Source organism: Eublepharis macularius, chromosome 10 (genome assembly GCF_028583425.1).
Source record: "Eublepharis macularius isolate TG4126 chromosome 10, MPM_Emac_v1.0, whole genome shotgun sequence".
Classification (NCBI taxonomy): Eukaryota; Metazoa; Chordata; class Lepidosauria; order Squamata; family Eublepharidae; genus Eublepharis; species Eublepharis macularius.
In genome coordinates, this window is record NC_072799.1 from 87,346,326 (window position 1) to 87,597,784 (window position 251,459).

A 251,459-nucleotide genomic window follows, 5' to 3' on the forward strand; every position below is an offset into this window, starting at 1 on the left:
CAGTATTGTAGGAAAGGGATCCCAGATGTTTCGCTAATGAGTTAGGAACCATAGATTTCACCATTATGATTCCTTACATATTATCTGTTGCTTTAAATATGTACTCCTATATACCACCTGTGCTTCATGTTGTTTAATGTTAGTCCTAGAATTATGTTCTGTTTCAGCAATTCTTCAACTCCATATTGGATCCTTGCTAATGTTGTCTTTGAAAACTTGTATTAATTTACTCTATGACATTGTTTATGGAAATGTTCTTGACAGTGTATGGAAATGCCTGTCCTTGTCCTGCTACTGATTGTACTAATCTCACACTATGTAATCCGCCTTGAGTCTCAGTGAGAAAGGCGGAATATAAATAAATAAATAAATAAATAAATAAAAATCATCGCTTTATGAACTTGGTGTCCCAGCTAGATAACCTGCTCCTGTTTCACCTACTGACAGCCACGGGCTGGAAAAGGGAAATGCATCAGTGCAGTGACAGTGGTACATGGTTATTATGATTTACTCCATATTATGGAGGACAGAACTAGAAGTGGGGTGGTCTTTTTTGCCAGAGGCCTATGTTTATTATAAAGTGTAGAACTGTCAGGTCTTGCCAGGTAGTTCCCCAAACACTTCACTGCATCACTCAGGTGTATGAGTTAAAGTTGTTTTTATTAAAAAAAGATACCAGTATCAACTGACTATGGCAGTGGAATTGGCTGGAATCCCTAAAGGTAGTAAAGCAAGGTTAATTATAGGTGGATGTCCCTGCCCCCAGTGGGAAAGAAAGTTTGTTAGGATTTTTGACACACAGCCTAGGAAGAAAGGAGCGGGGGGGGAGGGGGGAGATGAGCTCAGTTCAGTCTCTGTGTAGCTTGGTGCATTCTCTTTGTTGAATTCAAGGTTGAGTTCCCAAGCCTGCCAGGAACTCCTAATCAAAACACCTTGCCTGTGAGATAAGCAGTTAGCAGCAATGCAACAGAAAACAGGTTTTACTCTGCATGTACTCAGAGGCATATTACTCTAGCAAGAAACACTTAATGCATGGCAGATATGCTTATCTGACAAGAAACAGCTACTTTAGAGATTAGACTCTATGACATTGTACCCCACTGATATCCCTTCTCCTCAAACACTACCCTCCTCAGTCTTCACTCATAAACCTCAAGGAATTTCCCAGGCCAGAATTAGAAACCCTGGTGTAGAAGCATCACATGATATCCTGGGTTTTGTTAGCAAGCTACTTTACTGTGCCATCCTAAGGAAAGATATACCTGCTAAATCCATTAGCTTACAAAGGTTTAGCTCTGTTTAGGATGGCGCTGTATGTTTAATCCCTTTATATATAAGCCACTTTCCTGCCTACTTGAAGCCCCCCAAATATCTAACAATCAAAAACAATTATTTTTTATTTTGTTTATACCCAGCTATCCTTCAACTGGGGACCCAGAACAGGTTACAAAATTCTTATCCCCTCATCACAGCCACCACCTTTTGAGGTAGGTTAGGCCACGAGTGACTGGCCTAGGTTCACCCAGTGAGCTTCCATGGCAGACTGGGTATTCAAAACTGGTTCTTCCTAGTCTGGCTCTCTGTTTTAAAATCTCTATCATAAAAATAATAAAATATCACAAGACAATCAAGTAACATTCATGAGAACTATTAAAGAATTAAAATGTCTTCAGAAACAGCAGTGTCTTCAGTTTGCTCCAGAAGGCCTGAAGGGACAGTGCTAATCTTATCTCCGGGGTGAAGGAGTTCCTCAGCATGGGAGCAACACCAGAGAGGGACTTCCTATGAATTTCTGCTAGTCTAATCGCAGCTAACCTCAAATTTGGCTTCTGAATAGGAAAAAAGCAGCTTAGAAATATTTTAAATCAAGTCAATAACAAACAATGCAGGTTCCCCCAAGAAAGCCTTACCTTTCTCAAAGTTACAATAATAATAATTTGCTGCCCTTCAGGACAACTTCATGCCACACTCAGAGCGGTTTACAAAGTGAGTTGTTATCTTCACGACAATCACCCTGCGAGGTGGGTGGGGCCGAGAGAGCTCTGAAAGAGTTGTGACTGACCTGAGGTCACCCAGCTGGCTTCAGGGAGTGGGGAATCAAACCCGGTTATCCAGATAAGAGTCCTACCACTCTTAACCACTACACCAGACTATACCAAACTACAAACACCAAGTTCTGAAAGCTTGGATATATTGATACAGATTTCACTTGAAATATGGTCTGGAATAAACATAAGTAAGATCTGAAAACAAACATAGGAGGCATCTCAGTGTGGTATAGCAGTCAGAGTGTCAGACTGCTCAGTTCAAACCCCCATTCTGCCATGGAAGCTTAGGTGGTGGTGGGCCAGTCACAATCTCTCAGCCGAACCTACGTCACAGAGTCGATGCAAGGATAAAATGGTGGAGAGAAAAATGGTATAAGCCTTTTCAGATCGCCTTGGGGAGAAAGGCAGGGTATAAATGAAGTAAATAAACTTGAGTTATAAATGTTTTTTTGAATTTTTCTATAAGTAGGATCCAAATGAAGATACAGAATGGAATGACATATTAAGAGACTTTAAGATTCTGCCACCAAAAGAAGAGGTTCAGGATGAAATTGAAGAAATGGTTTTACGCTTACAAAAAGAAGCAGAAGGTAAAAGGAGCCGTTATTGAAATTAACATTTTATTTCAACAAAGCACTAGACTCCACTGCTAGACATGGGCACGAACAGCATTATGAATGGAAGGCATCCTGGATGCCTCCCTATCGATGGAGGCCCAGGTCATGGTGGTTGCCAAGTCTGCATTTTTCCATCTTTGTCAGATCAGGCAACTTGCCCCCTACCTGACGCCCCAGGACCTGGCTACAGTGATCCATGCAACGGTCACCTCCAGGCTAGATTACTGTAACTCACTCTACGCTGGGCTACCCCTGGGCCTGATCCGGAAACTACAACTGGTCCAGAATGCGGCGGCACGGGTCCTGACTGGTATACCTTACCAGTCACACATCACACCTGTCCTGCGCCAGCTGCACTGGCTTCCGGTTGAATTCCGAATCAGGTTCAAAGTGTTGGTTCTTACCTTTAAAGCCCTGAGCGGGTTGGGACCGGCATATCTTCGGGACCGCCTCTCCCTGTATGTTCCCCGGAGATCGCTTCGATCAGCGAATAAATATTTACTTGTGGTCCCCGGCCCTAAGGAAGCCCGCCTCGCTTCAACCAGGGCCAGGGCCTTTTCAGTCCTGGCCCCAGCCTGGTGGAACGCTCTGTCAATGGAAACCCGGGCCCAGCGGGACATATTATCGTTCCGCCGGGCCTGTAAGACAGAGCTGTTCCGCCAGGCGTTTGGTGATTGAAGGGGGCAGTGCCATGTCGGCCTCCCACCTTTGGGGTGGGGGAGGGTTCTCCCCACCACTGCACTTTGTTAATTTGTTTTATTGTTTGTATATTGATTTTAGTTCTTGTTTTTATCTATTTTAACTGTTCACCGCCCAGAGCCCCTGGGGATGTGCGGTATATAAATTGAAATATAAATAAATAAATAAATAAAAAACCCACGGGTCATTCGTGAGGTGCCATTCCAGCCGAACAGGTGGTTGTCGTCATTTGTTGCATTCGGCCGCTGTTTGGGAAGACAGACACACAGGCGCCTTGAATCAATTGCCTTGGCAATGGAGAGAGGGACTGCCTGAACTCTGTCTGCACTCCCTCTGTCGCCCCAGACACCCCAATCAAAAACCACCTTAGCTTGATGGGCATGTCTTCCTTCCAAGTGTGGAGCTGCAAATTGGTTACAATTGGTAATGTGGAAGCAGACACCGGGGGAGGGAGGAGGGGAGTGTTCTGTGGCCATGGGAACTCCAATCTTATCCCTGCAAACCCTGTTAGGCAGTTCTGACTGCCAACCACAGACCTCCTGCATTTCTCAATGAGACCTCTGCTTATAAAAGGGCACTGCGCTCCCAGTTCTGGCTTTCACTTTCAGCAAGCACTGGAGTGGGACAGAGCTGTTGATAGCCTTTTGGGAGAGAGACAGGGAGAGTGCATTGGAGCTGGGTTTTTTTCTATGTGTGGTGGGTGGAATAGGGATCTATCCCCTCTGCTTCCAGGGCTGGTGCCAGGCCCTGGGGCTAAGCTCAGTGGGCACCTCAGCTGAGGGCTCACCCTGACTATTACTATTATCAGTGCCTGATCTGGTCAGGCTTCTGTGTGTGCTGGGCTATGGCTCTAGCCCCAGCCTCTGGTTCTAGGGCTGGTGCCAGGCCCTGGGGCCAAGTTCAGTGGCCACCTTGGCTGAGGGCTCACCCTGACTATTACTATTATTAGTATCAGTGCCTGATCTGGTCAGGCTTCTGGGTGTGCTGGGCTAGGGCTCTAGCCCCAGCCTCTGGTTCCAGGGCTGCTGCCAGGCTCTGGGACCAAGCTCTGTGGGCACCTTGGCTGAGGGCTCACAGTGTTCTCTCCTTTTCTGTCCTCCTTAATTCTAGTTTGGTGGCACAATGAGTCTTCATGTTGTGGTGGCCACCACGGGTGGTTGTGGAGGGAAGTGCAAAGACAGTCCTCCTGGTTTTCTCGTGGAAAGCAGTACTGGGTGTGGCTTGGGGGCAGCAGAGTGTACTCCTGCTCCCCCAGATTCACCTCGGGGGCTGTGGAGGAGGCCAAAGAGGTCTTTCCGCTGGGGGGAGAGGATCTCTCTCAACATTTTGAGGAGGAGGTGGGTTATAGATCCCTGGAGGAATGGTTTGTGTTTTATGAAACATCCCTCCAGTCCCCCATCCCAAACTCTCGGTGGTGTCCCTGCCTGCAGTCCACCCCTCACTCCATTGTCTGTGGCCAGCTCCGCAGTGCAGCCTGCAGCCATTCGTCCTCCTTCCCCTGGGACAGTTAGTGGTCCACGTTTCAATGCCTCCATATGGAGGCACTTTCAGGCCCTTCCTAATGACCCCTGTGTGGTGCAGTGCCATGCTTGTGATGTTCTGATGCGCAGTGGCAAAACCCCGAAGCACCTGTCATCAATGGCCCTGACTAGGCACCTGAAGACGCACCACCCGAGCCTCTGGTCTCTGTCCTCACCCAGTGAAACATCCGTTGGGAGGAGAAAGGGGACGACCAGCTCTTCTGAGCAGGGATCAATGGGAGGGTCACCGGAATCCACCTCAAGCAAGAATCCTTGCCCTGAGGGTGATGCTGGTGGGAGCAGAGTGCTCAGGCAGGCCGTGCTCGCAGAGGTTATCCCCTCAGGGTCTGGGACAGCGCCGCTTAGAACAGCGAGGTTGAGGGCTCAGGAGGAGGGCCTTCGCGTCTTGGCAGAGATGATTGCCCTACATGGCTTGCCCCTATCCATCGTAGAGGGCATGGGCTTCTGCAGCTACTAAAGCATCTTGCCCCTTGGTTCTCCATGCCGTCGCTGCGCACCCTTGCCCGTCGAGTCCGGCGGGCATCTCGAATGAGGGCTGGCACGTTTGGATCAGGTTTAGGCAGGCCTACTCCCACTGCTAACAGGCTTCTGAGGCCTTGCTAGGCCTTCCTGGCACAGCCAGATCATCATGACACCTCCTTTCTGTGGAGGCAGGGAAGTGGGTGATGCTGGCGGCAGCCTCCTTTGGGCACTTGTGCAACAGCTCAGGAGCTATAGCGCATGTAGTTGAGCCGCATGGTGGCCCTATCCATTGCAAACACTGTGCCCTCTGAGCAGGGGGGAATGGGTCCCTCGACTCATGTGCTTTCCACAAAGGCAGGAAAGGCTGTCAGTAGCGAGTAGTGCCTGCTCAGCCTAGGTGTCTGAGTGGTGGGATAACCGCACTAGCCCCCCTTGGTTCTCAGGGCTGCTTCCACTCTGACTGTTCCTAGCAACCTCTCCTGTCCTTTCTCTCCCGTCCTTTCCGCAAAAGCAGGAAGGTGGTTCATGTCTGCACATTTTATCATCACTCACATGGTTTCCCTTTTCTCCTTCTACGAACCCTCTGGAGACCTCTGCTATCCATCCCATCCCATCCTTTACGCGAAGGCAGGAAGGTGGTTGGTGTCTGGTGGTGCCGCCCAAACTGTTATGAGTAGTGCCTGAATTGCCTGCACAGGTGAGGTGTCTTGGAGTGGTGTGGAACTGCTCTGGTCCCCTCTGTTCTCGGGGCTGCTGGTCCCTCTTTCTACCTCTCCCTCTCCCTCTGTGGAACCACTCCGACCCTTTCAAACGACCTCTCCTGTCATGCCTATCCCCTCCTTTCCGTGAAGGCAGGATGGTGGGTCATGTCAGTCGCCACTTCACGAGGGACTAACATGTTACTGCTGCCAAACTGGTCATAAGGGACAGCTCAGCTGCGATTGTGTATATCAGGGGTGGGCAAATTGCGGCCCGCGGGCCGCATGCGGCCCGCAACAGAGTTTTTTGTGGCCCGCCAATATTAAGCAAGAGTGTCCTACTCTCGAGTAAACGTGACACGACCGCAACCCGAAGAAGAGTTGTAAATTGTGAGGCGAATTTCTGTGGAACGGATAACGCAGGGACGCGGGAAAAGGCGCTCTGAGGGGAAGCGGGAAGGGGAGGGCAGCGTCGGCCTCGGGAAGCGGAAGGGATGCCTCAGCCAAAGGAGGAGCCTGGCGGAGCCGCGCGGGGGATTCAAAGGGCAGCAACAGGCGGCGGTGGCGGCGGCGCCTGAGGGGCTTCGAGCCTTCTCTTCATGAGCTGGCGAGACGAGGGCAGGCCCGGAGGCCTTTCAGGTGCGGCCTCAAGGTGGAAGAGGGGCGGTGGGTGGGAGACGGCCGCGGCTGAGGGGGACTGGAAGCTTAGCAACAGGGGTGGTGGTGGTGTCTGTTTTAGTCTGTTGCAGCAAAAAAAACCCAGACGCTGATCCTGTGGTAATTTAAGAGCGAGCGAAAATGTTTATTCCATGCAGAGGCTTTTGTTGACTCCTTGAAGCATCTGACGAAGAGAGCTGTGGCTCTTGAAAGCTTATGCTACAATAGAGGTGGTTAGTTTTAAAGGTGCTACTGGACTCTTTACCTTCTTGAACCTTAAGAATCTGCTGCTGCTGCTCAGAGGCCACGAGTGGATCCTCGCTATGCAAGCTTAGGATGAATAAAAACATTTTACTTCTCAAGGTGCCAAAAGTAGGGCGGAATCTTGTGGTACCCTGAAGACTAACAAGTTTTGAATCCTAGCAGGGGCTTTTGTGCATCCATTTTTTTAAAGATCTGATGAGTGGACCTTCACTGTACAAATATGTTAGAGATAGTGACTTTGCTGGGTCCCCCCCCCCCCATACCTATTACTAAAAGAAAAACGAGACAAAGCTGTGTAATAAGGTTGGTGTGACTGAATGGCCCTTTGTACAACAAACAGTAAAATCCTAAGCAGAGTGACTCCAGTCTAAGCCCATTGATTTCAGTGGGTTTAGAGTAGAGTCAGTCTTCTTAGGATTGCAATGAAAGTTGCACTGAAATCTCAACAAGCAATCTCACTCCTGATTTCAAAAAAATTGTAGAAAAGTGTGATGGGGTACATTTGTCTCATTAAACTGAATCTAAAATTAAATGTGCTTGCAGCTATAGATGATATGAAATTAGCACAATAAATAAATTGAATAAAACTAGCACTATTTTATTTAATTTATATTTATTGATTTTTATGATACAATTTATACCTTTTCTGAAATGCAAAGTTAACTAATGAATGCAATCATTTTAAAAGGTGCGGCCCTCCACTAACCTCCTCTCCCACAAAGTGGCCCCCAAGCCAAAACAATTGCCCACCCCTGGTGTATATGATTGTACAGTATAGGGGTACAGCACGGTTGCACAGCATGGTGGCTCCCCTGTCAATGGGAGTGACTGGACCCCTTTGAGCCAGGGGGGGGAATGTGTCCCACGACTCCCATCCTTTCTGCAAAGGCAGGAAGGTGGGCGATGGCAGCTGCTGCCACTGCCCTCTTTCTTCCTCTCGCTCTCTGGGACCACTCCTACCCCTCCCAACTACCTCTCCTGTCCTGTCCATCCCAACCTTTCCGCTCACGCAGGAAGGTGGGTGATGTTAGCTGCCGCCGCAGAGTCCCTCTGTGGGTTCCGCGGATGAGGACTCACAATGCTTGGGAGCTTTCCAGTTCCCGGTCCATACCTCTCCCTCTCAGGTACTGCCACAGCCTTTCCCAACCACTTGGACTGCCCTGTCCCCTCCTTTCCATGATGGCAGGGAGGTGGTTGATGCCAGCAGCCGCTGGTTCGGAGTCTTTTCATCCCTGTTGCCAGATCTTCCAGGTCTGGTTCCTTGCTGCAGCCGGAACCCCTTGGTCCCCCTCTCCCTGGCCACTTCGTGTTTCCTCTTTCCTCCTCTCCCTCTCAGGTACTGCCATGACCCTTCCGAACAACTTGCACTGCCCCGTCCCCTCCTTTCCCTGATGGCAGGAAGGTGGCTGATGTCAGCAGTCGCTGACAGATGGGAGTCTTCCCATCCCTGTCGCCGGGTCTTCCGGGTCCAGCTCCTTGCTGCAGCCAGAACCTCTTGGTCCCCCTCTCCCTGACCACTTCATGTTCCCTCTTTCCTCCTCTCCCTCTCAGGTACTGCCACATCCCTTCCCAATGACTTGCACCATCCCATCCTCTCCGTTCCATGACAGCAGGGAGGTGGTTGATGCCAGCAGCTGCTGACGGATCGGGGTCTTACTGGTCCTGTCCCCCTTTCCCCCTTGACAATTTCATGGTCCCTGTTTCTCCCTCTCCCTCTGTGGAACCACACCAATCCTTAGGGAACTTCTGTTATCTGTCCCATCCCATCCTTTCCACGAATGCAGGAACGTGGTTGGTTTCTGCCGGTGCCGCCTGAGCAACAGGGCCAGCTCAGCTGCGGTTGTGCAAAGACCACTGTGCAACACAGTGCCCCCCGTCCATGGCACCGGCTCTCCCCTCTGACCAGGGGGAATCGGTCCTGCCACGACTCACATCCTTTCTGCGAAGGCAGGATGGTGGGTCATCTTGGAGGCAGCCTCTGTTTCGACACTGGAGGGGCATCCAATGCTCCATACATGTCCAGCTGGTGTGCTTTGTCCAGGCTGTACACCACACGAGGTGTGGACAACACTATTGGCCCCAATGCCATGAAATACCCCTTCTAGTGAACGTACGTCGGTGTCTGACCCTCCAGGTTGTGTGTTTCTGTGTTTGAGGCCTCCACATACACCAACTTGTCTTGCTGGAGGATTTTCTTAGCAGACTGTAGCTGGGTCATTTTGGACTGCGGTGGCCAACGACATCACCCACCTTCTATACCTTCCAGAAGGTACCCCCTGGGAGGCCTGGTGGGTGGGCACATGGGGGTGCTGCTGGTGAGCGGCCAGACCCCCCACCCCCAAGAGGGGAGGAGGCCCGCCACCACCTCCCCGAGCCTACCAGGCCTGGCAGCTGCAGTCATCAATCACCTTACTGCGTGAGCGGATAAGTGTCCTCCCACCCGGATGCCTGGTGGGCAGGCACATGGGGGGTGCAGCCAGTGAGCAGCCAGACCCCCAGCTGTCATGTATGTCTGTACCCCTCCATCCATCTCATGGTTCTAGGGAATGCCAATTATCAATACTGTGGTTTGATTTCATATTAACAACGTTATATGCATCACTTTGGTTTCTCTTCTTCCCTGCCTGAGAACACAGCTGTGCCATCTGTGTCTTTCTTTGAAGCCGGGCATTCCTCTGAAGCTCACCCAAATGACCTTGTATGTCTGAAATGTTAATGTTCCTTTCTATCTTGTCTAGCTGATGTAAAGCAAAAGTTTCCCAGACTTTTCCCGCTCGAAACTGTGGGTTAGGGAGCAGGGAAGTGTTTGAGTATTTTAGATTTGTACTTCCTTCAAGCCCCTATTCCTTTCAAGGAAGTTGTACTGCTTAGATGCACCCTTGCTTCTAAGTAAACGTATGGACCTGTGCATATGGAAAAGATCTGATTTCTGAATAAACAGTCATTTAACCAAAGACCTGTGTCTTGCTGTAAAGATCCAGGGATCTCTCTGCCATATCCTGTCATCCATAACCTGACATATTGAAAGGAATATTCCTTTTCTTCTGTACCTGTAACCTCTGGAGAATGTCTACCGGATTCCAGCCGTTGGAGCCAGCCCCAGAATTAACAGCGCCAGGAGACCCCACTTCCCACCCAGTCCTGCATCTGGGATCAGGAGCAGATGCTGGAAGAACTCCGACAGAACTGGGGGTGATCCCCAGGAGAGGGGTCACCCATCTTACATGGACTACTTTACCAACTCTCAGGCAACGGGCACCCAGGAACCAGGAGAAAAAGAGAGGCAGTTTGGACACTGCCTGAGTGAGATGGGAGCACCGGACATCTCCATGGCTTCACAATTGACCTCCATCCCGGTGAACGACCAGAGGATCGAGCCCATGGGAGACCTTTCCCTCGGAACATCCCAGACCACTTCAGAGAGAGGAGTGGAAAATAGAGCCACAAGTGCATCAGATTTTGGTGGGATGATGAATTGGGACATTATGTAAACCTCCCCTTGAAGAAGGAGAGTTATGTACTGTGGGGGTTGGAGCCCCCTCCGGATTTCCCTCCAGACAGAGGCACTGAGTTGTGAAGTGATTACCAGTGATGGAAAACCATTTCCCATGGGAGCTTGTTCCTCGCACAGGATTCCCCCGAGCCGATGGATGGGACAGAGTTGAAAGAAGAGGATCGTTTGGATTACCTCAATGAACAGTTCCAGGTGATGACCTGTTGGCGTTAACAGGACTCACCCGGGGTTGGATGAGGAGCGCAGTGGATGCCCAATGTACTCAAGCCTCGGCGGATTTACTAGTAATGGGGGACCCTGGATTACCCCCTGGAAATGCTGCAGAAGGCAGTGGATTTACAATTGACTCACTAAATCAGTGGGAAACGGGAGCTGCGGCTGGGCCAAGCAACCAGGAATGGGGCCAGACGCCGCAGCTACCTACGCTACAGGAGGCGACAACACAATCGGTGTTGGGGGATGTACAAATGGGAGCCGTGGCTGGGCCACACAACCAGGAATGGGGCCAGACGCTGCAGCTACCTACGCTACAGGAGGCGACAACACAATCGGTGTTGGAGGATGTACAAATACAGGAGGGCCCTGGATTAACCCCTGGCAACTGGCAAAGTTCCCAGGATTATATGGGAAATGAGGGTACCTACACCCTGGATTGGAATGTGGCTGGGCCATCAGTCCCAGTTGGGGGCCAGACGCCGCAACCAAGAGAGGTGGGAGAAAGGTACCAGATCCTCGAAGCCCAAATGACAAGGAGGAGAAAAGAGCTGGAGCAAACCGCCCAGCTAGTGAACGAAATGATGAACTTACCAATGGGATTCAGTGCACAGCTACTGCCAGAGGAGCAGGGGAGAGCTCCACAGATTGGACAAGAACAAGGAAGCGCAGAAGCGGGGGGAACGACCAATTTTAGTGACTCCAGAACATTTTATGGTAACTCAAGTAATTCTCCTCACTGCACAGTTTCCTATAGTTACAATGATGGGAGGATCCGTTCCACCCTACGCTGTAGTGATGGCCTCTAACATACCCTCTTGGGGAGAGGGAATGGGCCCAAGCCGGGACCCACAGCCTTTGACCATACCCCCGATCGTGAGAGGCGCAGGGGCACCAAGTTTTCCAACCACAGTATGGAGGGATACCACAGGCTGCTCCAATGGACTACAGAGCCTACCAGGTACCTTACGTGCCGCCAGAACACATTCAACCACCCCTCTTCAGAGCAGCCCCGATCCACCAGGCAGTGGGGCACCAGGGATCAGAAGCTCTTGCAACGGGGCTGCCACAAAGTTGGTGCAAATTGAAAGCCACATTTGATAGAAGCCCCCAAAACTTGGGATTTTTATAGTACAAGCTATGGAGTTTTTCCGGGACTGGGGGCATTTGTTTCCTTTGGAGCACAGTCAAGTAAACCACCTGGGATCTCAAATGGTAGGAGCGGCAGCCGAGTGGTATGTAACCCTGTACAACATGGAAGCACCTGAGTTGCAGGACTTAAACGCTTTTGCAAATACGCTCTATGCTCAATTTGATGACCCATTAGAAGGGGAAAGAGCCAGAACACAGCTCAGAACCATCAAGCAGGGGTCCAGAGCCGTCAGAGAATACGCTGCTGAATTTAGACAACTAGTCACCAAAGTACCGGGCTATCATGAAGGAGTAAAATGGTCTAAATGCTGATCTACTAGACCGTGCGTTAATGCAAGATTATCCACAAACTTTGTTAGGGTGGATCCAACTAGCATGTGAGGTTGAAAATAGAACTCAAGTAGTGAAACTTGTGAGAATGCAACAACAGGCAGGGTCAAGGAGACCCACCACTGCTGATAGGAGTTGCATCTCGCTGGGTTCGAAAGCCCCTACCTCAGTGCTTGGAAGAGAAGCATGATGGAGACAAGGAGTGTCTAAATTGTGGGGGCGTAGGTTATTTTGCAGCACAATGCCCAGGAAAATCGACACAAAGGGGAAAGAGCCAAACCCACAGGGGACCCTAAACCGCCGGGTCTGACCCGGGGTCTGAAACGTGGGAAACCAGAGGCCAGCTTGGATGCCGAGGAGGGTCTTGGATATACTGAGGAGCCCACACAAAAAGAAGCAAAGGAGGGTTCTACATCATCGTTGGGAAATGAGGCAGACCTGCCATAAAGAGGCCCCGCCAGCAGGTCCAAAAGGAATCTGAACCACCAAAGGTGAGAGAAAGAGGGGCCATATTGTTTATGCCCGTGACACTACTAAATCCGAAAAAAGGGACACCCACCCCCAAAAGGGACACCCGCCCCCAAGAGGGGAGGCGGCCCGCCACTGCCTCCCTAAGCCCACCAGGCCCAGCAGCCGCAGTCATCAACCACCTTGCTATGTGAGCGGATAAGTGGCGTCCCACCCAGAGGCCTGGCGGGCAGGCACATGGGGGGTGCTGCCAGTGAGCGGCCAGACCCCCCACCCCAAGAGGGGAGGTGGCCCACCACCATCTCCGTGAGCCTGCGAGGCCCAGCGACTGCAGGCATCAACCACCTTGCTGCAGAAGTGGATACGTGTCCTCCGACCCAGAGGCCTGGCAGGCGGGCACATGGGGGGTGCCTCTGGCCAGTGGCCAGACCCCTCACCCGAGAGGGGAGGCAGTCCACCTTCAGGTCCACCGCATAGGACCAAAGTGAACTGGAGAGGGTGGCTCCATTTGTATTGAATGGGAGTTTCCTGGGGGTGTTGAATTTGGGAATGTATAACTCCGAGATCCATACTGCAATCTTGACCAAACTTGGGTGATGGCTGGAGAACAGCCTGCTGCACATTCCCTGTGAATCTGGGCTCTCTAAGTGCTAAGGGGGCCACTCTGGTGCCGATGAACAACAAACACCAAACACGTTAGTTAATGGGGCATGTTCGTTTCTGTTCATCTGTTCGTGTTTGTCGTCGGGAATGAACAACGAACAGCCTGTTCAGGGTTTTTCCCCCATTCGTGCCCATGTCTATCTACTGCACAGCAGAGAAGAGATGTTGTCCATGCCTGTCAGATTTTGCATAGAACAGAAAGCTTATTTGCACATTCAGAATAAGGTACACAATAGCATCATCCTAGGACTATAGAATTTGAGAATATAGAGGAGGAAATCAAGCCACCCACATATCAAAAATGCCCATAGAAAACTAGCAAAAATTAGCATAACAAGCTAGCTCTACTCTCCCTTGTCTTATCCCTCAAGTGCTAGATTTCTATGAGTCTTAACAATAGAAATACTCAAATGATAAATCCTCTGCCTGCGGTTTGAAATAATACAGTCCAGGCCAAAGCTTTTCCTGAATGTATAGATTCACTACCATTCAAAGAGCATTTAATCAATTGCAAATCACCTGTAAATAACTGTGAACAAGAAGCCTATGTGTCTGAATCCAAATTGAAACCCCTTCTGTCCTATATGGAGTTTGGACACATTTTGCAACTTTTTTTTTGCCTTTCCACATTCTGAAAATAGGGAGCTCAGTCTTACTGTGTGGTCTTCAACCCATGGCTCAGGATCCTCAGGTTGGCCAACTTTCTTTTTGTTGCTTTTTAGAAGGAGCTGCTGCTGCTGCACATATTTAGATAACAAAAGTGCCATATCCCTAGCCTCTTACAGTTGCCAACCTCCAGGTGGTAGATGGAGATCTCTCAGAATTACAACTGATTTCCAGGTGACAGAGATCACTTCCCCTGGAAAAAATGGCTGTTTTGGAATGGGCATTCTATGGCATTATACCTCACTGAGGTCCCTCATCAACCCAAACCCCACCCTCTCCAGGCTTCACCTTCATATTCCTGGGAATTCCCTATCCCAGAGTGACAACCCTCGTTTGCACTCAGCCAAGAAAGGTGAAGTGAGGTAACTCAGCAGCTGAGATTATTCTTGTTTAGCACAGACAGCCCCTCCCTCTTCCTGTCATATGACTCTGTCACACAACTGAAGCCAGGTTACTTCCTGTTTTGTGCTTGCAATTCAGTGGGTCCCCTGCTACTGACTAAGAGTGACAGCTGTGTCCCGGGTCTGGAAAAGTTGGTGATTTTTTTTTGTTTGCTTGTTGAACACCTCATCCACCTCCAGTGTCAGCTTCCATGCTGTGTCTATGAATATACAAAATGGTAAAGAGTCCAGTAGCACCTTTAAGACTAACCAACTTTATTGTAGTATAAGCTTTCGGGAGCCACAGCTCTCTTCATCAGATAGCAAAATAGTAAAGAGTCCAGTAGCACCTTTAAAACTAACCAACTTTATTGGTCAGTCTTACCAATTACAATAAAGTTGGTTAGTCTTAAAGGTGCTACTGAACTCTTTACTATTTTACATCTACAGATTAACATGGCTAACTCCTCTGGATCCATGAATATACACACACACTAGCATCTTTATCCGGTGTTTTACATTCCCTTGAGTAACAAGCACCATTCCTTTTTTTAAAAAAGAGATATTATTCTTCATAAATGATAAACATTTACACTCTGCTTGATCAATGGCCGCCGCACAGGAGGGCTGATTTACGACATCCGTCCGGCCTGCCTGTTTCTTCACTCTGCACTTGTGATTTCGGTCTCGGCCTTGTTGTCATGGTTGCCCTTCGCTTTGGGCCCACAAAGGAACTCGCTATTATAAAAAGAAATGATTTTTCCTTCCCTGCCCTTTGGATACAGAAAAGTACCTTTGTTTCTGATCTCCAGTAATTGGAAATCATTCCTTTTTAGTGAAACCGTATGAAAGGATGAATCTGGAACAACTCAAAGAAGCTGAAGATGACTTTGATGAGGAGGACATGAAAGCTGTGGAAATGTACAGGTATGCAAGACTGTGAGCACAGGGAGCTGCATTTTATGCTGTCCCGGAGTTTTTGTTTGGGTTGCCCCATGGGGCTTTGATCCTACAACATGTGGTGTTTGAGACAACTCTGTTCAAAGGAACCTGGGCCAGTGTGTTTTAGACTGCCCAAGTCCACTCCAGGCCTTTACACATTACTAGGTACCTTGGGGTGCTCAAGGGAACCTCTTTTCACGTGTCCCCCCCTCCAAATTCCCATGCAGTCACTTGTACAGTCACACTTCAGTTTGCTCCTTGTGAGTACATTCATACATTAGATATCAGCCGCAAACTTTTCCCTCTCCCTTTCTTTCTTTGTGTATTCCTGTTTAAGTTTTAGAAATCTGAATAAGATTGTGTACTGATATATTGTTATATATTGAATACAAGGTTATGATAAGATGGAAATGGTCAAATATTAATGCTGAGGTAGATTGCATGACGTATTTAGTTTGTGAAGGAAAACATGAAAATACACAGTAGCTGGAATAGTAAATGTATTCTTCACTTTAACATTGATTAACTCTGATTAAGATATGTTTTGTGTACTCTGTATTTTAATAATTCTTGTAGTGCAAAATCTTACTGTTTCTTTGACCCTGTATCTCCCCTTCTTCTTTCTGTACCCCTTTTATTCTGAAAATAATAATTTTTTAAAAATCACTCTGCATTCCTGTGCAGCATTCCATGCTTGCCAGGTTCTCCCGGGCGGGATTCAGCCACTGCTGGAGGCTCTCTGGTAGCCACACAGCAGCCATTTTAACTCCAGAGGCCTGAACATTTTTAATATCTCAAGCAGCCATATATATAAAACTGATATTAAAATGGCGGCGGCTGGGCTGACTGCTTACAGAAACAGCCCTGGGGGCATTATTTGCCTTTAGGGCAGGGTGCACATGTAGCCCATCAGTACACATTTAGCTCCTAACAGGGAAAATGTGTTCTTCACACGTCAGATGTCTTGTGTAGAGAGACTTTCTGTGTTATGACAGTATAAGGGCCATGCTAAACATTTTTCAGAACAGCCTGCAGATTCCACCCTTAACCTGTTTAGTTCATTTCAATTCATGAACAAGTGGCCTTATATTGAACCAGAAAATCTGTCCAACAAAGTCAACCCAGACAGGCAGCAGACATCCAGGGTTTCAAGCAGAGGTCTTCCCAGGGCTTTTCTTCTGGGAAAAGAGGCAGTGGAACTCAGTGGGTTGCCAGTACAGGGGGCAACTCTTGGTGGGAGGTGGTGCCCCTGGTACCACATGTGCACTTGCAAAGTGCGCACATGCTCCCAGGACCAATGATGTCATTTTGGGTCAGCTGGAACAAGGGGGAATTTTTAAATTGCCCTCGGCAAAAATGGTCACATGGCTGGTGGCCCCGCCCCCTTATCTCCAGACAGAGGGGAGTTTAGATTGCCCTCCGCGCTGCTCCAGCGGGGCCACCGGCCATGTGTCCATTTTCAAGAGGTTCCGGAACTCCATTCCACCACATTCCAGCTGAAAAAAATCCCTGGGTCTTCCACATCACCTACTACTCAGTCCTTTTAACTGCAGATACCAGGCACTGAAACTGGGACCTTCTGCATACCAAGCAAATGCTTTCCCACTGAGCTATGACCAATGAACTATAAAATGCTCATTTAAAATACTAATGCAGATTTATTGGGCCATTAGCTTTCCTGGTCCAAAGTCCACTTTATGAAGTGTATCCTCCTATTGGCAGATATTTATTTATAGGCCACCTTTCTCACTGAGACTCCAGGTGGATTATACAGTGTCAGTCAGTTGAAACATTCAATACACAAGACAACAGGGTACAAAGTGACACATGACATATTATATGATGTGGAAACTCTCCAATCGGAGCATACTTACAGCAACAGACAGTATACAGTACTAGATTCTACAGTTCCTATCCCCTTATCATTTCCTGAGAGCACCCATCCTATTACCTAGGCACACATTCTGACCATGACTCTGTTCCAGTCACATATAACCTGGTGGAATTCTCTGTATATAGAGACTTGGTCCTGGCAGGATCTACTATCTTTCCACTGCGCCGGCCAGACAGAGATGTTCCACCAGGCATATGGTGGTTGAGGTGAGCACCCCCTTCCCTCAACTGGCTTCCCACCAGAGGCGGATATGATCTCCTCTGGTCTGCTGACTATCAGGCAGCTTGCCACCCACCCCACAGGTCTTTGTACATAGCGGGATTGTGCAATAAGAATGCTGTGATGTTTTTATTGAAGTGTTTTAACTATTATGCTGCCAGTTTTATATGCCTGCTGTGATCTGCTCTGAGCCTGGTTTCCAGGGAGAGCAGCATACAAATGTAATAAAATAAAATAAAATGTCCTCCTGAACAATTCAGTTTTCCATAGTTTGCAGGAGCTTAGGAGAGTGGGAGCTTTCCTGACCTCTTCAGGCATGCAGTTCCATAAGGTGTGTGTGTGTGGGGGGTCACCACAGAGAATGCTCGTGTAGGTGTGTTCACTGCCCTTCCATAGAAAGTGGCACACCATGGGCTTCTTAATATAGAGAAAGAAATTGTAACTAGTGGGGTCAAGAAGGCTATGAAATGTAAGATGTAATGTCTGTGACAGGCCATATGCTGGGGAGACATATAGCCCCTGTTCTTTACATTTTCTCTATCTTTCTCTATTCGTATCTACCAACAGAAAATATATTTCATGCATCTGATGCTTATGAGTCAATATATCTGTTAGTCTTTAAGGGATTACAAAACTCTATTTGGTTGTAACACAGCTACCCTTCTGGAATGTATAAATACTTGCAATTATATAGAAACTGCTTTCTGGTCTTACCTTGTTAGGATTGCCGTAGGTGAGTGGCGCCATCTAGTGCTTTCATATTTTAACTCCATGCGTTCTTTGGTTTGTGAAACACGTGACTTTTACTTTGTACTTGTATTCCTTGTGATGTTTCAGTAGAAAACTGTGCAGTTATTTTAAATCTTTCCAATTTTACATATATCAATAACAGAACAACAGCAGTGGAAATAAAATACAAACAGTACTGTCAAAAATAGCTAGTGTGAGCATTTAAATTCCTCAGATGAGGCTATATATATATAAAAAAAGAAGGCAGGAGAGAGAGAGAGAAAAGTTGTTTTTGGCACAATGAAGAAGCCCAAAGTCTGACTGTAGCCTGTAACTTTTGGAAGACAAAGACCAGTAGGCATTGCAGACTTGATTGGATTCTTGGTGATAGCTGCAAATCAAATTTCCAGTTGCACCAGAGAATCCTTGAAAGATGAAGCAAAAAAAAAAAAAATTCCAGTGTTTCAACAGGGCCCTCTTTAGTCCACTTAGAAACACACTGGTCCCTTGTAAGGCAAAGAGTGGCAGGAAAATGCCATCATCATGATATGCACTGAGCTGAATAATAGTTTTAGACAAGTGGGGAGACCCACAAGAACTTGAGGGGGGATCTCCTTTCCCCCTCCCTCGCCACATCCTCTTCTCCTTCCCTGTTCATCATAGCTTCTTCCCCCTTCCTGCTTCCTTCTCTCCTTCCCACCCACCTTCGTTTGCTTCCCTGTCTTCACTCACCCCCGGCAGCTTCTCCCCTATGGCCCCATTACATGGTGCTGGCTGAGCAAGGCCTAGTTGCACAGTGGGGAACCTTTACTTCTCCTTGTATCCTCTTCCCCAGCTATTCCCCTGTTCCTGGCAGCCTCCATAAGCTCATCTTTCCCTATGTCCTTCTCGCCTTCAAACCTACTAAACAACTTATCTTTTATCTGTCCCCCATCTTCACCTATATTTATTAATCTACTTCATTTATATACTGATTTTCTCCACAATGGTGACCCAAAGTGGCTTTAATCATTTTCCTAGCCTCCATATTATCCTCACAACAAACCTGAGAGGTAGGATAGCCTGACAATGTGTGGCTGGATAAAAGTCACCCAATGAGCTTCCGCAGCAGAATGGCGATTTGAACCGGGGTTTCCCACATCCTACTTTGAAACTCTGACCATTACACTACACCGGCTTGGTGTGTGTGTGTGTGTGGGGGGGGTACTGCTGTTGAACAGTAGCAGGCAGCTAGACCCCCATGAGTCATGCAAGTCATATGGTGTTAAGTCGCCCAGTGGTTGTTTCTGGGCCTGGCCTCAATGAGTCCTTTCTCAAAGGACAAACCAGCCCTGGAAGTAAAAGGCAGCCTCCTCCCTCTGCTTTTTACTGAGAGAAACCAAGCTTGGAATACTGGCTAAACTGTTAGGTTGCCTAGTAACAGCCACTGTGGGCATCTGGTTAAAGCTACAAGTGCTCCTTTTATCATTTTGGGTTTTTTAAACCCCTCTCCCAATGAATTTTTTTAGATTTTTGATTTTTCTGCAAACTCAGGAGTGTAGGAAGATCTGTATCCTTAGATCAGGGCCACTAGGCTATTAGTATATAAGATGATTTACCAGGTAGAAAGTCTATAGAAGCCATACTAGGTAGGCTTACCTAGTGGGTGGGCATGTAAGTCAAGTCTTGTAAGAAGATCATTTTCCTCCAGTTTCAGAATCCCGTTCTCAGAAAGCTAAATTATTTTTTCCAATAGACAAGATTGTAGGTTGGCCCAGTGTGTAGGGAGGAATTCAAAACAACAGCAAGGTATTACTTTATTTATCGGGAAAAGCCGAAATGAAGTTGAAATGTAGCATCAGTAAAAAAAAATAAAAGCCCTTTAAGCAAGCAATTCCTTAAGTGCATTTTGAGGCAGTACAGTCACATGAATAAATTATTCCACATAGTTTGTGTTTGGGGGGGGCAATCAGTGGGAGGGCTTCTAGTGTCCCTTCCCCACTGGCAGACCTCCTGATGACACCTGGGTTTTTTGGCCACTGTGTGACACAAAGTGTTGGACTGGATGTGCCATTGGCCTTATCCAGCATGGCTTCTCTTATGTTCTTATGTTCTTACATGTGTGTCAGAAGATTTTAACCTGCTTTTATTCCCCATATTTGATAACATTCTTCTCCCCAAACCTCTGAGGAACTGATATGATCCATAGCCCTCCAGATACTTTCAGATTCTCTCTCTCAAGTTTTGTTAATGATATATTATGTAAGGTATAAACACAAGATTTTTCTTAATCAGGAAACAACGCTTGAAAGAACTGAAATCTTTACAGAAGATACAAAAGTATGGAGAACTCAGAGAAATTTCTGGTGAGCAGTATGTCAAAGAAGTGACCAATGCCCCCAAAGATGTGTGGGTTGTCATTCATCTATACCAATCAAGGTAATTGTCAGAGTTTCAAAATACTGGACTTCAGAATGAACAAAAACTCTATGTTCACCGTATAGACATGAGGAAATGCAAATGTAGATTTTATTGTTGGGGAAGCTGTCCAAGACAGTTTGGTAGGAGGATGAGCTTCCTGGATGGCTGAAAGTTTCACTGCTTAAGTACTTACATCTATTTGCTTTTGCTGTGTCTAAGAGCAAACATTTGCCATGCATTGTGTCACAGTTTTGAGAAGCAGAGCAGCTCCCTTTCAATCCATTTGCAGGTTAGGATAATTAGGAACCAAGCAACCTTTGATGAGCCCTGTGGGCAAGTCAGCACTTAGCAGTCTTTGGCAGGGCTGCAGATAGGGGACCTAGGTGAACTCTAGGTGGGGTAGAGCTCAAAAGGGTTGTCACAGGGCCAGAAACCGCACCCTGGATTGAGACCTTAATGCAAATAGCATAGCTGGCCCTGAAGGCATCAACTGCTTTTCTGCATTCTCTCATACCTTGTAATCTACCTGCAGTATGGTTTATAATATGCCTTGCCTTAGATACAGAGCTACAGAGCTGTGTTAGTATGTAGCTGTAAAACAGTAAAGAATCCAGTAGCACCTTTAAGACTAATTGTTGTAACATAAGCTTTCGAGAACCACAGCTCTCCTTGTCAGATGCATTGTCAGATGCTGTGGTTCTTGAAAGCTTATGCTATAGCAAAGTTGGTCATCTGCCCTGAGCCTGCTGATGTGGGGAAGGCGGAATAAAAATTGAATTAAATAAATAAATAAAATAGTCTTAAAGGTGCTACTGGACTCTTTACTGTTTTGCCTTAGTTTGTCGTTTGCATTGCTCTCTCATTCCGTAACCCTAGTCCTATTGCAATTATGCTGTCTGATTGTACTGTTTTATGTTCTGCAATCTGCCTTGAATCTCAGCAAAAAAGGCAGACTATAAAGTAAGTAAACAAAGAAAATCCTGTTGGAAACTCTTGCGTATTCTCTGTGTAATAACAATAACAAGAAAATGTGACGTTCCCATGTGAATGGGAATAGAAAGGAAGCCAGCCTAGAAGGATAGTGCAGTGACCTTATGAATGTGCAGATTTGTGAGGGAAATGCTGAACTTATGAGGGAGATCGATAGGGCTGGAAACCCACTGCTCCAGTTGAACTCAAAGGAACATCCTTGTGGTATGCATGTGTGGGTCAGGGGGAATATTTATGTGTCAGCCGCCTATGCCCTTGTCAATCTGGGCAGGTAGAGACAATAGAGCATGTCCTTTTATACTGTAAGTTCTATCAGGAGATCCGAACCAAGTATATCTTACCAGTTATTGCTGCCTACCCAGGCAGATCAAGTCAGTCTTATTCTGCCCTCCTTTTAACTGATTCCTGTAAAGAAATTACTGCTAAGGTCGCAAGGTTCTGTGCTTTGGCTAGTGTAATCAGACAGAACACTATTACTTTTACTAGGAATTTTAATTAAGATTTTAATTATTTTATCTATTTTAACACATTGATGTATTGAATTTTTAGACATGGGTAACCTTAAAACTAATGTACTTTTATAGTTAATTTTATTCTGCTATCCTTAGCAATTTGCTGTAATGAAACCCCTGCTGAAGTAGTAAGATCCTGCACCTCGATTAGTTTAATTAGATAGATTACCATAACTCCCTTAAGAAATTTTAACCAATATCTAACAATTTTATGTATTTAAATATATTGCCCAGCTTTCTAGATATGCTTAGACATGTAATCAATGTATTTGTTAGATACTACTGTATATGCTGATGCAAATTCTGATCCTGGATCGTAATAACAATAAACTAAACTATTTATGTGTCAGAGCGTTTAGTGATCAAAGACATTTGTCCTTGTTGGGATTTCTTTTAGCATTCCGATGTGTTCACTAATCAATAGACATCTCAGCCTACTGGCCAAAAAGTTTCCTGAAACCAAATTTGTGAAAGCTGTGGCAAACAGCTGTATTAAAAATTACCACGACAGTTGCTTGCCTACACTGTTTGTATACAAAAATGGACAGATTGAAGCCAGGTTCGTGGGGATTACAGAATGTGGAGGAACCAAGCTGCAAGTAGAAGGTAATATTCTAAACTTTCTTAACAAAGTAGATACCCGTCAGGGCATAGAGGCAGCTACAACAGCCCTGGAATAAGTGGCCTGTCTTGCAGCACTAACATCACTGTAATATCAGCTCTGCTTGGACCTGGGTGGCAGTGATGATGGTGGCGTGTGCAGGCTCAGGTGAAACTCTGCATCCATTCTTATATTTAGCATGGCCCAAGTCCAGGACAAGAAGACCTGCAACATTGCCAGCCCCACAAGGGCCGCTGATCTCAGCTTGCTCCTGACAGCCAGTGGCCTTCCAGGGCAGCAGCCCTTTGGAAACTTTCCTGGCAAGTTAAAATGCCAGACTGCCCCAATGCTTGTAGATGGAGGGTTGGGTTCAAAAGTGCCTTCCTGCATGCAGGACCCTGCTGGGCTGGGTTCGTGGCCCACCCACCCTGGTCTATTGCAGCCTGGTTATATTTTTTACCTTTTGCAAAGGATTTAGCCACCTCCTGTTTCCTTAACCCTTTCCTTGGAAACTTTCCTTTGCAATAGTTTTGCTTCCAAATATCCCAGAGAAACTGCAGTCTATGAGATGCTTTCCTAGTCAGCCTATGGCTTGGCCACTATGAGAGCTTTACCTTCATCAGGCAGCAGAATCTTGCTTTAGAATTTTTTCGGCACTATCAATTGTCTTTTCCTAACTCCACTTGATGGAGATTTGAGTTGTCTTTGCTATAAACAGTAAGTCAGCCTGTTCAACTAGGGCTTTTTTTCAGCTGGAATGCGGTGGAATGGAGTTCCGGCACCTCTTGAAAATGGTCACATGGCCGGTGGCCCCGCCCTCTGATCTTCAGATGGAGGGGAGTTTAGATTGCCCTCCATGCCGCTTGGTGCAGAGGGCAATCTAAACTCCCCTCTGTCTGGAGATCAAGGGGCAGGGCCACTGGCCATGTGACCATTTTTGTTGAAGGCAATTTATACTTTAAAAAACTCCCTCCTTGTTCGAGCTGACCCAAAGTGATGTCATTGTGTGGTCCGGGGAGCATGCACACACTTTGCGCACATGCATGTGGTACCAGGGGCGCCGCCTCCCACCAGGAGTTGCCCCCTGTGCTGGGGCTTTTCCCAGAAAAAAAGCCCTGTGTTCAACTACAGTGCCAACTTCTACCAGAGCTTTTTGTTAAAGTAACAGTGTTGACTTTGCCATCAGCGGTTATTACAGGCTGCCTTTCTTGTTCAAAACAAAACCCTGCAGTGAAAGCATGTTTCACTCTTCAGATGGTGACCTTATAATGGTTGTCCACCTTTACTGTAAAATCTGTATCATAATGCATTAAGTGATTTTGTAATGCTGCTGCTGCTGCTATTGGTGACTCAGCTACCTTCCACCGAGGGGCTGGGAAGTTGAAAGATCACTCTGGCATTCTCATCCTGTGACTGGCTATAAAACCTAAAGAGGAAGCAGTGTTGGCAATGGCCCTTTATCATGTTAAAGCCAGTTTGCTGTAGCGGTTAAGAGCAGCAGGACTCTAAGCTGGAGAACTCAGTTTGTTCCCCCACTCCTCCGCTTGAAGTCAGTTGGGTGACCTTGGGTCACTCACAGCTCTCTCAGAGCTCTCTCAGCCCCACCCACCTCACAGGGAGATTGGCATGAGGATAATAATAACACACTTTGTAAACCACTCTGAGTGGGCATTAAGTTGTCCTAAAGGAATGTTATTGTTATTATAAGGGTGCACCTGAGAAGACAGACTTCTTTTTACCTTTTGTCTATTTGATTATTAAACTTCAGATAAAATGTACACCCAAGCAATTGTCCTAAGTTCCTTGAAGATCTAGGACAACAACAATACTATTAGAGAAGCATTGTGTCCATTTTCTCAATCAAGATACGATCCCTGGTAAAATCTAAGTCAAGAGACTGACTAGAAAAGCATCATGGTGGAAGTTTTAACATAAAGATCAAGGTCACAAACTTATATTAGAACTAACTGGTGAGCTTGTCAGATAGCCATTTCCCTACTCACCTTTTGCTCATCACTTCTGTAGACTTATTTTGATGGCTAATTTCTAGGTTACTTCATCAGTAATGACTACTAGAATAAGACTGACCCTTCAGGTTCCACATAATACTCATTTCATAAAAGTGTAAGAAGATCACTGCTGGATCAGACCGCTAGCATCTAGTCTAGCATTCTGAGTTACACAGTGACCAACCAGTTACTCTGGAGGGCCAACAACCAGGCATAGAGGCCGAGGCCTTCCCCTGGTGTTGCCTCTTGGTGCTGTTGTTCAGAGATCTACTACCTCTGAATGCGGAGGTTCCCTTTAGTCACCGTGGCTAGTGGCCACTCATAGATCTCTCCTCCGTTATCTCCTGAACGGCCTCTCTAATATTTCCCCACATTACAACTTTTACCTTATTTTTTGTATTTTAGTTTTCTGTTGTTAAAGGTCATTGGTATTTCAGCCCACCTTAAGACCTCTTTTTGTTTCCAGAATTTGAATGGAAGTTAGCAGAGGCTGGGGCGCTCAAAACTGATTTAGAAGAAAACCCCAAAAAGGACATTGTGGATATGATGGCATCTTCAGTTAGAAATGCTTCCATATATGACTAAGGGGATGCTAGTGTGAAGAGACAACTGCTAGTCACGCTGGGAGAAAACTAGAAGAAGAAAAAACTCATGTTGCATTTATGGTTGGTTTAATCACAGTGTAATTAATACAACTTTAAAAATAAACAGCACAGCATGAATATAGTTGTGCCCCTTTACTATACCAGTAACAAAGACCAAATCTTCATATCTCACTTCTTTCACAATCCATCTGGAAACAGAATTTGGCTTCTAGGGTTTCTGTTCTCTCAAATAATCTAGATTTCTACTCTTGGTGTATCAGAACTATGTCCAGTTATTCCAGTGACACGTCTGTGGAATAAATGGAGCCCGCCTTGGAGTTGTTGTTTTTGTGTTTTCCTGTCCTAGCAATCTTCATCCTGCCATTATATTTCCTGCTTGACCCACATTTTGTTTAACATAACTTTCTGCTGGCTGGCTGCATATTTCACAATTTGACTGTTTACATAAATAGCTTATATGGAACTGTTATATAATGAAAGATCAGGAAGGGAATAACTTAGCAGGACACATAGAACAAATGCACTAAATGTACATATTGAACCAGAGAATGGCTTTCACTTCTGAGCACCAGTGTAGTGTTTAGTGGTGCAGCAATTAGTTTGGATTTGAGAGAACCTGGTTTGAATCCCTACTCTGCCATGGAAACTTGCTGGATGGCCTTGGCCAATCACACAGTCTCAGCCTAACCTTCCTTACTGGGTTGTTGTGAGGATAAAATGGAGAACAGGAGAAGGATGTAAGCTGCTTTGGGTCCCCACTGGGGAGAAAGGTGGCATGTAAATGAAGTTAGTAAATAAATAATGGCCAAATTCTTCTCTGAGGAAACCATCTCAAAAGCATTGCATTGCTTTTATGTATATTAGTATTCATTTTTGAAGCTCTAGGTTCAGAGGCCAATTCTAGAGATTTCCAGTAGGAGTCCACAAGAAACCCCTGTACATATTGGCCATAAAAGCACCCCCTTGGCCTTCAAACAGTCTTTCACTCTAACAACTGCGTCCCTAAAGAATTGCCTTACCAACGTATCTGTTTGTTGTAGATTCGACAATGTATCTGTTTATCTTCATTTATCTTCAACAATGTATCTGTTTGTATTGGTCATGTTTTTCCTGACTTTTCTCTGATGAACTCAGGATGAACTCTTGTTAGAAGAGCAGCACTGAGCGCTGTCCCTTTCCTCAGATTTCAGAGGGGAACAAACCAAAGAGTTAGAAAGATAGAGAGGTCAGGGCATCTGTTTACTGTTTACTGCTCTGACTATCCTTTGATGTGTAGGTTGCTATTCTCAGGACTTCCTCCTCTCCCCCTAGCTCTGTCACAGCCACTCCACTCTTCTCACCTTCTCTCAATCTTACAACCAGACAGTTTGCAAGAGCGTGACATGCTGTTCACCCTTAAATAAACTGAAATCATCGTGCGAGTGAGAAACGAAATCAGGATGAAGAATCTCTCATAGCTGCAGGCTTACAAAAGCAGCACATCTTTCAGCACAGCATGAAACTTTTACTCAGCAGTGACCTCATTCTACATATGAATCTTTTACAAATGAAAATAGTAATGAAGTGCATGACGGATGGGATACTGGTTGCTGTTAGCCATGGGCCATTGCCTTTGTTTGAACATATTCACTCTTTATTTCCCTTTCCATTCTCCTCTCCTGCCAAACCACTCTAAGAAAACCCCCCAGCAGAAAGCAAGCCAATATTGCCCATTGCCAACACAAGTATGGACATTCTGTAGATTCTTACTTTTAGCTAAACATGGTGCTTTTTTTCAGCTGGAATGCGGTGGAACGGAGTTCTGGCACCTCTTGAAAATGGTCACATGGCCAGTGGCCCCGCCCCCTGACCGCCGCACAGAGGGGAGTTTAGATTGCCCTCTGCGAACATGGAGGGCATTTCACTGAGGGTGATTTAAACTTCTAAAAACTCCCCCTTTGTTTCAGCTGACCCAAAGTGACATCATTGTGCGGTCCCGGGAAAGTGCCCGCACTTTGCGCATTTGGTACCAGGGGCACCACCTCCCACCAGGAGTTGCCCCCTGTGCTGGCAACCCACTGAGTTCCACCACCTCCTTTCTCAGAAAAAAAGCCCTGGCTAAACATATTTTGAAACGGATGTGGAAAATTTCCTTAGTCCTCTCTCCTACTTCCTAAATTTAGATTGTGAGCTTCTCTGGATAGAGATATGTATTTTTACTTACTTATGGTATACTTATACAATGTGGGTATGATGAAAATATAAAAAAATACAATGTGACTGCTTGAAAAGTAAAAATCAGGCATAGATTTCTAGTGACCACACTTTTTAAATGAATATTTCTCAGGTTACTTATGAGAGTAAATTTTCTATCTCACGTTTCAGATTGTCTAGCTTCTGGGTTGGTTTAAGGTGTGGTGTTTTGTGTGTGTGTGTTTTCCACAGAGTATTAATCCACTCAGAGAAAGCCATCTCCATGCAACCCTACCTCGCCATTGGTGGTGGAGAGTGCTGTCTAGTCATATCTGACTTATGGCAACCCTTGCTGCAGTTTTCAGGGCAAGAGACTAATCGAGGTGCTTTGCCATTGCCTGCCTCTGCATAGTGACCCCTGGACTCCCTTGATTGTCTCCCATCCAATTACTAACCAAGACCAACACTGCGTAGCTTAGACAAGATTGGGCTTGCCTGGGCTATCTGGGTTAGGGCACCTCACTATTACAAACCCATATATGAATGTTCTGTAAGTAATAAACAATGACATCCTAAGCAGGATCAAACCTTTCTAAGCCCATCAGTGGAGTCAGAAGGGTGTAACTCTGCTTTAGACTGCACTGAAAGTTACTCACTTTTCAATATATGTCTAAAATAAATAAAAGCAAATACTTATGATCTTCTTCTTAGAGAGAGGATTTCTTTCCAGCATCCAGCAGTGTGTGTCCTTGGTAGAGCTAGCTCTAAAGAATGGGCATTCAGGTCTTGAATGTTGTGTGACCCTCAGAACAGCTTCCACTGCTCCTGTCCAGCAGAGCAGGTCCCAATATGTATCGTGCTATCCCGCATGCAGAGTTACTTAGAATGGTGTAACTTGGCTTAGGATAGCACTGTACATCTTGCTCCCTGGATTCTCACTGACTTCTTTCTGACATCCCTGAAGTGGATCAGAAGTTCCCAGTCCTCAAACCTCCCAAGGTGTTTGAAGGACTCAGAGCTAAACTACACAAGACACCCGACATGTGATGTGTTCCTGCAAGTTTACCTGGGAAGTGTAGTCGGGCCAGCAGCAGCAGGGCCAGAAGGATGGGAGAGAAAGAGTCTGTGAGGGGAGCTCGAAGCTGGCAGGCAGCTAGCAGCGGAAGAAGGCTCTCTTCAGGCTCTCTTCGCTGACTTTTCCCTCCCATCCTTCTGGTGCTGCTGCTGCTCTATCCTGCCCTCCCCCCCTCCACTCCCGAGCTTTCAGAGGAAAACCTGAGCAGAGTGGATCAGGTTTTCCTCCGGGAGCTCAGGGGTGGGGGGAGGGCATGTCAGAGGAGTAGCAGCAGGGCCAGAAGAACGGGAGGGAAATAGTCCGCGAGGGGAGCCCAAAGCTGACAGGTGGCTAGACTCAACCATCCCTTCTCACAGAGAGGGGTTGAGAAAGGATGGTTGAGTCTAGCAGCTGCAATGGCGGCAGCCTCAGCAGCTCCTTCTGCCACTTCTAGCCACCTGTCAGCTTCGGGCTCTCCTCACTGACTCTTTCCTTCCCATCCTTCTGGCCCTGCTGCTGCTGGCCCGACTACACTTCCCAGGTAAACTTGCAGGAATATGACATGTGTTGGGCAAGTCAGGTAGTTTAGCTCTCAGGGCAATTTCGTATCGCTGGAGCCTCTCGTGCCCTCCCTGTTATTTGCATGCCAAAAGCCCCGCCTAAATCAGCAGCACCAGTGACATTCTGAAAAGCGGACCCCAAGCAGTCCCTAAACATACCTTCTTCTTCATTTCATTGATTTCCATGCTGCAGAGACTTTCACAAGACTAGTTCTCAGTGTGGAAGGTGAGGGACTAGCAGAAGTCAGTTCATGGGAGGAATAGTGCCAGGCATTAGAAACACGTGCAAGACATGATATGTAGGAAATAACATGCGAACATGAGAGTTAACAAATAAGTAAGCAAGTGTATGATTTGCCCAACCTCTCCTGCCGTTGTGTGCGCGTATGTGTGTGTGTGTGCATGTGGAGACCAGGAGAATCACGTGGGCATTCAAAACCATATTTGTTTGGACTCTGTGTTACTTTTTAAAGTGTGTAGATGGTTAGGTACTGAACCTGGAGAGTCCCACAACCAATGAGAGTAGACAATTCTGACCTGGATAGGCTAATGGTCAGACTCAGAAGAAGACAACTTCATGTGTTCGGTACATGAACTGCAGGCCAGTTTGGTGTTTTACAATAAACTATTTAGGAAAATATTCATGTCATCAGAGCTGCAGTAAAAAAACAAAAATCATCAAAACGGTGCAACTTAAACCTATTTTCTCAAGGAGACCATGATAAAGGATATGGTTCTTGTTTGGTAACCACCTTCTCTAGTATTGCTGAATCCAGAGTATTCTTCATCAGTCCTTGGATGGCAGAGTCAAGTAACAGCATAAACTTTTTTTTTAAACAAGGAAGTGAGAGGTCATAATTTCCCTACCATTGTTTAGCACAGCAAGTTCTACTGGTAATAAAACCCTACATGCCATGGCAAGCCACAATGGGAACCAACCCCAATTAAGAATGATTCATAAAGAAAAACGATTGGATTCTTGGCTAGCACATTGATTGAAATAAATGAAACTCATCCATACTGTGAGTTCCATTTTATCATATGCATCTGTTTTGTAAATTTAGCAGCCTGAATGGTCCGTGCTAACCCAAGTTTTTCAGAGCCATGGTTAATACTTGGATGGGAGACTGCCAAGGAAAAACCAAGGTTGCTATACAGAGGAAGGCAAACCACTTCTGCTCATCTCTTTCCTGGAAAACTCCATGGGGGCCGCCATAAGTGGGCTGCAGCTTGATGGCACTTATGTAAGCAGTGTGCATGTTTCTTATTAGGTGTTACTGTGACCCCCAGCAACAGTGACTCCATCCCACTCCACGTGCCTCACATTAACTTCTCCCTGCTCCTTCCTTCACCAAATAATCTTGACTGAGAAAAGTGATGCAATTCCCAGTTCTACTGGCCTTTCAGATCCTTTCCAGAGAGAATGACCAGTGCATATTTCTTTTTTAAGGAAATAAAAAAAATTCTTTAAAAGATGCAAGTCATCTGTAGTGAAGGTATTTCTTAGAAATAACTAAAGTCAAATACTTATTCAAGGCGATAGCTTCTGTAGCTTAGGCTTCTATTCCATGTCTCAATCAGCTGTAGGGCGGCCCAGATCATCTTGCCTCCTGGCATCCGACCCTCCTCTTTGGTTTGGACATTCAGGATGCAATGATGAGACAACGGTGCTATTTCTGGGATTTCCCCCATTCGCTCTGGTACAGGCAATGGCAGGGAGTCTTTGGACATCCTTATTCCTTCCCTCGGGATGATATCATTGCTCATTTACTAGCAGAGAGAGGAGGAGGCATCACTTCTCTGATGGGAATAGCGTGGTGGATCCACCCGGCATGCTGCTTTAATACAGTTCTGCTCTTCTCAGAGTTTACTAGGGGAGGGAGTGTGGCTAACTGGAAGAACTTCTGTTTTACAGAAGCTCTCAGGTTGAAACTCTGGCATCTCCAGCTAAAAGGATCAGGTAGGAGGTGATGTGAAAAACCTCCCCCTGAAACTCTGGAGAGCTGCTGCCGGTCTGAGTAGACAATACTGACCTTGATGGACTAATGGTCTGATTCAGTATAAGGCACTTTCATGTGTGTTTATGTGTAGTGTGTCCCATACAGCTTGGGAATCACTGCCCTATATTTGGCAAATAATGTTTATGCCTAGAATGTGAGTGGTTTAGCAGTCAAAAGTATTGGCCTAAAATCTTGGAGTTTCAAGTTCAACTCCTCATCCTACTATCTAAAAAGCAAGCTGTATCGGCAATGATTCAATTTTTATCCCCACGCAGGCGCACTCTGGCCTTTGAGGCCAAACCCGGCCTGTTTGGGGCTGAAATCAGCCCACTGCGGAGTGAAGGAGCACTCCAGGGCTTGTTGCACTGTCCTGGCAGTGTTCCTTGCTCCGCAGCTGGCCAGTTTTGGCCCCATACAGACCTGATTTGGCCTCAAACTGGAGCGCTGCTGGAGTGGCGCCATGAGCCCTGGACTGCTCCTGCACTCCACACCGGCCTGATTTCGGCCCCAAATGGGCCCAGTTCAGCCTCAAACAGGAGCATGGGAGGGCTGCTGGAGTGGCACCATGAACCCTAGAGTGCTCCTGCACTCCTCAGTGGGCCATTTTACACAGCCCCTTTTTAAAAAACAGGCTTGGTTGCTAGTTCAGCAATAAGACCCATAGGGTGATGTTCAGCCAGTCAGTCAGACAGATTTTATTAAGGTCAAAAGACCAGCCAAGTTAAATACAGATAAAAGAGACTTTTTAAAATATTTAAAATGAATTAATACATAAAAGTTAAGATTAGATGTATGTATGTATGTGTGTGTATATATGTATATGTGTATATACGTATCCCCCTTATCCCACACTGGCTCAAAGTGCCAAGGGGGTGGCAACGTATGACTTACCATTCGTGGCTGTTGTACGGCTAAGTGTGTTGGGTTGGGGAACGCGACGGTGAACTACCCTGTAAAACCTTCACTGCGAGACTCTGCGGATCTCTCTCGACGTGCTATAGGACAGAAAGGCCTGGAGGGGGACGATCTCCGGAGTAGCCGAGGGTCGGTCGTGACTGTGTGGCTTGGATCAGATCGGATCAGTATATATGTATACACACACACACACACACACACATACACTGAGTGCTAATACACAACATTTTGCAACCACGTAAGATACAGTTTTCTGGCTATCTTCTAAGAGATCTATCTGAAGAGTTTCAGGGCTAAAGTTAATATAATACTGTAATGGTTTAAATCTGGAAAGTAGTGGGATAATTATTTGTAGTCTTTCTTCTTCTTTTTTTAACAATTTTTTTTATTTTTTTTTAAAAAAACCAACCAACCAACCAAACAAACAAAAACAATGTACAGAAGTAAAATAGAACAACAACAAAGTCTTAGTGAACTATATACAATTATATGCATAGATGTGAAATTTGTGAAATGCTTTAGTTTTTATACAGGAATAGGGAAATTAGATAATAAACGTCATGCCAATATAGTTAAAACAAAGACAACTAGCATTTTTTTTCAATTATTTGATAGTCGTTGCTTCAAATCTGAGTAACAAAAAGTAAATGCTTAGGTGGAGAGTGATTTGTATTGGAAATGAATTCAATGAATGGTAACCATTTTGCAATAAAATCAGTTTCTTTCAAATAGTGTTCACTCTGGTATAATTCGTCATGTATTTTTTCTTGTATATAGTGGTCCCATATTTTTTCTAACCTTTTTTCTGCTGTGGGAACCGTCTTTGATTTCCAATGTAAAGCTAGCAAGTTCTTAGCTACAACCAAAAGGTTGCTAATTAGATCTTTTCTTATTTGTGGAATTTCGAAAGTATCCCATACATTCAAGAATATGATCTTTGGATCAAGGGGGATTTTGTAGCCCGTTATTTCTTTTATATAACATAATATATCATTCCAAAAAGGTTCTATTCGGGGGCATTCCCACCAGCAATGTTTAAACGTTCCTATATTTCCACACTTTTTCCAGCAGAGCGGAGGATTTGTTTTAGTTATTAGTGAGAGTTTTCTTGGTGTTATGTGCCATCTGTGAATGATTTTGTAATTTTGGATTTGGGAGGTAACTGTCTTAGGTTTTAGAATGTTTGCAGTCCATATTTCTCTCCATTGTTCAGGTGTTAGCTCTATGTTGCAATCTAAGTGCCAATTTGTTTGGCATTTTAGAGTTTTAATTTGGTTGAGAGATAAAAGGATGTTGTATAGTTTAGAAATTAATCCCTTTTGTTTGAGTGATTTGGTATCAAGTAGGAGTTCAAAATCGGTTGCGTTCTTTTTAAGTAATTCTTGTATTTTTATTTGTTGTAGCATGTTTGAGAGTTGAAAATAGGTAAACCAGTGAATCTTGTGTTTTATTTTTTGTTCTAATTCTATTTTGTTTATGATTCCCTTTTTTGTTGTTATATCAATTATGCGGATCATATTTGCTTGGAGCCATATATTTTTAAAGGCTTTAGTTTGCCCTGGAGGGAACCAATGCTATTCTATAAAAGAAGAGAATCTTGAGAATTGTGGTATAAGTTTGAATCTTGTACGATCCCAGGTATTGATTATTGATTCTAGAAAAGGGTTATTTATTTTGTGGGGTCGATCTTTTTTTGTGTTCCAAAACATATTTTGTATATTGCAATGTTTAAGTTCTGACTCCAAGATTGCGATCCAGTCAGTCTTATTTGCTGTAATTAGAATTTGTAATGTATTGAATAGTCTGGTGGCTGTCTGATAGAGTTCTAGATCAGGGTATTTAAAGCCTCCTTGCTGTTTTCTTAGCTTAAGAGTTTTAAAGGCTATTCTTGGATGTTTCTTCCCCCATAAGAATTGGTTTAATAATTGTTGCCATGATTTAATTTTCTTTTGTGGAATTGTTAACGGTATTGCCCTCAAAAAAAGAGTAATTTTGAAAGTACAAATGACTTAATTAGGTGGTATCGTTCTAACCATGAGGGTGTAATCCTTCCCCATTTATGTAGATCTGCTTTAATTTGGTTGATTGTTTTGATGTGGTTTAGTTCCATCAATTGGTTAAGGTTATTAGGGATGGTTATGCCTAAATATGACATTTGCTTATGGTTCCAGTGGTACTGACTAGATTGTTTGATATGTGTAACAGTGTTTGCGTGGAGAAATATTGGAAAGAGCTGTGACTTGGATTGATTGACTGTAAGGACCGAAATTGAGCTGAATTCCAGTAGTTTATTTTGGAGTGGGTATAGAGAATCTATGGGATTTGTAATATATACAACCATGTCATCGGCAAAAAGGCTTAATTTATATTGATTGTTCTCTAGGTTAATTCCTTGTCTTTTGGGGTCTTCCCTAATAGCTATAGCCAACGGTTCGATAGCCAACGCAAATAAGATTGGTGAGAGAGGACACCCTTGTCTCGTGCCTCTTTGGATTAATATTTTGTGGGATAGATGATTGTTAATTGTTATTTGGGCAGTTGCTTGTGAGTATATAGCATTTATTATTTTGAGGAATGTCTCTCCAAATCCCATGCAGTGTAAAACTTGTTTTAAGTACGATATTTCTAAAGAATCAAACGCTTTCTCTATGTCCAAAGATAGAAATATTGATTCTAATTGTTTTTTTTGACTGTGTGAAATTAAGTTGAGTGTCTTATACATGTTATTAGTTAAATCTCTGTTTGGAATGAAACCTGATTGATCTTGGTGTATGTAATGTGTAATAAATGAATTCAACCTTTTAGTTAGTATAGCTGTAAAAATTTTATAATCTTGATTTAGTAATGATATAGGTCTGTAAGAAGTTGTTTTAGTTGAGTCTTTACCTGGTTTAGGGATTACTATGATCGTTGCAGTGAGCCATGATGGGGGTAGTCTTTCTTCTTGATAGAATTTGCAGTGCAAAAATATATGTATAATAGACTCAACCACTTTATTTAAGCAGGGACAACAGCGCGCTGCAAAGGCAGGCGAGAGAATCTCCCATATAGAACAGCAGAGGGTAATGCACCAAATCTTGCTCTTGCTAGAGCCCATCTACATCTCTCGTTTGTGATATCTGAAAGATATGGGGATACAGTATAGCTCAGTTCAGCCAGTCATTCCCTCTCTTTCAGCCTAACCTACCTTGCAAGACTGTTGAGAAAACAGTATTTCTTTGTTTAAAACATTTATATCCCATCTTATCTTCAGAGTCTCAAGGTGGCTAATAATGTGATACCAGGTTGCAAGGGCACAAAACATGAAAGTCCAATTAACAAGCTTAAAAACACAGAGAATGAAAAAGAATTAAAATATGGGAGTGGGCACAACCTCATATACTACCCTGAACTTCTTGGAGGAAAAATGGAATAGAACATGTAGACAGATTGTATTGTTGAAGGCTTTCACGGCCGGAGAACGATGGTTGTTGTGGGTTTTCCGGGCTGTATTGCCGTGGTCTTGGCATTGTAGTTCCTGACGTTTCGCCAGCAGCTGTGGCTGGCATCTTCAGAGGTGTAGCACCAAAAGACAGAGATCTCTCAGTGTCACAGTGTGGAAAAGATGTTGGCAGGTCATTTGTATCTACTCAGGAGGGGTGGGGTTGAGCTGAGTCATCCTGTAAGAGTACGGTATACTCCTGCAGAGGTGAGGGGGTCTCTACTGTCTTTTGCTGATCGTAGCATCTGTTGTATTTTTCGGGTGGGTCTGAATACTGCTTGAAGGTTATGCTTTTTCATAAGCTTTCCCATCTGATCCTTTGATATATGGCAAAAACACTTTTCCTGCAGGCGACTGTTTTTCCTTGGTTGTTTGACTCATCCTGGGTTTGATTGCTCTTCGGATTTCATTTCTGGAGTAGCCATTTGCCTGAAGTGCGTGGTTTAGATGATTAATTTCCTCACTGAGAAAGTGCGGCTCACATATCCGTCTTGCGCGATCCACTAATGTTTTCATTATGCCTCTTTTCTGTCAGGGGTGGTGATTGGAGTTTTTGTGTAATTACCGATCAGTGTGAGTTGGTTTCCTGTAGACCTTGTGACCTAACTGAAAGTTTGCTTTGCGGATGACCAAGGTATCCAGAAATGGGAGTTTTCCCTCGATTTCTTTCTCCATTGTGAATTGTATGTTCCGGTGGATGTTGTTGAGATGATTCAAAAGACTATATGGACTCCCTAAAATACATAAGGATTCAGTCCCACTCCGACCCATTGTGAGTGCCATTGGTTCACCGACATATGAATTAGCTAGACATCTGGCCGATCTCCTGCAGGACCACATCGGGAAAACCTCGTCTTACATCAAAGATTCAGCAGATTTCATCAACAAAATCAGTTCTCTGAAACTCAATCCACAAGACATACTTGTCAGTTTTGATGTTGTATCCCTGTTTACCAAGGTTCCAGTAAAAGACACTATTGCACTTATTAATCAGATTTTCCCAGAGGATGTAACAGCCTTATTCCATCATTGTCTGACAACCAGTTACTTCCAATAGGATAACGAATTCTATGAACAGATGGATGGGGTGGCCATGGGGAGCCCTCTCAGCCCAGTTATAGCAAACTTCTACATGGAACATTTTGAAAAAACAGCTCTAGAATCAGCACCCCACAAACTTAGTGTATGGTTCCAGTTTGTGGATGATACATTTATCATTTGGAGCCATGGGGAGGAAGAATTGATGGGGTTTTTGAATCATCTCAACAACATCCACCGGAACATACAATTCACAATGGAGAAAGAAATCGAGGGAAAACTCCCATTTCTGGATACCTTGGTCATCCGCAAAGCAAACTTTCAGTTAGGTCACAAGGTCTACAGGAAACCAACTCACACTGATCGGTACTTACACAAAAACTCCAATCACCACCCCCGACAGAAAAGAGGCATTATGAAAACATTAGTGGATCGCGCAAGACGGATATGTGAGCCGCACTTTCTCAATGAGGAAATTATTCATCTAAACCATGCACTTCAGGCAAATGGCTACTCCAGAAATGAAATCCGAAGAGCAATCAAACCCAGGATGAGTCAAACAACCAAGGAAAAACAGTCCCCTACAGGAAAAGTGTTTTTGCCATATATCGAAGGAATTACTGATCAGATGGGAAAGCTTATGAAAAAGCATAACCTTCAAGCGGTATTCAGACCCACCCAAAAAATACAACAGATGCTACGATCAGCAAAAGACAGTAGAGACCCCCTCACCTCTGCAGGAGTATACCATATACCCTGCAGCTGTGGACAAGTTTACATCGGGACCACAAAGCGTAGCATCCAGACAAGAATAAAAGAACATGAAAGACACTGCAGACTTGGACAACCTGAAAAATCAGCAGTGGCTGAACATAGCCTAACTCAAACAGGGCACAGTATCTTATTCCAGGACACCAAAATACTGGACAACACTTCCAACTACTTTGTCAGACTGCACAGGGAAGCCATTGAAATTCACAAGCATAAGCAAAACTTCAACAGGAAAGAAGAAACCTTAAGAATGAACAGAGCATGGTTTCCAGTTCTGAAAAACACCAGGCTAACAAAACACTCTATACTCGACAATAGCCCTGCAGAGAAGATTAGCACATCAAGCACCAATCCATATGCAAAAGAAACTCCTCAGGATAGAGTGAAGCCTCCCGCCATTAGCATTCCACACCCTGGGAAACTCTTACAGGATGACTCAGCTCAACCCACCCCTCCTGAGTAGATACAAATGACCTGCCAACATCTTTTCCACACTGTGACACTGAGAGATCTCTGTCTTTTGGTGCTACACCTCTGAAGATGCCAGCCACAGCTGCTGGCGAAACGTCAGGAACTACAATGCCAAGACCACGGCAATACAGCCCGGAAAACCCACAACAACCATGTAGACAGATTCCTAGTTCTGTTTAAATCAACGGACCTCCTCCCACCTCCAAATTTTAAAAAAGCTCCAATTTCTGGTTTAAAATAAAAAGTTGCAGTACTTAAAATTATGATTACGTTGTCAGTCTTTTTGCTGGTTCTGGCAGCCATTCCCAACAAAGCTTGCCTACTGAAGGGCGTGGCCGTTCTTCAGGAGAGCAGCAGGGCATTCCAAGCAACTCGCATACAATTCTGTGCGTAGCAAAAAGTATTTGAAGGTAACTCTGTCAAGTTGCTTGGCAGCTTTGGTGATAAGCCTAGTTATATACAAATGTGGAAAAAGCTGGACGCTGATCTTGCCTGAAACCATGTGCGAAACAACACTCAAGTTATACAAGGGGAAAATGGCCACCAGCCAGGCATTTCTAAACTAGAAACTTGTTTGAACAAGGCAGTCACCTTGTACCTTGTCACAGAGATGGTGATTTGAAATTGAAAAATGTCAACCAATATGCTACAGTATACAGCAGTGGCATTTATTCTGTGGAGATGCTCAGGAATACCAGCTCTTTAAAAAACATACACTTAATCATAAGGTTTCTTATTATAAACGTTATTTAAGCTTGTTTAGACTTTCTATGTATAGGTAGTAAAATTGTAACATATATGCGATTGTTATATATTTGAAATAATAAAAGTTAAAAAAATATACACTTTGGGCTTTTCTGCATGCTTAACTTATTCTTGATTTTCTTATCTGTCAACCCCCAAGCACTGGAATCAGTTTGGGTAAAGTTCTCCTGCACGTCTGCTCTCCCTTTACAGTTTTACAGTGGTGGAGTTGGTTTATTTTGTTCTGCACGTGCCTTAAGTAATCAGAATTTTTAAGTGAGAGCTTATTGTCATTGGTGGCATCATCAGTGATGTCACAGCACCCTCTCTTTTTAATGTTTTTGTGCATGCTTATATCAATATATCCATTTTATTAGCTATATCAATATAAGGGCTGAAATTTTTAGAAAGATCTAAAATGAACACATGGGGAAATCTTTACATGGGGAAGTCTAAAAGCGGAGCAGCCCTGTCACCCATATCTAAGCCCCTCCCCCTCTGGCTTTCCAAACCAGAGAGTCCTGCCCAGCCAACCCAGAATTAGGAGGAGGAGACCAGCACCAGAGAGGCAAAATGACCTCTTTTGGGATGGAACGCAGAACAGCGGTGGTGATGAGATTTTCAAACTGAGTTGCTTTTTCTGGCGCAGAAGTGCCCCCCTCCTCTATGCCCCGGGGCTTTTGCAATGTTTAAAAATCATCATTTTCATAGTGTTATATCAGCCTACGGTTGTAACAATACATGCTGCAGATTCTCTGAATTCCCAGCTTTCATTTAAAAAAAAGGAAATCTCTGGCCCCTTCCGCTGCAGAGATATAAAGAAAAAAGGCATATTTCCACGATGGAATGGGCTAGAGAGTTTTCTTTTAAATGAAAGATGGGAATTCAGAAAATTTGCTGCATGCATTGTTATAATGGTAGGTCAATATAATGCTATGAAAATGACTATTAAAAAAAGAAAACAAAACCGAGGGGGGGGAGGAAGAGGGGGAAGGAGTGGTTTGATAATGATGAATGTCCAATCATCAAAAAGTGGGTTGGAGGTGCATGGGAGTGGGTAGGACAAACAAAACCAAAAGAAACATTACGCACGAGGAACAAATCAACTTAAAATTGGCTTCCAGAAAAAGATTGGGGTAAAAGTGGTCTCAAAAGAACTGGAAAAAAGCAGGGGGGAAACAAAAAATATGAAGTGAAAATTAAAGGCAAAAAAAAATAAGTGCAGAAATCGGGGAATAAATCAAAGCAGTATGGGGCCAGATCCAACGGAAAAAGCCCATGCAAAACCCCCCTTAGTCTAAACGGTTCTTTAAAACAGTTTACTATGCAGTGATAGTGTTTAAATTAATCAATACCCCACTTCTGATGCAATACTGAGTTCGACTCAGTATTGAGACTTGAATATGAAGCAAACATGAAGCTCACTGATAACTCTATGAACATTGTGCGGCAGGCCGGGAGAAAATCACGCTTGCATTTAGTGCTGCTTCCTAAAGCACCCAATAGTCCTTGCTGTAGTTACCGATGCAGATCCAAATAATACAGGATCAGATCTGAGGCGGAACCCTGGCTAAGTGGTAGAGCATCTGCTTTCCATACAGAAGGCCCCAGGTTCAATTGCTGGCATCATCAGTTAAATGGATGAGGTTTTAGGTGATGTGAAAATAACCAACATGAGGCCCTGAGGAGCCACTGCCCCTGTAATCTGATATCATGCCCTGACCTGGACAGCCCAGGTGAGCCTGATCTCATCAGATCTCAAAAGCTAAGCAGGGCCAGCCTTGGTTAGTAATTAGATGGGACTGGGGTTGCAGAACCAGGCAATGACAGACCACCTCTGTCAGTCTCTTGCCATGAAAACTCCACCAGGGTTTCCATAAGTCAGCTGTGACTTGAGGGCACTCTCCACCACCAATTTGATGTCATAAATTTATAGTGATGCACATTCAAAAAATAACCTGTAAGTGTTGACTGCATATCTATATAAGTTCCTAAGGCATGGGAAAAAACTGGCAAAGCACCACTGTAAGATGTAAATCAGGCATGTTCACGATTGGTTACTTTCTCTTGCAGTCAACTCAGATCTGAGAAACCACTCTGGAGGTGCAAAGGAAGTTTCCAGGGATGGGGAATACAGGAGACAAGGTGTCTGGTAAAAGGAAGGGTTTCTTTAACCTTTTATACAACTTGAATGTATTGTATTGATAAAGTATACACCCTTAATGTATTGATAAGGCACTAACATGAACATAAAAACAAAGTGTCTTCTTCAACTTTGGTAAGCTTTTCTAAAAACTTGTTTTGATGAAAGGGCAAGAAGAAAAGGAAAGACAGCAGAGAAAACCAGGAATGGATTTTGTTTTTCTGGAGAAAAGGGGTTGTGAACTCAGGCTTTACACTGAAAACCCTACCAAGCCTCTGCTCACAAGCAACCTGCTCCTGAAGTATAAGCTTGTGGGAAGGCAGGTGACTGCAGTTATCTAGTGGTGAAGGAATGGGACTCTAGGATACTTTTCTTCCAGAATTTAACCTTAGTGTTAAAAACAAGCTTCTGACGAAGTCCTGGGGAGATACAGGTGGAATTAGGGCTGCTTTCCTGGGAGACAGCCTCATTGAATAAAGTGGGATTCACTTTAAAATAAACCTGTTTAGATTGCTCTTCAAGGGGAAGTGCGGTGGTATAGGAGAGATATGTTGCTTATAACAATAATGGATCAGGGAGTCTTCTTTTTTTAAGAACCTGTTTTTTGTGTGAAGAGTCACTGGAGGGAGAATGACAAGTGAATTCTTGTTAGAGAGGAACAGAATGTACATGTTCTGTGATTCTGATTTACTCATGGGGGGAATAGTGCTTAACTTCTAAATAGGAAGAAGAGAAGGCAGCAAATGTTCTTGGCATGCCGAATCAATACACCAGCCCTTAAGCAGTTGTGCTGTGCTACTCCGAGTGGTGGTGGTGGAGAGTGCCCTCATGTCATAGCGGACTTACGGCAGCTCCTGGTGGGGTTTTCATGGCAAGAGACTGTTAGTTTGCCATTGCCTGCCTCTGCAACCCTGGTCTTCACTGGAGAGCTCCCATCCAATTACTAACCAAGGCCGACCCTACTTAGCTTCTGAGATCTGATGAGATCAGGCTCACCTGGGCTATCCAGGTCAGGCTGCTACTCTGGATAGGAAGCAGCTTTTCAAAAGCTTATGCTGGACTCTTTTTGATTTTGCTACCACAGACTAACACGGCTAACTCCTCTGCATCTATCTTCTTGTTTGCAGTGTATATTGCTCCATCCCCACTTTAACAATCTCGTCGTGGTTGGAATGGGGTTAGTTCTGGCTCTTAGAGGCCTGCATTTTTAATTTTTCTTCATTTATATCCTCTCTCTCCTATCCTCCATCCCCTCCACCTGCTCCTCTCCTGATCCCAGCTGGGTGAAGGCAGGGTGGCCTGGGCTTTTCTGGAGGGACGGGCTGCCTTGTTTGGGCTTTCCTCCATGGCAGCACTCTCTGGAGGTGCACCAGGGTAGGAAGTGAGTTGTCAGGAACACAGTCTTTTACATAGTAGGATAACAGTGACTTTGTTCACAGCTCTGAGTGGGGCACTAATCTGTCTAAAAGAGTGGTAATTATTTATTTATATCATTTATAGTCCACCTTTCTCGCTGAGTGTCAAGGCAGATAACATAGTGTGAGATTAGTACAATATCAATAAACAATGTCATAGGGTAAATAAATGCAAGTTTACAAAGACATAGCATTAGCAAGAATCTGATACAGAGTTGAAGAAATGCTGAAACAGAACATAAGTAGTTCTAGGACTGACATTAGACAGCACAGCAGGGTCATACTTAAAGGAACAGCATAGGACTATATAAGCACAGTTATTATTATGCCAGTTTCTAAGGTACCACTGCCAAAAAATGATTACAGATAATAAGAAAGGGACAACTGTTAAAAATAGTAGGCACTCTCTCTGGAGCGTCAAAATACAATAAAGAGTCCCCCCCCCTCTCCTTTGCTGCCTTCCCAGAGCACTGGATAAGAGTATTTAGCTAATGAAATGTTATTAACAGTGAAATCCTAAACAGAGTTACTCTGCTTAGGATTTCAGTGTAAGAGATGCACATCTGGAAGGGGTAAGTCTCCTGTAACCGAAAAGGCACCTGAAGAAGTGCAATCCTAAACAGATTTTATGGACATCCGAGGGGTGTCAGGACCGCAGTGGAACAGCCGGATTTCAATCACGCCGATCTGGATTTAAAATGCTTCCAGATTACTCCGGGGGTCGCCTCTGCAGCTGTGCAGCAGCAGGACAAAACGAAACCACAACTACTGCAGCAACCGCCGGTCTACTGCTGCAGCGCGATTCTGCTCGGCAAGGCTGGCTATGGGAGCCGTCCAAGCAGGGAGCCGCTGGAAAAGCCTACAACCAACAAAGCAAGGAACAACTCACAACCGGGGGTATAAAGAAATTTCATTATCCAATAAAAGACTCTATATCCAACGGGTCAAGTTGTTTAAATGATTTTTAAATATTTAAATGAGTATAGTATGTACTATAAAGGTTAAAGGAGAGAGCCGGCCCGCCCCGCCCTCTCCCAGCTCTCTTCCCCAGCAGGGTCACCTGAGGTCACGGCAGAGACCGCACAGCGAGAACTCCCCTCCGCGCACGCGCACAATACCCCCGCTGCCCTCTACAGGGCTCTTGGCGAAGGAGGGGAATCACCACCAGCCATCTGCGGTTGTTTTCTAGTACAAGACTGCAAACGCATGCGCACTTTCGATCTAGGGAACCACAGGGCCCAGTCCGCCGCTCTCCCTGCAACCTTGCCCCTTACCCGCTTCCCCAGCGCAGGCGCATGACAGCCGGAGACTCTTTTGGCGGAGCCGCTTGGAGACGGCCGCGGCGACGGCGGCTGTTTTGCCGGTACCCCGCGAGGGCAGAGCATGCGCAGTGGCGAAGGGTCCGTGGGCCTGCCGTGAGGAAAAGCGGGGAGAGAAGAAGTCCGCTGTGCGGAAGCTGAAGAAGAGCGCGGGAGGCGGCGGCACAGTAAGGGCCGGGCAGAGGGGACGGCGGGGCGGGCAGGGGGCCGCCGGCGGTCTGAGGGGAGCCGCGGAGGCTTCTCCCGCGGGAAGGCGAACTTCGAGAGGCGCGCAGACGCAGGACCTCGCGGGGTGCCCCTGAGGCGAGGCCTCGCCTGACCCGCCGGTCGGGCCCTGCGGGGGGAGCCGTTGCTTTCTCTCGCCTCCGGCCGCTCCCGCCTTCGCTGCTCGGGCGCCCTGCGGGGGCGGCCGCCGGGCAGCCCGGCCCGTTTCGTAACGAGGACCCGAGGCGGAGGCGGCCTCCTTCCTGTTCCCGGCGGCGCCCGCTCCGGCGCCCCTGCGGGGAAGGGCGTCGCGTGGGGGGGGGCCTTCGCCCCTCCCGGGAAGAGCCCGCGCGGACAGGCAGCGCCTCCCGTGGAGGTGCCGGAGCCTCTCCCGCGGTCCGCGTTCGGGCGCCGGCGAAGAGGGGTTTCCTCGCGTGGCTGGCGGGCGAATCTGGGGCATTGGAGCACGGCGGCGGGCGCACCTCCCTGCGCTTCTTGGCCGCGGTCGGGACCCGAGAGGGAGCGGTCAGGTGCCGAGCCGGCTGTCGGGCTCTCAGCTTCGGTAGGCAATGACAGAATGCGCCCTTTTGAGTTAACGGGGATGTCATTACACCTTTGCCGTGCATTGGTGCGCGCGCCTGTGTTTCTAATTTTGTGTTGCCTGAAGTGGAAAGGCTGTTGAAGTGGAAAGGCTATTCCACTAGCATTCTTCTTCCAGTAGAACAGAGCAAGAGTCCAGTAGCGCCTATGAGACTAACAAAATTGGTGGAAAGGAATGAGCTTTCGTGAGTCCCAGCTCACCTCTTCAGCACATGTCCAGTAGTGCCTATAAGACTAACAAAATTGGTGGAAAAGAATGAGCTTTCATAAGTCATAGCTCACTTCTTCATATCCCTGGCCCATCCAGGTCAAGGCAGGACTGGGGAGACCCAGAATTAAAACTCAGTTTGTTATGAAACGTAACTGGGTGATCATGGGGCCAAGTTATCCTCTCTCTGTTGAATCTACCTCACAGGGTTGTTTTGAATGTAAAGCCGGAGGAGAGACCTAAGTATGCCAGACTGAACACCGTGGAAAACAAGTGAAGTCAAAATGCACTAACAGTGCAATCCTCATAACACTTTCCTGGGAGTAAGTCCCGCTGAATGGAGCCAAGTATGATCCAAGAAGGGTTAAAATTGCTCTCTACACCTTGACTGCCTTTCCCCTTGCCAGAAGCTTTGAAATGCTGCCTGGTGGATGGTACTCAGGAATCGCTGTATCTGACCAAAGTCTGGGGGAACAAAAGGTTGAATGGTTTGAATCATCCCTATCATTAAAATATCTGAAGAAGTGAGCTGTGTTTCACGAAAGCTCATACCCTACCACCACTTTTGTTAATCTCATAGGTGCTTCTGGTCTCTTGCTCTTTCCTACTGCTACAGACAGACTAACTTGGCTACCTATCTTGTTCTTCTTTTAGTATGCCTCTTCTTCTTTTCCTAAATGATGTGCATATGCAATCCCTAAGTTACTGTTGTCACTGCTAGCTTTGGTGTTCAGTTCTTTAGGAATGGCCTGTAGTGGCAAGCTGGGAGGAACCTATGGCAAAAGAAGGGTAATGTTGCTTAAGGATTGCACGCCTTTCCTCGGTGGGCTTTAACAGTGCAATCCTCAGCAGAGTTGCTCCAGTCTAAGCTCATTGATTTCAGTGGGCTTAGACTAGAGTAATTTCTTAGGATTTCCGAAGTGCTGGAAAATGTCTGTGTTAAAGTAAAGCTTTTGATAAGGTCCCCCCGTTAACTCAAAAGGGCACATTCTGTCAGTAAAGCTTTTGATAAGGTCCCCCATGACATTCTGATGGGCAAACTGGAAGACTGTGGAGTAGACTATAGGACAGTTCGGTGGATAGGGAACTGGTTGGAGGACCACACTCAAAGAGTGGTGGTGAATGGTGTTTCATCAGATTGGAGGGAGGTGTCCAGTGGGGTGCTGCAGGGCTCGGTTTTGGGCCCGGTACTTTTCAATATTTTTATGAATGATCTGGATGAAGGAGTGGAAGGGCTGCTCATTAAATTTGCTGATGATACCAAATTGGGAGGAGTAGCAAACACCCAAGAAGATAGAATTAAAATTCAACAAGACCTGAATACTCTGGAGAAGTGGGCAGCTGTGAATAGGATGAAATTCAACAAAGATAAGTGCACAGTATTACATCTGGGCCACAAAAATGAGAAGCACAAATACTGGATGGGGGATGCACTTCTGGGCAGTAGTATATGTGAAAGGGATCTTGGGGTAAGAGTGGACTGTAAACTGAATATGAGCGGTCAGTGTGATGCGGTGGCAAAAAAGGCTAATTCAATCCTGGGTTGTATCAAAGGGGCCATAGCGTTGAACTAACAGGAGGTCATAGCCCCTCTCTATACTGCCTTGGTCAGGCCACACCTGGAGTATTGTGTGCAGTTCTGGAGGCCTCACTTCAAAAAGGATGTGGACAAAATCGAGAGGGTACAGAGGAGAGCGACGAGAATGATCAGGGGTCTGGAGACTGAGCCCTACGAGGAAAGGCTGAGGGCCTTGGGAATGTTTAGTTTGGAGAAGAGGAGGTTGAGGGGGGACATGATTGCTCTCTTTAAATATTTGAAAGGCTGTCATTTGGAGGAGAGCAGGGAGCTGTTCCAGTTGGCAGCAGAGGGTAGGACGCGAAGCAATGGGCTAAAACTACATGCACAAAGGTACCGGCTGGATATTAGGAAAAACTTTTTCACGGTCAGAGTAGTTCAAAGGTGGAATCAGCTGCCTAGGGAGGTGGTGAGCTCCCCTTCACTGGCATTTTTCAAGAAGAGGCTGGATGAATACTTGTCAGAGATGCTTTAGGCTGCTCCTGCACTGGGCAGGGGTTTGGACTAGATGGTCTGTATGGCCCCTTCCAACTCTGTGATTCTATGAAGTGTTGGTAGGGTAGGTGCTTGGAGGGGAGTGATCCCCTCTAAGGAACAATGTATGTCTTGTGTGTGATGAAATAGCGCATGCACACGTGGAAACAGACATTTCTGAAAGTTAGTTGGAGTGCCTTGAGGGTGTGAGATCTCTCTGTCTTTCTCTCTGAGGATCTGATACAAGGTATCAGTCATGCTGCCTGTGGGGGTTCCTCTGCCTCACTTATGCTCAGATTGTATACTTGTAAATAAAGTAGCTATTACAAAATGCAGCCAGTCTCCTGTGCTCTGTTCTCCAAAGCCACACCAGATAAACACTGCCCCTGCATTTTCTCACCACTCAGGGAAGGGGGACTATGTAATAGTACGCTTATTAAGAAGTAATCATGTTGAATGTGGCAAGACTTAATTCCAAGTGAGGAAGAGTTCAAATAAAACAATAAAAATACTGGCTAGTTTTTGTTCTGGTTAGGCTTGGAAAGACGTATAAACCTTTTTGAATGAAGGACTCAGTCACTGAGAGGACTAATAGGCATATAGCTAAAATCTAACAAACTTTATGTGTAATGTATTAAGTGACCTTTCTTGCTTTAAGTGTGTACATAATTTTATTAACGTTAGGTCTTGAATAGTGTAAAAGAAGAAACAGGTGGGGTTACAGGTATCTGCTTGGGAAAAATAATTTGGAATGTACAGGAATCTTCCAGTTAAGTACTCAACCAGAGTATAGTATGCCAGATGGACTGTTAAAACTGCCTCTGTTTGATGAACAGCAGCATGGCTTTTAAAAAACTTATCTGTATGACTGTCCTATATCATAATACAGTTGACACTTGTAGTAATACTTAATGTCCTACTTTTTTCCTGCTATGTAAGCTCAGTTTACATGTAACTCCATCGAGACACCAGCTTAGCTTCAAGGATACATTTAGGAGCTCCTTAACCACCCACTGTTCCTCATTATTTATTCAGAGATTGTTTTCCATACCTTTCATTTTTAATTTTTTTAAATTAAAAATCGTAGAACAATTTTTTGTTGGCTATATAGAAAACAAGGTTACATGATTTCAGGTAAGGTATGCAGATCAGAATAGAAGCAAAGCTACGCCTTTCAGTTTGGACAACCACTTTACAGATCTGATGTCACTGCTCCACTCATTCAGTGCTGTGTACAAGGGAGTCAGTCCTTTGGTAGCTCGCAGTATAACTTCCAATCTCTGATTTTAGGAATGGATAAAAAAAACCCTCCCAAAATATCCAAATGAGATAATAAAAAGTGTACTTTAAGTTGATGGGGCCTTTATAAACACTTGGTATGAGTAGCTTCATTTATGTGAAGAGCTTCTGGAACATAACTTGTAAACTTGGGAGTGAAAAAAAGAAAGTGGACATGTTGCATCATAGTGAAAGTTCTTCTTGGACAGATTTCACTGAATTGCTTATTTTGAGGTTGGATTAAAATGTGTTGCTGCTGTATGTTTTGTTTGAGGTTTTTTAATCTCAGATTTCTGAATTATTCATGTTTTACTGTATTAATGTTTTTGAAGTTTTTATTGTGTATTATCATCTGTGAAAACCACTCTTCCCTCTGCCAAGCTGCATTTGAATTTATTTCCTCAGGTAAAAGCGAAAAATATGCACAAGTCTGTGGATCACAGCCATAAGGGTTTGCTCTGCATATATTTCAACAATGTAAATAAATATTGGAATGTGATTATTGTCTCATAAGAACATAACTGCTATGTTGGGTTAGAATGATGGTTACTAGCTCAGGATTATATCATATCATATGTCAGTAGTTGGCCACATACCACAAGAAAATACATAGTTAGGATATGATAGCAGTATGCAGTCCCTTATTATTGGTCCTTAGCTCCTGCTACATAGAGATTATATTTCTAACTTTCAAAGGTAATTGCACCAGTCTTTCTATGTATCCTTTGCAGTCTTTTAAAAAGCCTTTTATCACACTGGAATTTCACAGATGCAGCACATACTGCCTGATAGAAATACCTCTATTTATTCTCTACTTTTCTCTCTATTAGGTACTCAAAGTGGCATTCAGTATGCTTCCCTTCTCCATTTTATCCTCACAATAACCCTTTGAGGTAGGTTAGGCTGAGACTGTGCATCAGGCCCAAGGTTCACCTAGTAAGCTTCTATGGCAGATATTTTGTGGGGGTGGGGGCATCTTAATCCCTACCAGTAGTAAATTTTCTTAGATGAATATTTTTAGCATATGTATAATTTTTTCTAGATTTTTTTTACTAGTCCATAATTTTGAAGTTCTATCGTATTCTCTCCCCACCTCCAGTTATTTCTAAGCAAACTAGTTTTAAGCTTTCCTCCATAAGATGAACAACTCCCAAGTAAGTTTAGGGAGCAAGCTTAAGCAGGTCTGCACTGAATTAAGTCTCATTTTATTCAGTGTGACTTATTTCCAGGAAAGTGTTCTTTGGTTTGTAGCATTAGTGCACTTCTACTACCTTTAATTTTGAGACAGGACAGCTGATTGTGCCATAGACTTACAACCACTTTATTGCAATACTTAACTTTTTATACATTTTGTGATGCCATCTGGGTTCTAAGCAACTTATCTGACTATAAAAGGCAAGACTTTTATAATGTGGGATCTGTTATGAAGCATTAATATTGTTAAGTTGTCTTTATATTTGCTACCTGGAATATTTCAGTTTTATTATTTGTGAATGTGACCAGACTGCTCTGTACTTTCCTTTATTAGAAGTTGCTATTATGAAGCTGAGTAACAGTTTCCATATTACTTCATATTGAAAATCAAATAAATATAGCCATCAAAAGGGATTATATCATTTTTTAAAAAATTATGGTTACAGTGTTAGTTCACTTGCCTTTGTACATTTCCTTGGAATATTATGTAACACCCTTGAGGTGCCAGTGTAATGTCCTGCTTTCTGATTTTTTATTTATTTTTATTTAAAATATTTTATTAGGCACCTTTCTACTTATGGCACTCAAAATTTTTACAATATAAAAACAGCAATAATAAAATTACATAAAATACAGTAAAAATTTAAAAAACCCGAATTAATCAAATGGAGTCCTAAATAAAACGGTCTTCAACAGCATACTAAAACTTGACAGCAAGGGGGCCATATGTAGTATGCTGGGGCAGTATGCCAGTTATGCCCCATTGTAAACACTTTATTAGTAGTGGTTACTAACGAAATATGTTAGTCTTTTCTCACTTCCCCTATCTCCTATGAAACCAGATTCTGTATCAACTGTGTTGATACTCTGTAGTGTTTATGCTGCAAGCAGACTGTGGTATATGAGAGTGGCATGCATGGTGTTTTCTTCTACTAAAGAGTTACTGGCTCTGTAAGATTTGAAGGGAGATGGAGAGTATGGCACACAGCATGTTGTACAGGACTGATGTATGGCAGATGTACAGAGCTTTCTTCTTTTTTCTTCCAGCTCATAGTTTGGTCTAGGAAGAATGTCTCAGCATCACCCTCAATAGGGTAAGTACAAGATGCTGTTCAGGTATACTCGATACAACATTTTAGTCTTCAGGGAGGGCACACAGTCTGCAATAGAGCATCCATATTTCTGTACTAGTAAAGTCCGTTGTGGGGAAAAATACAACAGGCTCTAGAAAGGGGAGGGCGGGCAGGTGGGCATTGCCTCCTCCTCCATGACTGATCCCAGTTGGGTGAAGGTGAGGGGTGGACATTACCACCTCCTCTGCTCCTGATCCTAGTCGAGTGAAGAGGCGGTGGGCATTGCACCTGCTCCGCTACTGATCCCAGCTGGGTGAAAGCAGGCAGGCATTGCCTCGTGCTCCGCGCCTGATCTTGGCCAGGTGAAGAGGGGGCAAGCATTGCCTCGTACTTCGCACCTGATCCTGGCTGGGTGAAGGGAGGGGCAGGCTTTGCCGCCTGCTCTGCGCCTGGTCCTGGCCAGGTGAAGAGGGATTGGACATTGCCTCCTGCTCCATGCCTGATCCTGGATGGGTGAAGACGGGAGGTGGGCATTGTCATCTGCTCTGCTTCTGATCCCAGAAGGGTGAAGGTGTGTGTGTGTGGGGGGGCAAGTATTACTACCTGCTGCATGCTTGATCCCAGGTGTGTGAAAGGGGGGGCAGGCATTGCCACCTGCTCTGCACCTGATCATGGCTGGGTGAAGTTGGGGGGGGGGGCAGCCATTGCCACCTGCTCCGCTCCTGACCCCAGCAGGGTAAAGATAGAGGGTGGGCATTGCCACCTGCTCTGCCCCTGATTCCATCCGGGTAAAGGGGGTGGGCATTGCTGCCTGCTTTGCATCTGATCCCAACAGGGTGAAGGAGGGAGCAGGCATTACCACCTTCTCCACTCCTGATCCCAGCAGGGTGAAGGCGGGGGGTGGGTGGGCATTGTCCCCTGCTCCGCACCTGATCCCAGCTGGGTGAAGGCGGGGGGTGGGGGGGCGGCCATCGCCACTTGCTCCATGCCAGATCCCAGCTGGGTGAAGGCGGCGGGCAAGTATTACCACCTTCTCTGCTCCAGATCCCAGCTGGGTGAAGGGGGGCTGGCGTTGCTCCCTGCTCCACTCCTGATCCCAACTGGGTGAAGGCGTAGGGTGGGCATTGCCCTCTGCTCTGCTCCTGATCTCAGCTGAGTGAAGGTGGAAGGCGGGCATTGCCACCTGCTCCTCTCTTGTTTGAATTTACTCATGAGAAAGGAACTTTTGAAAGCATCCGTAAAATATTCTAGGTTTTAAGGTACTATTGACATGGTTGTTACTTATACAGCAAAGGTTCCTTGTATAGTGTACCAAGAAGAAACATAATAAGGGAGCTCAGGCACATCTAGAGATAGTAGAAAATGTGGTAGGACACCTGAGTGGCTAGTTGACATTGACAGAGAGGTTGTGGAGAGGCATATGGCTGCACTGGATGAATACAAATCCCCTGGGCTGGATGGGATGCACCCAAGAGTGCTGAAAGAACTTTCTAGAGAACTTGCAGAATCCCTGTCCATCATCTTCAAGGCCTCCTGGAGGACAGGGGATGTGCTACAAGATTGGAGAAGAGCGAACGTTATCCCGATCTTTAAGAAAGGGAAGAAGGATGACCTGGGAAACTACAGGCCAGTCAGTCTGACTTCTGTTGCTGGGAAGATATTAGAACAGATTTTAAAGGGATCAATCTAAGCATCTGAAGGACCGCTCAGTGATCCGGGGAAGTCAGCATGTTTTTGTCCCTAACAGATTTTGCTAGACCAACCTGGTTTCCTTCTTTGATCGAGTGACCAGCTTACTGGATCGGGGGAACTCTGTTGACGTGATTTATCTGGATTTCAGTAAAGCTTTTGATAAGGTCCCCCATGACATTCTGATGGGCAAACTGGAAGACTGTGGACTGGACTATAGGACAGTTAGGTGGATAGGGAACTGGTTAGAGGACCGCACCTAAAGAACGGTGGTCAACGGCATTTCATCAGATTGGAGGGAGGTGTCAAGTAGGGTGCCGCAGGGCTCAGTTTTGGGCCCAGTACTTTTCAATATTTTTATCAATGATCTGGATGAAGGAGTGGAAGGGCTGCTCATTAAATTTGCTGATGATGCCAAATTGGGAGGAGTAGCAAACACCCAAGAAGATAGAATTAAAATTCAACAAGACCTGAATACTCTGGAGAAGTGGGCAGCTGTGAATAGGATGCAATTCAACAAAGACAAGTGCACAGTATTACATCTGGGCCACAAAAATGGGAAGCACAAATACTGGATGGGGGATGCACTTCTGGGCAGTAGTATATGTGAAAGGGATCTTGGGTTAAGAGTGGACTGTAAACTAAATATGAGCGGTCAGTGTGATGCAGTGGCAAAAAAAGCCAATTCAGTCCTGGGTTGTATCAAAGGGGCCATAACGTTGAACTCACAGGAGGTCATAGCCCCTCTCTATAGAGCCCTGGTCAGGCCGCACCTGGAGTATTGTGTGCAGTTCTGGAGGCCTCACTTCAAAAAGGATGTGGACAAAATCGAGAAGGTGCAGAGGAGAGCGATGAGGATGATCAGGGGTCTGGAGACTGAGCCCTACGAGGAAAGGCTGAGGGCCTTGGGAATATTCAGTTTGGAGAAGAGGAGATTGAGGGGGGACATGATTGCTCTCTTTAAGTATTTGAAAGGCTGTCATTTGGAGGAGGGCAAGGAGCTGTTCCAGTTGGCAGCAGAGGGTAGGACCCGAAGCAATGGGCTTAAATTAAATGCACAAAGGTACCGGCTGGATATTAGGAAGAACTTTTTCATGGTCAGAGTAGTTCAAAAGTGGCATCAGCTGCCTAGGGAGGTGGTGAGCTCCCCCTCACTGGCAGTTTTCAAGAAGAGGCTGGATGAATATTTGTCAGAGATGCTTTATGCTGATCCTGCCCTGGGCAGGGGGTTGGACTAGATGGTCTGTATGGCCCCTTCCAACTCTATGATTCTATAAGGGCTTCTAATCCATAGCTTTGACTGCCTTACAAGTCTGGGCAGTTTGAAAGGATAGACAAGTTCTCATGAACACATAATTGGCAAGAAGATTGACTCCCTTTGGCTATACTAGAGTGTCTATTTCTCTTCAGGCCTTCCTACTTATTCCTTCTTTTGCTTAGCTTCTAGCCTTGAACCCTGCAGCTGTCCTGTGTTGTGCTCCTTCTTCTCATATTGTAGTATTGAACACTTGACAGTGTATCTTGTGGCATGCTTTTCTATTCCAAAGAGATAGACTGTGGTATTAAAATAAGCCCAGTGGCACCTTAAATAGTACTTCCAATTAGATCTTGCTAAACTTGAATTATTTGGGCAGTCTCTGACAGGCTTGTTTCAGTAACTTGAAGCTAGATTATGGTACATCTGCCTTTAAGGAAAATACTGGTTTTTTGTGGGGGGTGGGGAGCAGTGGTTGTGGCAAGTTTTGACCCAGTACTTGTTGTTTATTTTAGTTATGAGTTGGATGCATCCCCCTCCTTGTATAAACAAAATGTGTTTTTGCTTACCTACACAAGTGTGTGGAATCTTCCAATCATAGCCCTCTGTGCCACATCCTGTTCTTGGCACAGGGGATACAGGAAAGACATGGGAGAGAGGAGGGGAAGTTATTTTCTTTTGAGTGGAATTCTTCTTGCAGATCTCTGTATCCCATCCTATGTTTCTTATTTCACCTTCCAAACAGTGTTTCCCAAGACAGTTGATGTACAATCAAACCATTAAAAGTAATACTGAAAACTATGATAATTAATATCAGTAGCTGACTCACAAAAGTGTGGCTTAAGAATCAACAGAACAAACCCCACTAACATGACTAACAGAAAATAAGGTTCTCATCTGTTCCCCAAAAGCTGACCTAAACAGATATATTTGACCCTCCTGCCAGAAAAGAAAAACAAAAAACAAGGGAGTTCACTCTCTCAAATTCCAGCAGTAGGTAATTCCATTATCCTGGAGCACCACAGTGATTTTTTGTTGAAGATAACCAAATGTCATAAGCTGCTGCTTTTAGAGAAGGGCAGGTATTTAATGGCTGACACCATCATGACATAAAACTACTGAGAAAGTACCATAACATTGCATGAATACACAACCTTGAAAGGTCAGCTTTAGGCTGTAGGTAATCAATTTCTCCAATTTGTTTCATACCTTGTAATTACAGGTAACGACACTGATACAGTTAGGAAGTTCATGCATTAGGCAAATAGGCAAGTTTTTTACCAAGTCTGTTGGGCTTTTCTGAAACCATTGGCTTACATTCCTGTTTAATCCATGGTTGACTATTTGCAACAAGCTGTGATATCTTGAGCTAGTGGGGCATAAAGTGTTTTTAGACTGTTTTTTAATATAGCAGTAATGTTATTTTATCTAAATGTTTTAATATGTTTGTTACCTGCATTAGGTCCTGAGATGCTTAGAAGAAAGGTGTGTATGTAAAAGTTTTAAATAAATAAAATAATCATTTACGTGTGTATGTGAAAAACATTTTCTATCCTGAGTATTTCAGGTGACCTTGTTTGTTAAAAATAATTTTCACTGAAATGCTTGTTCATTTAACTACTATTATCAACTTCCTACGGGCATAATGCAAATCATGTGTTGTAAGTTGAATATTAAACAAGTAACTGAGTATTTTATTACTCAGACTGGAGGAGTGGCCTGTTAATCAGTGATTTCATGTGAGGCTCTTGGTCAGTGTTTAAATTGTTGTGATTTAATTCTATTTGCGCATTATCACTACAGATAATTTGTCTAAGCAGCATAATGTTCAGAAAACCTCAGTGCTAGAATAATATGTGTTACGGTTAGGAAATGAGGGAGAGTGGCTTTTGTTGCTGGGAACAACCTCAGACCAAGGTTACCCTGGAAAGCATCCTGGTAGTCGTTTGCCACCACTTGGGTATCTCCTGAGAACATCTAGACTGATTTGCTAGGAAGGTGCCCTTCCAGCACAGTCTGAGCACAGTAATGGGGAAACCCTGAGAAAAGACCTCATAGCAAGCTAGGTAATGCCCAGGCAATCTGGCATGTAGAAAAGAGATTCAGAGAAATATCCCAGAGAAATGTATTTGTTCTAAGGAAGCCAGAAAATGTCTTTGTAGAAAGAGGGTTTTTATAGAAAAACAGGCAAATGGTGGGTGAATTCAAAAGGTAGGAAGAGGACAAAAATACAAAACATAGGGGAAAGCACACTAACACATAGTGCAGTGTCTCATATAAAAACTAATGTTGAGCTAACTCACCTAAGTACATTTCACCTAAGTTGTAGCAGTTTCCTCAGAGCATGTACAGAATTCCTTGCAGGACCAAGATCTTGGGGTCTGCAGATGTTCCAAAGTGGAAACAAAGAAAAGTCCAGAGTACTCAGATATTTATGGGCAATGGAGTCTGACAAGCCAGCCTCCTGGCTTTGATTAGCAGTTTGATTAGCAAATTAACCAATCCCAAGCAAAATTCCATCTTTGATATCAGAGACTATTTCTACTCATCAGAGAACTATTACAGGATGGCTTTGCCAGAAAGGGGATCTGGCTGCAACCAGTTGCTCTTTGTCAAAACAGCTTTAAGTTGGCCAGGTAGTCCCAATGAAGGATAAAGCATTATTCGCATGTAAACCGCAGGGGTCCTGGAACTTAGATGCTCTAGGCGGCACTCTTGAGCCACACTGAATCTTAGGGTTCTGTCACAATATGTAAAAAAATGAATGCATGCACTGTAAGGGTAATAAAAATAGCAACATATCCAAGATTGTCTGACATATGTTTCTTGAAACTTAATTGATTTATAGCATGGTCTGGTAATTAAAAACTCCTTATGAATGTGCAGTTCCTGTACTCACAGAAAGCATTTAACAGTTTTCTTCAGCAGTATATATTTATTTGAGTTGTTCAACGTACAGAGCATACCTGGCAATTATCTTTAGTAAGTACAGACTGTCCTCTTCAGAAATGAAAGTATCACTATAAACCAAGTTATACATGGGCACATGGTTCTTACTTAGTCTAATATCCACAGGATTAATTATGTTCACAGTCTGCTGAAACTTGGACTAGATGGTCTGTATGGCCCCTTCCAACTCTATGATTCTATGAACTTCTTAATTTGATTCTGGAGTCCAATTTTGGACCTGTTTTTTTTTTTAAAAAAAACTAATCAGATGCTTGCTTTTTGGTGATACAGTTTCACCTTGCCTCTGGTAGGTTTGTAAGCAATTTTATTTATTATCTGTGGCAGCTTTATTCCCAAGTGTCTTACAGATATCCCAAGCAGCTTACAACCACCAGAATAGGGCTTTGCAAACTGCTTCTAGAAGCTCATTCATAATTAGATGTAAAACTTTTGGAAAAACATTTTTCCTGTTTGTTTTTTTTAATCTGGATATTTTGGGAATTGTAATATATGCATTGAAATATATGCATTACTTTCCTATCAATTGTAAGCCTATTCTGCTTTAACAACTTAAAGTGCATCATTGATAATGGGCAGGGAAATCTTGAGGGCCGCTGGCATAATTGCGGTGCCACTAGTCTGCTTCCCATTGAAGCACAGGAACAGATGGCATAGCAAGCATGCTGGAGTCCATAGCAACCCCGGCCACAACCACCAATCATGCAGCGGCAGGCGATGACGCACACATACTGAGTGGCACACGCAGGTGCAGCCAATCCCTGGCTACTGTCCCCTGAAACCTGGCTACTGCCCCCCACATAGAGCCAGCAGATAGGGAGGGAAGATCCCAAAACACTGGCATCCTACTGGAGGAACATTGCCCAAGGGGCTTCCTTCCCAGCCCAGAGGGGATGGCTAACCCTATGGCACACAGGACACCCAATCCCTTCTCTGGCAAGGGCCAGGCTCACAGCAAAAGTGCTGCCTACACACAACCAGTAAATAACAACCAAGGTGAACTCCACAGGTTTTGAAACCTCTCACCATGCCTCTAACATCAATACCAAGAAGGGAGGTTCCAAAGAGACATGCCAGCAAGCATGTCTGGAGACTGAGCCCTACGAGGAAAGGCTGAGGGCCTTGGGAATGTTTAGTTTGGAGAAGAGGAGGTTGAGGGGGGACATGATTGCTCTCTTTAAATATTTGAAAGGCTGTCATTTGGAAGAGGGCAAAGAGCTGTTCCAGTTGGCAGCAGAGGGTAGGACACGAAGCAATGGGCGCACAAAAGGTACCGGCTGGATATTAGGAAAAACTTTTTCACGGTCAGAGTAGTTCAAAAGTGGAATCAGCTGCCTAGGGAGGTGGTGAGCTCCCCTTCACTGGCATTTTTCAAGAAGAGGCTGGATGAATACTTGTCAGCGATGCTTTAGGCTGATCCTGCACTGGGCAGGGGGTTGGACTAGATGGTCTGTATGGCCCCTTCCAACTCTATGATTCTATTCTATGATTAGGCACCCCATTACAGCCCTGACCCCACCACCAGCCAGGTGGGGAATATTGCACAGACAGGCATGGCCCAGTGGAGTGGCACTGTGATAGCATGATTGGGGCTCCTGATTTGAACCCCATATGACCAAAAGCAGGCAAAAGCTCTGGGGCTCATTTTTGTTCCCCCAGTGGCCAGTGAGGGAATGGCACAGGCTAGCCAATGGGTCACCCCAAGGAGCAATCATTTTGGTTGGGAAACCCCTCTGCTGTGCCCATGCCAGTGGATCCTTTGCATGGTTTCCCCATGCATTCACTAACAATCTGCATGACATCAGATGCCAGTAGTCCTGTAAGAGAGTCTGGGACTCAGCCCCCTTTCCCAGAGTGGCCTCTCACTCTGGGAAACATGTCTGTTCCCTATTCAAGCTACATGCAGCAGCCAGCAGAATATGTGTGTAGGGAAGGCGGGTGAGGAGCTAAGTGTGGGGCCAGCCTCCAAGGTGCTATTGGACCCCTGCTATGTTTGTCTGTAGTGCCCCAGAAGGGTCCATGGTCTCACCCCACCAGAAGAATGTGTAGCATAGAAGAGCTGCTGTAGCGTACTGGTTAAGTGGTTGGGCTGCAAATCAGCACTCTGCTGGTTTGAATCCCACTACTGCCATGAGCTCAGCAGGTGATCATGGGTAGCCACTCCTCTTAGTCCCAGTTCCCTAGCTGCATTGTGGGAATGATAATAACTCTGGCTGTCTTCACCTCTCTGAGTAGGCACTAATTTGTCTAGAAGAGTGGTATATAAATCTTACGCTGTTGTTAATAATAATATTACTAATAATAATATCATCATCCTTGGGGAGGGGGGAATTGCCAGGAAATCCACCTGAGGCAGATGCTGTTGCCATCCAAAGGACACTTAACCTGCCCAGTGTGGAAGTGCTCAGTGACTGTGAATGATTGATATACTGTTGCTGGTGCTGCTAAGCGGTCTGATTCTAAAAGAGAATGAGTCCCAGGGTTGCTTGGCCAGCTGATAACACTCAGTACAGTGGGGTATCTCCCAGATGTGGCCACCAACAGTTGTGCCCGTTCATTACCAAGGAAGGGGGTCCCTTTCAAGGGAGGCTGGGGCAGGGATGAAAACATTGGGTGGGTATAATTTCCCTCTTTCATGGAATTTTTTATAGGAAAATACATTTTTAAATTGAAGCTACTGATTTTTCAAGGTGAACTTTATCATTTCTACTGCTACAGACTAACATGGCTACTCATCTTGATCTGACTTTATAATTGTAGTGTCACTTATTGTTTTATTATTATGCTTTGGTTTAAATTGAGAGTTGCTTTAGGAGCATGTGCTAGGAAGCATTAAGAAAAAAATAACAAGCGGAAATCTCATACAGAGCTAGGACAAGTATAAGCACTTTCTCGCAACATATTAAACGATGTGGAGATTACCCAGTAGGAACATACTTACAGTAATATAGTCTATGGTCCCTATCCCTAGCTCTTTGGCCCACTCGTCCTCTGGTCAGGTTTCCCATCATAAACACCAAGAGCCCTGTTGGAACAGACCAAATGTCTAGATTTAGCATTCTGCATCACACAAGAGCCAGTCAGATGCTGCAGGATACCTGCAAAGAGGAAATGAAGACAATGTCCCTCATCCACTGCTGTCTCTCCCACAACTGAGGTTTTCAAATGTTGGGGAGCTTTCTTGTCTATATGCTGAATTTGTTTAATGCCCTTGTAAATAAGTTTAAGCTACTGGTTATGATCAAAAGTTGTGGCAATGGATCCCACTGTCAGACTGTGGCTAAATAAGGCTCTCTCTACAGAATTCCCTTTAGAAGCAAACACAAGTCCATTGTTTGAGAAAGGAAACTTTACTGCAGAAAAGGTCCATTATAGTCCACTGTCCTGAATAGGAGAATCAGGATGGTACATGATCATTGTTACCAATGAAGGGCAAGCATAAGGTACAGAGTAACAATACCCATCTGGATTAGCCTCCCCCCACAGTTCTCAAAACAACATCGCTCAGTCCTGGGAAGCTGCTCTCTTCAAGGCCAATGCTTAGTGGAACGGTGTTAGACAAAACAGTCTCCTCCGGTGGGAATGCTGCCTGGGAACTGGTGCACCTGGGAAGAAAGCACTTAAACACTAGAAGCATTAGAAAATGGAGTCAGTACAGTTTAGATATACACTAGACCTGACATTCTGCCCCCCTTAAAACAGATCCCCCCCTGGCTTATATGGGTAGCGAGTATGAAAAGCTTTGGTTAATCTAGGAGCATGAACATGTGCAGAGTTCACCCATTCATCGTAACCAGAATCAAAGTCCTTCCATCTAATGAGGTAAAAAAGCTGATTTCGCTTAAGCTTAGAGTCCAAAATTTGTTGTACCTCATAGTGTATTTGATCGTCAATTAAAGTTGGAATGGGTGGAGCTCTGATGTGCCATTTGTCATCGGTGGGAGCTCTCTTTAAAAGACTGACATGGAACGTGTCATGAACATGGCGCAAGTTCTTGGGCAAAGTTACAGCAACAGTCACTTTATTTATTATTTTGCGCACAGGAAAAGGTCCTAGGAATTTTAGAGCTAGTTTGCGGCTTGTTTGAGCTAGTTTTAGGTTCTTTGTGGAAATATACACATGATCTCCCGGTTGTAAATCCCATTCGGCCACACGATGGCGATCTGCGTATTTTTTGTAATCCAGTTTGGCTTTTTCAAGGTGTTTCTTAATAAGAGTCCACTGTTGCGCCGCCTCCCCCCACCATGAAGATACATCTGGCAAGTTAGAGGAATGGAGAGGGGGAGCGTCCAACGGGAAGGGATTGAAGTGAGCTCCATAGACAATCTTGAAAGGGGCCTCTCCGGTTGAAGCGTGTACACTGTTGTTATATGAGAATTCGGCTAGAGGGAGAAGGTCCACCCAATTATCTTGTTGAAAATTAATGTAGCAACGAAGGAACTGTTCTAGTATTTGGTTTGTTTTTTCGGATTGTCCGTCGGTTTGTGGGTGGTGGCTTGAACTGATTCCTTGCTCAATATTCAACATTTTCAAAAGCTCCCGCCAGAAGTTGGCAACGAACTGTCCGCCGCGATCCGAAATCACCTTGGACGGAAAAGAATGTAATTTTACGATGTGTTTCAAAAACAAATCCGCTAGTTTCCGAGCGGAGGGTATAGCAGTACAGGGAATAAAATGAGCTTGTTTGGAGAACAGATCTACCACGACTAAAATACAATTATGTCCTTTTGAAATAGGTAGATCAGTGATAAAGTCCATAGATATTATTTCCCAAGGTCTGTTTGGCGTTTCCAATGGTTGCAGGAGCCCCGGAGGTTTTCCTTTTCTGGTTTTGGCGCTGAGGCAAACGGGGCAGGAACTAACATATTGGGAAATGTCTTTGCGCATGCCCGGCCACCAGAATTGCCTTTGGACTAGGTGCAATGTTTTCAAATACCCATAATGACCAGCAGTGGGAGCATCATGACAGCGTTGCAAGACCTCCAGCCTGAGGCTGTCAGGGACATAAAACTTGTTCCCCGCTAGCCAATCCCCTTGTGGGGATTGGGTCAGTTTGTTTCGCGGAGCTTTATCCCCCTCCCTTTCCACTTCAGTTTTAAGTTTCGATTTCCACTCTTGGTTGGCCGGGAGGGGCGGCTTGGCACGACTGCGAGTAGTTACCACGCCCCCAAGTTGCGTAGGCGAGAAGACCGTGTCGACAGTCTCCTCCCGTTTGCTCTTATGTTGGGGCATGCGCGATAGGGCGTCCGCCAAAAAGTTAGTTTTGCCCGGGAGATAATTTAGAGTGAAGTTGAATTTGGAAAAGAATTCCGCCCATCGCAATTGCTTGGCATTCAGTCTGCGTGGGCTTCGGAGGGCCTCCAGATTTTTATGATCTGTCCAGACCTCGAAAGGGTATCGCGCCCCCTCCAGCCAATGCCTCCAGTTAGTAAGAGCTGCTTTCACCGCAAAAGCCTCCTTCTCCCACACATTCCAATTCCTTTCCGCCTCCGAAAACTTTCTAGACAAGAACGCACAAGGCCGCAATCTTCCATCCTCCCCCTTTTGCAGTAAAACTCCCCCTATTGCCGTATCGCTGGCGTCGACTTGCACTATGAAAGGGGATTGTTCGTTGGGGTGGGAGAGGATGGGTTCCGTTACAAATTGCTTTTTTAGGCATTCGAAAGCAGTTTGGCAATCGGGGGTCCATTGTAGTTTGGAGGAGGGTCTTTTAGCTTGGTCCCCTTTATCCTTTGTTTTCAGCAGTTCTGTTAAGGGGAGCGTGATTTGGGCGAAATTTGCTATAAAGTCTCTATAGAAGTTGGCAAAACCTAGGAAGGATTGCAGTTCTTTACGGGTGGTGGGTGTTTGCCACTCTTGGATCGCTTGTATTTTGGCTGGATCCATTTTTAAACCCTCTGGGGAGATGCAATACCCAAGGTAAGTGAGTTCGGTTTTATGGAATTCACATTTGGACAACTTGATGGGCAGTTTATTATTCATCAAGGTGGCCAGGACCTTTTGTACCATTTGAATATGTTCTTCCTCGGTGTCTGAATAAATTAAAACATCATCAAGGTACACCACCACCCCTTTGTACAAAAATTCATGTAGAACTTCGTTTATCATGGACATGAATACAGACGGGGCTCCCGTCAATCCAAAAGGCATAACAAGGTATTCATATTGTCCGAGGGGCGTATTAAACGCGGTTTTCCACTCATCCCCTGCTTTGATACGAACGTGGAAGTAAGCATCTTTTAGATCTAATTTCGTAAAGATCTTACCTTGAGCCACGACGTTGAGAAGGTCTCGGATGAGTGGTATAGGTTAGGCGTTGTTGGTGGACACTGCATTCAGTCCTCGGAAATCTGTGCACAGTCGGAGTCCCCCATCCTTCTTTTTCACGAAGAGGACCGGAGCGGCGTGGGGACTATTGGCTGGGCGGATGAACCCTCGTTGGAGGTTGGTGTCGATGAATTTCCGGAGCTCTTCTCGTTCATGGAGACTCATGGGATAGAGTCGTCCTTTGGGCAGTGAGGCTCTGGGTAAAATTTCCACCGCGCAATCCGTTCGTCGGTGCGGGGGAAGAGTATCAGCTTCCTCCTCAGAAAAAGCATTTAGAAAAGGCCAATACGGTTCGGGTATTTGGTTGACTTCTTCTTGAGTGAGAAGGGCCTTTTCAGTATGAGTTGGATCATCACCCCAGTTTTGGTTCCAACGGTGATTTTTACAGTTGGCATGACTGAAGGTGATACATCCTTGTGCCCAGTCTATGTAGGGATTGTGATCACATAGCCACTTGCTGCCTAGAATTAACGGGTACTTGGCAGTAGAGCTGATGACAAAAGACCTCTTTTCCCAATGTTGTCCCATGCCTGTGATCACTGGGATGGTCTCAGTTGTGACAGGGTTCATATTGGTGCCATCCGTTTGTTCAAAGATTACTGGGTTTTGTAATTCCCGAGTTGGTAAGACCAGTCCATTGACTAAAGCTGGGGCGATGATGTCTCTCGAACAGCCCGAGTCGATAAGGGCTTGCACCCGAATATGCATTTGTCTCTCTGGGTTGATTAGAGTCACTGGCATGAATAAGATGGACCCAGGTGGCCGGTTCCGTGCAGGGACTGGCTTGGGGCGGATCTGTCGTTTGGGCCCTTTCACGACAGATCCATCCCAAGCCAGTCCCTGCACGGAACCGGCCACCTGGGTCCATCTTATTCATGCCAGTGACTCTGAACCGGCCACCTGGGTCCATCTTATTCATGCCAGTGACTCTGACACCCACAAGTTAATTACTTGTGTGGGAAAGTTTCTTTCTCTATCATGCTTGGCCTCTTCCTCCCTCAGCTAGTCATCTTTTTTTCTAAAGTCCTAAGCATTGTAGCCTAACCTCATAGGAAAAGTGCTGTTGCCCCATGCTTATTCTTTTCCAGCTCTACAATATATATGGTTATACTGTAAAATTATGCATCATTACAGATACAGAATTCACAGTTGGATTTTTAAGTGTTTCCCTAATAATCTCTAGCCAGCAGTGATAATTTAAATAATGTTAGCAAAAGAAGGCAAATATATTTTGTACAAGCCTGGACCCTGTGCAAGCAGCAGGGTTTGTCCATGCTTCATATCCCATATTTAGCCCATCTAACATGATGAATTTGCAGCATGGCAATTCTGACAGCTACTGATAAACAGACTGTTTACTTATGTGGGGCTACCCACCCACTTTGAGATGGGTAGCTGTATCGGTCTGCAGTTGAGCAGCAGGAAAATGTTCAGCCTCGTGTAAGGATTTGAGCCCAGTGGCTCCATAGAGACCAGCAAGATTTTCAGAGGGCAAGTTTCAAGAGCTCCCTTCTTCAGACATGAATAGGAGTCGGGATCCCTGAGCCTTTATATCCTGGCCAAAGGTGGGTGGGGTGTTACAAGAGAGGGCATCAGGATGTAAAAGTACAATGCAGCTTGATTAGATGGTAGGGGTATAGCAAATGAAAATATCAGGGTGTAAAGGAACACTCTTAAAATCTTGTTGGTTTCTAAGGAGCCACTGGGCTCAAATCCTTATGTGAGGCTGGAAATTTTCCATGAAAAAATATGTAGCAATGGTACATTTGTTAAACATTATTTAAATATATAATTATTTATTTAAAGTTGAATTGGAAAATTTTCCAATTGAGATTTTCTAGAAAGATCCATATCACTGTATTGTCGAAGGCTTTCACGGCCGGAGAACGATGGTTGTTGTGGGTTTTCCGGGCTGTATTGCCGTGGTCTTGGCATTGTAGTTCCTGACGTTTCGCCAGCAGCTGTGGCTGGCATCTTCAGAGGTGACACTGTGGCTGGCATCTTCACTGTGACACTGAGAGATCTCTGTCTTTTGGTGCTACACCTCTGAAGATGCCAGCCACAGCTGCTGGCGAAACGTCAGGAACTACAATGCCAAGACCACGGCAATACAGCCCGGAAAACCCACAACAACCATCCATATCACTGTTTCTAGCATGGACTTTCTCACCACTGTCATGCATTAAATTATCCAATATATCCCCTATACTCTTTCTTGGTTAATCACTGGTAGTTCAGTTCCATCAGTGTGTATATGAAGTTAGGATTTTTGACCTACTTTGTAGATAATTCTTTAGATTCTTTTCTTGTATCTTACTTGGGATTATTAAAATTTTAAAATGGGGGAGAAGTGAGCTGCTGTAGCACAATAGTTAAGTGGTTTGGCTGCGAATCACCACTCTACTGGTTCGAATCCCACTGCTGCCATGAGCTCAGCAGGTGGCTTTGGGTAAGCCACTCCTTTCAGCCCCAGCTCTCCAGCTGTATTTTGGGGATGATAACACTAACTTGTTCACAACTCTGGGTGGGGCACTAATCTGTCTAGAAGAGCGGTGTATAAACGCTGTCGTCATCATCGTTATTATTATACAGTTCTGCAGATTACATCAATAAGGATTCTGATGCCCGAGATAGCATTTTATCAACCCACGTGCTTTACATTTGCTTCAGATATCCTATTCAATTTTGCTGTCATTTAGGATAGGGTAAGTAAAGTTTAGTGACTCAGATCCAAACACCTATGCAGTTCAGCCCACCTGAGTGTCATGAACCAGCATACAGACTCCTCTTCCTTAGATGAGGCTGAAGACTCAGAGGAGGAGAGGGCTGGCCACTTTACACCACCACAGAAAAAGGCAGCTGGGACACCTCCTGGAGCCTGCTTTGATGTTTAGGAGGAGCCCCAAGAGCCTGAGCCAGCCTGCTCACCCTGGGAAACAGCACTGCCTTCAGACTTGGACCCTGAACCACTTCAGCCATGTTGCTGCACTCACCACTGGAATCAGACATGGCACCTTTAAGTACCAGTAGCCTGCTCCTGGAATGGAGGGACCAGTATCGCCACTTCCTAACAGTAGTTTGTAAGGCCTCAGTTCAACCGCAGCCTTTGCTGGAATAATATCTACATGATACTGTTGTCTCTAACTTCTGCCTTGACTCCTAGATCTCTGCCTTAAGAAGGACACTGAGGAGGGTTTAGCATAATATGTGGGTTAAATCCTGTTTAAAAGACACATGGACATGGGAGGGGAGTGATTTTCACCAATCCTTCCTTCCCTGGCAGCCCTCCAACCCCCTCCCTGCACCGCTCCAAGGGGTCCCCTGGTCTCCAGAAGCAGTGTTTCAGGCTCTGGTGGATGTGGAGGTGGTGAAGATGCACTTTTTGCACAGAAGTCCTTCCATGCATGGAAGTTTTAAACAGGATGCAACCCTGTCAGTACAATCTTAAGCAGAGTTACTACTGTCTAAGACCACTGAAATCTGGAGTAACTCTTCTTAGATTTGCACTGTGTCTCTTCTACAGCTGTGCCCTAAAAGACTTTTGAAACTGAGAGGACTTCTAAAAACAGCTGATTGTCAGGCTATGGCAGATAGATCCCTGTACCATTGCAGCAAGAAATCCAGGCTCTTGGTTAAATGGCTTTATTCAGAAATCAGATCATTTCCACAGATATGTCCATAGAATTACTCAGAAGTAAGGTAAGCATCTAAGCAGTAAGAACAGGTTGACATGAATGGTAACCTATAGGAAAATCCTTCCTCTTAACACACACGTTTGCTCCTTCCCCCTCCCAACAGTAAAACAGGACTTTTGGCACAAACTCACCCTGAGATCGTCTCACATATTTGTACTATCAAGTCGAGACACTGATAAAGCAAGAGATCAAAGTTGAGACACAGCAGTGCCTGGGAGCGAGCAGTATACAAGGTCAGAAGCACTGAAAGTTTCTACAGTCCGTTAGATAAGGCACCTGCAGCTTCAATAAGCCTGTGAAAGGAAACCGTTATGGCATTGGCAATATGACATCAAGTTATAGCATGAAACATTGGTTCAGAACAACAGGTCAGCATGAAGTAGTGGCATGGATGGGGCACAGACATGACACTGATATGCAACAAAGGTCCATAATTTAAAGGGGAAAAAAATCAGAGTCCTACTAGTCATCTCAAAAACAGCTCTTTGGATTCCAGCAGTCATTTTAAATGTGAGAGACTGTACATGTAACAAACCCAAGAACTTATATGGTCTCCTATGAGGTATACTATAGCTTTAAATAGTTTTCTATTTAAATATTCTTCAAACTTACTGTCCCAAGTCTATTTATCTTCTGATTTCCTTTCATTTTTTCCTCTGATAGATTGACTGCTGTTTGTTTTACAAGTCCAAGTAAATTTGGTCTGGATTTGTGTGTGTGTGTGTGTGTTTTAAAGCTTGAGATAAAAAACATTGAGGCTACATAGCAGCCTCTGGAAGGTAGAGAGAAAATTACCACTTGCTGGGATTGAAAGATTGAATTGCTGTGATAATCACTGTATCTAAAGCAGAGAGTAAATGGCTGCCTTTAAAGGACTGAAAAGCCGTGTAGTATGGGACTGTGCAAGTGATTTTGATGCGTTTTTTTGTTCAAAATGAAGGATTTCAATGATGGGTAGGACTGAGGAGGCAGACAAATTTAAATTTGCCTCTCAAACTCCCATGTTCTTATGTAGTTCAATTAAACAACTAAATAGTTACTTAACTGTATGGGGAGAACATGTCGATCTCACCAACTAATGTCAAAATAGCTTTGTTTCTTATTCCTGTCTCTCTGAGTAATCCATGTTCCATGTTCAGTCGAGATTTTGCTGCAGTTAGTGTATGTGCTTATCTCTCAGAAGAGAAACTGCTAAATTTAGGAATGGATAAACCTTGTTTGCTGTAGGCTGTTTAAAAAGACTTTGGAGATACTGCTTGTCTTAGTGTATTGGATTTATTACATGCTGTGTTATCATAGTAGCTGTTATACTTTTATTTCTTTGTGACCTTGTTGTAGAGTATTTTAGCCTGGTGTTTTTCAGGATTGAAATGAATAGAGGATGGTTTCCAGTCCTGAAAAACACCAGGCTAACAAAATACTTTACACCCTACAATAGCCCTGCAGAGAAGATTAGCACATCAAGCCCCAATCCATATGCAAAAGAACCTCCTCAGGATACAGTGAAGCCTCCCGCCATTAGCATTCCACACCCTGGGAAACTCTTACAGGATGACTCAGCTCAACCCCACCCCTCCTGAGTAGATATAAATGACCTGCCAACATCTTTTCCACACTGTGACACTGAGAGATCTCTGTCTTTTGGTGCTACACCTCTGAAGATGCCAGCCACAGCTGCTGGCGAAACGTCAGGAACTACAATGCCAAGACCACAGCTATACAGCCCAGAAAATCCACAACAACCATCGTTCTCCGGCCATGAAAGCCTTCGACAGTAATTGGCCTGCTTCTCTGGGAAGAGTAAAAACCAGCTGGTTATGGTTTTGCCCATCAGTTATATTATATTCAGCAGCTGCTTCTCGCTCTTCACTCACATAGGAAGGAAATATCAATGACAGCCCATTCTAGGGTATTTTCTGCTACTGCATCATGGAATAGGCTGCATTTTGAGGTTTGGGGTGTACCTTCACTATTGAGATTTAGAATAGGTTATATGGTGGAGAGTTCCCACAAGTCATAGCTGATTTATGGTAACCCCTGATAGGGTTTTCATGGCAAAAGACTAACAGAGGTGGTTTGCCATTGCCTGCATCCCCAACCTTGGTCTTCATTGGAAGTCTCCCATCCAGATACTAACCATGGCTGATCCTGCTTAAGCTTCTGAGATCTGATGAGATCAGGCTCATCTGGGCTATCCAGGTCAGGACTGAATAGGCTATAAAGTTTTATTTCAAATAGTCTTTTTGAAATTGTTGATTAGATGTTCCAGTTGTATATGATTGGTTTTGATTATGGACATGACTTATTTCTAATGCTATGAATATTTATTTTGAAACTGGTTTAATTCATTACTGAATTTTAGTGTATGTTGCTTTGAAACATTTTTCTGTGAAAGATTATTAATACATGCCTTAATAAGCATGTCCTTTTATTACTTTGGCATCTAAACTGACCATTTGTGCTGTAGTTCTTGCTAAGCAGCCTGAAGAGGGATAGTAATATGCCTCTCCCACCCACAGCCTAAGGTGAACACAATCTATCATCCTCCTAATTGTATACTATGTCATGTGATAGCAAATGAGTAGAGATATAAAACACTTTTTTTTTAAAAAAAAGAAAAATTGGACACCCCCCCCAGTCCTTTTCCTGTTGTTTTCTTTTTTAAATCTATTTTTCCAATTGAAAATTTTGGGGGAACACTGAAAGAACCCCCTATGAAACAGTCTCCAGTGGTCCTAGGAATGGGGCAGTCCTTACTTTTGGGATTCTCTCCGAAGGCAGGGTCAGTCAGCTGATTTTGATCCTGGAGGGCAGGGGCTTGCCCCAGCAAGACGGAAACATGGTAAGGGCTCCAAGAAACCGATGTGGATGCACAGAGAACTCCAGAATAAGCTAAGGGAGAAAAAGGAAATGTTCAGGAAATGGAGATAAGGACAGACCTCTAAAGAGGAGTATATGAGGGTTACTAGGTACTGCAGATCAGCTATCAGAGAGGCCAAAGCTCAGTATGAGCTGGGTCTGGCCAGGAGGGCTTGCTACAATAAGAAATCAAAAAGAGTCCAGTAGCACCTTTAAGACTAACCAATTTTATTGTAGCATAAGCTTTCGAGAATCAAGTTCTCTTCGTCAGATGCCTGATACAGAGACTGGCAATAAGAAAAACTTCTACAGATATGTGAGAAGCAAACGCAAGGTAAAAGAGGCAATTGGACCGCTGTTGAGAGTAGATGGAGAAACTCTGATGCAGGACAGAGAAAAAGCAGACAGGCTTAATGACTTTTTTGCCTCTGTTTTCTCCCTGAAGAACTCAGGCACATCTCGAGATAGTAGAAAATGTGGCAGGACACCTGAGTGGCTAATTGACATTGACAGAGAGGTAGTGGAGAGGCATCTGGCTGCACTGGATGAATACAAATCCCCTGGGCTGGATGGGGTGCACCCAAGAGTGCTGAAAGAACTTTCCAGAGAACTTGCAGAACCCCTATCCATCATCTTCAAGGCCTCCTGGAGGACTGGGGATGTGCCACAAGATTGGAGAAGAGCGAATGTTATCCTAATCTTTAAGAAAGGGAGGAAGGATGACCCGGGAAACTACAGGCCGGTCAGTCTGACTTCTGTTGCTGGGAAGATATTAGAACAGATTTTAAATGGATCAGTCTGTAAGCATCTGAAGGACCACTCAGTGATCCGGGGAAGTCAGCATGGTTTTGTTCCTAACAGATCTTGCCAGACCAACCTGGTTTCCTTCTTTGATCAAGTGACCAGCTTACTGGATCGGGGGAACTCTGTTGACGGGATTTATCTGGATTTCAGTAAAGCTTTTGATAAGGTCCCCCATGACATTCTGATGGGCAAACTGGAAGACTGTGGAGTAGACTATAGGACAGTTTGGTGGATAGGGAACTGGTTGGAGGACCGTACTCAAAGAGTGGTGGTCAATGGCGTTTCATCAGATTGGAGGGAGGTGTGCAGTGGGGTGCTGCAGGGCTCGGTTTTGGGCCCGGTACTTTTCAATATTTTTATGAATGATCTGGATGAAGGAGTGGAAGGGCTGCTCATTAAATTTGCTGATGATACCAAATTGGGAGGAGTAGCAAACACCCAAGAAGATAGAATTAAAATTCAACAAGACCTGAATACTCTGGAGAAGTGGGCAGCTGTGAATAGGATGCAATTCAACAAAGACAAGTGCACAGTATTACATCTGGGCCACAAAAATGAGAAGCACAAATACTGGATGGGGGATACACTTCTGGGCAGTAGTATATGTGAAAGGGATCTTGGGGTAAGAGTGGACTGTAAACTGAATATGAGCAGTCAGTGTGATGCGGTGGCAAAAAAGGCTAATTCAATCCTGGGTTGTATCAAAGGGGCAATTGTGTCGAAATCGCAGGAGGTCATAGCCCCTCTCTATACTGCCTTGGTCAGGCCACACCTGGAGTATTGTGTGCAGTTCTGGAGGCCTCACTTCAAAAAGGATGTGGACAAAATCGAGAGGGTGCAGAGGAGAGCGACAAGAATGATCAGGGGTCTGGAGACTGAGCCCTACGAGGAAAGGCTGAGGGCCTTGGGAGTGTTTAGTTTGGAGAAGAGGAGGTTGAGGGGGGACATGATTGCTCTCTTTAAATATTTGAAAGGCTGTCATTTGGAGGAGGGCAAAGAGCTGTTCCAGTTGGCAGCAGAGGGTAGGACCCGAACAATGGGCTTAAATTACATGCATTACATGCCGGATATTAGGAAAAACTTTTTCACGGTCAGAGTAGTTCAAAAGTGGAATCAGCTGCCTAGGGAGGTGGTGAGCTCCCCTTCACTGGCATTTTTCAAGAAGAGGCTGGATGAATACTTGTCAGAGATGCTTTAGGCTGCTCCTGCACTGGGCAGGGGGTTGGACTAGATGGTCTGTATGGCCCCTTCCAACTCTATGATTCTATGGAATCACGAGTCTTTCTGGCCCTGCTATCCGAGCAGGACATCTTCATCAACGCTCTGCAGAGCGCAGTGAACCTGGTGAATAAGAAACTGCCAGAGATGTGCCGGGCGTGGCAGCGCACGCCTGTAATCCCAGTACTCAGGGAGGCCGAGGCCACAGGCAGTGAGGAGCTCGCAGGGGAAGGGAAAGGCCCTACTGCCTTTCCCCCATTTCACTCGGAGCTACAGCGAGCATTAGAGCCGACAACCCTAGGTTGCTCCTAGGTTCCATGGCCACAACCGCAAAACTCCACCAAGGTTCCCCACTTTCGGGTTGGAAGGAACCCCCCCCCCTCAGACAGCCAGAGGGTGCGGTGTTTGAGTCCGCGGTAGCCTGTTGTAGAGACTGATATTATTGGGAACTCCCTCAAGCTTGGAAGGAGCAGCCTCCAGCAGCAGCAGAGGACCTGCTCCAACCCCAGCAGCCCCGACTGAACCGCGGTAAGACTGATCCTGCGAGTAATGGGGACAGCGAAAGGAAGGAGGGAGGAGAAAAGAGTAGCAGAAGCCTCAGAACCCGCTTGCCCTAAATAAAAAGGAGCCCTCCTTTATTTCTCTTTCAGCCAGGACTTGTGAGGTACGCTTTCACTTTAATTTCTCCTTTTGGAGGGAAAATTTCTGTTGGCAGAATGTCAGCAAAGGCAGGCCTAGCCACCTCACAGGCCTCAAAGAGCATAAGCCTGTGGCCTAGACTTTCCAAACTCACAGGCCCCAGCCCCTTCTAGGCCTCTTAACAGGCCAGTGAAAGGAAATGTCCAAGGGCCTGGATGGCAGAATTCAGCAAAGGCAGGCCTAGCCATCTCCCAGGCCTCTAAAAGTGCAAGCATGCGGCCTAGACTTTCCAAACTCCCAGGCCTCAGCCTCTTCTAGGCCTCTTAATAGGCCAGTGAAAGAGAAAAAGCCCAAAGGCCTGGACCTGTCAAGCAAGAATGCCTGGAAAATTTTCTACTGGTGGTAGGTCAGCAAAGGCAGGCTTAACCTCCTTCCAGGCCTCACAGAGTGCAAGCCTGCGGCCTAAACTTGCCCAATTCCCAGGCCTCGGCCTACTCATGGGCGTCTCAAGAGACTAGTGAAAGAGAGAAGGTCTGGGGTTTGCATCCACCAGGCAAGGTAGCCTGAAATGAGTTACTGTAATGTTGTGGTTAAGTGCTGGACCATGGATCATTACCATGCTGGTTCGAGTCCCATAATTACTTGAACTCGGTGGTTGACCTTGGGTAAAAGTCTTAAATTACCTAGCGGTTCTGGGGGGAATAATGATGATTCTGACCTTATCACAGCCCCTGACTGTGATATCACAGTCCAGGCAAGCCAGATTTCATCTGATCTCAGTACCTCAGCAGGGTTGGCCTTGGTTAGCAATTGGATGGGAGACCTCCAAAAAAGACCAGTGTTGCAGAGGCAACTATGACTGGATGACATTTTCCACCACTAAGGGGAAAGAAATTACATGCCCCCTATTTACATAGTCGCAGCCATAGTTACTATTTAACAAACGAACTGGCATGGCCCAAGATGGAAATAAGGAATTCAAAGAGGTTCTGAAGGCACACCAATAAATAGTCTAGTGGCTAGACTCTCAGATGGGCAAGAGAGGCATTCCAGTATGGGAGTCTGACTCCAGATAGGTAAAGGGGTGCCCCCTCCTCAGATTAAAGAGGAGGCAAGAGCCATTAAGAGCACAGATCTCGGTTACGCCTTCAACCTGAGGACCCTGAGCCATCAGTTTTCTCCCTCAGCCAAGAAGAAAGGGGAGCTGTTAAAAGAAGGGAAAATTCCCTAGCAGGTTTCCTCAGGAGCCCTAAGGTGATGAGGATCCCTAAGGTGATGAGGATCCTGGAGTCTTCTCCCTTAAGGACTAAGGGGTTGGAGAGAATCCTCCCTAGAATCAGGAATAATCCCATCAGGGATTCCCTTCCAGTAGTCTCACGTACTTGTAGAAGTCTAAGAGGGAAACTTTGGCAAAACTAACTACTCTTACTTCCTTTCCCCCCCAAGTCTTATACATTAGTTCCAGGCGTTACTGAGAGGATCAAGCTACCATTGGTGGATGATCTGGTAACCAGCCTGCCGTATAATCCTGTGCTGCCCGTTGACAAGGACGGACTACCTAGGGATTCTAGCATCAAGTGGTTTGAACTGACTGTGTGCAGAAAATTGGAAGTTTCCGCTACATCCTTCAGAGCATTGGTGACAGCTCTACTCCTTCGTAGGGTCACATTCTCTCGGGTCTCAGACCTGGCTGCAGTCAGCAGTAAACCCCTGCCAAAGAGCAAAACTAAGAAAATAGCCCCGGCAATATGCTATGCTGTGGTCATCAAGGACCATGGTTTTCAGGCAACCAGGCACAACACTTAGCTTAGAAATTGGAACGTGGACCACCGCTATCTTGGATCACAAGAGGTCCAAGATAGTTGAATTGCCAGAGATCCTCAAACAGGAAAACAACCAGTGGCTGTACCTCATTCAGTCCCACGATGGTGTCCCACTCAAGGAACCAGAGAGAACAGTGATGACTATGGACATGTCTTTGGGGATGGGGATCCCACACCCAAGGAAGGGCATCTGGCTGAAGGACAAATGATCAACAGGGTAAACCCTTTGGAACTCAGAGCCATCAGACATGGTATGGTGGAATCTCAGAATCTTCCCACAGGTCACTATATGTTTATACAGAGGACAACTCTGAGGCGGACTGGCTAGGCCAGAGAGTGATGAACCAAGCAGAATGGATGCTATCCAGAGAGATTCCCCAACTGGTCTCCCACAGTTTTCAACAAGGCGCAAGGAGAAGAAACCCTCAAACCATAGAGATAGATGATGTGAGCAGCAAGCTGCCTTCACATGTCCTGTATGTCTTCTACAGTACAGCTATTGCACAGAGCTGTTCAGAAGATCACACAGTAAAGTGCAGAAGTGATGCTAATAGCAACCTTCAGGTCCAGAAAGACATGGTCTCAAAACCTGAAGAATCTTTCAAGCATGGATCCCTGGCACCTCCACTGCAGGAGGGTCTATTGATGCAGGGATCAATACGACACCCCTGACCAGCTCTGACAAGCCTCACAGTGTGGAGGTGGAACACAAACAGCTAATAGGGTTGGACTAAACAGAAGGCATGATTGGTACTATGCTAGCCTTCAGGAAGAGTTCCACAGAGTCTATACAAATTCCTGCCAAGTTCCCAGAAGAGTGCATGGATAGAGTCATGTAATCTTTTGGAGCTAATGAGGGAGTTACTATCCTTTCTTCAAGAGGGGTTGAAGAAAAGTCTTAATACCAACACCCTTAGACAACAGGTAGTGACCAATTAGGGGTTCTAGGAAGGGACGTTCCCTTATATATCACCTTCATGGCAGTGGATTCTAAAAGGGGACCTCATTGTAGAATCTGCCAAGGATTTGCTGTTTTTTCCCCACGTGAAATCTTAATCTGGTATTGAGAGCATTATACAAAAGATGCCTTGAGCCTATGACCTCATGTCCCCTAAAGGAACTGACCTTTAAAACCATCTTTCAGATGAGGATAAAATTAGCTAGACAAGTGTCAGAATGGCAGGCACTAGAGAGCCATGCCCTTTCCTCCAAGATGGTAGAGCAAATTATGAACAAAAACAACTTTCTTCCAAAGGTGAACTTCATGTTTTCATAGGACAGGAGAGATAGTACTTACCTCCTTCTAATCTAATCTAATCCAAAGCATAGGAAGAAAATAAATAAATAAATCTCACTACCTTGATATATGTAGAGATGTGAGATTCCACTTGGGCAGGACTAAACAGTGTTTCAGAAGTCTGGGACGCTAGTTGTGTATTTGCAGGAGGCCCTTCTTGGGACCTAGAGTGTACTTTTCTTGGCTAAGTAGGTAAAACAGAGGGTACATAATTCTGGCATGTCAAGCCAGAGGTCTGGAGATGCCCATAGATGTCAGGGCGCACTCACTAAGGGAAACAGTGACACAGGCAGCCTATAAATCCTTTAGTCATTAGAAACGATCGATAAGGTGGTCACATGGAAATCAGTATATTCTCTCATCAAGAAATAGAGGATAGATAAATTGTCTTCTCCAGAGACAACCTTTAGCAGGAGGGTACTAATACACACCCTCTAGGCCCGGAAGCCGGACTACCCACCCTGGGGTACACTGCTTTTGTATGTCTCAAAAGTAAGGACTGCCCCACTCCTAGGACCACCGGAGAACGGAAGATTTGTATTCACTTACCGTGAAGCTTCCTTTCTCGGTGGTCCAGGAGTGGGGCAGTCCTGCCCACCCGAGTTTCTTGCTGGGCGGCTTCTAGGATTGGATGAAGAATTAGGATGATAGTCTTCCTCCCAGTGGATTCAAGGGAGGGATCTTTCTATTAAAAATAATTGAGGGGAGTTATTATTTTCCCTTCTAGTATCGTGATGGGGAGTCAGGGCTTGGGAACAGACTGTTGATTCCAGGGACAAGCCCCTCCCCTCTAGGATCAAAATCAGCTGACTGACCCTGCCTTCGGAGAGGAGGAGCTATATCCCAAAAGTAAGGACTGCCCCACTCCTGGACCCCCGACAGAGGAAGCGTCATGGTAAGTGAATACAAATCTTCCATTTTCTCTTTTGGAAGGTTTTACTAGTACACGGGGTTTTTTTACTAGTACACAGGTACGTAGCATTAAAATTTAATGTAAAGCAAGCATTATTAAATAATTTATTTATTTACATTATTTATTTTTCTTATTTATTTATAGTCCACCTTTCTCAGTGAGCTTCAAGGCGGATTACACAGTGTGAGTTAGTACAGTCAGTTTCAAGGACATTTCAATAAACAAAGTAATAGAGTATGTTAATGCTAATTTGCAAAGATGTAAAACCAGCGGAAATTCAATAAAGAGTTGCAGAAATGCTGAAACAGAGTATAGGTACTTCTAAGACTGATATCTTAAACAACATAGAACTACCCAGTAAGATCATACTTAAAGCAACAGATAGTACGTCCAACTATATAAAAGGTTAACTGTGTTCCAGACAATTCACTTCCTACCCCGGTGCGCCTCCAGAGGGCACTGCTGTGGAGGGAAGGCCTAAGGAGGCAGCCCATCCCTCTGAGAGAGTGCTGTGGCGGGAAGCTTAGACCAGGATCAGGTGCAGAGCAGGCAGCAATACCTGCCCCCCCATCACCCAGCTGGGATCAGTAGTGGTGCATGTGGCAATGCCAACCCCCTTCACCTGGCTGAGATCAGGAGCGAAGCAGGTGGCAGTGCCCACCCCCCTCCTTCACCCAGCTGGGATCAGGAGCAGAGCAGGGGGCAATGCCTGCCCCCCGCTGTCACACAGCTGGTATCAGGAGGGGAGCAGGGGGCAATGCCCGTCCTTGCCTTCACCCAGCTGGTATCAGGAGGGGAGCAGGGGGCAATGCTGCCCCCCGCCTTCACTCGGCTGGGATCAGGTGTGGAGCAGGAGACAATGCCCAACCCCTCTTCACCTGGCCAGGATCAGGCACGGAGCAGGCGGCCCATGTCTGCCCCTCGCATTACCCAGCTGTGATCAGGCGCGGAGCACGAGGCAATGCCTGCCCCCTCCTTCACCCAGCCAAGATCAGTCATGGAGGAGGAGGCAATTGCCCACCTGCCCATTCTCCCCTTTCTAGAATCTCTTGTATTTTTCCCCCACAATGGGCTTTGTTACTAATAGAATCATATTACTGTAACAAATATGGTTCCTATCCCTGAATTGGTGTATCTCTTTGAGACTACTTCCTTACAATGTAGCCCACCTATCTGAGTAAAAAAGTCTTCTTGAATAATTCAGTCTTGTATTGTTTGCAGAAAGCCAGAAGAATGGGAGCTTTCCTGACCTCTTCAGGTAGGCTGCTCCATAAGGTGGGGGCTACCAGAGAGAGCACGTGTGTGGGCAGCTGCAGATTCTGCGCATGTTCATGGTGACACCTCCAGAAGTCCCTGTTCAGATGAGCAAAGCTGCCATGGTGGAACATAGGGAGAGAGGTGGTCCTGTAGATAATACTGGAGCAAGGCCGTGAAGAACTTTGTATGTGATAACCAATACCTTGAATTGAGCCCGGTAACTGATAGTAGCCAGTGGAGTGCTGCAGAATGGGAGTAATATTCATGGTTCTCGTTGCTTCCAATAATAACAGCTGCAGCATTCTGCACCAACTGAAATCTCTGTATTAACTTTGTGGTGGAGACAGAGCACTACAGTAGTCAAGTCTCAGTGTTACCGTGGTATGGATCTGCTGTGTCTAGGTAGGGGCCATCTTCCAGGCTAGACTGAGTTTAAGGAAAGCATTTTTTTGCAGCTGCCTAACTTTCTTTTCTAGTAGTAATGCTGGATCCAGTATAACCGCTAGGCAAGGATCAGATGAACTCCATCAAAAGTGCAGAGTACAATGTCCTTCACGATCTATGCCTTTCCAACCAGCATCTCTTCTGTCATGGTTCTGATTGCTTCCGATAATAACCGAGCTGCAGCGTTCTGCACCAACTGAAATCTTTATATTAACTTTGGGGTGGAGACAGAGCACTTCTGGGTTCAATTTCAATTTGTTAGCCTTCAGCCTTTTGACCACAGCAGTCAGGCAGCTGCCCAAGATCCCTACTGCATCCTGCAGTGATTTGGATAGTGAGATATAAAGTTGTTTGTCATCAACATATTGATGGCATTCAGTTCCAAAGCTATGAATGAGTTCTCCTAAAGGCTTTATACAGAGGCTGAATAACATGGGAGATAAGATTGCACTCTATGGAACCCTGCAAGATAATTCCCACTCTAGAGATAGCTGGTCTCTGACAGTGCCTCTTTGAGTCCATTCCATGAGAAACAATTTAAACCAGTCCAAGGCACATCTTTTGATACCCACTTTGCCTCCAAATGTCTCAGTAAAATGGCATAGTCTGCTGTATCAAAGGCTCCAGATAGATCTAGAGGGAGTATATATTCTATATTCTGTCTGTATTCAAATGCAGATCACTCGGTAAAGCCACTAGCTCCATCTCTAGGCTATGGCCTGGCTTGAATCCAGACTGAAAAGGGTCATAGAATCATAGTGTTGGGATGGGTTTTACAGACCGTGTACTCCAACCGCCTGCTCAATGCAGGAGCAGCCTAAATCATTTATCTAGCCACTCCTTGAAGTCTGCTGTGACTGACTGCATGTTTTAAAAACCCTGGAAGTGCTGTACACACAGCTGCAGGACTGTTAAGGGTTAATCCCTCACAAACACACAGAGCTTTGAGTGACAGGCTATTCCAAGGCATCTGATTGGGTAGCATGACCTGGAAAGAGAAGGGTCTGTTTTACAGCCCTAGCTGAATCCAGTGGGAAGAGTTGGGGGAGATGGAGTCCTAACGGAGAGCAGTTTTTAACACCCACAGGAGAACTGGGAAAAAGTTAAGGAATTTTGGGAAGTAGGTGCAGACTCCCAATTGGGCCAAAGAAAAGGGATAGATCTTCTGAGGAGAGGAGACTTTCCCTACCCAGTCAAAAACAGAGGTAGCTCTGGAGATTGAAGAGATCCCTGGTCAGATGTGAATGGAAACTGCCTGTGGAGACCTTCAGATTCAGTTAACAACTGAAGGAAAGCACTGGTGTTTGGAGAGGATTGGGGTATTAAAAGTGAGTATCAGTATTCCTAATTCCAAAAGAGAAAGAAAATACTAAAAGTGTACTTGATTGTTTGGGGAAAACCAAGGGAACAAAAGTCTCAAAACATAAGCATTTAAATATCTGTGAAGAACATAAGAACTGAAGTCTGTGCGTGTACCGATTTGCCTCTGGTGCCATTTTTGCTGTTTAAGGACAAGGGAGAGTCATAACTGCCAATGAGGGGGAACCCACTGCAAAGCACTAGAGTTATCCAAGAAGACCTGGAGTTGGTCAGCTACTGCCCTCTCAATCACTTTGCCCAGAAAGTTCAGATTAGAGACTAGGTGATAATTGGCCACGTCATTTTTGCCTAGGGATGGTTTTTTAAGTAGTGGGCAAACAAGTGCCTGAGTGGCCAAGGGAAGGAGCCCTGAGTTAGTGACTGATTTATAATAGACTTCAAGAACTCGTTTATGTGGTCCTTACTTGATTTTAACAGCCAAGACAGGCGAGGATCCAGTGCACAAGCAGTGGCTTTCACAAATGCCAGTATCCTTTTAAGATCCCTCACTGAAACTGATTCAAAGTAGTCCATATATTGAACCAGAGGGTATATTAAGTATTTCTTCCATTTTGTCTGCATTTTAGCTGGCATCTAGATGAGATTGTATTTGTACTATTTTATCAGCAAAAATCTCTGCAGAGGCCGCACAGCTAATTGTCTGTTCTTGCGCTGTAGCTTGTACTGGAAGTCTGCAGAAGTTGAAGGACTCACAAAGGATAATAGCAACACCTCCTCCTCTGCTGCTGTTGCAAGGTTGGTGTAGGGCCCATATAGCTAGATGGAATTAGTTAGGACAGACATACCGTATGATTTTCCTGCAACCATGTCACTGTTATAGAAGCCATGTCTACTTCCCTCAGCATCCCAGTAATTCATGCAATTTTGTTCCTCACAGATCTGGTATTAGTGTAGCAGTGGTGGAGGTAGTGGCCCTTGCATTTTCAACTCTTAGGATACTAGAGAGGCTAGATAAGCAGCAAACACCTTTGTCTGATACTGGCTGCCTTTGATAAATTTTACCTCCATATCTACTAGCTCCATCTACACTGGAATAGTACATTCACCATACATCCTGTACTGGAGAAAGAAAGCTAAAAAATGCACCTCCTAAATCACATATTCACATATCCGACATCCTATTGGCCTTAACTTGAACATCGGTCCAGGACTACAATCATACAAATCCAAATAAATTGGTAATCATACTGTGTCTGTATGAGACTGTTTCTATCCAAATAACACACTTTCTTTTGTTTGTTACAGAATTTGTTTTCTCATTTCAACGTTTATGTTTTGTGCTTCTCAGATGGAAAAAATAAAGATATGTGTGCTAAGGTAGTTTGTAGCAGTTCGTAGTGCAATCTTTAGTGTCTGGTATATTTGTAATTCTGCTTGTAGAAAACTAGCAGGGCAATGATACTCCAGTTTAAACTCGATAATTTCAAGAGGCCTGGGCTGGAGTAACTGAATAGAATTGCAGTATTAGACATTTATATTTTTAAATTCCTTAAGTATGACATATTTATATGTTAAGTTATAAATGACACGTTTTATATTGTTAAAGTGGGAAAAGAAGTTTAGTTTGAGTGGAATGTAGGTATTATATATCGTTCAGTGTTCCCCAAATATTGTTTTGTTTTTTTAAAGCCTTTTTTCCCCTCGTGGCTTTTACATTTCTAGAAATATTACATCTCTACAGCTGAGTATTAAGTCTTCAGTTAGGTTTTCAGTGTTGTTGCAAAGGAGCACTGGTCTTGTCATAATTAGACATGGGCACGATCCAAAAAAAAATTCCGATCTAGCCGTTCGTGGATCTGGGCTGCCACCGAACGCAGGTAGCCGATTCTAACCGATCAAGTCTCGTTTCCGGTCCAGAATCGAGAATCAGGGAGGCCAAAGTGGGAGGGCGCCCCTCTGTTTCCAGTGATATAGGAACGGTGATTGGTGGCAGCAGCCGCCAGGCCCGGCGGGCAGGGGGAGGTGGCGATGAGCCGCTTCCCCTCAGGGAGGGAGGGGACATTCACACACACACACACACACACACACACACACACACACACACACACACACACACACACACACACACACACACACACTCTCTCTCTCTCTCTCTCTCTCTCTCTCTCTCTCTCTCTCTCTCTCTCTCTCTCTCTCCCTCTCTCTCTCTCTCTCTCTCTCTCTCTCTCTTAGAGTAGGGGGGGAGTTTTTAACCCGGCAACGAGCCACCTCCCCTCAGGGAGGGGACATTCCCAGGGCCGGATCTACGGTTGCCAGCGCCCAGGGCAACCGTAGTCAGGCTCTTGCGCACGCGCATGCGCGCGCACACGTGCACACTCCTGGGTGGGCCCCCCCCCCCGCCCATGCAGCAAGCTGGCTGTCCTGGTGTGCTGCGGAGCTGGCAGCAGTGTGAGTAGCTTGGAGGCTGCCCACGCCGTTCACCTGCCCCACAAGACAAGGGGCGGCCGGCTTGCCCACGCGCCCCTTGCCACCTGCGCTGCCTTTTGCTTTTCTCGCAAGCCGGCCGCCCCTTGTCCTGGGGAAAGACAAACAGCCTGGGCAGCCTCCCAGCCACCCGCACTGCCTTTTACCTTTACCCAGGACAAGGTGTGGCCGGCTTGCCCACGCGCCCCTTGTCCTGGGGAAAGACGAACGGCGCGGGCGGCCTCCCAGCCACCCGCACTGCCTTTTACCTTTACCCAGGACAAGGGGCGGCTGGCTTGCCCGCGCGCCCCTTGTCCTGGGGAAAGACGAATGGCGCGGGCGGCCTCCCAGCCACCTGCGCTGCCTTTTGCTTTCCCCACAAGCCCGCCGCCCCTTGTCCTGGGGAAAGGCGAACGGCGTGGGCGGCCTCCCAGCCTCCCGCGCTGCCTTTTGCCTTTCCTTTGTGCCCATGGCTTCAGAACACCCCCTTCCCCCTCCCTTCCCTGGGTTGCTGCTCTGTGTTTGGAAGGAAGCCTGCTAATCAAGGAAAGCTGGGCTTCCCGACAGAAGGAGGGCAAACACAGCTCATTCCCCTGACTCCGGTGCCCTGGAAATAAATTACTGGTGCCAGAGTGTCTGCAATTCCAAACAGAAACTGACCCATCTGATCAAGTCCCGAACAAGCAAACTCCTGACCGCTGGATCGGATGCTGTGGACGGAACCAATTAGCTGAGTCACGATGGCGGAAACGCCAAAATCGGGTTTTTTTTTGAAATCGTAATTCAGATCGGGCCCATCTCTAGTCATAATTCCCCTCTTTTATAAAGAAATTAGTGGAAAATTTGGTTTTTTAAGTTGAAGCTACTGGTAGCTTTTATAGTGGGATTTGTTAGTCACTTAATGTTTTATTATTGCTCTATAGTTTCAGTTGGTTGAGAGGCTTTAGGAATATGTGTTAAAAAGCATAAAGAAAATAAATATAACGTTATATGCATATCTACTCTTGAACTGTGTCATGCAGATAGAATTGTTTATATAATCACCTGCATCAGTCTCCAAACTCCTCTCAGTTTCTTTTCATTTATATTAAGCTTAAGTTAGTTGCATTTGGTTTTTCACATCTTTTATTAGCTTTTTCACTCTTGGTTTTAGATAGCCATTCCTTTCTCAAGTATTTAAGTGCTGTTCTTTACTGATATAAATGTAAGCCCAGTCCAAGGAACCACAGAAATAATTCTAGGTGTCCAAAAGGGCTTTAGATTTCTGTTTTTTACCCCTCCCCCTCCCCCACTACTGTAGGTTTTATGAAAAATCACTTTTGAAACTCTGGTGAGTTTTACAGGCACTTAGTATTGTGGCACTGGAGTATGATATTTGGAGGAGGAGTCAAGTTCTACTGGGTTGGCATAGATCAGCCTACAGTATTTGGATCTAGGCGTATTCAAAGTATGCAATGTAGTATGCATAGGAGTTGAATTCAGTATATTGACTAGGAGTACTGGGAGCTTTCAGATCTGCCCTGTCAGAAATTTACTAGGGATATGTAAATTTGTCTCTCAGCTTTAAGCTCCCATCTGCAATATGGGGATAGTAATACTGGTTATTAGGAGTGCACAATTTGGGTTTGATATTTGGTAAAAATTACAGAATTTTACCTAATTAATTCAGTATTACCGAGCTTAAATCTGTATTCCTGAATAAAATACCGAACTCAAGCCTATCGAATTAATTCAGAAAATTTGGTAAACTTTGGGCTATTACCTGCTGTCATTTTGCTAAGGAGCAGAAAAGAAACACTGCTTCCTGCCTTTTTTAACCAGATGGGAAGGGGGAGAAAGGAGGGGGAGTGAGACAGAGGCAGAAGGAGGAAGGGAGGGGGGAGCGTGAGTGGCCAATCCTTTCAGCAGCTCTCCTTCTCAGGCCAATCGCGCCTTTAAGACTAACCAACTTTATTGTAGCATAAGCTTTTGAGAATCACAGTTCTCTTCGTCAGATGCATGGAGGGCAAGAAGAAACTGGTCAGATATATAGGTGGAGAGGGGAGGGCGGAGTAGATGCAAACAGTAGCTTCTGATATGGAGATCAGTTTGCTTCTGTTAAGGAAGTCAGTTACTTCTGATAATGAGATAACCATTCATAGTCTCTATTCAATCCCAGCTTGACTGAGTCAAATTTACATATGAATTCCAATTCAGCAGCTTCCCGCTGGATTTAAGTCCTTGATGGAATGTCCTGGTAGATTGAAGTGTTCTCCCACTGGTTTCTGGATGTTGCCATTTTTAATGTCAGATTTGTGTCCATTTATTCTTTTGCGCAGAGGTTGGCTGGTTTGTCCAATGTACAGAGCAGATGGACATTGTTGGCACATGAGGGCATATATCACATTGGAGGATGAGCAGTTGTAAGAGCCAGAGACAGTGCAGTTGACGCCATTGGGTCCTGTAATTGTATTCCCTGGGTAGATATAAGGGCAGAGCTGGCATCTGGGTCTGTTGCAGGGCCTGGTACCTGTGCTGGTGTTAAATTAAGAAGCTTGCCTAAATCAGCCTCCATTTTGCTCTTGTCTGGATATTGAGAGACACTGCCTGTGTGGTGGGTCAGTCAGACACAGCCAGCCCTGACAAAGCAAACAGGTCGGGGGAAGAGGATGAAACAACTACAGAAAGGCTCCACCTACCTTCAGCTACGAGCAACCCACCACCAGTCAGCAGCAGCCCATCTCTCTCGGCCCAGGACACACCAACTAGCGCCCCACAACCCCTCACCTCCATTGGAGCGCAGGTGGAAGAGTCCTGCACAAAGGCACCTGAAGCCTTTTGAGGGCACGGGGAGAGCACACACTGACCAGGTGCAGCTTGGCAGTGAAATGTGCACCTTGGCAATAAAAGACGGAGAGGGGAGCGACCAGTTGTGGAAGCTGTGAGTCGAAACATCCTTTACACCGCTGCAATGGAACCTAACTCGGCCTAGCCCCTGTGACCTTGGACTGCCTTGGACTATGACTTCTTACTGCTTTGGCTTGCAGCTGGATCCTGCTGCCCAGTGAGTGGATTCCTGGCTACTGACACCTGTGCTGACACATTCTGCACTGAGGACTTCTGCTGGTGACTGGCTTGAGAGTCGTAGACTCACTGTTTTTTTCCTCTCTTTTGGGGTGGGGGGAAGAAAAAAAATTTTTGTTTAATATATTGTCGAAGGCTTTCTTGGCTGGAGAACGATGGTTGTTGTGGATTTTCTAGGCTGTATAGCGGTGGTTTTGGCATCGTAGTTCCTGATGTTTTGCCAGCAGCTGTGACTGGCATCTTCAGAGGTGTAGCACCAAAAGACAGAGACACCGAGAGATCTCTGTCTTTTGGTGCTACACCTCTGAAGATGCCAGCCACAGCTGCTGGCGAAATGTCAGGAACTACGATGCCAAGACCACGGCTATACAGCCTGGAAAATCCACAACTTTTTTTTTTTAACTTTGCATTTTAAAAACTGCTTTTTTGCTATATAGGGGGATACTTTGGTTAGGCTTTTGTGCGAGGAGAGCATTGATTTCTAGATTTGATATTTGCTGTTCATTTTGCTGCTTGTTCTTCTGTTTTTATCCTATTGTGGGTAATTTGTTGTTTGGTGTTCTATAGTTCCTGTTAATTTTCTAAATTCACTTGTTCTTCTCGGGGTGGGGTGGAGGGGTTGTTTTCCTCTGTTACAGATGCTTTCTATCTTGCTGTAAATTTTTGCTGGTTGTTCTTTTGGGGGGCTGTTTTCCCTGATGTTAGGACTTTCTTTGCACAGGCTTGGTTGGTGTTTTTTGCTAGGTTCTGTTTTCTGCTGGCATAGAAGTTGGTTTGGTGTTCAGTTGTTGTTGGTTGTTCTTCAGAGGTGTGTTGGTCGGGATGCTTGGTCCATGTGTTTCTGCAGTGGGAGTCAACTTGGAGATTTTCCTCCACAATAGGAACAAATGGAGTGGCTGGGGGCACCTTGTTCAAGGGCCCACAGAATTGGACCATGGGGCCAATATCCCTGAAACTTGGGGAGTCTTTAGAGGACAGCCAGGAGTAGGGCCTCTGAAAGTCTGCTGGAATTTGCTTGCAAAATGCCACCACTAGCCCCCTGGGTAGCCCCTGTAGTTTTCCGTATAGGGAATAATGGAGATTGGAGGTGGATTAGGGTGCCTTCTTTGGGGGACCATAGAATGGTTCCCTGGAGTCCAATCTTCATGAAACTTGGGGAGTAGTTAGAGGACAGTTAGGAGTAGATCCCCTGCAAATTCAGTGAAATTTGGTCAAAAAATAACCCCCCCCAGGCCACCAGGTAGCCCCAAATTGAATTTCCCATAGGAAATAATGGCCAAATTTTACTGAATTTGCTTTGAATTACCAAACTGAACAGGAGAATGAATTTGGTATTTGAGAGGTGCCGAATTTTTTTCAGTTTGGTATTACCAAAATGATTCAACCAATTTTTTCCCCGTGCACACCACTACTGGTTATACAGTAATACTGATACAAAGACTTAATTATTACAGCAAAGTAACTTATGTAAACTTCTTCAGACAATGAAAGTGCTGTATAAGTGCTAATGAAAGTGAGACAACTTTAAGTTTCTTAGGGCTGGTTTAAAACTTAATTCATTTTTTAAAAACTTGTGCAAAGATTTGTTTAAAAAGCAGGCATCATCATTTTACAGCTTCTGCACTCTAGATTTTGTGAAGTCTCCGTGTGCATATTAGCGAATACATTTGTTTGCCAAAAGAAAGCACATTGGGAGATAAGGTTTTAACTACCTTAACAGGGAAAGTAGGTCAATAGGACAGTAGGCTATTAGGCCAGAAAGAAACAAGCAGGTTCACTGAGTCATGCTCTGGATAGTATGCTTTTTTCTTTCTCCTGGCAGATTGTTTCCTTTTGTTTTTAATTTCTCTATGAAGTTCCTTTTTAAAAAGTCTTAATTGGTTGAGCAGCTGTACTGGTAAGAAGGCACATTCATTTTATAAATTAAAGTTAAATATTCTCTTTGTATATTTTACTTTCCTGAACGGAGTTTAAAAAACCAGTCTAACATTTAGGAGTTTTGCAGTAGTCTTATTTTCCAATCACAGCTGGAAGCGGTAAGAGAGCAGGGTAGCAGTGGGAGAGTTCTGTAACAACGTGTTTGCTGTAGACAGTGGTAGGAACTGAAGAGAGGAACACTGTGGTCTTCCCCCACATTCCTTGAGAATTTGAACGTGCTCTGTTAGACAACAGCAAAATTTTCATTCAGTATTTGAGACTAGAGATTAAGAGTAGTGTTAAGGAGTATTTTAAAAAAATTAGGTAACACTGTCACTTGCAAAAAGAAGCCTGTGGCCACGTCTCCATTGTTAAGTTCTTTGGGTTTAACAAGGCAACACTCATGGTACAGCTGTTATATGAAGAGGTATAATGAAAAGAGCCCTGTGGCGCAGAGTGATAAGCTGCAGTACTGCAGTCCAAGCTCTGCTCATGACCTGAGTTTGATCCTGGCAGAAGCCAGGTTCAGGTAGCCTGCTCAAGGTTGACTCAGCCTTTCATCCTTCCGAGGTCAGTAAAATGAATACCCAGTTTCCTGGGGGTAAAGTGTAGATGACTGGGGAAGGCAATGGCAAACCACCCCGTAAAAAGTCTGACAAGAAAATGTTGTGATGCGATGTCCTCCTATGGGTCAGTAATGACTCGGTGCTTGCACAGGGGACTATATTTACATTTTAATGAAATGACCCAGTGCCGGGTGACACAGTGCAGATGCCGTCATCCCAGTTGACACTGTAGATTATGTACTTTGTTTAAGCGCTTAGCAGACTGCATGAATGTATCAGCATACATCCAGTGTCATGAATGCACAAGAATTATGTTCCTGAAGACATCTCCTTACACACAAACAAGTATAGCTGCATATATTAAAATGCATCTCCGATTGATGGTTTTTATATGGATTTTGCTGGCAGAATGCCCTAAGGATCATGTTTTGCAAATTGAAGTAGTAGTAATTAGAGGCAGATTTGGAATGAAGAAACGACAATGCAGCAGGGTTGGGACCGCATGTGACATGAAAGAAAATATGTTTAGACCTGAGGGAAAGAGATCAGAGATTATTACAGTGTCATCCTCAATTTTAATGTATATGGAATGAAATTACCTGGATTGTAATAGAACTCTCTTTAGCAGATGTTTAGATATGAAGCCCTATTCAGGCAAGATTGAAGTAAAGTTCAAGAATTTTTCTTTTGTTGAAGAAGTGCTTAATTTGTTTTGATATCTTGTCATTAAATATATTATTGTATTTTTATAATGTGTGATTAAAATAAAGGGTCTATCATAATTTTGTAAAATATTCATTATGTTCAGAATTCTGAAAGCTAACAATTTTCTTTTCTTTTTCTCTTACAGTATTGGCTTAGAAATTAATCCTCTTCTGCCAAGAATATTTTTGAAGAACTTTTTCCTCATGAGGAGCTTCTGCAATCAGTAATTTTAGAACATCAGTATTTATCATCCAGAAAAGTATAAACGGTAAAAAAGATTATGCATTGGTCTATTAATAGCTATGTTATGCATGGCCAAAAGTTTGAGTATGGCTTATGGAATTTTTGTCTTTTTTGTCACACTGTTTTATGACAAAGTACTTTTGAAAGCCCTCTCACTTTTTACTAACATTTTCCATTGGGATGTGTGGAAGCAGACCTTTTAAAAACTGTAGGCCTGAAGCTTTCTTGAACATGTGGAACTAATAGAATGGTACACTTTCTTTTGATAGGAGCAGGAAACTTTATTTTGAGGAAATAAAGTAGTAATGTATAGAAGTTACTTTTCCTTCTGTTTCTGTTCTCTCATAGACCAGACGTACAAATGTCTACCACAAGACTAAAGTGTGACATGTTATGTTCTTTACCATAAGCAACCATAAAATGAGCTCCATTGCAGACAGGTAGTTATCTTCTAGTTTTGTTATTTGTATTTCTGCATATTCATCAGTTAATTATGATTTAAGCAGATTTTCAAACGGAGGTAATGCAAAGCTGGTGTATATCTTCATAACATTAAACACTATCAATTGCTTGTTCGGAGAAACTCCAGCTAACAGATGTGTTGGCCTGCACAGTATAGTGTTTTCTCTGTGTGATTGATTGATTGGATTTCTAGCCTGCCCTCCCTGCAAGCAGGCTCAAGGCGGGTTACAATCATAGATAAATTACAACAAATAAAACCAGTAAAATACAACTCAGTACCAACATGGATTTTAACATTCCAGGTAGTGCACCCTTCCCGCTTTCCCTGCCCACCATACACAAGGGAAGAAAAGGGTGGAGGTGTGGGTTGGTGAACCTCTAACTCCTCAAGCATGGGGAGGCAGATGGACCATATGCTCCCCCCCACTGGCAGGAGGCCGGCAGGGAGGCTAATTAGATGGATCCAGTGCTGGCCTCAACCATATGCCTGGCAGAACATCTCTGTCTTACAGGCCCGCTGAAAAGATACAAGATCTTGTTGGGCCCGAGTGTCTTCCGACAGAGTTCCACCAGCTTGGGGCCAGGACAGAAAATGCCCTGGCCCTGGTCGAGGCCAGCCGAGCCTCCCTGGGGCCAGGGACCACCAGTAGGTGTTTACTTGCAGATCTAAGAGCTCTCCAAGGTACATATGGGGAGAGACAGTCGCTCAGGTATGCTGGTCCCAGTCTATTTAGGGCTTTATAGGTCAAAACTAGAACCTATAAATATATAATGTGTAGGTACAATGCAAAATGCAAGGTTCATAGGTAAACAACCTGGCAAAACAACTCATTATTCTTTGCATCGAGACAAATTTTATAAATTTCAATTATTTTAATATCTAGGTGACTGATCTGTGGGTCAAAGTTTTGTCTATTTATTTTCTGAAAATTATATACTGCTTTTCTTGCTGATCATGGTAGCTTATAGCAAACCTGTCCCACAGACAGTGAACAATTAAAACACCTTCCATGGCTACTCAATTTTCCTGCAAGTTAACACTGTCCTTATATAATTCACTGCCAAATGCTCACTAAAAAGATCAGTTCTATATTTATTATGGAAGGTGGACAGCATGGGGCCCTCCATACCACCTAAGCAAGGAAGTTTTATAATACTGGAGCTATCGCTGGAAAAGAGTGGGCCTGTGTTGTGGCTGATGTGACATCTCAAGGGAGGGATCAACCAGGAGGAGTCCCTGGGAGGATCTGAGGTGGCAAATAGGTTCATAATGGGAGTAACAGGCCTTCAAGTTTACAGTATAAACATACAAATGTGTTTTATCTTTGAAACTTCAACAAGCTCTCTTTGTGTTTATTTTGCATTAAGGTAATGAGGCTGTGCTCTGAATCTCATTTATTTTCTTGTAGAGATGATGGTAGCATTTTTGATGGTCTCGTGGAAGAAGATGACAAGGATAAAGCAAAGAGGTATTCTGTGACATACCTAATGCTGGAAAAGCTTGTGAAATGTGGCCTGTCTTGAAATTGGCTTCTTTGTATTGTTAGTTGCTGGACAGCTGGAATTTGTCCCATGCCAAGCAGGGTGTGTGTGTAAAATCTCCACATCCAGAGATCTGAAGTGTGTGCCAGCGTTTCTACATCCTGCAAACAGGCTGTCCACTCTGACAGTGCTGATCTATTATTGAGAGAGGGGAGAAGCACTGATTTTGAGACATCTCTTGGTGTTTGGTTTCTGTAAGATCGTGGCCAAGCTGACAGCATTGTTCAGCAGAGATGAACCTTACATGTAAGAATGTAAGGGTCTTTGATTAGGTTCTTTGTTTCCATGCTTGAGGTATGAAATATTGCAAGTAAGAGATAAACATAAGTGTAAAATAGTTTACTTTTAAATGTACCTTGTGATATTCTAGATCTACAAGCATCCAGATTAGTTTTTCTTGTCTCATACTCTTTTCCTTGGGTATTTTTTGAGAACTAGGAATGTATTTACAGGTACTTTGAAGAACAGATCCTTAATTTATGAAATTCTTCCTTAAGTCTTAGACTGAGGCAACTTTGCAGAGTACTGTTATACTTCATCCTGGTTTTGTCAAGCTTTTGCTGCTGCTGAAGTTTTCCTGTTATTTTTACAAATTTATTATTCAAAGTCTGTATTTGTGTCACAATTTTCCTTTAGAGTATCAAGAAACAAGTCTGAAAAGAAACGTAGAGATCAGTTTAATGTTCTCATCAAAGAGCTGGGATCCATGCTTCCAGGAAATGCTCGAAAGATGGACAAATCCACTGTATTGCAGAAGAGTATTGACTTTTTACGGAAGCACAAAGGTAATTCTGGGATGCTGCTAGAAAGCTGTGAAATAGTAAAGAGTCCAATAGCACCTTTAAGACTAACCAACTTTATTGTGGCGTAAGCTTATGCTACAATAAAGTTGGTTAGTTTTAAAGGTGCTACATGCATCTGATGAAGAGAGCTGTGGCTCTTGAAAGCTTATGCTACAATAAAGTTGGTTAGTCTTAAAGGTGCTACTGGACTCTTTTCTATTTTGCAACTACAGACTAACACGGCTAACTCCTCTGGATCTAGAAAGCTGTGAAGGTACTTTGTGCCAGAATTTGTTCCATAAAACACTTTAGTTAACTTTGCTACTGTGTTCTTGAGAATACAGGCTAATACTTTAAACAAAACCTTATATAAAATAATGATTAACTTAATGAGCAGTGTTTCAAAAGTAAGATACACACACCAAACTCATCATGCCTGTGAGGACAGCTGGTCTCCTGTGAACAAGAGAAAGCATTTGTATTATAGGGACATTTAGTACTTCAGAAGGAGTCATTTCTAAAGATAGATTACCCATTTCCTAATTAACATAGTTTCAGGTGGGTAGCTGTGTTGGTCTGAAGAAGAAGAGCAAGACTTGGGTCCAGTAGCACCTTAAAGACCAACATTGTCTGTAACCTACTACTGGACCCGAATCTTGCTCTTCCTTCCTAATGGTATGCAGAAAGTATTGTGAGAATTAGTTGAAAGTATTCAATCATCTTGCCATATTGCATTACAAAATATTACTTTGGGCTTGAGGGGAAGTACCTGTGCTGTGTGAATGTATGCATCCAAACTTATTAATGTAAAACTAATTTTCATAGTTCCTGCCCAACAGGAACTAGCTTTTAGCTCATATCTTATAGCTCATAGCTTTCACTTATAAGTTGATCTGACGACTTAGAATTTAATAACAACAACAACAACATTCAATTTATGTACCGCCCTTCAGGATGACCTAACACCCACTCAGAGCAGTTTACAAACTATGTCATTATTATCCCCACAACAAAACACTCTGTGAGGTGGGTGGGGCTGAGAGAGGTCCAGAGAGCTGTGGCTGGCCCAAGGTCACCCAGCTGGCTTCAAGTGGAGGAGCGGGGGATCAAACCTGGTTCTCCAGATTAGAGTCCTGCGCTCTTAACCACCACACCAAACTGGCTCTGGTTCTTCTTCAGAGTTTAGAAGCATTTAGCAGGGGAATGGCAAGAGGCATACCAGAAGCCACACATACAAATAAGAGGATGCGACTGTGCTGTAGAGTGTGGAAATCCTGTACAGTACTGATGTGGAGAGCAGAAGAGACAGAGGACAGATCATGTCTCCAAGGAGCCTGGCTAGACAATCAGGAAAAACTGCTGCTAAGTATTGGGGATTTGGGGGCTATATTTATACTGTAAAAATGCTGGTGATGCTAAGATCAGGATGCTCTTTGCTCAGGATTGGATTTGAGCCCAAAAAATTGAATTCTTCAGTTTTCCACATGATTTTTTTTTCTGTTGATGCTGGCCCTATACTGCTTCAATTTATCCCTTGATTTCCACATGTACTTTTTTGCCTTTAGTGTTCACTTCAGGTTTTTTAGATTTTCCCTGGCTTTTTTCTGGTTCTTTTGAGACCACTTTTACAGCAGTCTTTTTCTAGAAGCCTATTTTGGGTTGATTTTTTCCTTGTGCATAACATTTCTTTTGTTTTTGTCCCTCCCACTCTCACCCACCTTAGTGGGTGAGACTTAGACTGAAGTTAGTCTTAAAGACTTAGTTAGTCTTAAAGGTGCTACCAGACTCTTTACTATTTTGCATTTATGTATTGATGCCCAGTCAAGGGGACCTGCCTCCCAATGCTCCAGCTACATACACAACCCAGACTTGATGAATCCCCAGAAATCAGCAGCAACTGTGTGCAGGAGGAGTAAAGTAACTCTCTTAACAGATCTCAGGCACTTCCAAGCAGATCACAGAGAGGAAGAGCCTAGCTTAATTGGGTCTAGCTAAAGGCTCACGTATCAGCCTCCTCCCCACTTGAAATTTGGGCGATTCTCCATAACTAGGTTTTCTGATAGCCTTAATGAAGGGCAGGATCTAGCAGGTAATCAGCATGATCATTAACCCATCATCTTCCTAGAGAAAGCCATCTGTCACTCCCAGTCTTTTGTTCATTTATCACTGCCTTACCCCATGACCAACATATTCCAGATCACGAACATCTGCACTAGTTGACAGAACAATTCTGAACATTCTCCCGCCTGACAGTTAACTTTAAATCACCCAATAGAGAGCTTTTCCACACACTCAACTTATTTCTGATTTTCTTAGCAGTCGTTCCCTGAGCACTGAAATCAGGTTGGGTACAGTTCTTTTGCAAAGTCTACCCTCCCTTTGCATTTTTACAGTTGTGCAGTCAGTTTATTCTGTTCTGTACGTGCCTTAAATAATCAGAATTTTCAACTGAAGATGCTGTTGTCATCAGTGATGTCACAGCAACCCCCCCTTTAATTTTGCATACGCTTATAAAGTTATAAGGACTAAGTTTTTTTTAAAAGATTGAAAATGAAGATATGGGGAAGTCTTTGCATGGGGAAGCCTAAAAGAGGCTTTTACTGAAGTCCCTCCCACCACATGGTCCAAACTGAACAGCCCTGCTAGGACAGACCCAGAGCAGGGCAAACTGACCTCTGTTGGGGTGGTGCCCAGATCAGCAGCAGCTACGTGCTTTTAAAACTGCACTGGTTTTTACAGAGCCAGAAGTGGTCATCCTGCCTTAACCCCAGGGTCTTTGACATTTTTTTTAAAAAATATCATTTTCTAAGCGTTATATCTGTTGTAACCATGTCTGGTAGCACCTTTAAGACTAACCAACTTTATTGTAGCATAAGCTTTCGAGAACTACAGCTCTCTTTGTCAGATGCATCTGATGAAGAGAGCTGTAGATCTCGAAAGTTTATGCTACAATAAAGTTGGTTTGTCTTAAAGGTGTTACTGGACTCTTTACTATTTCGCAACTATAGACTACCAGGGTGGATAAAATCAATGATTTTTTTAAAAAAATCAAAAAAATCTGATTTTTTTTATTTAAATCGGATTTTTTTGATTTAAATCGGATTTTTTTAATTTAAATCGGATTTTTTTAAAATAAAATGCTTTTTGAGGAAAATATATTACCATCCAAAGGTTATTCCATCATGAAATAAAGATTAGTTTTTAATTATGTAGAATAAGGCTGTATATGTTTAAATTTTTTGGTAAATAAATTCAATTAATCCATTCACAATGTCATGCTCTTCCAGAGGTTTTTGTAAGATTATTGGGCAGTTTCTCTGCCTACAAGATATTATCACAGATGGTTGGTTTTGCAGTTCTCAAAACTGAATTTGTGTCAGCTCAGCAGAGATCACATGCCTCTTCTTCACAGCAAAAATGTTATAACTTGAACAGAGTTGAGAAAAAGACCTTAATCCTATTGTTCTACAAACCTATGAAGACAGAATCAACCCCTCCAGTGCTAAGTTTCAAGAAGTTCAGTGAATAGAAACAATATTTTTCTGATTGTTTGGAGTGGAATAGATCTGCACAAGAAGAAACTAAGTGTGAGGAGGGAGGGGCAAGCAGCACAAAATGAAAGTGAAACTTTTTGAGCACAATACTGCACAAGTCTTTGGATCTTTTGTGTGTATGACCTGAGGTTTATCACATTCTTTCCTTGGAGGAAAAAACCTATAATGGCAGCAGGCCGTAAAAGAGACCCAGTTTGGGAATACTTTAATGAAGTTCCTTTACCTATCGGTAAGGCAGGCATCTACTTGCATATTAAAGTTATACCAGCAAGAATTAGTCTTTATGTAGAAAACTATGATTTAAATCAAGCCTTAATGACTAGTGATTTAAATCGTGATTTAAATCAGTTTGATTTAAATCAGTTTGAGACTAACACAGCCAACTCCTCTGAATATATAGATGTAATTTGCTTGTGTGCAGATACACACTTACATGTGCGTGCACGCACACACAGAGCCTTCAGTCTTCATCTACTTTTAATGGTTGTCCATGATTTTCTGTGCTGTATATCCAGTCTTCTTCTGTTCTGGTTTTTTAGTATGATTGGGAGCAAAATTCTTCTTTCTCTTTTCCCTTCCAGTAGGGCTTTATTCATAGGATCTCTAGGTTGTAGGGACTTCTATTCTGTTTATCCAGTCTTCTGTTTTTCCCAATTCAATTTCTACATCTTAGATTATAATATATTTAAATTACCTAATGTTAGAGGTTTTCTGCACACTGTACTTATTCCTGGTTTTCTTAGCAGTTGATCTGCAAATATCAGAATCATTTGGAGAATAGGTCTTCCACATATCAGCCTCCCTTTGCATTTTTCCAGTTGTGGAGTTGGTTTGTTGCACTGTGTTATGCTGTGTTGCTATATAGATATACTGCTAGAGGAGAGTTTTTCCCTGCCCTATGCCCTGTCCTCTTCATCCTTTATAATTTGCTCTGCGGTGCCGATTTTGAATTTGTTGAACAAGATATTGGCTGGGATGGTTTCTAGAAACGTTTCACAATGATTCTTTGCTTTGTTGATTTCATCTGGTTGCCATTTTGAGACCAGCACAAGAGAATTTCTGGTTTAGATTTGCAAGTTATACATGGAACAAAGTGCCATGAGAGACCCTGAACAAAGTGCTGTTGATGTTACTACATGTTAGTATAATTTGCCTCAAAAGCATGCACTGTTTTGACTGCACTGGGAAAATGGAGAACTGGTGATTCTCGGATCAAGTGTAGAACCAGTAAACATGCATGTGTGAGAATCACCATTTTTCTCTGCAGAAAGCTATAGAAAGTGATAGAAAATGAGAAGTGCTCATGTGTGAGAATCTCCATTTGACTACGCAACATAAAAAGTGATATCTAATCTCAAATAAACCCTAATAGACATAATGACAAGCATATAATTTTTAAGAAGGGAGAGACGGTTATGAACAGGCCTCAGTAACATCAATATAGTGCTATCAGGCATGTATTCATTTAAAAAAAATCTTGACTACTGTTCATGGGGGTTATGTCAGTGTGCCAGGAAGTGCATTAAATACACCTGTGGTGCCATCCTTTCATACCGATATAGCGATGTATCGATGCAACAGCTGAGTTTTTTTTAAAAGATCAAAAACAAAACCACACATTTTCCAGGGCAGAGAGTGGATAGGAGAAAGCTTGGTTTGGTGGTGAAAGTCCAGTAATCAAAAAGTAGGTTGGAGGTGGGTGGGAGTGGGCGGAACAAATAAAATTGAAGAAAGCATTACATAAAAGGAACAAAGGTGACTCAGAATTGTTTTCAAAAAAAGATCAGGTTAAAAGTGATCCCAAAAGAACCAGAAAAAGCAAAGTCTGAAGGCACAAGAAAACACGTGGAAATCTGAATCGAAGCAGTATGGGGCTACAACCTACGAAATAGCCTGGTGCATAAAACCCCTTATTCAGTCAAAGTTTTTGCCTTTATTCGTGTGTGTGCCATTCGTTGGGTGACAGTGCGATATTATCAAAAATAAAAGCTCTTGTCAGCAACCAGAACTTGGACGTCCTCACACACATTAACCATTTAGCTGGTAACAAAGGCCAAGGATCCAAAGAACAATTTAAATTGACACAATGCCTTTGTGCTAGCCTTTGGGAATTTTGAAACCTTCTTTCTTGGAAAAACTGACACTGCTGCCCAATCACAAATTGCTTTTGAAACTGTCTTCATACTGTGGGGATTACTGCAGGTTGGGGGTGGGGGGGAAGGTAAAATCAGTTACTCTCCCAGTTCATGGGATCTTGGCTCATAAATGGTGAAGCAGATTCCAGAGTGATCCATCTGTCATCTACATGGAGTAAATGCTTATCCTCCCTTCCCTGTGTGTATCTCCCAGCTATTAAGGGCAGAGTGTTGCAGTGGTTACCGTTTGTTTTTTCTGCTTTTCAAAAGTTTTCTTTAATTGTTGAACTGATACAGTAAGTGTAGTAATTTTTCAGTGGTATGATGAAAAACAACCTGGGGCCCACTCCCCCCCCCCAAAAAAAGAGGTTTCCTTTTTCTTTTTACAAGTCAACATACAAAGTAATATATATGAATTAAAATAGGTGAATATGCAGTTAATTTTTTGTCCCTTTTACAGAAATTACAGCACAGTCAGATGCCAGTGAAATCCGACAAGACTGGAAACCCACATTCCTTAGCAATGAAGAATTCACTCAGTTAATGTTAGAGGTAGCTTTATTTTTTCATTCTAAAATGCACGAGTGTTGCTTTATTATACTTGTTTCTTTGTGATGATATAAGTTTACGTTGGGATATACTTTGTGTATTGTAATTAAAATACTGTCACGCTGATCCAGTAAGCAGTGGAGGTCAGTAGGCTGCAGTGGGAAGGGATGTACTTTTATGATATGTTCCATGTAATCAGTCGCCGTCAGCTGCATGTATAATGGGGTGCTTAGCACAAATTATTTTAGAGTCAGATAACTAATGGACATAAAACTGGCATAGGAATGATATTTGGGTCCTTTGAAACATCTTAACCACTTTTCTGAGCTCATACAGGCTAAACATTCCAGTGTCATCATGACCAGTGATATATTTGCCCCAGACTGTTACACATTTCATCCAACTTTGTGCAGAATAATGTGGCAATGATAAAATTTCTCAACAGTCAGTTATTTAGGGCTAGTTTCTTTTCCTTCATTGAAATTGCTATGCACTTTGTGTCAGTTATACTTGAGGTTGGGGAATTCTAATGGAATATTGGGGAGAGAGACTGGCTGAGTGGTGCAGTGCTTTAAAAAAGGGTTTGATCATTTCTAGTTATGAGAAGTTATGGGAAGTAAATCTGCTCAAATGCCATCATTATTACATGTTTTTCACTCAGAGATGCTTCTGTGAAGAGGTACTTTTCTGATTTCTAGATCAAGTAAAAAGCCAGTTTTGCTTTTTTTAAAAAAAGAATTAAGCAAGTTGTACCATAAGCTTCCTCTTTTTAACTGTTCCTTATGTTTTTCAGGCCCTTGATGGTTTTTTCCTAGCAATCATGACAGACGGAAGTATAATATATGTATCAGAAAGTGTAACCCCTTTACTTGAACATTTGCCAGTAAGTACAAGCTGCTTTCAGTAGGACATCAGATTTACATGGTCATGGGATGTGCAAACAATTTACCATCTGCCATATAAGATGCTGGAGCTTAAAGAGTGTGCATCTCTTTCTCAACATTTTTTTCCTTCTAAATGCAACTCCTGCTATCTTACTGTATGTCTCACGAATGAGGCTGATGTTACTTTGGTGGGCCTGAACCATCCAACTTTTTCTATATTTACACACTCCTTTCACAGAATACAACAGTGCATATATGTAGACTCAACAGTAATGACATATGAACATAACACAGAGAAGTCTATGTATTATTTTCCTTTTGTGCACATACCAGCATCCGAAAATATATTTGCTCCTTTGTTGTCAAAGGACATAAATGATTTATGAAGGGCCTAGCCTGTGATTTATTGAAACTGTATCAAGCATAGATGTTGCTGCTTGCCTTGATCTGCATGATTGTTGTCCACTTCTGCCTCTCAGTCTTGCAGCATAAGGCAACGATGCCACTTTGCAGTGTGACTGCAGTTATAGCTGAGACAGCAGTAGTGTAGATTTGGTCTTTTCTAAGTTGGAAATGTAATTCGGTAATCAGGTATAGTGAGGATTTTTAGCCCCAGTTGCTGCACATATGCAAACATATGCTCTAACAATAGTATTCTTGATTAGCATGTAGGCTTAGTGAGTACTTTAGGTTCAATGACATCAATGCAGGAAAAAGTAAAGTGCTTGTCAAACTGACCAATAAAATTTCTGGAGTCTGGTAGATGCATCTGCAGTATCAGTATTCCAGGCCACTGTCATATTGGCTGTATGCCAACAGAGATCAGGTGATTAATGTTAATGTCCTCAAAATATATATTGGGGTGGATCCAGAGTAAAAAATCCATATAATTCAGATCTGGGTATCAGGAATACCATAAATACTCGGTATTCCTGATATCCAGGTCAGATTCTCTATCTGGATTTGGTTTTACTAAAGAATCCCAAATATATTCAGCCATTATTCCCTATGGAGAAAATATTGGGGGGTGCATTTTTAAACTTGCTGGGGACATAGTACTTCCTGTCCATTAAAGACACCCCCCAAGTTTCAGGAAGATTGGATCCAGAGGTCCAGTTCTACAGACCCCTGAACAAGCTTCCCCAAGCCACTCTCCATTGTTTTCTATGGGGCAACACGTTCCAAGGCTTTCCAAGGCAAGGAAACTTTAAACAAAAGTAACTTCTGGCCAAAAGTCAGTACTAATGCAAGTCCCCCTCCCAATGCAATCAGAACCAATAAGTCCAACAGAAATAAGCTACAGCAAGGGAAACCAACTTCAAATCAGAGACAATGCAGAATAGAAGCAACAGGTGTATGACACTGATTTCTCCCATTTAGATGAAATCTTAGTGTATTCAGTACAGAACCAAACTGAAGTAGGAAAATCCTACCAGAGTCAAACTGAAGTAAAGGATACAACATCAAACCAGAGAAACCCATTAGAACTGAAACACCGGAACCAATGTCAAACCAGAGAATCCCACTAGAATCAGTGTCAGGGAATTGCACCAGCACCTAAGCAAGGGAATCCCAGAAAAACCAAACTGAAGCAAGGGACACTATAACAAGTAAATAAACAGCAAGCATGTAAGCAACTGTTTAAGCAACTCCCCCCCCCCCCAACAAGAACAACTCTTGTTACAAAAATAAGCTGCAGTACAAAGACACAGTGTTTTTAAAAATAACTGGCATGAACTTATGGCCAGGACCTAAAGAGCTCTCTTAGTTATGCCAAGTTCTTGGGCATGCCCAGTGTGATTTTTTAAACTTACTTTGAACTCCCTTCCCGCTGGTCATATTGCAGACTACTTTTGAAAGTCCCCTCAATTTCAAAAGCAATTTGCTTAGAGGAATTGGGGTGGACGGTGGGTGGGGCTGCTCTAAAAGTATGGAACTCATTGAATGTTTTGCTGGATCCTAGCCAGTGGCTCTTCATACCATGTGACCGGTTGTTTGTGAAATGGATCTGATTGAAAGCCAAGGGGCTCTGTTGTTCAAGGGAAATGCATAAAAAAACCCGAGTTTGTGTAAAAAAATTTTTTAACAAATATTCTAGAATGACTTAGTAATCAAAAAGTTGTTTTATGGGCTTGATACTTGAAGTCTTCTCAACTGCTTTGTTAGTTGCTTTGAATGTAAAAAGTGATATTTCATTAGATGTTTAATTTTGTCTTCCAATTCTTTTTTTTGTGTGTGTGTTTTAGTCTGACCTTGTGGATCAAAGTATATTTAATTTTGTCCCAGAGGGTGAACATTCAGAGGTTTATAAAATACTATCTACTCATTTGTTAGAAAGTGATTCATTGACTCCAGAATATTTAAAATGTAAGTTGAATTATCTCTTAGATATGGGTAGAGGTCCTGAAGTGTGCAAATTTTAAAACATGCATGTATTCTGTTGGCTAACAGATTCCTAAAACTATATTCACGTGCCAAATAAGTGAAAGGGATAACTGGAATGTTGTTTGTGATGCATTACACCTTCTAGGGTCTTGAATTATGTATAGGATGCTGTCTTTTCATATTTTTATTGAATTATTTGAAATTCAAATGTTGACAGACTCAGAGAGATAATACCTTTTTATATGTTTAAGAGTATAGATACCGTCTTTAGCACCTCCAGCTGCAGGATCAGAGGCTTAAAGGTTCTTTCTTAACCTGTTGAGAGCTAGTTTCAGGCAAGGAAGACAATAGTGAGCTGTTTGGATTATTGGTTTGACTCTGCATGTGGCAGTTCCTTGTGTCACAGACAGTGCTATCGCTTATTTTTTATCAAAAATTTATACAGCTTGCAGTGCTTTGTTGTTCAGTTCTGATGTTTCATCTTCCATTTATTGTTTCAGCAAAAAATCAGCTAGAATTCTGTTGCCATATGCTCCGTGGGACAATAGACCCAAAAGAGCCACCTACATATGAATATGTAAAATTTATAGGAAACTTCAAGTCTTTGAGCAACAGTAAGTTAACTATAGTACTTTTTATAATGTGTGATTTTTTAGTGTATCTTATAAATGTTGCTTTCCATCTCAAAACTTTGAATAAGAATATACTTGTAAAATCTCACCAGGAAAATCAACAGTAATATTTATTTTTCAAGATAAATGGGCAAAATAACACTGGGCAACAACATTCATTATTATAATTCTTTTGAAATGAAGTAGTAAATGTAAAGCAGTTCAAGAAACATGTGCATTAGTGTTAACATTGATGTATTCATTTTACAAAAGTGTGAAGTGTTTTTACTTTTAGGAGTGTAAAGTTCTGTACCTTTAAAGCTATATTTAGATTTTCATTGGCGTAGATTATCCGTTGAGTGGGACTGAAGTAAACTCCCAAGTGTCATTAAATGTCCTGAGCCTAGAAATTAGAGCATGTAACTTTCTAGTAAAGAAAAGTGTTTCTTAAGCTGCAATAATATGTACATAAAGACCATATAGAAACATATGGGTAACAATGTTTCAGTATAGTAAAAGAGTCCAGTAGCACCTTTAAGACTAACCAACTTTATTGTAGCATAAGCTTTTGAGAATCACAGCTCTCTTCGTCAGATGCATCAAGAACCATAGCTCATCAGAGCTGTGATTCTTGAAAGCTTATGCTTGAAAGCTTATGCTACAATAAAGTTGGTTAGTCTTAAAGGTGCTACTGAACTCTTTACTATCTTGCAATTACAGACCAACTTGGCTAACTCCTCTGGATCAATGATTCAGTAAAGTTTTTAACTGAAGATTAATTGGATCCTGCATTAGGGGTGTGCAGGGCCAGGGTGATTCGGGTTTCCCGATTTGGTTTACCCGAATGGGAAAAAGATTCGGAATAAAGGGAATTCCAATTCGGAAAGATTTGGGTTTGCTTCTTAAAGATTCGGCCATTGTTTTCATTGGGGAACATGCTCCCGGCTTTCCGGGAGCCTGGGGGGGGGGCGCATTTTCTTTATGAAGCAAACCAAACTTGGTGGGGACCTTCTCCTAACTCTCCTCTAATGACGTTCCAATTTTCAGAATGATGGGGAGGTACCCTATCTCCATTGTTCCCTATGGGGAAAAACAAAAGGGCTTTCTAGGTAGCTTGGGGTGGCATTTTGCAAGCAAAATGCACCCAGTTTTCAGGGGACCTGCTTCTACTCTCCTCCCACCCTCCTCCAAGTTTCAGGGAGAACCTTCTTTGGGGGGGTATTGTATGGCCTCCCAAAGAAGGTGCCCCTATCCTCTTCCACTCCTCTATTCCCTATGGGGAAAAACAAAGGGGCTTTCCAGGTGTCCTGGAGTGGCATTTTGCAAGCAAAATGCACCCAGTGTTCAGGGGACCTGTTCCTACCTGCCCTACCATGCCCTCCCCAAGTTTCAGGGAGATAGCGCTTTGGGGGGGGCATGCTATGCCCCCCCCAAAAAAGTGGTTCTCCCACCACACCATTTTATTTCTATTGTGGGGAAGACTCCCACACAGCAGAAACACATGGATTGTGGCTGCCAATGGCTGCAGCCACAGCATGGCTACACTACACACACCCCAAGCAGCCCCTCAGAACCAAACTCCCCCTCTCACAAAAAACTAACCACCCCTGCAGTAACTGCCCAGCCACTCTCCATTGGTTTCTGTTGTGGGAATATCCAGACTCCCACAGCAGGAACCCATGAAATGTGACGTTCATGGCCACAGGCATAATCCCCCATTCAATTACTGCCCCCAGCAGCCCCACATACCCAAAGGCATGCACCCCCAAGTTCCCCACTACCCTCAGAGCAGGCTGGCCAACCACTCCCCATTGTTCCCTTTGATGGGAACTTTTAAACTGTCTTTCCCAGGGCAATTATGCACAGGCCAGGGGTGCCACAGTGGAGGGCACGCTCCTGAGTGCATGCTCATCCCTGGGAAAGCATACCTGAACCACAAACACGCACCCCCAAGTTCTCCACCACCCCCAGAGCAGGCTGGCCAGCCACTCCCCATTGTTCCCTATGATGGGAACGAACCTTAACACCAGGGAATAACACACAAACACACATTGAATCAAGTTTTATTTTTTAGCTTTCAGTTACAGCATTAAAGGCACATGACACTAGTGTCATCTCACAACAGTCTCCTAGACAGTAACACCACAACTATCCTCACATCAGAGAATCACCAACACACACACAGAAGTACTTGCAAAAAGATTTTATTTCTTGGCTTTAAGTTACACCGCATGGAAGGCACATCACAACATACCACAACAGTCTCCTAGGCAGTAGCACCACAACTATCCTCACATCAGAGAATCACCAACACACACACAGAAGTACTTGCAAAAACACTTTATTTCTTGGAGTTCCTGGGCTGAGAGTGGGAGACAGCATACAACAACAGCAGCACAACATTTACAACCCCCCCCCTAACTATAGTGACACCGAGGAAGCCAAACCACAGTGTCACACATCCGTTCCACCCAAACCAAACTGAACTGGGGGAAAATCTTGCAACTTAGTCCAGCAGAACCATTGTCATTTCCTGCAGCTGGGCTCTCAGTTCAGCCAGTGGGAAAACACCACAGAGCAGAACAGTACCTAGCCACAAGCACAACACAATGGCATTTGCGGAGCATGGTTACAGAGCCCCCCCCCCCCCCGTCAGCTTCAGGCTGAACTGGAAAACACCTGTGAGTTAGTGTTGGGATGTAGCCATCATCAGCTGGCAGTGGCCCCCACCCGCACCATCACTACCTGCCCCTCTCCTCCCCCACCCCTTCAACATCAAAATTTTTTAACTTTAAATTGCAAACAACATTAAAGAACATTCTCCCTCACTGCAGCTCTGAGTTTCTTACTGGGAGTTCCTAACCTAACCAGTTCCTATCTAACCTGTCTCTCCCTCTTGTGGCAATCAACATTTCTGGGGCATGTTATTAATTATCAGAATAAATGTGTGCCCACGGGGTCTGTGACAGTTTTGCATCATTTTTTTTCCTGTTGTGGGGGTGGGGAGCCAATATACAGGGTACATTCCCTTTGCCACTGAGTCCTACACTCCTTCTGCTGACTGTTTTTATCTAATTCTACAAGTTTTAAGTAGGGAAGAACGTGATTCCCCAGGACCTAGACTTGCAGAAGATGCAGGCCACGAGGTGGCCTCACCTCATTCACTCTGGAAGTCCACTCCTAAGAAATCAAAGAGCCGAGAGTTGACTTTCAGGAAGACCAACTGCTCAACTCTCCATGGGAGAAGGCGAGAGCGATGTGGACTGACAATGTTGCCCGCATAGGAAAAGACGCGCTCACTCTCCATGCTCGTTGGAGGGCATGAGAGGAGCTGCTGCGCCTCAAGGGAGAGGTCTGGCCAGACTGCCTCCTTCTTGGCCCAGTAGCTCAGCGGATTGGTGGACAGCAACTTGCAGGGCTCTGCAAGGTAATCCCTGACCACTGCCTCCGCTGAATCCTCTCTCATGCGACTCACGATCCCAGAGGGCCCGAAGGCCTGCTGGAGCATCTCCATCTCCTTGGACATTCTGGCAGTGGCCGCGGGGGGAGCCTGCTCAGAAGGGGTGCGAGAGGGACCCGCAGTGCTAGGTCCCCCGCCTGTCCCCTCTGATGACAGGCGTCCTCTCTTGGCCTGCCTGTGCCTCACCTGCGCACAGAGGGTGTCTCTGGCTTGGGTGAGGTTCCCGTCCCACTCGACGAAAGTGCCCTTAATGCGCGGGTCTCACATGGTCGCCAACATGTACAACTCCTGCATGAGAGGCATTAGCCTGGCAGGTATGCCCTGCTGCAGCCTTCTCACCAGCGCGTGCACTGCCAGAACAGTGTCAGCACGTGGTGCATCTGGGTCCACAAAGGGGGCCAGTGAACTCTGGAGCGTGTGCACCAGAGGAATGACCAGACCCAGGGTCACTGTGTCTAATGAGACTGCCACAGTGAAGTCCTTGAAGGGCTTCAGGACCTCCACTGTCTGGGTGATGGTGAGCCAATCCTCCTGGCTGAACTCATCCACCTGACTCGCAGCGTCGCTCTTGGAGAGCCACGCGTGGAGTGCGGCCTGCTGCTCCACCAAGTGCTCCAACGTGGCACAGGTGGAGTTCCAGCTAGTGGCTACATCAGAGATCAGGACGTGCTCCAGCATGCCTGTTCTGTCCTGTTTCTGGCGCAGTTCGTGAGTGGATGTCACGCTGCGCGAGAAGTGACTTGTGAGCCTCCAACATTTCTGCAGGAGATACTGGAAGTCACAAGTCGCTGGGTCCTGGGGCTCCGGGGAGGAGCCCACCCCAAGCGTGCCTTTCACTACTGGGTGAAGCTTGTGAGCCGCACAGTAAATGCGCTCGTGGCTCACCTGACGTGCTGCTGCCCACATGTTGCTGCCACCATCTGTCACCATGCATCCCACGGTGATGGGGCTCTCGCCTATCCAGTCATCCAACTGTCTCCTTAAGGTAGCAGTGAGAACCTTGGCATAAAGCAAGGCCTTGCAATAACCGGCCTGGTGGTCTCCCATCCATCCCTGCCTAACTCTGGGCACTCCACCCCCACCCTGAAGGTCCTTGGGTTGCCACCAGTGCACAGTAAGCAAGAGGTACGAATGCTGCACACTAGAGCAGGTGCAGATATAGGATGTGAAGTGCACAGTTCTCCTGGCAGCGCGGGACAACTGTGCCTTCACGTGGTCCCTGCCAGCCTTGTGAAACAAGGGCACCACCACCCTGCTCAATGTCATGCGAGCAGGGATCGCGTACCAGGGAGCGAGATCTTGGAGCACCTCCTGGAAGCTGAGTTGATTGACTAGGGTGAATGGCTGGCCATTGTGGGCTATCATTTTGATGATTTGGCGTGTGATGCGCCTGCTCGACCTCTGGATCCCCTCTCTGGGCACACTAGTGCCCTGCATACCAAGCATCTCTGTCAGAGAGGCTTGACGTCCCTGCCCTACAGGAACCCATGGGGGGAGAGCACCAGAGGAGCCTGCCTCCTTCTGGCTAGCTGGCAGCCGTGTGGTGCCACTTGAACTCTCCCTCCGAAGAAGCACTGCCTAGTGTTGCCTCTTCAGGTGGTTCCTCATTGCAGATGTGAAGAGATGGTTCACATCCCTGCCACAATTGATATGCTGCCTACAATGCCGGCACTGGGCAAACCAGGGGTCCTCCGTTCTCTGGAAGTGATTCCAGATATCGGAGGTAATGGGGGCCCCACGCCACACAGGGGAGGTGCTTTTGGGCCCCTCAGCAAACACCACCTGTGAGGTGCTCAGACCAGACACACTGTGTCCAACTCTCGGCTGGGCAGTTGGGGATGGCTGAGGATGAAGGGGCTGAGATGTGATCTCTTCCACCACAGTCTCTTCCTCTTCCTCCAGCACCCTTTCCTGCTGCACAGCCGTGAGAGGCCTGCTGCTGACCTCAGAGAAAACAAGGGAGGACCTTCTAGCACGGGGTTCCTCCTGCAGTTCCTCCAACATCCTACGGGTCCCTGGGGTGAGCGTGAGGGATGGAAAAGTCACATGCTCTGCGTCCATCCCAATAGACAATTTAAAAGAACATGAAAGACACTGCAGACTTGGACAACCTGAAAAATCACAACAACCATCGTTCTCCGGCCGTGAAAGCCTTCAACAATACGTAGATCCTATTGTAACCAGCTTTCAGTGATTATCGGTTTAGCTGATACCAGTTCATAAAACATTACCTAAACTTCCAATTTTTGATCCCATTCTCTTCAAATTAAGAGCTGACTTGTATTATACTTGACAACACTAATTATAATGTTTGCCATCTTGGGGTACCCTATTTGGGTGGAAAGGCAGCATATAAATGTTTTTTTAAAAAACAAGCATGTCAGTTTTAACTTGGAGTACATGTGGAAAATATCCCATGCAGTTATATTTTATAGTCAGATTGAATTCTGTTTAGTTAAATTGTCTAATTCCTAATGCACTAATGGCAGAGCCTTTCTCCAATGCAAAGAGCGCTGCTGTGCTGGAAAAGACATATTGTACTGGCAGAAGATTCCTTGTGTCAGAGAGAAGCTCCATTATTAGTGGAACGGAAACTTTAGATCCAATCCAAATGCTTTGGAAGTACTATTATACAACTAATTGGTGGTATTAAGTTCAGAATTTTAATGTGTAGTCCTGTGTTATATTTTCTATCAAATGATAGTCTCTTATAATCTATACATTTCTTAATTGGCTTACAAACTGTATGTTAGTATTTGCTTTGTTGTCTTTGAAAACTGTTACAACATTTCCTTCTTTCTGTTCTCTTTAGTGCCTAACTCTGCACATAATGGTTATGAAGAAACCATACAGCGGCCTCATAGGCCTTCTTATGAAGACAGAGTTTGCTTTGTAGCTACAGTTAGGTTAGCTACACCTCAATTTATCAAGGTTTGTTAAAACTTTCATCTCTTCCTTCATGGCCTTGGCCCTCCTATCCGTGCAATTGCCTCTCCTCCTATGTTTTGCCATGGCAGCTGCTCTCATTTGATCAAGGCCTTCTGTAGATGCCCCCTGCAGTTGGGCAAAATCAACAGCCCCCTGCACACATGCTTTCTCTGTGGTAGCCCCCACCTGATACCTAGGGCCTGCCCTAGGTTGTCAGGAAAGTCCTCACTCTCCTGGCTTTCTACAAATTACGCAAAACTGAACTTTTGAGGAGGGCTTTCTACCCAGGTTAAAGGACCTTGGTAGGGGATGAGAGATGCCTTGGTAGGGGTGGGGATAAAACACTACACTATTGGGTACTGTCTGCTGATGTAGATATGCACCTGCTAGTGAGTTTCTACACTATTAAACATGCTATGGAAATGAGTTGAGCTTTGTTTCAGATAGATTTCATCTCTGTGTTTGGCTTTATGCTTGTTTCATTTTTTTCTGCTGTCATTCCCTTTTGTATCTTTCCCTGAATGTCTGAATGGTTGTTCATTATTGTACTTTGCTCAGAGAATGTCCTGCTGTTGATTATATTGTATTTTTACTCACACTGTTGTAATCCAACTTGGATCTCAGTGAGAAATGCAAACTATAAGTAAATAAATAAATACATTTTAAAGATCTGTTATTTTCTATTTTGGGGAAATGTAATCTAAATAAATATTTCCTATTTTTAATTAGCCATATTCATGCTGAACTAGGGAAGTGGCAACTGACTTTTGCATGTGGGATCACCTTGGATTAGGTACACTGCAGGTTAAAAACCACCCACATCTAGCCCTCGTTGAATCAAGTTGAAACATATATTCCCAACCAATCACTGATGTGATGCGTTGATTTTGACAGCACCATTTGTTTGCAATAGGGGGACTCAACTGCCCCAATCAAAGCTGACAGTGGCAAGTTGCAACCATCTTGCTCAGTATTTTCCACATATAATATAATGGTAGCATTATAATATGTGGTAGCATTCTGGATGTGACATTAAATTATTGCAAGAGAAAAAGAATTTTCTCTATTTCAGGAAGATTGTAGCATGTGAATTTTGTGAAAACCTATAAATGGCTTCCAAGTCAAAGTGTGAAGGTAGAAAATGAAGTGCTGAGGTAGAGATGGGTCTGGCCCTTTGCTGGTTCTAATGCGTGAGATTTATGATGATCTGCTTGCCTTTCTCATTTTGATAAAATTGACATAAAATATGTTGCTTGCATTGTTCTGCTTCCAAGCAGCACTGAAACAGCAAAATAAGAAATATTTAACTATTTGGAAGGTGTGGATTTCAGGAGAGTTTTAAAATTAGAGTAGAGCAGTTCTGGGAAACTTACACTTCTTTATTTTTTTAGGAAATGAGCACTGTTGAAGAACCCAATGAAGAGTTCACCTCTAGACATAGCTTAGAATGGAAGTTCCTTTTCTTGGATCACAGGTGCCATTTCTTACAACGTAGTACTAAACAGTAGCATTCTGATTCGTTTAGTGGCCAGTAATCAGCACTGTCTGTTTATAGCAAGCAATAATTTTTGACTTTTTACATTTTTGCTTGATTATATGTGCAAATAATAGTGTGGCAGATTTCTTCTGTTCTGAGAGATAAAGCTACAATTCTTATGTCGTTTTCCAGGGCACCACCAATAATAGGTTATTTACCATTTGAAGTGTTGGGGACATCTGGATATGATTATTATCATGTGGATGACTTAGAAAATCTGGCAAAATGTCATGAACACTGTGAGTAAATATTTTATGTAAGCAGTGCTAATTTAGATCTCAATATAGTGGACAGTGAGCCTCATCAATGTTGGAATTATGCACAACATTGAAAACTCGCAGTTCTGTACTGAACAGTTAAGAGAATTTTGCCACCAAGAATTTTTCATATAGCAGATGAATTCCTGCTACGTTGCCATGTTTCAAATGTCAGCACCATCCATAGTTTGCTACTATAGGAAGAAGCCTGGCAGATACTTAACCTTGGGTGCTATCTTCCTTTATCACAATTTGCTAATGAATTTTTTTTTCCAAGAAAGCATAGCTTTTGATTAAGACTCGCCCATTCCAGAAAATTGGATTAAATTTTAACCCATAGTTGATGGAAAAGACAGTAGACCACAGTACACTATAAACCAAGATTCTAAATGGTTTAATCGTATAGTTTCCAAGAAAATTGAAATCTTTCATTATTGATGTGTGTGGGAACTCAAGAATTCCCTGAGCTCAGCCCCGTAGCAACTGCCATGGGTTTTTTGTTGCATGTGAATCCATTCCACAGTATGCCATTTATGACAGCCATGTGGTAAAAAACATTTTGTCATACTGTTTATGAAAAGTTGATTTCTTTCTGTTGTTATAGCATTTTGAACACATTTTTGTGTTATATTTTTTGATTATGTCATTGCTGCAACCAGCCAGTGCACTGTCCTGGAAATAAAACCATTCACAATAATGTTTGTGTTTCTTTGTGTGTGGAAACATGAAATTCTTAAACTTATTGGCTCAGATTAAAAGATCTGCACAACTAGTTCTGCACACCTAAGGAACCCTAGCCTCATTATGTGTGAACAGGGGGATTTTAAATGCAGTTTGTAAAATAATACTGAGGGCTCTGTTGTTCAAAGGGGGAAAAAAGACCTCAAACCTGATGGCATGTCAAGTGTAATTCTTAGATCTTGAGTATTTTTGGTGTGGTTTGGAGATTCTTTATTTCTGTATTTGGGCTGTTAGATTCATATGATGGTATTTTCAGTACAGACTTCAAAAAATGATGTAAACCATTTGATTACATTTCCCAGAGCTGTCATCTTTTGAAGGAAATCCTTATTGTGTGTGTGTGTGTTTTATTTTTAGTAATGCAATATGGAAAAGGGAAATCCTGTTATTACAGATTTCTCACAAAGGGGCAACAATGGATTTGGTTGCAGACTCATTACTATATCACTTACCATCAGTGGAATTCTAGACCAGAGTTCATCGTATGCACCCACACAGTAGTAAGGTAACTGAATCATGCCTTTCCTTTGATTTAATTTCAGGTCTCTGTAATGTATTTTATAACCACATTTACCATCTATTAGGAAGAAGTATGTCACTGGTCTTCTGAGCTGGATACAACTGCAAGCATGTTAATGCTTTAATTTAAACCTGTATTTCATTCTTAAAAGAAGGTGGTATATAAAATGTGTCTTTAGTAAGAAGGGACAACATGCTATGCGAGTACCCTAAATTTTGGGTTTCCCCACCCTGTAGTTATGCAGAAGTTCGAGCAGAAAGGCGGCGTGAACTTGGTATTGAAGAGTCTCTTCCAGAAATAGCAGCTGATAAAGTAAGTTTTTTCCACCATCATCAACCATTATTTTTTCACTGTCATAGATTAGTAATGTTTAAAATTAGCTTGCATTCTTTAAACAACTGATGCAACATTATTGTTTAACACAATTAAATGTAAAAACAAAAGCCATGTAGTATCTTTTAACAAGTTCAACCAAAATAACACAACTCGGTGTACAAGTTTTCATGTTTCCCAGAATTCTTCATCAGACTGTTAAACAAAAGAGAGGATGAGAAAAAGACCTTTCAGGCCTGATTTTTGGGCTAATAGAATATGCATATGTAAAATATGGTTCAGGTTTTTCTTTTTATATTTTTTTTACTGGCAAAGTGGTAAGAAAAGAATTTTTATCTAGGGTCTCATTTTGCCTGCTATTAACACACAAAATATTATTAGGCTGGATCCAAAGTACTATGTGTTGCACAAAAATAACACTTAATGTTGTTTTATAAACACTTGTGCCAGTGGAAGAATTTGAACACTGCTCTTCTAGGTCAATTCTGAAATAGTTCTCCTGCTTCCACAGGCACCAGAGTTTTCACAAGCTCTTGAACAAGAGGAAGATAATTGTGGAATTTAGTATTATCACTTGGTGTTAAAAAGAGCCCTTCTTTGATCTACAGATGCCTTTTGCATGTGGAACAGTTCCTTTGGATCCAGGCCAATGTTTTTTGCCATGAAACATACTGAGCATGATTAATGAGTATCGTTATGGGCAAACCTTGCTTGTAAATGACCCAACATTGTTTTATGATTTTATGCTTATGATCTTACAACTAAAAACATATTTGCTGGCATATTGTTAGATTAAGTTTTGTAAATATTCATTTAAATATTAGTGTCTTGTTGCATTTACGGGTACAGATTATGATTCAGTCAACCATGGCTGAATAAAAAGTAACTGGAAATCAGGATTTAAAACTATTGGCCGTAAATGTGGAGGTAGGATTTGGAGTGCCTGGACTTAGGCAAGAGGTAAAACCTTCACCCACAGTCTTTGTTCCTTCACACTGGTTCTCTGACGTTAGTCATGTTATTCTTGATAAATGTGCTTAAGATGCCTGATACTGCAGAGCGTATTTATAGTAGAGCCAAAACTGCTGTTGTAACTTTTGGTTCATTTTGTTTTGTAAGGGTAGTGGTGGTTCACCTTGTGTTGGCATGATTGAAGGGAGAGACTGGAGCAATGCCAAGAAGACAGAAGAGAACAAATTGTGACTGTGGAGTGTCATAGGACAGGAAAAGCATGAAGACTGCAAACAGACTGGGGATAGGTTAGAGAAGCATTTGGGGATTGGTTTCACTGGATGTTTTCTTTTCCATTGCAGCCCTGTATTTATAAACGTTTAATGGATTTTTGCTGAACAGGTTTTTTCCCCTAATCTAATATTTTTTTAAATGTGTCATTTCAGAGTCAAGACTCGGGTTCTGACAATCATATAAATACAGTAAGCCTCAAAGAAGCATTGGAAAGATTTGATCATAGCCCCACGCCTTCTGCTTCTTCCAGGAGTTCAAGGAAATCTTCACATACTGCAGTTTCGGACCCTTCATGTAAGAGTTCAGAATGGAACACAGATATAATCTGGTCTGTTAGTGATTAATTTTGAAACTATATGTCTATAAAAGCATAATATAAAATCAACCTAATACATGACAGTTTTGCAAAATCATCTACAAAGAGTTTATTACAAAGTTATTATAAAATCCTATTCCTAAAATCATTAATGCTGGAGAAGCCATTTTGAAAACAGCTCTGTAATTTTTTTTTGAAGAAACAAATCACTGTCTCAAAATATAAATGTGTGTGTGAATGTGATTATGCTCAAGGTTATAAGATTGCAGAATAAAAGTGTCCTCCTTTAATTTTACATTTGGCTGTGACATCAGCTACACCAACAAAACTGACCATGGATACTAGCACTCCGCCAAGGCAAAGCTTGTCCACTCATGAAAAGTCTACACAAAGAAGGGCATCACTTGGTAATCAGGTAATTTTTTTAAAAATAGCATTTGTTTTTACTGTGTCGATAGAGATGAATTCAGCACTCAAAATTAATTTAAACACAATCAGAATGCATACTTTCTGTTACCCAGTTTTGAGAAATTATTTTGGGAGCTCTTTGTTGTTTTCTTGGGATTTCCCCATCATGAATATTTCCTCAATGTATTCAGTCCCAATATTATATTCTTGCCATTTAAAAATCACCGAAAATTATGGGGTCAAGTTAAATTGAAATACCATTGCAGTCTCTTGTGTTTAAGCTGCAGATAAACTTAATTTTCTTCAGAAAAAAGGAGTGAATGTGATAGAGTGAAGGTATCATTGTAATTTTAACTGTGGCGTATATAACAATCAAGTTCTTCAAAAGTACTTAATTTTTTAACATTTTTATTTATTTGTGCAAAGCAAAAAAAAAAAAAGAAGAAGAAGTAAAGAAAGAAATAGCAACAAAAAATCCAGTGAAACAGTGCTGGTGAATCTGTGTATAAGCTTATGTAAAAGGTCTCCAAATGTCTAAAAATAAACTCCATATGCAGTTGTCATCTATATGTGATACATTCAAATATTGATAAGTTTATAAGGTCCTCAGTCCAGTGAGTTATGGATAGGTGCATGCAGGCAAATAAAAGATTGAATATTTAAAGCAGTGAGTGGTGTACAGTAACCTAAACTGCTTCCAGCTGTCCTCTTACAGGAACTCATTACTGTCTGTGGTGGTGTGAAAGCAAAAGATGATGCCTGTTACAAGTCACTTCCTTTTTTCATGTTTCCCAAAATACCTTTTGGAACTATTTTTATAAAAAAAAGAAATGTTTACCTATGACAGAAATTTAGTTTAATAATTATGTGTATGTCTGTGTGTCTGTCTATTTATATATATAATTTTTTAATTCTAGTCTTTAAGTTCACAGTCTGTTGGACAACCATTAGCTCAACCAATGATGCCTCAACCTACAGCTCTGCAAATTCAGCAAGGCATGTCTCAGGTACCAGTTTTACATATAAATGTTTATTGACTATGTTAAAGCATATTTTGATGTGTAGAACCACAAAAAATTGATTGTACCATTATTATTTGATATGAAATATAACCCATGAATTTGGACTAGAGTAAACTTTATCAAACTAGGAATTATGGTGAATATTGTTGTTTTGTGTGTGTGCTTGTAAGTTTATTGCCTAGTTAGAATTGAGTTCCTTTTAGGGGTGGCAAGAAAAAAAATCGGGGGAAAAGTCGGAAACAAGCAATTTCCGAAGTGGGAAGCCACTTTGGAAATTGCTTATTGACCAGCTTTGGTATGCTCTGTAAAGATTCAGAGCACACTGAAAAGCTATTAAACTACCAGCCCAGCCACTTACTTCACCCAATGGGAGGGAGGAGGGGGTTCCCTCCTCCCCCTCCCATTGGGTGAAATAAGTGGCGGGGCGGGAAGTTTAAACCTACACTTTTCTAGCCACTTGCAAGCGGCTAGAAAAGTGCAGGTTTACAATCCTACCCCCACTCACTTGGCCTGCTGCTTGCCAAGAAATTCCCTGACCCCTTCCGCAGCGGGCAAAGGAGACAACGTGGCTGTAGGCAGTAGCCTGCAGCCCCTCTGTGAAGCGCTCCCTTTGCCAGCTGTGCAAGGGGCCAGGGAATCCCCTTCTGCAGCGGGCAAAGGAGGGGACAGGGCTGTAGGCATAAGCCTGCAGCCCCACCTCAGAGCAGTCCATTTTCCCGCTGCACAAGGGGCCAGGAAATCCCCTGACAGCAGGCGAAGGAGGCAACGGGGCTTTAGGCATTAGCCTGAAGCCCCGTGTCAGTCCTTGGCAGCCCAGCCCCAAGTTCTCCACAGCAAACACGCAGGTGTATTGGGTTGAAGTAACTTTATTAGAGATCCATCAATTTCAGGGTGCTCAGACAACTGTATTGGCAGAAGTGACATGGATGGGGTGGGCAGTGTTAGTTATAGGGAAGATTCCTGCCATTAGGAGAGGGACCGTTAAAGTTTGGGTGTGAAGGAGTCAGAGGGGGGATGAAGAGGAGAAGCTAGTTTTAGGCTAGACAGAACAAAGAATGAAATCATCTCAGTTCCCAAGAAGGATACTTTTCGAGCGGCTTGCAACCAGCATTCAAGGACACTTGCTGGAGGCAATGGGGAAAGATAAAGTAAATACTTGCAAGATAACCTACTGGCTTAACATCAGTAAGAAACTTCTCATGCCCTCAGAGAACCAGCACATAACACAGAATACATTCATGGCAGATATGCAGACAGGCATATATGACACTCCGACATGGAGTGTTCCCTTTGCCGGCTATGCAAGGGGTCAGGGAATCCCTGACCCCTTCCGCAGTGGGCAGCAGAGGTGATGGGGCTGTAGGCATAAACTTGCAGCGCTGCTGCCAAGCGCTCCCCTTGCCCCCTGCGCAAGGGGCCAGGGGATCCCCCGACCCCTTCCACAGCCGGTACGATGGGGCTGCAGGCTTTACCTGCATTTTAACCCCCGAATCGACTCACTGCCGAACAGCTGATTCAGGGGTTAAAAGGCTCCTCCTTGTGGCGCTGCACAGCGCCACAGAAAGGGGCATTTTTTACCCCGTCAGGTAGACTTGGCTGCCTGGTGGGGAAACCGCTGTGCAAGGGGCATTTCAACCCCACAACCTGGACTCAACTGCTTGTCGACGAAACCCCCGACAATCAGCTGATTCGAGGGGTGAAATGACCCTTTCTGTGCCGCTGCACAGCGGTATGGAAAGGGGCATTTTAACCCCGCAGCCTGGATTCAGCTGCTTGTCGAGAACCCCCCCGAGAAGCAGCTGATTCGGGGGTTTAAATACCACTTTCCGTGCTGCTATGCGGTGGCACGGAAAGGGGCATATCAACGCCACAGGCTGGACTCAGCTGCTTGTCGAGGAAACCCCCAACAAGCAGCTGATTTGGGAGTTGAAAGGCTCCTTTCCGTACCGCTGCACAGTGGTACAGAAAGGGGCATTTCAACCGCCCAGCCTGGATTTAGCAGCTTATCGGGGAAACCCCCGACAAGCAGCTGATTCTGGGGTTTAAATGTCTTTCTGTGCCGCTGCACAGTGGTTTGGAAAGGGGCATTTCAACCCTGCAGCCTGGACAAGCAGCTGATTCAGGGGTTTAAATTCCCTTTTCCCTGCCCCTGTGCAGCGGCAGGGAAAGGGACATTTAAACCCTTTCACCCGAAGATTCCCAAATCTATACAAATCGCTTCGGGAATCTTTGATTCGGGGTTTCTGAAACGGACCTGGTATGCTGAAGCCGTTTTGGAAATCCCAAATCTTTGTGAATCGGGTCCAATTTGGGTATTTTTTCCTGAATTGGAACCCCTAGTTCCACACTCCTAGTTCCTTTTTTAATTAGTGTTCCATTTCAGTACAAATATCTGTTCGTGAAATCTTTCAGTGAGAGTCCATGGATTTTCCCCTTCCCTTTGCAGAAGCACTGTGGACCCCTTAAACTATTTCTGAAGGTTCACTCCCCCCCCCAACCCAGGATTTCAGGAAACTGCAGCAGGCTGTAGTGGAAAGGTAGAGGTGGAATAGTTCCATTCTTTGAGCATTATGGTAGATGTCCATTGATGAAAATTTGGTGGGCCATCAGGTCAGGCCTCAAGCCCTGCCCTGGATATCCCAGGTGAGCCTGATCTCATCAGATCTCAGAAGCTAAGCAGGGTCAGCCTTGGTTATTAATTGGATGGGAGACCTCCATTGAAGACCAGAGTTGCAGAGGCAGGCGATAGCAAACTTCCTCTGTTAGATCCCTTGCCACGAAAATCCTGTCGCGGGTTGCCATAAGTCAGCTATGACTTGAGGGCAGGAATTTGCCCTGACCTCAATAGCCCAGGAGAGCCTGATTCCATCATGTCTTAGAAGCTAAGCAGGGTTGGCCTTGGTTAGTGCTTGGATGGGAGGCCTCCAATGAAGACCAGGGTTGCAGAGGCAGGCAGTGGCAAACCACCTCTGTTAGTCTTTTGCCATGAAAACCGTTCAGGGGTTGCCATAAGTCAACTATGACCACCACCACCACCAGGAGCCTTCTAAGAGTTGGGAGTGGGGGCAAATCAGAACTTTCCAAACAAGTCAACCCTGTAAAATTCTTAAAATGTTGTTTGGTTGAATTGCATTCCAACAGAAAAAAAAATCTAGCTCTCTCTCTCTTAAGTCATCAGCTGGGCACTACAGATTACTGTGGATTCAGTCCATTACTTGGCATTTGTACCCGTAGTGCCAAATGCATCATTGTACTTAATTATTTAAGCTCTGTCTCTTCCTTTGGCTCCATGCGGCTTACATCTAAAACATACAAAACGAACCCCCAAATAACTCCTTTCCCCCAAAAAAACAATTCCTGCAGCCTACACCTCATTAAGAGCCCTAGCAAATATAATGACTTTGCAGCGTCTGCTGAAAACTTCAAGATGGTGCCCACCTCACATCCTAAGGGGTCCCCATTCCAAAGTGTGGGAGCTATGATAAAAAAAACACTGGTTCTGTTCAATGCCACCCAGTCTACCTTAAATGGAGCAACAGCCAGTATGTGGCAGCCTGAGGACTGTAATTGGCAGATGGCACATGGGCAGTGCTGTAGCGAGGATTGCTGGCATCTGAGGGCAGCTTCAGGGCTGTTTCTGCCCCTGCAACCACCTCTGTGTGTGCGCACACCTGGACTGCACGATGACATCACGTCCTGAAAGTGATATCATCATGCAGGGCATGCCTCCCCCCTCCCCCCCGGAGCACACCCACGATTCTGTGTGCTCCTGGCCAGCAGCTGCAAGCTGGCAGCCCCATCAACATGGCAGGCAGCCCGGGCAGTGCAGGAGGGCTGGGAGGCCACCCACGCGCTGCCCGGGCCGCCTGCCATGCCTGGCCCATGGCTGCTGCACCTGGCCAGGAGCACGTGCTGGCGGCGGCAGTGCAGGGCAACTGAGCGACCGGCCTCCCAGCCCTCCCACTCAGTTGCCCTGCGCTGCCGCTGCCAGCTCCACAGCGCGTGATCCCAGCTGGCAGCTGCGCTTGGTGCAGCTAACCCTGCCCCCACCCAGATCCAGCCCTGCACATGGAAACATAGGGGATATATGAAATCTAGGCTGGTAAAAGATGAGGTCAAATGACTGAAGCAAACACATGGAAACTGAACCCAGACAAGACAGAAATGATGTTGGTTGGGAAGGCAGAGATCTTGAAGGACATTGTCCTTTCCACTTTCAATGGAGTTCATCTGATCCTTGCAGATTCATTTAAGAGCTAGGGGTTATACTGGATCCAGCATTACTGCTAGAAAACAGTCAGCTGCAAAAATGCTTTCCTCAAACTCAGTCTAGCCTAGAAGATGACCTCCTACATTGACACAGCCTGTCTGGACACCTGGATCCATGCCATGGTAACATCAAGACTTGACCACTGTAATGCGCTGTGTAGGCCACCCCTCTAAGTTAACCCAGCAGTTATTGTGGATTAGGAGGAGCATGAATATTACTCCAATTCTTCACTCACTCCACTGGCTATCAGTTGCCAGGCTCAATTCAAGATATTGGCTATCACATACAAAGCTCTTCATAGCCTTGCTCTGGCATATCTATGGGACTGCCTCTCTTCCTGTGTTCCACCTTGGCAGCATTGCATATCTGAACAGGGTCTTCTGCAGGTGCTACCTTGCATATGGGGAAAATCAACAGCTGCCCATACATATGATTCTCTTTGGTGGCACCCACTTTATGGAATGGCCTACCTGAAGAGGTTAGGAAAGCTAACCTTTCCTGACTTTCTGCAAACAATGCAAAATTGAATTATTCGAGAGGGTTTTTTTTAGGTTGTTGTGGGTTTTCCGGGCTGTATTGCCGTGGTCTTGGCATTGTAGTTCCTGACGTTTCACCAGCAGCTGTGGCTGGCATCTTCAGAGGTGTAGCACCAAAAGACAGAGATCTCTCAGTGTCACAGTGTGGAAAAGATGTTGGCAGGTCATTTGTATCTACTCAGGAGGGGTGGGGTTGAGCTGAGTCATCCTGTAAGAGTTTCCCAGGGTGTGGAATGCTAATGGCGGGAGGCTTCACTGTATCCTGAGGAGGTTCTTTTGCTTATGGATTGGTGCTTGATGTGCTAATCTTCTAACCCGAAAAATACAACAGATGCTACGATCAGCAAAAGACAGTAGAGACCCCCTCACCTCTGCAGGAGTATACCGTATACCCTGCAGCTGTGGACAAGTTTACATCGGGACCACAAAGCGTAGCATCCAGACAAGAATAAAAGAACATGAAAGACACTGCAGACTTGGACAACCTGAAAAATCAGCAGTGGCTGAACATAGCCTAACTCAAACAGGGCACAGTATCTTATTCCAGGACACCAAAATACTGGACAACACTTCCAACTACTTTGTCAGACTGCACAGGGAAGCCATTGAAATTCACAAGCATAAGCAAAACTTCAACAGGAAAGAAGAAACCTTAAGAATGAACAGAGCATGGTTTCCAGTTCTGAAAAACACCAGGCTAACAAAACACTCTATACCCGACAATAGCCCTGCAGAGAAGATTAGTACATCAAGCACCAATCCATATGCAAAAGAACCTCCTCAGGATACAGTGAAGCCTCCCGCCATTAGCATTCCACACCCTGGGAAACTCTTACAGGATGACTCATCTCAACCCCACCCCTCCTGAGTAGATACAAATGACCTGCCAACATCTTTTCCACACTGTGACACTGAGAGATCTCTGTCTTTTGGTGCTACACCTCTGAAGATGCCTGCCACAGCTGCTGGCGAAACGTCAGGAACTACAATGCCAAGACCACGGCAATACAGCCCGGAAAACCCACAACAACCATCGTTCTCCAGCCGTGAAAGCCTTCGACAATACATAGAGCTTTTTTACTCAGATAGGAAGGCTGTAATGTAAGGAAGCTGTCTCAAAGAGATGCATCAGTAAAGGGATAGGAGTGACTATAGATTACTAGTGCTGTAAGTCTGATCCTACTGGATCGATCCTATGCTGTTTAATATGTCAATCTTATCGCTTATGCTTTGTTTCAGCATTTCTCCAACTCAGTATTGGATTTCTGCCAACTCAGTATTGGATTTCTGTTTGTTTTAAATTTTCATGAATATATCCAAATTTTCATGTATATATCCTATTACATATATATTGAAATTGACCGTACAGACTGTGTGATCCACCTTAAGTCTCAATGAGAAAGGCAGACTATAAATAATGTAAATATAAATAAATAAATGTCATGAACTCCTTGAACTGAACTCAGAAACAAATTGGTATGCACTGTAGCTGTTTGAAAATAGGGGACAAACATTCCTGTCAGCTGCCTCCCCCAATGATAATTGGGCTGCTGCATTCTGATCCAGTTGCCATTTCCAAGTTTTTCTTCAAAGACAGCCCAAAGTAGAGTGTATTACTACAGTTCATTTTTAACATTGTTAAAATATTGTTAGAGGAAGGCAGTGTAAACATGTTGAAAATCAATCTCCTTTACAGTTTTAGTTTAAATACAGGTAATTATTCTGCTATGCAAAGCCTTGACAACAGGATTTGAACTATTGTTTGATTACTTTTCCTATAACATATTTAAAGTTGGTTTCTGATTCAACTCTTTCTTTTGCTTTCCCTAAATATTTGCTTTGCAGCCTATGCTTCAGTTTTCTGCCCAACTAGGAGCCATGCAGCACTTAAAAGACCAGCTGGAACAAAGAACACGAATGATAGAGGCAAATATTCATCGCCAGCAAGAAGAGTTGCGTAAGATTCAGGAACAACTCCAAATGGTCCATGGGCAAGGCCTCCAGGTTGGTTAGAGTTGATCCAGTATTAGATTCTGGCAGTAGTTCTATACAGGCTCAGTAGATTGGCATCCATTAGTCTTTTCTACTAGTAGTGTTACTTCTTTTTTTTAACTCCTTGGGCCAGAAGATAGCATCACCGCTAGCAGAGTACATCCATGAGATCCAGTCTCATGGATCTGTTTAGATAACATGATCCTGTTAATAGGAAAAGCCACTTTCCTGGGATGATTCTGCAGAATGTTAGATTGCTTGAACAATTACGTTTGTCGTCGTCCTTCTGTGTAGCCCTATATTGGACTGTGCATGCGCAGGCCTGCCACGGAGAGATTTTTTTAGCTTTAAAATCTGTTAAGGGGGGCGCTTGCCCCTACTGCGCACGTGCAGTAGCGTTCCTGCCAAAAACGTGGTCGCTAGGGCAAGCACCCCCAGAATCCCTCAGTTCTTTCTTCGCCGCTGTCGAGAGAACATCTCTTCTAGCATTGTCTGACTTACCTCAGGGTTTCTTCTTTCTCCTTTTCGACATTATGTCTCACTCTTCGGTGTTTAAAAAGTGCCAGAAGTGTGAGACTCGGATGAATCAAACGGATAAACACGAATTGTGTTTACTTTGTCTCAGCGAGGGCCATAACGTCCCAGCCTGTAAGATCTGCTAGTTTTACTGCGAAGGCGAGGGGGGATAGAGCAGCGCGTCTTAAAGCTGCCCTGTGGGAACAATCCCTATTGAGCCCTAATACCCCGGTGTCTCGTAAATCCGCCGCGAAAGGGCAGTCTCCCCGATCTGAGTTGGGGGCCTCGGTTCCATCAAAATGTCCTGCCGATTCGCATCCTCCGCCTGAACCAAAGAAACAGCGACCTTTAGAGCCTAATGTATTGTCGCCTGCTCCCCCCTCCCCCCCGTGGAACCAGTATCGGTTCCTGCACCGCAGTCGGATCCTGGATGTGCTTCTTCTGAACCTCCGCCTCGTATGGCTAAAGACAAGACGAAGCACAAGAAGCACTCTGCTTCGGCGTCGTGCAGGGAGAAGTCTAAGTCTCCTCCCTCTCTTATTCCAGAGGAAGAGGTTGCTGATTTTTTGCATACGCCTTCTTCACTGCATACACCTCCACCTCAGGTGGAAGAGATGGAATTCCCTCCGATGCCGTCTGATCCCATCTTGCAGTTCAACCCTCTTACTGCTGCGGATCCATTGCTGCCGCCGCCATCAGACCCCAACCAACGTTCTTTATCGGCACAGGTTCAACATCAAATGCTTCCTTGGCAACAACAAATGTCTATGGGGATCCCACCATCCCTCCCACCTTGGCAAGCCATTCCGGGCCTCGGGCATTTAACCACCTGGCAGGATTTTGTCGCTTGGTTCCATTCCTTTGCTACCTTCGTTCGTCACTTTACGAATATGCCGTTCCAACCCCAGCAGCCCGTTCTGGCCAGCGATCCAAACTTTGCGGTTCCATCCACCTCGATGGGTTCCGCATTCCTTCCCCCTGTCAGTCCCTCGGTGGCTTCTTCAGCACCAGTCCTGGTTCCGTGCCAACGCGCCTTGCACTCTTCTCCAGAGTTCTCTGGTCCGAGGATGATGAGGATCTGGTCTCTTATTTCAATGCGCCATCTGATATCGCGTCTGATCCCTCGCCAGAAGAAACTCTGGAGGATTCTGGATCCTCGTTGCCTCATGATGATTACAGGTTGTTTTCAGAGCAGATGGTTCACATGGCCACTGCACTGGAGTTGGATATCTCCACTTCCACTTCCAAGCCGAAGAGTAATTGATGCAGCCTCTATTTTCCGGCTCTCCAGCAACTGTAGCGTTTCCTCCTGTTGAGGACCTTATCGAGTTGGCTCATAATCTGTGGTTAATGCCTTTCTCTACCCCAGCTACTTCACTTAAGGTGGAAAAATGTTATAAACTCAAGCAGCAAGTTTGCCCGTTCCTGTTCACCCATCCAAAGCCATCTTCTCTTGTGGCTGAAGAGGTGCAGGTGAAATAGCGCCAGGGTTCCCTCTCAGCTCCTGTGGACCGAGAGGGCAGGAAGCTAGATGGGTTGGGTCGGAAGCTGTACTCATCTGCATCCCTGGCATTTTGCATTGCCCATTTTCAAGTGATTATGGGTTCTTACAACCTGTTTCTTTGGCAACAGCTGAATTCCTACATTCGGGATCTCCCTGATAGACGTCAGCCTGTTTTGCGTACCTTGCAAGCTGAGGCTATGAAGCTAGCTAAACAGCAAATTACAGTGGGCAAAGATGTGGCAGATTGTTCTTCTCGCTCAATAGCTTCTTCCGTGGTCCTCTGGAGCCACGCTTGGCTTCGCTCTACGGCCCTTCCAAATGATAAGTAATCTAAGATTCAGGATTTTCCATTTGAAGGTCCACTCCTCTTCTTAGAGAAAATGGACGACTCGCTCTCCGCAATGAAGAAGAACCATCAAACTGCCAAATCTGTTGGCGTTATTGCCCCGCAGAAGTCCTTCCAGTCTCGTGGCAGGTTCCAATGAATCCACCCCTACTACCTAGCTTACCAACACACTTCTCAACCTCGGAACGGAAGGTATTCCTACCAACCATCTTATGTCCACCATTCTTACTCCCAACACCAGTCTTCAAAGAGATACAACTGACCTAGGGGCAAGCAAGGTCAACCACCTTCGCCCAAGTCATCCACTAAGCTCCTATTCTGACTACATCAGTTGGGGGACCAGTCGGGGAACTCGCTTTCAGCCCCGTTCCTGGACAGACTGAGTCCATACTCTGCTTTCTGAGAGTGCATCACTACTGATTCTCAGGTGTTGTCGATTGTTTCTGTGGGTTACAAGTTATTTTTTCATGAGAGGCCTCCTGTTTCTTTGCCTCCTTGTTTTTCACATACTTGTTCTGTTGACCTTCAAGTAAATGTGTTTGAGCTGTTGAAAAAAGGTGCTGTTCACGAGGGTGATTTAATTGTGTCACCCTATGGTTTTTATCCCAGGTACTTTCTGGTAGACAAGAAGGACGGTGGGTCTAGGCTTATCCTCGACTTTAGGGGTCTGAATAAGTTTATTAAAGTTCAAAAGTTCAGAATGCTTACCTTGGCCAAGGTCATACAGCTCCTTGAACCTAACGTTTGGTTCGCTGTTATAGACTTAAAGGATGCATATTTTCATATTTCAATCCACCCTGAGTATAGGAAGTACCTCCGTTTTAAGTGCAACGGACAGGCCTATGAGTACACGGTTCTGCCTTTTGGTCTAGTGTCCGTTCCCCAGGTGTTCACGAAATGTATGGTGGTTGTGGTGGCGTTCCTAAGAGCACAGAGATGCGCTATATACCCATATCTAGATGATTGGTTACTAGTGGGCCCCACTGCAAACAATCTCTCTGAGCATGTGCATCTCACATTTGCTACCCTGGCTAGACTGGGATTGCTGGTAAATTGGAAAAAATCTATCCTGTCTCCTTGTAGGAGGATTATGTTTATTGAGACCCTTTTTGACTCCTTGCAGGGTAGGGCCTTCTTGCCCCCTGAGAGGCTTAAGCATTTACAGGGCTTGGCCAAGTTCTTCCTTACTAATCGGTTTCAAACAGCCCTCATGATTCAGATACTTTTGGGCCTTATGACCTCTACTATGGCCGTTGTTTTCTTTGCCCGCTTAAGGATGCGGCCTTTACAAAATTGGTTTGTCTGTAGATATGACCCATGGTTCACCAGGCAACGTGCAAAATTGTCCATACCCAGAACCATACTCGCGTCTCTGCGATGTTGGACTGACCCTCTGAATTTGTCACAAGGGGTAGAATTTGGAATTTTTTTCTGCAGGTCTCCCTATCTACTGATGCGTCCTCAGTGGGTTGCGGGGGGCACTGTGGTTCGAAGGTGGTCCAAGACACCTGGTCTCCTACTGAGCTCAGAATGCACATGAATGTACTTGAACTTCGGGATATCCATTATTCCCTTGCCTCTTTCACAGGTATTCTACGCAACCATCGAGTACTAGTCTATACAGACAACACAACCGCATTACATTACCTGAACAGGCATGGAGGGACGACATCGCTCAAGCTCTGCTCTGAAGCTGCTGCCCTATGGGAGTGGGCAATAGTCAACAACATCCGTCCACATGCCATCCATGTTGCGGGCTCTGCAAACACCACAGCGGACACCCTCAGCAGGGTGTTCCAGTATCAACTCGAGTGGTTGATGAACGACAAATATCTCATACCTATATTCCATCAGTGGGGATTCCCTCAGATAGACCTTTTTGCTACCAGGGTCAACAAGAAAATGTGCTCAGCTTCTGCACCCGGGCGGGGACAGATCCTCAGTCATTGGGAGATGCCTTCCAAATCCCCTGGTCCCAGGGTCTATTCAACGCTTTCCCTCCTACACCTTTGTTAACGAAGGTCATTTTCAGGATTCGTCTCTTCTGAACCCACTGAATTCTGATTGTCCCCTTGTGGCCATGCCAGGAATGGTTCTCAGCACTTCACTCCATGGCCCAGGGCCGATTCTTCCATTTCCCACCAGCACGCAACCTCCTACACAGGGAGGGTGTTTGGCATCATAACATTGCCACATTGAACCTGACAGCCTGGCTCCTGAACCCTCTCGGCTATAAGGTTCTCTAGAGAGGTTTCCCAAATTGTCTTAAACTAGTAACAAAGCCTGTTGTGGGGAAAACAATACAACAGGGTCTAGAAAAAGCAGAGCAGGCGGGCCAGGCATTGCCCCCTCCCCAATGCCTGGGTGAAGGGAGGGCAGGGTGACTGGGCCTGGCACTGCCCCTTCCCCAGCACTCCGATCAGGATGGAGGTGGGTGGGCAGGGCAGCCAGGCCTGGTATTGCCCCCACCCAGCATCCCCATGGGGGAGCAGCTGCCCAGTTCGCCCCATTTGGGCCAAACCAGGCAGTTGGAGTGCAGCCTCGTGCACTTCTGCAGCTGGCAGCCACCTGGTACGGCCCATTTGGGGCAAATCGGGATGGATATAGGGTTGCCAGCTCCAGGTTGTGTAATTCCTGGAGATCTGGGGAGGGAGGGGGGAGTCTGGAGAAGTCAGGGTTTGGGGAGAGTGTTAAGCACACCCTGGTGCTTTGTGTGTGTATTACAAGAGTAGGCCCCTCAACAGGCTATAATGCCATGGAGTCCACCTTTCCTCCAGAGCAACTGGTAGCCATTTCCTCCAGAGCAACTGGTCTCTGTGGTTTGGAGATCTATTGCAATTCCTGAAGATCTCCAGCCACCAGCTGGAGCTGGCAACCCTAGGTTGGAGCCGCGGGATCGCTGCTGGAGGGAGGGGAGGCGGGGAGCTGGGTGACTTGAGGTGCAGGGAAGGCGGCGGGGGTTGGAGAGAGGAGATTGCAGCAGGGTGCACTGGGCGGCTGGAGGTGCGGGGAGCACGGTGGGGTTGAGAGGAGTTGGCAGCAGGGTGTGCTCTGGCTTGCCAGCCGCTGGGTTCGGCCCCTACGGGCCGAATTGCATGGCTGGAGAGGGGATGGGGAGCCGGTAGCGTGGTGAGCTGCTGCACCTGTCTCCTGGGCAAGCCGTTTCTGAGGACTCGCCTCATATCCTTGCTAGGGGCGCACAAGAGTGCACTTGCGCAGTGGAATTGAGGTGAGTTGTTGGAAACCCACTTACTGAATTATATTATAGGATGCAAAGAAATTGACTTCTAGAGTCTCCTATGGGCAGAAATGGGACCATTTCTGTCGTTGGCTGTTACCAAGCCACGCCTCCCCTTTTGTCTGCCCCCTGCCATATGTCCTTCAGTACTTATTCAACCTCATAGAATCATAGAATCATAGAGTTGGAAGGGGCCATACAGACCATCTAGTCCAACCCCCTGCCCAGGGCAGGATCAGCCTAAAGCATCTCTGACAAGTATTCATCCAGCCTCTTCTTGAAAACTGCCAGTGAGGGGGAGCTCACCACCTCCCTAGGCAGCTGATTCCACTTTTGAACTACTCTGACGGTGAAAAAGTTTTTCCTAATATCCAGTTGCTTTGTGCATGTAGTTTTAGCCCATTGCTTCGCGTCCTACCCTCTGCTGCCAACTGGAACAGCTCTCTGCCCTCCTCCAAATGACAGCCTTTCAAATATTTAAAGAGAGCAATCATGTCCCCCCTCAACCTCCTCTTCTCCAAACTAAACATTCCCAAGGCCCTCAGCCTTTCCTCGTAGGGCTCAGTCTCCAGACCCCTGATCATCCTCGTTGCTCTCCTCTGCACCCTCTCGATTTTGTCCACATCCTTTTTGAAGTGAGGCCTCCAGAACTGCACACAATACTCCAGGTGTGGCCTGACTAAGGCAGTATAGAGAGGGGCTATGACCTCCTGCGATTTCGATGCTATGGCCCCTTTGATACAACCCAGGATTGAATTAGCCTTTTTTGCCACCGCATCACACTGACTGCTCATATTCAGTTTACAGTCCACTCTTACCCCAAGATCCCTTTCACATATACTACTGCCCAGAAGTGTATCCCCCATCCAGTATTTGTGCTTCTCATTTTTGTGGCCCAGATGTAATACTGTGCACTTGTCTTTGTTGAATTGCATCCTATTCACAGCTGCCCACTTCTCCAGAGTATTCAGGTCTTGTTGAATTTTCATTCTATCTTCTTGGGTGTTTGCTACTCCTCCCAATTTGGTATCATCAGCAAATTTAATGAGCAGCCCTTCCACTCCTTCATCCAGATCATTGATAAAAATATTGAAAAGTACCGGGCCCAAAACCGAGCCCTGCGGCACCCCACTGGACACCTCCCTCCAATCTGATGAAACACCATTCACCACCACTCTTTGAGTGCGGTCCTCTAACCAGTTCCCTATCCACCGAACTGTCCTATAATCTACTCCACAGTCTTCCAGTTTGCCCATCAGTATGTCATGGGGGACCTTATCAAAAGCTTTACTGAAATCCAGATAAATCACGTCAACAGAGTTCCCCCAATCCAGTAAGCTGGTCACTAGATCAAAGAAGGAAACCAGGTTGGTCTGGCAGGATCTGTTAGGAACAAAACCATGCTGACTTCCCTCCATGTGACAGGTCTGTCTGTCTGTAGTATCAAAGTTCATATGGCTGCCATCTCAGCCTTCCACGATAAGGTTGATGGTAAAACCATATTTGCGCATCATGTCTCCAAACAGTTTTTGAAGGGTCTTTTCAAAACCTCCCCCTCCAAGGTGCCCCTGGTTCCACAGTGGAGCCTATCCTTAGTACTGGCTCAACTAATGTTGCCTCCCTTTGAGCCCCTGGCTTCGTGTCCCCTTCCCTTCCTGTCCATGAAGGTGGTTTTTCTCGTGGCTATTACTTCGTCTAGGCATGTGGGGGAAATCTCTGCCTCCCGTGTTGACCCACCCTTCTTACAGTTTTTTCCTGGGAAGGTCACGTTACACACCAGTATTGAGTTTTTACCTAAGGTGGTGTCTAAGTTTCATGTGCAACAAAAGGTGGTGCTACCTGTGTTTTTTGCTAACCCATCGAACAATGCAGAAAAATCACTACACATTTTAGACCTTAAACGTTCTTTATTGTGTTACCTGGACAGAACAAAGCACTTTCGTCAATCAAAGTCCTTGTTTGTCTGTTATTCTGGAACCCACAAAGGCCTTGCTGCCTCTTCTCAGACCCTGTCTTGTTGGATTGTGTCAACCATTAGACTGTGTTATCAAAATGCTAGGAAGTTGTGTCCTTTCCCAATCAAGACCCACTTGACCCACGCACAGGCTGCTGCCTTTCTTCGAGGGGTCCTGCTGCAGGATGTCTGCCAAGTCGCAACCTGGTCCTCTCCTGATACGTTCATCAGACATTACTCAGTGGACACAAATGCATGGCATGATTCAGCTGTAGGGAGAGCTGTATTGCAATCGCTCTTCGATTAATCACTCACACACACACCCCACCATTGGTGAGTAGCTCGCTGTAGTCCCAATGTGGGGCTGCACTGAAGGATGATGACAAAAAACAGTCTTTCACTCACCTGTAACTGTTGTTCGTCGAGTATTATCTTCTGTGCAGACACACATTCCCTCCTTCCTGTCCTGCTGTGAGTGTTGTTTAACTGTATTGCTTCTCTGGTGGCTCAGGAGAACTGAGGGATTCTGGGGGTGCTCGCCCTAGCGACCGCATTTTTGGCAGGAACGCTACTGTGCGTGCGCAGTAGGGGCGGAGTGCCCCCCTTAACAGATTTTAAAGCTAGAGAAATCTCTCTGCGGCAAGCCTGCACGTGCGCAGTCCCCACTGTGTGTCTGCACAGAAGATACTCGACGAACAACAGTTACAGGTGAGTGAAACATGTTTTTTATGCATATAGGATTGAATTCCATCAACTCTATTAATAAATCCACTTATTTCAATGGTGTTTTCTATTCATATCAGTTACTAATACATTTTACCCTTCTTAAAATTTTATTATTCCTAGTTCCAACATTGAGTACACAGTACTTTAGAATACAGAATTTACAATCTTAATTTTTTCCTTTAGAATATTAAGAGTAAAATCCTCAACAGTTACTTTAGGTTTAAGCCCATTGAAATCAATGGACTCTGCTTAGGATTTCACTGTAAGTCTTACATCTTGGCTTGAGTAGAGCTATTCTTGATAAGGAGTATCAAACAAAATAATAGTGTGTTTACCTTTCATCTCTAGCATCTAGAATTCAATATTTTTTCAAAAAAAATGGTATGTTCTGAACACTCCAATTTTAAACTGTAGATTTTTGTTGTTCCCTGATAGATGTTTTTGCAGCAGTCAACTCCTGGATTAAGCTTTGGTTCTGTGCAGCTGACTTCTGGAAACCCATCGAACATTCAACAGATCACACCAATAAACATGCAAGGTCAAGTTGTTCAAACGAATCAGATCCAAGGTGGTATGAACACTGGTCATATTGGTACTCAACACATGATACAACAGCCGTCTCTGCAAAGTACTGCAGCACAGGTAAATAATGCTGCAAGATGAAACCTTGCACATTTTACTTACTTACTTACTTATTTACTTACTTACACTGTTTATAGTGTAGTGTATAATGCCTTGACTCTCACTTAGAGTCAAGGCATATACAACTGTTTTGCAGATGTGGCCACTGTGGTTATTAAGAGATACGCCTTTGGCAAAAATACGTAATTTCAGACACTTTCTTCTACCAGTTTAACCATATTAAGAAAAGGATGAACTTGGCAGTGAAGGAGAGCAGGATCCATATCCCAAAATAACCTAAAGTAAATGACGTGCCAGATTGGAAGTGTAAGGGAGGCTTTAGGTATAGGAGCAAGAAATGATTCTGCAAGTATAAGCTGGGAATAAGATACATTATGGGTTTCAAAACCGAACTGCGTACTCAGAAAGGAGAAAGAAAAAGGTATGAAACCAGATTTATAGTGGAGCAACCCCTGTTACCTTAGTGCAAGCATTAGTAGATTGGAGGCCATTTATTAAAGCTTTTTATGGTACATTAGCCACATAGCACATTAGCCCTAATGTTTGGTGAGTGGCTTTAAAAACAAACCTTTCTGTTCATTGTTGAAAGTTGTTTCTCTTGTACAGAGCAATTCTGTAAGATTCTGCAGGGACAGTGATACTCACCAGGACCAAATGGGCCTGATTTTTCAGAAGTAAGGCTGAAAGTAGTAATTGCTTAAGTGAAAGGATTAAGCAACTTGATTTTTAAATTAAAAATTATAATTAATATTAACTATTATATGTACATTCAGTTATTGTAATCAACCTACATTAAAGAGTCTCAAATTTTGAGGGAAGCTACATGAGATGCCTAACACGTGTTCTTTATTGTGTTGATTTATTTGATTTGATTTATACCCCGCCCTCCCCACAAATGGGCTCAGGGTGGCTAACAACATTAATAAAATACAGTAAATTAATCATAAAACTATAAAATCAATAATAATCTTAAGATAATCATTAAAATATCCAGGCGCAGGCTATTTAAATAAATAATTGAGAGTCCATATATGGGCATAGCACATTGCCGAAGGCAGTTCCGGAAAAAGGAGCGGTCTTAGGTGGAAAGGGTGACACCTGCTGGCACTCAGCCAAAGGCCCGGGGGAACATCTCCGTTTTACAGGCTCTGCGGAACTGTAACAGGTCCTGCAGGTCCCGGATCTCCAGTGGGAGAGTGTTCCACTCCACTCCAAGGCCACGGCAGAAAACGCCCTGGCCCTGGTTGAGGCCAGACGGATGTCCTTTGGGCCGGGGACCACCAGGAGTTGCTTGTCTACAGAGTTCAACACCCTGCAGGGGATGTAACGGAAGAGGCAGTCCCACAGGTATGCGGGTCCCAGTCTGTTAAGGGCTTTAAACACCAAGGTTAACACCTTGAAGCGGATCCAGAACTCCACTGGGAGCCAGTGCAGTTGGCACAGCACAGGATAAATGTGCGCTTGGATTGGCATTCCAGTAAGGACGTGTGCCGCTGCATTCTGGACCAGCTGTAACTTCCAGGTCAGGCCCAAGGGCAGCTCAGCGTAGAGTGAGTTGCAGTAGTCTAGCCTGGAGGTGACTGTTGCATGGATTACTGTAGACAGGTCCTGGGGCGAAAGATAGGGTGCCGGTTGCCTGGCCTGTCGAAGATGAAAAAGGCAGACCTGGCAACAGTCGTGACCTAGGCCTCCACTAAAAGTGTGGCATCCAAGGTCACACCCAGGCTCCTCACCATCAACAAAGGTTTCAGTTGTACCCCGTCGAGGGCTGGGAGCTGGGTCCCCAACTCGATCGCCCCACAACCCAGACACAGAACCTCCATCTTCAGGGGATTCAATTTCAGGCGACTCTGATGTAACCATGCCATCACAGCCTCAATACCCTTGGCCAAGGAATCCGGAGCGAGATCAAACTAGCCGTCCATCAGCAGATAGAGCTGAGTGTCATCCGCATACTGGTGACAACCCAGCCCAAAGCTGTGGGCTAACCGGGCGAGGGGGGGGGCAGATAGATGTTAAATAGCATCGGGGAAAGAATCGCCCCCTGAGGGATGCCACATACCAAAGAATGGCGAGTGGACATCTGTTCCCTGAGTCTGTGGCGCACATGTGGGCAAGTGGGTGGTCGCTGTGCCTTGGTGCCTCACTCATCACTCTCTGCAGCAGCACTGCCACCACCATGTAGGGGACGCTCATCTCCAAGGCATTGGAGGGTGCTTGGTCACTGAGTGGGAGCTCATGGCTGAGGCTGCCGCAAGCACTTCTGGCTGGGGCAGGAGGAGGAGGGAGTGCTGGGCACCACTGCTACATGGCAAGACAGGCATGCGGAGGGCTGGCTTCTGGCTTCCAGGGTTGTCCCCCTCACTATGGTCCTCAAGCAGTGGGAAGGATTCTCTCCCTCTTCTCCCTGGTAGAGAATTGCATTGAGTGGCTGTTCTTTCTCACTACACTTCCCATGGAAACGTGCGGGAAAACAACATGTGAAGAACACATGTTGGGCATCTGATGTAGTTTTGCTCTTTATCAAATTCAAGAAGAAAACTGTTTGAAGCCCCCCCCCCCCCGAGATATTTTGCAAAAAACAAAGACCGATCATGGGACTTCAGAGCTTGCTTTTGGCCTATGAGCAGGCTATTTGAAGAGCCCAAGAAACCCCAAGTCCATTAAATATGCCCCTTCAACCCCAAGCAGGATCTATCAATATTGGGGGACAGGGAGGACAGACTTCCAAGCTGCTTTCTGTCAGCATTGAACTGACTGGTGGTGAGGGATAGCTGAGCATCCTGTCTGCTGAGCCTGTCAGAAACTGGATTGGAAGAACTTGGGGAGAATTTTGTGTGTCCCTTGGCCTAATATTGTCCACATTTTCTTTGTAAGCCCTGTCTTCTCATTTGAGAGCCCTGTCATGTATTCAAGATATTTATTTGTTTGATTTGATTTATACCCTGCCCTCCCCACAGATGGGCTCAGGGTGGCTAACAACATTCAAAAAATACATTAAAAGTCACAAAACCATAAAATCAATAATAATTTTTAAAAAGTCATTAAAATAGTCCAGGAGCAGACTATTTAAACAAATATTGGGAGTCTGTATATGGGCATAGCAGATGCCGAGGGCAGCCCCAGAAAAAGTGGTGGTCTTAGATGGAAGAAGGAGGGCACTCAGCCAAAGGCCCTGGGGGAACATCTCTGTTTTACAGGCTCTGTGGAACTGTAACAGGTCCTGTAGGGCCCAGATCTCCAGTGGGAGAGCATTCCACCAGGCCGGGGCCAGGGCAGAAAACGCCCTGGCCGTGGTTGAGGCCAGATAGATGTCCTTCGGGCCGGGGACCACCAGGAGTTGCTTGTCTGCAGAGAGCAACAACCTGCAGGGAACGTAATGGAAGAGGCAGTCCTGCAGGTATGCAAGTCCCAGTCTGTGAAGGGCTTTAAACACCAAAGTTAACACCTTGAACCAGATCTGGAACTCCACTGGGAGCCAGTACTGGCACAGCACAGGATAAATGTGCGCTCGGATTGGCGTTCCGGTAAGGACGCATGCCGCTGCATTCTGGACTAGCTGTAACTTCTGGGTCAGGCCCAAGGGCAGCCCAGCGTAGAGTGAATTGCAGTAGTCTAGCCTGGAGGTGACCGTTGCATGGATTAATGTGGCCAGGTCCTGGGGCGAAAGATAGGATGCCAGTTGCCCAGCCTATTGAAGATGAAAAAAGGCAGACATGGCAACAGTCGTGACCTGGGCCTCCACTAAAAGTGTGGCATCCAAGGTCACACCCAGGCTTCTCACCATCAACAAAGGTTTCAGTTGTACCCCGTCGAGGGCTGGGAGCTGGGTCCCCAACTCGATCGCCCCACAACCCAGACACAGAACCTCCATCTTCAGGGGATTCAATTTCAGGCGACTCTGATGTAACCATGCCATCACAGCCTCAATACCCTTGGCCAAGGAATCCGGAGTGAGATCAGACTGGCCGTCCATCAGCAGATAGAGCTGAGTGTCATCCGCATACTGGTGACAACCTGGCCCAAAGCTGTGGGCTAACCGGGCGAGGGGGGGGCAGATAGATGTTAAATAGCATCGGGGAAAGAATCACCCCCTGAGGGATGCCGCATACCAAAGAATGGCGAGTGGACATCTGTTCCCTGAGTGCCACCCTCTGTCCCTGATTACGAAGGAAGGACTTCAGCCATTGCAGGGCTGTTCCACGAATCTAAAAGTATCAGCAGTGCCGACCTGCCCCAGTCCAGGTGTCGCTGCAGATCAACTGTGAGGGTGACCAGAGCTGTCTCTGTACCATGCCCAGGCCTGAAGCCGGATTGGAATGGTTCCAGGATAGAGGCATCATCTAGGTATACCTGCAGCTGTTCTGCTACCGCCCTCTCAATTACCTTACCCAGGAACGGAAGATTCGAAACTGGGCAGTAATTGGCTGGATCAACAGGATCCAACTATGGTTTCTTTAATAAGGTGCCGCACCACTGCTTCCTTCAGTGAGTCTGGAAAAATCCCAGAACTCAGAGAAAGGTTAATGATGTCAGCTAACGGTGCCCGAATCCCATCATCGCCAGTTTTCATCAGCCATGATGGACACGGGTCCAGTGGGCATGTGGTTTCACAGCATGCAGGACCCTGCCTACCTCCTGGGAGAGTGGCCTGAATTGATCTAATATCAACCCTGAGGATGACCAAGGGGCCTCCAGTACACACACTGCATCAACCATGGTGGACAGATCCCGGCGGAGTGACAAGATCTTGTTTGTTAAAAAAAAATTATTTGTGTCTACCACCGGTTGTAGAGATACTGAATGAGCTCAAAAATGTCTTGTTCATTGTTATTAATACATTTAAATCTCACCTTTTAAAATATATAGTTATTTAACTTTTAAAAAATTATAAAATATTTTCAGTTGTGAGATTTTTAAAATACTGAGACTCTTTAAATGATTTGTATTAAAGTAATTAAAATATACCATAATACAGTTAATTTATTTTTGCATCTTTTGGACAAATGTTATACCTCATGCCAGAATTCTTTTTCTCAATAAATATCCCTTTCATCAATCAAAACTCTGAATGCTTTCATCTTGTCTGCATCATACCATTTCACACACCAGAGTCATTTGTGGGTGTAACAGTTGCATCAAAGGGTACACATTTCTGAGGATCTGGTGAATATATTTATTATTTAAACACAAAAATTATTAAACATCATAACATTATAATAAAATAATGGTATTTTTATTTAGCTCAGACCTATTCCGCAATCTATGTTTTCTTCTATATGGGAAAATGTTTAATTCAGTACTGCTGTGCAGAATAATTTCAATAACAAAATATTTTCTTTCTGCAGCATAGTCAACAAAATGTTCTGAGTGGGCACAGTCAGCAGACTTCTCTTGCCTCCCAGTCTCAGAACACGCTGCCAGCCCCACTGTACAATGCTATGGTGATTTCTCAGCCAGCCGCAGGAAATGTGGTCCAAATTCCTTCCACTTTACCGCAAAGTAACAACCAGAATGCTGCTGTTACCACATTTACCCAGGATAGGCAAATCAGGTAGGTGCTGAGAGAGTGGATTCCTTTCAGATTTTCTCTTTTTCTGGGGTATACGTTGTTGCTTTAAAGAGGATGTAGGTGGCAAAGGAAGTGCATTCCAAGCAGCCGACGATCATATTTGATAGAGGAGACAGAGAGGGAATGCTGAAAAAAGTGGCTGTCAATAGGAATATTTTTTATTTTGATACAAGATTTATTCTTTGCCAGAAACAAGTAATAAAATGCCTTTTTTAGTTACTGCTAGAATATTAGAATTTAGTGGCACTCAGGTAAATTGATTGGGAGTTAGATTAAGGATAGAATTAAATTTAGACTAATTTATTGGTAGTTCTCAGTGCCTGTTAGCCACAGAAAGGAAATGGAACCTCCATGTGGGACGGCAAGGCAGGAGGAGCTGCCGCCGCCGTGCCTTGCGTGCCTTGCTTGTGGGCTTCCTGAAACATCTGGCTGGAGGTATGGACTATATTGGCCTCTTGGTCTGGCCTAGCAGGGCTCTGCCTGCGTTCTTCTGTCCTGAGTGAGAAACAGAAGAGAGCAAACTTTGATCAAAGCACTTTGGGCAAGCCTTGCTTTTGCAGTTCTCGAGGTTCAACATTGGTCAAATGGAGGGGGACAAATGATGTTTCTGTTCTTGCAGATTCTCTCAAGGCCAGCAGCTTGTAACAAAATTAGTCACTGCACCTGTAGCTTGTGGAGCAGTCATGGTCCCAAGTACTATGTTTATGGGGCAGGTGGTGACGGCCTATCCTACTTTTGCTGCACAGCAGCAGCAACCACAGACATTATCAATAACACAGCAGCAGCAGCAGCAGCAGCAGCAGCAGAGCCAGCAGGAGCAGCAGCAGCAGCTTGCTACAGTTCAGCAGCCAGCTCATACTCAGCTGGCCCAGCATCCGCAGCAGTTCTTACAGGTAGAGCCACATCCTTTGTCCCATTATGTGTTGAATGAGTCTGCCATTTACTTCACCAATGCATATCATGGAGGCATCTCAGCTGAAAGATGTTATTTTGTAAACACGAGGCTACAGAAGTTTCTAGTTTGACCAGTATAATGTACACCTTACCCAGCGGTGCAAGAATGCTAATGTCAGTTGTGGAAAATGAAAAATTCAACCTCCAAGAATCTATTCATTTTAAGTCAGGCCTGGGACCAAACCACAAGGAGACAGAGACAAGTAGAGAGAGAGAGAGTTGAAGGCAAGGTGTGCCTTCTGGTGGCTTGTTTGTACTACTTAAAATTAAATGAAAATGGAAGCACTAATTTGAATACCTTGCACATGGTCTTCAAACTTCTGTACATCAGATAGATTTTATTTACAGTCAAAGACCAACAAAATAAAACATGTAGGCAGAATAACTATAGAAATGTACATATGATCATTGCATAATGTAAAAATATTTTTAAAGTAGCAAATGTATCACATTAAATCAGGACTGTACCTTGGTAGACTCTGACAGCTGCGCAAAGTCTAGCCACTCTGGTCTGAGGTTTTGGGCTCATTATCAGCTAACAGGAAGGAGGTCCACTATTCCTCTGATCTTCCTGGGATTTTTGGGGAGGAGAGATGAGATAAATTTGTTTCTCGGATTATCAAAGAAGGGGCAGTGCAGCAACACATGATTAACTGTTTCAGTTTCCCTGGCAACACAATGGCATAAACACTCATGAAGTGACACACCACAGTATCTTCCTTCTAGTAAAGCAGATGGAAGAATATTGAGGTGGGCCAAAGTGAAAGCTGTCCTGTGTTTGAGAATCAGTAATTTAGAGCCAAGCTACAAGTGACGCCTGACACAGGTTGGACACTTGTCGGCTTCCCTCAAGTTTTGATGGGAAATGTAGGCATCCTGGTCTTGCAGCTGTAATGGAGAGCCAAGCTGTAAAACCAGGATGCCTACATTTCCCATCAAAACTTGAGGGAAGCTGACAAGTGTCCAACCTGTGTAAGGCGTCACTTGTAGCTTCGCTCTAAGATAAGTAATCTGACAACACAGATTTCTTGTTCTGGAAATCATGGTAATTTGCTGCAGAACTTAAATGGTGTTGAAGTTTGATATCCCAGATTCTTTCTTTGATTTCAGATTTAGCTTTTAAATAGCCGAAGGCTATTAAGCTACTAGGGAGTATCCAATGGAACGTAAGTTATCCGAAAAGAACCTTTTCCATTTGGAAACTTTACTGCCTTGTTTACAGTAAGAGCGGCTGCTTCAGAACGCAGCTTGTGCTGCATGAGTCTTCCCCTCTGTGTCTGTGTAGCAGGTGGCCTTCTGTTGATAAGAGGCAAGACAGGCAGAAGTTTGTAGACGTATTGGAGTGGGTAGGAGCTGTAAAAGGAGCTGTAAAAGCAGAAGCACCATACAGAATGGCTATAGACCAGGATCCAAACAAAACAAATGATTTTTTATGCCCTGTGGAGCTTGCAGCTTCCTTTTTTAACATCAGTCCTATTCTCCTATGCCAGTAGCATTCATTAGAAAGGGAGGATATTTTAAAGGCAGGTTGTAATATGGTTTGGAAGTAAGCTGTTCAAAGAAAAAAGTTGTTGAATGCAAATAACTTGTGTGAAAACCATTGAATTCTGGCCTTGCAATGGAAATCTTAACACATCAGTGAATGACAGATTAAGAAAGTGAAGACAGGAGCTAAGGAAAAATGACTAGATAGTAGCAGGAGAGAACCTTATTGAGCCAATGTACTAGGACAATGGTTTTCAGATATTAGCTATTCAATGAACCCCATTTTGACCTGGGGGGGGGGAGCAGACTTCCAGGCCATGGGGCAATTGTGCCATATAGGTTAGGAGCTCACATAGAATATTAGTAAAAACAAAAGTTTATAGTACCACAACTCAGATGTGAGCTGCCTTGGGGCCCCGATGAGTCTGAAAGACATAATACAAATCTACTCAATAAAATAAGTGATCCCCATTCCCTGATCTGTTGAAACCATAACATTTACATGCTGCTTTTTTTCTATCATGGAACTCAAAAGAGTTTATATAGGGACTCGAGATATGACTTGGGGATGAGAGAGAGAGAGAGAGAGAGAGAGAGAGAGAGAGAGAGAGAAACACTCTGCACATACTCAAGATAATTTTCATCACTGTTTAGATGAGATGCCTTGGCATATATTTAAGCAAAACTTGCAGTGCAGGTAAGGAAGAGGGGAAATAATTGAGAAGAGCTGTGTGTAGAGAAAACACTAACTTCCCAAAAGTCCAGAGGCCTGGGGCCCTTCTAGTTTTTGAGGCCCCTAGCCATAATACAAAAAAACCCGTTAACCTGTGATGTGCATAAAAACAAGTTGTGAAACCTATCAAATGTCAAAAAACTAACAAATATCTAAATTTGAGCTTGAGGCCTGGGCCAGATAGCCTCCTACTCCCAACCTCTTGGCTCTATGAAAGGATCAATAAGCGAGCCACCTTCCCTTGTTCCCAAAGGAGGTTCACAGCCCTTGTGGTCACCATCCGCTGCCTATTCTGTGACTTCCCAGATTCATTTTGAAAGTAAATCTGCAATCCCCCCTCATTTATTTAGTTTTTTTTATGCCACCTCTCTTGAGGCTTTTGCTTATATAAAAGCAACCATCCTCCACGTCTGGGAGAGTTCAAGGCAAGACTTGAGCAGTCTTAATTCCTCCTCCGGTAACCCATTCCTCCTCCTGTCTTGTTGCATTTCAAATTATGTTTTTGAATGAAGCAGCATGTCCTCTCTAGCAAAACTCTGTAACGCAGCAGGGCAGCAGTGCCCAAGCGACCGAGGGCTCTCTCCTGACTCTCTTCTGCAAAACAAGCTATGGACTCCAGTCTGAGAACTGCTGCTGTTGTAAGGCATGATTTAAAGGAGTGCATAAGAAATAAAGCTACATCCACTTCATTAAAGGCAGTGTCAGAAACCATGGAACTCAATCAAGCTGCTTAGCAGTATGCTATTCTATTCTGAGCCCAGAGAAATGTAAATCTTTATGTATTTGTTTAGACATTTGTGCCTTGTTTTTTCTCCCCTAAGATCACTAAATGAAGCTGTCAGTGCAGACTATGCCAGTGTCAGGACTCAGGGGCTTCACCGTCTCTCATTTGTGTACTTTTAGACATCCCGGTTGCTCCATGGAAATCAGTCAGCTCAGCTTATCCTCTCGGCTGCTTTCCCGCTACAACAAAGCACTTTTACACCATCACAGCAGCAGCAGCAGCAGCAACTTTCACGACACAGAACTGACAGCATGACTGAGCCTTCCAAAGTTCAGCCCCAATAGTGTGGAGGCTCTGCTTCCAAAAGCAAGCAAGAGGGAGAGGCTGCTCACAATAGTTGCACTGGTGATGGGAGAGAGAAGACTGCAGACATTGCCAAGTGCAGTATTGAATATTCTTCTAAATGCTTGGAATGTGTCTGCTGAGAATAAGAATGCAGGATGCTGCTGGAAGATGCCTTTGGTACAAATCAGCAAAGAGATGTTGGGGACAAGGCCATGGCAAGCTCTGCCAGGGACTTGGTTGCTCCAGCTTTTGTTTTGTTTTTCATTCAAAGGCATGTACTGCCACGTGTTAACTTGTCCAGATCAAGTCTCAAAATGTTCAATGGACTGAATAGGGCACTTAAATATCTTGATGTTTTAGCAGTTCTCTCAGATTAAGTGTTACAATGGACATGCTGTTGCTTCGGCAGTTTGTTTTTTAAGAATGCCTGCAATTATGCTCAGAAAGGGTTAATCTTTTTCATATTACGAGACAGTAAATATTTTCAAAATATTAGGTGGAATCAAAATTTCCATTGTACAGATGCTGTAAAATACTGTGTATATGTCTGGATAAAGGCAAGAGTGGAATATTTTATAAGATGCATGAAACTGTTGGTTTGGATGTTTTTCCCTAAATTTTCACACAATTGCTTAAACTACTATTTTCATGTTTTTACCTGTTTGTCTTTTATGACACAATCCATCATTTTCTCACCTGTAACGTGGGCACAAGTCTCTCGTCTGTGCTATATCTGTTGATGTCAAAGTTTGTTCAATGAGGTAATACAGTGTGCTGGTTTGTGGAAATTTTGGAGTTATATTACTGATGAAACACTTTGAACTGTGGGGTGTTCAAGAGTTCAAGGCATTCAGTTTCTTAAATATCATTGGTAATTTCATATATATTCAATTTCTTTCATTGGGGAAAAAAATAGGAATTTGCACTGCTATATTGTGGACAGTTTGAAATTTAACTCCCCAAATTTATCTTTTGATACAATTCATAGTTGAAAATATTTATGTAACAATAAGGTTTAAAACATGAAAGTAATTTTAAGAATGTCTCAAATATAGGAGAAGTAATTTGCACAAAAATATATATGAATTTAATAATTGTAGGCACTTTTTAACTTTCTCTGTGGTGAGAAATGTAATTTCTCAGAATATGTTTGAATCTTTTTATTCACCTTTGCAAATTTCGACCTTCACTTAGTCAAAAATAATTCAGGGTCGTTTGAAACAAAACAAAAATACCCATAGTGCCTTGGTTTTGATTCAGGTGATAATGTTAAACATCTCAAATTATATTCTGTTGAATCCGTGACCATTTTTGAAGTCTTAGGACATTGTTAACAAAACATGCATCATATTTCTCTACTATATTTGTATATACAAATATTTTGAAAATTGTACAAATTGAGATCTGAAGTGTTTTGAAAATATTGGCACTCTTTTAACCACTAACCCTGGGGCATGCACCTTTTAAGTACTTTCTTTTTGAAGTAGCTGTCTGATAAGAAATGCTGTTCTTCTAAATGATATCAATACAGAAATGACTAGCAGTTAGTAGAATTGCTTTGTGACTGAAATTTCACAGAAAATATAAAAAGAGATCATCAGGACTTCAGGTTTTAAAAGGGATAGTGTTAAACTAAGACTTCAGATGGTAAAATTACTTTATAAAGATAATAAAAAGTTCCAACAGAAATTCTGTACAGTTTTTAAATATACAGTGAGTAGATTTTATGGTACTAGTAAAAAACACATCTACAGATGTAAACACATTAATACAAAAAAGATTGGGTAGTCAATTGGTGTGAAAACTCGTTATGAGCAGGGAATGTTTGAATCAAGAGAATTACAGAGGAGCTTTATTAATATAACCAAAGTATGGTGGGATGCTAAGATTGTAATGCTGGGTGCACAGAGCCTGCATCAAAAGCAACACTGCATAGCAAGCAATGGTAGCAGTGATTTTAAGACTAACTCTTTATTGCCATACCCTTCCATGATCCATACCTTTCCCTGTTACAACTAACAGATTATTAGCAGAACCAGTGAGAAGAGACAAAATCATAAAGAATCAACCAAAGAATTGAACTACTTAGTTACCTTTTTGCAAAGACTGAGAACCTATCTAGGAAACCACCTGACTCTGTTCATTAGAAGGAGTTTGTAGTGTTCCTTAAATAACTCTGTGTATGAGAAGCATATATTGTAGTGAAATAATGGCAGATTGTCTTATCTTGCAACGTTCTTCTGTTTGTAATCCCCAATTAGACTGTGTCCAACAACGGTTCATGCTTTAATTAGCTTATTTAGTGGGAGGTTTTCCTCTTGGGCTTTAACCTCACAATAATAAAACAGCACTAAACGAGAATGCTAGGAAAGCTTTAAGAGTGCTCACAGAGCAGTGAAGGGTGAAGTATTGGTATTTGTTAGTGATGAAAAGGCAGAGCACAGCCACTGGGCACGTAATAATGATTTGTTTGGCATAAATGCAGCTCTTGTAGATGTGAGAGTTATAGGCGACTCCATGATGTTTGTTAATGAGAAAACCTGCCGTAGCCTTGGAGAGTAAAAGTACCAAGTGTTATCCATTGTCTTTAGCAGATAATGGTGGAGGAGCAGAGATTCCCTGGAAAATATTTCTAAAGTTCTGGGGGGAACATTCTGTCACACCCTCAGCAACCTTAAAGGAAGGAGGCCCAGAATTTGTGTTGGCTCTGCTGCTGTTGACTGCTAAGAAGTGGTGCTTGTAGGAGGAGAATCTGCTTCTGCTGAATGTCAGTTTGTTCTAAATGATAGACCCAGGCTCTGGATCTCATAATAAAGCTACTGCTTTTGTAAGGCTGTTGTTTATCCCAGTAGTTTTAGGAGGGAATGCTCCATTTTCTGGAACTTAATATGGCCAGGGCTTTTTTTCAGCTGGAACTCGGTGGAATGGAGTTTCGGCACCTCTTAAAAATGGTCACATGGCTGGTGGCCCCGCCCCCTGATCTCCAGACAGGGGAATTTAGATTGCTCTCCGCGCCAAGTGGCGCGGAGGGCAATCTAAACTCCCCTCTGTCTGAAGATCAGCGGGTGGGGCCACTGACCATGTGACCATTTTCACCGAGGTCAATTTAAACTTTTAAAAACTCCCCCCTTGTTCCAGCTGACCCAAAGTGACATCATTGTGTGGTCCTGGGAGCATGTGCGCACTTTGTGCGCATGCTTGTGGTACCAGGGGCATCACCTCCTGCCAGGAGTTGCCCCCTGTGTTGGCAACCCACTGAGTTCCACCACCTCTTTTCTCATAAAAAAAGCCCTGAATATGGCCAAATGTCTCTATGCGGGTTAGAATGTGGAGACTGGTGATCTTTGAGTGAATGTCCTGGAAATGCACTAGTGCTAAAGCAAAAAAAAAAAAAAAAGGAAGGAAAAAAAACCCAATTCTGATGAAGTGCTACTGAAGAGAAAGAAGTAAGATTTCAGTTTGCCTAAGTTGGGGTGAGGGTGGGGGAAAAGAAGACTCAAAGATGAGCCTTTGGGAATGTAAGAGGGAATTGTATAGATATTTTTATATTATATTTAATATATACACTATATTTGTACACATATTAAAAGAGTATAGTCAGAGCTCTCCATATGCCTTCCATTATTTTTATCTAGTCGTTTACTTCCTGGGGCCATGGCTCCAGTGCACCACCACCTTCTGTAGGCCACCTGCCTGCTGCCAACCATCAATATCATCTACAAAGCGAGCACAAAGCTGCTCAAATACCTGCCTGATCAACAACCCCACTAGCTTCAGTGCTGTTGGGGTTACAGTTAGGCAGGGTAACCCCATCATGTTTGAGATGAGTAGGACATGTGACTGGTAAGAGGGATTAGCTTATCCCACCAATCCGCTGCTTTAGCCAACAGAGTAGCCACAAAGACTGGCAAGTCAAGGCTGTTTGTTCCTCTGAAGTGCCATGTTTTGATCTTTCTAAGGTGGTCATCCATCATATTTGAGTATCGTATTGAATCAGTGCAACAGAAAAGATGTGTGCAAACTTTAAGCACTTTATAGGGGGGGGAGATCTTATTTGAAATGCAGTTTATTGTTTTAGGCATTGGAACTGTTCAAAAGGTGAGGGGGTCATCCCCAAAGGCATCGGAATGTAATGTCAGAGGCATTGCTGGAAAAGTGATCTTCTGAGGCTCTGAATTCAAAACGTCATGGGCATTGAAAGTAGTTTGGCTTTGTGGGGAATGAATAAATCCCCTCTAAGGTTTTTTGTAGAGCTGGTTTTTTAAAAATAATGCACAATTGTCAGAGAGATATCAACTGGAGGCTTGTTAGAGCCTTTTAAATGATTCTAAGTGGTCCTTAGGATTAAAATGTGTAGAGGGTTTACAGATGTGGCCTTTAATAGACTGCTTCAGTCATAACTATAGGATAGTTGGTATTTCTAGAGGTAACACCAGTGTGTGTGTGTGTGTTTTAATGTCAGTGTCATGTAATTTCTGCATGTGTGTTAACCTCATAATTGTCTCCATTGGAAATTTATCATTGAAACATGATGAGAAACGGAGGTGTGGAGGGCACAGATTAGATTTAAAAGAAAGGTAAAGATCCCCCCCTCCCCTCTCTCTTTTAAAAAGAGGTAGGGAGACTTTTTGGAAGAACTGAAATTGAATGGTAAAATTCACAGTACATGAGACAAGATGTGAGAGATTTTAAAAATTTAATTTGTTCACAAAGCTGGGTAGTTTGTCAATATTTTTAACACTACATTCCTCTGTCTTTTAATAAATAAGTACTTTGAGTCTGTTTACTGTGTTTCATGCTTTTTCATCTGCATAGGTATTGTTAGAAGCATGATAGGGTTATACTGTGCAAAGATGTACCTACTCATTACACACATACACACAAAAGAAAAACAAAACACTGTGTATGAACAAAATAACTGTGTTGCCTGATGTACTGATCCCAGCTCTGACTGTGAGGTGCTGCACTAGTAGACAATCAAAATTCATGGAAGACTTTTGGGGGAAAATGTTCTTAAAGATACAGCTGCTTTGAAAGTGTTTTTTATTCTTAAAGTAAAAGGAGTATTTATTTTTTAAATTGTCTAATTGGATACTTTTTTCAGTGTTGATTTCACATTGTCTTGGTTTTGCATTTTTAAAATTTGGCATTAGATTTGTATATGTAGAAAAAACCTGTTCAACTTTCATTTTCTGACTTCAGGAAAATGTAGATATGGTTCCCTAGTGTTCATGTGACCATTACCAAGTGTCAGTTTTTAATTGAATAAATATTTGAAATTCATGCTGTGTGTAGCTTTTATGGTCTTGCCAATGTTTGTAGTTTATGTCCTGGCCCATTTGGCACAACTCTTGCTCAGCAACAGCACTAGCCACCAATTACATGGGGTGGTTTGATGCTACCCTTTTCCTCCCCTCCCGCCATATACTGTGCTACTGTCCACATTAGCAGAGATTAGAACTCTCTCTGATGCAGTGTTCATCATTCCCCATTTAGGAATACTCTTAGCTAAATCACTGTGTCCAAACAAACTCGTAAGTGGTTTCCAGCTGTGACTATGACAATGGTTGGCTTTTCAAACGGCACTTTGTTTTCCTTTATGTACTTTCAGTTCCTGAAGCTAAAGGTGGCAGCTGCCTCTCCTGCACTTAAACTCTCATTTTTAAAAAGATACTGAATTGCAATGGGACTGCTTGCTCAATATGGAGTTTTTCAACCAGACATAAAAAATGGGATTCAAATGAGCCAACAGAGTAAGCTCAACTGTAACACAACCATTGGTTTTCTTACTTTCTCTTGTCAGAATGCCACTGCACCACAGGAATTTGAGAGTACACGGAACGGTATCCATTCAGTATACTAGTCAGAACAAACAGTAGTAATAAAGTTCTTTTTCAGGGAAGCTAGTTCATAGTAAATGGCCTCACTGAGGAAAATAAAACAAGTCCAGTAACACCTTGAAAACTAATTTTATTTATTTCAATATGACCTTTCATAAGTCATAGCTCATTTCTTCAGATATGTGCCAGACCTCCCCAAAGCTCATATTGAAATAATGTTAGTCTTCAAGGTGCCACTAGACTTGTTTTAGTTTGCTGTAACAGATTCTACCCTTTTGCAATCCACCCTGTTAAAGTGTAGGACTCCTGAGGAAAGTTTAGAAACTGCTAATTACTAGCTAAACTGTCAGCTAGGGGGTAGTGCACTGAATTCAGTCCCCTGCTATCATGCATCTTAGGTTAGCCCAAAGTAAACACATTGCTCTCCATACATACATAAAGTTAAACAACCACCTGAAATCCAACACAGCCTATTAAAAGGCTGGTATTGATCAGTTTTTGCAAAGCAGTACTGTGTCTTGTCAAATTGCACTAAGCACGGAAAAGGAAATGCTTTAGTTACTTTCAATTTTAAACTGGTAGGTGGATTCTGTTAACTTACTAGCACTTACTCCTGGGGTAACCCTCAGAGTGGAGCTAAATCAGCAATCTTTGGAAGCTTTAGCATGGCAAAAATCATTTTTGCTGTATCAAAAGATGCTTATAATCAATGAAGGGATGCTAAGTATTAATCTAAAGGATTTGTCATTGTCCTCTTGGAAAAATGTCATTGAAAGTAAGTTTTGGTTGCCGGGCCTTAATCCAAATAATGTATGAGATAAAAGAAATACACGTCATGCAGGAGAGAGCAAGATGTCTTATGCCCGGCTGCTGCTCATGGATTAAATCCCTCCAATTCTATTCCATGATGTGTCTTTTTCTTAATGATGCCACACTTTGATGCCGCACTTATGCTGGCTAGGCTAAATAACTTCTGTCGATGGTTATGGAGATTGTGTAAATGTGGATGGTCAAATTGACTTTGGAACATATTTTGTTGTTTTGTCGCTTTGGGGCGGACTTTAATTTTTACAGCAGTTCATATTTTATAAACTATCTTATTTGCAGAGATTACTTCAGACGTTATCAGATAATGATAAAAGGACCACGTTGTTGGTTGCAAATTTTTTGTCAGCAGTAAAGGAGGATTTAAAAGTCGTTTCAGAGTGATGCTGCTTATGGCCAGTTGGCCCTTAAAGCATCATTTAAGTACATACTGGCCCCTACCCCTATGCATATGTCCTCAGAATTGAATGTCTTTGTTAAGAAAGCCAACGAACTGTCAAACTTACTATGTTCTTAACCTGCTTTTCTGCAATTAAATACAAATATCAGGATTTTCTTAATGTGAGGTTCTGCCTCTTCTTCCAGCATCACTTCTTGGAGTCTTAATAGCTGGTTCCAGGCACAATGGAAGGAAGCTTGGTTGGTGGTAGCTCTGCACTAGGCAGCTTACCAGAGAGTAGGTTGAACAGATTTTACTATCTTTACCTACAGATTAGAGGCACCTGGATGCAGCATCACAGGTAAGGAAGGTCAGCCCCAGTTCGTATTCTTCCCAAACCCCTCTCCCTGGGGCAGAGATATGTTCTTGAAACGCCACCCTGTAACATTCAAAACTTCTCACCTACTTTACTATGGAATTTTCCCAGTGCCTTGCAGAATGTTAAAACAGTTCTCTACTGCCAATTTTCGTAAGTCACACTATCATTTAATAGTGTCAGTTCAATTGGGTAAGGCCTACCACCCATTCCTCCTCACAGAGGGATACCATCAATCTAGCATTGGTAAGAGATTTCTTTTTTTCTATAAGAGAAGCTAACACGCCCTCAAAGGTCTGCAAACTACTTCAGTTGCAACAATTGCCATTATTTGAGGGATAAACTGCTGTGGGGAGCCATTCTCCAGGAGTTGACTACACTTCCTGACTGCGAGAGGGGACATGACACAACATGCTCCCTGGAGTCCATACTAAGTACCCCCCTATCCAGATAGTTCTGAATACAGAAGCTCTACGTTGCCAGGATAGTTGCTGGTTTTAAGAACTACTATGGAAACAAGACTTAAACATAATTGAATTTATTTTTCAAGTATTTTTTTTCATGTTGGGCTATCACAGCAACATGTTCTCTTTGGCTATTTAATCACATCTTTTACTTGGCAGTTGTAAGACGGTGTGCTTAAGCCATTAAGAGCTGTTAAATTATTTGGGAAAGATGTTTGTTTCAAATCACTGATCTATTCCTTAAAATTCTACAGCTGGTGCTTATACTGGAAACTAGTTGAGTACCAAGTTACTACAAAGTCTTATAGCAGAGTTTGAATAATTTGACCTTGTGGTCCTTAATCTTGATTTCAAACTACTCAACAAATACAAAATTCATTTACAGTAGTGGCTGTGAAAGACTTGCAGGGAGAGTCTACAATTAATTAAGATGTAATAAAACTAGTTTCCCCAAGTGGTCAGGAATTAGCATAGATAAGAAACCAAAACCAAATGGCAATAATTTACTTCTATTAATATTTTCTTCTAAATTTAGTAAAACAGTTGCATCTAACTTTTTCATATTATGTTTTTCAGTTATTAAAATGATGATGAATGCAGTAAGTAATTTAATTTGGAAATGCAGATCATTTGGGGGTCATAATACAAAACAAGTTTGGATCCGGTAAACAACTTGATGGATTATACATTGAAAACATTGCATTCCGAATCAGTAATATCCTGATTCTCTCCCCATCCCCAACCATGGTTAGTCGCATGACCAGCTTCACGGTTCACTCAGCTCTGATATATGATTGTGGAATGATGTGCTTGACAGAGTTCTCTCTAATAGTTTACACTGGAGTTGGTAAGGCGTAAGTGCTAGCCACACAGCAGCAGCAGCAATTCATTCATCTAGAATTATAGCCAGTGGTGGTGAAGAGATGGGAGTAGCAATCCCTGTAGTATTTCAGGAGACAGATCTCAGTTTGCCTGAGCCAGAGCACACTCTATGAGCATCCCATGTAAAAAAAAAAAAGTATTCACAGAGTGTCCCAAATGGTTACCATAGGAGTTGCAGCATCTCATCTTCAATGTTCATTTCACTAAAGCTGTACATTATATACAGAATATCAAGGATAGGTTTGTTGCTTCTAGTCCTTATTCTTTTCATGGAAATTGGGAAACATCCTGTTAAAATCCAGCATCTGGGCTTATAAATAGTGCAGAAAATGCAAATGCTAAGAAAACAATGCCTCCTATGATTGTCACTGCAAGAGAGGAAAAGAAGGTTATTAGATCCCAATTATAATAAATGTCCAGGTTCTAGTCCCACCCTGGAGCTGCTTTAAAATCCCTTCAACAACTTATCTGCTAATTTGCCTTCAAGCAACTTCAAACACTCTCTAGCTTTTGCAGCATCCTCTCAAGAATAGAGAGCCAAAGCTCAAGGAGGCACACAAAAAGGTTACAATCAAACAACTGTTACCATTGACCAGTTTTATGTCTCAGTGTAAGAACCAGAACAGTCCAGTTCAACAACAAAGTCCTATACACCAACCTATCATATATTTTTTCTTCCTTTGGTATCCAAGGTGCCTGTAGTGGAGCACTCGCAAATCTGTCAATCGATAGTTAGTGGAAGCCGCTTGTTCTCCTACAGGGGAAGAGCAGAGGCGGCATTTCCACCCTGATGGCTACGAGCTTCGCTGGCCCCATCTCCTTAGGCTCGTTTCGAGAACAGTCTTCTTCCGGCCAATAATTAGGTCTTTCCAATAACCAGCATTCCAACTTCCGTCTCCAGTGTGGTCAATATCAATGGGGACCCCATTTTGTGTGCCTCCTTGAGCTTTGGCTCTCTGTTCTTGAGTTGATCCTATAGGAGGTTTCCCCCCTGGGTTTTGTTTTTGCAGCATCCTGTCAAATTTTTATTCCCCCACTGTCCAACTGCCCTAAGATGGGAGACTCCAGAAAAGCCAACAGCACTTCCTCCTGGACTCCAGTCATATTCAGAGGCAAGAAGCCCCCAAAATGAGAGGTTGTGCTTACTCACAAGTAGATAAACTGGCCTTATGTCACTATCTTCTTTTTCCTCTGCTTGGGATATTTACCCAAGAACAGGATTTTAGTCCAGCGGCACCAACAAGAGCTCCCATCTGAACAAGGAGGCTCTCTTCCCAAAGCTTGCACTCTGAAAATCATTTTGGTCTCTAAGGTGCCACTGGACTCAAACCCTGCTGTTTTAACTGCAGACCAACACAGTTACTCGCCTATTTATGCAAGAGACATTTATCAAAAAAGAGTTTAGCCTAAGCAACCCCGTGTCCAGGTGAAGAGTCTTGCGCTATTTGTAATGGTTTGCAAGAATTAACCAACACTTACCTGTCCGAACTGAGATTTTTTGTGCTATCATTCTTCCTCCGATCACGGCTAGACCAGTGCATAAACTATGTCCGAATGTCCCACCAACGGCCACACCACAGGGATCCTGTGCAAATACACGCCAACATTTAATTCTAGTTGAAAGCCACAGGCATCAACAGCAGTTTTTTGGGGAAAGGGATATTAATAGTTTCAAAAGGCAGGAACAGGCAAAGCTAACATGTAAAGAATATTGGCAGAGTCACCAGAATTGGGGGCTAATTAGAAGGTGATCTCACTGGGCAGCCTCTTCCTCATATGAAGGCAAAAGACTGCAATAATTTTAGGGAGGGTTGAGTCTAGCAGGGAGATATACACTGTTTGGCAACAAAATGGAAGTCCTGTGAGAGCTTCACTAATTACTAGAATCCAATTCAAAAAGAAATCTGAAGTAGCCACCACATGTTCAGAAGCCTCCAGGTGACAGTAGCAGCAGCTGTCTGAATCAACAGTTTCAGTAATCTGCAGACAGCCCTTTCATCCAACTCTGTATTTGGTTTCTTCTAAAAGTAGAGAAGAACAGAAATTACAAACTCCCTCATTCTGCAGAATAAACGAGCAAGTTAATGATAGTGGATGGCAGCTCTCCGAGGTATCTGTAGCTAACAGTGGCTGTTAAAGTCACCTACAGGTGTCTGGACAAACAGTTATTTCATGTACTGCTGTAATCTAGAGCAAGGGGTACAAACTCAGGATTAAGTAAGACTCTTTCCTTTTCGATATACAGATTTAGTTAGTGTGATTGAAAATGCAACACAAAGGTGATATGTACATCTCCACTGGAGCAACCATGGTGGGCTTCTGTGGGTACATTTTAATAGTTAGAAGATTAGAAGCAACCCCAAGAGATCTAGGTTCAGTTTCTCCAGCATCCACACAATGCCAAATGATGGAAGATTTTTGGTAGACAGAAAGCTATGTACTACATCTAAAAAAACATAATTTGAACCAGTTAAAAATTATATGGAATAGGAAGCAGGCAAAATTTTTCCAAGGAAGGATAAAGTTACAGAAGCTATATGTATACTGTAGACTAAGCAACCCATATTCAAGAGAAGGGACCAACCAGACTTTTGGTCACACTAGAATACCTTCTCTACATGATAGCCAATGAACTCCTGGGATTCAAACTGAGCTACAACTCCTACATCAATGTTCCCAGTGTGGCCCGTGTGGTAAGACACTGCTCCAGACTTCTCTTTGAGTATTCATTCAAGAAACACAGCAGAAGCACAATTTACATTTTATTTATTGTATTTCCCCCCTTTCTTCCTTCATAGAACAAGGCTGCATACACAGTTGTCTCAAGCAGGCAGGCATTTATCAGATCCAGATCTGCTTAGTATCAGCAGGGTTGGTATTTCAAGTGCCATTCTAACTGCACTTGGGACGCTTTTGAACAGTCTTCTCTACTGCCCACTCAAAATCATTATCAGATTCAGCCACACGCTACCAACTTATTTACTAAAGTTTGGAGATGGACTTTACATCCTAACAAACGTGCTGTTTAGAGCCTTTAAAAATGGTCTAAAAGCAACAAAAATGCAGGCACAAGAGAGCCGACTGAACATTTAAAGATTTGCCCCATTACACTTTTGTTTGTTATTAATAGTCCACCTTCCTCACTGGGACTGAAGGGAAGATTACACTGATTAAGTCAATACAATCAGCAGAACAGGACATCCAATGAACAAAGCAAAAAGGGGGGCAAATGTTGTCCCCATCTTCAAGAAGGGGAAAAAGGAGGATCCAGGTAACTACTGACATGTTAGCTTGACACCTATACCTGGAAAAGTCTTAGAATAAATCATCAGTCAGTCCTTGAGCTTTTAGAAAGGATGGCTGTGATCACTAAGAACCAGTATGGGTTTCTCAAGAACAAGTCACGTCAGACTAACTTTCTCTTTTTTTGAGAAAGTTACTAACTTGCTGGAACGGGAATGCTGTAGACACAGTTTATCTCAATTTCAGTAAGGCTTCTGATAAGGTTCCACATAATATTCTTGTCGACAAGTTGGTAAAATGTGGTTTGGATCCTATTACTATTAGGTGGATCTGTAACTGGCTGACAGATCACACCCTAAGAATGCTAGTTAATGGTTCCTCATCCTCTTGGAGAAGAGTGACAAGTGGAGTTCCTCAGGGATCAGTTCTGGGACCTGTTCTGTTCAACATTTTTATAAATGATCTGGATGAAAGAACAGAGGAAATAATTATTAAATTTGCAGATACTGAATTGGGAGGGGTAGCAAATATGGTTGAAAACAGATACAGGATTATCTTGACACGCTGGAAAACTGGGCTAAAACAAAATGTATTTCAACAGAGATAAATGCAAAGTTCTGCATTTAGGAAGGAAAAATAAAATGTATCATTATAGGATGGGGGAGACTTGTCTTGGCAATAGTATGTGCGAAAAGGATTTGGGGTCTCAGTAGACCATACACTGAACATGAGTCAGCGGCGTGATACAGTAGCTAAAAAGGCAAATGCGGTTTTGGGCTGTATCAACAGAAGTATAGTGCCCAGATTACAAGAAGTGATGGTATCGCTCTACTCTGCTCTGGTTAGACCTCACCTAGAGTATTGTGTTCAGTTTTGGGCTCCACAATTTAAGAAGGATATAGACAAGCTGGAACGTGTCCAGAGGAGGGCAACAAAGATAGTGAGGAATCTGGAGACCAAGTCCTATGTGGAAAGGCTGAAGGAGCTCAGAATGTTTAGCCTGAAGAGGAGACAACTGAGAAGTGATATGATAACCATCTTCAAGTACTTGAAGAGCTGTCATGTAAAGGATGGGGCGGAGTTGTTTTCTGCTGCCCCAGAAGGTCGGACCAGAACCAACAGTTTCAAATTATATCAAAAGAGCTTTCAGCTAAACATTAGGAAGAATTTCCTGACAGAGCGTTCCTTCAGTGGAACAGGCTTCCTTGGGAGGCGGTGGCTCTCCTTCTTTGGAGGTTCTTAAGCAGAGGCAAGATGGCCACCTGACAGCAATGCTGATTCTGTGAACCAGGGCAGATCATGAGGGAGAGGGCAGAATGGGTTACATCAGTGCTTAGTTCTCATGGCCTTTTTACATGCCCAGGGTAATGCCAATCACCACCTTGAGGTCAGGCAGCAATTTTCCACAGGCCAGTTTGGCTAGGGATCCTGGAGGTGTGTTGCCATCTTCTGGGCATGGAGCAGGGGTCACTGGGGCAGTCGGGGGGGGGGGGGATTGTGAATTTCCTGCATTGTGCAGGAGGTTGGACTAGATGACCTGAGAGGTCCCTTCCAACCCTATGATTCTATGAAATCTGAAGCAAAGTATTAACACGACATTAAATGATGTAAAAATTACACAGTAGGATCCTACTTATAGCAATGGATTGCATGAATTATATACAAAAGTGTAGTCCACAGACCCTCACCCTTGACGAAAGCATCTTTCAGAACCATTTTGCTACAGTATAGTCCTATTACCTGTGGTAAAATGCCCTCTTGAATAATTCAGTACTGCAGAGTTTGCAGAAAGCCAGGCAAGCAGAAGCCTTCCTTACCTCACTGGGCAGGCCATTCCATAAGGGAGGGGCCGCAACAGAGAAAACAGGGCTGCACTCACCTGTAACTGTTGTTCATTGAGGTCTTCTGTGCAGGCAGACATGGGACCGTGCAGGCGCAGGCCTGGCACCTGCAGGATTTCTGTTAGCTTTTCCTCCTATAGAGGGGCACCCTCCCCCCAGAGTGCTTGTGTGGCAATTTCCCACCAAAAATGTCCACACACTGCACAGCCCCTTAGTTTCTCCTTTGTCGTCAGACTCTCCAAGGTAAGTAGAGAAGAGTACACAGCGGGGCAGAAGGGAGGGTGTGTGTTCCTGCACAGAAGACCTCAATAAATAAGAGTTACAGGAAAGTGCAGCCCTGTTTTCATTGTCGGTCTTCCTGTGCAGTCCCACATGGGAGTTTAGCAAGCCACCTACCCAGGAGGAGGGGCGACTCTTCACTGGAACAATGACTGCAGAACTGCCTGACCCACTGCTGCTTCTCTCCTATTGAACACATCCAGGGCACAGTGCTTCACGAAGGTTTCGGTAGATGTCCATGTTGCAGCTTTGCAGATCTCATGCAGACTTAATGAAGGCTGCCGATGTTGTCTGTGACCAGGTGGAATGTGCGTGAGTCTCCAGTGGGCAATGTAAGTCAGCCTGCTCACAGCATAGTTCGATAGTCTGTACCACCCATTTATTGTGAAGAAGCACTTTCGCCTTTCTTAGGTCCCGCGTAACAAATAAAGAGCTGGGTACCTGATCTAATTTGGGCTGTACAATCCAAACAGAATGATAGGGCTTTTCTCGCATCCCATATATAAAGTGCTCTTACCGCCTCCGACACAGGCGATGGAAAGAACACACTCTCGTGACACGTGGAATTTAGAAACCACCTCGGGGAGGAACTCAAGACTTGGTCTGAGCACCACTTCCTCTGAATTTAAGGAAGGGCTGATCCATTCTCAAAGCTGCTAATTCTGGGCATGGAGCTGGGGTCACTGGGGCAGTTGTGAATTTCCTGCATTGTGTAGGGGGTTGGACTAGATGACCGGAGAGGCCCCTTCCAACCCTATGATTCTATGAATCTCTTCTGGCAGAGATAATTGCTACTGAAAATGCTACTTTGCAGGACAGTATCCTGAACAGGCATTTTGCGAAAGGTTTGAATGGTTTCTTCATCAATTTTGCTAAAACTTATTGCAGTTACCACTGTGGTATTATTTGCGTAATTGGTGGGAATATGTTACATGATCCTTTAAGAAATCGTTTAGACATGTCATGGGAAAATACAGTTTTCTTGTCCACTGGGGAGTGGAAAGCTGATATTACTGCTTGGTAGGCTTTAACAGAGGAGTTAGATAAGCCCTCCTTTTTTAAACTCACAAGATATTTTAGCACAGAAGCCACAGCTCCAGTATAAGAATCAAGTTCTTTATCTTCAACCTATTTTCTTGTATATGACAACCTTGTGTTGTGCTTCCTAGCATTTGATATGACTTCTGCCACTTCATCAGGTAATGTATCTACTGAAGGATTAACCATGGGGATGTCGTGGTATTTCACGCCCTTGTATGACAGCAGATCGAGTGCCACATGTGATAGAAGGCATTACCCCTTGGCCACCTACAACAGTCGCTGAAATCACGTCTGTCTTAGATAAAAAGGTGCTATTACAATATGCGTGGTGCATTCTGACTGTACTTTCCCAATCTTACATGATATCAGCTTGTGTCTGTTGTCTGAGAGAAATATAACCTGTGTGGAAGCCTGAACTGTGTTTGTGAAAGAACATTCAGTCAGGGAAAAGCAGGCAAACTGTGTGTGTGCGCCTGAGAAAAGGTCTTACTTTTCTCCTTCCTGAGAAAAGGAAGGGTATCCATGTGGGCAACATTCCCGATATACATCTCCTCCAAACCCTTTGGAGTGTCAGCTCTGAGGGGGGTTGCACAATCTTGCCCTCCTCTTCGGAGGAGTTTCAACACTATCAAGATTAATGATTGGCCTCTGCTGAGAGCTCTCTCTCCATTTTGAAGCATGCCTCGACCTCAACTGTGCCTTCTTTCTAGGAGCCTCCAAGGTGTCATGAGCAGCTTCTCCCATCTGCAAGGATCTCAACTGGTCAGTGGTCAGATCTGAAGGTGGTCAAGGAGGGAACTCTCCAATGGATCCCTCAAGGAGGACCTCCCTCAAGGAGATGTCAAGCTGGGCTTCGAGGTCAGATCCAAACATTCAGAGCTTCCACAAGTGCAGAGGTCTTTGCTGTTGGGCTAGTCTTTGCTGATAAGGTCTTTTCCCAAAGCATAGCCTTGAGCCTAGTTGCTCATTAGGCTCAAGCCCGGGGGTGAAGACTTGGCAATGTTTGCAGGAATTCATGTTGTGACCTTCCCCATGGCAGACAAGGCACAGTGAATGCCCATCCATCTTTGTCGTTTTTGTTGTGGACTGGGTGCATTTTTTAAAATAAGGCTTTATCAGCCATGAGAAGGAATTTTAAACGGTTTACTCACTCTCTCACTTTATCTCTCCGCTCAGGGTGAAAGTCTGCAGCACGGTAGAAAAGAGCAATTTGATGAATGGAGAAGCTCCTAACCAACAATCCTGCTTAACCAGCAGCAAAGGAGGAACTGAGGGTCAAAGGGCATGCTCTAGACAAAGCTAGAGCAGGAAATCTCCACACAAGCGATTGGGGGGGGGGCACCCCCTATAGAAGAAAACACCAATAAAAATCCTCCAGCTGGCAGGCTTGTTGTGCATGTCCAGTCCCATGTGGAGGCTGCACAGGAAGATCAACAGTTGTGGATTTTGTCAATTTGCAGGGTAGTGCTTACAGAAGGCATTACCTACATTTAATTAATAGCCGCCCTGAGCCCACCTGTGGGGAGGGCGGGGTATAAATCAAATCAATCAATCAATCAATCAATAATTAAGTTTATTGTAAATTGGACCTTAAGAATTTTGTTCTTTGAATATGTACATTGCTTATGCATTTCACTTACCTCTCTTGCTGCCAGAACTATTGTGGTTAATTGAGAGCGGTCTCCCCATTCTGCTAAGAACGTTAAAGTAAAAGCTTGCACAAAAATTGGAGAAATAAAATGTAGCCATTTCTTCTGAGGCAAGCTGGGGCCTGCTCCTGTTTCCACATCTCCAGGCCCATTTAACAACTTTGTTCTCTGGAGCTAGAAAGAGGAGGTAAATGCCAGAGAGTTAAAACTTTCCTCCTAGTAAACACCACACATCCATATATCTAATTCTTAAAGACGGCCAAATCTGTGGAAACTTAAATCCAGAATTTGGAGCCATGAACAGGCAATACAAATTTTTCTACAAACCTGAAAAAACTTCAAGTTTACAGAAAAAATACAGTGGGCGGTTGACCTCCCCATAACAGACACAGCACTTGTAGCTTTAAGAAATGAATGCCTTCAGTGGCCATTGCTAGACAACCACAACACTGCCGCCCTTCAAGTGTTGACTTCTGTTAATAGAAAGCAGAGAGAGGACCCTTTTCAGTCTAATTCAACCGCAGGGCCCTTTTCAGGCCTTTGAGGGAGGCTCCACCACGGCCAGGCCCAGAAGCAAGCACCAGGACTTGCTGCCACGCGACTGCACGACTCAGCAGCATCCACCCCACGAAAGCCAACGCAGTGCAGCGGTTACAGTTTCAGACCAGGGTGGGAGAAACCCAGGTTCAAGTCTCCACTCTGCCATGGAAGCTCACTGGGTGGCCTTGGGCCAGTTATGCATTTCTCAGCCTAACAGGGTTGTTGTGAGGATAAAATGAAGAACAACGTAAGCCGTTTTGGGCCCTCATTGGAGAAAGGTGGGGTACAAATGAATAATAAATATAGCTGAAGATGGGGGGCAGAGAAAAAGCAGATAGGTAGGTAAATTTTTATTGTATACGGCCATTGGCCTTTACAAGACAGAATGTATATAGCAAATTTACAACCATAAAAATTCTGAAATAACAGACAACATTGAAATTATTCAAATCACAAGCAAAGCCCCAATTTACTGCTCAGAATTTTGAGGTACTTCCTTAGATACCACACTTGCTCTTATTTTCCTAGCAGTCCAGGCAAAAGGACACAGAAGCATCCGCATTAGGTAACATATGAACTAATTTACTGGAGTCATAGAAAGAATCCTGTAATATAATTCAGTAAGTGGGTTTCCAACGACTCACCTCAATTCCACTGCGCAAGGGTGCTCTTGCGCGCCCCTAGCAAGGATATGAGGCGAGTCCTCAGAAACGGCTTGCCCAGGAGACAGGTGCAGTAGCTCACCACGCTACCGGCTCCCCATCCCCTCTCCAGTCATGCAATTCGGCCCGTAGGGGCCGAACCCAGCAGCTGGCAAGCCAGAGCACACCCTGCTGCCAACTCCTCTCAACCCCGCCGTGCTCCCCGCACCTCCAGCCGCCCAGTGCACCCCGCTGCAATCTCCTCTCTCCAACCCCCGCCGCCTTCCCTGCACCTCAAGTCACCCAGCTCCCCGCCTCCCCTCCCTCCAGTAGCGATCCCGCGGCTCCAACCTAGGGTTGCTAGCTCCAGCTGGTGGCTGGAGATCTTCAGGAATTGCAATAGATCTCCAAACCACAGAGACCAGTTGCTCTGGAGGAAATGGCTACCAGTTGCTCTGGAGGAAAGGTGGACTCCATGGCATTATAGCCTTTTGAGGGGCCTACTCTTGTAATACACACTCAAAGCACCAGGGTGTGCTTAACACTCTCCCCAAACCCTGACTTCTCCAGACTCCCCCCTCCCTCCCCAGATCTCCAGGAATTACACAACCTGGAGCTGGCAACCCTATATCCATCCCGATTTGCCCCAAATGGGCCGTACCAGGTGGCTGCCAGCTGCAGAAGTGCACGAGGCTGCACTCCAACTGCCTGGTTTGGCCCAAATGGGGCGAACTGGGCAGCTGCTCCCCCATGGGGGTGCTGGGTGGGGGCAATACCAGGCCTGGCTGCCCTGCCCACCCACCCCCATCCTGATCGGAGTGCTGGGGAAGGGGCAGTGCCAGGCCCAGTCACCCTGCCCTCCCTTCACCCTGATCGGGGCACTGGGGAGGGGGCAATGCCTGGCCCGCCTGCTCTGCCCTTTCTAGACCCTGTTGTATTGTTTTCCCCACAACAGGCTTTGTTACTAGTGTATAATATTTAAAATCTTGGGCAAGAACTTCCTTTCTGGATTCCACATATAAAGGAAAGCCAGAACATAATGAAGAAGTTCCTCTTCAACGGGCCCTCAGTGGAGAAAGGTGGGGTACATATGAATGATAAATACAGCTGAAGGGGGGGGGGCAGATAAAAGTAGGTTAGCTGGCGAGCAGGAAAGAAAGCAGGACTGGCTTTGGGGCCTTTCAGGGAAGGCAAAGGGGAAAATGAGATACACCTCGCCCCTGAAGTCCTGTCGGGTCCCCTGCTTGTATCTATTACCAGAACAGGGTTAGGTTTTAATATGCTATCAATTTAAAGAGGCAGCAATTATCAAAACAATTCAGCTCAGCTTTTCATTCTTTCAAAAGTAATTTAAAGGGTAGAATAGTAATTGACCTGTATTAACAGTTGCCAAAACACATTTTCGATTTAATCCTGAATTTTATACAGGATTTAAAATTCCTTTTTACTAGCCTGACATGAATAGAGAATGTCACTGAAACATATAATGTAGAAGTAATCTGATTTTAATCTGACAGCTAAATAGAAAACAGATTCTAATTTATGCTAATGACGGAACCAAATTAATGGAATACAAAAGTAATTTTGGAAATAGCTACTTTTTAGAGTTCTGTATCCCAGAACAAATATTAATGAGTATGACATACAGAGATATCTTAGTGGTAGTACAGTCAATTCTCCCCATGAAGATTTCTCAATCAACTCTAAGAGAAGCATCAATTGTCCAAACTCACTGCAACAGCCTCAGTCACCTCCTGTACTCTTCCTTTGCACTTTCAAATCTCATTGAAAAGATGTGCATTTTTAAAGCCAAAGGGCGAGCTTTCCCTTTACTGTTCTTAGAGCACAACTTAGAGTTCAACTTCTAAGTATTGTAAGGTCTGTGGCCTAGCCCAGGAATGTGTTTGCAGAGCTGACTGGAAATGCCTTGGGAGCATTGTCTAAGTTCCCGAGAGATCCAACCTTGGAGAGACTGCTCTGAGAGAGCTCTGTTTTCACACAGATGTAATGCCAATTAACAGCTTAGCCCTGATTGGTTCTTGAGTTGCTGGGTGATTCACTGAGACCTAAAAAGATGGCTTCTCAATTCACTCAGTTCCTTCCCTTGACTAGTTCCTTATCATGATGCAAGTATGCAAGAGAGAAGCTGAAAGCTGCATGCTATTTTATCACCTTAGCATGTCCTTATGCTGGATCGATCAAGCATGAGAGAGGGCCCGCTTTCCGACAAATGGGTGAGATACGAAATAATGGAAACCACTTGGAGATGCTTAGGTAGCTAGCTCATAATTTTAGATAGGCAGTTTTAATATTTAGCAACAATAAGGATTTGTTTTAATGCCTGTTACCTCAATAAGAGTGCTTCATGCTTTTGGAGACACTCCTTAACTAATAAACTTGTATTTTATTAAGCGGAGTCTGGAATTCATGTCTTGTGTGAGATTGGAAAGCGTGGCCTTTGGGAAAGGAAGAGCTTTCAGTCTCACAAGCAAGGTGAACGCATCGTGCCTGCCTGGTTGCTGGAGGGGCTGTGGTCAGCACCCAGAACTGGGAGGTGCGGTTGCAGGTTTCCCTGCAGGGGGAGCTCTGAAAATGTTTTTTGAAAACTCGGTTGAATCAATTACACTAAAGAACGGGTATTAACTAAGCACTCGGTAGCGTCTCCCCCAGTTTCCTGAATTCATCACATTACTCAACAGCATATTCACACTTCCTGCATACTTTCACTTACTTCTTCATCTTTCTTCTTGAGTTCTGCTTGAACTTCCTCCAGTTCTTCTTGACCTTCATCTGGGCTCATCTTTAAGCCTTCCCGAAGCATTCGGATGCCAAAAATTGCAAAAAGTGCAGTTGACACATAGTATGTGTATACTCTAGGGATAACTGTGGTAGCATAGCCAAATAAAACTAAAGGGGGGAAAGCAAACACTTTAGGTTACCTGTTAAACAAACCATGCTTATTCTAACATACTTTGGTTACTGAGGTCATTTTGAGCCCTCAGAATTTATGGATGTGTGAAATATGGCTCTACACAAAATATTACAATGATAAAAGATTACCTAAATTTATCTAGCAAGTTCATGGCTGAACTTGAAACTTCCTAAATCATAGTTTAAATATTAGGCTACACCAGCTCTTGTATCATTTTACAGCATTAATAATTTCATTTAGATTGTAAGGTAATATAGTATGAGGCTGCAATGGATCACACACAGCTAACTTTTGAAAACAAATTCAAATTGTGATTGTAGCAGATTCAGATATTTTACACTGTACAAATAAAGGTTAACCCAATTATATTGTCGAAGGCTTTCACAGCTGGAGAACTATGGTTGTTGTAGATTTTCTGGGCTGTATCGCTGTGGTCTTGGCATTGTAGTTGCTGACGTTTCGCCAGCAGCTGTGACTGGCATCTTCAGAGGTGTAGCACCGAAAGACAGAGATCGTTTTGACACTGAGAGATCTCTATCTTTTGGTGCTACACCTCTGAAGATGCCAGTCACAGCTGCTGGCGAAACATCAGCAACTACAATGCCAAGACCATGGAGATACAGCCCGGAAAATCCACAACAACCATCGTTAACCCAATTAATAGTACTAACTTTTCAATTTTAATTACATAGATGGACAAATTCTTTGTGTGCTGGACAAGCTCCACCACAAAGCATACTTCCTCTTCCGCTAGAACTTCCCTTTGGACAAGGGTTCACTGAAAAGTGTGGATCTTGCAGAAGCAGAAGTGCTAGCGGGAAAGGAAGCTCTCTCTCCAGCAGAGGCTGTGTAGCATGCACAGAATTTATCTAGAGTATCCAAGCCTACCTGTTTGGGTTTGTTGCATAACAAGTACATTGTAATTCTTTGTTTCAACTGACAGGCTCTACCCTGAATCAGTAATTACCTCATGAAATCGCTATATTTTCAATGTGTGGTGGAAGAAGTTAATCAATCCTACAAACAGGTCCACAATAGGATCTCATTTTTGCTGAATGTGTACCAAGGGATATGATCCAAAGGCCCAGTTCTGTGTCTTAACAACTGTGTTGTTTTTTTCAATAAATGAACGTGAATTGCTTCCCAATTGCTTCCACCCCCTAAAAAAGGCCTGAAATAACTAACTAGACATTACAACTCAGACTAGAAGCCTTTACAAAAAATCCTTGCACAGTATGAGTCACTAAAATCAACTCACGTTCCAGCTAAACAGGTTTGGATGCAATACCAAACTATAGTTTGGTGTAATATGGACAAGCTCAGTGTCCTCATGCTTCCACAACTGGCAGGTTTAGAGTCTAAGCAGCTTCATGCAAGGGCAAAAATGCTGTCTTCCGATCAGTGTAGCCCAGGAGGTGGCCCTCTAACTGGACTTGGCTGATCTGACTACCTGGCTCCATACCACAGTAACATCCAGACGAGAACACTGCCACGCACTCTGCATAGGTCTCCGCTCAAAGTCAACTTGGAGACTCCAGTTTGTGCAGAACTTGGCAGCAAGGCTGTTATCAGGAGCTCCTCCTATTCTGCAGTCATTCCACTGGCTGCCCATCAGTTGCCAGATTCATTTCAAGGCACTGGCTCGCATACAAAGCCCTTCCTGGCTCTCCCCCTGAGCTCCACCATGACAGCTTTGCTCAGGGCCGTCTGCACTTGCCATCCTGCAAATGGACAAGATCATGACTTCCTCTCTCTCCCTCCCTCTCTCTAGATCTGTGTGTGTGTGTGTGTGTGTGTGTGCGCGTGCATGTGCGCGCCTGACAGCATTCCACAAACTATGCAGAGATGAATTATAATGAAGGGTATTTTTACACAGGTTAAAAGGGCATTGGTTCAGAAAATGGCTTTAAAGAAGGAAAATGGTCTGTGAACTATATCATTGTGCATCGTATGTATTATCTGTTCCAATATGTATTATCCTGCTATGCAATTTCATGTTAATACTTATGCTTTATCTCAGATTTCTGCAGGATTACAGGATATGAAACTGCACAACCAGACAGCATAAAACAACCAATGAACAATGCAACATGACTAATATTACAGAATCAGAAAACATTGCGGACAAACAGAATATACTATAAACAATACAGAAAGTAGTATGACAAGGTAAAAACAATGCAGTAGAAGCAAGTACCTACAATAACTGCAGCAGGCTACCATCCCCACAGAAACCTCTGGGTACACGCAGTTCCTCCCTCAAATGTGCAAAGCTAGCAGGGGAAGATTCTGCCGGCAGCTGCTGAATACTATCTGGGCTGAGTCTGTTTTTCCCTCTGCCTGCAGGTATAGCAGCTGTAGCACAGTGGTTAAGTGGCTGGGTTGCAAACTGGCACTCTGCTAGTTCAACTCCCACTCCTGCTGTGAGCTCAGTAGGTGGCCTTGGATAAGCCACTCCTCTCAGGCCCAGCTCCCCAGCTGTACTGTGGGGATAATAACACAACTGACTTTGTTCACTGCTCTGTGGTGCTAATCTGTCCAGAAGGGTGGCATATAAGCACACTATTATTGTTATTATTAGTTAACTATTAGTACAATAATAACTATTGTTGTTATTATTACTTGGGTGGGGCATGCACAAGCCAAAGGGCTCTTGATCTTTGGATCACAGTCTGCTGCCTAATGTTAGCCATCCCAGTAAAACAGGACCTGTCCAGGGTAGTTTATGCTGTTAATGTAACTTGGATTATATTTTAGAAATTTCTGTAAGCCGTTCTTCGGCGGCCTTAACAGTATTTTCTAGATGTATATTTGCACATATTTGATAATATAGGAATAGTCTGTACATATTTTGTGCATATAATTATTAGAACACTTGTCACTTTATATTATTTATATAATTAAATTATTACTATTTATTCTATCTGAGTTGGGGTCTCTTTAAACCCCTTGCCCTCCAATTGTGGGTCTTCCTTCTTGATAGATTAACTTTGGAGGAGTCTCTGTTTTTGGTTAGTTCTAGGGAGAAAAGCAACACAGAAATGCTGTAATAAATTTTTGGCCTGCAGCGGGAATACATGACTTTCAGGACAGAGAGATCAGGACACTAACCTGACAAACATGTCATCAAGCCCAAGGCAAGCATAGCACCAGCCAGCACTGTCAAGCGGTTGTAACGCATTGCCATGATGGCGGCAATGAAAAAAGTCTTATCTCCAAGTTCAGAGACAATGATGACTGATATGGCAGCCACAAACGCATGGATAAATCCCAGGTTAGTCTTATCTATAGAGTCTCCACTAACAGAATGATCTGGGGCAACTTGAGTAGGTCCATTCTGAAAAGAAAAGGAAAAGAAGTTATATCACTTTTTGCCCAACCCAGCTTACCCTTTGTAGCCTACTGATTTCCTTAGCACATTTTCATGGAGGATTATATTTCACTTTAATACCTTTTAACATCCTGGCATAGGCTGCAATCCACCAGTACTTGCAGTAATCAATGTACTAATCAATGCAGTAATCAATTGATTCACAATATCTAGGAGTTTAATAATGGAACTACTCTGTACAGTGTTCTCATGTTCATGGATTTCCACCTGTGGATCACAATTTTCCTGCTTCCCCTCTCCTGTGGCAATCTGAAATGTGCCCAAAATCCAGTTCCAGTGTGTGTGTGTGGGGGGGAGTTCTCATGTTTCAGTTTTTTGGGGGGGAGGCATTTAGGGTTCCCCTGGAGGGGGAAGACAGGGAAGTCTTGCTCTGTGGATAGAAATCCCTGCACCCATTGAAATGATAGTCTGGATCCAAGTCGTAATAACTTAAATCTTCAACTGTCTTATTTCTAGTAATTCTGCAGACGAACCAAATAAGATTTCCAACTGAGATACTCAAGGTCATAAGCTTAGATCTTAGACCTTCCCTGTTATCTATGGATAAAGATCTAAAGGTTTTCAAAGAATATACAGTTCCGTAGTTCTAGTTGGTCATTCCGCAGATAGACAAGGCATTTCAAAGCATCCTCTGAGAGCCAGCTTTTTTACAAAAGGAAGTTTTTAAGAAAAAAAATATCTCTCTCATCCACAGGGGTAAAAACATCAATAGAGAGAAACTTCCATGTGAGAAGGAAATGCTTTCTCTCAAGTCTGTCTCAGTTACGCTGGCTGAGCAACGGGTGACAGTTATCTAGCTTGTTTTCTGAAAAGCCAGTGTGTGAGTCTTTCACAAGAACAACAGGTTTTCTATTGCAAGAGCTGACAGTACTTGCGCCACAATAAGTGTGTCCATCTTTAACGTGCCATAGAACAGTTACTTGAACTATGAACCAAACCAAATTAAGGTATGGGAACAGTATACTGGAAAACAGATTTTAAAGAAAATAAAGTCAGCACAGTAGTTCTTAAGAGCAGAATGCAACTTAAAAGGTGACTATGAAGAGAAACTTTGTAAAATGGCTTTTGCATATATCACTATTCTGTTAAACACATCACTCGGTGTTCCATATCCCTGCTTACTGCATTCTAACTAATAGTTTAAAGTGCTCAGGGAGGCAAACCTGAGGTTGTCCTGTTTTATATTTTACAGGGTTGTTGTAAGGTTGATAAGCAAATCATTTTCAGCCTAAGCCCGTATTCTTCTGGGCTATTTATGTCTGCTAAAGCGGACTATAAATGACACAAACAAACGAACAAATGAAATCTGACACCATATTCAATATGGCATGCTTGAACCTCAAACCATGTTAAAGCATTCCCACTGTACTGCCATCTATAATTGTGGGATACAATATTTGACTCCTTTGTGTAGACAAGCAGCCATTTAATACTAAACTGTGACAGCTAGATAGCTGGCATAGGAGTATTTCCCAGGCCATGGTGGCATATTTAAATGAAAAAAAGGAAGAAGCTAGCGAAAACATGAATTCTAGACCACCGACAGGTAAGCTTGTCTGATAAGATGGCATTCTTACAAAGCAACTCAAACTTGCCTACCTCATGAGTAGTGTGCACACACACACACTTCAAATTTCTTTTAATACTTCTAAAATTACCTCAGCGTTTTCCACAGACGTAGCATTCTTATTAATATTTAACCATTTTAATCACTTAACCATGATTTATCACTGCAGACAGTCCAAAAATGGAAAGAAAATGATATTGTGCACTTCAGACTTTGAGACATCTGTACATCAATCATATTCTCAGCGCTTACTATACAGTATTTTTATGCCATTTTAATCTACATAATTGCCATCTGGTCTCATATTATTACACAGATAGGTTACAGCCTCCTGTATAGAGTAGACGTCTTTTTGCTTCCCTCTAAATTACTGATTCCACAGATCATCTTCCTGACCATTATGACAGATCTGAATATGCTAAACTTTATGCTTGTTTTCAAATTTCCAACAAAAAGGAGAGAATCACAGGACAAAGACATCAAAAAGAAACAAACATCTGTGAAAGACTAAGTACAACGTGTATTATAACAATAAAGTACTAAATACAATATATAAACTCAGTTTCTATATTTATTTTTACCAACAACATGCTATGTAATCATTGCAGTTTATACTGAGGGCAACTGATATACTGAAATGTCACAGTAAGGCAACCAGAACTATGGATCAAAGTACCAGAGATCTTTTAAGAGTTAAAGTGCACAGTGCAAAGTGTCCAATGTTCATATGGTACCAGTACCTAATACTCTGAAAAATGACAGAAAAGTGGCAGTGCCTTATCAATACGTTAAAGGGACAGTGACTCTCAGTGCTATTAGAACATATGCAATATATAGAAATTCAGTTCCAGATCAGTCCCAACATCTGAATAAATACAAGGCAAGTAAAGTCTTTATAAACACTTGAATAAATAGATACAAAACAGTTAAAGTCTCTCAAGAAGACAATGTATAAGAATTTCTAGATGTAGCTGTGATTCCAAAAGTTCAAAAGTAGAGATGCTTCTTCAATTTTTTTTTGCTTGTAACCACAACGGGGAAGCTAGTAATATTCTTCTTGTTTCAAATGCTTTCCTCATGGCAGTTACAAACACAATATAAAAGAAGTCATGTCAGTTTCATATGGCAGCCCAGTCTACCACCCTGAATCATATTCAACATCCTTAAATAACATTTGTAGACAATATATTATGGCACGGGAGTAGGGCATGAAGGGGAATCTCAAGGTAAACTAAGACGGATGCAAGATTCTGACTTTCCAGATTCTTTAAGACATTTTAAAATCCCATACCCCTCAGCCCATTAAGGTTTCCATTTCAACACATCAGGAATTTTTTTCTGCATTCAGCCAGCCTGCTCAACATGTTTCACCTTGTTAGCCTTTTGATACAAGTGACCCAGTCATCAGTAGTGAAGGTGCAGCCTCTGAACAAACTGCATGCAGTATATGTAGATTTTGTTGACTATCAAACAGGTTGTGGAACTAGAAATACATTTAATAATCCTAATAAATAAATAAATAAATAATGAATTCACCCTATAGTTTGTATAGGTTAAATTAAAACCTCTCCTCTCACGCGGTGGAACGTATAGTGCAATCTCCAATCTGATACGGTATTGCAATGCATATAGACCAGGTGCCTGTCCTTTTTTTTAAAGCAATGGTTTGTGTCATGTTAGAACAGTTTTAAGAGCAGAATGAAAGCCTGTTTTGAGAGGAAAGAGGATTGAGATACTGGATGACCTCTATTTTTTTAATAGAAAGGCAAGTATATAATCTTAGGACTGAAATCACTGAAGCTTGCAATCCCAACACTGATAGTACACATAATCGAACTCTGCTACTTACTTCAGGGTAAGCAAACACAGGGTCAGGATGCAAGTTTGCGTACTCAATAAAGATGATAGTTTATATTTTTAAGCAGCGTGGGCCTAACTGTTGCAGCGAAACACAAAGTCTTGCAGCACCTTAAAGATTAGAAGTTATTGCAGTAACAGCTTTAATGAACCACAGCCCATTTTCTACCTCTGATGAAGTGGACTCTGGCTCAAGAACACTTACGCTACAATAAATATGTTAGTCTTAAATTAAGTCTTCTGGCAACTTAAACTTTTACGTAATTCACTTCTCCGAGACTTGCTGTCCTCACTTAACAAATAAAAAGGGACCCATTTCAGTCTCAGGGAAGTTCTCCTTCTATGTCCTGGAAACATTTTTAAAAACCTTTGATTAAAGGAAAGCGTGAATATAATCTGTTGCATTTGGCTTTTTGCAACAAAAAGAGTTTGAATTGTGCCACAAGGGGTATGTTAAATGACTATAGTACAGGAACTGTGGTCAAGTGCTACAAATGAGTAAGGCAGAAATCTCAACACACAAATGTAGCTTTGCAGTAGCTGTGTTTTGAAGACTTTTATCATACAACCCATTGGCTTCCTAATGAGCTCTCACAGAAAGAGGAAAGTTAGTGTTACTACTACTTCCTCTGCAAGCAAAACCCATGTTTGGGAGAACTCTGTGCAGGAGCAGCAAAAGTCTATTAATACACAAAGAAAGGATATTGGCACATCTTGCGTAATGGAATTTGACTGGCTTCCACTTGTGATCACTGTAACTTACCCAACCTATGAGGCTGCTGAAGAGTCACTGTGACCCACACCTCTGGGTCGGCTTGTCCTCTTAAATTGGCAACACCACTGTTACAAAACTGACCACACTGTGCTAAACATAGCCAGGCATTTAATTAAATTCTGTAATTAGCCTTTTATTGCCTATGTTTGTAGGCAGTAACTAAGGTTGCGGTGGGTGCACTGGTGTTTGCTGCAACAATCCATAGTGGAGAGTGCCAGGCATGCTTAACCATTTCAGTTTCCCAGCACATGCACAGAAGCATTTAAGAGCACTGACATTTACTCAGAATATGGAAGTAGGAAATTGCCCAGGTGTGGAAATGGCCTTAAAAACATTCCATAAAGACGGCAGAATCCTTTGTATGCACCACACCAGTTTATTTCAACATTAAATCTGAAAGGTCAGATTCTGCAGGACCTAAAAGGACGCATCGATGAACATTCTCCGCAAGACAAACAGCCAGAAAAGCATCACGTACATCGTGGACGAGCCAGTTCTTCCTGCTTGCCTTTAAAAAAAAAAACACTATTGCTTTTGCTGCCTGAAGTTTCACCCTCTGCCATAGGTGAAGGCTAAGCAGCCTCTGAAAAAACTGCATGCAGTATATGTAGATTTTGTTGACTATCAATCAGGCTGTGGAACTAGAAATACATTTAATAATCCTAATTTTAAAAAAATTAAATTATGAATTCACCCAACAGTTTGTATAGGTTAAATTAAAACCTCTCCTCTCACGTGGTGGAAAGTATAGTGCAATCTCCAATCTGATACGTTATTGCAATGCATATAGAAAGTAGCATTGAAACCGAGTTTCTCCAGTGACCTCTAAGGAAGAGAGCAGACTTCTTTTGAAATCCAAGGTTGGACCACCACATCCATGGCACATCATGCCCAGTTCTGACAGTATTCTGAAGTTAGAGTGTCTGAAGTTAGTGAGTGAACAGCTCTCAATGCCTCTTTTTCCCTTAAACAATGTAAGGGAAGTATATATTGTATCATTTAAAAATGTGTACAGCTATTATTCCAACAAAAATAAATTTCCACATAAAGCTTTTTATTTATTTGAATATAAAATGTGGCTTAAATGTTATTTCTCCACTTATAAACTCCTTCTATTACAGAATCCCCTCAGACCCAGATAAGTGGAAACGGTACAGTAAAACCCTGATGACTTTCCTTTTTTAATTCCAATGCCATTTCTCAGAGAGGGTTACTAGGATCGCCGGATCAAAACTCTATACTATTTTCTATAGTATCATGACCAGCTAAAACTTGCTCAAATACAAGTCTGACGATGCCTAAAAGCAGTACTGACATTCATGGCATGCGTGAGTGTTTATGAACACGCCCTTTCCAAGAAACTTAAGGGATGGTTGGATTCCTGCAGTAAGCACTTGTTAATGAAGGGAAATTCTTCATAAGAACTGGAAATGGGTTCAAGGGAAACGTCCTTACACATTTTTACCCACCCCCCTTCCTCCAAGGAGCTCAAGACAGCTTGCTCTCACCCCTTTCACTTAATGATCACAAAAGCTCTGTGAGGAGGAGTAAGTTGAAAAATAATAACTGGTTCCAGGTCACCCAGAGAGTGGCTTCAGTTCTAGTCTGACACACTGATGAAAAATTGGTGTGGTGGAGCAGTTAGAGGGACTGATGGCCTATCCAATTTGCAACTGAGAACTTTACTGAACACTTGCACGCTCAGTTTAAAAAAAAAACTCTGTAGCAAAATCTTAGAAAAAAACAGTAGAACAGTACAAGACAAAATCTACACATACAGCCTCACATATATTAATATCCAGCACAGGGAACAAAAGTTACATACTGTCTGAATGTACATATTCAAATGCAACTTGTGGTGCCAGGATTTTTTAAAAAGTTTCCAGCCCATGAAAAGCACCAGCATGTTGGTTGTCCATCATCTTTCAAGGCACATCATTACACTAGGCCTAGACTCCTTAGCTATTTACCAGACTTCCGTTGTCCAGCTTCGGCTGCAGATTTTTATTTATATGTTGTTGGCAAAATTAAGCATCTGTACTTCCATGAATTATTGCATAAATCAAGAAATACAGCAAGTTAACAGAAAAAGAAGAATATCCTTTAAAAGAAAAGATAGTTTTTCCAGAAAACAGTCAGTTTCAAGACAGGTGTACCTTGAGGATCTCCTCCGTGACCCCAACATATTGGGAGAGACACCATGCTGGAGCTGGTTAGAGTGTTAGACTAGGAGCCAAGCTACAAGTGACGCCTGAGTCAGGTTGGACACTTTTCAGCTTCCCTCAAGTTTTGATGGGAAATGTAGGCATCCTGGTTTTACAGCTTGGCTCTCCATTACAGCTGCAAGACCAGGATGCCTACATTTCCCATCAAAACTTGAGGGAAGCTGACAAGTGTCCAACCTGTGTCAGGCGTCACGTGTAGCTTAGCTCTAGGACATCAGAGACCCAGGTTCAAATCCATTCTCTGCTATAGAGATGCTTCACTAATGAGTTAGGGACCATAGACTTCGCCGCTATGTTGCCTTACATCTATACTCTGTTGCTTTAAGTATGTGCTCCCATGTGCTACCTGTTGTCTTAAGTATGATCTTACTGGGTAGTTCTATGTTTTCGAATGTCAGTCCTAGAATTGCTTGTGCTCTGGGTCTGTTTTCTTCAACTCTGTATCGGATTCTTGCCAATGCTCTGCCACTGTAATCTTGCATTTTTATACCCTATAGCATTGTTTATGGAAATGCCCATGATACTGATTATGCTAATCTCACTGCATAATCCGCCTTACATCTCAGTGAGATTGCTGTTTAATATGTCAGTGAAAAAACTGCATATGTTCCATATCAGCATTTCTTCAATTCTATATTGGATTCTTGCAAATGCTATGCCTTTGTAAACTTGGATTTATTTACCCTCATGGCATTGTTTATGGAAATGTCCTTGATACTGACTGTACTAATCTCACACTGTGTAATCCGCCTTGAGCCTCAGGGAGAAAGGCGGACTATAAAGGATGTAAATGAATAAGCTCATTGCAACCCCAGCTCTCTTCGTCAGATGCATCCGTAGCATAAGCTTCCGAGAACCCCAGCTCTCTTCGTCAGATGCATCCGTAGCATAAGCTTCCGAGAACCCCAGCTCTCTTCGTCAGATGCATCCGTAGCATAAGCTTCCGAGAACCCCAGCTCTCTTCGTCAGATGCATCTGACGAAGAGAGCTCTGGTTCTCGAAAGCTTATGCTACCATCAAGTTGGTAAGTCTTAAAGGCGCTACTAGACTAAGCTCATTGAGAGACCTCGGGGCGACCCCTTCTCGCTGCCCAGCCTACCGCGCAGGGTTGTGGCGAGCCCGAGAGCGCGGAGGGGAGAACGAGGCGCGCCGCTCCCAGCTCCGCCGAGGAGGAAGCGCAGGGCGCAGCAGCAGCCCGCCTCGCCCGGCCTCCCAGCGACCGGATGAAGGGGCGGAGTCCGTGGCGGAGCCCGCGCGGAAGGCCCCCGCCCCGCCCGGCTGCCCTACCTCGGCCCTGGCGAGCTCCGGCCCCTGCGCGGCGGGCTGCGCCGGCGGCGGCTTCGGCTGGTCCTGCTGAGGCGGCGGCGGCGGCTCGCGCTCCTGGCCGTTCTGCGGCTCTGGCGAGGCGAAGGGCGCGGCCAAGAGCAGGAGCAGGAGCAGCGGCCGCAGCCGCGGAGGGCCCCCCATTCCCGGCCCCGCGCCGTCCCCGCCGCGGCCTCCGCTCGCCCCGGCGCCGCTCTGGGCCGGGCGCTTCCGCTCGCCACGCCACGAAACCCGCCGAGGCGCCCGCCCCCTGCCCCGCGTCCGCGGCTCTGGTTGGCGGGAGTGGCGGAAGTGGGCCGGCTCGAACGGCCTCGCTTTTGAAGCGGGAGGCAGTCGGGATGGCGCATGCGCGGAGGAACGGCGGGGCGGGCGGGGTCTGGGTCACGTGACCTTCGCCCTACCCTTTGATGGTTCCGCGAGGTTGACGAGAGGATCCGCCGAAGGTGGGGGGATGTTCTCTTGGCTCGTTGAGTTTTAAGATGATTTGGGGCTCTTTTATTATTTTAGTGTATTTCCCCTTGTGAAAAGCATATAATATTTTCTGGGGGGGTGGTGGTTCAAGTATTTATGGCTAGTTTAGTTTTAAGATGATATTTTATTTATGTCTTTTATAGTCCGCCTTTCTCCCTGAGACTCAAGGCGGATTACACAGTGTGAGAGATTAGTACAGTCTATATCAAGGACATTTCCATAAACAATGCCATAGGGTAAATAAATACAAATTTACAAAGCTTTGTGCTCTTTTATTATGTTAGTGAATTTCCCCTTGTGAAAAGCTTGTGATTTTTTTAAAACTCAAGCTCAGCAAGCTTGGAGTGTGTGGTGCAGCAGTTAGTGGGTTGAGCTAGGTCTGGGGGGTGGGGTCAGATTCTCTGTTTCTGCTATTTGATGAAATGGCTGCAACCTTTCCAAAGCTCAGACCCCAGAAATCTAGATGATCTTTAGGGTGCTGGTGGAGAGTGCCCTCAAGTCAGAGTTAACTTATGGCAAACCCTTTTAGAGTTTTCATGGCAAGAGACTAACAGAGGTGGTTTGCCATTGCCTGCCTCTGCAACCCTGGTCTCCCTTGGAGGTCTCCCATCCAATTACTAACCAAGGCAAACCCTGATTAGCTTCTGAGATCTGACAAGATCAGGCTCACCTGGGCTATCCAGGTCAGGGCTCTTTATGGTGCCACAGGACTAGAATCTTGGTGTTTTACTTCTGCTGTTAAACGTTGTGGGCAACTTCTAGGCTTACTTCCTTTCAGCCTCACGGGATTGTTGTGAGAGTAAAATGAAGGAGGAGAAGAGAATCATATACACCTCCCTTGAACTTTTTGGAGGAACAATGGAATAAATATGCAGAAAACTGGTTTTTTATATCCAAGACAGAACATAAGAGAAAATATTTAGTGCATTTTTATTGCACTTTTCTCCAAGGAGCTTGGGGTAGTGTTCATTGTTCTTCCCTTTTATCTTCACAACAACCTTGTGAGATAGATTATGCTAAGAAAGAGTGATTGGGCCAGGGATATCGACTAAGCTTCATGACAAACATGAAATTTGAATCTGAGATGTGTAGATCACACCATACCGGCTCTATAATTTCACCAGCCAAAGTAATCTCATCATGGGAAGTGTGTTTGGTGGCTCAGTCTGGCACGTGTACAATGCCATCCTAAACAGTTACACCCCAAACTCAATAGACTTAGGAAGGTGTATCTGTGCAGTAGGATCACACTTGTACAGTGCAAATCCTAAATAGGTCTACTCAGAATCTTACTGAAGTTGGCTTTCTCCCTGGGAAAAATGTTCTTAGGCTTGCTCTGGAAGTGCCTTCCTGGGTAGAGTCCCTCCAGTGCAGCATTCACAGCAAGTCTCTTCATGTTGTCTATTTAACTATCATAGGTACTAGTAGCCAGTGACAGGCCTATACTTAATCTGTTTGTTCACTTTTTGCATATTTACATCACCACCTTTTGCCAACCTCTCTATGCCTTTTTCCCAGAAATAGCTACATGCAAATCTATTACTTCATCTACTCACTTCCCTCTTCCGTTAAACTAGCAACAAATCATTGGATGTCTGCTACTTCATTTTAAAGTGATTTTGTTCTTGGTATAGCGTTAACAAATAAGCAGGAAATGAGCAACAGGCCAAGACATGCCTATAAAACTAACATCATTTGGGGTAGAGTAAGAACTTTTGTGAGTCACTGCTTCAGATAACTGAAGATGCCTCCAAGTCTGTATCAGTAGAAGTGAGCGGTGGCTCAAGAAAGCTCCTACCCTACAACCAATTTTTTTAGTCTTATAGGTGCTACTGGACTCTTGCTCTTTTCTACTGCTACAGACAAACTGACACGGCGACCCATCTTGATATTGCCTAGTCAGTGCTGTGCTGTAATAAGCAGTTTAAGAGTGCAATCCAGGACTTGTTGGCACTGGAACACAAGATGCAGTGTTGATATCAGCTCCGTTCACTAAATTAATTTGTCCTAAAGGTGTGGTTGTGGAATCATGCTCCCCACCCCACCCCATATATTTTGGCCAGAATGACTTTCTGTATTGTTCTCCTTCACTGCCCCATTTGCTACTAAGGGGTGTACAAGAGAGCTTAAAGACCAATTATATTTGTTAAGCTCCATTTAGGTATGCTTGCTGAAGACTCAGCCAAACTACAGGAGCCTCTTATGTCTCCAAGCCTGCAAATTGCATCAAGAATGCTGGCAGAGTTAAAATGTCTTGAAGTAAAGCCAGAAATCTGCTTGGGAACTAAGCCCAGTTCTTATCGCTGGAAACATCTAATGTAAACAAGGAGTAACAAAGGACTGTAAAGCTGGTTGCTGTGAATACTGGGAGCCCAAAAAGTAGATACACTTTTAATGCTTAATATCATAAGCAATTGTACTGTGGGTAGTTGATGGCTCTCCTATCAGTCAATTCCATTCTTTGAATGAAGGTGACACTTTTTGCTGCTCCCACAATTCATAACTAAACTAGATCTCTGAACCTTTAGCAGACTTACAAGATAACTAATCTGGTTTCACCAGATTAATTAGCATACTCTATATCACAAAAAGGTCTGGGTTTCTATTATCAAATACTATTGACCAAGGCTCTTTTTCTGGGAAAAGAAGTGGTGGAACTCAGTGGGTTGCCAGCACAGGGGGCAACTTTAGGTGGGAGGTGGTGCCTCTGGTACCACATGCGTATGAGCAAAATGTGCGCATGCTCCCAGGACCACACAATGATGTCACTTTGGGGCAGCTGGAACAAAGGGGGAGTTTTTAAAAGTTTAAATCACCGTCAGTGAAAATGGTCACATGGCTGGTGGCCCCGCCCCCTGATCTCCAGACAGAGGGGAGTTTAGATTGCCCTCCGCGCCAAGAGCAATCTAAACTCCCCTCTGTCTGGAGATCAGGGGGCGGGGCCACCAGCCATGTGACCATTTTCAAGAGGTGCCAGAACTCCGTTCCACCACGTTCTGGCTGAAAAAAAGCCCTGCTTATAGACCTAGGTGAAAACCTTTCATGGCTCCCAATTTAGATCTCCAATAGGAACACCACTCTGTCAGGCCTTTTGACAGTAACCTGCTTTCGCTACACCAGTCAGAATAAGGGGTGATTAACAAAGCAATCAACTGCCACAAATAAGGCAAGACTAATTTTACATGGGGCTGCCGTCCCCCAACATGAGTGAAGACGTGCCCAGGGCCACCCTCCCTGGACATTCCCCAGGGGCTTAAATGGCCAATCTGCCCTGTTTTCAATGCACTATATAACTCTGCCCCAGCCCCAGACTAGACGTATTTTAATTGAATGTAGGAACAAATGCAAGTGCATACATAAATTATCCAAAGTTACAGCATTTAACTTTTCTTGACAGAGGGTTGCATCCTGTCAGTTTTTCCACTGGTACAAGATTTTGGCTTCCTTTTAACTCCAGAAAACACAATGCTGGGAATTATGGGATCTGTGTAGACAAAAAAAACCCAAAACCCTACATGGGATGCAATGAGTTGACAGCTGGAGAGATCACCCCTTTTCTGCCAGTAGTGAAACTGGTAGGATCCAACTCACAGGGCTAATTTTGGTTTTCTGCAGCAGGGAAATTAGCCTTGCAGGTACATTTAAGTGCTTCACGAATACTTCCATCTTCTACTTTGTCAGTATAGAAAATAAGGATATCCAGGGTTTATTTCTCAAACTTCAGTGGCAGCTCCAAACTTTATTAAATATGGATTTGTATGGAGTATGAAGTAAAGTAAATAAATTACATTGTTATGGGCAAACTCTCCTGAAGCAGAAAGATACTATATATCAAACAGCAAGGCAGATACTATAAAGTTTTTAAAAAATGTTTACAGAAATACTGTAACTACTGTACCAGATAAAATCTATTCATACAAAACATTCACTGGAGAAAAGTAAGGCTTCAGTAGGCAAGAAATTAGGAAATACTTTGCCACATACTAGTTTTCCTTCTCCCTTCTTTCGCATCTTGCACAAAAGGCTGGGATCCAGCCAGCATTTCCAGTCTCACCCTATTCCCCTCCTTACTACAGCCCCAGTCCTACACATTTCTCATGATCACCAGCCCAACCTTTTTGAATAGTCAGACAGGACCCTGAGCTCCTTTTGCATTGGCAGAAAAGCTGGTTAGATGATCCAACCTAGACTTATTTTATTTATACATGTATTTATTTAAGCATTTATATCCCACCTTTCCACATAGATCAAGGAGGCTTACAAAATTAAAATCAAAACCAAAATAAAACCCACCACCCCTAAAAGATGCCTGCTTTTCACACACCCTCAAAAGCCCTGGCAAATAAGTATGTCATCCAGTGCCTCTGGAGTGTCTCTGTGGAGGGGGCTCCCATCTCCTCAGGGAGCCCATTCCATAGAGCAAGGCCACAATGGAAAAGGCCAGAGCGCTCGCTGATGCAAAATGGGCCACCCTAAGTGGTGGGACAGTGAACAAAATGGCAGCCTGAGAATTGTGGGTGGTACATGTGCACCAGGACATATGGAAGGAGATAGACCCCTTAAATATGGGGGTCCCGGGTTGTGAAAGATCATGACTAACACCTTGAACTGAACTAGCAGCCAATATAGCTGTTTCAAAATGGGTAGCATATGTTCCCCGTGGCCAGCCCCTGACAATAGTCAAGCTGCTACATTCTGGATCAATTATAGTTTCTGTGTTGTCTTCAGGGGCAGACCCATGTAGAGCACATTGCAGTAATCCTTTTCAAAGAGCCAGGCAGGGACCACGAGCACACCCAAGTTCTTGACCAGCTCTTAGAAAGCCAACTTCACTCCATCTAGGACAAGTGGACTCAGGCCCTCTGGAATATCAGCCGTTGTTACCAGCATTACCTCCGTCGAGTCTGGATTCAGCTTCGGTTCTGGCTTAGTCACCTGACCACAGACTCAAAGCACTGGTTCAGAACCAAAACAGACACATCTGGAGGCTTGGACAATGAAATACAGAGCTGGGTGTCATCTGCATATTGAGGACACCCAATCCCAAAGCTCCAGACAGTCTCATTCAGCAGCCTCATGCATATATTAAAGAGCATGGGTGAGAGAACAAAACCCTGTGGCATTCCACAAGACAAATCCACCCAGATGATTCCATACCTCCAGTGGAGACTCTTTGAGTCTGTTCAGACATAAGAGAGCGAAACCACCCAAGGGCTATGCCCTGAACACAAACTCCATATTCAAGTTGGGGGGATAAGAACAGTCAACAAAGGCTGCTGAAAGATCTAACAATATCAACAGGGAAGATGGTCCTCTGTGGAGCTTTAAGCAAAGATCATCCATCCGTGTAACAAACGCCATCATGGCCCCAAATCCAGGCCTGGAACCAGATCGGAATGGGTCAAAGGCAGATGTGTCAGCCTGGCAGCTCTGGAGCTGCTCCGCTAACATAGCTCTACTGTCTTTCCTTTAGACCCTTGTCCACACAGTTGTCAAAAGTATTTTGTTCTCAAAGCTGGAACTCTGGATGATGGGTCACATACAATTTAGAAGTAGCTAGAAAAGGAGTGTAACTAGATCAATGTACCTGGAATTTGGATGTTGGCAGAATCAACAACTCAACACACAGTGGGAGAGATTGGCTCTCTCATCATATTCAGTACAATGAGAATTTGGTCAGTAAAACACCCCAATGACCACTGGTATTGCAAGTAAGAGCCGAGAGTAAGGCCAGTTTCTGAACGCTCATGTAGGGAGACTTCTTTCACACTTCGTGCAGGTCAGGAAAGGAGAGGTAGCACAGCTGGTTAGAGGTAATACTCTGAAAGAACACCAGAGCCGTATATTTGATTGAAAGTAGCATACCTGAATTAAGAGCTGTCCTCTTCTAGTATTATAGTCTCCTATGCCAGCAGAAGGGACTTGTTTTCTCTTTGCACAGTCTGGGTGAGAATACTAGCCGTGGACCCTTAACCCGTGTGCACCCACCCTCTCTTGGAGATCAATTGCCAGTTATTAGAAGATGACAAATGGAAGACCTACCACGGTCAAGTCTAAATTACCCACAATACTTACAGAACACAAGGCAACTGAAAAATAACACAATCCTTCTGATACATTATCAAAAATGTATCTTATTTATCTAAATACCTGGGTGTTTATACAATCAAGATACAAGCAGCATATGTAAGTAATATTCCAAAGACAAGTGCAAACTTTAACAGATTCATAGAATCATAGAATCACAGGGTTGGAAGGGATCCCTAGGGTCATCTAGTCCAACCCCCTACAAAATGCAGGAAATTCCCAAATACCTCCCCCACCATACACACAGTGACCCTTATAGCATCATAGTTATGGAAGTGAAAATCTTTGCTTCAGCAGCCATTCATAGTTTAACATTATGATCTAATTTTGTAGTGAGTTGGGTTAACAGAGGTACATAAATTAATTACGTTTTAGCATATATTATACTAGTCCTATATTATATACATTTTGCATTTTCATTTTGGACAAAAATGCAAGATAGAAGAAGCACCCATTACTAATAATAATCTCATTAAACAAAATGACTAATAATGGAAAAATATTTCATAAATAACAACATCATTCGATTTATATACCACCCTACAGGACAACTTAATGCCCACTCAAGAACAGTTTACAAAGTATGTTATTATTATCCCCACAACAAACACCCTGTGAGGTGGGTGGGGCTGAGAGCTCCAGAGAGCCGTGACTGACCCAAGGTCACCCAGCTGGCTTCAAGCGGAGGAGTGGGGAATCAAACCCGGCTCTCCACATGAGACTCCCAGCACTCTTAACCACTACAGCAAACGGGCTCTTATGCTGAATTTTATTGTCTTGTCTGGTGTCCCCAAATCCAATATGGATTACTTTCTATTCCATCTCTCCTCTTGCTGTTTAATTTGAGCACCAGAGAAATTGATACACTCCCGGTAATTAGTCCAGATCCCCCAAAGTCCATATGAAGTCCATACAAAATAATCACGGAGGAAGCCAACTCCTGGGTCGGAGAACCCACAATCTGTTAAGGTTTGCACTTGTCTTTGGAACATTTCTTATAAAACCTGCTTGTATCTTGATTATTTAGACCTGACCGTGGTAGGTCTTCCGTTTGTCAATTGCTATTCACTACACGATGCCCTTTTTTGTTAGTTATTAGAAGATGACTATATGCAGAACCTACTGCAACGTATTGGGGCATATGCCACACTGCATTGACATTCCAAGTTGAGGGAGACAAGATTTCTTCTCCTTACTGCATTACAGTGAAGCCCCAACAACTCACACTCTCTGGACCAGGAAATAAATCTCTGTAAACATCTGGCATCCAAGTGTAACATTTTGGAATAACACTGTTATCACTTGTGCTGGTAGGAGGTTCCAGTAACAAACTTCTCTACTATTCCTTCAAGTATTAGGGTGTGACTGTTACAGAGCCTAGTTCTTCGCAAAAGTTCACTGATAAGATGCGGAATGGTGAGTTTCTGTAACCACATATTTTGAACAGGGATCAGAATTTGTCCCACACTGGTATTTCTGTGGTTACAAGCAACACAGCAACAAGCAGTATACTAGCAGTGCTCTCTAGGGCTTAGAGAAGCAGCTGCAGCATGCAAAATAACAACAACAACAACCGATTAATATACTGCTCTTCAGGACAACTTAATGCCACACTCAGAGCAGTTTACAAAGTCAATGTCATTATTATCCCCACAACAAAACACCCTGTGAGGTGGGTGGGGCTGAGAGAGCTCTGAGAAAGCTGTGACTGACCCAAGGTCACCCAGCTGGCTTCAAGTGGAGGAGTGGGGAATCAAACCCAGTTCTCCAGATTCGAGTCCTGCCACTCTTAACCACTACACCAAACGGACTCAAAATTAAAAAGTGCAGCACAAAGAATCTGTTTTTTCAACATGTTCCCTCCCTTCCTGGAAGCTTTAATAATTTAAGTTCTACTGTCTGACAAATAGTAAAAAGTCCGGTAGCACCTTTAAGACTAACTAACTTTACTGTAGCATAAGCTTTTGAGAGCCACAGCTCTCTTTGTCAGATGCAATTGCAATTGCATCTGATGAAGAGAGCTGTGGTTCTTGAAAGCTTAAAGGAGAGCTGTGGCTCTTGAAAGCTTACGCTACAATAAAGTTGGTTAGTCTTAAAGGTGCTACTGGACTTTTTACTATTTTGCTCCTACAGACTAACACAGCTAACTCCTCTGGATGTCTGACAAATATAATCTATTTACAAACTACCAAAGATGCTCTTCTAAATAATATTTTACATTCATGTTTCAAATGATAGATTACTACTGCTGTGTGTGTGTGTTTGTTTGTGTATGTGTGTGTGTGAGAGAGAGAAAGAGAAAACAAACCACAGACCAAACTTTAATCTTGCCTTAGACACAATGCTTTTTAGTGGAGCTTGTTGACCCATGAAACTTAAGTGCTGATTTCTCAATTCATTACTGAAGGGATAGAAGTGCATGCTGTATCTCCATTCTGCTTCATGTAGTTACTTCTGAACAGAATCAGGCCCAGTTACGGGTTGTTCCTGCTATTCCAAGCTAATCAAGTTGCTCATGTTCAACTAGGCTGCAAGGTAGAAACCCTTCAGGATTCAAGCACACTGCGGAAGTCCTCTTTAACTTCACAAATAATGCTTTCATATTCTTTAGTTGTGACCACAAAGGCAAATTACCAAGGCCATTTCGGAACCACATGTACATTTCAAAATCATCCGTATCGACTCAGTTTCAGCCAAATCCTTGGTTCATAATAACCATGATTCCCAAAGACCTCGGCTGTTCTTTCCAAATGAGATGTCAAAGTTGGAATTAAGTTTCTTAAAGTGAATAGCTTAAAAGAGAAAGGGAATGTACGCTTTCCGATGCTTTGGATAGTGCTTGAAGTAGCTCAGGTAGAATTCATGGCACAACACAGCACTGACGGCCTGGTTAAAGAGCACGTAGATCACCACAAGCCACCAGGTTAAATTGTTCAATCCAAATGTAATGGCCATTGATATGTATATTAGGAGTTCAGCAAAGTAGTGCGGACACGACACCATTTCAAACCAGTCGCCAAAAGGAATGCGATGGTCCAGATTCACCACCTCTCCTGCAAAACAGAAAGAGAAGGGAGAAAAAACATCAGTTAGCCGTGTCTAAACAAGAGGCAACACTAAAAGATTCCTAGTTTTCACCAGCATTTGTATGATTTGAGGATATTAAAACCTGTACAGAGGTTGGAGCACTTTCTTCTTGCTAAAATTATGCCACCGCTTTTGAAGAACAGGTACTGTTCCAGCTACACCTGCTTTGGGGGACCTGCTGGCCGAAATGTAACATCTAAGAAATGCTGTCCTAGGTCCATTTTTTTCAATTACCTGTTTAACGTAATGACCTATATGGTATGTTCTTCTGGTCTAGCAGCAAGTCAGCAGGGAAAGATTCATTCTTTGCTTTTTCCAGCTCCAAACATAATTAGCTCTCATGGCCAGACATGAATAGCAAATCCTATAACCTGTCTGTAAAGTCAGGGCTGCTGCCCAGGAGCGTATAAAGTAATAAACAGGACATCTCTGAGCACATGCAAAGTGTTTTTGGGTTGCTGCTATGGACTGAGATTTTACAATACCACCTAAACATTATTCCATATATGCTCATATGCCCTTTGGCTCAGGCCCAAACCACACATACCAGCAGCAGACACCACCCTATTTGGCAACATTCAGGTCTTTCCCAAATCATGTTTAAAACAGAGTCCAACGTAAAGAGCAAAAGGGCAGAGTCCTCCATTGACTGTGGCTTCCCTCCCTGCAATCTGGCCCCAGATGTCACTGCTCCCTCCTCCAGGCAGGCTCCAGTACTGGAAATGAGCCTAGCAAGGAGACAGTCCTCAGGGAGAACAGCTGAAGGAAGATAAGAAAAATTGGGCAGGAAAGGTTCAGCATCCCTCACCTACAAGCTTTAACAGCTCTTTAAAAATCAGACACCTCTGACCTGGATAGCCCAGGTGAGCCTGATCTGGTCAGATCTCAAAAGCTAAGCAGGGTCGGCCTTGGTTAGTACTTGGATGGTAGACATCCGAGGAAGACCAGGGTTGCAGAGGCAGGCAATGCCAAACTACCTCTGCTAGTCTCTTGCCATGAAAACCCCACCAGGGGTCGCCATAAGTCAGCTATGACTTGAGGGCATTCTCCACCACAAAGTCAGACCCCCCCCCTTCAGCACTATGAAGCATTGACTTGAGAGGAAAAAACGTGGTCCATAGCTACTACAGACACCATACCTGATTTATTTTTCCTCAGATTGGCTAGGATAACATGACACCTCTGCTGATGAACTGAGGCCCAAATGAACATCATGAGTCCAAAGACGTGGCACCAGCAGATGGTCGGCCTGCCACCTCTCCCTGGACCATGCAAAAAAACCAAGAAGTGTGTTAGAATCCACAGTTCTTCTACTGACTCTGTTTCCTTCCCAGGGGCATCGTTCACCCTCCACCTGAGAATTCTCTGAACTCATTCTGTTGCGTGTACAGACCAGGTCTTTACTCTAACAAGAAAAAAAAATGTGTGTGTTACGTTATTATAGTGCTCTGACCTGGATAGCCCAGGTGAGCCCGATCTCGTCAGATCTCAGAAGCTAAGCAGGGTCAGCCTTGGTGAGTAATTGGATGGGAGACCTCCAAGGGAGACCAGTGTTGTAGAGGCAGGCAATGGCAAACCACCTCTGTTAGTCTCTTGCCATGGAAACCTCACCAGGGGTTGCCATAAGCCATCTATGACTTGAGGGCACCACACAATTATAGTACCAAAACACTTACCTTCCCGGACACCAGGTGGCACTTGACTTAACACTGTTAAACCCACCAGCACATAGTAAGAGAGTCCAAAGCAATACTGTATGACGTGAATTACTCCTCTGGAGAACACGCTGATGCGAAGACATTCCCAGAGTCGCCTACAGCTGTTCAGCCAGACAAAAAGGCAAACCAGAAAAGCAGAGAGGGACTCACCACCTAGAAGTCCAACACAGGTCGACATGTAAAAACTACTGCTCACTTCCCCAGAAATGCTAAATTCATTCAGCAAACTATAGGATTAAGAGAAGAAAGTTCATGCCAGCACTGCACAAAACACTGAGTGGCACTGCAAGAAATTTACACGCACAGAGTACTTGGTGCTCTTAGAACGGCCTGTGCTGTACTCTGGAAACGATCCCTTGGCTGCCAAATCTATTTTTCCTTAAAAGATCTTGGCCATCTCATCAGGTCAGGGCACAGTCGGAACTTAAATGGCATCTTCCCTCCCAATGATAAGACATCAGCCTTCTCCAAGATGATCCTGGGCTGATTTATATTCAGAAGATTTATACGATCTGAAGAGAAACCAGCATAGGTTGTACGTTCCTTTTATAAACTGGCGGTCTTACCATTCTCAGAAAAATACGTGCCTCCGTTCCAGTCCTGGGATGCTTCACCAAGAATGCCGAGCAAATCCTGAAACCAAACTGGGAAGGGCCACGAGAAGAAAAGGCTTTGGGTGAGCCACAGGAGCAGGATGCCATTCCAGATCACAGCCACAACATAGAAGTGATAGAACCATCTAAAGACGGAAGCAAAAAACAACTGGTGGTTTTCTGCAAAGGGCTCCCAAGTTCCCACATCCTGAAAACCAAATAGCTTCCCTTCCAGAAAAGAGTGCCACGACCGAGAGCTGTGGTTCTCAAAAACTTATGCTACAATAAAGTTGGTTAGTCTTAAAGGTGCTACTGGACTCTGCTATTTTGCTACTGCAGACTAACACAGCTAACTCCTCTGGATCTATGACCTTCCCTTGAGGAGAGTAATCTCTAGCACCACCCAGTGGCACTGAAAGATTAATGCTAGAGAAGTCACCTGTTTTGTTATCTAAGGTAGCAAGTTGTCAAATCGGAGAGCTTCTTGGCTGGGTTTTTTTAGTGTTTTTGCCCCTTCGACAGGGAAGCTTATAAGAGGACGGCCACCCCAGCACTGAATTCATGTCTTAATTTCAAAGATATCAAGACCTCACAGTAAACTGAAAAACATCAGCTACCACTAGAAGTTTAGTCGAGAGACCTTGTCTCCACAGCCAGCAAAAATGAAGTGGGAGAATGGACTGTACCAGCTCAGGCTGCAAATAGAAAATACCATTTTTAAATTCCCCCCCAGCTAAAAGAAAGTCCCTACAAGCTATAAAAAACAAAAGAAAAATACCTTCTCTTAACACACCAGGAAGAACAGATTTATCTTGCTCCATATACTGCAGTGATTCTTTTGTATGTACAGGGAATTTTATGCAGGGCAGCATTAAAAATATGAGCCCCCCCACCTGCAATCTGATGTGCTGCAGTCCATTCTAGTGCCACAAAACTGCTCCACCTCATTCTGCCAATTGTGAGCGTGAAGTTTCAAACACAGCGACATGCATCTCCATTGTGTCTGGAACTGTGTTGTGAACATACTGTTTGTTTTGCATCTCATTAGCAGAAAGAGGAGGGTTCATTTTCTCCTAAACATATTATTTAAGCTGTACACTTACTTGGGGATGAATCCCATTAAAATTAACAGGGCTTACTCCCCAGTAAACACGCATAGATTCAGGTTGCTTGAAATAACTCCTGTTGATTTCAGTAATTTGTACAATGTCAATTCCCCATTTTTAGCTTCTACAGTACAGGGGCCACAATTTGACATTGGTGCACTTAACCACCCCAGATTCGTAAGACAGGCCTGCTGAGAATTGTGGCAGAGTATATTTTTTAAAAAGGTTATATACATAATGTAACAGGCATAACAATCCATGGGACAATATTGTTGATCAGGAAAATGCATATATTAAGGCTCCATTTAACCCATTAAACATGCATTTAACCCATTAAACATTTTAGCAGAAGCTTTTGATTCTGTTTTTTTTTTAAACCCAGCAAATATATGATTGAAATAGCACGGTCTCCAGCACTCAAATTGATCAAATGGACTCATGATCTCCAAGGAAGTGTTTTAAGTACCAGAGATGCTAATAACACTTCCTCTGTGAAATACAGCACTTATACAAACACAGGTGCCTCTGCTTTTTCTTGTAAACTCGTGACTTAGTGTTAAATGGCTTTGAGTTCAATCTACAGCAATTTAAACTGCATAGGCACCAAGGTTGCGTTTCTGATGTATTTCACAGTGTATTTCTCAATACCCCAAATTTATCCTTGGCAATCATGACACCAAAACTCTGCCTTGAGTTGGATTCATCTGGCTGCTAGATATTGTGCGTTTGCTGTTGTTTATCTCCTGTTTTTTCTGGAGTGGATCATAATTGCACAATAGCCAAAACAACATTGATCCTATCTTGGTACAGCTGTAGGACAGGTGCATGAAACAATGTCGGATCAAAGGTAACATACTGTATTGGATTCTTACTAATGCTATGTCTTTGTAAACTTGCATTTATTTACCCTATAGCATTGTTTATGGAAATGTCCTTGATATTGATTGTACTAATCTCACACTGTGTAATCTGCTTGAGTCTCAGTGAGAAAGGCGGACTAAAAATGGCACCCCCCCCCCAAAAAGAATAATAAGAGTTTGTCCTCCCTAGGACTGCAGGCAAAATGAAGGACTGGATGGAAAGCCCTCTCCCCTGCTCAAGACACTGCAAGCCACTTCCCTGAACTTTCACTGAGAAGAGGGAATAAATATCTAGATAATTTTGACTTGTAGAGCTCTAACAGTGGAAGCAAGACTGAGAAGTCAACCTGTTTCTGCCTTCCAACAAGTGCACAAGCAGTAACTGACAGATGCTAGACATTTCCTCTCTCACAGTACAAAATGTTGTGACAGAACACAATGAACGACTTAAACCGTGATTAAGTATTTGCTGCTCCACATTGATATTTTCTTTCTTTCTTTCTTTCTTTCTTTCTTTCTTTCTTTCTTTCTTTGACCTATTGTTCTTAAGTAATATTTATCAGATGTAACTGGGAACAGGAGGAAGAATGGAAGAATTCAGGCCAGAGGAGGTCAAAATATAAACTACCAAAAAAGCTGACTTCCTGTGAGTTGCCCGAATTCTCACGGCCTGAACCAAAACGTTAGCTAAAACAAGGACATTTTCTACTCTTGAATCTGCTAACAAACCGCATCGATGTCGCGTGCGCTGCCCTGATCAGCCGCCCCTCACCGCAGACATTTGCAGCGCGTTGGCTGCGCGTTTAAAATAAGAAGCCGCGGGGCTCCAACTCTCCCGGCAAGCCAAGCAGCCCGGGAGAAGAAAGCCTTTCCGGGAGCCCCTCGCCCTGGGCTCCGGCTGACCCAATGGACTTGTCAAATCACCCGCCAGGCTCCGAAGGTTTTCTGCCTCCCTCCCAAAGCCCGCTTTCCTAGCAAGAGGGAAAGCACTCTGCACATGCCCAGAGGCGCTCTCGCGGCTGATTCCTAGGAAGAATTCTAAGGGTCCCCCAAGTCCCTCGGGCCCGCTCCCTTCACCTCTTGGGCACATCGCAGCGCCGCAGCCAGGCCGGCCGCTGCCCGCAACCGCCCTTGGTCTTCCCGTAGCGGAGCAGATCATGGAAGAGCCCCGCCAGGCTGAGCGCGGGAGACCCGGGCGGGGGCTGCAGCCGCGGCAGAGCCAGCAGCGCGGCCAGGAAAGCGCCCGCCAGCCCCAGCCACAGCCTCGCCAGCATCGCCCCCCGGAGCGCAGCGGAGGACGAGCAGCGGGCAGCCCAAGCCGCGCCTCCTGCCGGCCCGGGAGCGCCGTCTTCAAGCGAGGGCTCCCATTGGCTCCCCGCGGGCCGCTTTCTTGTTCGCTCTGCTTCTGATTGGTAGTTCTGCTCGTCCATCCAACGATTCGCACACCTCCCTTCCTCGCAACCCGCGCCTCGCGCTGGTTGCTGCTGATTGGCTCAGCGGAAAGCTCGTCGTCCTCCCGACCCAATAAGAATCCTCCCGCGGCAGCGCCTATTGACTGGTTGGATCTGCAGGCTGCTGGATTGAGGCAGGAGCGAATATACATTAATTTTGAAATATTTTGTGGGGAGGTAGATCCAGAGGAGTTAGCCGTGTTAGTTGCAAAATAGTAAAGAGTCCAGTAGCACCTTTAAGACTAACTAACCAACTTTATTGTAGGTTAAGCTTTCCAGAACCACAGCTCTCAAAAGCTTATGCTACATCTGATGCATCTGATGAAGAGAAATGTGGTTCTCGAAAGCTTATGCTAGAATAAAGTTGGTTAGTCTTAAAGGTGCTACCGGACTCTACTATTTTGTGGGGAGTAAGCTGCAGGGATGAGGGGAATTTCTAAGTGCTCTGATTTAACTTGTGTTAAATTTAAAATCTGTTAATGTTTTATTTTTGTGTTTGACATTAAACAATACATTTATATGTATTGGAAGGGGGGAACAGGGTTTTATAGCCTAGGAGAGCCTGATCTTGTCAGTTCTTAGAAGCTAAGCAGGGTTGGCCTTGGTTAATAATTGGATGGGAGAGTGCCAGCAAAGACTAAGGTTGTAGAGGCAGGCAATGGCAAACCCCCTCTGTTACTCTCTTGCCATGAAAATCCCACCAGGGGTCACCATACGCCAGTTATGACTTGAGGGCAGGATTTCATTTCATTCCCCCTGACCTGGATAGCCGAGGTGAGCCTGATCTAGTCAGATCTTAGAAGCTTAGCGGGGTCGGCCTTGTTTATTGATTGGATGGGAGACCTCCAGTGAAGACCAGGGTCGTAGAGGCAGGCAATGGCCAACCACCTCTGTTCGTCTCTTGCCATGAAAACCCCACCAGGGGTCGCCATAAGTTAACTAGCAGTTGAGGGTAGGATTTCATTTCAGACTGATAAAATTATATCTTAGCATAATAGCAGAGAGTCCAGTAGCACCTTTAAGACTAACCAACTTTATTGTAGTACAAGCTTTCGAGAGCCACAGCTCTCATTGTTAGATGGCTCTCGAAAGCTTATGCTACAATAAAGTTGGTTAATCTTAAAGGTGCTACTGGTCTCTTTGCTATTTTGCTACTGCAGACTAACACGGCTAACTCCTCTGGAGCTATCTTAGCATAAGCTTCTGTGGACTACAGCCCAGTTTCTGGGATACACTAGTTGAATTGCCATTTTATGTAGAATGGTTGAGGTGGGATGGGAGAGAAATCATAGGATTCTTCACCCATGATAGTTGCTAACTAGCAGTGTGATCCTAAGAACACTTTCTGGGGAGGAGATCTGCTTAGTACTCTTCTCCAAGAGAGCAAAACTAGTGAATATCCTCTGTATTTTTCTTGAGCAGATTTGAATTGTACAGAATAATATTTTGCCCAGTGCTTCCTAGAGATCCCCTTCCCTATTTTGTTTGCTCATGTACCACCTACGTGGAGAAAAAAAATGAAATCCTACCCTCAAGAGCTAGCTGAGTTATGATGACTACCCCTGCTGGGGTTTCCATGGCAAGAGACTAACAGAGGTGGTTTGCCGTTGCCTGCCGCTGCAACCCTGGTCTTCGTTGGAGGTCCCCCATCCAATTACTAACCAAGGCTGACCCTGCTTAGTGTCTGAAATCTTACGAGATCAGGCTCACCTGGGCTATCCAGGTCAGGGCAGACATAATATAACACAGGTGAAAAACCTTGAACTCAATGGAACTCAATGAAAGTGAACTCAATGGAAGTGAAACGGCTCCTTTCTTCCTGTATTGTGCCTACACAACCAAAGCATAATTTAGGATACCAGGCAGTGCAATCCTATGCAGTTATTCCAGTCTAAGGCTTGGATCCAGTAGAGAATTCCCACATGTCCAAAGGGATGATTTTCACCAATTCCCTCCGCTGCAGACCTCCAAGTGTCTCCTCGCGCTGTTCCCAGGGATCCCCTCCTGTCCTCTAGAAGTAGCATTTTGAGTGTCATTTTGAACTGCAGCAGGAGGGAGAAGGTAAAGCCACACTTTGCAGAGAGCGTTCCTTTCTTCAGATCCAATCCTAAACCCATAGATATCTGTAGGAGCAAGGCTTGTCTGGTGAACAGAGAAAACTAAGCCCTTCTAAAGGTCACATTTAGTTTTGGTTAAACTGCTATCCTGTAGGGTTTTTTTCTCTTTCAAAATCCAATGTACAGTTTTTGCATGATGGTAAAGTAGAAATATATTTTACTAAAAACGCCTTTTACATTTAATGGGTTGGATTCAACCGGCTTCCGGGCTTAATGTCCCCCACTTCTTCATATTACAGCCCCCATCCCAAATAGCTTTTGTCTGTGTAGGGTCCCCAGGGTAGCCTGTTGGGTGGTCAAAGGGGACCCCACCCTCCATTTGTCACCCATGGAAAAGCTGGTTGGATCCAAGCCCTTGGGTTTAGGGTTGTCACACATTCTAGGGTGGTGGGGAATTCATCATTTGTGTGCATGAGCATTCATTTAAATGTATGATTTCAAAACCTCCCTTAATTAGAAGAGAAAGGAAAAATTTGGGAGTCAAAATCCCATTCAAACCGTTTTAACTTTTGTCACAAAGGCAACAATCTGGTCTTATGACTTCGTTTTGCTGAGGGTTTCAGGTGGATGGCTCTGTTGGTCTGCAGCAGAAGACCAAGATCTGAGTCCAGTAGCACCTTAAAGACAAACTAGAGTTCCAAGGCACAAGCTTTTGAGAGTCAAAGCTCCCTTCTTCAAGGGAGCTTTAACTCTCAAAAGCTCAAACCCTGGAAATCTGTTTGGTATTTAAGATGCTACTGAACCTGCATTTTGTAAAGTGGTGTTCACAAATTCTTTTCCAGAAGAAAAAAAGGCAAGATTTTGCTCTATTTATAATAAGTGATTGAACATTTCTTGCAGTGTGTTTAATTGAGGAACTCATTTACTGAAACTATCAAAAGTGAAGGATTAACAAGAGTCTTTTGCAATATTTGGTTTGAACGTCATCAACTTGCCCTGGGACACCTCAGGATTGACGGTGAAGAGCAGATTCTATCAGATGAACACATTCTAATCCTTCATACATCTCACAATTCCAAAATACAGGCATAGGCAATAATATATATCGTCACTAGGTGGTACCAAATCCTTCCCTTTTGCAAGCATTGCAGAATGTTCCTTTGATCAGGTGACTCATATGGTCTTTTTACAGTTAGTAAATTAATTTGGTTTTAAGCGCTCTGTGATGTACAGTTAGCAAAATGATTAGAATCATTTACTAGAAACTTTCTAGCAAAGCAATCCTCTAACTGTTATGACCAGGATCCAAACACCATCTTTGGAGGTGAAACTTCTGACTCTTCTTTCTTTAAACAGAAGACTTGCCCAGTGCCTTGTACACTGATTTTGAAATGCCCATCAGAGACAATGGCCGTTTTCACACTGCTTACTGGCCACGGAACATCGCGCCGAGCTCCTGGAACGACACAGCGTGAAATCGCGCCAGGAAGACGCTGTCGTTCCGGGAGCTTGGTGCGATGTTCCGTGGCTGGTAAGCAGTGTGAAAACAGCTGATATTGGGGGAAAGGGGCTATAATTAAAAAAACATGAACAAAACCTTCCAGGGACTGTATGGTTAAATCTATGTACTTTCTTCTTCTATTCCACAGCACTCAAAGTCTGGGAAGGATCCTGTAGAGAATTTTCACTAACAGAAGAGGGAACTATATTTATTTATTTTATTTTTCCTTCTACTGTAAACTTCCAGCTTCCTTCTTGTTGCTCCTAAGTGGTGTGTGTGTGTGTTTGTGTGTAACATGAGCAACATTTTAAGGGCCTCTTTCAGCTGTAATGGGAAGGACGATATTTGAATCTTTTCCAGTTTTCTGGATCCAGGATGCAGTACAACATAAGATGAACTTTTATTAACTATTTACACTCCTTAGAAAGCAGTAAAGATAGAAGTAACTTGCTATCCCAGCCAGACCTATCTACTCTTTTCTGCAAAGCCCTCTGGAATGTTGCCATTCCCCTACTGGGAGTGTGGGATCCCCCGCTCCCACAGTCCCCCCCCCCCGCTTACCTGGCTTGCGGGGGAGGCATGGGCCTCATGGGCACGCTCCTGAGCAGCGTGGTGCACTCTCATGGGCCCAAATCGGCCCAGATCGGGCTGCTGCGGTGCAGGGGAGGGCCCCCTGCCTGGCAGCAGCCCAATTCCAGGTCAATTTGGGCCCGATTCGAGCCATTTCAGGCCCAATTTGGCCCTGAAATGGCCCGGATCAGACTGCCACCGGGCGGGGGAATGCTCCCCCATGCCACAGTGGCCCGTTCCAGGCTTATTTGGGCCAAATCGGGCCCAAATCGGGCTCCTCGTTGAGCACGGGAGCGCTCCCAGGGCGGCCACAGCCTGTGTGATGACGTCACTTCTCAGAAGTAACACAGGCCTGGGGGCGTGCATGTGCGAAGGAGAGAGCCAAAAGGTAGGAGCCAGGGCCCCCACCTCCTGCTGAGAGTACAGGGGGGCCTGGCAACCCTAGTAGAACCTGTTAAGCACCACCTACTTAAAGTCATAGTGTCCTCACAGGTGAGGCAAGGACATCCCATAAAGCTGATGGTGATACATCCTGGCCAATTCCAGAAGGCCCCCCCCCGCCTCGCGAAACGTCGCGCGTCGTGGCGCAGAAAACGCGAAATATCGCGTTTTCTTGTGCGAGTTTTGCCTGATTTCGCGCAAAACTCTCGCGAGAAAACGCGATATTTCGCGTTTTCTGTGCGACGACGCGCGACGTTTCGCGAGGCGGGGGGCCGTCTGGAATCGGCCCCTGTGAGAGAAGATTTACCTCAGGATCCAAGTTTTAGTTTGTCCAGATATTACTTGAAGTGAATAAGGTTTGTATTGTGGAACTATTTTGAACACTGACATCTCGTAGATTTGCCAGTGGTGACTGGTGAGCTCTCAGAAGGAGCGTTCTCCTGCTAGGTCCCTTCTTTCTTCTACGCTGCCCTCTCCAGTCTTTGCCCTCAAAATCTCCAGGAATTTCACAACCCAGAACTGGCAACCTTACTGGACAGGGGACTGTAGAAAGGATTGGAAGAGAATGAGCGAAAAACATCTTAAGCTAGCTAAAGTATGAGTGATTCAGATTTAATTTAGATCCAATCAAATAAATTCCAAACAGGGACTACATTCCCTTTTGTGGTAATACCTGAATAAGTGATTTGCTTCTGCTATTGATAACAGGCAATATATAACACCATCATACCCTACTTTTGAACATTCTTGTTTACTTTAATGGGCAGAGCACTATGCAAAACCAAATTATTCAAAAAGGCTTTTTACTCAGATAGGAGGGCTATATTGTAGAGAGGGGTTCTCAAATGCTTCGCTAATGAGTTAGGGACCATTGACTTCACCACTATGTTGCCTTATGTACTATCTGTTGCTTTGAATATGTGCTCCTATGTGCTACCTGTGCTTCATGTTGTTTAATGTCCTCCCTAGAACTGATTATGTTCTGTTTCGATATCTCTTCAACTCTGTATTGGATTCTTGCTAATGCTACGCCTTTGTAAACTGGTATTTATTTACCCTTCGGCATCGTTTATGGAAAAGTCCTTGACGCTGTATGGAAATGCCCTTGATATTGACTGTTCAAATCTCACACTGTGTAATCCGCCTTGAGTCTCAGTGAGAAAGGCGGACTATAAATGACACAAATAAATAAATAAATAAATAAATAAATAAATAAATAATACAACCAAGTGTGTCCCCTCTTATATTCTTAAGCCTTGGGACATTGAGTTGGGGTTAATGTTGGTGGATCGCCTTCAGCCTTATGGTCTGATGAACTTCCATTCTTCTACCACCTTCTCTGTGGCTGATGAGCAGACAGCAGAATTCCTAGAAGTGTTTCCCTCCCTTGCATGTGCTTCATGTTTTCAACTTCTGTTTGCCAAGTGCGTGCTTAGGAGTTTATTTTTGTAGTGGCAGGGTGGTTTTAAAACATCCATGTGTTTCCTCCTCTTGAAATTGCTTTGTAAATATTTATTCCATATGAATTTGGGGGTAGCTGCTTCACCAATAAATATTTGCTAACTATACCCTTACTTGCTGGTTTATGATTATATCAATATTTGGTAACAGGAAATGAACCAGTCAAGGGCACATGGCTCGTGGTCAATGTTTAGGAAGATAGGTGTTCAGCGATTAAACATTTTAAAGATATTTTTGTGATATTTATAGAATTGTAGGGGAACATCTTGCCAGCTGCACACCATCTCAGCTGTGCTTCTGTATCCTGCTTGTCTTCAGCTATAAAGCCTGGGTGTGGTCAGAGGTATGACATTTTTGATCCGAGTCAAAGCCGAAGGGCTCTTGGCCTGGCTTAAAGTGAGTCAGGCACTAAGTTTAGAAATTATCTAGGATAATTTGTGAAGGGTTTTTTTTGTTTCTTTATTCAGTGTGTTTTGCTCGTTTATATTTTTATTTATTGAAATTAATCATTGTATTCTAAGATATTTTGGGGTCCCTATCAGAGACTAATTAGTTAGGTAAATAAATCAATAAAGATAATGTGAGGAACTACTGTAAGAGGCAGCTCGTTGAGAGCCAGTTTGGTGTAGTGGTTAAGAGCACAGGACTCTAATCTGGATAACTGGGTTTGATTCCCCACTCCTCCGCTTGAAGCCAGCTGGGTGACCTTGGGCGAGTCACAGTTCTCTGGAGCTCTCTCAGCCCCACCCACCTCACAGGGTGATTGTTGTGGGGTAATGACAACACTTTGTAAACCGCTCTTAGTGGGCATTAAGTTGCCCTGAAGGGTGGTATATAAATCGGATGTTGTTGTTGTTGTTGTTGTTGTTGTTATTATACCTCTGTTCACTTATTGCACATAGTTTCTTCCTTTATTTCCAAGAGGGAAATCCGTCATTCAATTGGATTATAGCAAGAGTTGACATAACATCAGAGTTCTCTGATATAGAATTGCCTCATAAGGTTTGTCAAAAGCACGGAAATGATACCATGTCAGTTCGTTTCACAGTGTGAACAATTAGGACTGACAGGTGTATAAAGTGAGGTGACCCTTAGGACCTAATACCAGCCATGATTTATCCTCTGCTACCCCTAACGTTAAGCGTGTAGGCTGAGACAGCGTCCCAGAATGGCAGTTCTCGCATGAAATCGCTCCAGGAAGATGCTGCCGTTCCGGGAGCTCGGCTCAATGTTCCGTGGCCAGTAAGCAGTGTGAAAACAGCCCAGCCTTTCATTTTTTAAGTGAAGCATTTTCCCTGATGCATTGGTTGATGGGTAGTAGAAATGCCCCTGGAAGTGATGATGTCCGGTGGGTGCTTTTCAGGTTGGATAATGTCTCTGACACACACACATCTCCTGAGTCACTCTGTCCCCAGTCTGTCCCACATTACCCTCACCCATGGGTTGCTGTAGCATAGTGGTTAAGTGGTTTAGACACAAATCAGCACTCTACTGATTCAAATCCCACTGTTGCCATGAGCTCAGTAGGTGGCCTTGGGTAAGCCACTCTTCTCAGTCCCAGCTCCCCAGCTGTATTGTGTGGATAATAATAATACTAACTTGTTCACTAATCTGTGAACAAGAACACTTGCACTAATCTGTCTAGAAGAACAGTATATAAGTGCAGTTATTACTATTACTACTACTATTATAATTATTATTATGCTAAAATAACTGTCAAATCAGGAAATATTTGAGGTTGGGTATTTATTAATACATTTTATATAGATCTATTGAATTGACTGAAATTTTTAATTTATGCTACCTTGTTTTTATTGCATTCACTACCTTCTGTGATCTGCTTTAAGCCCACTTGCAGGGAGGGTGGAATATAAATTGAATAAAATAAATAAATAAAATTTAGCTGCACATTCTACTGCACAGCTCCTATACTGATTCAGACTTTATAATCAAAGACAATTCTGGTTGTTGTGGGTTTTCCGGGCTGTATTGCCGTGGTCTTGGCATTGTAGTTCCTGACGTTTCACCAGCAGCTGTGACTGGCATCTTCAGAGGTGTGGATCTCTCAGTGTCAAACTGATCTCTCAGTTTGACACTGAGATATCCCTTTCTTTCAGTGCTACACCTCTGAAGATGCCAGTCACAGCTGCTGGCAAAACGTCAGGAACTACAATGCCAAGACCACGGCAATACAGCCCGGAAAATCCACAACAACCATCGTTCTCCAGCCATGAAAGCCTTCGACAATATATTAAAGACAATTCTGCTTTCAACCATGCATGGAAAATAGAAATCATTATACAGAAATTCTACAACTGGTTGATTATGAAGAATTATGTAACTTTCTAAAAACCTCAAAACTTCCCACAATATTTACATTTTTATGACTCCAGTGCTATCATATTATTATTTATAAGAAGTCTCAGCACTGTTATTGTGTAAGAGTGTGTTTCAAGACATAAGAAGGCACACAGCAAGGAGTCTCAGGATAAATATGGCAGACTTAACAGAAATGCCCTTTTAGTAGTCACATGGAGGAGAAAGAAAATGTTTTCACTGTTTTACACTCCAGAAGATACAAAATCAAGCTATTTTTTGCCAACTTCTTCAGAAAAACTTGAAAGCAGAAGCATGAGAATAATTCCTCTTCAAAAACTATTTCATCAGCGTGGTTCAGCGAGAGTCGTGATCAATTGTGAAAGAAGAGGTTTTTTCAATTTATGACTCCCACTTCCCATTGACATGCTGATGTTGACAGAAAAAGAGCAAAGAAACCTTTGAGATTTTGGTGAAATGTCATAACAAACGCTAAGACTTAACAAGTTTCTGAAGGATTGATTCCCAGACAGGAAGTGGCTATTTTTGGAAACGAAGCTAATGACATGATGACTGTTTCTCTTGAATGATAAGGTTGATAGATCCATGCCATTTGCCCTGGTCCTCTCCATCTTTTACACTGTTTTCTCATCCCTGCTGTTTTGACCTCCAAATCCCCATTTTTTAAAAAAATTGATTCTTCCTTGTACAAACTGAGCCCATGATTCCATGCCATTTTCAGGTTCTCCCCACCAATGTTCCATGTGTAGTATACTTTTTAAATGTTATTTATGCATCACTAAATGCAAATTATACATTAGACACATATGATATATAAATGACTGTATATATGAGCACCATATATACTAGTGGCCAAAATTGTGGAAACCTTTTGGGAAAAGTGCATTTTTGAGGTTTGATGGCTCATAACACCATTTTTTGGAGTAATACCATAAAATTATATATCAATGGAAAGATAATTTAATCAAGAATGTAATGCAACAAAGTTTGTTCAATTATCTGTATTCTATCAAATGTTATAGCCAAATAACCAGGAAAAGGAAGTACAACTTGCTTAGGTTGCTATGATGTAGCTTTCCTTTATTTGAATGGAGCCAATGAGCATGAGTCTTTAGAGAGCCAATCAGGTGTCATCTTGTTTTGGCAATGAGCCAATCAGGTCACAGTAGGATTCAGCTACTGATGTCATGTATTGGAGCTGAGAGGAAGTAATTTGTCAGTGTTTTATGTGATTGCTATCAAATTGGTTTGTTTGTTTTGTGTTCTTGCATTTAGTGAGCTTGTAAAATGTAATAAAATTAAAGAAATGGCACAAAGAGTTGACTGGTCATCCAGAAAGCGATGTAAAATAGTACTATTAAGTGAACAAGGCTACAGTTATGAAGAAATTAGAAGAAAAATTGGTGGAAACTTAACCACAGGTGGCATGTCTAAATTTTTGAAGAGGTATAAGGCAACTCAGTCACTACAAAACCAGACTGGTAAAGGCAGGAAAAGGTGCGCACAAGCAAGGGATGATAGAAGAATTGAGAGACTGAGCCTAGGTGACAGAAGAAAATCATACAGAACGAAATGGCGCAATTCAATGTGAAGTTGAGTGCAAGGACTGTTTGGCGCAGACTGGAGGAATTTAGTCTTAATGCTAGAATTCCACGAAAAAAACCATTGTTATCTCTCAAACAAAGGTTGAAAAGATTAAACTGGGCTAAAACCCCTGTTAACTGGACAGCGGAAAAATGGGACAGTGTTATTTGGAGTGATGAGACCAAAATCTCCCTGTTTGGTAATGATGGCATAAAATATGTGAGAAGAAGAATCGGAGAAGATTTGCATCCTGATTGCATTACACCTACCATGAAACACCCAGTTAGTGTTATGATATGGGGTTGTATGACATCAAAAGGTGTGGGCAGAATTTGCGTGATAAATGGCAATATAAATGCCCAAAAATACATAAATGAAATACTTGAGCCCAAACTGAAGCCTTCCACACATGATCTTTTCCAGGGCATTTTTTCTGGGAAAGGAGGTGGTGGGACTCAGTGGGTTGCCCTTGGAGAAAATGGTCACATGGCTGGTGGCCCCGCCCCCTGATCTTCAGACAGAGGGGAGTTGAGATTGCCCTCTGCGCCGCTCAGCAGCGCGGAGGGCAATCTCAACTCCCCTCTGTCTGGAGATCAGGGGGCGGGGGCACTAGCAATGTGACTATTTTCAAGAGGTTCCGAAACTCCGTTCCCCCCCATTCCCCCTGAAAAAAAGCCCTGATCTTTTCCAAGAAAATGAAGCATTTATATTTCAACAAGATTCAGCTCCATGTCATGTTGCTGCTGTGTGCAAAAAGTGGTTTCAAAATAATCATATTCCACTGTTGGAATGGCCTGGGAATAGCCCAGACCTTAAGCCCATCGAAAATCTATGGAGCCGACTAAAGAAACTGGTTAGTGAGAAGCAACCCAGCAATAAAACGCAATTAATAGAAGCAATAACTCAATTGTGATTTCACATTATAACAGCTGCAGAACTAAAAAACTTGGTTCACTCCATGGGAAGGCGTTGTAAGGCCATAATTAAAGCAAAAGGTTACCCAACTAAGTATTAACTGACATGGTGAGAATTGTTGTATAACTCATTTTTTCTATGTGTTTCAATTTTCTTCTTTATAACTACTGTTCTAAAAAAAATTCCTTCATAAAAGTTATTGCATTACATTCTTGATTAAATTATCTTTCCATTGATATATAATTTTATTGTATTACTCCAAAAAAAAGTGGTGTTGTGAGCCATCAAACCTCAAAAATACACTTTTTCCAAAAGGTTTCCACAGTTTTGTCCACTAGTGTATAAGGTTTATAAAAACCGCACAACATACATACACTGCACAAAGAAACCTACAAGACCAGCAGCAAAAAGCAGAGAACTAAAACCATTGGCCAAAGTAAAAATAAATATCAAAAGATGCTAAATAGATCAAATAAATCAAAATATGCTGACTTTGCTCATCCCTAATTTATATAGCGAGTACTGGTGTATCTAGGCAGGCTCCAGTCCAACCTTTGGCACCTGTTTGACAATTATTAGGTTTGAAGTGTACTCATACACTTATCCCTGGAAAAGTTATATGAATTTTCCACTCCAAAGAAAGTTTTTCCTATTTTTCTGACTTCCTTTGAGGGGTAGCATGAACACAGGTTACCCCTCAAAAGGTACCGAGTCCATTGTTTTTGCCCACAAAAACTGTAGAGGGTATGAAATTGTGGGTTAAATCATGCACTGGAATGTAAACACTTACGGCCAAGCTACAAGTGACGAATGACACTTGAATGGCAAGTGAACAGACTCACGTGTATTCCTCCCTGTTCACTTGTGCTTCACTTGAGCTATGACTACGTGATCAAGTGGAGTGCAAGTGAACAGGGAGGAATACACGTGAGTCTGTTCACTATGTGATCAAGTGGTGCGCAAGTGAACAGGGAGGAGTACACGTGAGTCTGTTCACTTGCCATTCAAGTGTCATTCGTCACTTGTAGCTTGGTCCTTAGAGAACATGACATCTAAAAGGCCTGGATGGTGTTTACTTTTTGCTGAACTCTGAGATATGCTTTTTGATTCCATATCTTTACTATTTGTTTTTGTTGGTTTCTTATTTTGATAGATTAAACATTTAAATAATTTGTCTCTTATATTTAGTGTTTGTATTATGATCAGTTTCTGCTCTGAAGTCTCTTGAAGATGGAAAAATGGGGGTGGGGAGTATTTTAATAAACAAAATCATGTTTGGTTATATATGGGGGGAAAGGAATAGGAACAGTCTTCTCTCTCTCTCGTTTCCCCCCTGCATGTTGTTTTTATTCCTTTTGCCTATTGCTTTCCTCTTCCTATCTGATGTCACACACACCTGGCCCTCCCCCTTTGGGATTGGCAGGTTTTGTTTGTAAATATTCTGTAAAGTGCTGTGAACTCCTATGACTCCGTGCCATCCTAATCAGAATTATTCCGGTCATCAGCCTACTCACTTTAATGGGCTGAGAATGCTGGCACTTGGCTTAGGATGGCACTGTTAATATAGGACTTTACATTGGGAATAAAAAGAAGCAAGATCAATGTTAGTTTCACTCTGCGTTCTGAGGAAAACCAGTTTCCCCCATGTATCATTTTTACCGCATTATCAAAAAGAGTCCAGTAGCACCTTTAAGACTAACCAACTTCATTGTAGCATAAGCTTTCGAGAATCAGAGTTCTCTTCGTCAGATGCATGGAGGGCAAGAAAAAACTGGTCAGATATATAGGTGGAGAGGGGAGGGCGGAGTAGATGCAAACAGTAGCTTCTGATACGGAGATCAGTTTGCTTCGGTTAAGGAATTGTATTGTAGCCCTTGAAAAAAATTGCACTTGCTGACCAACCAAGGTTGCAATCCTGCACATAACTAGTATGCTTAAATGCCTTTGAAGTCAATTGTGAGAAGGACTGCCTCCAAAAACTGGAGGGAAAAAGTTTGTATGAGTATGTCTCTGAATTCAGAAGTATTGGAGAAGCATAACACATTACTGGCAGCTCGGTGTTGAGTTTGTGTGTACCTGTGTTCCGATGCCATCCCGTGGTGTATTTCCTCATCCTTGCTATACATCATTGGTTTCTGCTGGTCAGGGTGGAGAAATGCTTAACGCTGGAATGATCTACCTTTCTGTATGAGTCTATTAGTCTGTGTATTACATTTTTATCCCATCTTTCTTCTAAAGAGTTCAGGGTGACATACATGGCTCTCACTATGTTTACTACAATGTGTACAAGTGAACAAACGCCTGTCATTTATGGGAATGGCTATGGCTTCTGCTGTACCCATAAAGCAATGCAGTAAGTACATCATTAAGATATTTATTGAATTATAGATCTTAGTGACTATTGCTGCTCAACCTACTTATATGCTGAGAGAAGTCCGTAACTGTTTGCCAGCAGGTTCTCATTAAACTGGAGAAATCAGCAATAAAAACATGATTTTATCCTCACCCAACACTTCTCAAAGGTCAGAAGGCCAAATAAACAACTTCCTGCAGCTGTGACTACATCTGGCACACAACCCGTTGCAAAGAGCGTGCTCTGGAAAGATAAACATATTTGCTTGTATTGCCCTATACATTCAGATAAAGCCTGAAGATTGAACTTGACCCTATAACTTCATCAGTAGTTAATTTTGTAAAATCCTGTCAGGAGATACATAAATCAAAACTCAACTGTGGGTGCCTGAGGACTGAAGGTGCATTTCCCATGATCTTCTTGTATCTCAGTAGACATTGTAGCCACTCCACCGGGCATAGAGTCACCACAATTCATGAATTTGTGATATCATTGGTCTGGAAAATTTTCCCAGAGTTGGGACCATTTCTTCTTGTATGGAACAGAGAAATGAATCTACTGACTTCCATGGAAACAGTATATATACATGTGCAACTCAGTTCCCCATAGATAGTTAGTTCTCTTTATCTCATTGGATAGCTTCAAAAAGGAATACATCCACATGTTGAACTGTGGAAAGGGAAGAGGGAGTTTTAAGTTTAGAAGACTGATTTAAAAAATTCTAGAGAGAGCTGGAGAAAAAAATGTGTGTGTGTGTGTGTGTGTGTGTGTGTGTGTGTGTGTGTATATTAGACTGAGCAACTATCAAGAATTTGTAGGTCTGCTTGGTTATTTCTATGGCACTGATCTCTGTAGTTCAATTTCATCCTCATCAGGGTTGCCAATGATCATAGGAAAAGTCCCAAAACTGCTTTTCTGCCCTTTGAGTATATTACTATAATTTTTTTATTTGTGAACACCCTAAAATAAGGGGTGCTCACGAATAATAAAACTGGCATTTTTGTGTGAAAAAGCCAGCAGTAGGGATTTCACTTGTTGTAGTGATTTCACTGTGGTGTAGTAATGCACCACAGTGTTAGACTTGCTGCTAGCATGCAGGTTCACAGTTGTGAGATCCCAGTGTCCATGTGCATGGTTCCTTCATTCTTCTGTGCCTACTTGTGGAAATTCTGCTGAACTGTGACAAGCATGCTAGCCCATCACAAAAAAGGTGGTGGAAGCTGAGCCATGTGGGTTATTCTATCACTTCTGTCCTGAGTCCCACCCAGACGTTCTGCTCTTTGTTCCCTGGCTCTCTCAGAACCATTTTAAATCAATGGCAACTCCAAACTTTAGTCCCCTTGCAGTGTTCTTACAAACTCCAGAATCTGAAGTGAGAACCTCATAGTGTGAAAGAAAAAAATGACTTTTAAACCTTATTGCAAATTATACAGATAAGAAGCCTCCCCCGCCTATTTGTTTTAAATTATATTTCTATTACATTTTTGTACTGTTTTGTGTTCCCCTAGGGAGAAAAGCAAGATTGAAATAAATAAGCAAACAAACAAGTAAATGTGTATATATTTCTGTAATTTATTTTGTATCTACATGTTATGAAGAGGGACAAGGAGCTCTGCAGATTACTGGAAACCCTCCTGATGCCGTTTCAAGTCCATCTTCACAGCCACTGGGGCAAAAACTTACTTGTTAAAAAAGGGAATTAAAACTGAGTTCTATATTCACGACTATGTTTTGTGGCTGTTGTATAGAATAAACACAGCTCTTAGAAAGGGAGGTGAAACTGACAGAGCTGTTACTGGAAGTGGTCTCCTTGCAATAAATAATTTGTGTTTGGGGGGTGGAAATTAGCAAGCAAGGAGGATGGCTATGCAAGAGGGGTAACAAGTGGGAAATCACCAATTTCTACCAGGTTCCTTCCCAAAGTAGCAAATGAGGCCAGTTCTTGAAGTCAAACAATAACTTTTATTAAGAACCAGGCTTCATGCTCATACACACAAAGTTACTTGGGGGAAAATAATTATAGACACACACACACAGAGTCCTAAGAAACTTAGCCAGATATTGGGAATAGAGAGGGAATAAGTATACCTATCCTGGAGATTAGTCCAGTCCACGGAGAAGAGGGTAGCTTCACACGTCAGCGTCCTTGGCCAAGAGAGCAAGAGGTTTGGGCAAACCTCAAGGGAACAACGCTTATGGATCCAGATGCGTGAACCAAAGAAGAGAGGTTTAGGGAGGAGACCCTAAGGGAGCAGCATCTTAAGCTGGCACGATTTGAAAGAGGCCAGGGCCTACCTTTATAGGTAAAATGTGCCATGAGGTGGAAGAGCCCACCTAGCAGTCAGAACAAAGGCTCCAACGGTTAGTTCCTGGGTTAGACAAAAGGCTTGAGTACCTTGATTGGTAGCTGCCGGGCTGTGTGAATACAAATGTAAAACTAGTTCTAGCACTACACAAAAAGGATAGTTTGCTGATGGAGTCCACCAGAGCTAAGTTAAGTACTTTTAGGGAGGGACTGTTCTCTCCCAGGAACAACTATATATATACTTATGAATGTCATTTGATTAGCTCCTCAATCAAGGACAGGATATCTCATCACGGAAGAAGGGAAAGGCATGTGTTAAGTGGGGATGACTCTGTGAGACCTTTGTTGCGCTGGGCACCGGCGGGGCCGGAGAGATAGTAAATCCAATCGCTTCTCAATCACTCCGCATTCCTGTGTGGCATTCCATTCATGCATTGGTCTCCTGGGCGGGATTCAGCCACTGCTGGAGGTCCTCTGGTGGCCAAACAGCAGCCATTTTAACCCCAGAGGCCTGAACATTTTTAATATCTCAGGCAGCCATATATATAAAACTACTATTAAAATGGTGGAGGCCGGGCAGACTGCTCACAGAGCCTTCTGGAGGCAAAGCGGAAATTAACAAACCCTCTGAGCAGCAATCTCCCTGGCTCTGTAGGGAGGGGAAATTGACAGAGCCTTCCAATCTCTTTTAAAACTCAGCTTCCCATCTAACATTGCGACTCCCTTCATGTGCTCCTCCTCATGTAATTTGTCTCTTTTAGCTTTGCTCTCAGATGCTGGTGCCCAGGCAAAGAATACACAACAGTTTGGATGAAAACAGGCCCCAACTTTTAAAATTACAGCCGTTGGATCACTGACACGGCATAGAACAACAGCTCCGTAAGACTGAATGGCCCCTTGCCACTTGATGGCACGCATTCCCCAGCGTGCACCACAGCATGGCAGGGAGTGTAGCACCTATCCAGGTGTGACCCCAAGGGTGAAGCCTGCAATGGCCAGCCCAGGTGCATAGCCTTTGGCTTTCCCCAAATTCCTTAGGGGGACCTCTGACGTTCCCTCTTACTCTTACCCTCTTATTTGTCCTTAAACAGCAGAAATGGCACCATAGGCATTTTTAAAATTCAAAAGTAACTATCAGGTGAAATCAGGGGTTGAAAATGTCTGAGGTAATTCGACATGGAAATCTCTGAGGTAAAATCAGTACATGCACAGACTTTAGTTCTTATGCTCTTCACAGATACTTAAAGGCTTCTTTTTTGAGACTTTTGTTCCCTTGGTTCTCCCCAAATACTCAAGTACACTTTCTTTTACTATTCTCTTTCTCTTTTGGAGTTAGGAATGCTGGTACCCACTTTCTAGTACCCCAATCTCCTTCTCTCGACACACTGGTTGTTAACTGAATCTGAGGGTCTCCACAGGCAATTCCCAATCACAACCAACAAGGGATTTCTTTGATCTCCAGAGCACCTCCCTGTTTGATTGGATAGGGAAAGTCTCCTCTCCTCAGAAGATCTATCCCTTTTCTTTGGCCCAATTGGGAGTCAGCACCTACTTCCCAAACTTCCTTGCCAACCTTCCCCAGTTGTCTTGTCCATGCTAAAACTGCTCTCCATTAGGACTCCTTCCCCCAACACTTCCCATTTGATTTCTCTCAGCTACAACTGAAAAAAGACCCTCCTCTTTCCAGCTCATGCTACCCAATCAGATGCCTTGGAGTAGTCTGTCACTCAAAGCTGTGTCTTTGAAGGATTAACCCTTAATAGTTCTTCAGCTGTTTGTACAGCACTTCCAGGCTTTTAAGAAATTCAGTCTGTCACAGAACCCCCCAAAGCTGCCCAGTCAGCACATCTCACCCCAGTGGATCCAGCCCAAAGACTAAGCTGAGACCACCACCAAGTGGTGATAAGCAACCCCAGCTGCAGCTGGCACCTAGGGAGCGAGAGAAGTCATCTGTCCACTTCCATTACCCAAACGGGAACAGTGATGAGGACTACAAGGGTCTACTGGAGAAGAGCAGGCCCCTCCTACATTCCTCCCTCACTCCTTCCCAGCATGTGCCACTCTACTCATGGATGAGCAGCCTGCCCCTGCCCCAGTCTTGGCGCCTGGCTTTGATGTTGCCTGCTGGCAGGGCTTTTTTTCAGCTGGAAGGCGGTGGAACGGAGTTCGGGAACCTCTTGAAAATGGTCACATGGCTGGTGGCCCCGCCTCCTGCTCTCCAGACAGAGGGGAGTTTACATTGCCCTCTGCACCGCTTGGAGTGGAGGGCAGTCTAAACTCCCCTCTGTCTAGAGAGCAGGGGGCGGGGCCACCAGCCACGTGACCATTTTCTCCGAGGGCAACCCACTGAGTTCCACCACCTCTTTTCCCAGAAAAAAAGCCCTGCCTGCTGGTAATACAACAAGCCCCTTTAGGAACAATCACAGACTTTGGTGTGGCAAATATGCAAATCTGCCTTAAATTTAAACTGAAAATGCAGGTTTAACTCTGGGATGCAAAATGGAATCGTCTTCATCCTCAACATGGAAGCAGTTCTGTAACTTGTAAAAAGGAAATAATGAAAACTGTTCAATGAAAATAGTTATAGTAATGGGAAGCCCGATCGTAACTGGAGGTTACCCATTTTCATGCTGTTCCTGAGAGTTGCATTTGGTAAGATGTTTCTTTACTCATGTTTCTAACCAAATCGTTGAACGCTTGACAAAAATCACAGGAATGCTTGAGCAGCATTTAAACATCAGGCCGTTGGTCAGTATTGTTTTCACGTCATCAACTATCAGACCATTTTAACTGGAGATGGTGGAGATTGAACCTGAGATCACCTCCATGCAAAGTACACACTCTACCACTGAGCCATGGCGAAGGTTGCCAACTCTGGACTGGGAAATTCCTGGAGAGTTGGAGGGTGGAGCCTGAAGGGGTTGGGGGAGATTTGGGGGGTACCTCAGCAGGGTATAGTACCATTGAATCCAGCCTCCAAAGCAGGCATTTTCTCCAGGAGAACTGATCTGTGTGGTCTGGAGATCTGTTGTCATTCCATGAGTTCTCCAGCCACTACCGGGAGATTGGCAAGCCTAGCCATAGCACCACCCAATCTGGGTAATTATGAGAAACCCAAAATAGTCCTGCAAGCTGCTATCATAAATGGCTAAAAGAGGAAAGAGCCAATCAGTGGCTGATAAGACTTAGCAGAGATAAATCACAATCTAACCATTACCTTTGGCATTCCCATGACAATCTGTTATGCTGAATCCCAACATCTGATCAGATGTTCCATTTTCTGAAACCAATCAGTTGCTGTATCTGTGGAGAAGGAGGAACTATCAAGCTGTGCCTGGCAACTGTTACAGATATGCAAACTGATTTGGGTTGCTTCCATATGGGGCCATGTCCCCGTTTGGCTCTCATTGCTGCTGAAAGATTCTACAGTAGGTCCTAGCTTAGGAGGGCTGAGAACTTGTAGCTAATGGAGGCCTGATGTTAGAAGCAATTACTGATGCCAAGCCCACAAGTGTTAGATGTTAGTGGGTGTTTCTTAAAGTCCTGGTGTAGCATTTGTAGCATCTGTTGCAATATGAGAAAAAGTCTATTATCAAATTAGGTTCCACTGCTATCACTGTTTTGCTCACTGGCTTCATTGAATCAGGCTGTTCCCTTTGGACTGATTCACTCAGAACACAGGGCTTGTATACAAAGCAGGGTATGGGAGAGTGCCCTTCCCACAAACAAGTAAAGTTTTGAATGTGAACCAGAACTTACGTATAGTTACTTGAGAATGCCCCACTCGTGATACGCATGCCATATAAATGAAATGACACTTTGTGTGAGCAAGAGCTGTGCTTAAAGTATACCTCTCCTCAAGAGGGACGAGGGCTAGCAGAGCTGTGAAAAGGAAGGATTGGTTATTGGTTACATCAAATGAAGAAAATGATAGGGGAAGGGTTTGGGCAGGCTAAGGTTTAAAGGGATCTTTTAAAGTGTGGTCAACTTTATGAACACTCCTGAGCAATAATGCACATCATGTTCATATTCAAGGTTTTATAAGCTGTTGGGGAAAATGCCTGAATTCAACTAAGACACTAGATACCCAGACCATTTAATATGGGAGGTTACCTGGATGATATATGGGAGGTCTGCAGTTCAGTGATTGAACAGATACTTGGGACCTCCAGGTAATCCTTGGGGCCTCCAGGTAAAGAGAGATGCTGCCAGTCAGTGTAGATAGTACTTTGCTGGGCAGACCAATGGATTGACCCAGTATAAGGTATAAAATAAAATCACAGGAACATAAACTCTACGTTAAAATCTACATCGCGTTGAAAGAGCTCCCCCCCCCCAGGTTTCTCAGTTCTTCACCAGTCCCGGATGGATGGTCGGGGGATGGGATGGGGTGGCTATTCTCATCTGAGAGTCTTTCTCCTTCAGGCCACTCCCCACACCAAAGATCACTGGCATTGATTGTGTTGGACTGACATGGGAAGCTGAGGAAAGTTTGGCTATCTGCGTGGTGTACCGACCGCCTAGCACACCAGCAGCTACCTTGCCGAGCGTATTGGAGAAGGAGGTGGGATGGGCCTTGGAGCACCCTAGGCTGTTGGTCCTGGGTGACTTCAACCTCCATGTCGATGATGCTGCCACCTCGCAAGCTGCGGACCTAGCGTCTTCCATGGCAGCACTAGGACTTCCCCAAGTTGTTTCAGCCCCCACACATAGTGCAGGCCACATGCTGGATTTGGTCTTTGGAATGGGGATTCATGTGGACCTTGATGCTATAAAAGCAGTGCCGTGGTCGGACCACTCTGTCCTGAAGGCTTGTCTGGGAATACCAGCTCCCCCCTGCATAGGCGGTGAGTGAATTTATGCTCGCACACGAAGACTAATGGATCCAATTGGGTTCCAGAATGCTCTGCGGGATCTGATGCCCCTGGCGGTTCATTAGATGAGCTGGTAGAGGACTGGCATGGCCGTCTCTTTGAAGCCATTGATGAAATCACTCCCCATCGCCCTCTCCGCCGTGACGAAGAAGTAAGATCAACTTAAAGAGCGTTTATGAAAGCCTATGAGGTAGCTGTGGAGGTACAATGAAAATATAACAAAGTACAAAAATGATTTAGTCATTCAAACTGTGTACAATAATAAAGTGCATTCAAACAAACATCACAGTGTGGTGATTCATTTGTCACAAAGTGACTTATTGCTTCACACTAGACCGTATAACGTATAACGGTCTAGTGTGAAGCAATAAGTCACTTTGTGACAAATGAATGACCACACTGTGAGGTTTGTTTGAATGCACTTTATTATTGTACACAGTCTGAATGACTAAATCATTTTTGTACTTTGTTATATTTTCATTGTGGCGCCTTCTTGTTATTCAGTGCACGTTCCTACCTTCGGGGAGCCGCCTCTGGTTTTGTTTGTAGCTGTGGAGGTGGCAAAGAAGGATTACTGCGCCACCTCCTTAGCATCTGCAAGCTCACGCCTGGCAAAATTGTTTCAAGTAGTTTGGTCCCTGGTCTCCCTCTCAGAGGAAGACCGCCAAATTGATCATTCGGCTATCAGCTGTGAGGCTTTGGGGAGCTTTTTTGCAGATAAAGTCTTGTCTCTCCACCGCGACCTGCCTGCCACGGTTGATACAGTAAGGGAACTGGAGACCCCTTGGCTGTCCTCTGGGCCGATTTTAGATCACTTCAGTCTGGTCTCCCAGGAGGATGTTGACAGGATCCTGCAGCGGGTGAGGCCCACTACGTGCTCCTTGGACCCTTGCCCTTCGTGGCTGGTGAAAGCCAGCGTGGATGGGCTGAGGGCTTCACTGGAGGCCTAGTGCCACAGAGGGTGGCACTAGGGGAGAAGTTGTCATCCCGCCACCCATTGGTGTGTGGTGTCCCCTTGCTATTTAACGTATATATGTGCCCCCTCGCCTAGCTGGAACGGAGTTTCAGACTTGAGTGCCATCAATATGCAGATGACACCCAATTGTATCTGATGATGGACGGCCAGCCCAACTCTTCCCCAGATGTCCTGGAACGTGCCTTCGGAGCTGTAACTGGATGGTTGAAGCAGAGTCGGCTGAGACTGAATCCCTTGAAGACGGAGGTCCTGCATGTGGGTCTAGGGTCCATGGGTGCAGGACTCTGGCTCCCCACTCTCGATGGAGCACCACTTACGCCAATGTCAAGAGTGAGGAGCCTGGATGCTTCCCTGTCTATGGAGGCACAGGTCGCAGCAGTTGTTCGATCCTCATTTTTCTATCTAAGACAGGCTCGACAACTTGTCCCTTACTTATCGACCCATGACCTTACGACAGTGATCCAGGCAATGGTCACCTCCAGATTAGACTACTGCAACTTGCTCTACGCAGGGCTTCCCTTGGGCTTGATCTGGAAACTGCAGCTGGTTCAGAATGCAGCTGCACGGGTGGTTGCCAGAACTCCAATCATGGCACATATAACACGCATCCTCCGTCAGCTGCACTGGTTACCAGTTGAGTACCAGGTCCGGTTCAAGGTTCTGGTGTTGACCTATAAAGCCCTTTGCGGACTGGGCCCAGCATACCTTCGGGACCACCTCTCCCCATATGTTCCCTGGAGGTCACTTCAATCAGCTAATAAGCAGTTGCTACCAGAGCCAGGACCTTTTCGGTCCTGGCTCGACCTCGTGGAACTATCTGAGGAAACTAGGGCTGGCAGGATTTGTTATCTTTCCACCGGGCCTGCAAGACGGAGATGTTCCGCCAGGCATTTGGTGGGGGCTAGGCTGTCCTCTCGTTGGCCATGCCACTGAGGACCGTCCACCACCCATGCAGGAGCTCATAAGTGTGATGTAGGGCTTGATGTAAGAGCCAAGCCCTGCGCCTAAAAATGCTGTATTTTAATATTTATATCCGCCAACTGAGAAATTTTTATTGTATATGGAATAGTTTTAATGTTTATTTATAATGTTTTTATTGTTTTTAAACTGTATGTTATTAATTGTATGTTGTCACACCTCCCTGAGCCCGTCTGATGGGGAGGGTGGTCAGGGACAGAGGGTGGTGCTAGGGGAGAGGGTGTCTGCATGCCAACCATTGGTATGCGGCGTCCCCCAGGGGGCTATTCTCTCCCCATTGTTGTTCAATCTGTATATGCGCCCCCTCGCCCAGCTGGCATGGAGTTTCAAACTGGGTTTCCACCAGTACACTGATGACACTCAGTTGTATCTGTTGTTGGACAGTTGTTGGCTTGGCTCCAGAAGCCCTGATTAGAGCTTTGGATGCCGTGTCTGGTTGGGTGAAGCAGAGCAGACTGAAGTTAAATCCCATGAAGAGGGAGGTCCTGTACTTAGGTCATGGGACATTGGAGGGGGGCGGGATCCAGCTTCCGGCCTTCGATGGCGCACCTCTTGTGCCCGTTTCGCCGGTCAGAAGTCTTGGTGTGATGCTGGACTCCTCTTTATCAATGGAAGACCAGGTCACGGCAGTTACCCCGTCTGCTTTTTTCCACCTTCGGCAGGCCAGGCAGCTTGCTCCCTATCTCACGACCCATGACCTGGAAACAGTGATCCATGCAACAGTCATCTCCAGATTGGATTACTGTAACTACGCAGGGCTTCCCTTGAGTCTGACCCAGAAATTACAGCGGGTCCAGAACTCTGCTGCCCGTGTCCTGATGGGCGTGCCTTTCAGGACATGTGTAACTCCAGTTCTGCAGCAGCTACACTGGCTTCCCATGAAGTTCCGGATCAGGTTCAAGGTTTTGGTATTAACCTATAAAGCCCTAAACGGACTGGGACCAGCATACCTGAGGGACTGTCTCTTCCCATATACTCCCCGGAGGGTGCTGAGATCAGCCGGTAAACACCTACTGGTGGTCTCTGGCCCCAGGGAGGCTCGATTGGCCTCAGCCAGGGCCAGGGCCTTTTCAGTCCTGGCCCCGACCTGGTGGAACTCTCTGTCTGAGGACACCCGGGCCCACCAAGATCTTGTCTCCTTCAGGCGGGTCTGTAAGACGGAGATGTTCCTTCAGGTGTATGGTTGAGGCCATCAGGGTTTCCACCAAATGAACCTCTCTCCCGGTCTCCTCTATGTCTGTAGGCGGTATTGACCCTATATATGAGCGACCATGCATGGTTAAGCTGCACCTCCACCTCCGTCAGATGTTATATGGTTTTTATATGGTGAGCAGGTGCTTTATTAGAAAGCTGTGTTAACTTATTGTGATTTTATCTTGTATATTTTATCTTCTGTTGTGACCCGCCCTAAGCCTGCTTGCGGGGAGGGTGGGATATAAATAATAATAATAATAATAATAGTAACAACAACAACAACAACCACCACCACCACCACCACCACCACCACCACCAATTCATTAAATCCAGAGGTGTTAGCCATGGTAGCCTTTAGTTGCAAAATAGTAGAGTCCAGTAGCACCTTTAAGACTAACCAACTTTATTGTAGCATAAGCTTTCGAAAACCACAGCTCTCTTTGTCAGATGCATCTGACGAAGAGAGCTGTGGTTCTTGAAAGCTTATGCTACAATAAAGTTGGTTAGTCTTAAGGGTGCTACAATTCATTAAAAGCCGCATAATAACCAGCTCATTAACAGCCGCATAACATTTGATTAATCAAAGAACCAATTAGTGTAAAAGAACAACAGCAGGCCGCTCAGAATATACGAAAGCACAAAAGATGGGCAGAGAAATCAGCAGGGAGCCAGGGAGGAGAAGAGTGTGCGGAAATGTGCTGAAAAGCGAGCTTGGCATCAAATGGATTTCTGCAGGCAGGGAGTTCTGTGGCTGTCTCTAGTGCTCACCCATCTTGCCTCTGCCAGGGGAGGCAAGGCTGCAGTAGATCTTAGTTTATACAGAGATGCCAGGGATAAAACTTGATTGTCCAGGACTGGAGGCTCCACTCTGCATTCACCTACTCCAGCAGAGCCTCTGGCAGAGGCAAGCTTTCCCAGGCACTAGTTCGACAGACAGCATAGCTGGGGGCTGTGGGGGGAAAGGCAAAGGCAAGGCCATGCAGCCTCAAAGCCTTGCAGGCAGGGTTGCCAATCTCTAGCTAGTGGCTGGAGGTCTCCTGGAATTACAACTCACCTCCAGACAACAGAGATCAGTTCCCCTGGAGTAAATGGCTTTTTTTGGAGGGGTGGGCCCTGTATGGCATTATATCCTGTTTGGTGTAGTGGTTAAGAGCAGCAGAGAACCGGGTTTGATTCCCCACTTCTCTGCTTGAAGCCAGCTGGGTGATCTTGAGTCAATCAAAGCTCTCTTGGAGCTCTCTCAGCCTCACCCACCTCACAGGGGGATTGTTGTGAGGATAATAATACTTTGTAAACTGCTCTAAGTGGGTGTTAAGTTGTCTGGAAGGGTGGTCTATAAACTGAATGTTTTTGTTGTTATTGCTGAGGTCCAGGGCTTTTTTTCAGCTGGAACGTGGTGGAACGGAGTTCCGGAACCTCTTGAAACCTCGACAGTGCGGAAGGCAATCTCAACTCCCCTCTGTCTGGAGATCAGGAGGCGGGGCCACCAGCCATGTGACCATTTTCTCTGAGGGCAACCCACTGAGTTCCACCACCTTTTTTCCCAGAAAAAAAGCCCTGCTGAGGTCCCTCCCCTTCTAAACCCTGCCCTCCTCAGGCTCCACCCTCAAAATCTCTAGGAATTTCATAATCTGGAGCTGGCAATTCTAGTTGCAGGCCCAGCATATACCTCAGAAGGGGGGGCAATGTTCAGGCAGCAGGGGGCACCTGGGAACAGGCCACAAGAGGATACCTCCAGCACCTGGGGGCAGTTGGAGCCTGAGCAGGCAGGCACAGCAGCTCCTTCAAATCTCTGGGGAGGCAAAGCAGGAGAAGTGAGGGAGGCCCTTGGGCCAGATTCGCCAGGCCCACCCCTGAAGAGAGGGTGTTGGGGTAGACCAGGGCCAGCCCACCTCTCCCTCCCCAATAATTTATTAGGTGGGGCCAAAGAGGAAGGGTCAGACCATTCCCAAGGGGGAAACGAGGGAGGGATCACCATCCCTCACACATCTCCCGTTCTTCACAGCATGGGCTACTTAATGCATTTGCCTCATTTGTTCTTCAGTGCTGTTAGGAAAGCAAACAGCATTATTTGTTTCCTCAATGTCAGCAAAGAGCTTTTTCCGCCTCCAGCTCACTGAAATTGCTTCACAGCCCCTGAGGTTGCAAGGGCTTCCGTTGGAGTGGAGACCCTAGAGAGTTCCTGTCAGTCAGAGGAGACTGGGCTGGCCTGGAAGGATTAACGGGTCTGATTCATTAGGGGCGGGGCTTTCTTTCAGCAGGAACGCGGTGGAACGGAGTTCCGGCACCTCTTGAAAATGGTCACATGGCTGGTGGCCCCGCCCCCTGATCTCCAGGCAGAGGGGAGTTGAGATCGCCCTCCGCGCAGCAGCAGCGCAGTGCGGAGGGCAACCTAAACCCCCCGCTGTCTGTAGATCAGGGGGCAGGACCACCAGCCATGTGACCATTTTTGCCAAGGGTGATTTAAACTTTAAAAAACTCCCCCCTTGTTCCAGCTGACCCAAGGTGATGTCATTATGAAGTCTTGAGTTCCACCACCTCTTTTCCCAGAAAAAAAGCCCTGATTAGGGGATTAGACAGATTCAAGGAGGAAAGGCCCATCAATGGTCACTAGTCGTGGTGACTAAAAGGGACCCCTATACTCTGGATAGTAGAGCCTGGGGGGTTATTTCAGGCAGAGAGAGGCCTTGGCTGCTGTGCCATTTGTTGGCCCTCCAGGGCTTCTGGTTGGTTGCTCTCTGAAACAGGATGCTGGACTAGGTAGATCACTGGTCTGACCCAGTGGGTCTCTTGCTATGTTTATAATATACGATAGTTATATAATATGCCCTGACCTGAATAGCCCAGGGGAGCCTGATCTCATCAGACCTCAGAAGCTAAACAGGATCAGCTTTGGTTAGTAATTGGATGGGAGAAGACCAGGGCTGCAGTGCCATTGCAAACCACCCCTGTTAGTCTCTTGCCATGAAAACCCCACTGGGGTCGCCATAAGTCAGCTATGACTTTAGAGCAGGATTTTGTCCTGACTTGGATAGCCCAGGAGAGCCTGGTCTTGTCAGATCTCAGATGCTAAGCAGGGTTGGCCTTGGTTAGTAATTGGATGGGAGACCTCCACTGAAGACCAGAGTTGCAGAAGTAGGCAAGAAAACCCCTCCAGGGGGGAGGGACACAATACATCAACGACGACTTGAGGGCAGGGTTTCATGTTTCAGTTATATAATATAATACCCAAGGTTCTGATCTATCTCTAGTGAGCCATTTAGGCCTTTTTCATGCAACTCTTATAAATGGGATGTTTGGTTCAGCACCACCTGAAAGTCGCAAGGCACTTCAGCAAGAGTGGAATGGCAACGGTTCCCTTACCAGGGGGCTGCTGCATTTCCAGGAGGAGTTTCAAAGAAATTGGGCAGTGGAGGAGCTTAGCAGAAATGCCATCTAAGCTCTTATGTGTGCTTTGATTGTTAGGGTAAAAAATTTATTAGCTGAATAAGAATATTTATTTTTTAGTTTGCAATCAAACTATATGTCACCTTAAAGTTTCCCTTTAAGAATCACTTTAAGACTCCTGCTGGTCTGACCCAGTGGACCTCTTCCTATGTTGATAATATAAAATGTGTCCTCCTGACCTGGATAGCCCAGGAGAGCCAGATCTTATCAGGTCACAGAAGCTAAGCAGGGTCAGCCTCGGTTAGTAATTGGATGGGAGACTGCAAACGAAGACGAGGGTTGCAGAGGCAGGCAACGGCAAATTAGGTGGTGTTGAACCAACCATTCTCAAGGAAGAGTTTTTCCAGGATCATTTAAGTATGACAAAGTGGATAGTGATCTTAAAAATCTACCTGAAGCCAGAGAAAGTCTTAGGTGGACATAGTAGGTCAGATGAAATGAGTAATGTTGTCTGTAAGGCTTGGATCAGTACCATTTGGGGTGCACCATCACCTCATTTAAAACACACATAGATAAATATTTTCCTATTCTAAAAACAAGATCTGAAGCTGGAAGCTGTCACCACAAATTTTAAAGTTTTTTTTTTTTAAGCCTTAAAGTGGATGTTTGCTTTTAGGGGAGAGATGTACCAAGTGGCTGTGGTCTGAAGGACATAGTTTAGGACTGCTAATCCAAATGGAAGGTCTTATATTTTATATATTATATATAAGACATTAACCAGTGAAGCAATTTCTCCTGATTCTACAATATGTTTCTGTTTGTGTTTAAGAAAGCTGTAGAGTTGTCTGGCAGAGCCAGTGCAATTGTGTTGTTAAAATACTGGACATAGCAGAGCCTTTTTGTTCAGATGGGCTTGATTTGGTTATATTCTTAGTCGAGTCCAACTCATGGGATTCTTGTGAAGATAAAATGAGATCTAGGATTGCAACATAGAACAGGCCATGGTAAACTACCTCTGAGAATCTCTTGCCTTGAAGACCCTGCTGTATCTGTGTAAGTTGGCTGCGACTTGATGGCAAAAAAATGATGTGACATAAACACTAGTTTAGTCTCTTTGGAGAAGTTTCAAGACTGATAAAAATTAAGTTAGAAAATTCCAAAAAGATACCCCCCCTTTTTTTTTGTGGTAGGAAGTATTTTATTTCCACTAGTACAGACTGAATTTGTTTTGTGGGCTTGTTACTCTCACTGTAAAGAACTTTTCAAAATGTAGAAAGTTGTATGTAAATAAAAGTTATTATTTCTGTAGTCAGAAAACTGCAATTTTACACAACGGAAGGCCATCTTTACCATCAACACAAGCTGTTGGAATGGAGGTTACACCATATGGCAGGAAGCCATTTATCTGGCTCCATTGCTGGTGGGAGTGAAAACTGACAGGACAATGCTATCTGCAGGGCTCACAGACAGCCAGTTCCTGCTCCTCTCTCTCACATGAAGACTTCCATTGATCTCGCTGTGACATTGATCTCGCTGTGTGGATAACGCGGATACACTTTGTTTCTTCTGTAATGAACATCCAGTATTTGGTGGTTCTGATCAGGTCTGCTTCATGGCAACTTGGGAGCCTGATGAGCTCTGTGTTTGGGATTCCATGGTGTGATCAAAGGCAGAAAGTTTTTCTCTGATTAAAAAAAGTAGACCCATTTTTGTTGTGCTAAATGCATCTTTACAGCAGCCTCATTAAAAAACAGGTAGTGAACACATTTCCGCAAGGCATTGTAACATTTGACAGGCAATGTTACCAAACATGCAAACCACGCCTGGTGGAGAGTGCCTTCAAGTCATAGCTGACTTATGGCGACCCCCTGGTGGGGTTTTATGGCAAGAGATAAACAGGGGCGGTTTGCCATTGCCAGGCTCTGCAACCCTGGTCTTCAGTGAAGGTCTCCCACTCAATTACTAATCAAGGCTTTGCATGCATGCGAGGAGGATCACGGGCCCAGCAGCAAAGGTAAGTGCCAGGCCCCCTGCCTCCTGCTGGGTAACCCTAGCTCAGAGTCCTGCCATGGCACAGGGCACCTTATCGAATACACAGGTTAGGTCTGGTATCCACATCCTTTGTAACAGTCAGGTATGAATTGTAGGGTCTTCTGTATCACCCCGCACCACGATGTGGTGCTGTTCCTGGGATACGTACGGGTTTCCCCATTGAGGCAAGTAGTACCCCCGGGACAGTGAAAACAATGCAGGGGAAGGGCTGAAGTCCCTCCTTACACGTAAAAGAGGGACTTCAGTCCTTCCCCTGCACTGTTTTCACTGTCCCGGGGGTACTACTTGCCTCAATGGGGAAACCCGTATGTATCCCAGGAACAGCGCCCCTCCACGGACATTTCCAGTTCGGGGAAAGGCTGAAGCTCCTTTACTGCCCAGCCCAAATCAGGCACCCCCTGAACAGGTATTGAGGAGAAGAATCTGCAGCTTCCATCTGATTGGAATCTTCCATGTGATTGGACCACCAGGTCAAGCCTGGAGATCTCCTGGAATTATAACAGACTACAGAGATCAGTTCCCCTGGAGAAAACAGCTGCATCGGAGGCTGGACTGTATGGTGTTACTCCACTGTATGGTGTTATACCCCACTATTCCAAACCCTGTTCACCCCAGGCTCCACCCCCAAATCCCCAGGAGTTTCCCAATCCAGAGTTGACAACCCTACCTCATACGGTTGCATCCAGAATCAAAATATTCACTGAAAAATAAACGTCTAGCCCTCTGAGATGTAGAAGAAATATGACAACTCAATCACAACATTAATTTTTCTCTTAATTAACACATTGCTAGACTTCTGTAGACTGAACTATTATACAACTTAAGTTTCATCAGAAGTAGAAGAGATGTTCCAAAAGTTACAAAAAGAAAAAGGCAAAACAAAAAGGAAGAACGTTTCTCAAATTTGTTCCGGTTCCAGTAACATATGTAGCACACGATGTTCACAGCTTTTTGTACCAGCCTGTTATGGAACATTGAGGCTTCTCATCATATCACCTGTTATTGGGAAGCAAGTTTGCCTGTGATATGTGGGTTATTTAAATCCACCTCAAAGATCTTCTAAACGGAATGAACTCCAAGGGCTATTGGTGTTGAAAGCAAGACCCCTCTTCGGTTCTGCTAAATCACGGCTTTGCCCTTTTTGCTGGAAATCACATTTCCACCTTCTAGTTCTCAAATCAGGGAAGATCTTGCTCCATTTTCTTCTGGGATGGAAACACAAATGGCTTATTAGATCTTTAGCACTGAATTTCCTTGTGTCCATAAGAGAACACATAAAAGAAAATAAAAGGTCAAGGGTCAGTTGTAACCAACATCTTTTAAAAGGCATGTTTTCTTTTCGAAAGTAGGGTTTTGACTTGATTGCCAAGTTTCATGTCACTCATTGTTCCCTCAAGTGGCTTTGGTTTCAGGGTCAAAGAGGGCTCCATTTGAAGATGGCCAGCAAAACAAGACGAGAATGATTGGCTGTGCAAAATGTCTTAAAAAGCAGATGATGCTGGAAATGGGCAATGCCTGCTACAGGAGGAAAAACCCAGCATTGATCCTGAATTTATGCAAAAGCCTAAATGTGGTAAAATATTTAAGAATCAGGCAAATGAAGAAGAAAAACCAGTCAATTTCTTTGGAGAGATTGGAAGATGTTGTCTGTAATACTATCTTCTTCACCCTGTACTTGTGTGACTAACCCATTCCATATGAACAAACATCCCAAGTGATGCCTCCTCTTTTGGGATGTCTCTCATTAAGATTTTTCATTTCCATTTGCGTTTACAGATTAAATACTAATAGATTCCATCTTCATTTTCACCAAAGCAATGCAACATACAGGGCTTTTTCTCCTGAATCCTTCTCCTGAGAGAAATATTTAGTATCATCCACTGTAGCTTTATTGCATGAATTTATATCTATAGGGATTACTGTAGGTCAAATTAGATAAGATAATGGAAAATCCACAAATGGAACTCAAGTGCATTTTTAAAATTGCTAAGTCAAAACTGCATGTCTCCCAAACTGAATTGGTACTATGGTAGGGAGAAGGGGAGTTTTAACTCCTGCACTCTTCACCTGGCTTCAGACAAGCTATTGGAGTTGCTGTTTGCTCCAATGGGAAAAACATGGAGGCAGCATAAGGCAATCTGTACATTTCCTCTGACTGGGCAAATAGCAGCTGTGGAGAATCACGTACGGTTGTGAAAACAAGATGCTTGCAGCCCCAGTCTGAATTCTGAGATGGCTGTTATGTAGCAATACAAATAGGCTATAAATTTGTTCATGCATCTTTCATTGTCTCATCTAGTTAATTATAAGACATTTGATACACACAAGTAGTATTGTTTCTTTCGTTGCACTGTTATCCTGCCATGAAACTGCTCTCTGGTCAATGTGAATGGGCTTGAGCCAGGGCCAATGTGAAAAAGAGTGCTAATGTTTCCTAATGTCTGTGGATATTTCCTCAATAAGGGAGGAAGCACATCCTTCAAGTTTCCTTCAAGTGCCCATAAGATCTTAGAGAAGGTGACCCCACCCAGCTAAGTGAAGGATGCTGTCCGTATGTGTAAAGAAAGGATCAGGTTTTTTTCCAGTCTATCTTTGTATTTTTTTTAAAAAAATTCCCGACATCACAGAACTAAACGGAAATGTATTAATTCCACTCTTAGATTTCATGACAACAGAAAAACTTCATGAGCCAAGAAGGGGTGAGGGGGGGAGGGAGGGGGGGTAGAAGTTTATAAACGAAAATATGAACCAGCATTTTAACAACTGAACAGAGAAAAGGAATTAAAATGCTGCAATTAAAAAAAAATCATGAGTGGATGGGTAAAGCACGTAGAACTGAAAATTTACAAACGAGTTAAAACCTGGATAGTTCTGAGTTAATTTTATTTATTTAGAATACATCTATGCTGCCTCTCCAGAGAACCTGCTTGAAGTAGCTTATTCTTTATTTTATTTTATTTACATTTTTTGTAGTCTGCTTTTCTCACTAAGACTCAAGGTGGATTACATAATGCAGTCATTAGGATGATATATCTAAAAGGCAGCATAATAGGTCTAGAAATTGCAGAAATTTGAAACGGAGCTGTTGTCTCAACAAAACATACGTATTCAAAATGACCTGTTAGACAATATAGAACATGATATTACATTAACATCATACATTTTCCTGAACCAGTCTGTTATGATTTATGCTTACGAAGTAAAACACAATACAAAAGAAATCAAAGGAGTCCTTAACAATTGAACTGTTTGGAACACTGAGAGCCAAAACGGATGAGTCACCTGATGCGTGGAGGACACGAACTGGTTTCCCGCAAGATTCCACGGGAAGTGTAGTGAGAAAGAACCTCTGCCAGGGAGAATCCCTCTTCTCCCTCTTGCCACTGCCAGTTCCCCTTGCACCCCTAAAAGCCAGAGGGAGCTGAGGGTGTTGGGGGTGGCGAGAGGGATAAGGAGCCAGTTGCCGCTGCCAACTCCCTCTGAGTGCCTCCCTCTCACCACCACCAGCTCTCTTTGCTCCCCTAAAAGCACTCTGCAGCCAGAGGGAGCTGAGCACACTGGGGGCAGCGAGAGGGACAAGGAGTTGGTCGCCGCTGGCAGCTCCCCCTGACTGCCTCCCTCTCACTCCCACCAGTGAGGGATTCCCTCCCTCTTCTCCCTGGCAGAGGTTCTTTCTCATGACACTTCCCATGGAAACTTGTGGGAAACTGACGCGTGTCCTCCACCCGTCAGGCGTCTTGTCTGTTTTGGCTCTGAGAGGAGAGAGTTCTGAGTTGACTTCAGATTACAGGATCTCTGTCTCTAGGGATCTGATGTGGGGTAGGAGATCTGTTGCCCTGTAGGAATGCCTCTTTGCCTCCATCTGTGCTCCGCTTGTATATTTGCAAGTATTATAAAAATGTCACAACAATATGCTCTCTCCTCCAAAGGGAACCAAACCAGTACTGCTCCTGGACTGTCTCGTCACTTGGAGAAGTGAGAAGCATGGAACAATCCTATTTTAAATTTATCTCATAAAGACACTTAAGACCTGTTTAAACATTATCCCATATAACATTTACGTTTTCACTTTGGGGTAGAGATGCTCAACCACTGACTTGTGCTAGTTTGGTGTAGTGGTCAAGATTGCGGGACTCCAATCTGGAGAGCTGGGTTTGATTCCCCACTCCTTCACTTGAAGCCTGCTGGGTGACCTTGGGCTAGTCACGGCTCTCTCAGAGCTCTTTCAGCCCCACCCACCTCACAGGGTGTTTTGTTGTGGGGATAATAATGGCATACTTTGTAAACTGCTCTGAGTGGGCATTAAGTTGTCCTGAAGTGTGGTATATAAATCGAATGTTGTTGTTGTTGTTGCCCTGTTCACCAGTTGTGAACTGGGAGTTGATTTTTTGAGAATTGGTTTGACTGTTCATTGATCCATTCTAGGCTGTTCAGCAAGCTGCTTCACTGTATTCCTTCCTTACCATGGAGTACAGCACATGTGTGTTCTCACACAGGCCAACGGAGTTCTATCCCCCCTTCCCCATCCTTGCTGTGTAACTGCTCTGCAGGTGATTGTTTAAATAAACAATTAAATCAGTCACATAATCATGTACATCAGTCATAAATAAACACTCTGTTTTAATCAAATCCAGTGTTTGTCAAAGTAGTCCTTAGTGATGCTAATGGCTGCTGTTTGGTTTGAATTGGAAGCGTTTTTGCACGTGCACAGTTTTGCAAAAACCCAGGGCTTTTTTTCAGGGGGAATGCGGGGGAACAGAGTTCCAGCACCTCTTGAAAATACTCAGCAATAGTGCTTGAAAATAATATGATTTCAAAGAATCCCTTTCCCAGAAAAAACCCCCTGCAAAAACCTAATACAAACTTGTTCCACAAGCGTCTGTGGTTATTCAGTATGAAACAAACAAGATATGGCTTATGTCTGAACATGATAAATTCTTTGAACATGATAAATTCAATTATTGGAACATATTTTGTCGAAGGCTTTCACGGCCAGAGAACGTTGTTGTGGATTTTCCAGGCTGTATCACCATGGTCTTGGCATTGTAGTTCCTGACTTTTCGCTAGCAGCTGTGACTGGCATCTTCAGAGGTGTAGCACCAAAAGACAGAGATCTCTCAGAGTCAATGTGTGGAGAAGATGTTAGCAGGTAATTTATATCTACTCAGGAAGGTGGGTTTGGGCTGAGTCATCCTGTAAGAGTTTCCCAGGGTGTGGAATGCTAATGGGGGGAAGCTTCACTGTATCCTGAGGAGGTTCTTTTGTATATGGATTGGTGGTGGTGGTTGATATGCTGATCTTATCTGCAGGGCTATTGTAAGATGTCGGGTATTTTGCTAGTCTGGTGTTTTTCAGGACTGGAAACCATGCCCTATTTATTCTTAAACTCTCTTCTTTCCTGTTGAAATTGTGCTTATGCTTATGAATTTCATGCTTATGAAAGAACCTCCTCAGGATACAGTGAGTAGACATAAATTACCTGCTAACGTCTTCTCTACACATTGACACAGAGAGATCTCTGTCTTTCGGTGCTACACCTCTGAAGATTCCAGTCACAGCTGCTGGCGAAACGTCAGGAACTACAGTGCCAAGACCACGGCAATACAGCCCGGAAAATCTACAACAATTAATTGGAACATATTCTTGGTGAAATTTGCAGCATCCCTAGTTTGAGAAGATGGGGGCAACTTAATGTAGGAAAATGTCATGGCTGGGAAAGGGTTAAACCCACCCAGCACTGTGCTTTTGATCCAATTTTCACTTCTCCTTAATTGCAGTCTTAAAAAACAACCCCTGCTGGAGAATCCATCACAAATCTCCTATAGCCAAGCCTAGTAAATGTGGCTGAAGTATGTAAATTGTTGATTGAGCTCATGATGGTTAAATCTCATCTACAGAACATCTGTTCTCTGTGATGGCAAGGAAAGTTCATTTCTTCAGAACAAACCAGGTTGAAGTTCAGCGTCGATGAAGCAAGAGAAAGTTATCAGTTTGGCTGACAGTAAAAACTTACACAAGGGCAGGCTGGGCAAGGAAGAGGTTCAGGAATACAAAAAAGTTAAGGAAGCAAAGAACCTAAAGGACAGTGTAAAGTAGGCAATGGGCTGAGAAAGAGGAACCTCAAGGAAGAGATAGTGAAACAGAAAAGAAAAAGAAAAAGAAAGGATGTGATAGGGAACTGAGGCAAGAAGGAGCTACACAGAGAGATCTCTAAAGAAACCTCACAGTAGCTAAGATTAGGAGGGACTGAACGCTATGGAAGGAGAGGTGATGCAGGAAGTGTTGCCACTTGCAACCCAACATACCTTGGCAGTGCTTTTTTTCTGGGTAAAGAAGTGGTGGAACTCAGTGGGTTGCCAGCACAAGGGGCAATTCTTGGCGGGAGGTGGTGCCCCTGTGCATCACATGTGGGTGCACAAAGTGCGTGCACGCTCCCAGGACCAATGACGTCACTTTGGGCCAGCTGGAACAAGGGGGGAGTTTTTAAACGTTTAAATTGCCCTTGGCGAAAATGGTCACATTGCTGGTGGCCCTGCCCCCTGATCTCCAGACAGAGGGGAGTTTAGATTGCCCTCCATGCCACGGCATGGAGGGCAATCTAAACTCCCCTCTGTCTGGAGATCAGGGGGCAGGACCACCAGTTATGTGTCCATTTTCAAGAGGTTCCGGAACTCCATTCCACCGCATTCCAGTTGAAAAAAAGCCATGTACTTTGGACCTTGGGGGCACTACAGGTCTCCCTGTGTTACTCTCTTGATAAGCAAGTGACATCTCTTTGTCGAAGGTTGGAATGCCTCCTGACTCCTCCTCCTCTCTCTGTTTCTCAAGTAAACTGCACAGTCACATTTCAATTTGCTCCCCATGAGTATATTCACACATTTCATATCAGTTCCTCTTCAACTGCTAAAAGAATCCCAGTTTCCTCCACATCCATTCATTCAAATGCAGATCTTGAGTCTTCTTGAGTCTTCTTGACACTTTCTCACATCTTAGAGAAATGCAAATTGGCAATTCAAAGGAGCCTACAGTACTTGTTCTCACAGCAAAAACATTGCTGAATTGGTGCTTTGCCCTTTGGAATTACTTGCAGATGCAGTCACACAAAGGGAGTTCCTGTGAAAGCAGCATTCATGTGCACTGAGCAAGAACTGAGCACTGAACCTGCACGTGAATTGAGAACTACACATATAATCCTGCACTTCAGTGTCCCTAGGTACTTAGTAACATGTAGAGATGTCTTGTGTAGAGAGACTCTAAATTACATGCTGAGAGAGACAAGACCAAAAGGGGTGGGACCTAAGCAAACTGATCATAGGGAAAGGCCAATCCCAGAGAGAGGTATACTCATCCTCTCTGCCACAAATTCAATAAACCTGGTCACCTCCAAAGGGAGTGCTTTAGTAATAAAAATGGGAACAGTGACCTTAATGCTACAGGCAGCCAGCCACAGAGACAAACAAAAACAGTGATTTTTCTGAGCAAAAACAAGCAATTATCATGTTTCCCATGTTGTTCAAACCAATAACTCAAAGGCTTGGCTGATTGGTAGTGGAGTCATATGACATCAGATATTAATTTGTTTGTTAAATTGGACACTAGTACATTGGGAAAAGCCCTTACGGCAAATGGATCTTGCGTGAATGTTGAAGACAAAGGCTCAATGACCCTTCATAGTGATATGGGTGATTGTAGAACTGAAATTAAAGCAGAAGTTCTATACATCCCTGATTTACAGGCAAACTTGCTAAGTCTACCTGTACTTTCAGAAAAAAGGATTTGCTGTTTACTTTGAGAATACTTTGAGAATACTTTGAGAATACTTCTTACAGAGAAGAGCTATATTCCACAGGTGGTCTCCGAGATGAAGTCTATAAATTGGACTGCCAAGGACAAAAGGCTTCCACAGCCACAAAAACAGCTGCTAAAATGGAATCCCTGGAACTTTGGTACCAAACATTTGCACACCGTGATACACAGGCCATCAAGGAGCTGCAGTCTAAGGACTTGGTAACAGGTATCAATACAAGTGAATGTGCCAATGATGATCAATTATGTGTATGTTGTATAAAGGGAAAGGTAACTTGACCTACTATTCCCAAACAAAGTCAAAGATGCTCAAAGCAACCATTTGAACTGATTAAGTGGTCCTATCCAACCACCATTAACAGGAAATAACATGTATATAATTGTCGTTTATCAATGATTTCTCGAGATGTACCATATGTCATTCGTGGAAAGAAAAAATGCCAGCTAGGCAAGAACTGAGAGATTATATGTCCATGGCCTCTACCAAGTTCAATAGGAAACCCCAAGCCCTTCAGAGTGATAATGGGGGTGAGTACATTTCTCATGCCATACAGACACTTCTCAGGGAAAATGGAATTCAACACATACAGTTCCTCATACCCCAGAACAAAACAGGGTAGCTGAGCATAAAAATTGTACTATCATCATGAATATGGTCAGGTTCATGCTAATTGATCCACGAATTATCTATAAACACTGGGGAGAAACTGCAATGACTGCAATTTACTTGCAAAACACTGTAGCATAGTGGATAAGTAGTTGGGATGTGAATCAGCACTCTGCTGGTTTGAATCCCACTACTGCCATGAGCTCAGTAGGTGGCCTTGGGTAAGCCACTCCTCTCAGGCCCAGCTCCCCAGCTGTATTGTGGGGATAACAATAACACTAACTTGTTCACCAGTCTAGGTAGGGCACTAATCTGTCTAGAAGAGTGGTATATAAGCGCAGTTGTTGTTGTTGTTGTTGTTGTTGTTGTTAAGGCCACAGACAGAACTCCCTATGACAGCCAGTTTGGTGTAGTGGTTAAGAGTGGCAGGACTCTAATCTGGAGAGCTGGGTTTGATTCCCCACTCCTCCGCTTGAAGCCAGCTGGGTGACCTTGGGTCAGTCAAAGGATGCATCTGACGAAGAGAGCTGTGGTTCTCGAAAGCTTATGCTACAATCAAGTTGGTTAGTCTCAAAGGTGCTTCTGGACTCTTTACCAGTGTACTGATGATACCCACACTCTCCTTATCTTTATGAAAGAGTCAGATGCGTCAGTGGATGTTCTACATGAGGATTTAGAGCAAGAGGCCTCAAACTTTTTGAGCCTACAGCCATCTTTGGCGTTCTGACACTGACCACGGGGTGCAACAGTAAAATGGCTGCCATAGGAGGCAGAGCCAACCATATAATGCCAGGGAGTGAGAATATGCAAAACTCTCATAGTAACTCTTCAAAATTTCAGGCAGAAGCTCTGTTTAACAGAATGCCTTTTAATCTGCACAGCCAATCAGATGCCCTGCTCTGCACAAGCCCCGCCTGGCCTTGTTCACTTTCTAGAAGCACTTGGCAGGCACCAAGAACAGTGTTGGGGGTGCCATATTGACAATCGGCACCATGCTGGAGACGTCTGATGTAGACATGCTAATGGGTTGCTTGAGCACCAATAAACTATAGCTCAGTTCAGGCAAGGATGAAATGCTGTTGATTGATAATGTAGCCAGTTAGGGATTAAGAAGCCACACTGATGTGGATGGGTTTGCACTCCCCTTACAGCAGCAATTCAGTATCTTGGTGGTGTTGCTAGATATGTGCCTACCAATAGCAGTTCAAATCTCTTCTGCAGCAGGGAGCTCTTTGGCCAGCTGTGGGTGGTGCGCCGTATGTTCCCCGGAGGGCCCATCATTCGGCAGAGCAACATCTGCTGGTGGTTCCTGGCCCCAGGGAGGTTCATCTCACCTTGACCACGGCCAGGGCCTTTTTGGCGCTGGCACCAACCTGGTGGAACTCTCTGTCTGCAGAAATGAAGGCCCAGCAAGATTTAGTCCATTTCCACACATCCTAAAAAGAGCAGCCACTCACCAAACGCTGGCAGCTTTTTCACAGGATTTCTGACAGCTCCGTTTTCAAAACAGATACAGGTAGTTTTTGCAGCACCATGAAAGTGAAAGCAAAACTGCTTGCATCCATTTTGGAAACGGTGACATCAGAGATCCTGCAAGAGACCCTGCATTTGGTGAGTAGGATGTTCTTTTTACAACGTGTGGAAATGGCCTTATTATCCTTTCACTGGGCCTGTAAGACAGGGATGTTCTGCCAGGCATATGGTGGCTGAGGTGAGCGAACCCCACCTTTAATCAGCCTCCTGCCAGGGAGATGACATTGCCCCCTGGTCTGCATAACATCTAATAGCTCGCCATCCATCTCACGGGTTCTTGTTTTTGAGGGACTGTGCAATATGAATGTCGCTGAGTTTTATAAGATGGAATTGTTTTATCTGTGATCTGCTCTGAGCCTGGTTGCAGGGAGAGCGGAATATAAGTGTAATAATTAAATTAACTACGGCCTTTCCTAGTTATCCATGCCCTGATTATATCCATATTGGATTACGGTGATGTGCTTTAGGTGAAATGTCCCAAGTATTCAGACATTTCAGCCGGTTCAGAATGCTGCAATGAGACGACAGGCTGGTGTAAGTTATATGGAACATACATCATCAGATCTGAGGGGCTACCAATTTGTTTCCAGGTGGTACAATTCAAATTCATGGTTCTTACCATTAAAGGCCTAAATGGCATTGGACCAAAGTATCTGAAGGAACATCTGGGGGCAGTTGGGGGGGGGGTAGTTGTGAAAGTTCCTGCATTATGCAGGGGGTTGGACTAGATTACCCTAAACATCCCTTCCAACCTTATGATTCTATGATTCCCATCTGAATCTGTTCAGAACTTCTGCAAAGGCTCTTGTAGGTGTGCCTCCACCTTCGGAGGGAAAACGGCAACCAGAGACGAGTCATTTTCTGGTGTGGTGCTTCAGTTTGGGAATTCTCTGTGCAATCGTTTGTCTGGTGCAAAGTTTGCTTAGCATTCACTAGGTAAAAACCTTGGGATTTCCCCCAAACATGTTGAAAGCAGCATGTTTAGGAGGGGAAGATACACTGAGGACTATATGGTCTTCCTCTCTGGGCCATTTCTCTTCCATTTGCTTTTTGTTTGGAGTTGGAGAGATACAAGGCAAAGAATCTCGTTCACATTCTGTCATAAATCCCTTTTAATAACTAATACACAATTTTCATTTTCATACTCATGGTTTAAAATACAAGGAGGGAAAAAATGTGAAAATTCACATCCGTTTTGGAATTAGGATGGTGGTGTGATCATACAGATATGTGTGTTATGTGCCATCAAGTTCCCTCCAACCTATGGTGACCCTATGAATGAGAAGACCTCCCAAACATCCTTTCATTAACAGACTTGCTCAGACCCTGCAAACTGGCGGACGTGGCTTCTTTTATTGAGTCCAGCCACCTCGTTTTAGGTCTTCCTCTTTTCCTACCGCCTTCTGCTTTCCCCAGCATTATGGACTTTTCCAGAGAATCTTGTCTTTGAGAACAATAATTTTGGAGGAATGGGAGTGAATTTGAGTTTATGGAAGAACATGCACTTGAACAGTTTTGAAGTGTTGCCAGAGGTCACTGTAAATATTGTTCTCTATTGTGGATCGTGCACCTTTCTCACCAAAAGTTACGTCCATTTAAAGCCAATGTAAACTGTGAGCGAATATAACACTTGATTTAAAAAGTCGTATTTTACATGTGCAGATGTACATACAGTCTGATACACTATGTTATGACTGGAGGGTGGGTGTTTAAAGCCCGTCCTTGACTCAGCCCTCCCTTCTTTAATCGTCTGGCTCTTGATGGTAGTTTACTACAGGAAGTTATAGACTAATCAGACTGTAAAACAAGCCAGAAGGAGACGGTGATTCTGGCCACAGTCTGCAGAAGATAAAGTACTACGCCTCACTTGACGGAGAGATAAAACCCCTTCATTTTCTTCCTCATTATTCAAATGGTTCTGAGAAGTGTTTCCCTCCTATTTTTCTGCCACTGAAGTTACATAAACAGTACAAAGTGTCACGACAAGAAGGGGACAGTTGAGACCACTCTATAATTAGCAGCTTTCCACACATGGACTCCGCAGAGGGAACGGTTGTCTGAACCAACTTCCTGCCTTTGCAGATCAGAAGATCAAGGAAGTCTTACCTGCCATGAGGCTGTAATTACAGATACCAAAAACACTCAAGAAATGATTGCATTGTGAATGAAATGAAACAGGAGTCCATGTCACCTTAAAGTAGACTCAGAGGAGTTAGCCGTGTTAGTATGTAGTAAAGAGTAGTAAAGAGTCCAGTAGCACCTTTGAGACTAACCAATTTTATAGTAGCATAAGCTTTCGAGAACCACAGCTCCCTTCGTATTGGATTAGTTTCTGAAAATGGGTACTGTTACTGGAGTCCTTTAAATACCAGCCAGTGAGACCATTGCCTTCTGATGCATCTGATGAGGAGAGCTGTGGTTCTTAAAAGCTTATGCCTCAATAAAGTTGGTAGTTTTAAAGGTGCTACTGGACTTTTTACTGTTTTGCAACTACAGATTAACATGGCTAACTTCTCTGGATCTATGACCTTGGTTAGTAATTGGATGAGAGACCTCCAAGGAAGTCCAGGGTTGCAGAGGCAGGCAATGGCAAACCACCTCTGTTAGTCTCTTGCTGTGAAAACCCCACAGGGAGGCGGGTTGCCATAAGTCAACTATGACTTGAGGGCAAGATTTCATAAGCCCTGACTTTTATAGCTCAGGAGAGCCTGATCTTGTCAGATCTTAGAAGCTAAGTAGGATCGGCCTTGGTTAGTAATTGAATGGGAGACCTTCAACAAAGATTACAGTTACAGAGGCAGGCAATGGCAAACCACCTTTCTTAATTTCTTGCCTCTGGTCAGGCTGCCTGATTATATATAGGCATGCACTTAAGAAGCCCTGAGCATCTAGTTAGTTTCCTATATCAAATCATTTAACAACTGGCAAGAGGTACACCACAGATAACGGTTTAAGTTCATTACTAGGTACTGTACACAAGTAATACAATTACAGAATCTCTGCTTCCACTCTAAGCCTTTATTAATATGACATAATCATTCGGCATTCTTAAAATTAGCTCAATCAACAGAAACCATCCAGGCATGGAGCCCCTTCTACAAAGACGCTCTCAATCCAGCTTGTCATATTTATGGGGTTTCAGAACCATCTCCTAACAATAGCTGTCCATTCCACTTCAAAGGGGTGTATATTCTTGGCTAACTTATTATCTTATTACTTCAAACACCAGGTAAGGTTATCCATATTTGAAACATCTCCTTAAAATATATAAAAATAATTAGTTCATTCTTGCTACCTCTTATCTTAACAAGTCTATGAAAAATTAGTGGTTTCAAGAAGTTTCTCTCATACATATGCATCTCTTTTGAATCTCCATTCTTGAATTCTATCTCTAACTTCTGTGAAGTTAGACCTTCTGTGAAGGCTCCATCACATGCTCTAACTTCTGTGAAGTTAGACCTTCCTGCCATTCTCAGACACTCCCCGTGCCAGAGCCTTAGTTCATTGTATATGGTGGTGGAGAGTGCCCTCAAGTCACTTATGGCAACCCCTGGCGGGGTTTTCATGGCAAGAGGCTAACAGAGTACCAGGAGGATTATTTATTCTTCAAGATTAAGTGCTGCTGACTCCATGTTTTGTCAGTAAGATGGAATGCAATCAATAGTCAGTTTTCCTCAAAGGCTTACAAAACTTACAAATGTTGTGCTCTTCAAAAGGACTCAATCTATAGCCATTAGAAATCCATCCATTAGAAAAGGGCAATGCCCTTTTAAAGGACATTGTCATGGATCCAGCCTTAGACTAGAGGAAGTCTCTCCAAAGTCAGGTGGCTCTTCCATTGGAGGAAGGCTCCATAGCATGCAAGAAGTTTTCATAATTTGAGCAGTGGAGTGGATAGACAGTGGTAGGATCCATGCCGTTATTTGACTGATATTATTTTACCTACCCTTTGTAAATACCCAATAACAACACAGGAACAATTGCCCTTTCTTTTAATGCTACTATGATGGCTAAACATTCTAGATTTGATTCTCATGGCTGCTCTTCGCACCACTTGGGCATCATGAGAAGCTGGAGAAGTTGGAGGAGTCCACACTAGCCACACCATGGCTCTCCTCCCCTTGCTAACGTTGCCTAGTTTGGGGGAGGGTAATGTAGAGAAATGTGGAGAAAAGGCTTAGCACTGGCTTCTTCCACTCTCTCATGATTTCCAGTGTCATCTTTACTGTGACACAACACACTTTTATCATCATGCAGTAGCCCTGTGCTTCAAAGATGCATGAGAAAGGGATTTTACTCTGCCTTCTCACTGTATGTAACATGTAGAAGTTCTGGTTGTTACAGTGAGAAGTTGTGGAAAGGACTGAGAGAGACTGGGCAAGCATCTCTACTACCACTGCTGCCACTAGCGAGTAAGACTATTTCTTCTTCTTCTTCTTCTTCTTCTTCTCTTCCTCCTCCTCCCCACCCCCCTTGATGAATGCATGAAAATCCTCAATTATGCGATAGCTCTTGCTAATTATGAAAACTGGCATTTAAAAGTTGGGAGGCAGTAATTACATGGGAGGAAGGGCAACTTCGAGTTGATGCAGGGGATATATTTCAAAAACAACAAAGGGTGAAGCTGAGAAACACACAATAGGGTGTGGGGGCAGTTATTCGGTAAACAAAACACTTCCTATTTAAGCTCAATTTAGTTAATGTCACCTATTTCCATATTTATTTGTATTTATTTTATTTTATTCATGTCATTTATAGACCACCTTTCTCACTGAGACTCAAGGCAGATTACACAGTGTGAGATTAGCACAGTCAATAGCAAGGACATTTCCAAAAAGAATGCCAGAGGGTAAATAAAGAAACATGAAGGTGAAACCGCACTAGTAGGGTTTTTTAGAATATGAATCAAAAATTGTAATGAAATATAATGAAGTCAATCCTAAATATAGTATTACAAGAAATTCAACTCAATTAGAAACATATAGAAAAGTCAATATATATGAAGAGCTATCCAATAGCTATATAAATGGTGCAACAAAACAAGAAGTCATTTCACAGATAAGCTTCCAGTAAGGTAAGTAATCAGTCACATCCAATATAATGAAGTATAATCAGTTGCATATTCTGTTTCAGGTGGAGCCGCTGAAGGTGGGGTGCACTGGGCAGACCCGCACCGCCCTACAAGCAGCGCGGGCTTGAATCCGCTGTTTCATCTCAACAACCTCTTCAGGGGCGAGATGCTACCACCATTCTAAAAAAGATGTTGCTACATACAATAAATATAATAACTATGAGAAATGTCTTGTATGAAGTAATAAATAATTCATAAAATACAATACAATTATCTTACCAGTACAAAGACAAGTTTACAAGGACAGAGCATTAGCAAGAATCCATTACAGAGTTGAAGAAATGCTGAAACAGAACACAAGCAACTCTATGACTGGCATTAGATAACATGAAGCATAAGTAGCACAAAGGGGCACATATTTAAAGTATATGGGTAGTACATAAGGCAACATAGTGGTGTAGTCTTGCCTCCCCAGACCACCTCCCACACCAGGCACTCCTCCCACTGTGTATGAGGCCTTACAGGGGTGCCTGCCTGGGCACGTGGGGGCACTCATCGTGCCGACCGGGTGGTCTGGGGAGGCAGGGCCATGCCCAAGGGACTAACGAGTTGACAGCGCCACGGCAGAGAGACAGCCAATAGCTGGGGTGAACGAGGATCCGCAAACACTCTAATGTCCAGATGTTGTAACGTTGTAATGCATGAGCAAAAAATCCAAACATATAATCCAAACTGACAGAACTTCTGGCTTTGTCTTCATCTCTCAGAAAGCCCACAGCAGAACGGGGCATTCTTCTAAGTGCAGAAACAAAAACCAGGCACCACTTTGGTTCGACTCCCTCAAGTGCGGAACTACAGACACCCAAAACGGATCTGACCCTCATGGGCCGGAATACCCGGAAAATCGACTGTAAGTGGAGCATGCGGGAAAGCTCCTCCTTTGCAGGTCTGCATGACACCCCCGCAACAAACAAATGTTTACAATATTATAAGTGGGTTGGGTTACAGGCAACTTTGGAGACCTTCACACACTTTTGGCAAATTAGCATAGCATGGGAAACTAATTAGAAAAGGGGACTTTAAGTAAAACATCTACTTAAAAGCTCAGGGCTCCCCCCCTTCGGCAGTTTGTTTTTTAATTGTATCTCTTGAATGAATAGACACCTGCAGTGCTGGCCTCTGCTCCTCCCCCTCCCCCAATGAGGGGACTCTGTCCCAGGAGCCACAAGGAAACCACAGGGTTCCACCCCAACCCTCCACAACACTTGCCGCAAACAACAACACTGAGTTCTGCTTTCTTCTTTGCTAAAACCCACCAGATTTCCTGCTCCACCCCTGAACCTGGGCCGTTTTTCACACTGCTTACCGGCCACGGAACATCACGCTGAGCTCGCGGAATGGCCGTTTTCATGCGAAATTGCACCAGGAAGACGCTGTCTTTCCGGGAGCTCAGCATGATGTGTGAAAATGGCCATGCTCTAAACTTCTTTCTCAGATCCCAACCAGGCGCCAGTATTTTGTCCATATAAATTCCACGATCCCCTGAGCAGCCTTTTCAGTGGCCCTTTTTCATCACCAGAAAAGCTGGCTGGCTCCAAGCCACTGTTTTCATCAACCTGCCTTTGAGGAGTTCCTCTTAATCAAAACAGTGGGATTCAAAATGATTGTGGTCAAAGAGCACGGTACAGCACAGGATGATAGTCTTAGAGGCAGCCCTGCAGCTGTTCTGTTGCCTTGAAAAAGGGCTCCGTCAGCTCTTAGGAACTTACTGAGGTCATCTAATTTTTGCTTTACAGGACAGGAAATGGCCACACTAAACTGTGCTTTTGCTTTGCTGAAATATCTATTCCAAGTCTTTGCTGTATTTCAGTCAGCTGCTTTGAGCAAAATTTCCAAGTTTTTCCCCATGACAGGTCACAGGTTCTAGAGGTGGCGGCGGAGAGTGCCCTCAACTCATAGCTGACTTATGGCAACCCCTGGTGAGGTTTTCATGGGAAGAGACTAACAGAGGTAGTTTGCCACTGCCTGCCTCTGCAACCCTGGTCTTCGTTGGAGGTCTCCCATCCAATTATTAAGGCTGACCCTGCTTAGCTTCTGAGATCTGATAAGATCAGGCTCACCTGGGCTATCCAGGTCAGGCTAGGTTCTAGAGACCACATTCTAAAAGCTGAAGCATGTTCTCAAATGTCAAACAAATCTTAATCTATATTTAAATAAAATCCCAAATAAAAAAAAAATAACATACACAGCACATGAAGTTTTTATGCATATGTGAAATGGCTGAAGGATTGACTGTCTATACACAACAACACAATGCATGAGACTTAAAATTAACTTATTGTCAAGCGATAGTCATACTATGATTGGTCCAGCAATGCCTGCCGTGGCTTAATGGAACCTTCATGTTCAGAGGCATACGAGTTGCTGGGAGGCGACAGTAAGCAACAGATTGCTCCATTTGAGAGCTTCCTTGAGGCAGCTGGCTTGCTACCATGAGGCAATGGATACTGGCCTAGATGGACCTCTGGCCTGATCCAGCAGGACTCTTCCAAGTTTTCCTGCAATTTGTCAACTAGCATACAAGAAATAGGCTTGCAGAATTACCAGCTGGCTACACGGCAGCTGGGAGGAGAGGCTGGGGCAAAGGACAAGCCACCTGGCAGTAGCGGAAGCAGGAATTGCCAGAGGGATAGAAAGGGGAGGAGCACAGGAATAACTTGTGGTTGTTGCCACCATTCCTTGATGGCAGAGGAGGAATACAGACATTTCCCCCTCCCCCCTCCCTCCCTAGATGCCAGACACTGCGGGAAATCCTTGTCACAACTCGGTGGGGCAGTTTCAGGGCACAGGGCTGGATCCACTAGGAAGAGTTTTGCTGGCTGGGTTGCTCACCTCCCCTTTTTATTGGTGTCCTCTTAAAGGATCTGGGGGGGATCCAAATGCCCCTGGGATGGCCATTGTAGGCTTCACTCTGGCTGGCATTCTTGGACAGGTGCCATCCTGCCATCCCGTGATGCCCTAAGCTCTATTAAAGGGTACCACAGAATCTAAACACCTACCGCAAGGTACAAAATCATCCGTGGAAAACAATTATGTACTATTCCCTGATTTAATAATGAAAGTGCACAGTGCTCATAAGTGAATATATACAACAATATCATAATACATCCAATAAATATTTGTAATAAATATTGATAAAAATGTTCACTTCCTATGATTCACTATTTCTAATTCACTATTTCTAAGGACCATTCAAGCTCTCGATCTCTCAACATCAAACTCCTTCCGGTACTGAGAAGCAAGCGGCAAGAAACCTGTTCCAATATTGATATATTATTGATATATTATATGGCTCCAGATTCAGAGGTAAGTCCAGTAACAGGTAAGTGGTAATGTCCTTACTTCCCTTATATTTATGGTTGTCTTTACAGATTCCTCACTGATATTTTCGTCACTGGCTGGACTGACCAACTGATCTGCAAGGAGCGTCTCTCTACAACCGGTGTTCCTAACCGTTGTGCGAATAGGTCCAGGATTAGATGTTCATAATGTCCAACAGGCTGAGAGCTTCAATCCTGTTTTGGGTTATCTTTCTCACGGACCTCATAGATACACAAGCATTATCCTATGTGACACAAGCACAAAAAACATAATAATAACCTCTGGTCCTCTTATCAACGAATAACATCAACAAACTCCATAGTAAACTGTTACTTACAACACTGTAGTCTGTATTTTCTTTTGCAGTGTCTCACATAGTGAACAGCATACACTCAGTCAGGGTATGGTAAACTCTATAATACCCATTATATACCTTCAGATGCTTTCAAGAATACAGCGGTACTCTTAAGGAGATATGATGCCCAGCAGGCACTCTGGAGAATGCGTGCTAGCAAGTGGTGGGAGGCTGTTCGATGCAGTGGCCCCATTGCCCTTATACCGTGCCAATGCTCCTATGGCTGTAATCCCATTTACATCCAACAATGGTCTGTTGTGTATTCCTTGCCTGGGGGCAACAGCCTCACACTTAGCCTATATGGTGCAATGAGAGAGGCAGAGATGTACCCACGAAAAACATTCAAGTATGAATCTAAATTATGCTATCCAGAAGAGCCCTACAGGCATTTCTTGCAGGCACCTTGGCAAACCCTGTTGTAGAAACACCAGCCAACCAAGTTTCAGTGATGTACAAATGGGGCCATCCAACCCAGTCATGTTTTATTACAAACATGGCTTTGAGCACTGATCATATTTTAACACATTCCTGGTCTGGGAGGATATGCGCCCTGAGCATGCCAAGACATCCCAGCCTTGCATCCCTTTGGCCAGGGCTGTGCCTTTGATGGCCATGCTCTTCACTAAGAGGTCAAGATATTTGTTTCTACCTTTGCCTTTTCAATACAAAGAAATCAAATCAGATACATTGTATTGTGGAGAAAGTTTATGAAAGAATAAACTACAGGGGAGTTGGGATCCAGGATATTTGCAATAATTTTGTCTGAAGTCCACTCAGTCTGTTAACGATGGCACCGTGGAGCATGCGCAGACCATAGACTGAGCTTGCTTCCTGGTAATCTTATACTCCTGTAGTAATCTTTCTTTCCACACATCTATCAATAAGAGAGATGCATGTTTGTTTGTATTCAAAGGTTTCTCATGAGAGAGAGAGAGAGAGAGAGAGAGAGAGAGAGAGAGAGAGAGAGAGAGAGAGAGAGAGAGAGAGAGAGAGAATCCAGCAAAGGAAGTAAAGCAGAAATATCTTCAGATAAGCAAGAAGGTGTCAGAGCCTTTTGTAGTGGGATTTCTTTTATGTGTGTGATATATTTCTTAGGCCCCTCGCCTGTTCATTTCGTGAAGGGGGTATCTTAACCAACATGCCCATCAGGGAATCAGAAAGAGAGAGGAAGGGATGTTTACACTGAAAATGGAGCTTAATCTCTACGAATGACAGGAAAAGATTATGCAAGCTACAGATAACTCACCTTATCATAAAAAGTAAACATGCTGCATGCAATGTAAAATAAAAGTGTCATTTAAACACTTTCTGCATCAAAGTCCCTTGGCATGTTGTTTAGAGACAGAAGCACAGTTTTAAGTTACATCTTGCAACATTGCTGATTATTCTGGTCTAATTTGAGGGACCCCTTATTCAATTCAGTGTATTTGCAATTTCCTGGACTTTTGATGGGCTTTTACAAATGTAACGAAAGCAGAACCTTAAGATCCCAGTCACTGAAACTTTTGGTGTGTGTGTTTACATTTTTGATTAGGACCTCTTCTGGACATTATGTCTTTGAGCATGTACTCTTAATGCAGTGAGTATTTAAAGGAAATGTACCAGGGATAACATTTTGTAGGCTTGGAGTCGTTATATGCACAATTCACCTGAGGCCACTGGGACTATATAAAGCCCGTGTGATTTCTCTTCTTATGAGTTCTATGGGGTTTAGGAAGCAACTTTCACACAGTTTTAAGGAATAATTTTTCTTTTTTCCTTTTAAACTTTTTAACAATTAATAAAATACAACTTTTTAAAAAAAGTAACTCATAAGCGCAACCATACAGAAAACTTTAAATCAACAATGTTTTTGGAAAGGTAAAACAGTTCAACATTCCATGAAGTGGTAGTGAGTCCTTTTTCATTAATCTGAAGCAACCGTATCTCAGGCTTCTGTCTTCTTGTTGGGGAATTACAGCCCTGCAAAAATAATACAATCCCAGTCACACCAAGCAAACACAATACACAAATACCACGTTAAATCATACTGTTTACTAGGGATGTGCATTTCGGCTTTCCGAATGCCGAAAGAAAGCGGAAAGAAATGTCTTTCGGCTTTTTTCGGGTTATCCGAAAAGTTTCAGGGAAAGCCGAAACCTTTTCGGGTTATCCGAAACAAAATAACCCGAAACGTTTCGGGTTTTTCGGGTTGTTTCGGCTTTTTTCAATGGGAAAATGCCTCCGTCTTCCCGGATACCTGGGGGAGGCATTTTCCCACCAAATCATCCCAAAATTGGTGGGCACCTTCCTCTAACCCCTCTCTAACAACCCCCCAAGTTCCAGACCGATTGGACTTTGGGGGGCCATGTTATGGCCCCCCAAACCAGGTCCCCCTATCCTCGCCTAAGTAAAGGAAAAGTGAGCGTCTTTTTAGCTTGCTGCTGCTAATCTTCTTCATTATTTCCTATGGGAAAAAATGAAGAGGAAGGCTTCCTTTGCCAGGGGTGGCATTTTGCATGCAAAATGCCCCCCAACCCTCTGGGGCCCTTCTCCCACCTCTACTCCCACCCCCCACCAAGGCTCAGCCTGCTCCCACTTGGGGGGGCCATTTCATGGCCTCCCCAAGTAGGTGCTCTTTTCTCCACCAATTCCACCTGGGGGAGGCTCTAAAAATAACACAACTCACTTAACATCAGAGAATCACAAAAGCACAATTCCTTTCAAAAACACTTTTATTTCTTGAACAGCTTTAGGTTACACAGTAGGAGGGCACAACAGGGCATGATAGCAATGTACTACACAAAATAATACAACCCACGTCACCATTTTTGACAGCAATTGTGTTTGGGTGATTCTCTGATGTGAAGTGAGTTGTGTTATTTTTGTGTAGTACACTGCTTTCATGCCCTGTTGTGCCTTCCTACTGTGTAACCTAAAGCAGTTAAAGAAATAAAGTGCTTTTGACAGCAATTTTTTTTTGGGGTGATTCTTTAATGTGAAGTGAGTTGTGCTATTTTTGTGTAAGATACTGCTGCCATGCCCTTTGGTGTCCCCCCCTGCTGTGTAACCTAAAGCTGTTCAAGAAATAAAGTGTTTTTGACAGGAATTGTGCTTTTGTGATTCTCTGATGTTAAGTGAGTTGTGTTATTTTTGTGTAAGATACTGCTGCCATGCCCTTTGGTGTGCCCCCCTGCTGTGTAACCTAAAGCTGTTCAAGAAATAAAGTGTTTTTGACACGAATTGTGTTTTTGTGATTCTCTGATGTTAGGTGAGTTGTGTTATTTTTCTGTGTGGGGGACTGCTGGTGTAATGTGTCATAATGCTTTGCCTACTTGTACTTTGAAAGGGAGAAAATAATTTTTAAAAAACTTTATTTTGTGTTGTTCGTGTTTTATTCTTTGTTGTGCAGTTGGTTCCCATCATAGGGAACAATGGGGCTGGCTGGCCAGCCATCTCTGTAGGTGGTGGGTGAATTTGAGGGAGGGTGTCTGTGGTTCAGGTGCTCTTTCACAGGGACCAGCTGGCACTCAGAAGTGTGCCCACCATTGTGGCACCCCTGGGCTGTGCAGAATTGCCCAGGGAAAGAGAGTTTAGAAGTTCCCAGCATAGGGAACAAAGGGAGAGGGCTGGCCTTTGCCAGCCTGTTCCTGGGGTTATGGTGGGTGTGGGGCTGCTGGGGGTGGATTTGGGTCTGCGAGGGGCTAATGTTGGGATTTGGGCCTGTGTGTGGCAGCTGGGGAGGGAATTGGGTTTGTGTGGGGCTGTAAGGGGTGGACCTTGGGGGCTGAGAGCACCTACTTGGGGAGGCCATGAAATGGCCCCCCCAAGTGGGAGCAGGCTGAGTCTTGGTGGGGGGTGGGAGGAAGGGTGGGAGAAGGGCCCCAGAGGGTTGGGGGGCCACCCCTGGCAAGACAAGCCTCCCCCAGGTGGAATTGGTGGAGAAAAGAGCACCTACTTGGGGAGGCCATGAAATGGCCCCCCCAAGTGGGAGCAGGCTGAGCCTTGGTGGGGGGTGGGAGTAGAGGTGGGAGAAGGGCCCCAGAGGGTTGGGGGGCATTTTGCATGCAAAATGCCACCCCTGGCAAGACAAGCCTCCCCCAGGTGGAATTGGTGGAGAAAAGAGCACCTACTTGGGGAGGCCATGAAATGGCCCCCCCAAGTGGGAGCAGGCTGAGCCTTGGTGGGGGGTGGGAGTAGAGGTGGGAGAAGGGCCCCAGAGGGTTGGGGGGCATTTTGCATGCAAAATGCCACCCCTGGCAAAGGAAGCCTTCCTCTTCATTTTTTCCCATAGGAAATAATGAAGAAGATTAGCAGCAGCAAGCTAAAAAGACGCTCACTTTTCCTTTACTTAGGCGAGGATAGGGGGACCTGGTTTGGGGGGCCATAACATGGCCCCCCAAAGTCCAATCGGTCTGAAACTTGGGGGGTTGTTAGAGAGGGGTTAGAGGAAGGTGCCCACCAATTTTGGGATGATTCGGTGGGAAAATGCCTCCCCCAGGCGTCCGGGAAGACGGAGGCATTTTCCCATTGAAAAAAGCCGAAAGCCGAAAGCCGAAACAAAGCCGAAAGCCGAAAGCCGAAACAGCTAGCCGTTTTGGCTTTCGGCATTATCCGAAATAGATTCTTGTTTCGGGTAAAGCCGAAACAAGAAAGCCGAAAAAGTTTGGCTTGCACACCCCTACTGTTTACATACAATATTTGATTACCTTAATCAAGGTGATAGGACTGCATATCAATTATTAAGCTCCCCAACAACCAGCCTCCTCCTCAGCAGCCTGCCTCTAGCTTCTGACTTCACCCCACTGGGTTAAACGAATTAACCTCATAGGGGTTACACAAGCACTGAAGTAATGCTGGAATTGGGATGTTTATAAAGTTCAGTATGTGCAGGCCCTATTTGTGCAACTATTTAACTATGGTGTAAATCCTCTTCCTTTATCAGGATGGGTTGGAACCTCTTAGCCTTTTTGGTTCTGCAAGAGGGAGGTGGGGAGTTATGTCAAGAATAATAGGGTGGAATGGGGCTGCAGCTAGGAGGGGTACGAAACGATCCCTATCTCTTGCACTAGTGGAAAAGTTGATCATATCCCACCCCATGCACAAGGCAGTATGTACTTGGAGCCTTTTTGTGAACTATCCCATGGCATGTATCCAATGTCCACATACATTTATAGCTGTACTTAAACAGTAGGGAGCTCTGACTCTCAGGGCTCACACCCTGAATATCTTGCTGGTCTCCAAGGTGCCATTGGACTCAAATCCTGCCATCTGAAATATGTTGTTATTTGCAGTGCTTTGATTTCTGCCATCCAATTTTCTTTGAACAGCCCTCTTCCCCACCACAGTCCTCGTGAAGGTCCTGATGCAAATCCCATCACTCTATACCACAGTTGTAATCTATTTTGAAACTGGATTAACTGTCATGAGACTACCCTGTAAAGGATCCTGACTTGTAGTTTTGTTTGTTGTTTCTGCCATTCTTTGTTAAAGATGCCTAGAATTTTCACAGAAGTGCAATTCCTTTGATTGGGAACCTTTTAAAACTTTTTTTAATCCCTTTATTTATTACAAGTAGAAAAATACATCACAACAAAACAAACAAACCCACAACCCAAAGTTGACAAAAAGTACATCTAAGATACAGCCAATGACACAACCCAACATGACCACATCAATACTGGTAAGTAATAAATCTAAAAATATATCATATCTTGGTAAAATAAATCTTTCGGGAGAAGGTCAGCTTCTGTCATATAGCTTATTAAATGGTGCCATGTTTCTACAAACATAATCTATTTTGCCAAAGTTCAAGTGAGGGAGGCAGTTTACTTTTCCAACGAAAAGCTAGAATAGATTTTGCTACTGATAGTAAAATAGAAACTAACTTTAATACATTTTGGTTAGGGAACCTTAATAGTTCTGAAATGGGATTAAGTCTGTGGTGAAGATAGTCTTCTTATAGTACCTGTCTTGACCTGTCAATGGTAGGGTGCAGGGCTTTTTTTCTGGGAAAAGAGGTGGTGAAACTCAGTGGGTTGCCCTCGGAGAAAATGGCCATCAGCCATGTGACCATTTTCAAGAGGTTCCGGAACTCCGTTCCACCGCATTCCAGCTGAAAAAAAGCCCTCGTAGGGTGAATACAGGCCTTTCAAAACAGGATTTCTTTACTGTTTAGAGCTGAGACTGTCTTCAGATGGAATTGAATTTCAGCTGTGGTTTCTTGAATTAACCACAAAGGCTGACTGAAAAACTTTCCCTCAGCACTGACTAGAATCTGCTGTTCCCACCGCCCCCTGGGGTACAGCTGCTATCCAGTCAGAGCAGACTCCATTCACCCATCTAGCCCCAGTCCTTCTTACTTCAGACTCGAGGCCTGGATTTGAACTTACAGTAACAAATATTTAGACACCCCACATGAACAAGCCCCTGGGGATGGGCGGTATATAAATTGAATAAATAAATAAAATAAAATCCAAATTATTTAGATGCAAAACATTACAACTTCCCAGTGCTGTAACATTTGTATAACGACGATGATGGCGATAATGATAACAACAACAACATTCGATTGGCCCTTCAGGACAACTTGGCCCTTCAGGACAACTTAATGCCCACTCAGAGCAGTTTACAAAGTGTGTCACTATTATCCCCACAACAAAACACCCTGTGAGGTGGGTGGGGCTGAGAGAGCTCCAGAGAGCTGTGACTAGCCCAAGGTCACCCAGCTGGCTTCAAGCAGAGGAGTGGGGAATCAAACCCGGCTCTCCAGATTAGAGTCCCGTGCTCTTAACCACTACACCAAACTGGCTCTCTGTTGAGTTTATCTTTTTGTGTTTGATTAGATGTCTTTGGGAGTCAAATGTTGTACAGAAAATATAGTTTTGCACTGTAACAGTGCTGTCCTAAGCTGGTCTACTTAGAATCCTTTTAGATCTATTCAATGCACCTTACTCTCAGAAGAGCATTCTAAGGATTGTGCTGTTAGAGCCCTATATTAAAACTATGCATAACAATAGCACACTAACATGGTTTTGACCCCCATATCTAAGATTTTGCCTTTCTAGCTATATTTCAAAGTATTGAACAGAGTTTTATGAAAAATTCTTGACTTTGTTTTGCAAACATTCAAAATGTTTTGACAATTCCAGATCAATTTTTTTCCTCTTTAGTATTTCCTGTGACTGGTGCTGATGGATTTAGGGATTTTAGGAAAAATGAAGGTCATGCTAAAATATTTAATTTACCAAGTGGATACTAATCATTATTGGTTGAAAAATCATCAGCAAGACTCATTTTTGGACTGGAGTCTGAGTTGAAGGTAGTTCTGAGGCCATTGATTCCTTTTTGTTAAAATTCTTGAGGAAAATATGGAGATTGCCTAACTTCGTACCAGGCATAGCTCCCCGGCAAGAATTTGCAATTCTTTCACTAGAATCAGCTGCTTGGCTAGATACATTCAGATGAAGGATTAAGATTCCCTTTAACCGTAGATCTAGGCTCCTCTGTAGATTACAAGAAGATTCTTTTCAGAGCAACTGGAAGAGGTTGGAGGATCAAAGACTAAAACAATTAAGCCTCCCTTCTGCCCTTCTGCTATCAATGGCTCTGGCATGAGTTAAAAAAGAGTTATTTCAGAAGTACAGATCTGTGTGGTGGAAGCGTGTTCTCTCTTCGCTCTTATGGACTAGAACCCCTGGTAACCCTCCTGGCATATTTAAAATCTTTAACTACTTCAAGATATTGTAATTATTATTATTATTTTGCTGTCAGATTAAATGCCACACCGTCACTAGAACTAAAGGGTCCATTTGCAGGAACTCCTTTTTCAGAACATTGGTGCTTTGGTAACATTGGGAAGGGAGGTACTTCAGCTCATTTAGACCTTGAATGCCTTCTGTTTGATGAAGATAGAGAGCTGGATAACTCTGTTGCTAGGGAAGTACAGATTTAGAAGTAGTTATCAAAGTCTTTCTTTCTTCCATGTGATAATTATCCAAAAATTATTAAGTATTTGGCCTCTTTCCTGCTAATGTGGTAGAGTGCCCTCAAGTCATAGCTGACTTATGGAGACCCCAGTGGAGCTTTCATGGCAAGGGACTGACAGAGGTGGTTTGCCACTACCTGCCTCTGCAACTCTGGTCTTCGTTGGAGGTCTCCCATCCAATTAATAACCAAGTCCAACCCTGCTTAGCTTCTGAGATCTGAGGAGATCAGGCTCACCTACCCTGATCTGAGCTATCCAGGTCAGGGTATTCAGGTGATGATAGAGAAGAAGAATACAGAGGGCATTTGGAAAAAGCAATAGGTTTGAGAAGGTTGGCGAACAGAGGCTCAACTTTGCAGAGAGACCTTTCACTTCCAGTCCTCTGAAGCAACACCCACCTTACTGCCTTCAGATTCTGGATGTTGTGAGCAACTACCTGCCCATTGCAAGTTTTTACTTCAATCATGAAGGCTAAATGCCTGTGGTTTCTGAAAAAGAAGCAAGATATGAAATTCTGGAGAGCTGGGAAATCACTAGATGGCATTCTATAAAGTCCAAATTTATTATTTGTGATCTGGTCACAGCCCTACAAACTTCTAGGCCTGCAGATTAGAACTAATCCACTATCTGCCCCCCTTATCTTAAACCTCCGGTCTCGCTACTGCTCCTTCTCTTTGTAAACACAATTAGGGGCTTCCAGATTATCGTTTCAAAAATAAGGGGTGCTGTGGAACTGAAGCAGTCCTGAAACACTGGGCATCCCTGGAAACACAGGATGTCTGGTCAACCCAATCATCACGGGATGCTACCTCTCGTTCTGTGTACATTGTACTTTCAAAGTCATAAATCAGCATCAGTCTTCAAACAGTGGTTTTATTACCATTTTAGAGGATTTGTCTCCTGTCAGCTGAGAAGTCAGAATCTGCTGGGAGGCAGGAGACAGGCTTCTGACCAAAAATACATCCACATCATGGTGTTGGGTTGTCCCCAGCTTGCCAGTGAACAGTGAGGTGCAATTTTCACAAGCAAAGTGAAGTATGACCTGGCCTTTGAAATGCACTGGGGAACACCATTTGTTGAGGTAGCTTTCTGTCTGGTCCAGGGCAGGTCCTTTCATCACACCAATATACTACAACGTGGACTGTTCTCAGTATCCAGTCAGCACCCATAGGGCCAAACTGTAAGTTACATTTTTTAACAAGTTGGGTCTGGGTTCCCCAGGCCTGACTCACTTTTCCCACAGTCCCACAACATAGGGGTGCCAAGTCCCCTGTGGGCCTAACTGGGGGCCAGGGTATAGTGGGTACTTAACCTTGTGTCTGTGTACTCCCACGTCTATCTGTTGTGCTGGAAAATGACATCATTTCTGGCACAATATGGCAACTATAAGTCACGCCAAGGGATGATTTGTTAAAAATCTCCCCCAAACAGTGTTTGGGGGTGATTTTTAGCAAATCAACCACCTAATGCAACCCGTAGCTTCTGTGTCATGCTGTGAAATGATGTCATTTTCTGGCATGACGTGGAAATGCATGCAATCTTTGTGCACATGCCTCGCCCCAGTATGCCTGGACACTGGAGGGGCACTGTTTTCCCCTTTAATTTAGAAGCAAACGGTATTTATGTGATCTCTATCTTTGATCAAGAAGCTTCTGGCTCTTGCCTTTTGTTTTCTCTCTCTCCCTAATAATGGTTTTGCAAGAAGCAAAGGCTGTTCTGTAGAGCTCTTCTCTGCAAGCTTGCAAGAGGTACACCCATAGGGCCAAGCTACAAGTGACAAATTACATTTGAATGGCAAGTGAACAGACTCACGTGTATTCCTCCCTGTTCACTTGCACTCCACTTGCACTCCACTCGATCCATAGTCCCATAGTCCCACCTATGTGCTACTGGATGGGCTGGCCGTTTGTAATAGGGAATAGTGTTATGTAGATTAGGTTTCTGCGTTTTCTTCTGCTAGTACAAGAACGCGAATATGAATCAGCTTCAATACAAGTGGAAGTTTTATCTGTTGCAATATACTGGCTTGGAGGGCATTTCGCCATGATGATTCTGTGCTTTCTTAACTGTGCAACTCTGCATTAACTAACTCACTATGAGTTCAACTTAGGTAGTGATGTTCTGATATCATTCAAATAGTTTACATACCAGCAGTTTGTCTTCCTGGGGTTTGAGGTGTTCACCATGTGCACAGAAGTTTGGGACAGACAAAAACTTTATGAATTGAAAAACAAGCCTAATCTGAAAATTATGGAACTGGCCTTAGATAACTAGAAAAGAGAGGAGAAGCTCAGGTTGGATCCTGATTTGGCCAAGTACCCTGAGCACTAGGCCAAGACGACATGAGGAATGAACCAATAAATATCAATCTGAAGAATAACTGTAGTACATTTGGTCACGTTTGTCACAATAACTGTTTCTAGACATGTGACAAGTACAGGACGTCACTGTGTTGACAGATGAGAGGTGCAGGGGGCAGCCCTCCCAGGTGAAAAAGCGAAGGGATCAGGAAACATGTGTGGACTTAACGGAGAGGAAGCGAAAGCTGTGATTCCTCAACTCATTTTCCTGATGACATGCCTGATCAAGAGGCTTGGGGGAAATGACTTTCACTGATTCAGGACACTGTGCAGCGGGGCTTTTTTTCAGCAGGAACACTGTGGAACGGAGTTCCGGCACCTCTTGAAAATGGTCACATGGCTGGTGGCCCTCTGCGCCAGCGGCAATCTAAACTCCCCTCTGACTGGAGATCACGGGGTGGAGCCACCGGCCATGTGACCATTTTCGCCAAGGGCAATTTAAACTTTAAAAAACTCCCCCCTTGTTCCAGCTGACCCAAAATGACGTCATTGTGCAGTCCTGAGTTCCACCACTGAGTTCCACCACCTCTTTTCCCAGAAAAAAAACCCTGCTGTGCAGTAATACTGAAACTTTCTTCTGTTCTTCTCTGCTAAATCCAGGGAAAGGGTTTTGCTGAATGGCATAAGTAAGGGTGAGCAGATGGCAGTCTTTGGCCCACAGGACAAACTATATGTTACATTTTTTAACAAGTCGGGTCTGGGTTCTCCAGGTACTTTCCGCAGACCCAGAAAAGGCACCGAAAAAACAGAAGCCAAACAGCTCACAACAGTTTTGAAAACAGAAATGTCTGAATTCCTGGGGAAAGGCCGCCAGTGTTCTGTGAGTGGGCTGTCCCTATAAGAGCATGTGGAAAGGGCCTTTAGTGGGTTTTTTGGTCCCTGTGGCCAACTAATACATATTAAATTAAGGTCTGAGTAAACACAATTAATTTGTGTTTCATTTTAGTCTGCAGTAGAACAGCTAGATTCGAGTCCAGTCACACCTTAAAGAAAATCTTGTTGAAAATCTTGTTGGTCTTTAAGATGCTGTTGGGCTCCAATCTTGCTAATTTGTGTTATGTGATCCTGAGAATATATTCTTGTTTAAGAACACAAGAAACACCTTATGGTATCAGCTGAAGGTTAATCTAATCCAGCATGTTTTGCAAGCATTGTAGAAACCATTGTAGTAACCCCTAGGGAAATGGCCAGTGGTCAGTGCATAGTCTATCTTCTACCAGCACATTTAGATGAGGCACGTGAACAGATAATTGGGGGGAAATTAGTGAGATTTTTTAAAAAAAATTACCTCAGTTGACAAAACTGCTATTACATCTGGCCTGTTTCTACCTGGAGACCAACCATCCTCCTAAATCTTCCTGGTTGTTTTGTTTTACTCAACCTGTTTTATCACTATATCACAGATATACTCATTCTAAAACAGTTTTAAAGTCCACTAGCATGTAGCAAGGAATTTTTTGCACCATCAACATCAAAATATTTTTGCTGGTTTTGTGAGGGGAAATCCCATTATTTCCTTTGAAGATTATAATAGCAGGTGATAAAATTTTGTGTCTTTAACCAAATGGCAGCACAGGTGGAAAAATTATCAAAGTATAAGTAGAAAAGAGCAAGAGTCCAGTAGCACCTATAAGACTAACAAAATTTATGGTAGGGTATGAACTTCCATGAGTCACAGCTCACTTCTTCAGATACAGCTAGACTATGAGTCCATCTGACCTTATATCTTGGAGAGGACAGATGGACTCACATTCTAGCTGTATCTGAATAATAATAATAATAACATTCAATTTATATACTGCCATTCAGGACAACTTAACACCCACTTAGAGCGGTTAACAAAGAATGTTATTATTATCCCCACAACAATCACCCTGTGAGGTGGGTGGGGCTGAGAGAACTCTGAGAGAGCTGGGACTGACCCAAGGTCACCTAGCTGGCTTCAAGCGGAGGAGTGGGGAATCAAACCTGGCTCTCCAGATTAGAGTCCTGCCTCTCTTAACCACTACACCAAACTGGCCCTATCGCAAATTTTGTTAGTCTTATAGATGCTACTGGACACTTGCTCTTTTCTACTGCTACAGACAGACTAACACAGCTACTCAGTGGATCTATCTCCACTGAGAGTAAAAGGATCAGCCCTAATGCAACCGGCAGAAGAACACAAAACCTACTGGATCTACCTGTCAGAAAACACAGAATACTACTTATATTGAGTCACACCATTTAAGCTGAGATGTTGGAGACCTGCTAGTCAGAGACAATACTGACCTTGATAGACCAATAGTCTCATTCAGTATAAGGTAGATGCAGGTATCCAAGATACAAGTAAAAACAAAAACAAAAACCAGAAGAGGTTTGGGGGATCCCCTTCCCAACTCTTCCTTTCCTCTTGCTCTGCAGAGCAAGGCAGATAAGGAAATGCAGGTGAAGTTCAGCTCTGTCAAAGTAGAAAAGGGCAAGAGTAAGATTAACAACATTTGTGGTAGGGGATGAACTTTCGTGAGTCACAGCAGGTCACTTCTTCAGATACAGCTGGAATGTGAGTCCATCTGACCTTATATCTTGGACAGTGGAGCGATTATAGAAGCTGAATGATAAGAGCCGGTGAATGACAATGGCAGGCGTGATTGGATAGGATGGGGTATGTTGAGGGGTAGTGGGTGTGGAGAAATCAGCATTGGTAATGCTCTGTCAAAGTGCAGGTGTTCTGTTCCCCTCAGGGCATCTTGCACAGGAAAACATAGGCGGCAGGTGGCATAAAGATGTTTCAGATACATCATGAAGGTCTTGATAATTGATTTTATTGATAATCAATAAGTTACGTCTTATCAACTTATTGATAATAAGTTATGTGCCTTCTTATTTTTAAAATGCCTTAAATCAGCTCCATCATTTACTTTGTGTTAAAAATTCAATTCCTTTCTGCCACAATTTGTGTGTTTGTTATGTGTCATCAAGTCACCTCCAACCTATGGCGACCCTATGAAAGAAAGATCTCAAAACGTCCTATCGTTAAAAGACTTGATCAGATCCCACAAACTGGAGGACATGGCTTCTATTGAGTCAAACCATCTCATTTTAGGTCTTCCTCTTTTCCTACTGCCTTCCACTTTTCCAAGCATTATTGTCTTTTCCAGAGAATCTTGTCTTCTCATGATGTGACCAAAATATGATGAGACCAGGGCTTTTTTCAGCTGGAACATGGTGGAACGGAGTTCCGGAACCTCTTGAAAATGGTCACATGGCTGGTGGCCCCGCCCCCTGATCTCCAGACAGAGGGGAGTTTAGATTGCCCTCTGCGCCTCCGAGCAGCACGGAGGGCCATCTCAACTCCCCTCTGCCTGGAGATCAGGGGGCGGGGCCACCAGCCATGTGACCATTTTCTCCGAGGGCAACCCACTGAGTTCCACCACCTCTTTCCCCAGAAAAAAAGCCCTGGATGAGACCAAAGGACATTGCTTATGTCTTATCATGAAAACCCTATGATGAGACATCTGCTTTAGTGCAGTATATTTCCTTGACGGGTGAACTCTTAATCGCACAAAACTCATGCGAGAAAACGCGGTATTTCACATTTTCCCCGGCACAATCCGCAACGTTGCGGCATGGCCTGGCTTCAGGTAAGCCGTGTGGAAACTGCCCCTACGTCTGCAGCCCTGGGCTGCCACTGCTACGGCCACTGCCACATCACCCCCAATGGCGCTGGTAAGTGTGTGTGTGGGGGGGGGGAGGGAGGGGTGCAGCTTTGGACACCAATGTAGTGGTGCTAGGATTACAGAACTGGAAAACCAGGCAAACAAAAAACTGCCAGCGAAGACAAAGAACACTCTAAGACAATGTATATTGCCTCAAATAATGATATATAGAAATAATCACCTTTGAATTACTAGAGTTCTTCTGAACACGCAGAGAGGTCTTTCCCTGACCATTTAAACTTAGCCAGGCCGTGCATACTTGTGGCAAGGGAAAGCGCTTACAAGTCAAGAGTTATGCCAGAAAACAGTGGGCAAGCTTTCAAGATCTCCAGGATGCTTTATTAAGTGGGATGTTAAAAAAAATGCTTCTCTATATTAAAATTTCCCTTCAAGCTTTACTCTAGCTGTGTAGGAGAAGGGATTGTTCGAAGCTGTCTCCTTGCTAAGTTTTATGCTTACAATGAATTTTGTTTTGTGGGCTAGCTTGCAACGGTCCCACCACCACATTCAGCTGCACATGTTGATCCAGCCTCATACACAGAAACCCTCTGTCTCCATAACCTTGATATAATCATCACCATGGGAAACAGAGTTGTGTTTTAAAAAGAAAGCTGTTCGCGTTATCTTTGGCCCATTATAAGACTTTCCGAAGAAACTGCCCATGTTCCTGAAGCATGGGGCAGGGGGCACAAGAGCCGTAGGCGGCACGTCAAAGAGGTTCCCGAGCCGTTGAGAGAGTATCACTGGTCTAAGGCAACCAAACTGTCTAAGGGCTTCACATTAGGCAGGTACAAAGGTAGGAGAGCCTGATTTGTCAGATCTCAAAAGCTAAGCAGGGTCGGCCTTGGTTAGTAATTGGATGGGAGACCTTCAGCGAAGACCAGGACTGCAGAGGCAGGCAATGGCAAACGAGCTCTGTTAGTCTCTTGCTGTGAAAAACCCATCAGGGGGCGCCATATGTCAGCTGTGATTGAAGGCAGGATTTCATTTCATTTTCACAAAGGTAGGAGGCATTGCATTGCACTACACTAAACGTTGGGATATACTGCAGTACGGTACCATGTGGAAGCAATTTCCCTTCTGAATGTGATCCATTATACTCTATCTCTAATCCCTTTATAAGAATGCCCCCCTGAATATTTCTGTGGCTTATCATAAAGTTGTAAATGGGAAGTTATTCATATTGCCTAATGAACACAGAAGAAATATCGATGCTAATCTGCAAATGTCTTGCCGGTATCTCCCTACCAATTCCCAGTTTGTTTCAAACAAAGAAAGGCAGCTTGTTCTTGCCTGCTCCTGCTGCTTGGCTGGCTCTCCTGACCAGACTCCTTCAGCTGGGCTGGAGAGATAAGTCGTGACTGGCTCAGGGGTGGGGGAAAGTGCATGGGGCATGCCTGGGAGCCGCCAGCCCCCTTCTAATTCCCTGCCCAGCCTTGAAGCGTCCAGAGATTTCTGCACATTGGCTTTAATGAGATTTCGGCATCTGAAGTAACAGATGTACAAACAGAAGATAGTGAATTTGCAGGTTAGCTCATAGGAGATGCACAGCTCATTCTTTCTCAACCCACTGAACTCAAGCTCCATATTTTAGAAATAAATCCCATTCCTAAGAAACAGGAAATCTCTTCTGAGACTAAAGTCCAGCCTCCAGTAGCACCTTGAAAGCTCGCAACATTTCTTTCACTATGAGCTTGTTTCATATTGGAATAAATATTAGTCTTCAAGGTGCGAATGGATTTTTGTCCTATTTTTCTGCGACAGACTCACAAGGCTGCCCCTTTGCAACCTTCTGAGACTGAACGCATTTGCAGAATGCTCATCACACAAAATTCGGCCATGTTAGAACCAAGAGTTGTCATTAATTTATATAGAGAGAAAACATTTGAGACTGACCAGGATGTCGAAATTGTTCTGGCACTACTGCATCCATGCCACCTGATACACAAAAACACTTATTCTGCTAGAAAATCCTGCAAACTGGAAACGTTTGTGTGTGTGTGTGTAAAACATGCCCCACACTTACGGCATTTTTATATTAGATAGAAAGCAGAAAATTAATACCTAATTGGTCCAAGACATCCTGATAGAACAGTCTGAAAAAGGTATGTGTTTAAAATGGGAGACGTAATGCCCACCAAATGGTTCTTGTATGTCGATACAAGGTACATTTGTTACGGAGGTAAGCCAAGTTGCCTTGATAATTCTGGGAAATGGGACATTTTTAACATTCAGGGTATTTCCACTTTTGAAAACCCTGAACTTCCTTTTCTGCTAAATGTGCTCAGCATTATGAATAGAAAAGAGGGAGGAGCCACGGCTCAGTGCTAGAGCCTCAACACTGATCTTGATGGACCAATGGTTTGATTCTGATGGGAGGGGGTATTGAGCTGCAGAAGCCCCATCGCCTCTTCAGGTGGTGGAGATTGCCCTCACGTTATAGCTGACTTATGGTGCCTCCTGGTGGGGTTTTCATGGCAAGAGACTAACAGGTTTACCATTGCCTGACTCAGCAACCCTAGTCTTCATTGGAGGTCTCCCATCCAATTACTTACTAAGGCCGACTCTGCTTAGCTGCCGAGATTTGATGAGATCGGGCTTGCCTGGGTGATCCAGGTCAGGGCCTGCCTCTTCAGATATTTATTTCTATTGAGTGAATTTTTGTCTTGCTGTCCTCTAATGGTCATAGGGCCGCCTACACGGTTCCCCCCACCCCCATTCATCCTCACATCCACCCTGTGAGCTACATTAGGCTGAGAGAGATTGAGCGGCCCATCCAGGGAGTCTCACGGCAAGCAGCTATTTGGACCTAGGTGATGCTTCAACCACTGCATCCCATTTTCAGTCACCTGAATCAGTCTTTGGCACATAACCACAGTCTGGGTCTGTTGCAGAATGCAAGCTGAAAGTGTTGATATGTGCTCTGACAACAGGATTCCTGGTTGGTTGGTGTCCAGAATCCTTTCCTATAAAATCTGTGTCAGTTTCAGGTGGGAAGCCATGTTGGTCTGCAGTAGATGAGCAATGTCCAGTTCAGTAGCACTGTAAGACTAATGAGATGTCCAGGTATGAGCTCTGCCAAGTCAAAGATCCTTTCAACACAAACCTCACATCCTTACCACAGATCCCTAATATCTTCTAGCCGAAACTCTGAGAAGATTCTGCAGAAGGATTTGTGTAAATATCTCTTCAGATGTATGTTTCCCGTTTTAATGCTTCAGGAGGAATATATCTAGACCTTATGGGGAGTGAAGGCGATAAGATGACAGCCCCACACATTTTCCGCACAGAGTATGATGAAACCATAGCAAAGACAAGTAAGGTGAACAGTGCCCTCAAGACATAGTGGAATTATGGCAACCTCTGGTGATGTTTCCATGGCAAGAGACTAACAGAGGTGATTGGCCATTGCCTGCCTCTGCAACCTTGGTCTTGGTTGGAGGTCCCTTATCCAATTACTAACCAAGCCTGACCCTGCTTGGCTTCCCTGACGAGATCTGGCTCACCTGGGCTATCCAAGTCAGGGTGAAGCAAATGAAATCCTGCCCTCAAGTCATAGCTGACTGACGGCAACCGCTGGTGGGATTTTCATGGCAAGAGACTAACAGAGGTGGTTTGC

At 44.1% G+C, this 251,459-nt stretch overlaps 4 protein-coding genes across 8 annotated transcripts; 2 read left to right on the forward strand and 2 right to left on the reverse strand.

Annotated features, from left to right (window-relative positions):
- The first annotated feature begins 1,535 nt into the window (after positions 1-1,535).
- On the forward strand, positions 1,536-25,253 carry PDCL2 (phosducin like 2). Its single transcript, XM_054989660.1, has 6 exons — positions 1,536-1,547; positions 2,518-2,638; positions 15,209-15,299; positions 20,431-20,574; positions 22,456-22,664; positions 25,135-25,253. The coding sequence occupies exons 1-6, from the start codon at positions 1,536-1,538 to the stop codon at positions 25,251-25,253; spliced, it is 696 nt and encodes a 231-aa protein (XP_054845635.1).
- Positions 25,254-43,278: 18,025 nt separating this feature from the next.
- On the forward strand, positions 43,279-143,918 carry CLOCK (clock circadian regulator). Of its 5 annotated transcripts, XM_054990590.1 has the most exons (24): positions 43,279-43,523; positions 49,938-49,984; positions 79,188-79,265; positions 87,330-87,452; positions 87,776-87,867; positions 89,299-89,358; positions 90,068-90,216; positions 96,363-96,454; positions 97,245-97,334; positions 99,582-99,702; positions 100,221-100,334; positions 106,604-106,722; positions 108,111-108,193; positions 108,389-108,495; positions 109,612-109,759; positions 110,011-110,086; positions 111,505-111,646; positions 111,983-112,083; positions 112,994-113,083; positions 119,750-119,908; positions 128,616-128,822; positions 134,171-134,376; positions 135,014-135,287; positions 138,470-143,918. In XM_054990590.1, the coding sequence occupies exons 5-24, from the start codon at positions 87,821-87,823 to the stop codon at positions 138,632-138,634; spliced, it is 2,550 nt and encodes an 849-aa protein (XP_054846565.1). In that variant the 5' UTR covers positions 43,279-43,523; positions 49,938-49,984; positions 79,188-79,265; positions 87,330-87,452; positions 87,776-87,820; the 3' UTR covers positions 138,635-143,918. The 5 variants fall into 5 exon arrangements, with proteins under 5 accessions (XP_054846565.1, XP_054846567.1, XP_054846569.1 ...); XM_054990592.1 differs by lacking the exon at positions 79,188-79,265; XM_054990594.1 differs by lacking the exon at positions 138,470-143,918 and having other exon boundaries at positions 134,176-134,376; positions 135,014-135,141.
- A 2,659-nt stretch (positions 143,919-146,577) lies between these two features.
- TMEM165 (transmembrane protein 165) lies at positions 146,578-170,913 on the reverse strand. Its single transcript, XM_054990302.1, has 6 exons — positions 170,670-170,913; positions 162,679-162,904; positions 159,367-159,542; positions 155,446-155,628; positions 148,881-148,986; positions 146,578-147,769 (listed from the first exon to the last, which is right to left on the reverse strand). Exons 1-6 carry the CDS (start codon positions 170,847-170,849, stop codon positions 147,693-147,695), a joined length of 948 nt encoding a protein of 315 aa, XP_054846277.1. The 5' UTR covers positions 170,850-170,913; the 3' UTR covers positions 146,578-147,692.
- Positions 170,914-179,571: 8,658 nt separating this feature from the next.
- SRD5A3 (steroid 5 alpha-reductase 3) lies at positions 179,572-185,940 on the reverse strand. The gene is made up of 5 exons (XM_054990012.1): positions 185,705-185,940; positions 182,635-182,807; positions 182,027-182,221; positions 181,490-181,612; positions 179,572-180,316 (listed from the first exon to the last, which is right to left on the reverse strand). The coding sequence occupies exons 1-5, from the start codon at positions 185,899-185,901 to the stop codon at positions 180,057-180,059; spliced, it is 948 nt and encodes a 315-aa protein (XP_054845987.1). The 5' UTR covers positions 185,902-185,940; the 3' UTR covers positions 179,572-180,056.
- Between the last annotated feature and the right edge of the window lie 65,519 nt (positions 185,941-251,459).

What these genes read in the sequence shown, in the direction of transcription:
- PDCL2 (XM_054989660.1), top strand. An exon ending in AAAGCTGTGGAAATGTACAG is followed by an intron (nt 15,300 to 20,430) that starts GTATGCAAGACT and finishes TTTCTTAATCAG; the next exon opens with GAAACAACGCTTGAAAGAAC. An exon ending in AACCAAGCTGCAAGTAGAAG is followed by an intron (nt 22,665 to 25,134) that starts GTAATATTCTAA and finishes TTTTGTTTCCAG; the next exon opens with AATTTGAATGGAAGTTAGCA.
- CLOCK (XM_054990590.1), top strand. Translation starts at nt 87,821, where the DNA reads ATGTTCTTTACCATAAGCAACCATAAAATGAGCTCCATTGCAGACAG. An exon ending in CTTTACTTGAACATTTGCCA is followed by an intron (nt 97,335 to 99,581) that starts GTAAGTACAAGC and finishes TGTGTGTTTTAG; the next exon opens with TCTGACCTTGTGGATCAAAG. An exon ending in TGCAAAGTACTGCAGCACAG is followed by an intron (nt 128,823 to 134,170) that starts GTAAATAATGCT and finishes TTCTTTCTGCAG; the next exon opens with CATAGTCAACAAAATGTTCT.
- TMEM165 (XM_054990302.1), bottom strand. Translation starts at nt 170,849, where the DNA reads ATGGGGGGCCCTCCGCGGCTGCGGCCGCTGCTCCTGCTCCTGCTCTTG. An exon ending in CTTGATGACATGTTTGTCAG is followed by an intron (nt 159,543 to 162,678) that starts GTTAGTGTCCTG and finishes TCCCCCCTTTAG; the next exon opens with TTTTATTTGGCTATGCTACC. An exon ending in TCAAGAAGAAAGATGAAGAA is followed by an intron (nt 155,629 to 159,366) that starts GTAAGTGAAAGT and finishes TCCTCTTTCTAG; the next exon opens with CTCCAGAGAACAAAGTTGTT.
- SRD5A3 (XM_054990012.1), bottom strand. Translation starts at nt 185,901, where the DNA reads ATGCTGGCGAGGCTGTGGCTGGGGCTGGCGGGCGCTTTCCTGGCCGCG. An exon ending in CGCTGCGATGTGCCCAAGAG is followed by an intron (nt 182,808 to 185,704) that starts GTGAAGGGAGCG and finishes TTCCGTCTTTAG; the next exon opens with ATGGTTCTATCACTTCTATG. An exon ending in TCTGAGGAAAAATAAATCAG is followed by an intron (nt 180,317 to 181,489) that starts GTATGGTGTCTG and finishes TCTGTTTTGCAG; the next exon opens with GAGAGGTGGTGAATCTGGAC.